Source organism: Lissotriton helveticus, chromosome 11 (genome assembly GCF_964261635.1).
Source record: "Lissotriton helveticus chromosome 11, aLisHel1.1, whole genome shotgun sequence".
NCBI lineage: Eukaryota > Metazoa > Chordata > Amphibia > Caudata > Salamandridae > Lissotriton > Lissotriton helveticus.
Window position 1 is genome coordinate 589,033,585 of NC_136072.1, and position 288,358 is coordinate 589,321,942.

Genomic DNA, 288,358 nt, shown 5'->3' on the forward strand with positions numbered 1-288,358 from the left:
CCTTTTTTGAGGAGAGAGTCTATCTCCTCGGAGAGACAAACCTGATCCTGAAGGGAAAAATGTAAACAAGGAGGAGGACGAGTCTGATGCATCGGGTGATAGAATTCGATTCTGAACCCTTGAACAGTTTGTAGCACCCATGCATCGCTGGAGAGCATGCGCCAATTCTGCAGGAAAAACTGAATGCGACCCCCCAACATCACATCGCATGCACGAATCAGGCTCACCTGCAGAGTGGGTATCCTGGTAGTGTCCCTGCTGACCACCGGAACGTCCTTTGCCGTACTGGCCTTTTCCTTTTCTTGAAGGATAGAAGTTGGCTCTCGTTGAATAACCGGTGTCGTAAGATCCCCTGTGTTGAGAGGAATTGCCTCTCTGGGACTGATTGGCAGAACCACGGCCGAACGAGCGTCCCCTACCTCGACCGGCCTTTCCAAAAACCGGACGCATGGCTCGCCGCAATGAAGCCTGCGCCTTGTCTATGCCACTGAAGGTGGAAACAAAACGCGTGAGTTCTTTAAGAAATGGCTGACCAAACAAGAGGCCGTCCGCCTCAGGGCCCGATTCTGAAGTGGCCAATTCAGAAAGTCTAGGGTCAAGCTTCAACAGGATGGACCTGCGACGTTCTGCAGACATTGCACAGTTGGCATTTCCCAACTGGCAGATTGCCCGTTGCGCCCACTCGATCAACTCCTTTGGATTCACAAGGGCAGATGCTTCTTGCGCTCTGTAACCTAGATCTAAAATCTTAGTGAGAGGACCAAGCAGGTCTAACATCTTATCTTGACAAGACCGCCAAGATCTATCAAGGCCCTTCTTCGGGTCCTTTGCATATTTTTTCAAATATGTGACCATCATGGGGTCAACGTCTGGTGTCTCAGCCAAATGGGCAGACAAAGCAGGTCTCGGGCACTCAGAGCGCAACCGGGCGCGAACCGAAGCCTCAAAAGGCTGGCGGATATGCCCTTCAATGTAGGCCGCTACAGCCGGAGAAGGCATCCATGAGGAAGAGTTCGGAAGAATGATGTCTGCAGGCTCGAAAGTGAGCACCGGAGGACGCTCGGGAGCGTCTACAAAATGTTCCTTACAGACCCGTTTTTTAGGAGGGGGAGAAACATGGTCTGAAGATGCGGAAGACTGTGCGTTGTCCGAATCAGCATCGTGAAGACAAGTGGTCGTGGAAGGCGCAGATGCCAAACTCTTCGCCAGACGTTGAAAGTCAGACTTGTGAGGGTTAACAGGCGATTTCGCTGTTTTCTTGGAAGCAGGCAACCAGCCCTGCTGTTGTGCATAAAGATTTAGGTGACGCTTCAAAGGATTAATAGCACGCACGAGTGCTTTGTTAACGGACTGTTGAACACCCTTATCTAACTGTTAAACCAAATCCTGTTCCAAGGAGCCTTCCTCCTCATCAGCATAATAATAGTCGTCTTCAGCGTCATCAAAATAGTCAGCCATTCTACACCAAGGTAGAGATTAAATGCCCACAAGACGACTAGAAAAAGTATGGAGTGTTGGAAACAACACAAGTCAAGGGGGAGTGTGGAGACCCCAAAGCAGGCTTAGAAGCAGGAACAAACCTGACATGCTAATGAATAGAGCGTGGAGGGAGTCAAAGCCTGCACAAAACAAACACTCTAGGCAGAGCCTATGCCAGGAAAAACAACCAAAGCCCTCAAAAGACCTCGGTGTCTGACGGGGTTAATTCCAACGACAGGCCGTGGGCAAGACGTCAACAAACGCCGTCACTCAACCAGCTGAGGTGAAATCAACCGGAAATGGGACAGCGCGCATGCGCGACTGTCGCCTGCCACTGAAAACCGCTGAAGAGCGCTCGCGCTCCAAACCAAACGGAACCCCTGCTCCCGCTCCACTAGTATTGCGCGAGCAGCCAGGAAGCTCTCGGCAACGGAAAACGGAGGTGAGGCACACGCTCCGGCAATAAAGAAAAATAACACGCTGACAGCGGTAAACGCGCGAAGAAAACAACGGAGACAGAGCCCCAGACGCGCGACACAATGCGCAAAGGCAGAGCACAAAGCCAACAGTAAGCAAAATATGCACAAAGCCAATAAGCAGTACAAAGTCAAGAGTAGTAAATATAATGCACTTAACTGGCTGCGGAGCAGCAAAGAAAGAGGAAGACAGACTAATGTTGTGACCTTTTATACACTGTACTCTATGGTTACTCCCTGGTGTTCATGGGAAATGTAGTTTTTTTGTTTATATTTATTGGCTGCTGAGCATTTCATTAAAGAAATGAGAAAGCATAATCGGAGCCTCCTGTCCTGAAATAGAATTACTGGTAACCTTCTTTACTCTTAGTCTTACTCGTCCTCGTCACAGCCATTACAATTTGAAGAATGTCTGCAATGTCTAGGAGGAGGAACGTAAAGACGATGTTGCCTTGTTAAAATTGAATATAGCGTTTGTGTAACGCAAATGGTGCTCATGTAAAGTTTTCCAATTTCTTTTTGAATGGAAAGACAACTGCAAACAAAAATGTTTGACATGCAATCGGACATGTCTCACAGTCACTTAAAAGTAGCAGAAGACCGCAAATCTAAACAAAACACCTGGATTTGATAAATCAACCCAGTATTCTGCCTCCGCCGAACCCCGAACGATAGTCATTGGCGTGGCCTGATACTCATCAATGAGAGCACTTATTCGGCAAGAAGAAAGCCTGCTGTCGAGAGCAAACCGGTCGCAACTGGGGTCACGTATCCAGGTCCAGCCATGTTAATGTCAACCCCCCTTCCCCTTAAAATCAGAGCAGACCACGGTCCGTAACTAATGCACTTATAGGTCTAACAACAACCTATTTTGCTCCATACTGGAAAACCTCCGCCAATCGTCAGAGCAGAGCTCGGACTGAAGCACGTGCGAACACTCAACCAATCATCACGTCGGAATTAAAGTGCGGCGCCCTAGGATTGGCAGAGGGAGCCACATCGCTCCAATCCAAGAGTATCTTCTACACTAGCAGTACTCCTAGAGGACACAAAATATATATTCATCAGTTGGATTGGCTGTTATCCGACCCGGAAACGCTAAAATTCACCGACAAGTGAGCTGCATTAAAAGGTAAGCAAGGGACACGAGCTTTAGGTAGGATAACCAGGTGTCTGTAATTTGCCGGAGGGTCACTTTTTTACAGCTTTTTTGTGGCAAGTTTCAGCACATGTTATATATTTTCTGATTTTCAAATGTACAGTGGGTGTCACGTATTTACGTGTTCAAGTGTAGTATTAGCTGCCCATATCGGAAAGCAATTTGATACTTTGTGTAAAAGTTACATTTAATTCTGCCTAATTATATTTTTAGTAAGCTCTTTCAATGAAGTCTTTCTCTGCGCCTCAGTGAATGCATAACTGTAGCTGTTGTGACCTAACTATTGCCATTCTTTATCCGTAGCTACATCTTTCCTACTGCTCAGCCACGATGAGTGCTGGAATGCTTGGTGATTAATGGAATGCTGAATGCTTGGTGATGTCATAGAATGTATGGGTGCCTGTTGATGTGCTGAGTGTCAGTTGGAGAGTGCAGGCTGAGCATCAGGGAGCCTGCTCTTGGTGGGGCTATCTGTTGTCATCTACCTATTTACCTGGAACTTACCTTGTAACTAAGCTTAAATAAACCATCTATAGAATACACACCTCAGCTAATGGATTTTGTATTACAACATTTTGGCGACGATTTGAACGTAGAATCTACGTGTTGTGGAGTATGTAATGTAAGGGACCTACTGAAGAAACTGGAACTAAGGAACTTCAAGCTTGAATGTAAAGCAACACCCTGGTCATCCCCACCAGTGTCCCTCTTCACCAGGACAGCCTGCAGCCTTGGGCTTTAGACCTTATTGGGATTAATCAAGTTTATTTACTGATACCAACAAGTTTTCTCAACTGTGTGCACCTGTTTATTACATGATCTATCATTCTTCTGGATGAAGACCCCCTACAGTGTTTTAAGAATTCCTAGCAACACTGTGTTTTTAAGGATACTGTCAGTGCATGGACGGCAGCATCAAGAGTTAAAGATTGTGTGGATTGTTCAATTAAAACTGACAGGTACGGGTGACTTTGGACATTTATTTTGAGAACAGCTGTATATAACTGATAAGCTATATTTTGCTTCTGCTTTGTTCAGTTGCTGCTGGGTAGGCCATTGCTGGCACCATTGGGCGGCATTTGTATGGGCCGTGTGGTGGTACCGTTACTGTTGTGGGCAGCACGTGAATGGGCTGCAAGACCACTGTAGTAATATGCATATCTCTTTAAGATATGCTAGAATTAGAATTTAAGATATGTAATGAGAATGTCTATGGAACAACAGTGAATACAAGAATGTTATGATTTCATTCTACAGCGGTTCCCTACTCAGCTGCATGTACTTTGTACTTAGCTTCTTAATTGAAGCAACTATTCAATATCCTGTATTAAGTGTGATTTACTACACTTAATTTGGCGACGAGCGGGCACCCATCCTAAGTAAAAGAGATTCTGCGCGTTTCTCCTAACGGATGACGGATTTACAATTTACAGGAAGTAAGCAGGACGACCCTGAGACGATTGCATGTTTCTTTATTGCGGATCGTGAGCGTCTACGCTTTTATCCTGTGCACTAGAAAGGAGAAGACGGCGATTTGGGACTGCTTTCGTACTGCTGGTGGCAATTTAGTATGTGTATATCTTTTCTTATATTTATACACTTACTGGCTAGAAGACCCAATGGCATTAAGCAACTTTCAAATATCACGCTGATCGTCCGCAGCGTCGAAGCACTTTGGCTCGTCATCATTCTCCCTTGGCTGTGCGTCAAAAGTCACCTCCGTAATTCCGCCATAAACAAGGAAAGAGGACTACGCTTTAACACGCAATTACGTTTCTCTTCACGCACAGGGGCCATTTTGATTGTAGTTTTGTTGTGTATTACCTTCGAAGTTTAATGCTGCTCCGTGTTGAAAGGACAAAGGCGTTACAGGTGATTGTAAGTAAACCAGTGGTATTTTTGAATTTCGCCCGTCAGGAAACATTACATTACGATATTTATTTTGACTGAGTATATTTCTCCTAGGTACATTAACAAGTGCAAACAGAGAACCAACGGCGGACTCCAAGTGCCGCACTAACCTCTGTATGTTCCCCAGTAATTGATATGAGTGTCAGTTGGTGAATGGTGTGCACAGTCAGCTCCTGCACCCGCCGTTGAAGGATGCAACCCGCCTGGCCGGGAAACAGAACTGTGAGAACAATGGAGCGGTGCACTCCCAGGGTAATATAACGTTAATAACGAAGCTCAATCAGTTTCTTCGTAGATACAATCTTTATTTTGGCAAATCCAAATGCATAGAAAAATGCATCAGCCAACGCGTTTCGTTCATGAAAGGAACTTCGTCAGGGCAAGAGATATGTGGGGTGAAAGCGTCACTAGTACGTTCTTGAAATCCAGTGAACGTCACTCAGTATGGTCACTCTGATGACGCGTGGGCCTCCATGATAAGCCTGAAACGATGGTCACTGCGTGTCAGCAAACCGTAAAGCAGAGCTTTGCTTTACGGTTTGCTGACCATACTGAGTGACGTTCACTGGATTTCAAGAACATACTAGTGACGCTTTCACCCCACATATTTCTTGCCCTGACGAAGTTCAATGCTTTCATATTTTCAAATTTAGTGTCCAAAGTCTTAGGGTATATCGAAGAGAGCATAAGGGCGGTATGCATTGTATCCCCAGGCAGCAACCACATATTACAAAAACTAGCACCAATATTATTATCAACAGTTTCCAGCCCCAGTCTTTCAAAATGTTCCAAAACCAGCTTCCAAGTGTCCAACCTTCTTGTTCCTGATGGATCTCTGATGTCAGTTGTGAAGGTGTTCGATTGCTTTGTAGACGGAAGGTGAGTAGTCTGGGGCGAAGGTGCAACAGCTGGCACCGATGATGCGGCATGCTCCTCCACGATCCGCTAGTACCACATCTAGAACGAGGCGGTTCTGCAAAGCTCAGCTGTGTTGTTAGTGAGGATGCCGGCTGTGATGTTCAAAGCTGTTTCGACTGCTTGGGTCAGATGTCGGATGGCTCGACTGTTTGCCATCGGGCCCCACAGGGGGATGAGTCCCTTTGCTGCATCGAGTAACTGTGATGCGGTGGAGTCTGCTTGCTCTGTGACTTTTGAGCGTTTCTGTCTGTGATAGCTTGCTGGTGCTACGTATGTTGGAGGAAGGACAAAGGCGATGTAGCATGTGCCCCCCCAGCCTTTTGGGAGCCAGATGTAAGCTTTTGTACTGCAGACAAAGTACATATTTGGTGATGCAACAAATGAAGGGGGATCGGCAGTGTTCAGAGTCCTTTTTATGGGGCAGGAGCTGTGGCCCACTATTTTTGTCCCATGGCCCTCAATGTAAACAAGGCCTGAGGCGTTCACCACAGATAGGGCCACAGTCAGAGTTGCAGCAGTCCGTTTTCGTAGATATGAGAAGGTGGGTCTGGCTGGGTTGTTGAACACTTGCATTTATATTCGTTCTTTTTCCGGAATGTTCATTTGAACGGTTGTGTTTGAGGTCAGAGGGCAAAAGGGAGCAGAGGTTTTTCCAGGTTTGTTCAGCCAGAACTCATTGTAGAATTGTGTGATTGTTCCATCAGATGTATTGTTGGCTTTGTAGCTCTCTTGCAGGAGCATTAGCCAGGCAAGGCAGGACCCATGAACAGAGAAGGGTGAAAGGATTAAGGGAATAGAATGTTCGGTTGCATGTGGTAGCAGCCCACAGATCCAACAGTTCGCGGCATTGGCAGCAAGGTTGTGTTGATGCAGCAGTTGTACAAAGGAGTTGTTCCAAAATTCTTTGCGTCCTTCTCGGAGATGGGGTGATAGTGAGACCAGATAATGTTCTTTCTTGGTGGTGGGCTGCATAGTGGGTGATATTGTCCGGTGAGCAGGAGCACTCTCTTCTATGATCCAAACTGCGACCATTAGCAAGAGGCAGATGAGGGATGTAATGAAAAGTACAATTGTCTTTGTGCTATGCAGCTCGGCAGTCCTGGGGTCTTTGCGGTGGGTCTTCGGTCGTCCGGGATCTTCCATCACCTTCAAGAGGCTCGGTGACTGGCAGGACCACATACTTTGTCTGGCCTCTCTCCTGGTAGCCTTTGTAGTGTTAGCTACCGCTCTGAGATTTTTTTGTGACTCAGTTAGTGGTCTGCTTTGCCGAGGCACTCTCCTTTCATCGCAAGTTGTACCTTTTTCTGGATGGCACAGTGGGATCGGGAAATTCTGCCAATTAGAGTGTCTCTGATTCTGGGTAACAACTCTGTATTTGGTCAGGAGCGCTTCTTGGGTGTCCACGTTTTCGTTCATTGCCAGGGTCGGAGATATTCTTTTGCAATGGTGCGCATGGAGCCAATTTTTCTTCCCTTCCACTCGAAGCGCAGTTCGGGTGGTGATCAAGACTTGCCAGGGGCCCGTCCACCTGGGTTCCAGACTCTTCGATCTCTGAAAATTCCGGATTAAGACATACTCTCCAGGTTTGATGTTGTGTCCGGGGCCCCTGGGTGCGTCTGGTATGGCTTGCTGCACCTGTTGGTGGATAACAGTTAGTTCTTTGGTAAGATTATGCAGATAATCAGACATTAGGATGTCCGGGACATCATGGATGGAGGTTGGCTTCGGCGCGGCCCAAATGTTCATTGGCCGGCCAAAGACAACCTCGTACGGAGTCAAGTGGTGTCTGGTTGGGGTGGAGCGCATTGATAGCAATACCAGTGGGAGGGCATCAGGCCATTTCAGCCCTGTGGTGGCGACTATCTTTGCTAGCTTTAGCTTCAGTGTGGCGTTGTGCCTTTCTACCAGGCCTGCAGATTGGTGGTGGAAAACTGCGTGGAACTTTTGTTTTACTCCCAACCCCTTCAATATGAGTTGGATAACTTCGGCTTCGAAGTGGGGGCCATTGTCGCTCCATAAAATTCTACAAAGGCCGTAGCGAAAATTCTTTTAACAACACCTTTGCAGTAGTGGTGGCGGTATTGTCACGAGTGGGGTAAGCTTCTACCCATTTACTGAATGCGCACACAATAACTAGGACGTATTTTAGACCATGGCACCTTTCTAACTGAATGTAATCTTATTGGAGATTTCAAAGGGATGGTCAGGGACCCCAAACCCTCCCCGTGGTACTACTGTCCCTTTCCCTGGATTGTGTTGTAAGCATACCATACATTGTTGAACTAGGCGTTTTGCTGAATCTGCTATCCTGTCATTAAGCCATACTCTGGTAATCAGTTCGGTCATGGGAGCGGATCCTATGTGTGCGGGTAAGTGTGGCATGGTCAATATGGGGATCAGATATGCATTGGGTAACAGCCATTTGTCTTTGTCCTTTGTCCTCCAGCGGTCTTCATCGTCCTTTAGTCCCACCCGAGCCCATTCAGTCAGTTCGTGTGGTGTACTCGTCAGTTGGATATCTTTTATCGTGGTCCTAGCGTCTGTCAATTTCTCTGCTTGTGACCTGGTCACATACATTCGTGTCGTCGTTCTATTTTCAGCTGTGGCTCGGGCAGTAACATCAGCTAGTGCATTTCCCTGTCCTATAATGTCCGTTACTTTCTTATGTGCTTGGCATTTGATTACTGCTAGCCGTTTGGGGAGGAGGACTGCTTCGATCAGGGCGGAGACTAGATCTCCATGTAAGATCGGTGTGCAGTGTGAGGTCAGGAATCCCCTTTCCCTCCATAGGAGCCCAAAATGGTGAACTACCCCGAAGGCATACTGGCTGTCCGTGTAAATGTTTACTGTCATCCCTGCTGCTAGGATACATGCTTGTGTGAGGGCAATCATTTCTGCCGCCTGTGCGGATCGCTGGGCAATTCGGGCTGTTTCAATAATGGTTCGGGCTGTGGTGACGGCATATGCGGCTGAGGTGGTGCCATTGGGGAGTTTGATGTACGAGCCATCTACCCATAGTTCTCAGTCAGGTTCTGGGAAGGCAGTGTCTCGGAGGTCTACTCTACTCTTCGTTTGTTCGTCGGTGAGGGTTAACAGTCATGTAGGGGAGTTACATTAGGGTCGTTTAAAGGCAGTGGTAACAATGTAGCCGGGTTTAGAGTGGTGCATGGTCTCAGAGTAATGTGTGGTGCCAATAGGGTCAGCTCGTATCCGGTCAGTCGTGCACTAGTCAAGTGCTGGGTCTTGGTCTGATTCAGGAGGGTGTCAACAGTATGGGGTACTAACACTGTGAGGGGGTTGGAAAGCACAATTCCTTCACTCTGTCATATCGAAACTGCTGCAGCTGCAACAGCTCGTAGGCAAGCTGGTAATGCCCTGGCTACGGGGTCAAGAGTGGCTGAGAAATAGACACAAAGGCGCTGTTTGGGGCCAATCGATTGTGTCAGGACAGACAATGCACATCCCTCTCTTTCGTGTGTAAAAAGGGAGAATGGTTTGGAGTAGTCTGGGGTTCCTAGAACGGGTGCCGAACAAAGGGCATCTCGCAATTCTTTGAAAGAGGTCTGGCATTCAGGGGTCCAAGGGAGGGGAAAAGGAACATCTCTGGCTAGGAGGGAAAGTAGGGGCATAACAATGAGACTAAAGTTCGGCAACCACTGTTGGCAGAATGAGGTGAGGCCTACCAGAGAACGGACTTGCTTCTGGCTCTTAGGGACGGGAGTGTCTAGGATAGTCTGGATTCTAACAGGTGTGAGTTTCCTTCCTTCCTTTGATAAGAGGTGTCCTAGATATGTTACTTGGGATTTACAAAACTGCAACTTCTTTCGGGAAACTTTGTGACCATTCTCTGCAAGGAAGTGTATGGTGGCTGTGATTGCAAGTGGAGTGGTGTCGGCTGCTAAAAGGATATCATCGACATACTGTATCAACACCACTCCGTCTGGTAACTGAACTGCATCTAGCTGTCTTTTGAGTGCTTGGCTATAGATACTCGGGCTTTCGGTGTACCCCTGGGGTGCTCGACAGAATCTATACGAGCGGGATCTTAGGGTGAATCCGAAGAGGTAGTGGCTGTCTGGGTGAATGGGTATGGAGAAGAAGGCATTTTTGAGGTCGATGACAGTGAAGGTGGTGGCAGTGGACGGGATCAGGGTCAGGATGGTGGTGATGTCAGATACTACAGGGTACTGTGGCACAACTATCTTGTTGATCTCTCGTAGGTCGATAATGAAGCGGTACGCTTTCTCATCTCCCTCTCCTTGCCTTTTGATGATCGGTAGAATTGGGCTGTTGCAGATGTTGCTTACTACTTCTACTACTCCTGCGTCTACTAGCGACTGTATTATCTCAATTAGTGCTTTCTCGCCTTCTGGTGATATTTTGTACTGGGGTACTTTCGGTAGGGTCGCGTCCTGTCGTACATTCACATGCACGGGGTCTATCATCATTCGTCCTACGTCTGAGTCAGCTTTCGCCCATAAGTGTGATGGTAAGGTATCAAGTAGGGACATGTCTGCGTCAGTAATGGGGTACATGTGTCTTGGAGGGCAAGATCTGAGTAGGCCAGGGTTGTCATATAGGATGACTCGGACTCCGTTGGGCGAGCACCTAATAGTTGCTCGAAAATACTTCAGCAAGTCAAGACCCATAATGGCGTCTGGGGTATTGGTGGAGAGGAGGAATGTCGTGTCAGTGATATTGTTTTCGAGGTCAAAAGGGATCGGATTGGACAAAGGGTTGGTGTAGGGCGTACCATCAAATCCTATTGTCATACCAGCTAAGTGAGCTGCTTTTCGTAGCTCTTTATCCCTCTTTGCTTCGTCTCTCTTCTTACGTTGCATTGGTTCTTTCCGCTACATGCCGAGACTATCAAGCATGCTTGGCGTGGTTTTATTTTTGCGAAGGGCTATCTCTAGCGCTTCTATTTTAGCCAGGTCAAAAGATCCTATCAGTGGCCACTGACTTTCTCGATCTTTCTTAGTATTTTTATGCCATAGTTTACTGTAAGCTACGGCGACTAGTCCATATCTAACATACATGTCCTTATTAGGGGTGCCTTCCAGTGGAGCTGGATGATCTACCTCTAATAAACGGTCCGGGTTGAACCAATTACCAATCAGTGGGGAGAAGATAGGCATGACGTATATCGGACAAGTGAAGATCTCAAATAATGGTGGACAAAGGTCCGCACTACCTATCCTTCACTACCTGCAAAGACTAGACAGAATATTTCTATTCTTCGTTGTTTGCAAACAGATAATATCTCAAAGAGGACCAATATGCCGAGTAGCAACGAAGGCTAAACGAACCAATAAATATAAGTAATACTAGTATTTTCCAAACAAACAATCAATCAATCAATCAAAAACAGTCGTGCTGCACGACCTTACCCGGACTGTATGGACTGTTTCTCGTCTTCCACTTCCAGCGCCCGATCGTCCTCTATTCTCCATTATTGCCGCGGCACTCCTGTGGGATCCCAGTCAGGACCGCTGATCACTCGAGAGAGGTCCGTTCAGAACCAGTGAAGGTCGGATGATCGGCTGCCAGACGAGGGTCTATCGGGCAGGAGCTCTTCCTGATCGTTGCAGTCGTTCACTCCGTCGTTAGGACCTCTCTCACTGGACCCACGTGTCGCTGATGGGCCCTGCGTTGGGACGCCAATTGATGAATAAGCAGATTTTCCCCAGATATCCTCAAGCACTGCTTGGCGTTAGTCGCCTCTAATTCACTCGGTAGTTATCAAATAAAGAGGCGGGCGGTGGAAATTGGAAAGCAGGAAACGGATTTATTTGTTCGAAGGAAAACACATCAGGCAGACAAGCTGGGTGTCGTCTCGAGGTGCTCTAACTGCATCTCTGTGGCCTGGCCTTTTATATACATTTTAACTCTTTATTGCAGTGTAACACATTCCTGACATTACTTTGATGTATTGTAAACCATCTTTGGAATCCCCGCTTCATGCCCGTTCCCACACATATCAACAGTACTGTACCCCACCCCGGTCTCAGTAGGTGATTGCTATCGCGCAGCTGGGCATTCCGGCAAGAGCCTAAATACGCGCAATCGGTCGGATCTCATGGGGTTGTGGCATTGATTAATTCCGGCTCCTTTGATGGGAGGCGAGATCCTACTGTACGGGAGCAATAAACTGTATCCGCAGGGGTTGGTTATGGCCTGGGATCAGATCGAACAGCCAGGTGCAGGGGAGGAGACTATCGAAGGGCCTGTTCGTGCGCAAGGGATGAAAGGGCATGTGGGCTCGGCACGGGAAGTGGCTCCGGGGCAGGGTCGCGCTGAGGATGCTTTAAGACTAGCATGTGTGCTTGGGGGCTGCCACCGCGTGGGGGATGATTGCGAGTTCGGGGAGACGTGCAGGCGATCAGCAATGTTACGAAATGGCCACAGTGTCTGAAATGGCTGCCGCTTGCGCGCTCGCAGAGGCCTAAGTGGGACAAGATGGCGCCGGTAATGTTCACATTGCATTCTAATATTTATCAACACGACGAGTTCATTCGTGACCAGGTTGTCATGTATACTAAGAATAAGAGCTTACGGGCTAAGTTGTGGGTGGAAGGCGAAGGATGTTTAAAAGTTATTATTGCGATGGTAAAAAAAGCAGAACTCTCTGAATGTTGTGCAAAAGCTACACTTTCTCAAGATAAAAAAATTCATAAGAAAGTCGCTGAAAAAAAGTCAACGTACAAAAGTGACAGAGGTGCGAAGTCTGATAGAAGAAAGTCAGATAGTACTGATAGAAGAAAATCAGATATTACAGAGGAAAAGAAATATGGTAATTTGATTTGTTACAGATGTGGTAGTTACTCACACTCTGCAGCATACAAGAAAGGTCCTTCTAAATCTGCAAAATATTTGGAATGTGGCTTAATTGGGCATTTCTCTAGGGTGTGCAGACGCAAGCCTAAAAAAGGTCTAAAGGAAAAGTTGCTTTATTAATGAAGCTAAGTACAAAGTACAAGCAGCTGAGTAGGGAACGGCTGCAGAATAAAATCATAACATTCTTGTATTCACTGTTGTTCCATTGACATTCTCATTACATACCTTGAATTCTAATTCTAGCATATCTTAAAGAAATATGCATATTACTACAACCACCTGCTGTGGTGCACATGTTCCTTGGGCCACTGTTGAACGCCAAGAGGTGTGTGTCCCCTTACCGGATTGATGCACAATTTCTTGCAGTGGCGCGCAGGTCCTTAGGTTGCAGCACGCGTCCATGATATGACATTTTCTACGTTCTCTGTGAACTGACTTGTGCGCTCTGTTGCGAGGCAGAGGCATTCTGAGAAAGTTGAAGTGCCGACTTGTGGGTTTTTCTTTGCATGTCATCGCACCGAACGGAAGGCGCCATCTTGAATTGAGGTCCGGGAATCAATGGTTTGCTACGTTGGAATCTCAGACAGTTTGACATTATGGTTTCACCTTCAGTGAACAGTAAAGTGAAATTGAATATGAAGTTATTCAGCTGAATGCCATGAAGTTGGCCAGCACACATACCTTCCTAAATTTGGATGTTGGTAAGACCGGACCAGTTTCGTTTAATTTCTATTCAGCCAATTCAAGCCTCGGGGAAGTTGAGACTGGTATGCTCTACAGTGGAAAGTTATGGTAATGCCATGTTGTCTCTCCTGTTTCAGGGGATTGTAAAGGAATGTCGGGTGAGGAATCGCTCATGAGGGGAACTTGAAATATTTGTTTTATTTTTTGGGTGAATGCCTATCCATGCCATCCCTAGTTTGCTGATGGTGTTTTATTTGTTTATTTACATTTCTGTGGTCATTATTCTGCAATGTTCATTTCATGTCATAAGCAGTTTTCTGTTCATGTTATTGTGTGCTAGTCTTATGTTTAGTGTGCATGTACATTGCTTACTTTATATGGTGATGTATGGGGGTATGCTTTTCTGTTTGCCTTGCCTACGTTTATGCTAAATGTGGGTTTGAATATACTGACGTGCTGTTTGCTGGGATTGCATAGTGCAGAGTTGTGAGGTGTGAGTGCCCTAGTACAGAGTTGTACGGTGGTGAGTACCCTAGTATAGCATTGTAGGGTTGTGAGTACCCTAGTACAGACTTGTAGGGCGGTGAGTACCCTAGTATTGAGTTGTACGGTGGTGAGTATCCTATTACAGAGTTGTAGGGTGGTGAGTACACTAGTGCAGAGTTGTAGGGTGGTGAGTACCCTAGTACAGTGGTGGAGGATGGTGAGTATCCATGTGCTGGTTTGTAAGTACCCTAGTACACAGTTGTAGGGTGGTGAGTACCTTAGTGCAGAGTTGTAGGGTGGGGAGTAACCGAGTACAGCTTTGTAGGGTTGTGAGTTCCCTAGTACAGAGTTGTAGGGTAGTGAGTACCCTAGTGCAGGGTTGTGAGTACCCTTCTATTTGGCGGCCCATTCTGGCTCGGCCCGATTAGATTATTGGCTAATATCGGCTACTGCCCACTCTTGGATATCGAGGTCACTGTGCTCCCAAGAACACTTTCAGATCATAATCCAATTCTTATTGAAGCTTCGTATGCCATATGGATGTGGCCTCAAGTTCAGCTGGCATTTTAACAGCTATTCGCTTAGTGACCATGTATTCCGAAGGGAGCTTTATGGGTCTATTCTCAAATATTTTGAGAAAAATGCTGGAACTGTGTCTTCACAGGCGACCCTTTGGGAAGTCTTTAAGACATTCATCAGAGGGGTGTGTATTTCCAGGCAGGTGGCTATTCTCTGAGATATCAGCACACAATTAATCCAGATTGAAGTGAAACTGTAGGAGCTGGAGCGTGGCGAGGAGACTGATCGAGCACCTAGACTGTCTCGATGGACAAAATTGCTTGCCGAATATCGTGAGTTGCCAGAACGGGAAACTGCGTACATGAGCAAACACACCCAAGCTCGTCACTATGGCGACGGCGAGCGACCTGGTCACACCCTTGCTCGCATTCTACGCCCTAACAGATCGGTCAACTATGTCGCAGAACTCTGAGCAGAGAATAGAGAGTCGGTTACGGGCACAGAACGTATCATGGCCACGCTCTGTACTTATTACCAGAAATTGTACTCTTCTCGGGTATCCCATGACCCAGAGGCACTCTCAACATACCATGCTAATGGAGCAACTCATATCTTCGGCACAATATGGGTTTGTTCCACACCGGTCCGTACAGTTTTTGCCGTACTCAATAAAATCTCCGCCATCGTCCCTGTCGCAGTGGCTCTGCTTGACGCAGAGACGGCCTTCGACTTCCTCGAGTGGCCTTTTCTTCAGGCTGTGCTCTGCAAACTGGGTATCCCTCCAAGTTCATATCATTAATTGTTACTAAATTCCAAACCGAAGGCTCACATTTGAGTGAACAGCTATTCCAGATTCGGCGTGGTACTTGCCAATGCTTGCCCACTATCCCCCCTTTTATTTATAATGGCAATGGATCCCCTGGTCCGGGCGATGCAGGAGCACCACTTACACCGCAGGTTCCAGCTCACTCATTGGTCGCTACTAATTTCACTTTATTCAGACAACATTTTACTATTCATCCACAAACCTCACCTCAATCTCCCCCCATCTATGCAGGAGATAGCCAGATTCAGTGACTTCTCAAGCCTACGTATAAATTGGGCCAAATCAGAGCTGTTCCCGTTAACAGACGCAACGCTCCTTCCCCCGGCTGGGATCTCCCTTAAATGGGCACCGGATGGAACCAAATATTTGAGCATCCACATCCATAGAGAAAAGGAGCAGGTTTTACAACGAAATTATGTACTGGCATTGACGGATCTTAATACACAGGTGGAGCACTGGATAAAACTCCACTTATCAATAGCTGGATGAGTTGCCATAATAAAAATGGTCATCCTGCCTCGCTTTCTATACCTCTACACAAATACCCCTATTCCCTAACAAAGCACTTTTTCACTACACTACGGGGAACCCTTTGCGATTTATATGGGCAGGTACTCGCCCCGTATCCTTTGGGATACGCTTACACTCCCTTATGAGTGCGGCGGCCTGGGTGTCCCCAACCTGCATTTATATTATTTGGCAGCTCAGTGCCATTACACAAACCGATGGTACCATCCTGACGCTCAAATAGCCTATCTACTCCCTGAACGAGCGCTTCTCGACGGTATCACACACATCCCGATCATACCCAAGGGAATCCCACTCGATGATAAGGGCATACAAATGGTGTCTACTATCTGTTGGTCATGGAGCCGTATGCGCCGCATTTTGGGAGGTGGCCCCCTCCATTCTAACATCATCCTGCTGCATGACAACCCTTGGCTCCCACTCACTAGGGAGAAACTAGTTCAACACAACCTTTGCAGATATGATTTTTGTACTATAGGGGACTTGTTCCAGTATGGGAATGTTGCACCCCTTTTGGAGGGACCATGTAACAGGGACATACCATATATGGACCAATTTATTTTCAGGAGGCAGCGTTCCTCCCTTCCTACCTCCTCCCTCCTGATGATTTTGCCCCACTGACTCTGACTTTATCGACTACAGAGGGTGGATGTATTATTTCCAGAATATATCGATCTTGTCTCGAACTGAACCCCAACACTACCACGCAAGAGGTTTGGGCGACAGAGCTCAGGGTAGAAATAACAGACAAAATGTGGGCATATTGTTGCACACAGACGCAACACATTTCTGTCAACTCCACAAATTACTACACTTTAAATGTATACAACAATATTACCTATAGCCATCGGATATTGCTAAGTTCAACCACACTAGATCTGATGCCTGTACCAAGTGCTGCGATGTGGGAGCTGACTTTGCACACCTCGCCTGGACATAGTCAGTCGTACATGCTTACTGGGTGACAGTGTTTGAACATATCCCAGCTATGATGGGCGCTTAGCTTGCACCATGTCCTCTAATGGCATTATTAGGATATAACTCACAGGTCACTTGGTTTGATTGCGCACAAGCGTTTTATTTTGTTAGTGAAAAAGGTTCAAACTTTGTAGCGTGCCACGGAGGTATCACTTTGTAGACCATAAAGTGTGATCAAAAGAATTTCAAAATAGGCGTCGTCTAATCTTAGAGTTCGTCCCTCCGGGCGCTGCTTAAGAATTCGCTAAACTGCGATTTATTATTGTAAATCTCAAATATCCATACGTGTTGAAAAAGAAAATTCAGAAAATCAGTTTGTTCCAAAAGATGATCTTCAAATTTATTTATTATTCTTGCTGCATATGTTGTAAATCACATATTACAGAACATTTTTCATTGCATTCAGGCTTGACTCATAGATTTTTCTAATGATCCCAATGCATTTCGTGTCTCATGGACACTTCATCAGGGGAATCTAATAAGAGTGAAAAATTGTATGTGTGAGGACGCCATCTGATGTATACCAAATAAAACTAGCAAAACATAACTTCCAACATATATTGTTTGTCATAAGTGGTTCTTTGAAAAAGATTTTGTGCATACAAACAAGCTGAAAAGTACTGTTCTCAAGTGCAATCTCTCGTAAAAGTAAGAGTGAAAAAACAGCTTTGAACATGATAATTAAGAAGTGTGTGAGCTTGTGTATAAAGCGGTAGATAATGCAGTGAATAAAACAGTGTTGTTTCTATTGATATGTGCCCCGACTGGTATCGGACCCAAATATTAAGATGTAAATCATTGGGAAAGTGCTCGGTTCTATCAGTCGTGAAGCAATTTTAAATGCAAACAGTGAATCGGGTGAAGACCGAAAACCGTGCTCAAAAGGCGGAGGAACCGGGTGAAAGAAAAATATGGTGCATGATCGGTGGAAATAAAAATACAAATTTGTGCGACTGGCGTGTTCTTACCATGATCAAAATCTTGGTATGCTCTAGCGCCGAGGTTCTGGGAAAGTCGTCCAGTAGCGCCATTACGTTTTGACGTCTGTATATATAAAAATCGAAGACGGATAAAGGTCACGTGATGCGGGTGGAGATAAGCGCCATCTTGCAGTGGGTGAAAAAGTCCCGTAATGAACTCGGGAATATATGTGTAGACATCAAACAGTGTACACTCGGAAGATATAGGATATGACTAACTGTGTAACATTGTGGATTAAGGAAATTGTGATGTTGACAGTGTCAAGACAATGTGAATTACACTATTAGAACGGTAGGTGCGGTCATGTGAAAATTGTAACAGGGAAAACATTTGTAGCAGAAAAAATTGTAACAAAAAAATTGTAACAGGAAAAGATATTATGTAATTAAAATACAGACATTCAGTTCAACAATAATCTGACAGTGAGTCAATAAATGAATTAAAGATAGCAAGAGAATTCCAATCGATCATTGAGTCCATTGGGCTTCATGGCCTCCAGTCTATAAATCCATTTGTTCTATTTATGTAACAGGACTTTATTAATATATTGGCCTTCAGTCTTAGTGATTGTTTCCAAAATGATAAATTGTAATTGCGAAATGTTATGTCTTCTTTCGTGAAAGAAACAGATCAACAATTAAAACATCTAAGAAGTAAGAGCAACTATCAGGCACCAATAAGTCATAAAACTTTGGATACTTTTGAAACCTTAGTGAGCAATGACATTAACAAATTAGATTTTAGGAAATGCATCAAATTTCAAAATCTATCTAAAAAAGAACTAAACGTACTAAAAAGAATATCACAAAATCCAAACATCATCTGCCAGAGGGCAGACAAAGGGGGATCCCTTGTACTCATGGACTCAAGCTTTTACACATCTCAAGTAAATGTTCATGTTAATGACAAGGAGATATACATCCAGTTGGGATACAATCCCACAAAAAAATTCCAAGAACAACTCTCACATATTCTCATAAAAGCATTTGACCAAGGAATCATTTCGGATAAAACAAAAAAGTTCCTTACCAAAGAATATCCAAAAACTCCAAAAATCTATATGCTTCCTAAAATTCACAAGGATCAAAGACTACCACCATTCCGTCCTATAGTTAATACAAGAGGGAGCATTCATGAACCAATAGGTAAATTTCTAGACGCACGCTTACAAGATTTTGTGATAAAAACTCAAACTTACGTAAAAGACACTACAGCTTTCCTGACTAAAATTGAACAGATCACATTGCCTGAAAACGAAGAAGTATGGATGAGTACCAAAGACGTGAAATCACTTTATACCTCCATTCCACATAAATTAGGTATCGAAGCAATTGAAGAAACACTGTTATGCTCACAACTTGATCAGAACTTTCAAATATTCCTTATGGAACTATTAACCTTCACTCTATATCAGAGTTATTTTGAATGGAAAGATGAACACTATCTACAGCTCACAGGTACATCGATGGGCAATTCCGCTGCCCCATGCTATGCGAATATCTTCCTGAATACATTTGAGACAAACAACATTTTGAGTCTAGAAAATTGGAAGAAACATGCAAAGATTTTCTTATGCTACATCGATGACAGTTTCGTACTTTGGTTTGGTCCCCATACAACCTTGATTCAAGCACTAGACCAGTTGAATATGATCAACGATCGTATACAATTCACATATCAAGTGGATAACAAATCCATACCCTATCTTGATGTACTATTGAACATTAAAAAGAACAAGATAGAAACTACTCTTTACAAAAAATCCACAGACCGTAATAACCTTCTTCATTACAGAAGTTTCCATCAGTTACCTCTTAAAAATCATCTACCACTCTCACAACTTTACAGAGTTAAAAGGATTGTTTCTGAGAGCCCTGAATCACAGATTCAAATAGACAACATGATACACCGGTTTCAAGAAAGAAGATATCCCCTTAAAGTGTTACAAGAAGCAAAAATCAAGTGCACTTCGAAAACAAGAACTGAATTGTTACAGCCTTTTGTTAAACCAAAAGAATCACGCGTGGTAGTGGTTTCCAAATACTCATCTAAAAGTGGACACTACAAACAATCCATACTCAAACACTGGCAAATTCTGACAAACGAACCGGATTTGAAAGGTATTTTTCAAAACAAATATATATTTGCTTACACCAGGAGCAAAAACATTCAAGAAATATTGAAACCTTTGGATGAACCTCAAACATCTGAATACAAAGGAACTTTACCTTGCCATAATTGTAACAACTGTCATTCGATAATCAAAGGAAACACAATCATGCACCCAATGAGAGGTACCCCCATCAGAGTAAAAGAAAGAGCAACCTGTGACAGTGTGAATGTAGTTCACATGTTGAAGTGCCCGTGTGGACTAGTCTAAGTAGGGAAAACCACAAGAAAAATTCAAACTAGACTATCCGAGCATAAAAGCAACATCAGGACCAAAAATGTAAAATCCACCGTAGCAGTCTATTTCCACGAAAGAAGACCTAACATTTCACAATTACAATTTATCATTTTGGAAACAATCACTAAGGCTGAAGGCCAACATATTAATAAAGTCCTGTTACATAAAGAGAACAAATGGATTTATAGACTGGAGTCCATGAAACCCAATGGACTCAATGATCGATTGGAATTCTCTTGCTATCTTTAATTCATTTATTGACCCACTGTCAGATTATTGTTGAACTGAATGTCTGTATTCTAATTACATAATATCTTTTCCTGTTACAATTTTTTTCTGTTACAATTTTTTCTGCTACAAATCTTTTCCCTGTTACAATTTTCACATGACCGCACATACCGTTCTAATAGTTTAATTCACATTGTCTTGACACTGTCAACCCCACAATTTCCTTATTCCACAATGTTACATAGTTAGTCATATCCTATATCTTCTGAGTGTACACTGTTCGATGTCTACACATATATTCCCGAGTTAATTACGGGACTTTTTCCCCCACTGCAAGATGGCGCTTATCTCCACCCGCATCACGTGACTTTTATCCGTCTTCGATTTTTACATATACAGACGCTAAAACGTAATGGCGCTACTGGACGACTTTCCCAGAACCTCGGCGCTAGAGCATACCAAGATTTTGATCATGGTAAGAACACGCCATTTGCACCAATTTTTATTTTTATTTCCACCGATCATGCACTATATTTTTCTTTCACCCGGTTCCTCCGCCTTTTGAGCACGGTTTTCGGTCTTCACCCGATTCACTGTTCGCCTTTAAAATTGCTTCATGACTGATACCGAGCACTTTCCCAACGATTTACATCTTAATATTTGGATCCGATACCAGTCGGGGCACATATCAATAGAAACAACACGGTTTTATTCACTGCATTATCTACCGCTTTATTCACAAGCTCACACGCTTCTTAATTATCATGTTCGAAGCCGTTTTTTAGGTCGAGCTGGCGTTGGAGCGCGAAGCGCTCCCGCCAGCGAGACTATAGTCACCTTCCTCCCTGTCAAGGGAGTAACAGCTGTGAACGAGCCCGATACAGACCTGGGTACGAGCCGACCCAGGTCTGTGAACGCGCTTCAAGGTTGAGCAGCTTGTGCACGTTTGTTGGACGTCAGGCGCTGCAAGCCCGCCAGACCAATTATCCCAGCATGAAACTACTTCCTGAGGCGCCACAAGAACAAGTATCCCAGCAGGAGTCTCCACTTCCTCAGGCACCGCAACAATTATCACAGCATGAGACCCACTTATCACAGCATGTCAACAGGCGCCCCAGGCTGCTGGAGCACTCAACTATAATTAATGTGCAGTTGAGTGCTCCAGCAGCTTGGGGCGGCTCTCTGCATGCTGTGATAATGATCACTTTGGGGCCTCATGCTGTGATAATTAGGGCGGCATGCTCTATTTGCAGCACTGAACATTTTCAAAGAAGGCGAAGCAGTGACATTCATTGGAGACACTCACCCTCACGCCCTCACCCCCTCACCCCTCACACACCTCCTCACCCTCACACACCTCCTCACCCTCACACCCTCACCTTCACACCCCCTCACACACACCCTCACATACCCTTACCAGCACCGCAAAACACAACACAACACAGCACAGCAAAACACAACACAGCACAGCAAAGCACAGCACAGCAAAACACAACACAGCACAGCAAAACACAACACAGCACAGCAAAACACAACACAGCACAGCACAGCAAAACACAACACAGCACAGCAAAGCACAGCACAGCAAAACACAACACAGCGCAGCAAAACACAGCACAGCACAGCACAGCAAAACACAACACAGCACAGCACAGCAAAGCACAGCACAGCACAGCAAAACACAACACAGCACAGCACAGCAAAACACAGCACAGCAAAGCACAGCACAGCAAAACACAACACAGCACAGCAAAACACAACACAGCACAGCAAAGCACAGCACAGCAAAGCAAAGCACAGCACAGCAAAACACAACACAGCACAGCACAGCAAAGCACAGCAAAGCACAGCACAACACAGCACAGCAAAACACAACACAACACAGCACAGCAAAGCACAGGACAGGACAGCACAGCAAAACACAGCACAGGACAGCAAAACACAGCACAGCAAAACACAGCACAGCAAAACACAGCACAGCACAACACAACACAGCACAGCAAAACACAGCACAGGACAGCACAGCAAAACACAGCAAAACACAGCACAGCAAAACACAGCACAGCACAGCAAAACACAGCACAACACAACACAGCACAGCAAAACACAGCACAGCACAGCAAAACACAGCACAGCACAACAGCAAAACACAGCACAGCAAAACACAGCACAGCATATCAAAACACAGCACAGCAAAGCACAGCACAGCAAAACACAGCACAGCAAAACACAGCACAGCAAAACACAGCACAACACAGCACAGCAAAACACAGCACAGGACAGCACAACACAGCAAAACACAGCAAAGCACAGCACAGCACAGCAAAACACAGCACAGCAAAACACAGCACAGCAAAACACAGCAAAGCACAGCAAAGCACAGCACAACACAGCAAAACACAGCAAAACACAGCACAGCATATCAAAACACAGCACAGCAAAACACAGCACAGCAAAACACAGCACAGCAAAACACAGCACAGCACAACACAGCACAGCAAAGCACAGCAAAACACAGCACAGCACAGCAAAACACAGCAAAGCACAGCAAAGCACAGCACAGCAAAACACAGCACAGCACAGCAAAACACAGCACGGAAAAACACAGCACGGCAAAACACAGCACAGCACAGCAAAGCACAGCAAAACACAGCACAGCAAAGCACAGCACAGCAAAACACAGCACAGCAAAACAGAGCACAGCACAGCAAAACACAGCACAGCAAAACACAGCACAGCACAGCAAAACACAGCACAGCAAAACACAGCACAGCAAAGCACAGCACAGCAAAACACAGCACAGCAAAACACAGCACAGCACAGCAAAACACAGCACAGCACAGCAAAACACAGCAAAACACAGCACAGCAAAGCACAGCACAGCAAAACACAGCACAGCACAGCAAAACACAGCACAGCCAAACACAGCACAGCACAGCAAAACACAGCACAGCAAAACACAGCACAGCAAAACACAACACAGCAAAGCACAGCAAAACACAGCAAAGCACAGCAAAGCACAGCACAGCAAAACACAGCACAGCAAAACATAGCACAGCAAAGCACAGCACAACACAGCAAAGCACAGCACAGCAAAACACAGCACAGCATATCAAAACACAGCACAGCAAAGCACAGCACAGCAAAACACAGCACAGCAAAACACAGCACAGCAAAACACAGCACAGCAAAGCACAGCAAAGCACAACACAGCGCAGCAAAACACAGCACAGCACAGCAAAACACAGCACAGCACAGCAAAACACAGCACGGAAAAACACAGCACGGAAAAACACAGCAAAGCACAGCACAGCAAAACACAGCACAGCACAGCAAAACACAGCACAGCAAAACACAGCAAAGCACAGCAAAACACAGCACAGCAAAACACAGCACAGCACAGCAAAACACAGCACAGCAAAGCACAGCACAGCAAAACACAGCACAGCAAAACACAGCACAGCAAAGCACAGCAAAGCACAGCACAGCAAAACACAGCACAGCAAAACACAGCATAGTAAAACACAGCACAGCAAAACACAGCACAGCACAGCAAAACACAGCACAGCAAAACACAGCACAGCAAAACACAGCACAGCAAAGCACAGCAAAACACAGCACAGCAAAACACAACACAGCAAAGCACAGCAAAGCACAGCACAGCAAAACACAGCACAGCACAGCAAAAGACAGCACAGCAAAACACAGCACAGCAAAACACAGCACAGCAAAGCACAGCACAGCAAAACACAGCACAGCAAAACACAGCACAGCAAAACACAGCACAGCAAAACACAGCACAGCAAAGCACAGCAAAGCACAACACAGCACAGCAAAACACAGCACAGCACAGCAAAACACAGCACAGCAAAGCACAGCACAGCAAAACACAGCACGGAAAAACACAGCACGGCAAAACACAGCACAGCAAAGCACAGCACAGCAAAACACAGCACAGCACAGCAAAACACAGCACAGCAAAACACAGCAAAGCACAGCACAGCACAGCAAAACACAGCACAGCAAAACACAGCACAGCCAAACACAGCACAGCACAGCAAAACACAGCACAGCAAAGCACAGCACAGCAAAGCACAGCACAGCAAAACACAGCACAGCAAAGCACAGCAAAGCACAGCACAGCAAAACACAGCACAGCAAAACATAGCACAGCAAAGCACAGCACAACACAGCAAAGCACAGCAAAGCACAGCACAGCAAAACACAGCACAGCATATCAAAACACAGCACAGCAAAGCACAGCACAGCAAAACACAGCACAGCAAAACACAGCACAGCAAAGCACAACACAGCACAGCAAAACACAGCACAGCACAGCAAAACACAGCACAGCACAGCAAAACACAGCACGGAAAAACACAGCACGGCAAAACACAGCACAGCAAAGCACAGCACAGCAAAACACAGCACAGCACAGCAAAACACAGCAAAGCACAGCAAAGCACAGCACAGCAAAACACAGCACAGCAAAACACAGCACAGCAAAGCACAGCAAAACACAGCACAGCAAAGCACAGCACAGCAAAGCACAGCACAGCAAAACACAGCACAGCAAAACACAGCACAGCAAAACACAACACAGCACAGCACAGCAAAACACAGCACAGCAAAACACAGCACAGCAAAACACAGCACAGCAAAGCACAGCAAAACACAGCAAAACACAACACAGCACATCAAAGCACAGCAAAGCACAGCACAGCAAAACACAGCACAGCAAAACACAGCACATCACAGCAAAACACAGCACAGCACAGCAAAACACAGCACAGCAAAGCACAGCACAGCAAAGCACAGCACAGCAAAACACAGCACAGCAAAACACAGCACAGCAAAACACAGCACAGCAAAACACAGCAAAGCACAACACAGCACAGCAAAACACAGCACAGCACAGCAAAACACAGCACAGCACAGCACAGCAAAACACAGCACAGCAAAACACAGCACGGAAAAACACAGCACGGCAAAGCAAAGCACAGCACAGCAAAACACAGCACAGCACAGCAAAACACAGCACAGCAAAACACAGCAAAGCACAGCACAGCAAAGCACAGCACCGCAAAACACAGCACAGCAAAACACAGCACAGCAAAACACAGCACAGCAAAACACAGCACAGCACAGCAAAACGCAGCACAGCAAAACACAGCACAGCAAAGCACAGCACAGCAAAACACAACACAGCACAGCAAAGCACAGCAAAGCACAGCACAGCAAAACACAGCACAGCAAAACACAGCACAGCACAGCAAAACACAGCACAGCACAGCACAGCACAGCAAAACACAGCAAAGCACAGCACAGCAAAACACAGCACAGCAAAACACAGCACAGCAAAACACAGCACAGCAAAACACAGCACAGCAAAACACAACACAGCACAGCAAAACACAGCACAGCAAAGCACAGCAAAACACAGCACAACAAAACACAGCACAACCAAGCACAGCACAACCAAGCACAGCACAACCAAGCACAGCACAACCAAGCACAGCATAACCAAGCACAGCATAACCAAGCACAGCATAACCAAGCACAGCATAACCAAGCACAGCATAACCAAGCATAGCGTAATAAAGCACAACAAAACATAGCATAGCATAACAAAACACAGCATAGCATAACAAAACACAACATAGCATAGCATAACAAAACACAACATAGCATAGGATAGAAAAACTAAACAGAGCATAGCATAACAAAACAAAGCATAGGATAGCAAAACAAAACATAGCCTAACAAAACATGGCATAACAAAACATGGCATAACAAAACATGGCATAGCAAAAACATATAATAGCATAGCAAAACATAGCATATCAAACACAACAAAACATAGCATAGCAAAACAAAGCATAGCAAAACATAGCATAGCATAACAAAACATAGCATAACAAAACAGCATAGCATAACAAAACATAGCATAACAAAACAAAGCATAGCATAGCAAAACACAACGCAACATAGCATAGCATAACAAAGCATAGCATAACAAACACAACAAAGCATTGCATAGCATAACAAAACAAAGCATAGGATAGCAAAAAAACATAGCATAACAAAACAAAGCATAGAATAGCAAAACAAAACATTGCATAGCATAACAAAACCTAGCATAACATAACAAAAATTAGCATAGCATAACAAAACAAAACATATCATAGCCTAGCAAAACATAGCATACCAAACACAACAAAACATAGCATAACAAAACATAGAAAAACAAAGCATAACACACACAACCACACACACACAACCACACACACAACCACAACCGCACACAACCACACACACAACTATCTATCTATCTATCGCCCTCACTCTATCTGTCTATCGATCTATCGCCCTCCCTCTATCTGTCTATCGATCTATCGCCCTCACTCTATCGGCCTCAGTCTATCTATCTAATCGCCCTCACTCTATCTGTCTATCTATCGCCTTCACTCTATCTTATCGCCCTCACTCTATCTTATCGCCCTCACTCTATCTATCGCCCTCACTCTATCTATCGCCCTCACTCTATCTATCGCCCTCACTCTATCTATCGCCCTCACTCTATCTATCGCCCTCACTCTATCTATCGCCCTCACTCTATCTATCGCCCTCACTCTATCTATCGCCCTCACTCTATCTATCGCCCTCACTCTATCTATCGCCCTCACTCTATCTATCGCCCTCACTCTATCTATCGCCCTCACTCTATCTATCGCCCTCACTCTATCTATCGCCCTCACTCTATCTATCGCCCTCACTCTATCTATCGCCCTCACTCTATCTATCGCCCTCACTCTATCTATCGCCCTCACTCTATCTATCGCCCTCACTCTATCTAATCGCCCTCACTCTATCTAATCGCCCTCACTCTATCTATCTAATCGCCCTCACTCTATCTAATCGCCCTCACTCTATCTATCTAATCGCCCTCACTCTATCTAATCGCCCTCACTCTATCTATCTAATCGCCCTCACTCTATCTATCAATCTATCTATCGCCCTCACTCTATCTATCAATTTATCTATCGCCCTCACTCTATCTATCAATCTATCTATCGCCCTCACGCGATCTATCTATCGCCCTCACTCTATCTATCGCCAGCACTCTATCTATCTATCGCCAGCACTCTATCTATCTGTCTAGCTATCTATCGCCCTCACTCCTATCTATCTATCTATCTATCTATCTATCTATCTCGCTCACTCAATCTCTCTATCGCCCTCTATCTATCGCCCTCCCTCTATCTATCTATCGCCCTCACTCTATCTATCTATCCCACTCACTCTATCTATCGCATCACCACAGCATCACTAAGGGGCACAACAACATCGCTATGCGCTACCACAGGATCATTGAATGCCACAGCATCACTAGTCGCCACCACAACATCTCTCAGCCCCACCACAGCATCAATCTGTGCAACCATTTACCAACAACTGGGTCAAATATGATCTCTCAATGTTTCAAGCTTTATTACAAATGTCACAAAAAGAGGTTAGTATTTCACTTCCTGTTCTTGGATTTTCGTCACAATAAAATACACTGAACATATTCTTCACAAAAGTTATTTACAAAAGTTTAAGCTATTGCCATTATAAATTACAATAACTTTTATTTAAGTATTAATTATTAAAAAAAATTCAAAGCCATTGTTATTTGTAATATCAATACATCTAAGTCACGTGAATACAACACATATTGCATTACAAATGCTATAGGTGTCACAAGTTATAACTATTGGCATTGTAAATGACAAAGCTATTATTTTTGCTATTTTCAAAACCAACACATATATAAAAAATATGTCATTTAAAATACCAATAGCTCAAACTTTCCTAATGCGAGACCTTATGCATTGCAAATGCTTGTTCACTCTTACTTTTACGAGAGATTGCACTTGAGAACAGTACTTTTCAGCTTGTTTGTATGCACAAAATCTTTTTCAAAGAACCACTTATGACAAACAATATATGTTGGAAGTTATGTTTTGCTAGTTTTATTTGGTATACATCAGATGGCGTCCTCACACATACAATTTTTCACTCTTATTAGATTCCCCTGATGAAGTGTCCATGAGACACGAAATGCATTGGGATCATTAGAAAAATCTATGAGTCAAGCCTGAATGCAATGAAAAATGTTCTGTAATATGTGATTTACAACATATGCAGCAAGAATAATAAATACATTTGAAGATCATATTTTGGAACAAACTGATTTTCTAAATTTTCTTTTTTAACACGTATGGATATTTGAGATTTACAATAATAAATCGCAGTTTAGGGAATTCTTAAGCAGCGCCCGGAGGGACGAACTCTAAGATTAGAGGACGTATATTTTGAAATTATTAGGATATACCCTTGAGGTGCCACGCAGCGCCCGAAGGTTGGTCTCCATGGCGGTGCTGCTAGCTAAAAGAGAAATAGTACTGCGATGGGGAAGTGCCCACCCCCACTGCCTCGGGATGGCTTGAGAGTATGTTTCGTTGCAAGGAGGTGGGTGATGATTATGCACAGATTCAACCCCTGAACTCATGCCCCAAATACTTCTGGACCCCTTCTGTGCCTACCTATCATCTGTAGAGCGTGATGAGATGGATTGAAGTCCAGTTCCGTATTCATGTCAGTTTATACATGTCTGTATTGCCAGATGCCTGTGGTTTCCCAATGAATAGTGCCCTTTTGCTGACGTATAGTTAATACTGTGAAATATTTGTAAAAGGAGTGATACATGTCCAAATATTTGTAAAAGGAGTGATACTCTGTGATGGACAGAGTGCTCAGATTTTCATTTTCTCCTATCATCTGACACATGTGAGATGCATACTTTGTTGATATTAATTTTAAATGCTCAATAAAGACATTAAAAAAATGCATTCACTCTTCCTGGAACATAATCAATGGAAAATCGGAAGGCTTGCAGTTTCAGTGCAAACCTGGCCAACCTCGCAGTCCTGGGTCTTGTTGCACTTGGTGCTAACATGTTGACCAAAGGTTTATGTCAATTCTGTTCATAAAAATAGTTCCACATAAATACATTCTAAAATGTATACACGCTCCGGCAAGCTCAACTAGTTCTCTCTATAACTGCAATATGTACACAACTAGTTCTATTACCAAATTATTTTTTTCTGCCGGATGCAAAGTTATTTAGCCATATGTCATATGCCATGATCCATTCTTTATCTTCATCTTTTTCCATCAAAACCAGTACAATACTGTTGGAACCGGAGGTCTCTGGTTGGCACAGGTATGCACTTGTGACAAGCAGGGACCCTCAGCTCCACGTCAGGGCAAGGGAACTACTCCTTCGAATAACCCCTGCTCACCCTCTAGGTAGTGTGGCGCGAGCAGACAAGGCTAATCCTCAGGGCGATAGTAAGTTAAGCATTTATGATCACACACAGTAAACCCACTGACCCACCACAAATGGACACCAGTCATGTAGTTGTATCAAAAATACGTATACTTTATATAAAAGATAGATTCAAGCAGGATTATCACAAGACCATGTAACGTTTAACGATTTGAGGCCACCAGATTATAATAATTTCAAAAAGGGGGTGGTGATGGACAGAGTATCTGAGTTAATCAGAACACTCCTACCCAGTCAACAGATCAGGGCTTGATCCATCACCGTTTTTTAGCTCACTGCACCATCCCAGTTCAGAACCTGGCTACATGCAAATTAGTCTGTCCCTGGCCCAGTGCATCATGGGAACAGGGCAGACCAAACTACCAAGCCAATTCTTTACTGGAACGGAAACAAGCTTCCGGGGACCGGTTTCTGGCATTACAGCCGTCTTCGGCCCGGCTTGCTTGAATCCTGATGGTGCAGTGAGCAAGGGACTCATGTCTGAGCATACCCTTCCACACTTATGGTGGCCAAAATAATTTCAAAAAGGGGGTGGTGATGGACAGAGTATCTGAGTTAATCAGAACACTCCTACCCAGTCAACAGATCAGGGCTTGATCCATCACCGTTTTTTAGCTCACTGCACCATCCCAGTTCAGAACCTGGCTACATGCAAATTAGTCTGTCCCTGGCCCAGTGCATCATGGGAACAGGGTAGACCAAACTACCAAGCCAATTCTTTACTGGAAAGGAAACAAGCTTCCGGGGACCGGTCTCTGGCATTACAGCCGTCTTCGGCCCGGCTTGCTTGAATCCTGATGGTGCAGTGAGCAAGGGACTCACATCTGAGCATACCCTTCCACACTTATGGTGGCCAAAATAATTACAAAAAGGGGGTGGTGATGGACAGAGTATCTGAGTTAATCAGAACACTCCTACCCAGTCAACAGATCAGGGCTTGATCCATCACCGTTTTTTAGCTCACTGCACCATCCCAGTCAGACTAATTTGCATGTAGCCGGGTTCTGAGCTGGGATGGTGCAGTGAGCTAAAAAACGGTGATGGATCAAGCCCTGATCTTTTGACTGGGTAGGAGTGTTCTGCTTAATTCAGATACTCTGTCCATCACCACCCCCCTTTTTGAATCGTTTTTGGCCACCACAAGTGTGGAAGGATATGCTCAGATGTGAGTCCCTTGCTCACTGCACCATCAGGATTCAAGCAAGCCGGCCGAAGACGGCTGTAATGCCAGAAACCGGTCCCCGGAAGCTTGTTTCCTTTCCAGTAAAGAATTGGCTTGGTAGTTTGGTCTGCCTTGTTCCCATGATGCACTGGGCCAGGGTCAGACTAATTTGCATGTAGCCGGGTTCTGAGCTTGGATGGTGCAGTGAGCTAAAAAACGGTGATGGATCAAGCCCTGATCTTTTGACTGGGTAGGAGTGTTCTGCTTAATTCAGATACTCTGTCCATCACCACCCCCCTTTTTGAACCAGATTATAATAGGCAAGATTTAGTCCTTAAATGTTCGTTGTTCAGCAAGGTACGATGACAGGGAAATAAGAACGTTGCGGACCCTGGATCCGATGTGAACTCGGGACGAAGTTCAAGTGTACCTTGCTTGTGGAAGTCCGGGGCATTTCAGGCGCGGCTGGTGAGGGCGGACTCCGAACGAGGCCGACGGTTCTCCAGAGCTCAGGTCCCCCCTCGAGGTGCGAGGTGGAGGAGCAGGACTGTGGAGGGTTGCGGCGATCCGGGGTCGATGCAGCTCACGGGGCGAGGCGCCGTTGAGGCCTGCGGGACGTACTACTTCTTAGCACGCCGGGTCGTACTCGTGGATCTGTGAGGGGGCGTCACGTTCTACGGCAGACAGGTGCAACACCAGGCTTCCGGTACCACGGTACGGGGAGGCCTTTCTTGAGGTGCGGCACGGGTCTTGGTATGCAGGAGGGCAAAGCGAGACAGTCGGGTACGTTACGACGTACAGACCGTCCGAGGCTATGGAATGCACTCCGTGCAGATTCCGGCGGGAGAAGATGAGAGGTGCACAACGCGCTCCGTTAGCAGCGAGGTGACAGGAGAGCAGGCGGCCCGGCACTGAAGCGTAGAGCGACTCAGGGATGAGCGGGCTCTCTACGGCGGGGTGACCAGGCTCCGAGCTGTCACGACCTGGGAGGGGGCGAAGGCACCCGAGTCACAACTCCGGCGAGGGAAAAAGAACTAAGGCCCAACAGCAGACGGGCACAAGCAGATAGAACACAATGGTCCTGGTGTTCCGTTCAGGGGGCAAGCTCTCGATCAAGCCCTTGGAGATCGTTTCAGGCACAAGTCTACAAAGTCCTTTCTGGTCCTTTCCTCTCCGTTCTCAGCAAGGCACCACTGCAGGCCAGTCTTACAGGATTCAGACCGGTTTCCGTCCTTCAGCTTCTCTTGGTCCTTCTAGTCAGGCAGAGGTTCGTCGTGGTCAAAACTGGATCTGATTTGTAAGGAGTGGAGCTCCTATATTTATACCGTGATTCTTTTGTCTTCGCAGGCCAGGGGGCCTGAGCCTAGTTCAACCCGGTTCTGGAGTACTCTGTTTACAGGAAGCGGCCGTCTTCTTTCAGAGTGCGGGCAGGGACATCAGACGCTCCGCAGGAGGTGGAGCCAGCATTGTGGTGGTGGAGCACAACCCTACTCAGAGTCAAGGACTACTCCGCCCACCCATCCTGGCGTAAGCACCCTATTCACCACCTGGGGGTCCCAACTGTCCCCGGGAATCTCCCAGCCCTGTCACTCACACAAACCCAGACAACAGATACACATCCTGGCAGAGGCGGGCTAGATAGTTAGGCGCGCAAAGGCTATCTTTCTAAAAGTAGCATTTGCAAACACAGGATATTAAAATAAACCTTACTAAAGGAAGTATTTTATTATTCTGAGTTCAGGCATACTAAACTCTACATGCTACCGTGTTCCCTGAGTCTGCCGGGACTATAGCGTGTAATAGTTCCGACAGCTCATCTTGGCCTAAGAGAACCAGTAGCCCTTCCATAGTGAAGAACGAAAAGGGCGGTAATTCACTATGAGGACATGCCACACTCTAGGCTTGTCCTACCTTACACTTCAATGCACCCTGCCCGTAGGCCTACCATAGGGGCGGACTGATATGGAGGTTAGGGAAGGTTCAGGGACTGGCAAGTGTGGGCACTTGCGTAGTCAGCGTGACAGTCCAGAACTGTACGCGGGGTCTGCAATGGCGGACCCGAGTCATGTCTTACGAGGCCGCTTCTGTGGGTGGCGCAACCAGCGCTGCAGGCCCACTAGCAGCATTTGTATCTACAAGCCCCGGCACTCCTTGTGCACTTTACTGGGGACTGATAGTAAACCAAATAAGCCAATCGTGGAAATCAATTACACATATACTTTACATTGGGAGCACTTGCACTGCGGCACGGATTGGCCGTGGCGCAGTGCCCTGAGCATCGAACACCAGCAAAACATCTGAGGCACATCAGCAAAAAGTGGAAGGGAGACTCACGCCAAGGTGCCAGGTCTAACACGTGTCCCCTCCAGCTGAAATGTGGGGAGAACTACCCTTGCCCAGGGAGTTCCTCATCACTAAGGCGGAAAAACCTTGACAGACCGTCAGCATTGGCGTGGTCTATGCCAGGGCGGTGTTCCACCGTAAAGTCCATACTCTGTAGAGAAATGGACCACCTCAACAGTTTCGGGTTCTCACCCCTCATTTACATCAACCATCTGAGGGGTCTGTGGTCCGTCTGAACTCGGAAGTGAGACCCAAACAAGTAGGGTCTTAGCTTCTTCAGGGCCCAGACCACAGCAAAAGCTTCTCGCTCAATCGCACTCCACTTCTGTTCCCGTGGAAGTAACCTCCGACTGATGAAGGCCACAGGGTGATCCCAGCCCTCCTCAGTCGTCTGTGAGAGGACAGCCCCAATCCCATGCTCTGAAGCGTCTGTCTGCACTAGGAACTCTTTGGAGAAATCAGGGGCCAGGAGCACGGGCGCCGTGCACATGGCCGTCTTCAGGGTGTCGAATGCTACCTGACAGGCGTCAGTCCAGATCACTTTCCTGGGCTGCTTCTTCGAAGTCAGCTCGGTCAAAGGGGCAACGATGGTGCCGTATCCCTTGACGAACCTCCTGTAATACCCGGTGAGTCCGAGGAAGGCCCTCACCTCCGTTTGGGTCTTGGGGGCTTCCCAAGCCAGGATGGTTTGAATTTTGGGTTGTAGGGGCGCCACCTGGCCGCTCCCAACTTGGTGTCCCAAGTAAACCCCCGAACCCTGCCCGATCTGACACTTGCTTGCCTTGATCGTGAGGCCTGCCTTGCGCAGAGCCGCCAACACTTCCCACAGGTGTCGCAAGTGTTCTTCCCACGTACTGCTGAACACTGCGATGTCGTCCAGGTAGGCGGCACTGAACGCGTCCAGTCCAACCAACACCCGGTTGACCAACCTCTGGAAGGTGGCAGGGGCGTTTTTCATTCCGAAAGGCATAACCCGGAATTGGTAGTGCCCATCTGGGGTTGAAAACGCGGACCTCTCCTTGGCCCCGTCAGTTAAGGCGATCTGCCAGTACCCAGACGTTAAGTCAAACGTACTGAGGTACCGGGCAGCCCCCAACCGATCGATGAGCTCATCAGCTCGGGGGATGGAGTGCGCGTCAGTCTTCGTGACCAATTGAGCCCTCGATAGTCCACACAGAACCGTAGTTCGGGTGTGGCTCCCGGCGTCGCAGCCTTCGGGACCAAGACCACTGGGCTGGCCCAAGGACTGCTGGAGGACTCGATCACCCCAAGAGCAAACATCTTCGAGACTTCCTCTTTGATGCAGGCTCGTACCCTGTCAGTCACACGGTAAGCCTTGTGCTTCACCGGCAAGCTGTCTCCCGTGTCCACATCATGGACGCACCAATCTGTGACACCCGGAACCAAGGAGAACAAGTCAGAAAATTTGCCCCAGCAGCTGGCGGCAATCACTCTGCTGATCAGGGGTCAGGGAGGGTGAGAGGTTGACCCCATCCGCTGACCCGTCTCGCTCGGAGGCCACCAAGAGGTCCGGAAGAGGCTCGGTCTCCTCCTCCATCCCATCATCGGTTGCCAACAGCATGCCCACTTCGGACCTCTCCAAGTGGGGCTTAAGGCGGTTAACATGTAGGACCCTCAAAGGGTTCCTGGGAGTTTGCAAGTTTACCAGGTAGGTGACAGGACTCTTGCGCTCCACAACCTCAAATGGACCCGTCCACTTATCCTGAAGTGCACAGGGCTCCACTGGGGCCAAGACCCACACCTTTTGTCCAGGCTGAAGCTCCACCAGTGTGGCATTCTGGTCGTACCACCGCTTCATCTCTTCCTGGCTGGCTTCCAGGTTTGCCTCAGCAAGTTTCCTGAATAGCCGGGTCTGGTTTCGGAAGACCAGCATGTAGCTATATACATTCTGGGGAGGTTTCCTGGGAGATTGCTCCCAGCCTTCTCGAACCAGACTCAGAGGTCCTCGGACCGGGTGACCGTACAGAAGCTCGAAGGGACTGAACCCAAGCGACTTCTGTGGCACCTCGCGGTACGCAAACAGCAGGCATGGCAAGAGGACATCCCACTTACGCCTCATCGGTCCTTCTAGGCCCATTATCATGCCTTTTAAGGTTCGGTTGAATCTCTCAACCAACCCGTTTCCTTCGGGATGGTAAGGGGTGGTGAATTTGTACGTTACACCACACTCTTGCCAAAGGGACTTCATATATTTCGATATGAAGTTGGTACCTCTGTCAGACACCACCTCTAGAGGGAATCCTACTCGAGAGAAAATTCCCATCAGCGCTCGTCCCACCACGGGGGCCGTCACTGTCCTCAGAGGGATGGCTTCAGGGTACCGGGTGGCATGGTCCACAAGACCAGGATGAACCTGTTGCCCATGGCTGTCTTGGGGTCCAGAGGCCCCACAATGTCAATTCCCACTCGTTGGAATGGGGTACTGACGACGGGGAATGGTTGGAGGGGAGCCTTGTTCTTCCCTCCACACTTACCACTGGCTTAGCAAGTCGGGCATGTCCTACAGTGAGCATCTGAGCTCCTGTGCATCTGGGGCCAGAAAAAGTGGGTGACAAGCCTGTCATAGGTCTTGTCCATCCCCAGATGTCCTGCTAACGGCACATCGTGAGCCAAACCCAGTAGGAAGGCTCTGAACTTCTGGGGCACCACCAGCACACGGGCTGACCCAGGTTCAGCAGCCTTATGCTCTGAATACAGGAGATCGTTCTCCCAGTAGACCAAGTGTTTCCCGGACTGAACACCATTGGCCTGGTCTGCAGCCTGCTGCCGCATCCCTACGAGAGAAGGGCACTCTCTCTGCTCCTTGCAGAATTCCTCCCTGGAGGGACCCCCTTCCTGCTGCCAATGGGTCAGCTCAGGCAGGTCTCCCAGTTCGGCGATCTGTTCCCCGGTAGGCTCCAGGGCATCCCCCTCAAGGTCTGCTTCCTCCTGGGCCGTGGGAACTTCGGGAGCCGGCTGTCCGCGCCCCCTGCGCCTTCTCTCTAAGGCCGGTTCCTGGGCCTCTCCTTCAGGCTCCAGGATTTCTTCGACACCCCTACTGGCTGCCATTGACCTTGTGGTCACGCACGCCCAGTCGGGTAGACCCACCATCCGCAGATGAGTCGTTTTCTCCACCTTTTCTCAAGGGGAGTTCTCCAAATCGTTCCCTAGCAGACAATCTACAGGCATGGAGGTCCTCACAGCGACTTGCAGAGTACCAGAGACCCCCCCCCCCACTCAAAGGGAACCTGAGCCATCGGACATTGGCTCTCAGAATTGTCAGCATTGACAACCCTACAGTAGGCGTGCGGTACTACCTGCTCCTGAGACACCAGGTGCTGCCTTACTGCAGTCACACTGGCTCCTGTATCTCGAAGAGCCTCCGCCTTCTTACTGTTGATGGTCACTACCTGCGCATATTTTTTTATTTTTTATTTTGTTTTATTCGCAAGACATTTAGTGTAAACAGATGAAAAAGAAGATTCACACTGCGTCACGCCAACAACCCGGAGGCAGGCCGCTACTAATGAGGGCATACAAAAATTGCAAAGAAACAAACCAGAGGCCGACATCCGACCGGGTTAATCATGCAGAGACAAAACATGAAATACAATAAAATCTGTAGCGTGTGCAGTGCGATGTCAGCGAGGAAATGGTCCTGCTTTTCTCACAGTGTCACAGACAATGGAATGATAGCGAAGAACGGTGAAGCCGCCCCTAAGGAAGCAGCGGCCAACCAACCGCTGCAGCGGCCTATTGATAGGATACGTCTATCAGCACCATTCTTTTCTCCCAACAGGACCCCCCAACAAGCTAACCCAAAAAAACGTCTAAACATAGGTGCAAGTACTTAGAAGCAGCAGTCATACAACACTTCAGTCCACAAAAGAGTCGCGCGGGCCCGCCACGGATCACTCAGACAGAGGGCAAGCCATAGTCGGGGCGGGTGTGCAATGTCATCTCCTCTGTGCCCGTATAGGCAAGAGGGCATGTGGGGGGGGGGGGGGAAGGGGCAATTAATAGGCCACAGGAGGGTCAGTGGAAGGGGGAGGCCAGGGACACGATCGGGGTCAGTGGGAGCAGCAAATGTAGAGCGCGCGTCAGGGCAGGGCCCGTCCGCGACAGCGCCACTTCATGGGACGGCAATCAGTAACCTACGCAGCGTGCACCCTCAGCCCATGTCGTCTGATACACTCGTTGCACGTGAAGTACCCGGGGTGTCTGAACTCACGCGCGCTGCAGTCCACTGTACAAACGGGCCCCATATGTCAGTGGGTCTGGAAGCGGTGGGCATGGTCTCCCAGTAGTGTGTAAGTTGTGTGTGGCCATAAGTCACATCTCTAATCCAGCCCTCGAAGGAGGGGAGACCCGGCCTGCCCCAGTGTAGTGCAACCTGACGTTTGGCGTATAGAAGGAGCAACGCATGCAGTTTCCTGTCGCAGGGTGTAGTGTCTTTAACATACCCCAGCAGACCCAGCAGTGGGGACGGTGAGTCATTTCTTTGTATGATGTGATTGATGGCAGTAAAGATCTCTAACCAGTATGTGCACAACCTGGGGCAGCTCCAAGCCATATGAATAAAGGTCGCATCCATACCCCCACATCTCCAGCAAGAGGCGTCCTCACGGAGACCCATATGGTGTAGTAGTGTCGGAGTGCGGTAATACCGGTGTAAGAATTTGAAGTGGATAAGCCTTAACCTATAATTAGGGGAGAGGGCTGTTAGTTGAGCACAGCAATATTCCCATGTGTCGTCCGGCAGCTGATTCCCTAGGTCCTCAGTCCAAGCGTGTTTGGCCATGGCCTCTGTCACCGGGGCCTGTTCCTGCATGCAGTTATACAGTCTGGACACCAGCTTTTTGGGGGAAGGTCGTGATAGCAAGTTTTGGAGAGCGGCTAGTGTGCAGGGTTCCTCCGGGAAGCTCGGTCCCATTTTTTTGCAAGATTCCCTAAGGGAATGATATAGCAACATGTCAGCAAACGAGCAGGGCTGGCTGTCCCCATCAGCGGACATCTCGAAAAAAGTACCGTCTGGATATAAGTCAGCGAATGTGAGAAGGCGACTGCCACGGATGGTGAGGATGCCACCCCTTGCTGTCAAACAAGGCAGCATCGGGTTACCTCTCAGGGGGACGGCTGGCGCATAAAGCAGGGAGAGACCGGCTCTCTTCTGGAGTTCTCGCCAGGACCAGCGGACCATTTCCACCGTGTCCACCTCACGCGACGGGCATGTGACTTTGCCATAGAGTGCCACTCGTAGAGGCAAGGGGGCGACCACTGCTAGTTCTACCGCCGCATGTGGCTGGTATGGGGTGGGGTAGGCCCAGAAATGCAGGAACTGAGCTTGCGCACAGAGGGAATATAGCTTCAAGTCCGGGGCACCCAGGCCCCCCTGACTAAGAGGAAGCGTGAGTAAGTCCCAGGAGACTCTGGCCTGACCGCCTGCCCACACCAGCTTCAGTAGCAAGGAGCGTACACGAGCGTGAAAGGCCGCTGTCATAGGCAGTGGTACGTTGACGAACAAATACAAGAATTTGGGGAGAACCACCATTTTAGCCAGTGCAATCCTCGCGACCAGAGACAGCGGTAGTTTGTTCCAGACCTCGACCCTCCCCTCCAACCAGTCCACCGCCCCCCCGAAATTCAGCGACCACAACTCCTGTACATCTCGGCTGATCCAGACACCCAGATACTTGACAGCTCCCGTCTCCCATCCGAGGGGGTAATCAGGAGCAGGGCGATCAGTGCTCTCCGTCAGTGGGAACGCCACCGACTTTGACCAGTTAATGGATATCCCCGCCAGGCCCTCAAATCTTACAAATTCACGGAGTAGCGGACTTAGGTTATCTTTAGGATTCAGGACGTATAAGGTGACATCATCCGCGTATAGCGAAATCAGTAAGCTTCTAGCACTAAATCCAATGCCCCTGGCGGTGTGGTGCTGCCGTATTCGAGCCGCAAGCGGCTCCATTGCTGTCGCAAAGAGTAGCGGGGATAGAGGACATCCCTGCCTAGTTCCTCTTGAGACACTAAATGGTTTGGAGATGAGACCATTAACGCTCACTCGGGCTCTGGGTGCTGTGTAAAGGAGCTTGATCAGGGTCATGAAGTTCTGGCTGAATCCCATCCGCCCTAGGACACTGAAGAGGTAGGGCCATTCCAAGGAGTCGAAGGCCTTGGTGGCGTCAAGGAACACCACCGCCGCCTGTACAGATGGGTGTAAATAGTGAAGGACAGAGAAGATGGTTCTGAGATTATGTGATGTCGCGCGGCCAGGGATGAATCCCGATTGATCTGGAAGCGCAATCATGGGCAACATCGGTTGTAACCGATCTGCTATGACCTTCGCGTATATTTTAGCATCTACATTGATAAGAGACAGGGGCCTGTAGGAGTCCAACTGTTGTTCATCTTTGTCCGGTTTGAGGAGTGTGACAATTAGAGCCTCACGCATGGAGTCTGGAAGGGAATTTGATTCGAGAGCCTCGACAAATACAGAGTGTAGTCTCGGCGCCAGTTCAGCTACATAGGTTTTATAGAAGGAGGTTGTCAGGCCATCTGGGCCAGGGGCTTTATTGGCCGGCATGCTCTTAATTACCTGGGCGATGTCTTGTATTGTGACTGAGAGGTCCATGTACTGTCTGTGGTTGTCATTGAACCATACGAGTGCTATGGAATCAAGAAAGTCACTCAGTGAAGGCGGTGCTGTGGGTTGTCTTGAGGTGTACAGAGTAGCATAGAAGTCCGCGAAGGCGCCTAACACTGCCTCTTGGCCCATCACTAAGTGTCCGGATGTATCATATATAGTGTGTATGTAGTTCGATTGTGTGCGAGGAGTAATCAGCCTGGCAAGGGTCCTGCTCGGTCTATCCCCTTCCCCATATCTGCGCGCTTCAGCCTGTTTTCCCAGAAATTTCACCTCCCGCTCCGCTTCCTCACTGAAGGCCAGCAATTTGGTTTTTAGAGCGCCAGCAATCTCCAACGACGGATCAGAGCTAAAAGCAGCATCAAGATCTTTCAGTTCCCCCTCAAGGTTAGCTAGCGTGCCCCTTATGGAGCGAAGGACCCCTGCTTTCCGTGCTATACACTGACCCCTGATTACAGCTTTAAAGGCATCCCAAACAATAGCCTCAGATGTGGCAGAACCAGCATTCTCCTCAAAATATGTAGTGATGTCCTCTCTGATCTCTTCTACGAACACGGGGTCTGTTAGCACGTGAGGGGGAAGGCGCCATTGAAACGCCCTGTGTATAGTGTCTGGGGGGCTCAATTCCAACATACACGGAGCATGGTCCGACAGTGATCTAGCCATGATATCAACATTCGACACCCATGTCGCGACTTCAGGAGACACCAACCAGAAGTCTAGCCGTGACCAGGCAGCTTTATGGCAGGTGTAGCAGGTCCCCATCTTGACTCCCGGATTCCTAGCTCTCCACACATCAGAAAGCAGACCCTCACTCATGACATCAAATATCGCCTGACGCGCTCTAGCATGCTGCGGTCTGCTCACACCCTCCCGATCCATGTCATCATTCAATGCAACGTTGAAATCTCCCCCCAGCACAATCGTCTGGCAGTTCAGCAACTCAATCCTCGCCCAAACACTCCTGAAAAAATCAGGATCGTCCACATTGGGGCCATAGATTGCAGCCAGGACAATGGGACGCCCCTGTAAAGACCCATGGAGCAAGACATACCTTCCTTCCACATCTCGTACCTGGGAGAACTCCCTCCAATCCAACCCCCTGCGAATGAGTATGGCGACGCCCCTCGCATAACTGGAGTAGATGGAGGAATAGACGTGCGCCCATCTGGAATTTTTCAATCGGGCCGAGGGGATCACGTTTAAATGAGTTTCTTGTAGGAAGCAAATATCAACATTGTGTCTGGACAACATGCAATGCAGTAAACGGGCCTTCTTAAAGTCCCCAAGGCCTCTAATGTTCCAAGTCCAGAGTTTGATGCCCCCCATTAGAGTGCAGTACAAAATAGACATCTCCCCACGCATCCCCGCCCCCGGAGGCCAAACGAGTGCCCAGCTACCACATCTGCAGACCCAGCGCGCAAATATATAGGCATTTGTAGTAGTACATTGCACCAGAGACGAACGAAAACTCGCAACTTGTGAAATCCCCCCCTCCACCCCCCTCCCTCAGCAACCCCCCAATTAGGTCGTGACATATCCCAGAAACTCGCACGCATAGCGTGGAAATACCCCAACATCAACAACAAAGGGAGGCACCCCATGAGGCGTGGTGCGCTCGGCAAACACCCCCGTATACGCGGGGTGGCTACAGTCAAACTTTAGCGTTCCTGGGCTCTAGCAGTGCCCCCATCTCCTGGTCCCCAAAGTCCGCAAGCATCCAATGTCTCAATGGAGGCACGGTGACGGTGGCAAAATTCTGTGCACAAAAGTGTCTGTAAGACTTACCCCCAATGAGACAATGCGGGTGTAACAGACCTGTGTGCAAGGCATTCTCAGGCTCCCAACCTCGAGGCAACGAGGACAGTTTTAGCCGTGCAGAGTGGGCGTTGTAGAGACCTCAATCATTGTCACTGAGTGGATCCGAAGCTTCCTCAAGTCTTGGCGATTTTCTCCTGGCTCCAGCACAAATGTGTTTGGCGAACTTGAGGGCCGATTTGGCGTCAGTGAAGAAGTGAGAGGCGTTGTCGTGTTGAACCTTTAATTTTGCCGGGTATAGGAGAGAATAGGGCACGCCAGCTTGCAGTAGAAGTTTCTTAGCTGGTAGGAATTCCTTGCGGGCCGCCTGCACCAGGGGGGTGAAATCCGGGTAAAAGGAGATGTGATTGCCCTGGTGTGTGATCTTACCCTTCTCTCTCGCCAAGCGCAGAACGGCGTCCCTATCCTGGTAGTTTAGCAGTTTAGCCAGAATTGGACGCGGAGGGGCGCCCACCGGGGTTTTTTTTCCAAGGGATCTGTGCGCTCTCTCCACCGTGAAGACCGGGGACAGATCTGGATCGAACAGGTCATGTAGGAGGCTCGATACAAACGATTCCATCTTTCCTGTGTTGGTCGTCTCCGGAATGCCTGTAATGCGGATGTTGGATCTTCTGGAGCGTGCTTCCAAATCGTCCGACTTCGCGCGCAAATTTTCAAGTTCCCGCTCCAGTGTAGTTATGTGCTGCTTGGCCTGCTGCTGAAATTCGCAACATTCAGTCTGCCTATTTTCGAGACAGTCCAGCCTCGTCTCGTGAGCGTCCACCTTCGTTTTCACTGATTCGAGTTGCGCAGCCATGTTATCAAGCTTGGCATCTATACTCTTCAAGCTGGTTCTCACCTCCATGATGAGGGCCCCAAAATCAATGTCCGGGGTAGTACATTGCGATGACGATGCGCCACTATCTGACTCCATAGTCTTGGTTTTCGGCGGCTTCCTATTTTCAAAGCTGAGTTTCACTTGCTTGGCGTCGTTTTTTCCCATCACCACAGTTCTATGAGGTCCACCCGCCACGCAGCGGGGAAGCACCTATCTCGCGTCACAGCCAGCAAGTGCCTAGTCTGCTTGTGGCTGTCCAGGCGAGGCCAGGGCGCGCTAGGCGTAATGGAGCGAAAGCGGTAGTTTGGGCCAGCCGCGGTAAATATAGTCGCAGGCGTGCGGCGGGGTCACCAAACCGCCGCGCGTCCAGCAGATCCCCCCAGGCCCCAAAATGGCGGGCTCACGTAGCGCAATGGGGAATCCTCCCGCTAGGTAGATATACACGCAACGCAGGGGTTCCAAGGGGATCCGGGCCGCCTACTTCGAGAGCCGCTGGGGGTTCCGGGCGCAGCCGTGAAGCGGGAGGAACTCCAAGAGAAGCCCGGCTCTCCGTAGCACCTTCTCACCTCCCCTCCGGCTACCGCCGCAGTGCAGATGGAGCAGACGCGTCTTTTTTTTCCCCTTCACCGGGCTCCGCACATGTAAGCTCAGTCCCAGTCGGATTCAGGAGCACTCCTCCGCGGCGCGGCCGCTCCCGCCAAGCCTCGCCAGTCGCAGCCAGTCCCTCAGCGGATATCGCCGCCAGCCGCAGCGGGGGCACAACAGTGAAGTGCCCTCAGCCGTAACACGGCAGGCGCCCGACCACCGCGAAGTCCAATCAGGCTATAGGGGCCTTTGCAGCCGCGGCCCACAGTGTAACGCGGCTCCCAGCGAGAGTCACTTCCGGTGGGGTGCAGGACCAGCACAGCGTCCGCTGAAGATTCAGCCTGTCTCCGCTTCAAGGAGAAAACGCCTCCGCGCTCCAAACTCGGGCCGAGGGATCACCCGGGTGTACTGAGCGGAACCCGGGAGGATCGGGGGTCCGCAGGCGCCAGGAACAGGATAGCTTAGAGGATTAATTGAAGTAGCCGGCGGAGCTCACTCAGAGAGCGGCCATCTCGCTGCTCTGCTAGCCACGCCCCCCCACCTGCGCATATTTTTTAGTGTTACTGGGCAGGTAGTTTTCGGGGACCATCTCACTGTCTCCTAGCGAGACCAGGGTCATCTGAACGGGATCCCCACCCAGTTGGACGGCTACTTCCTCCCCAAAATTAACATTAGCTAGTTGCCGGGGTGGAGCACCGGTGGGTGCGGGTTTTGCAAACAAGCGACACTTAGGGTCAGAGGCAACGTGACCCAGGTCGCCACACCTAAAACAGGTGATGGGCCCTCGTTGAACAGCTTTACCTGTCGGGCCCCGGTTGATTTCGGGGGTGGAGGAGGCTGAGAACCTTTCCCTTGGTTCCCTTGGGGATTACTTTGGGGGCCTTTTTGGAACCCTTTCTGTTTTCCCCTGTCCCCCCCACTCTTCTGCTGGGGACCCTGCCCACCTTTGGCTGAATCTCCCACTGGACCTTTGTGGACCCTGGTGCTGAGCCAGCGGTCCGCTTCCTCTGCAAGCTTCCTCGGGTTCGACAGCTCGCTATCGATCAGGTGCTGGCGTAACTCAGGAAAACAATTATCCGACAAGTGCTCCCATGCCATCAAATCAAGCAGCCCTTGAAAATCAGTTACTTTACTGCCCTTCACCCAACCATCCAGCGCTCTGCAGAAAGAGGTCACATACTCCACATACGTACCCCCTTGAATCTTCACACACTTCCTAAACCGCTGTCGGTACATTTCAGGAGTTCACCCAAATCGATTCATCAGGGCATCTTTCATGTGCAGGTAGGAGTTGGACTCTTCAGAAGGAAGATCTAGCAGGGTATCCCGCCCCTCGGTCAGGAACCGTCCCCACAACCCCGCTCCCCAGTCTTTCTCAGGGACCCGGTGGGAGGACATGGCTACCTCGTAGGCCCGGAACCACTGCCCTATGTCATCCCCCTTAAAATATTCCTTCACCACATCCTTCGGTACGTAGACCCTTGACTCTACCTGGGCTGGCGTTGTGCTGCCACCAGGAGCTGCGTCCAAGCTCTTTGCTTTCAGCTCCAATTCTTTGAGTCGTATCTCATGCTCCAGCTGGAGCCGTTTTTCTTCCATTGCCATCTGTCCTTTCAATCTGGCCATCTCCACTTCATGCGCTCTGGTTGCGGCCCTGTCCGCCAGCTCTTCTGACGACAGGCCTCCCGGCACTTCGATAAGGCTCTCGGGTGGATCCACTACCACCTGATTTTCTGGATCTCTCGACTCCTTCCAAGCTGTTAGTGCCTTGATGCGCTGGGCTCTGGTTTTGCAGCCCGCTTGGGAGACTCTGAACTTTTCGCACATGGCTTTCAATTGATCAATCTTCATCTGCCCTAGCCCTTCCCAGTCAACTTCGTCGATTCCAGAGATAACAGAGAGTGCTCTCACGGGGAGTGAACCAGGCATGGTTTTAGAGATTGGAGATCTCTCGGCAAGGACGTAATCTGTGGCTCGTTACTTGGTCTGCTCTCACTACGTGGTGATCAGTAATTCACTGTATATAAATCATAAATGCAAATCCGAAATCCTCTCGCTGCTGCCAATGTTGGAACCGGAGGTCTCTGGTTGGCACAGGTATGCACTTGTGACAAGCAGGGACCCTCCGCTCCACGTCAGGGCAAGGGAACTACTCCTTCGAATAACCCCTGCTCACCCTCTGGGTAGTGTGGCGCGAGCAGACAAGGCTAATCCTCAGGGCGATAGCAAGTTAAGCATTTATGATCACACACAGTAAACCCACTGACCCACCACAAATGGACACCAGTCGTGTAGTTGTATCAAAAATACGTATACTTTATATAAAAGATAGATTCAAGCAGGATTATCACAAGACCATGTAACGTTTAACGATTTGAGGCCACCAGATTATAATAGGCAAGATTTAGTCCTTAAATGTTCGTTGTTCAGCAAGGTACGATGACAGGGAAATAAGAACGTTGCGGACCCTGGATCCGATGTGAACTCGGGACGAAGTTCAAGTGTACCTTGCTTGTGGAAGTCCGGGGCGTTTCAGGCGCGGCTGGTGAGGGCGGACTCCGAACGAGGCCGACGGTTCTCCAGAGCTCAGGTCCCCCCTCGAGGTGCGAGGTGGAGGAGCAGGACTGTGGAGGGTTGCGGCGATCCGGGGTCGATGCAGCTCACGGGGCGAGGCGCCGTTGAGGCCTGCGGACGTACTACTTCTTAGCACGCTGGGTCGTACTCGTGGATCTGTGAGGGGGCGTCACGTTCTACGGCAGACAGGTGCAACACCAGGCTTCCGGTACCACGGTACGGGGAGGCCTTTCTTGAGGTGCGGCACGGGTCTTGGTATGCAGGAGGGCAAAGCGAGACAGTCGGGTACGTTACGACGTACAGACCGTCCGAGGCTATGGAATGCACTCCGTGCAGATTCCGGTGGGAGAAAATGAGAGGTGCACAACGCGCTCCGTTAGCGGCGAGGTGACAGGAGAGCAGGCGGCCCGGCACTGAAGCGGAGAGCGACTCAGGGATGAGCGGGCTCTCTACGGCGGGGCGACCAGGCTCCGGGCTGTCACGACCTGGGAGGGGGCGAAGGCACCCGAGTCACAACTCCGGCGAGGGAATAAGAACTAAGGCCCAACCGCAGACGGGCACAAGCAGATAGAACCCAATGGTCCTGGGGTTCCGTTCAGGGGGCAAGCTCTCGATCAAGCCCTTGGAGATCGTTTCAGGCACAAGTCTACAAAGTCCTTTCTGGTCCTTTCCTCTCCGTTCTCAGCAAGGCACCACTGCAGGCCAGTCTTACAGGATTCAGACCGGTTTCCGTCCTTCAGCTTCTCTTGGTCCTTCTAGTCAGGCAGAGGTTCGTCATGGTCAAAACTGGATCTGATTTGTAAGGAGCGGAGCTCCTATATTTATACCGTGATTCTTTTGTCTTCGCAGGCCAGGGGGCCTGAGCCTAGTTCATCCCGGTTCTGGAGTACTCTGTTTACAGGAAGCGGCCGTCTTCTTTCAGAGTGCGGGCAGGGACATCAGACGCTCCGCAGGAGGTGGAGCCAGCATTGTGGTGGTGGAGCACAACCCTACTCAGAGTCAAGGACTACTCCGCCCACCCATCCTGGCGTAAGCACCCTATTCACCACCTGGGGGTCCCAACTGTCCCCGGGAATCTCCCAGCCCTGTCACTCACACAAACCCAGACAACAGATACACATCCTGGCAGAGGCGGGCTAGATAGTTAGGTGCGCAAAGGGTATCTTTCTAAAAGTAGCATTTGCAAACACAGGATATTAAAATAAACCTTACTAAAGGAAGTATTTTATTATTCTGAGTTCAGGCATACTAAACTCGACATGCTACCGTGTTCCCTGAGTCTGCCGGGACTATAGCGTGTAATAGTTCCGACAGCTCATCTTGGCCTAAGAGAACCGGTAGCCCTTCCATAGTGAAGAACGAAAAGGGCGGTAATTCACTATGAGGACATGCCACACTCTAGGCTTGTCCTACCTTACACTTCAATGCACCCTGCCCGTAGTCCTACCATAGGGGCGACTGATATGGAGGTTAGGAAAGGTTCAGGGACTGGCAAGTGTGGGCACTTGCGTAGTCAGCGTGACAGTCCGGAACTGTACGCGGGGTCTGCAATGGCGGACCCGAGTCATGTCTTACGAGGCCGCTTCTGTGGGTGGCGCAACCAGCGCTGCAGGCCCACTAGCATCATTTGTATCTACAAGCCCCGGCACTCCTTGTGCACTTTACTGGGGACTGATAGTAAACCAAATAAGCCAATCGTGGAAATCAATTACACATATACTTTACATTGGGAGCACTTGCACTGCGGCACGGATTGGCCGTGGCGCAGTGCCCTGAGCATCGAACACCAGCAAAACATCTGAGGCACATCAGCAAAAAGTGGAAGGGAGACTCATGCCAAGGTGCCAGGTCTAACAAATACCATACCACACTCCTCAATAAAACTTTCAGGCTACTCCTTCCAGAATCTTCGGGATTCTGCCAATGCTATAAGGGGTCCCCCTCTCGACGGCCCCAGAGTCTGAAGTATAAATACACAGACTGCCGGGATAGTCAAGCGAGGAAAGGAAAGGATGGGGACAGCAGGGAAGGAGATCTGTGAAAGACAATAAAAGACACAAGGAACATACTATAAGTATCTATTGATATAACGCTATCCGGTTCCCCATCCCCTCCCTCCTAATAGGAGCTTTCACTATTCTACTCTCCTACCTGTAAAGAAAAATACTGTTGTCTTTCAATGCAATGAGAGAGTAGGGCGATACCAGGCTCTTACAAACTGTAATGGGAAACAAAGGAACACATTGGAACTGCAGATTCTATTTCTAACAACAACAACATTATACAATTGTCTTTGTTCTACTACATACCCAAGGAAGTCTGCGATAATCTGTAGTTTGTAACGTCCCACTGATATGGTACCCTTATGCACCTCTCTCCTGTGATAGGATAAATATAAAGGAATGTAGATAGAAAATCAAAATTCAGCAGCAGGTAAGGTTAATGCCTCTTAACATGTCTGCACCACGATATTGTCACAAATATCCGATATGTTCCCAACAACAAGAGCTAGGATGGCCAAGATATAGTGTACTCCGTGGTATATACAGGGAACTGTTCTGAGACCAGAAAGCACCCTGTAGAACTTTACAAAGTAATAGGTTCCCCGCAAGAGACTAGGAACCAATGTCTCCTCCAACGGGGAACTCAAAGGCACCACTAATCTTCCCCGCAACAAGACGGCGGAATACCTGTCTCCTCCAATGGGGAAGCGTGAACTCGCTCAGCCAAGAGAGTTCACCGAAACAGAAATGCTAGTTCCGGCAACAAAGGTCTCATGAAGGGCGTACCTCCCGCCTGATAGCAGAAGTGCACCCGACGATAATGGGAGTACAGCGTATCCCTTCCAGAACAAAAGAATTGCGGAATAGAGTAGAACCAAGAGCTCTTACCGCAACCTCCAACGCTGCTACATACCGACCAGGGATCTTCCTAGGGAATTATCGGCAGCTGTGCAATCCACGGAAAGAGTTTTGTTTCCTCTGCTGCGTGTCTTTCGGCACACGTGTGGAGTGGTGTGGCTCACTGGTTAGATGCGGCAGACCCGGAAGCAGAGAACGGCCCGGGACCAGGGTTCAATTCCTGACGCGGCAGGGTCATGGACCAGGGTCAGTGGACTCGACAATTCTCGCCTCGGTGCCTACTCTAACCAGGGATCACACTGGGCAACTCTGGGCATTAAGCTTCCCTCATCTCTACAACGGCCCCCCACAGATGCCGGGGATGCCTGGTTTCACCTTGGAGATACCCAGAAGGGACCATCTCACAGGGAAAGCCAGGACGGGTTCCCCAGCGGCCTCCAGCGCCGGGATGCTTACGGGCAGCTGTGCGCTTTACAAGTCCAACACATTTACACATTACATTACATTTACGTACAACGTGCGTCCCCGAGCATGCTGGGAAGCGTAGTTCTTTTATTCCACATACTTCCGGGTGTAGCGCGATTTGCGTCAGCGCTTTACCGGACTGTCGAAATCCTGACAGTACATCCCCCTCACGAGGGGCGCTGACTGGCAGTAGGTTTCCCAGGATGCATCCTGTGGAATCTAGTCACCAAATGGGGAGCGTTCACTGCCCCAGCCGGTTCCCAAGAGTTCTCTTTAGGTCCGTAGCCTTTCCAGGATATTAAATAATGCAGCCTCTCCCTCACACGCTTGGCATCAAGAATCCCCTGACCCTCAAATTCCTGGTCCTGTTGCACCCAAATCGGCACAGGAGTACGTCTGACTAGGCTATGAGAAGGTTTCAGGAGGGATACATGAAACACGGGGTGAATCCGGAAATGCCTAGGCAAACGTAGTTTAACCGCCACAGGGTTTATGTGCTTGATCACACGATAAGGGCCTATGAATCTGGGATTAAACACGCTGTGTTTTCTAAACCGTATGTTTTTAGTGGACAACCTAACCAGATCCCCTTTTCTGTAAACGGGACAAGGTCTACGACGTTTGTCTGCCTGTGCTTTGTACTTGGCTTTGGCTTGTAGCAGGTTGCCACGTGTGGCAAGTAAGACCTTGCGGACACGCAACAATCTCTCCTGGAGGTCCGGCAACCTGGCGTTGGTACTCGGGAGCAGCAGAGGATTGAATGTAGGATGAAAACCGTAGGAACAGAAAAAAGGAGTGTGTAGTGTGGAGGAGTGTTGCGCACTGTTATAAGCAATTTCCGCCACCCATAACCAGTCCACCCATGCATCCGTGTTGTTGTGGACATAACAACGTAAGAACTGTTTGAGTGTCTGATTTAACCTCTCTGTCTGGCCGTCTGTGTGGGGGTGAAAACTAGTGGAAAGTGAGGATGAGATTTGCAACTCCGTACACCAGGTTTTCCAGAAACATGCTGTGAACTGGGCCCCTCTGTCCGATACTATAACCCTTGGGAGGCCGTGTAGCCGAATTACGTTAACCAACAGAAGGTGTGCCAACTGACAGGCCGTGGGAACCTGTTTACAGGCTATGAAGTGGCCCATTTTGGTAAGATAGTCAATAACCACAACTATGGCGGTCTTTCCTTGATCTTTAGGGAGTCCTACTATAAAATCAACGGAAAATCTCTCCCATGGGTTTTCCGGAGTGGGCATGGGCTGTAACAGACCCTGAGGTTGTTGGTGGTCTGTTTTCATCTGAGCACATGTTGCACACTCTTTCACCCATTGATGAAGGTCTGGACGAATGGATGGCCACCAGAATTGTCTTAACACCTTCTCCAGCGTTTTTGCATATCCCATATGACCTGCACAGGGTGAATCGTGACACCAGGCAAAGAGTGTTCTTCGTAATGTCGTGTTTGGCACTAACACTTGTGATCCTTTCATGAGTATGCCTTGTCACATCTTCCATTCTTTAAGGTGTCTAAGCCATGTCCTCCAAACACAGGTTTGTACCCCTGTTTTTAAGCCTCGTAGGAAATCCATTGTTTGTGTAACACACAAGACCATGCCAGGTTCGATGATGGCTTTTTCCGGCATAACAGAATGCATATTCAGATTTTCCTGACGTGTCAAAGTGCCTGCTCTCTTGTTGTTCACTCCAGGCCGGTAAGTTACGACGAAATGAAATTCCTCAAAAAACTGCATCCAGCGTAACTGCCGCGGGGTAAGGTGGCGAGCTGCTCGCATGAACTGCAGATTGCGATGATCTGAATAGACTGTCACCTGGTGCGCTGCTCCCATCAGCCAGTGTCTCCATTCGACAAATGCGTCTTTGATAGCTAGAAGTTCCTTCTCGGCTATAGTATAGTTTACTTCCGCAGGATTTAGTTTCCGAGACATAAATGCAATAGGATGGAGGTGTCCTGTGTTTTCTTGTCTTTGGGACAAGACAGCTCCCAGCGCAACTTCGGATGCATCCGCTTCCACAATGAGAAGGGTAACTCGGGGTTAGCATGTGTGAGAACCGAAGCCGTGGAAAATGCGACCTTCATCCGATCAAACGCTCTCTGCGTTTCCTCTGTCCATATATAAGGAGTCTTTTTTCGAGTGAGCTGGGTTAAGGGTGTTACCAAGGCGGAGAATCCCCAGATAAACCTTCTATAAAAGTTGGCGAATCATAACAGACTTTGGATGTCTTTAACGTTGCAGGGACGAGGCCACTCTGTTACCGCCTTGACTTTTCTTTCCGCCATAACTTGACCGGACGGGGTGAGCATGACTCCCAAAAACTCCACCGTAGTGACGTGAAATTCACATTTTGTTATCTTGCAAAATAGATGATTGTCTTGTAAAGCCTTTAGTACCCGACTCACGTGTCCAACATGTTCCTCATCTGTGGCAGAGTATATCAATATATCCTTGATATAGACCACCACAAAGTGGTCAAGATATTCTCCCAGTACTTCGTTTAAGAAGAATTGAAATGCAGCAGGGGCATTGCAGAGCCCAAAAGGCATCACCAAATATTCGAAAAGCCCGTACCTCGTCTTGAAGGCGGTCTTCCATTCATCACCTTGCCGTATGCGAACAAGGTATTAGGCACCTCTGAGGTCGAGTTTGGTGTATATGCTCGCAGCTCTTACTTGCTCTAATAGTACTGGGATCAATGGCAACGGGTATTGGTTTTTTACCGTGATGGTATTTAGGGCCCTGTAGTCGATGCAACATATCAGTTCACCATTCGCCTTCGGAATAAAAAATAGAGGAGATGCTGCAGGGGACCTCGAAGGACGTATAAATCCGATCGCAAGCTATTTATTCAAATATGAACGTAAAAATGTGTTTTCCGGCACTGTGAGGGCATATATCCAACCACATGGGACCACAGCTCCAGGGAGGAGGTCAATCCTGCAGTCGTATTCTCTGTGTGGTGGAAGTACCTCTGCCTGCGTATCACTGAAAACTGCACCATATGTCTCATAAGCTTCAGGTAAAACCACTGCCTTTTCCGCCGCTGTGGCAACGTGTAGTATCGAGGCTAAAGCCCGAGAGGGGCGAAGGAGTCGTTGGATACAATGCTCCTGAAAAAAGGCAGGCGTGAATTGTAATGTTTTAGAGGTCCAATGTATGAGAGGCTCATGTTTTTGTAGCCATGGGAGATCCAGTATCACTCCGTATTGTGGAGCGTTGATGATATTAAATGACAGCCTTTCATGATGATAACCTTCATAAGTAAGATCGTATTCTGGGGTGTTGTATTTGATCGGTCCCGATTCCGGTTCTTTTCCGTCTACTGCATAGACCGTTTCGGGTTGGCTCTTGTCTATGAGGAGCGCTCCCAGTCGTAAAGCTTCATTATAATCCATGAAGCATCCTGTGGCTCCGGAATCCGCCATAGCACGTATTATTTTTTCTTCAGAGTCTATGGCGATGTACATATTGAGAAAAAAGTGATCCGACACCTGGACATGTAATGGGGTTCTCGAAAGGATGGTATTCTTGCTTGAGGGTTCCCCTTCTCCTGCCTTCAAGCATTGAAGTTTTTCGCCCCCTTATGTGTGATCCCGGCGGCGGCCTGTCCGTTTCTAGGCCTTCTGTATTTCGGTTTTACTGGGCAGTCCCGGAGGAAGTGTCCTTTTCTTCCACAATAAAGGCACAGCCCTTGTTTTCGGCGATGGTCTCTCTCACTTAATGTCAATGAAGCCCTTACAGCTCCTATTTCCATGGGCTCTGATGATGTCGACGTTTTTTCTCCCTGCGTGGAACGCTCATATGGCTGAACATGCCGTTCTTTTTTCTTGTGTTCTCCTTTCCGCTCTTTAATTCTGTGGTCAAGGCGCAAGGTAAGTTCTATGAGGGCGGAACAGGTGCATGGTTGAGGGTCGATGTGTGCCAATACATCCTTCAGTTCGTCAGTTAGACCCTGGTAAAAAATTGCAGATTGCTTAGATTCTGGCCAATCGGTTTCCGCTACCAAGCGGCGGAAATTATTGAGGTATGTTACTAGGTCAGATGTCCCCTGTCTAAGTTCCAGCAAATCTCTGTCGGCAGAAAACATTTACGCTCTACGGTCAATCGTTTTCTCAAATTCTAAGCGGAAATCGTCCCAGTCATAAAGAAAAGGATCGTCTCGTCTTACTAGAGGAACTGCCCACTGTGCGGCCTCACCCCCCAGTACGAAATCAAAAAGGCCACTCTAGCTTGGGTTGTGGCAAAGATTTTGGGTTTACAGGTAAAGTGTAGTAACACCTGTGTCATAAACACCTGTACCTTCTTGATATCCCCATAATATTTTTCAGGGGGAGCCAATGGTATTCGTGCTGGCATTTCCACTACCACGGAAGTAGGTGGGGGGTTCCCCCCTACATTAAAGGGGTTTCTTTGCATCCTTTCTACCCTATTCTGTAGGTGCGCTGTCTCTAATCGTGATGCAGCTAACTCCTGTCGGGAAGCTGCTAACTCTGTTTGCACCAACGTCAATGCCGCCATTAAATCCTCCAAAGTCGCCATCTATACCCCTCAGCACAATCAAGAAGAGAAAGAATTCGTGGGCCAATAATTCTGTCAGGCTCCTCCTTCCAGAATCTTCGGGATTGTGCCGATGCTATAAGGGGTCCACCTCTCGACGGCCCCAGAGTCTGAAGTATAAATACACAGTCTGCCGGGTTAGTCAAGCGAGGGAAGGAAAGGATGGGGACAGCAGGGAAGGAGATCTGTGAAAGACAATAAAAGACACAAGGAACATACTATAAGTATCTATTGATATAACGCTATCCTGTTCCCCGTCCCCTCCCTCCTAATAGGAGCTTCCACTATTCTACTCTCCTACCTGTAAAGAAAAATACTGTTGTCTTTAAATGCAAGGAGAGAGTAGAGCGATACCAGGCTCTTACAAACTGTAATGGGAAACAAATGAACACATTGGAACTGCAGATTATATTTCTAACAACATTATACAATTGTCTTTGTTCTACTACAAACCCAAGGAAGTCTGTGCGATAATCTGTAGTTTGTAACGTCCCACTGATATGGTACCCTTATGCACCTCTCTCTTGTGATAGGATAAATATAAAGGAATGTAGATAGAAAATCAAAATTCAGCAGGAGACAAGGTTAATGCCTCTTAACATGTCTGCACCACGATATTGGCACAAATATCCGATATGTTCGCAACAACAACAGCTAGGATGGCCGAGATATAGTGTACTCCGTAGTATATACAGGAAACTGTTCTGAGCCCAGAAAGCACCGTGTAGAACTCTACAAAGTAATAGGTTACCCGCAAGAGACTAGGAACCAATGTCTCCTCCAACGGGGAACTCAAAGGCACCACTAATCTTCCCCGCAACAAGACGGCGGAATGCCTGTCTTCTCCAACCGGGAAGCGTGAACTCTCTCAGCCAAGAGAGTTCACCGAAACAGAAATGCTAGTTCCGGCAACAAAGGTCTCATGAAGGGCGTACCTCCCGCCTGATAGCAGAAGTGCACCCGACGATAATGGGAGTACAGCATATCCCTTCCAGAACAAAAGAATTGCAGAATAGAGTAGAACCAAGAGCTCTTACCGCCACCTCCAACGCTGCTACATACCGACCAGGGATCTTCCTAGAGAATTATCGGCAGCTGTGCAATCCCCAGAAAGAGTTTTGTTTCCTCTGCTGCGTGTCTTTCGACGCATGTACAACGTGCGTCCCCGAGCATGCTGGGAAACGTAGTTTGTTTTTCCACATACTTCCGAGTGTAGCGCGATTTACGTCAGCGCTTTACCGGACTGTCGAAATCCTGACAAAAACCATCACATTTAGTACCAACCACAAATGGTTTCAGACATGTTGTGCGTAATGTTTTCTTTTTCATTACTTTAAAGGACTAGACTCGCTCCTCGCCGGCATAAAGAGTCTACCAAAGCAGATTAGTTGCTAATTAATCTAGTTTAAAATTGCAGAAATCCCCAAAACAACATAAGTTGCTCCTCTAATTTCAACTCTGGTGCTTTCACTGTAACCTATGGCCATCCTTGGACACCATCCTTGGAAATGTTGTGCCCTAAAACTAATGGCAGACCTGTACTTGCTGTATATATCACTTAATCCAGCACACTGAAAAGCAGATAGAACTCTCCTCAGGTTATAATCATGTTTATTTTGGTCTTTCCAAAAACTAAAATGCCATGTTGAAAGACTTTGGCTTCTTCTCTACCATTTAATACTTGGTTCATGTGCCTTTGGAACCCTGCAGCAGCACTTGCTAAGCCAAATTGAATCCTCTTATATTGGAAAGAACGTTCAGATGTTATGAAAACCGTAATGTGCCTTGATTTTGCTGCCATTTCTACTTGCTGATATGCACTTGTAAAGTCAATAAGAGAGAACACCGTATTGCCAGATACCATGTAAAGCGTTTTTTGAAAACTAGGTAGGTGAAAACTGTCCACCCAAATAGCTTCATTTACACAACTTAAACCTATACATAGTCTTGATTCTGCCAAACCTTTCAAGGAAATAACAACAGGTGATAGCCAATCTGAACTAGGCTAAATAATATAATCCTTACTCAGATCATCAAAAATCTATCTTACTTGTGCTCTATATGCATCCCTTAAACATTGCCTCACTAGACAAACCCCCTGCTTGATAACGGTATATATTGAAGTGGTTCCAGTGTATTACTGGCTTTCACATGGAGGGGAGAAAAAATTAATTAAGTACATAAATCATGAAACTGGGCATTCAACAGTATAAGAGAGAAGACAGTAATGTTCGACCAATGTTATTTAATCACATTGGGAATGCATTTTTATGAAAATTCATAGAAACAAGCCCAACAAGGTATCAAATTCACATGAGTGGTGCCCCGGGGGAAGGGGGAAGGGGGTGTTAGATAGTAAGTGATGGAAAAGAGAGTTTGGTGATGGTGACAAACATATCACAAACAGTTTTGGTATATATTGGTCATATACCAGATAGTCAAGGTCCACATCCTATATACATATTTGCCATATAACACATGAGATCACAGTTTATTTGTCACTGTCGATTAGGAACTGGCAGATGCTATAAAGTCGACGTTTCGACCCCGTCGGTATCTTGAACCTTACTACCGGGGTCTTCCTCAGGACAAGTGTGAAGTGGGAAGGGGTGGGAACACCTAAAAAAGAGGGACGGTGTATCAGTACCTGACTTAACACTACAAAACTACAGCAAAGTCCCAAGAATTTGGGCAGAGTTACATAATATTACCATAAGTGTTGCGGTGGAAGGGGAAGTATTCTCTCACAGGTCAATTGTTGAGAAAGAAAGGGTCTCCGTGGCTCTCCAAGGTATAATATGTTGATAGGAGTGAGGCGTCACCTGAGTAATAAAGCTGACCATTAGCCAAAATGAAATGGGCATAAAAAGGGGCAAATTCCAAAATGAAGAAAAACGCTGCGCACTTACTGCTTGATAACAGCATAATGTCTGAATCCTCAAAACTCCCACAGCCCACTTTGAGACACATCAGAAAACTTATTTTCCAACGTAGCCTACTTGGCACTCGCATCCTATACAGTGACACAGCTGTTCCCAACCACCTATAGCTGAGTAGTGGCCCTAGGATTTAGTCTAATCTTTTTTTTTGAAAACTTTTTATTAACATAATAATCATAGAAATACACCAGGTGACTTCAGCAGTTTCACATTCGGCAATAGACCTTTCCATACGCACAGAATAATAGATACAAAGTAGGTATTATGGATCATGGGGATTCCAGCGCCTCGGCTTCTGTCGGACGTACAGGGGGTGTGCAAATATTACCACGGTGTTGGTTCCAGGCCTTCCATACCTTTCCCCACTTCTCAGGGAAACCTCTGGCCACATAGACAGACCTCTCCCTGAACTTGCACCAATCCAGATCCTCCTCCCATTTCACAACCAGGGGCGGCTGATTGGCTCCCCACAACTGCGTTATGTTCCCTTTCGCAAACATACATGCCAACGTTACCCATTGTTTCCGGTACACATTCAGATCTGTGGGTTTCCAAACATTTAATATGCACCTGCGGGCCTACGGTAGTATCTCCACCCCAAGGACATCTCGCAGAACCTCATGGATCTTCACCCAGTAATCATGGACCCTCAGACAGTGCCACAAAATATGCATAAAGGTGCCAAGTTCCCCGCAGCCCCTCCGGCACTCCCCACTCTCGGCTCGGCCCATGTGTGCCAGACGCGGCCCCGTAACATATGCCCTGTGCAAGATCTTCAGCTGCACTAGTCTGAGTCTCATCTGTATCGCGACCACTCTCAGAGAGAAGACCACCTCCCTCCAGTCCTCATCATCCAGCTCAAATCCCTCTTCACTCCAATGTGACCGAAGGGACGTCAACAGGTCCTCCATATTGTTTACCAGCTTCCGATATATTAAAGAAATGGTCTTTTCTGGGAGGTGTCCGTCCAACACTCGGTCCTCCAGAGGGTAAGCTTCGGGAAGCACCATGCCTCTAGGGATATGTGTAAGTAGAGCGTGTTTGACCTGGAGGTAACGGTAGTGTTCATTATCATGGAGGCTGTACTGCTGTTTGAGAGAATCAAATGTGTGCACCGTGTCCGTCCCCCAGATTTAGTCTAATCTTAAACTGCTACTGCTATGTCCACCACAGAATAATCTCCCTATTTGTAGCTACAAACACCTTCCTTCTTCTTTTAAACACCAAATCTGCCCAAAAAGCATTTTGTCAATTACAATTTTCAACCAGTATAACTCCAACTTGACTTATGTATGACTAAGTTCCCTTAAAAGGCCACAATATACAGTGCAACACCATTCCAGTAACTGTGCACCATGTATAGGAATCAACCATAGTATTCAGTTAAACGTCATCACTCAAGCTATCACACTGTTGTAAACATTTTATTTTTTACTGTTTCCCCACTCAGATCGCCATCATCCTCATTACTGCTACCTTCGGCTACTTTATTTGTGTCAAACACACAATTTACTTCCTGTTCCGCTTGATAAACTCTCAGAATATACCCTTTTTCTTACATTGGGCACACAATTTATCAAAGATAGGACAATTCATAGCATTTGCCAAACAGTTTGAAGTGTCGCATATCTAACATCAACCATTCTTCTTTTCTCAAGGTTGTGAACTGCCCTGAGAGTTCATTTTTTCTTTCTATCATTAGTGAACGCCTTTGATCCTTCATTGACATTCCCACTGTCTTCAGCATCCTTTCTTACTTCCTGAATATACCTTTCAGATAACTCCGTCTTTTTAGTTACAACTATGGTTGCCTGAAAAGTGGTTTCTGTGCCCGCCTACAGCAGCTCCTGTAATTTTTTAGATTTAGTTTTCATTCAAATTTGATCTCTTATAACCAGTTCCTATTTTTTTTTCACTAGTAATTTATTTATTGCATGATTTAAAAGAAAACCTTTGCAAAGTACAAAAGATAAAATTGTGACTGTTAAAATATTGATAGATTATAACCCTTAGTAGGTTTGGTAAAATGGAACCCCAGTTCCAATAATATAAAGTACCCATCCCCCTCATGTCCGAGCTCTCTTGTGGGTACACTGATCCCCGGATTCCTATGGGAACAGTCCCATCAGGGCTATTGTGGTCGTGGCCAAGATTATATTTTGAGTCCAAAAGTTGTCCAGCCTGTTCGCCCTTCCCTTTTTAGTATCGGTCTTATTTGGGTGTTTCCAACCGTTACATAACTAGGTAGACTTCCTGCTATTATGGAGGACCGTGGATCTGCACCTCTAACTGAGATTAGGGTAGACATCTCCCCTGCCCTGATTTTGTTTTTTTTTCTACACAGTCCAAAAACTTCACCAGGGCACAGTTTAAATGTGTGTTCCGTGGGTCAAAGCAAGCCAAAACTGCAGATCTGCACGATCTAACTTCCTTCTCGTTCCACCAGGCCCTCCGTAGAAGGGTCCTTCTTTCTTTCAATAGACTTGGGCACAGGTACAGAACGTGAGTTATGTCTTCCCTATGGTTGCCACAAAATCGACATTGTTCCTGGGCTTGAACTCTTTTCCATTTGGGAAGATGGCACAACAAGTTGATTATCCCCAATCTTAGTCTGAAGAACCAAAGTTTGGTGTGTGCGTTAAAAGGACAAGTTAAGTAACTCTGAGGTGTCAGCTGGTCATACGTTGTGAGCGTCATTCAACCATGGCTTCTTCTGGCAAGGCTCGCCTTGTCTTCCATAGAGGAGAGCTTTTTTGCACTTATTTTTGCTAGCCTTTTAAACTCCTTTTGGCTAACGTGTAGGTCCCAGAATTCACTCAGGCCTAGGATTTTTAGCCCACTTGACAAGTAGCTATGCCCTGCTAGCCATCGCGTTGTATTCAGATTGGACCATAGGTGTTCCGCTAGGCTGCCCTCTTTCGATGACCTCAGCTTGTGGCAACACGTTCGAAAATTCATCATTCTGCCCAGCGATTGTTTGCAAATACCCAGTTCCAGCCTAATTTGTGCCGGTGACGTAAAGGATGGTAGCTGGAAGACTGTTCTAAAGATCTTAGCTATAATTTTATCTAGTTGGTCGCTGTACAGTCCTTTTAGCGCCTCGCTTCCATATGTTAGGCAGGGCTAGAAAAATCCAAAAAATGGTACTAGTCCTGCAGGACTAGTACCTTAAAAAATGTCCTTGACCTAACTGCAACCTACTTGACCTCCGTCTCTGAAAGCAGAGCAAATGTGACAAGATAACAAGATTTAAAGGCATCTTTATTGCTCATTAACTTTGTGAGCAATAAAAATGCCTTTAAATCTTGTTATCTTGTCACATTTGCTCCGTTTTCACAGACAGAGGACAACAGTTGTTTTGTTTTCCTACTCGCCAAAAAGGGCGAGTAGGACCCAAAAACAGCTCGACCTTGTTAAATTTAGCTCGACTATGCGAGCGGTCGAGTGGAATTTTCGAGCCCTGTTAGGGTTGGAATGACTTTTGCCTGTGTCACTTGAAGTGTTGGGGCAAATGTTGGGCCAAATAGTTTCTTATGGATAGATCTAAGGGCAAAAGCTAGCGCTGTTCCTTTCTTTTTTTGCTCTTCCAGATGGGTTTTGTATCTTCCATTGTTGCCTAAGAAGACTCCTAAATACTTATGGCTTTTAGATTCTGTGATGCTTTCCGAGTTTAGGACCCATGCCATCTTCTTTGGCCTTCCCGGGCGAACCGCCAAAATTTTAGTTTTCTTATTATTAATCTGAAGCTCATTTTTGTTTGAGTAAGTGGCAGTTGCGTCCATGAGCCTTTGTAAACCTATCTTTGTGTTGCTTAAGAGGACCACATCATCGGCGTATAAAAGGTTTGACAACTGTAGGCTGCCCAGTTTGGTAGCATGAGCGTTAACTGTGTTTGGGGCTTCTGGGAGATCTGATAGAAATAAGTTAAAAAGTGTAGGGGCCAGGACGCATCCTCGTTTGAGTCCTTTCGTTGTAAAAATTGGTTGTGACAGTCTAGAACCATCGCCAATCTTTATCCTGACCCATGTGTCCTGGTGCAGTAACTCGAGGGCTCTTAGTAAACCATTTGGGATTTTCAGTGCGCAGAGCTTCTGCCATAATTTCGCCCTGTTTACCTTGTCGAACGCCGATCTATAATCTATAAATCCCATGTACAACGGTCTGGTACTAGACTCCGCCTGGTCTATCAGACACGAGAGAGTCATGAGGTTAACCGCTGTTCCAGTTTCACTTGTGAATCCAGTTTGGTTTGGAGGGATTATTGAATGATCCTCGGCCCATTCCCGCAATGAGTTCAGCAGGATCCCTGCAAAGTACTTTGCTTCATTATCAATGAGAGCGACCAACCAATAGTTCCCTGGGGATTTTTTGTCCCCACCTTTGAAGATTGGAACGAGAATTGATCCTTGCCAGGAGGGTGGAATGATGTTCTGTACTAAGATGGAGGTAAAAAGTGGGGCTAGCTTGTAGGCCCAGAAGGCCTGATTCTCCCTAAACAAGCCCGGAGGAATACCACCTGGTCCTGGGACCCCATCTTTCCGACCCTTTTTGTTTTATAATGTTGCTTTTAATGTACTATACAAACATGCTCCTTTCTGTAAAGGTCATCAAACGGGTGTGCTACATTTGATGAAACTAGGGTCTGAACCTTGTAGTATTAGTGATTCTGCTAAATGCTATATAAATCACATTCATGTGACTGGTCTGCTCTTCCTGCTCTAAGCAAGTTTTAATATTTCTTAAACAAAATGGATATTCACAACTTGTTAGTTTAGCACTCAGGATAATATGCTACATGGCTATATACTTATAAGGTCCCAAAGGCGAGACCTATTGGCGATGCCAATGCTTGTTTTCTACTGTGTGCAGCACTAAAGGGTGCACTGTAGCCGAGGCTGTGCAGACCGCCCACTTTAACCACTGTCCAGGCTTCATGCCGTGACTTTCTTTTGGTAAAGGTCCTGCTTTATAATGACTTCAGTAGATAAAGTGGCAAAAAAGAGCTGTAGATGCATTTGGTGTATTTATTGCAAAAAACAACAAGTGATGGACTGAATGTGGATCAATGTCACACACTCCCCCAGTCAAAAGATCTGGGCCCAAATCCATCGTTTTTTTGCACTCCACACCACCCTGGGTCAGATAATGGCTTTATGCAAATCAGCTCTGACCCTGTTGCCCCATGGGAACAGTCCAGTCCGAACTACAACAGCCATATCTTTCCCAGACCGGAATCAAGCATCCGAGGACCGGACCGGTTTCGAGGTAACACCTCTCTTCAGCCCGGCTAGCTTGACTCCAAGTGGTGTGGAGTGCCTGGGACCCACGTCTGGGCATCCCCAGCGCACTTAGGGCGGCAATTGCAAAAAACAACAAGTGATGGACTGAATGTGGATCAATGTCACACACTCCCCCAGTCAAAAGATCTGGGCCCAGAGTCAAGCTAGCCGGGCTGAAGAGAGGTGTTACCTCGAAACCGGTCCGGTCCTCGGATGCTTGATTCCGGTCTGGGAAAGATATGGCTGTTGTAGTTCGGACTGGACTGTTCCCATGGGGCAACAGGGTCAGAGCTGATTTGCATAAAGCCATTATCTGACCCAGGGTGGTGTGGAGTGCAAAAAAACGATGGATTTGGGCCCAGATCTTTTGACTGGGGGAGTGTGTGACATTGATCCACATTCAGTCCATCACTTGTTGTTTTTTGCAATTGCCGCCCTAAGTGCGCTGGGGATGCCCAGACGTGGGTCCCAGGCACTCCACACCACTTGGAGTCAAGCTAGCCGGGCTGAAGAGAGGTGTTACCTCGAAACCGGTCCGGTCCTCGGATGCTTGATTCCGGTCTGGGAAAGATATGGCTGTTGTAGTTCGGACTGGACTGTTCCCATGGGGCAACAGGGTCAGAGCTGATTTGCATAAAGCCATTATCTGACCCAGGGTGGTGTGGAGTGCAAAAAAACGATGGATTTGGGCCCAGATCTTTTGACTGGGGGAGTGTGTGACATTGATCCACATTCAGTCCATCACTTGTTGTTTTTTGCAATTGCCGCCCTAAGTGCGCTGGGGATGCCCAGACGTGGGTCCCAGGCACTCCACACCACTTGGAGTCAAGCTAGCCGGGCTGAAGAGAGGTGTTACCTCGAAACCGGTCCGGTCCTCGGATGCTTGATTCCGGTCTGGGAAAGATATGGCTGTTGTAGTTCGGACTGGACTGTTCCCATGGGGCAACAGGGTCAGAGCTGATTTGCATAAAGCCATTATCTGACCCAGGGTGGTGTGGAGTGCAAAAAAACGATGGATTTGGGCCCAGATCTTTTGACTGGGGGAGTGTGTGACATTGATCCACATTCAGTCCATCACTTGTTGTTTTTTGCAATTGCCGCCCTAAGTGCGCTGGGGATGCCCAGACGTGGGTCCCAGGCACTCCACACCACTTGGAGTCAAGCTAGCCGGGCTGAAGAGAGGTGTTACCTCGAAACCGGTCCGGTCCTCGGATGCTTGATTCCGGTCTGGGAAAGATATGGCTGTTGTAGTTCGGACTGGACTGTTCCCATGGGGCAACAGGGTCAGAGCTGATTTGCATAAAGCCATTATCTGACCCAGGGTGGTGTGGAGTGCAAAAAAACGATGGATTTGGGCCCAGATCTTTTGACTGGGGGAGTGTGTGACATTGATCCACATTCAGTCCATCACTTGTTGTTTTTTGCAATTGCCGCCCTAAGTGCGCTGGGGATGCCCAGACGTGGGTCCCAGGCACTCCACACCACTTGGAGTCAAGCTAGCCGGGCTGAAGAGAGGTGTTACCTCGAAACCGGTCCGGTCCTCGGATGCTTGATTCCGGTCTGGGAAAGATATGGCTGTTGTAGTTCGGACTGGACTGTTCCCATGGGGCAACAGGGTCAGAGCTGATTTGCATAAAGCCATTATCTGACCCAGGGTGGTGTGGAGTGCAAAAAAACGATGGATTTGGGCCCAGATCTTTTGACTGGGGGAGTGTGTGACATTGATCCACATTCAGTCCATCACTTGTTGTTTTTTGCAATTGCCGCCCTAAGTGCGCTGGGGATGCCCAGACGTGGGTCCCAGGCACTCCACACCACTTGGAGTCAAGCTAGCCGGGCTGAAGAGAGGTGTTACCTCGAAACCGGTCCGGTCCTCGGATGCTTGATTCCGGTCTGGGAAAGATATGGCTGTTGTAGTTCGGACTGGACTGTTCCCATGGGGCAACAGGGTCAGAGCTGATTTGCATAAAGCCATTATCTGACCCAGGGTGGTGTGGAGTGCAAAAAAACGATGGATTTGGGCCCAGATCTTTTGACTGGGGGAGTGTGTGACATTGATCCACATTCAGTCCATCACTTGTTGTTTTTTGCAATTGCCGCCCTAAGTGCGCTGGGGATGCCCAGACGTGGGTCCCAGGCACTCCACACCACTTGGAGTCAAGCTAGCCGGGCTGAAGAGAGGTGTTACCTCGAAACCGGTCCGGTCCTCGGATGCTTGATTCCGGTCTGGGAAAGATATGGCTGTTGTAGTTCGGACTGGACTGTTCCCATGGGGCAACAGGGTCAGAGCTGATTTGCATAAAGCCATTATCTGACCCAGGGTGGTGTGGAGTGCAAAAAAACGATGGATTTGGGCCCAGATCTTTTGACTGGGGGAGTGTGTGACATTGATCCACATTCAGTCCATCACTTGTTGTTTTTTGCAATTGCCGCCCTAAGTGCGCTGGGGATGCCCAGACGTGGGTCCCAGGCACTCCACACCACTTGGAGTCAAGCTAGCCGGGCTGAAGAGAGGTGTTACCTCGAAACCGGTCCGGTCCTCGGATGCTTGATTCCGGTCTGGGAAAGATATGGCTGTTGTAGTTCGGACTGGACTGTTCCCATGGGGCAACAGGGTCAGAGCTGATTTGCATAAAGCCATTATCTGACCCAGGGTGGTGTGGAGTGCAAAAAAACGATGGATTTGGGCCCAGATCTTTTGACTGGGGGAGTGTGTGACATTGATCCACATTCAGTCCATCACTTGTTGTTTTTTGCTTTTGGTGTATTTATAGCACACCAGTCAAGATAATTGAACTGCATGTTCCACCCGCACAGATAAAATAAACAAGTACACATTAGGAACGCCTGATGTGACAGTGGCATAAAAGTTTGCACATTAGTTACAAGTTCAGAGTGGAGATTGTTGGTTTGTGACTAAGAACATCATCATTAAATTAGAACCAGTGCAGCAAATCACACACTAAAGACTGGGCTGCTCTTAAGGTTAGGAACAATGCTGGCTTATCGCAACAGTGCCAGTTTGAGGCACCTTGTAACCAGTAGATACTTCTCCACCACCACATATGTCCACTGTGTGCATTCTGTAGTCTGAAGAGAGTCAAGTAGCAAGGATGCAGCATCCCTAATGGAAGCAAATGAAATGAATCCCACTTCCACCGAGTTTAGAAGTAAATAAAACTGCAATAACTGGGTTGAAGTAGGCCTCATTATCCCGACCTTGGAATGAAGAAAGGAAGAGAGAACCACCAAGAATTCAAACCTATGACCACAGGGTCAAACATAGATCCTAGTAGTACCTACATTAGTCCACTGAGCCACCATAACCATCAACCCAGTTGGACTCTTGGGGCTCTTTTCATAGAAAAGCAATTTTGGACATGCAAACTGTGGACAGCTCTGAGTGCAGAGCTTGTACTGTACACCTGCCCCCAAAGACTAGACGTCTGATAAATGAACAGGGGATAATATTTTTTTCTCCTATCGACTCCTGGGTGAAATTACGTTTTGTGCTTTTACCTTAAAGAAACCTTGCATAACAACCTCTCAACTCAGACCATAAAATGTAAATAACAGTAAGACAAAAAAAATATGTTTTCAGCTTTGCAGAATGCAACATTGGACTGGGCCCTTTGCTACTAAGAACACGAGGCACACGTTTAGGTAACGATTTCTGGCGGGTGCACAAGGCTTGAAGTAGTGTGTATACTGTGAAATGAGTGCTGCTAAGATTAGGAAACGTAAGACTCAACTCAAGAGTTGATTTTATTGAAGCCTGAATAAGGCAGACAAAACAATAATAATAGTACAAAAATAATTATTACTAATATATAGTGCTTCATGCCGCTACTTCTAAACGTTGTCAATAAACGGTGTGTATGGTATCGCTGATTGAGCTGAAACTCCCCTGTCTAAACCGAAGACTCAATATTTTTCAATGTGCAGCAGAGGCGATTTTCAAAATATACAGCTCACCTTTAAAAATACAGCACCGCTCTCGCAAATGAATGAAATATAAGTAATTTGATTTCCAAATCTTGTTATTAAACCACTATTAATCAGAATTTGGCCTTTAACTACCTACCAGCAGTTTCTCATTAAACATAAACATGTACAGTCTATTGGGGTGTAAAAATTAACCGGAGCTCTCCCAACGAAATAAATATGGGAGCAGGTGAAGGTTCGCAAAATTCGCCCACTTCTGCTGTGAAATGTCTCTGAGTGCCTCTACACTTCTCAGAAAACACAGAGCAGGGAGTGTTGCCTCGCACCAAGAAACAACTGACTTTGATGCCACACATCTGAAATGAGGACTATGGGCCACATGTTTCACATGTATCAAACTCTGATTTTGCGATCCGCAATTTGCGATTCCTTAAATGCAATCGCAAAATAGGGAATTGCAAATTTTGCGATTCCTTATTTTGCGAGGCAGTTTTTCATTGATACATACCACTAAGCCCAATTGCGATCGCAAACTCCGAAATTCTGCGAATTTCGGCGTTTGCGATCGCAATTTGGAATGATACACATGGCCCTTGGTGAGGCTTTTCTTTGTGCACATTTAACTGTGCACTTGAAAAAAGAACCAAAGGAAGGGAGCAAGCACCCTAGGGGGAGCATAAGTCCAAAGATCAGTGCTATATGCCAGTCGTTATTATAGAGAAAATGTTTTTAGATTCGTTTGGTGTCTGTATATGTGATCGCTCAGTAGTACAACATTTGCTTGTGCCTTTCTTGAAAATGTAGTTACATTTTTATTGAGCCCTCCTCAGATTCATTATAGATGCTTAGTTTGGGAAAAGCCAAGTCTTCCTTTCTGAACTTCAGATCGTTTTGTATCTTTCTCGTCTTGAGTTACCGATAGTTTCACATTTTTGCAGACTGTTATGAGAATGATGTTCCTCCAGTACACTCCTTATAATAGGGGATGGTTAGACAAAGTGCTAGTCTTGAACTGAGTGCCTTGTTCTGAGGGTATTGTTAGAACTTAGCTTAGAGTAACAAAATGCATTTGTTTGATGGCCTTATGGACAAGGCAGAGTGCTTTGAAGGCAGAAGCCTGGCTGTAGTTATCCAGTGACATGCATGGGGCACTGATGTGATGTGTACCCATGATGGAGGGGCAGGAGTTAACTTGCTGCAGTATTTGGAATCCTTTGCAATTTGTGAAGTATGAAGCAGGGTGCTGGTTACTGGCCATTTGCTGCATCTACCCATGACATTATAAGCGGGAGAATACCTTGTCGTTTCTGCTGATATCCCAAATGTCACAAGATGCATCACACTTTTCTTATTGTATAGAAGGGAATTGGGACTTGTTTTACTTTTGGGGATGGGCTGGGGGTAGGAAGGTGGGTAGGTTGCAGTCTATCATTACTCCAAAATGTCTTACCTCTTCTGATGTTGAGAGTGGTGTTCATTGGTCCTTGGGTCAGATGCTTGTGGGTTGGTTGTTACTCAATTGTCCACAATTTATGATCTCTATATAAGAGGAATTCAGTTTAGGATGACTAGTGGGCATCTATTCATCAATGGTGCAAAGACACTTGTCAAATTTAGAAGTCTCAAGGGCTTTAGGAGTTTTTAATATTAGGAACATTTCTGTGTCATCAGTGTTTCTGTAACACACAGGATGTCACTTTTCCTGACAGTCTTAAGTTTGGTTGTTTGTTCATTCGTTTGTTTGTTTGTATGTCAAACCACAGGTTGTGCCATGTTCTATAATTACCTCTCAGTGGTGCTACAATTGAAATATTCTTCCATAATTTGTGAGAGTCAGTCCACACACTTCTCAAGGTATAATGAATGCTGTGGCTGTAATTTCATTTATTGATTATTCTAGGTATGTTAATTTTGCAAAACCAATAAAGATCTGCTGAGAAAAAAATGAGTGTTTCTGTAACATGGTCAGTTGAATGACCTTTTCCGGATCTGATAACGGGTTACGGTACAATATGATTAGGAGTGGGGAAATAATTTAGTATTGGGGGATGCCAAGTGATGATGCAAACAGGACGTGACACAATACTTTGCCTGCCTTGGTGACAGGAGATCTATTTTAGAATACTTCATCTTATGCCAACCTTTTCCCATCCCAGCAGTATGGTCTTTGGTGGAGCATGTCAAGTGCTGCCAATAGTCCCAGGGGTGCTGTTACTCCATTTTTGTCCACTGTCCATTTAAGATCCCACACAGATATCAAGGTGGAAACGTTTATGGTACTAGGTAGTATGATCCCATCCACCCACCTCCCTCTCTCTGGTGCCAGACTGGGTCTGGAAACTCTTGTAGTAGCTCCCCACCAGCAATATGTGGCATCACTTGGCTCCAGTCAGGACTCTGGATTCTCCCCTGAGTGGACATCATGGACCATATAAGGCACCACCATACACTCAGTTTGTCATGGATCTGGAGCTCCTCTCTTTCATTTGTATCAAATTCGTCAACATTTCTTCATATTGACAATTCACCAAGGGATATGTTGCCTCCCAGGAATTGGAGCTGCAAAGGATGCCATTGTTGCCACATCATTGCTCTCCCTTAGATGCCTCTGATGTCTGTCTTTGGTGCTTTGGACACAAGCACGACTTCAGTTCTTGTGGGACGTGACCCCTCATTTACACCACGGTGAACAAGGAGAGGAAAGCCAAACTCTTCATGGCACAGGCCCAAAAGCGTTGTGGCCATTTCCACTTCAGATCTTCTACAACAGGTATGTCATTGAAGCATGAGCATTCTAAGGAAAAATACTCTTTTAAACACCACAAAAGGGAATCCTCAACATCATTCCCATTGTGGACATAAGTAGTTGGAGGCAATTGTTTCCCAGCCTCAGCCTCAATGTTGTCATGGGAGCCAATTCCAGTGCTGGAGAAGTTGCACTCAGTGCTTCTGGTGCTGTCATCCAACCTTCTGCAAGTGGCAGCCTTCATGCAAGCCATGCTCAACATCTTCTGCTCCATCCTTCCCATTCTGTGGACCCTTTGGTCCCTTAACCCAATGTCCTCAAGCAGCTACACTCCTAGTGCTGGTCGGCCCAGATTGCCAAAGCCATTTCAGCTGTAAAAGCACCACGAAATTTCATAGAAGGACTTGCCGATTTCTCCAGTGCTGCTAATGGCACCGCACTCCGCGCAAACACTGGTTCTGGCTACTCTTATTCATAAACCAAAATCCATTGGAGCACAAGCTAAAGTAAAATGTCAAGGCTTTTAAGATGATTTATGTGAGTCGCTCGCTCATACCTCCAGTGTACTAGCTAGAGGAGCTCTTAGGCTTGTATACGGATTCGATTAGGATAAGTTATTTCACACACTGATGATAATCACAGTTGGCCTTTATTTTTCTTTGCAGAATTCTAGTGGTATGGACAGCAACTCTGAGGTAGATTTGGACTATACCTTAGGTTTTCTGTCTAAGATAGTTGCTTTTGTTTTATGGCTGTGCTCTGTTAAGCATCTGGAACTTTGTTTTGTTGAGGAAATTCCGCCTTCTTCCTCCACTTCTGAGTCACTGTTGCCTTTCTTATACCAATTTCTTGTGGAATGGGGCAAATTCTCCTCTGCTCCTGTAGGTAATCTCCAGGTGGCTAAGTGAAATACATTAGTGCCGGGTGACCCAAAATTTCCTTCCATTCACTCTTCTTCAGAGAGCCTGGTAGTGCAGGTTTCCTCTTCAACTCCTTTTTGTACCCTTCCTCTTAAACTCTTTTTCCTCTACACTTCTTAATCAGGAGCAGTTTATGGCTTTTTTTATTGCCAGGGTACACAATTTGTGCTTTATAAATGACTAACTATGTACAAATTTCTTCTTTTACGAGTGCAGACCCAAGTGCATTAATTCTATGGGGAAGACTGCTTTCCCTTATTTGGTATTTGCCCATGCTTCTCCAGTTCCTCTTATTCGTTGGTGCCCTACTCCCATGCACTGCAGGAGCTGTCCCATTTGGCTACTGATAGCCTTATAGATTATATAAAGGACCCTGTCACCCAACTTTCCAAGGATGACCTGCATGTGTGCAGACAGATTCTGCACTATGGAATGAAAAAGGCGGATCCTGTGACCATCGATACGTCTAAATAAGTTCCACTTGATTTGACAGGAACATGGGGCAAACCTTATGGATATGCCTTATGACTGCTCGAATCAATTTGGGAAAAAAGCCAACTATGCTCTTGAACAATTTTAGCAGGGCTACGGCACAGTGCACTCAATGGGCGTCACATCTTCAGCATACCAGTTCCACCCGCAGTACCAAACATTCTGGGGCTTTTTGAGGGGCCAGTGCTATTGTTCTCACCAACGCTCTGAACACATGCAACAACCACATGTTTTTATTATTTTTTAGGAGCAAGGGAGGATGAATGGCCATGTTGGGCCAGGTGGTATATGGTACAATAGTGCCCATGGCATTTACCCCTGCTCATCAAGTCTAAGACATTCAGTTTATGATTCTGATGTTTGGGACAGGGATTCGTCTTCTTGCTCTGACAGTTTTGTAGCTGCCAAGACTCTTGTCTCCCTTTATTGTGTATTTTCTGTAAGTGTGGTTGCAATTGTGCTCTTCAGTGTTGCCTGTTTTCAGTAGGCTCAGTCCGGATTGAAATTTCCTTGGATGTGCTTCATTACCCGAAGTAGTGCTTGACGAACGATCGAACTTGCAGAAAGCTCTTCTGTTCTCATATGGCATTTGCCACGATCATGACTAACACCTTATCCTTGCCTGGTGGGTCATCCACACACCACTGAGATTTGAAGGCTTTTTATCTCTGTAGAACTAATGTGCCACTTCAATCTGCCGGTTCAGATCTTTACGGACAACATGAAGAGGCATACATCAAAAAGAGGGGAGGTGCATATTTTGCTTTCTATGCCTGTAGCAGTGCACAGAGTGTCAATGATTTGCCCCCACATTGAAAAATAAACCCGCTGTAGCTAGGTGAATGCCAACAACACAGGAAGTGAAGTGGGAGTTTACAGAGCTTTACTGAGGCAGATGAAATCTTGGGTAAACAAAGAGAAGTGTATATAAACCTCTTCCCCCGCTCAGCAGCTAAAACTGGCTTTGTAAGGGGATCCTGAGCACATGGAAGTGCAGGCTTTTTTGTCCACTGTGGACAATAGACGACCACTGAAAACCACTACATTGTGCCGCTATGCAGACAGGGGGTTAAATGGACATCGCCATTCACTCCGGTATAGTGAAATACTAAAACTACCCACACACGAGAGTAGGCTTGTGATGCCATATGCTTTTTTTATTTAACACACTTTATTAGTGACCGCATTATAGCATGATGGTCCCTATTTTGGAAGAAAATAGAGAAGCACAATAATCATACGCTTAAATGTATCGTATGTCTTTTGTCCAGCCGGACAAGAATTTATTTTCATATAGGTTCAATTAATTATGATTCAAAACAGTAAATAACAAGTGGGCACAGCCGTGACCCACAGAACACAAGACAAACCAACGACAAACAGAATGGCCAAAGGCAGGGTATAAGATGTGTCTGTGTGTTTGTAATCACTATGACAGACTTTGATGACCATTTTCACACCATTGATCATTACAATATTATAAAATCATATTGCATATGGTGTGTTTAGTGTCAACGACGTTTCAATGCTATTCACAACAGTATAAAGCATCATCTTCAGGACAAGGAATAAATCATTGTTGTCTTAAGCTTAATCACATGTATAGCCTATATCGCATTACTGTATCAACATTTAACAAGGGAATAAAAAGGAGGGAAAGATACAAAAAATTAGAGATAAGTAAAGCTAAACTGCTAGGCATCTGAGTGGTGACTTTAGTGAGGGTGAAGGGCATCCGCTTCGGGACTGGGATTTAATTGCACAGTACTAGTGTGGCGCAGTGGTTTATGGTGAAAAAACGGCAGTGGAGGTTGAAGCCGTAATTAGGGTGAATGCGGCGAGGTATGAAACTGAGGGGGGGACCAGTGAGATGTGGACTTATCATTCATGGGTGGTGAATCACAGGGGGCGGTGAAGGGCGATGCGATGCACGTTCGGTGAATTTTAAAAACAACTGATAGTGCCGTGGATTTTAAGATGTGGCTACAATTCCTCGAAGCAAGCATTAGTGTTACGTTCCTGATGTTGTCTATGAACTATTCGGTCCGGTATAGATAGCACAAAATAAATAAATCCTTACGTTTGAAGGAACACCGGTAATGGAACGCTTATTACGATCCGTAACGAGCGCTGGCAGCCACTTTATCTGCGGTGACAGAAAGTCTATATTAAAACCGGCATACAGAAATGATTATTTTGGACGGTGCTTAGGGTGGCGCAGTGAGAAGTCATTTACCATTAATAGGCCGTGGGCCTTCCTCGAAAGGTTTGATCCTTGATATCGATATTTTGTTAGTGCCGGATCGCACTGGGGGCTTTAGGTTGAGTAATATTTCCGCTCGGTGCCAAGTCGCACCTCCTAAAATAAAAAGCATTCAATACTCATGTTAGATCTCGTGCTTTAAACTAAAAGGGGGGTGCTTACGAACATGGTCTGCCAGTGTTACTTACTTGAATAACGGCGGAAGGTCAGGGCACGGGGGCTCCTGCTAGCGCTGAATAGCGGGTGACGTGAAGTGGAGTCTCCAAGTTATTTTATGTTTTTGGAGCCAAAATTAGTCGGTAATGGAAAGAGGCAAGGGACTGGCAGCCTCGAGGTCCAGGGGCCGTGGCCATCTTGGAACGGCAAATTGGCTGTCTGCGGTGGCGGCCATCTTAGAACACCAAAGGGAACTGGGAAACAGTGATAATAACTGTGGTGCTATCGGCGCATGTGACAAAAAAACAGTGAAAGTAGTGGTGTGTTAAAACCGGCGCAAGTGACATAGATTAAGCAAATTTTTAGCAAGATTATATACAACACATAGAGTCACATGTTCAATTTGGATCTGGTTTCTGTACTTGAAGGAGTATCACTGAATGTCTGTTTATAACAAAGAGGTCCAGTCCTCAATGCGATTGAGTCCATTCCTGATGCTATTAGTTCTCAGAATCCAGTGAAGTTCCTCCTTGTTTAGTAACGTTGAGACATCAGCGCCCCTAGGGGGGTTTTTATCATGGTTATGACAGTCCACGTAAGATCTCTCTCATTGTGTCCTTTTTCAGTATAGTGATCCACAAGTGGGGCGTTGGCTGTCTTGCAGCGTATCCGACTCCGATGTTGTCCAATCTTTAGTTTGATCTTCTGACTAGTTTGACCTATATAGATGAGATTACAGGGACATAGAATTGCATATACCACATTGGGCGAATTGCAGTTGGAAAAATATTTTCTTTGAAATTTAATGTTGCCATATTCAAAGCATTTCCCTTCTATGATTGAGCCGCAGCAGACGCAGCTGCCACATTTGGCATGCCCTGAAAGAATTGGAAAACCCCATGCATCATTGAGTGTGGTCTTTACTGATTGTTGTGGTAGGGAAGCACGAACTAAGTGGTCTTTTATGTTCTTGGCCCTCTTAAAAGCAAACATTGGAAGCTCAAGATTGAGCGGGCCAGCGTTTAAAACCGGCCAGTGTTTTAACACACTTTTTTTTATGGCATTAGATGCTGGAGTGAATGTGGTTACACATATAAGCCTGTCTTGGGGTTGTTTGGATTTGGGTTCAAGGAGGGTTTCCCTGGGGCAATACCATGCTCGTTTCAGAGACCTACGTACCAGTTTGCGTGGGTATCCTCTATTCCTGAGTTTTTTGCTCAGAACTTTTGCCTCTGTGAAGTAATCCTCCTTGAAATAACAGTTTCTCCTAATGCGTAGAAACTGTGAAAACGGGAGAGAGTCACGTAAGGCGCGAGGGTGATGGCTGGCATAGTTAAGCAGGGTGTTTCTCTCTGTTGGTTTACGGTGTAGATTGGTTAAAAGGCGACCCTCAATGTGTTTTATTTCTAGGTCTAGGAATGGTAGTGAGTCTTTGCTGGTGGTTAGTGTGTATTTCAATCCTGCACTGTTGTTATTAAGCCAGTGGTGGAACTGTGTAAGGCTATCTAGGGGTCCTGACCACAGTAGAAAGATGTCGTCAATATATCGTTTCCACATGTCTATGCCACTGTGGAAAGGATTTGAAACATCCAAGATGTAGGATGTCTCCAGATGTTCCATGTACAGAATGGCCAGATTTGGAGCAAAAATCTCTCCCATTGAGGTCCCCTTTACCTGGCCGTAGAACTGGCCTTCAAACAGAAAAAAGTTTTTTGTCAGGCAGATCTCTAACAATTGGAGAATAAATATTGATGGAACATTATGTGGTCGGGGGCGTGTCTCAAGAACTTTTTCGATGACACGTAATGATTCATACTGAGGAATGTTAGTATAGAGTGATTCCACATCCAGCGTACACATGGTGCTGGATGTGGGATCAAACGGGAGGTCCTCTATGATGTTGATCATGTCCATTGTGTCTTTTATGTAGCATGTGGTTGAAGCTACAAATGGTTTTATAAAGAAATCGATGTAATGCCCAAGGGGTTTAAGTACCGAGCCACATCCAGAGACAATGGGGCGACCCGGGGGAGATTCCGAGTTTTTATGTATTTTGGGTAGGCAGTAAATTACCGGTATGCGTGGTGACTGTATTAAGAAAATCAAATTCCTTTTTTGATAGAAACCCGAGTCCAATGCTTCTGTAGTTACTTGTACTATTAGTTTCTGGATTTCGGTGATAGGGTTGCATGGTAATTTGCAATAATGTTCAATATTACCTAGTTGTCGTAGTATCTCATTTTTGTAATGGACAGGTTCTTGAATGACTATCCCGCCCCCTTTATCAGCTGGCTTTATAACCAGGGATTGGTTGTTCTTGAGGGAGGAAATGGCCTTTTTCTCCTCTATCGTGATGTTGTAGGGGACGAAACTCCTCTTGTTTTCTAATGCTGTAAGGTCATTTAGGACTAGTTTTTCAAATGTCGGGATTTCAGGTGGTATCATCCCAGCAGTAGGGGAGAACTTGGATGGTAGCTTGAAAGGGGTATTGTAATGCTTTGGTGGACTGGGGTTTAACAAGAAAAAGCTGTGTAGCCTTATTTTCCTGAAAAATCTTAATAGTTCCGTTTGGGCATCTAGGAAATTGGGGCGTATAGTGGGGACGAATGATAACCCTTTACTGAGGAGAGACATTTCATTATCTGATAGGCTATGTCTGGTGAGGTTAAAGATGGGCAGAAGATCTGACTCTAATTCTGCCACATTCGTTGTGTTTGTCTCCTCGGGTGAAATCACCAATGGTAGTGTTGGCGGCGGGTAAACAGTTCGCCTGGAGGGTTCGAGGGGTTGGGCCATCTCCCTGGTTGTTTGCCCTTTCCTGGGCCTTGGGCCTCTGATTGGCCCCGGCCTCTGCCTAAAAAATTCCTGTTGGAGGGGCCCGGACTTTCACCTTCATCTGACTGCTCTGATGAGTCAGCTGAGCTGTCAGTGAAGCCTACACATTTTTTTCTTTGATTGTATCTACCCCAGGGTCTCTGGTTCTGTGTAACCTCGAACTTGTTAACAAAAAAACTATAAAGGTACGAAAAGATATTAAGAGTTTCAGTCAGGAACGAGCGTATCCCTATCTTGTGAAAGATTACTATACCAATCGCCCCTACAGTGGACCACAGAACCAGAGACCCTGGATTGTAAGAGACCTGTGCAACAACACATCAGATGTGGCAGTGATTCTGTTTTAAAATCGCATATTCTACATTGAGTTTTATTCTCCAAGGTTTTCCAACCCGGATTTAGCTCTTTTATTGGGAGTGATACCAGTCTAGCCCACTGGATGTTGTTTAGGGCCTTTCTCCCGAGTGCTTGATTAATATAGGGCAGAAGTTTGTGTTCCTTGTAGGTTGCTATCATCCCCGATTGACATCTTCCTTTTTCCAAATTTGTTAGATCGTTTTCTCTTGACAGTTGATAGCAATGTTTGTTTATTGCCTTTTTGACAATTGGATAAGTTATGCCTTCCTGGCTCCAATTATGTATTGCCAGGCCCAAAACTTCTACTGCTTCCTGCAGGTAAGCCTGCCATGGATTAGGGGAGCCAACGTAAATGGGTTTTAGCCTGCTCTTCAAGCTCCCATCCGGTGCTCTAAGTACAGAAAAGAAGTATTTAGCATGCGCTCCTAGGCATTTTTTGCTCTGGTGCACCAGGCCAAATTCTAAGCGAATCCCGCTGTTACGTGTGTATTTTGGTAGTTTAAAAACACGTTTATATGCGAGGCAGTGTGCTTTATCCATCATTGTACTCATTTTACCTGGGAAGGCCTGATGGGCGTATCCTGCCACAGCCCTTATTCTTGCTTGTAATACCTTTCTAATTGGAATGGTGGTGGGACTCTGCATTTTCTCTTGTAATTTGCACAAAGCATAAATTGTTGATTCCACCTTGGACTTCATTTTGTGTAAGTGCATGTTAGCTTTTCCTGTGTCGCTCAACCAACACCCAAGATAGTTGTAGAACTTTGAGACCATTATTGCCTCCTTTCCCAATTGCCATTTTAGGACTGTTTTTATTTGTTGCAATTCCCAAAGATCACAACTTTGGTCTTTCCCGCGTTTATTTTTAGTTCATTGTTTAGGTTGTAATCGTTTAGAGCATTAAGGGCCTTTTGTAAGCCTATTTTCGTATGGTCCATCACCACCAGGTCATCCGCATATTGTAGGATTTGAATTTTACTGCCCCCAATTTTTGGGACTGCTAGGTTTGCGTTTTGTATCGTCTTACCCAGGTCTGCGGTGTATAAGTTAAAAAGGGTAGGGGCAAGTACGCATCCCTGTTTTAAGCCCCGATTTGTAAAGCACTTTTTTGTTGTGATGTTATTAACCAATTTAACTCTGATCCAGGTATTACTATATAGAGATATAATAGCATTAAGAAGGTCAGAAGGAATTTGCCAGTTGCGCAATTTAATCCAAAGCTTGTCGTGTGATACTCCATCAAACGCTGCTGAATAATCTATGAAGCAAGCATAGACTGGTTTTGTTTCCCTGCAATTAGCTTGCTGGCCCAAATAGGATATTGTCGTGATGTTGTCTATAGTCGAACAGCCTTTGCGGAACCCAGTTTGGTAGAAAGGAGAATATCATTTTCTACGACCCATCTAGTTAATTCTGTCAGTAGGGTACTTGCGTAAGCCTTCCCTTCAATGTCTAAAAGGGCTATTAGTCTATAGTTTTTTGGGTCTGTGTTATCACCCTTCTTAAATATGAGTTGTAGAATTGACCCTCGCCACGAGTCTGGCATCTTACCGTACAATCGGCATTCGATGAATAGTCCAGATAGGACTCTCCCCCAGTAATTTGGGTCCTCCTTGAACATTGCAGCCGGGAGACCGTTGGGTCCTGGTGCCCCGTCTTTCCTTATCTTTTTTATCACTTTTTCCACACCCCTTCCATCCTGATCTTTGAGCATGGCTATGTTTGTGGGGTTTAAGGATTCTGCGTTGTTTTGAGTGCTCTCTATGTGCATTGTGGTGCTTCCACTTTTAGTGCATTTTTCCTTGTCCATGTATATTGCGTCTACATGCCTCACCCATGCGTCAGCGTGAACAGCATTACTCCTGATTAACTTATTATTATCCAGCTTTGCTATATATTGCCAGAGTTGCCATTGTTTATGAGGTTTTGTTAATTCATGTATTTTAATCCACACTTTTTCGAGCCTATTTTGTTTAATTATCCAGAGAAATTGTTTCAGTTCTTTGTGCAGTTTGTTGTATTTGTCCCATGTATTTTTTGATCCCGCGATCTTATATGCTCTTCTTGCCCTGTTTAGATTACGAGTTATATCCACCAATTGATTATTGTTGTCCGTAGATTTTGATATCTTCTTCTTTTTGGGGTTAGGCTCACCTGACTTCAAACATATTTTCAGATCGTTTGTCCACTTTGTCCAATTTTCCCTGTGGGGTCCTGCGCCTAGGTTGTTGCCTGTTTGCTCTTCTTTTTCTTTCCAATATTTCAGCGCAGTCACCTGATGCGAGTTCCATTTTATTCGCCTCACCACGGCGTGTTCTTCGGCTCCATTAGATTGGAAAATCGTTGTAATTCTTTCCTGTTCTTCTGTTGTGGCATTAAGTTCTACCTGGAGTAATGCATGATCGCTTGTTTCATCCGTTTTGTATTTTAAAATCTGCAATTTTGAAGGCTAACTGGTCGCATAGAAAATATAGTCAATTGTGGAGCTGTTCTTAAATGTGGCTCTCATTTGGTTGTTTAGGTCAGGCTTTTGTAAGTGCTCTGCTGAGGTTAATTCATATTCCAGTAAGAAGTTATTGAAGATTCTTTCCGCGCCAGTTAGCTGATTCCTTTCAGACTGTTTTATTCCTAAGTGGTGAAAGTTAAAATCACCCACAACCAATTTTGCCGGAGACCTATGTATGGATAAAATTTCCTGCAACATTGTGATCACGTGTTGTAGGGATTTAAAGGTAATGGGGGCCACTGATAGGTCATAAGCGCCGAATTGTAGGCGGGTTATATGCGGCATGTCTCTGAAGAAATAGCCAACCGATTTCTCCGGGTTTATGGCCAGTCCAGAAAGGCGTTCAAAGGTGGTGAGTATATCTGGGAGGGGAGCATTATCTGCTGTCAGGTCCTTTATATATAGGAGTATATCATCCGCGTAAATAGACATTAAGTGATTTACCCAGTCTATGCGGATGCCAAGTTGGTCTGCCGATCTCCGAAGAGCCAGCGCCAGGGGTTCTAGCGCCAATACAAATAGCAGGGGAAATATGGGGCACCCCTGCCGAGTGCCCCTGTAAATTTTATATTGGTCGGAGATATGGTTGCCCGTACGGGCCCTATCTGTAGGGGATGTATATAATAAGCGGACCCATTTAAGGTATATGTTCGGGGACCCAAATCGTTGCAATGTCGCAAACATGAAATCCCAAGAAAGGGAATCGAATGCCTGTCTAAGGTCCAACGCAATTCAACCTGCATGACAGTAAGCTCTCGGGGTGGCCGCCATTACCGCATGTAGCCGTCTAGTGTTCAGAGAGGTGCTGCGGTTAGGGAGGTAGCCGCACTGATCGCTGTGAATAAGCGCATTGAGGTGCGGTTGTATACGTTTGGCAAGGGCCTCACTTAGGATTTTGTATTCCGTGGCGAGCATAGAGAGGGGCCTGTAGTTAGACATCTCCAGACCGTCTTGCCCCGGCTTAGGTATGGACATGACAAGCGCCTGCATGGTGGAATCTGGCAGGTGGCCAGTCTCAAAGGCCGCCTTGTATACATGCTCCAGTGCAGGCACTAGGGACTCCGAATACGTAAGATAAAATTCAACAGGGAGCCCGTCCATTCCAGGAGTCTTGTTACGGTTTAGACCCTTTATCGCAGCTCAGGTTTCTTGTTGGGTAATAAGGCCGTCAATGTCTTTCTGAACGTCCTCCGGCAAGACCGTGAAGGGAAGATCCCTGAAGAAGTCAGTTATCAAGGATCCGTCCACAGGTGGGGGGCGTAAAGCGTCTCTAAGTGTTCATGGAAGGCAGCATTTATTCCACCTTGAGTGTGTACCACCTGTCCTACCGGGGTGTGGATACTGGAAATGCATGGTGAGTCAGGTCTGTCCCGTACTATGCTGGCAAGCAGTGTGCCCGCTCTGTCCGCTTCAGTGTATTTCCGTTGGAGGTACGCCCTGTAGTCTATTGTCCGCAACGTCTCCAGCGTCTCCGCATGGTCTATGTGGGTAGATTGTAATCTCTCCCGTGCCTCCGGGTCGGACACTACCTCCCTCTCCAGTACATCATTCAATTTGCTCTCAATGTCCAGCAGACGTCGGTGCGTTTCCTGTCTAGCTCCTACTACCTGTCCAATCATTGCCCCTCTCACCACCACCTTCAAGGCATCCCATTCAATTAAGTTAGAGGATGCTGTATTCCAGTTTTCAGTCAGGGAGGTTCCGTGTTTCGGTGTATTCATTATCTATATGCATAGTTGCCCTTAGAGTCTAATTGGTCAGAGATAAGGACATTTGCGTGAATTAGTGCCTAACCAGATGCACGTTGTGAACAATTCACCCTCAGTGTAACCTTTCAGTTTGCAATTTGCAGAGGTTTTGGAAAGGCCCATTACTACTGTAGTTGTGGTTAAAAACCTAGATGTAAAGATTGATTCTTTGCTGGCTTTATCAGATCACATTTCTTCAATGGTGAAATCGTTTTTCCAGTTATATATGTGAAAACACATTGTGTATCATTTTTTCCCTTTCTGACAAGGTGCACGTTTTAAATGTGTTTGTATTTTCACTTTTGGACTGTTGTAAATCAGTCTTCCTTAATCTTACAACTTTTTTGATTCACAGGTTACAACTTTTCCAAATTTATGCTGCAACACGTGCAGTCAATTCATGGCAGAGGGACCATATCTCTCATCATTACATTGGTTATAAATGATCAAAACTAAACATGTGCAAGCGGCTCGTTTTTATGAGTGCTAATCCAGGTTTGTTTTTCACAAACCTGAATTAGTACTCCTAATGCTGTTTATTTACCCCTGCATTATATTACCAGATAATTGTGTAATATTGCGCATGTGTGAATCCTTCTCTGGTGCAAGGAGTGGGTATTCCAAGAAAGGGAAAAACTGAAAAGGTTGAGAACAGCCACAATTCGCAAGTTTGTGTCTGGCCTACCCCATCCCTGGAAGGGGCCTGAGATTTAGGCCCACATGCATCATGCCATGTGCGATTCCTTATTAGCGAAAAATAAGGATTCGCTAATAAGGAATAGCAAAAGGCTATGCATGAAGAAATCGCTAAAAAATTGCGATTTCTAAATATTCCTTAATTGCGAGTCGCAAATTGCGAGTCGCAATTAAGGAATACCTCCCCATTCCTTCCTATGGGCCTAGAGGCCCATAGGAATGAATGGGAAGACATTCTCAATTTGCGATTCGCAATTAGTGAATCACAAATTGAGAATGCAATTTCAAGGGTGCAGGGGTGTCCAAAGGACACCCTGTTGCACCCCTGAAATGTATCTGTGCACATATGTTGCGAACACACATGCCCATAGGGCATGTGTGTGCACAACATGAAACTTTGAAAAATGCACAAAAGTGCATTTTTCAAAGTTTTTGCAAATTACCATGAAGTTGAACTTCATGGTAATTTGCTCCCCCTATTTGCGAAATAGCAGATTTTTTAACTTTCATGCATTGCATTTAAGGAATCGCTAAATGCGATTCCTTAAATGCAATCACAATTAGAGAATTTGCAATTAATTGCGAATTCTCAAATTGCGAGGGCCTTGACCCTTGATGCATCGGAAAAGCAAATTTTGCGATTGCAAACGGCCGATTTTTGCGAATTGCACCGTTTACGATCGCAAAAGGCTTTGATGCATGTGCCTGCAAGTTCTGACAGGGGTAGGAGTTAATCCTTTTCAAGATTGGAATGAGCTGAGGACACCTCCAAAACTACTGATGGTGTAGGAAAAGGGGTTTCTCCATGGGGAAAAATATTTTCCCCATGCTATTGCTATTGCTATTGCATACATGCAAAAGCATTTTCGCATGGCCTTTTGGACCCTAGGAACAAACAGTGATTCACAGCTGTTTTCTGAGTGTAGTCCAGGTGACCAGCGACAGCCCCAGGTGTCCAAGACTAATTTTGCAAATCTGTCATCCTAAAATTGGTAAATCTGAATTTATGCGAGGTAGTGAACTTGTGGGTTCAAATGTCCACATTTTTTTCTGTGTGAACTGTGTCCTTCGTGTCAGTACATCGTTCTGAAATGCTTTTGATGTTATCTGTAGTTATTTCAATTTCTGACACTTACTGGATAATTGAAAGTGAGAGACACGATTATTTACAGTGGCAGGACTTCATGTAGTTATTATAATTTAATGGAGTTTTAGCTGCACAATTAAATCCTGTTACAGACTGTGGTATTATAGTTAGATTAATATAGCACTTCATACCTCTCAGGAATGATCAAGGCACTTTAGCAGATGGGTAGCACAATACATTGCTTGGTTGGAATGTTGTTGGTATTTGTTGCATCTTGCCAATGCATGTAGTCAACGGAGTAAGGGATACAACACTTGACATTTTTTTTATTGGTGTATCTGATTGGAAAGTTGTAGGTGGGGAGTATGGCCTACATGGAAATTATTTTGGTGCTGTGTGATGAGGATCGAAATGCTCTTTTCATGTCACTGAGCTAAGTACCTGAACTTTTACCTGGAGTCATCTGAGATATAGTTGTACTTGTCCTTTCCATACTATACTTTCTTCAGCTTTGTCTTAAATAATTTTGACCACAACGCTTTTCTTATATATGTTTGTTTAAAAACATGTGCTACTATTTGCCTTTAAACCCTAGAATTTAGAAGAACTTTGGGAGTGAGAGGTAAAAAGTGTGTGGGCTGACATATACCTGTGGCTGGAACAGCTCCTGCTCAGATCATGGTGAATATTCAAGGTCAATCGTTCTTCACTTGCCCATAGACTGAACAGTTGTATGTTATACAGCGTGTCGATGGCTGAACACATCACAGTGACTTCAAGCAGGCAGTGCTTTCATACTTTGCATTCAGACAGCCTGGTCTCATCCCTCCCATTTCTGTGTCTCAGCATTATTTTGTTTTCTTGTTGGTAGGAGGAGAAACAATGGCAGATGGAAGTTCAGCCAACGAGGCCAGTACCCCTGGAGGCACTCGTCCAGCTATCCCAGGAGGACGAGGACTAATGGGACGCAGACCCTCAGCCCCTGTCACCCCTGGCCGACTGCCATCCATTCGATCCCGGGACCTCACCCTCGGAGGAGTCAAAAAGGTAAAGGCTAAAGTTCAGCTTGTGTGACATTTATCCTCAATGTTTAATTGATTATTGTTTTGCATAGAATCTGCCCCCACCTCTCCCAACCACTTTGAAGGTCCTTGACGTCTGCTTGCGCTTGTTTCAGTCTTTATTGATGGCTGACAATAATCTGTTCCGACTACAGTCAATTTTCAAGTGCTTTTACTGATGTCTTTGTTTCATAAAATTAAAGAAAATGCACCATAATAAAAAAAATGGTAATGACTTCACTTTATTTACATATTCAAAAAAACAAATTTTGCATTTTCGCGTAGCAGCACTTTAGTGCAAATACGGGGCAAGTATTTGAGTAGTATTACAAGAAATGGACCATAGATCAGGAAGTAGCTAGATGGACTGCATATCCTAGCTTTGCCAAGGGAGTACCTCCATTAATCTTCGTTCACAGTGAGCCTTCCAATGGGTGAAATTGTGGTGCATTGATAACTCTTCATGCATAGAGTGATCTCACCATCTTGGAACAGCACCCACTCCATTTCCTAAAACGAAAGATCCGTTTTTCCCAGCGTTGTTTTAATCTTCTGAATACTGTGTCCATAAGTGATACTTGGAGTGTCTCTAGTACAGTGCAGAGAGTGCTGGAGCTTTCTGGCAAGAACTTTGTACCATTTCACCCTCAACTTTTCTATATCCTGTTTTGTTCCTGTCTAACACTAATTATCCGCAGCTATTGCCTTACTCTTCTCCTTTCCCTCCCGTTTTGCTAGGCCTCTGTCCCTCTCTCCTTGTGCACTGCCTGCGTTCAATTCTCTTTCCTGTTTGACACCCTTCCTTATGGTTTTCGACCATCTACATCTTCCTGTGGCCAATAGCTATTTCTGCCCCAACACATATCCCACTCAGCCCCTTTCCATTTGTGACGCTCGACCGCTGGTCCCATCAACTTACCCATTGGCTGTTAGCGTTCAGCACAACTGTTCAGTCAAGTTGTGAGTCTTAAATTATAAAGCCCCTTGTCTAGACTCACTTCATTACTATTTTTGTTGCTCTTTCAAAATATGTTAGTTAATTTTGACTGCTCAGTTTCCACCCTGGTCCTCCTGCATATTAAAATGTTGTTCCCAAAGATCAATAACCTTTGTAGTCCAAATTGATACTGGTCCCTTTGATAATATCCATGTTAGTTTCGGGGAAAAAATATATCTGTTTGATTCAAGCCAACCTACCATTTAATAATCTTTCATAATCACAAATTAATTCAGGTAATAATCTTAACTAATTTTTTCAGTTAAATGCCAGTATAAACATCAGTGAATTCCAGAAAGGAATTCTTCATTCGTCAGGACATCGCTCAAATATATGTGCAGACTCCAGAATTCTAAACAAAAAAAATATACATTTTAACCCAAACTAAATACAGCCTTTATCAATACTGCAGAACATAAGCTTTTTTTCTGGTGAAATATTGGCGGAAATCTGTCAAAGCAAACATGTAAATATTATTTCTTGATGGCATACGTTTATATTTTGCTTTAACGGTTATAGCTCCCATCTGTTTTCCAAGAACAACTTCCCAGCAATGTTCCCTACGAACGTTTGAGTCTGCCATTAATCATTAACACGTGAAAACCCATTCTTCTATACCTCTTTGTCATCTTGTATTTACAACTCTAACTCCAAGACCTTATTCCCAGCTGGATGTTAACCTTACATCACTTCATCTAGTTACATACAAACACTAACACAAGTAATTTGTGAAGGTAAGCAACAAAAATACAATAACGCACAACTATTCGAACATTTGTAAAAAGGGGTGAACTGTAGGAGTCTAGTGTTTGGATTTAGCAAGAGACTCTGATGGCAAGTAATGCCCACCAGACAAGAATTTTCCTGGTGGAAAGACACCAGCATCAAAATAACGAGGGCCCTTTCTTGTGCGTAGGTTATCAATACTCACATAGGCCAATCTACAATGAAAATAATGTCAACACAGGATTTGGATTGGCGTTATTGTGGCTGTGGGAAAGGAGTTAGAATTAAAATATAAGTAGAGTGGAGGTGGTGGGAGTGACGCTTTTGTCCTGTACCCCATGCCGTTTCCAGTTTGATCTGTGCCCTGCTTATTTACTAAAATATTTTCTTTTAAGTGACCGCAAACTCCCAGTCAACCATCATCAACCCATTGTTAAGCATGGACATTAGTTTCTAGAACAGTATAAAAATCAGCCTCTGCTCTTGAATATGCTTTCTCCTTCTATCAGAGAACTCCAATATCAAACCTACCTTTTGTAGACAAGCATTTAGGGCTACAGAACCGAATCAAGCCTACAATGAATGCATGATCTCCTTCAAGTTAGTTTTATCAAAGTGGCATTTATTGTCAGTCTTTAAATGGTAGCTGAGAGCAGCGGTGTAGTGGCCTATTATTTTAAATCTGATCATGGCTTTTAACACCTTAACCAGGGGTTACATTCCACTATCTTGGACATGCTCTTTATTTTGCTTGGATTGTACATGAAAGAGAATCCAGCTGGTGGTCAAATCCATAGTTTTATTGTGAAATCTACTGCAGCAATCACTGGTCATGAGGTAGATGTAACTGTGCATAGTGGCGATTGACCAGATAGTTTAAAGATGTCTGTCCCCCCGCTACTCCCAGCGCCTCACGTCAGCTTAACAGCCCCATTCTCACCCCCGCGGTTCCTTGCATGGGCACCCCGCACCCCCTCCAAACCACTCATCCTGCTCTCCAGATCTCACTCTCCCCCACTCCATTACTTACAGCTCCTCCCATGGGCCCATCAACCCTACTCTTACCCCCATGGTGCCTGACACTGCTGTATCTAAAGAAACTACTTCACTGTCCTCTCTCGCCGTCCACACTTCCAATATCGAAATGATCACGCCGGACACCAGACTTGACCTGATACTATCAGCCCTTCAACAAGTCAAATCTGGCATCCAAACCCTTCACAATATTATCTCACAACTAACCAGGTCCACGGGCACTAAACAGGAATACAGTCCGTTACCACATGCCAAGATCTATAGTCGCTTACAACGTCTTCCTGCAAGCGCCCAAGTTCATGGATATCCACGCTGGAGCACAGTCCCACACCTTAATGCCATACATATCCCACCCTATCAGGGGATTAAACACTCTATCTGACTTAGATCTAGTGGCCCTCATCCGATCTTACGAGCTACCGGACCCTCCACACAATTTGGGACTTCCAATTAACCCTCAATCAAACTCCCGAATTCACTCTATTCCGATCAACACACACCGATCCTCCAGACTCAATTCTAGAGGCAGTGTGGAAAATAACCTCACTAAAATCCCCTTCACAGTTGAACCCACCACAGTAATCACCCAACCACGTCTAAGCGGCATCCTCCTTAACTGTAGGTCCGCATCCAGACATGCAGCTGATATAGCTGACCTTATCTTGAACAAACCTGACATTATGATCCTGACAGAAACTTGCCTAAATGAAACTTCTACTCCCATCATGGACATTCTGCTTCCCCCTAACTATGACATCACCAGACTAGACAGAATTGACAGACCAGGCGGTGGGATAGCCTGCATACACCGGATCAGCCTAACAGTGACCAACTCCCTACTATATCATCCTGCGAATACCTATGCTTAAACATCGCCAACAACAACAATCAAATTTGCTCTCTACACTCCTTCTACCATCCTCCTGGAGATAACCTCACTTTCATAGAACACTTCATGGACATTCTTGCATCTAATGACAACCAACATATTAAGCAAAATTTCTTAGGGGATTTCAACCTTCAGTGGGACAACCAGAACGACCCTGGGGTAAACAGCCTCAAAGCCTTCCTCTCTGATCTCAATCAAATATGCAACAGCCCTATGCACGACAAGGGGGCAACTCTCGACCTAGTTATCTCCAAAGCAGACTCCACACAGCTCGACTCAATACTCCCTTGCGACTGGTCTGACCATCACATCATCTCGTTCCAAATCCTAGAAACCATTAAACGACTCCCCTCACAACCCCTTAGAACTAAGATCTGGAAGAGAAACCTGAAAAACGTCGGATCTGACCTTACAGACTTAGCTAGCTCAAACCCTCTCCGCCCCCCCTGAAGACCTGGCCGATGTACAAGGGCTGACAAACCACTACTTCCATTCCATTAACAACCTTCTAGACAAATGGCCCCATTGCAACTGAAAAGAACATCCTCAAAAGCCACAAAACCTTGGTATGATAGGAGGCTAAATGATGACAGACGCTCGCTCAGAGCAATTGAACGACGCTGGAGAGACACACCCTCAACAGACCTCCTCAAATTTCTAAGAACTTCCAGAAACGCTTATTTGTCAGAAAGATCAGAAAATCCAAAACCGATTTCTTCAGGTCTAAACTAGACCTATGAAAGAGGTGGGATGCACACCTGTATTTGATATAATCATCTGTTCACCATAACTTGTCCATTCCTAATCTGTTAATGCGTGCGTCCTGATTGTTATGCCTGCCCCGGTGGCACCTTTATGACAACGAAGAAGGATGGGGAAACGCTTGTTTCCCCAAACCAGTCGCACAGCAACATTTCGCCACTTTAGGCTACTTTAAACCGATACTCCATTTTTCCATTTTTTTTAATTCATTATTTTTCCGTGTTTATTGTCCTTCATTGTTCGTTTATGTCATTCCAATTTCAATCCACATGCGGGGTACTTTCTGCCATTTTCTAGGTTTCTAATGTTCCAACTGTGCCCTCCGGACCTCAAGTTCAAACGCGATAAATGCAGAGGTTCGTCCAAAGCAATATTTATTTAAATGTCCAATGCATTTCGGGCACCACACTGCCCTTCATCAGGGAACACTACAAATGACAATAATAACAATAATGAAAAAAATGAACATCATATGCGCACATTTGTCTGTATCGTATCATTATTCTAACCAATCATCAAGTTTACGTGATATTTAAACACATTCCCCTGAGACCGGTATATGCAGCAACCTTCCTACGCAGTATAATTGATAACCTTTCACCTTTACAAAAGCAGTCAATCCCTTTTGAACAACATTTCCATCCCTCATGCCCCACAATTCTTTTTACACAGGATATTAACTCTCATTTTCCCTCAGTGTTTATTTGGCGTCTTCATATATCCCTTCCTTACTCCCGCGCTATTTACTCTTATCTCCTTTCACTCCATAACATCCCCGGTTTCTCCCTCCTTTAACTTCCTCTGTTCACCATAGTGTTCGTACTCGTGCTTAAAAAAGCCTCTTTCAAAGGAGGGAGAAACCGGGGATGTTATGGAGTGAAAGGAGATAAGAGTAAATAGCGCGTCAAACACGACAACCTGCTGGATCTCCTGAAACACAGAATGGAAATGTCCGGAAATGTATTTAACTGGTTCGCCTTATTCCTCCAAAATAGATCCCAAAGATTCAAGGTCAACCAATCCCTGTCCAACCCCATGCCAGTCACATTAGGAGTCCCACAAGGCTCCTCCCTATCACCCACCTTGTTCAACCTGTTCATGGAACCTCTGACTGATCTTCTCAGCCTCTCCAAGATACACTTCCACATATATGCTGACGACACCCAAATTTACATAAAGATACACTCACTAGAGGACATCAAATCGCTCAACACCACTCTACAAAAAACCCAAACGTGGCTGGCCGAAAACCATCTGAAACTTAACTCACTCAAAACGGAATTCCTCTTAATCGCCCCCCCGAACAAAACTCACACTATCCTGGACTGGATGAAGCACCTAACAGCTCTTAATGGACAACCGCTCATAGTCGACTCAGCGAAGTCTCTAGGGGTAACACTAGACAATAACTTAAAGATGCAGAAACACATTATTTATTTATTTTGAAGGTTTTATATAGCGCGAACAAGACTCTTGCGAGTATCAGAGCGCTTTACAGGTCATAATTAAGGCAAGAAATAGTGTACAAAGAACAACACAATAAAAAATTACAGTGAATAGACATAGAGTTCAAGTGAATTTAGCTATGAGGATAGCTTTTACTTCTGTTTTGAAGGAGGCAGTGGCAGGGTTCATTCTTGTTGCACTGGGTAAGGCGTTCCATATCCTCGGAGCCATCCCCGAAAAGGACTGGTTATACGTTTTTTTATTGGAGAATCGTTGAGGTTGTAGAAGAGTCTTGGCACTCCTGGAGGCTCTGTTGCCCATGGAGAACACCAGTTTCTGAGCTAGGTATTGTGGGGCGTTGTGGTAGAGGGCTTTGTATGTCATACAAGCGAGTTTTAGGTGAATTCTGGCTTCAAACGGTAGCCAGTTGAGAGCTCTCAGGTCTGGGGAAATGTGAGCGTTTCTCTTAGAACCTGTGATGAGTCTTGCAGCTGACTTGATCAAAGCTCTTAGCGGGGCAGTCGAAGACCTAGGGAGGCCGCATAGTGTTACTGCTCCACATTCCACACGGGGAATTACTAGGGCTTGAACTGCTTGTTTGAAATCGCGTGTGGGCAGAAACATTTTTGGAGGGACTAGTTGGGTGGGTCTGAGGGAAGAGTATCCTCACTGGGGACTTCAACATGGTCAGGAATCCCCATAAGGACAGCGAGGGAGGCGAGTGGGCACAAATGGGAGCTTTTTCCAAACACTTTAAAAAAAACCTAGAGGACCTTGGCCTCTGAGATGCCAGATGGGAACAACATATGATACACTCACTAGAGGACATCAAATCGCTCAACACCACTCTACAAAAAACCCAAACGTGGCTGGCCGAAAACCATCTGAAACTTAACTCACTCAAAACGGAATTCCTCTTAATCGCCCCCCCGAACAAAACTCACACTATCCTGGACTGGATGAAGCACCTAACAGCTCTTAATGGACAACCGCTCATAGTCGACTCAGCGAAGTCTCTAGGGGTAACACTAGACAATAACTTAAAGATGCAGAAACACATTATTTATTTATTTTGAAGGTTTTATATAGCGCGAACAAGACTCTTGCGAGTATCAGAGCGCTTTACAGGTCATAATTAAGGCAAGAAATAGTGTACAAAGAACAACACAATAAAAAATTACAGTGAATAGACATAGAGTTCAAGTGAATTTAGCTATGAGGATAGCTTTTACTTCTGTTTTGAAGGAGGCAGTGGCAGGGTTCATTCTTGTTGCACTGGGTAAGGCGTTCCATATCCTCGGAGCCATCCCCGAAAAGGACTGGTTATACGTTTTTTTATTGGAGAATCGTTGAGGTTGTAGAAGAGTCTTGGCACTCCTGGAGGCTCTGTTGCCCATGGAGAACACCAGTTTCTGAGCTAGGTATTGTGGGGCGTTGTGGTAGAGGGCTTTGTATGTCATACAAGCGAGTTTTAGGTGAATTCTGGCTTCAAACGGTAGCCAGTTGAGAGCTCTCAGGTCTGGGGAAATGTGAGCGTTTCTCTTAGAACCTGTGATGAGTCTTGCAGCTGACTTGATCAAAGCTCTTAGCGGGGCAGTCGAAGACCTAGGGAGGCCGCATAGTGTTACTGCTCCACATTCCACACGGGGAATTACTAGGGCTTGAACTGCTTGTTTGAAATCGCGTGTGGGCAGAAACATTTTTGGAGGGACTAGTTGGGTGGGTCTGAGGGAAGAGTATCCTCACTGGGGACTTCAACATGGTCAGGAATCCCCATAAGGACAGCGAGGGAGGCGAGTGGGCACAAATGGGAGCTTTTTCCAAACACTTTAAAAAAAACCTAGAGGACCTTGGCCTCTGAGATGCCAGATGGGAACAACATATGATGTACTCAGGGAGTACCTTTTACTCCCATGACCATAGGATAAATTCCTGTATTGATAACATACTCCTAAGTAACTCACTTATTGGCTGCTCAGTTCAGCAGAGATAGGGCATATAGCCTTCTCTATCTGATAGAGACTTCTAGCTGCAGATTCCTTACCTTTGAATGCCCAGGCATCAGGCTGGATCCGGAAACTTTTGCTGAGCAATACCCCTTGCACACAGCTTCAGGTGGCTCTATTCGGCTCCGCGTGACATCAGCAGCGTCAGTTATGACTTTGTGCCCATATAGGGGCCACCCAAGCGTGCATACTTCAGTTCTTTTCTTTCTGCGCCAGTCCCGGAAGAGCTACCCCTCTGCTGCTTTTTGGCAGGCTTCTAATCGACTTTTGTCGAAGTTGTTTCACTTCGTGTGCAAGGGATATCTTCGAGGAAGACAGGGTTCAAGCTGTGCGATGCTTGTCACCGCATGTCGGTAACCAATGCCCATCTGATTTGTCTTTGGTGTCTCGAGCGCGACCACAATATGAAGTTGTGATTAGACTGCCGAACCATGGCTCCTAAGACCTTGAGGGAGCGGGCGTTGAAGCTCCTCGCGGCCCGGCAGTCGACACTGTTCACTTCGCGGAGGTCCTGATGGAAAAAGAGGAGGTCGCAGGACTGCTCTCGGAGCCCAAAGTCATCTTCATCCCACTTGAGGTCCACGGGACATTCGCGCAAGAAGCGTAAGAAGAAGAAGTCCAAGCGGACTTCATCTTCGCCTCGACTGGCGTCCATCGTCGAGAGAGGTAAGGAGCACTGACGCTCCTGACATGGTTCCGCAGAGCCTGCGTCGACTTCGTGCCTCCTTCCCTTTCCTGAAGCCAGAGCGACTCCCACTCAAATTAGAGAGTTTGGAGCGGAACAACCCCGCTGGTGAACACTCGGGCCCCACGGGGTCGGAAGGGGCCCCATCGGGTTTGACGCCGTTGGCTCCGGCCACGGCGCCTGTAGGGCCTCAGGGATCCTATCGCAGATTTGGGTCGATGCCGGTCATGCCTTAGCAACCTTCCCCGATGTCTGACCCAAAATCGGGGACTTCGGCGCCGCCAGCCCCATCCCCAATGACACGGAGCCGGGACGACGTCCCTCGATGCCTATACCGACGCCGAATTAACCCGGAGGTTCTATGTTGTTGCCTGAGCACTTTGAGGATGTGCTAGGCTCCGGAGAGGAATAGGAGGGGTCTGTGGACCCTCTGGAACACCAGGAAGTTTCTGAATGCAACTTAGACTGGTATGGGGAACTTGGGGAGGTCAGTGAACTGAACACTTCCCCAGATTCTGGTAGGCTCTCTCCACCAGCGGTGGCTACGGAGGGGGTGGCATCCTATGCCATGGTGGTACGAAGGGCAGTTGAGGTCCTTGGACTGGAACTGCCCTCAGTGCAGGTCAGGACTACTCTTCTGACTGAGGTGCTTTAACCAGGTGCTTCTATATCCAAAATTATTTTGCCCTTCAACGAAGCACTTGGGCACATCGTCCAAGCCTAACACAGGAGCTCCTGTGAGTAGGGCAATTGCACGCCGCCATCACCTAGCTCCGGGCGACCCCAAGTTCCTCAGCCAACAACCCACCCCAGAAAGTTTGGTGGTGCCGGCCTCAATGTCCCAAGGCATGTTCCCTTCCACCCCTCCGGATAGGAATCCAAGAGGTTGGATGCATTTGGGAAGACGTTTTCTTCCTCCAGCCTGGCATTGCGGTCGGTGAACACCGCATGCTTATTGGGCCGTTTTTCCCATTTCCTTTGGAAAACAGTTGCACAAGTGCTGCCACAGGTCCCGGATGAGGCCCAGGCTGTGCTCTGCCAAGCAGTTAAGGATGGGAGAGATGCGGAAAAATTCACCATACTGTGTGTTTTAGACACAATGGATGTGCTGGGTAGGTCAATTACAACGACCGTGGCATTGAGACACCACGCCTGGCTCCGTACATCTGGCTTCATAGGGGATGTCAAAGCTAATCTGATGAACATGTTCCTCGAGCTACAGCCAGATCCTTGGACCTCTCCTCTACTCCTTGTGGCCAGTCTTCCTTTCGCTCCTTTCGTGGCAACAAGCTTGACAGGAACCACCTAATGGTACATGTAAAAGAATTACAAAGAACAAAGTGTTCCAATGTAAAACTAATGTCTCTAAACCGACTATAAATTGTATATGACTTTTCAAGAGCAATAGTGGCTGGACTATTTTATTCCAACTATCTTCTGGATCCAACTATCTCTGTCCCCATGTGGCCGTCCTGCCTGGGCCCTGCACCATCCCCGAAGTCACAAATAAAGAGCCTTGGCATGTGGCTCGACAGCTCCCTCAACTTTGTGTATCAGGCTACCGCGCTCTCATTAATCTGCTATGGATTGATGAGAATGCTTCGCAAAATTATTCCCCTTCTTCCTTTTGAGGCAAGAAGGATAATGGTCCAAGCTCTTATATTGTCCCGCCTGGACTATGGGAATATTCTGTATTTGGGAGTCCCCCAGGCCACAATAAATAAACTGCAAGTAGTTCAGAATTGTGCTGCACGGGTGCTCCTGCAGGTTCCACGTCGGCAATCAGCAAGGCCAGCACTGCGACAGCTACACTGGCTACCAATTGCTGCCAGGATACAATTTAAAGCTATGTGTCTGGCACACAAAGCCATATGGAAGACTGATCCACCCATTCTGCACCTACTTTTAACACCATATCTTCCCCATAGGACTCGACGCTCCAGTTCTTTATATTTGGCCACCATTAAGAAAACAAGGAAGGTGAGATGGGGACGACGCTCTTTCTCATCCACTGCTGCTAAGTGGTGGAACTCCCTTCCCCAAGTTATGCGGGGGAACAACAACCTGCTGACCTTTCGCAAGCTCTAAAAAACACATCTGTTTGGAATGCTTCCTGGGCTCTGCGGACTGATGCCGTTTTGCTTTTCTTTTCCACAAGCGCTACGAGGCCTCCGGGTAGTTAGGCGCTATAGAAATACTCTTCTATTCTATTCTATTCTATTTCTATTGTCTCATTAAGCTGCTCCCCTTTGATTTGGCTTTAAAAACTGTGCAAGATACCACCGTGTTCTTTATTCAAGCTTCCTGTCTCTTTACTTATGCAATTCTTTTAATGTGCGACTGTTTTAGTGGGATAGCAGTGTGGATGTGATTATGGTATGATTGATTGTTTAGATTGTGTTAGGATGCAACTGGTATGAGGATGCTTTAAGTGTTTCACCGCAATTTATCCTTTTGGGGTAGCCATACTTCCATTTGTTTTCGTATGGATTCAATTGGACTTCTCGTGGCTAGTCTTCCTTTCGCTCCTTTTGTGGCAACGTGCTTGACAGGACCACCTAGTGGTACATGTAAAAGAATTACAAAGATCAAAGGGTTCCAATGTAAAACTAATGTCTCTAAACCGACTATAAATTGTATATGACTTTTCCAGAGCAATAGTGGTTGGAATATTTTATTCCAAATATCTTCTGAATTTCCATTATCTCATTCAGGTGCTCCCCTTTGACTCAGCTTTTAAAACTGTTCAAGATACCATGGTGTTCTTTATTCAAGGTTCCTGGCTCTTTACTTACACAATTCTTTTAATGTGCGACTGCTTTAGTGAGATAGCAGTGTGAATGTGATTATGGTATGCTTTATTGTTTAGATTGTGTTAGGATGCAACTGGTATGAGGATGTTTTAAGTGTTTCACCTCAATTTATCCTTTTGGGGGAGCCATACTTCCATTTGTTTTCGTATGGATTCAATTGGACAGAATACATTTATGTTATTATGCTAATTGTTTTGCTCTAATATTCATGTATATATGAACAAAGTAACAAATTCAGTAAATGTTTTGAAATTGTCACATTTTGAAGCTAATAAAACGTTTTTGTATCTTCCACCTCTGAGTGTTTTGTTAGGCACATTCTTTGATGTTCTTGTGTTTTTGACTGTGCTCCCCGGACTGAGATTTACCTGTAGTCATTGAGAGACGCATTGCTCTCTGTTCTATTCATAGGCAGGTGACACTTTTTCCCTTCCTGTGGAGGGTACCGTTTCTGGGATTTCCAGCCACGTCAACCTTATCCCAGCCACCGTCCTGCACAGACTGCCCAAGCCATGTGAGGTCTTCAATGCAGTGCATTCCAATCCAGGGAATGAAGGCCAGAAGTTGTCGGCCACACTCCCCTCTGCAGGACCATCCTACTCCGGTTTGTGGGCGAATTCAACATCATCTCCTCCACTGGAGACCCATAACATCGGACAAGTGGGTATTGCAGATCGTCCAGGAGGGCTATTCTCTGCCTTTCCTTTCTTTACCTCTTCCCATTCTACCAAAACAGGAACAGCAGATAAAGGATCTTTTAAAATTGCTCCAAGAGGAAGTTGCAGCTCTCTTGGCCAAAGAAGCTATAGAAAGGATCCCGGTTTCAGAAGTAGGCAGTGGCTGTTCTTCTCACTGCTTTCTGATTCCAAAGAATAACAAGATGCTACGGCCCATTCTAGATCTTTGGACCTTCAATCTCTTCCTCAAGAAAGAAAAATCCATAATGCTCACTCTGGCTCAGGTCTCATCTGCCCTAGATGAAGAAGACTGGATGGTAGCATTGGACCTGCAGGATGTGTATTTTCACATGCCTATCCTGCCGGACCACAGGCATTACCTGCGGTTCAAGGTAGGCCATGAGCACTTTCAGTTTACTGTGCTTCCCTTCGGCTTACCAATGCATCTCGGGTGTTCACCAAGGTGATGGCTATGGTCGCAGCTCATCTGTGCAGGTCAGGGGTGTCAGTCTTCCCCTACCTCGATGATTGGCTGTTGAAGGCATCCTCGCCCCAGACAGTTGTCTCCCACCTTCAGACTATGGCGAACCTCCAGCATTTGCTGGAGCAAGTATTCACAGACAACACCACCGCCATGTTGTACTTCAACAAGCAAGGCAGGGTGGGGTCATTGATCCTTTGTCGAGAGGCTCTGCGTCTCTGGACTTGGCTGTAACAGCAGGGCATAACCCTGGTGGTGCATCACGTGGCGGGTTCTCTGAACGCCAGGGCAGAAGAACTCAGCCATTGATGCTTAGCAGATCATGAGTGGTGTCTCCAGTCGGAGATGGCGTTAGATCTCTTTCAACAGTAGGGAGAACTTTGGTTAGATTTGTTTGCCTCTGAAGAGAATGTGCAGTGTCAGCAGTACTGCGTGCTGGAGTTTCCAAGGCGGCGAACACTTGGCGACTCCTTTCGTCATGAGTGGAGCTCAGGCCTGCTGTACGCCTTTCCGCCCATACCCAGGGTTCTGAAGAAGATCAGGAAAGACCGGGGCCAAGACATCCTTGTGGCTCCGGATTGGGCGAGGAGAAGCTAGTATCCAGAGCTTCTGAGAATGAGTGTCGATCCTCCGATCAGGCTGTCCCTTTTGGAGGATCTTCTGTCGCAGCAGCAGGGGAGGATTCTCCACCCGAACCTGCCATCCCTGCGCCTCCATGTGTGGAGATTGAGCTGCAGCAGTTGATAGCTTTTGACCTTCCTCCCGAAGTCTGTAATGTTATTCTGGCGGTCAGGTGGCCTTCCACCGAGACGGTATACGCCTGCCATTGGCAGAAATTTGTATTGTACTGCACTGAGAGGTCTATTGGCCCTCTGTCTGCTTCTCTTTATACGGTCCTCTTGTTCCTTCTGACCCTTGCGCAGCAGGGCTCTGCTTTGGGCACTCTCAATGGTTACCTTTCTGCTATGTCTGCATTTTTTACAGTTGCTAGACCAACCTACTCTCTTCAAATCTCCTATTGTGCATAGATTTCTAAAAGGGCTGGTTCACTTGTTTCCACCTATGCCCTTTCGTATGTCACAGTGGGACCTTAATTTGGTCCTCACCTACCTGATGTGTGCTCCACTTGAGCCCCTGCATAGGTGTCCCCTTCAGCTTCTGACCATCAAAACGGCCTTCTTAGTGGCAATTATATCGGCCCGGTGGGTGAGTGAGTTGCAGGCGTTATCTTGTTCGCCACCTTATCTTATGTCCTTTCAGGACAAGGTGGCACCAGGGCTTCATTTTTGCCAAAGGTTGTGAGCCCATTCTATAAGCGTCAGTCCATCAATTTGCCCACCTTCTTTGCTCCCCGGCATCCCTCTAAAGAAGAGGAGCGTCTCCCCTGTCTGGACCCAGAAAGAGCGTTGTCTTTCTACCTTGACCGCAACTAAAGAGTTCTGGGTGGGGGGGCGTGGCCAAGATGGCGAGGTGAGCGGACGCACTCTCCGCGAGCTCCTCCGACCTCCGGCCCCTGAGCCCTGAAAACACGCTCATCCCCCCCCCCCGGTTAGCGACAGTTTGGTGGCGGAACTGCTCATCTACCGACGACCCATCGCTGGACGGGCCCTGGTGGGCGATCTGTGACTGGGGGCCTCGGAGAAGCGGCGGCTCCGAAAGCGTGGCCTGACCGAGGCTCTCGCCGCGGTGTGGAGCCGAAGACATCGGGCCCAACGCAGGGAGACCCTGAGCGCCCACGCAACCCGACGCCTGGTCGACAGCTCCGGCAGACCCCCGAACGAGTGCAGAGTGGGAGTGCTGCCTCGGAGCTTCTGAGAGCACTAACACCGGGGGCCCCACTGAGCCGGGGAGAGCCCTCACGCGAGGCCGGGGACCCGGCCTACCTCCGGAGATTCTGGTCTTCCGACCGCTGGCCGGGCCTTAGAGAAGCGGCCGCTCATCACGCCATCTACGGAGATTACGCTGCAGCGGCTGCTGGTTGAGGAGTGCTGGACGGATCGCCTGGCGGTGGGGATTGACGACAGGGGTCAGGTGCCCCCGGGAGCCGGCCATTGCGAGGCCCCAAGGCTGGATGTTTGCTCGCCCTGAACGCCAGTGGACGACGATCCGGCTAGCTGAGGGTCCCTGCACCCGACGGAAGAGGATCGGAGAGGACCAGCTGAACCACTGAACGCAGCAACCGGAGTGAGGCCTTTACGCGAGGCCGAGGATGCGGCCTACAGCGGGAATGGACCGAGCCCTGTCCCGATCCGGACCCACCCTGTAAGACGGCGGGAACTTGCGGCGGTTGGGACAGCTAGGGAGCCTCCGGTGCACGGGCCTACGCCGACTGGCGAGGCCGAGCTTTGTACCGGTAGGGCAGAGGCTCGACGACCACCAGGGAGAAGCTGCTGAAGTCGAGGAGGCCTACTCCCCCGCACCGGGTCCCGACACAGGCTCCTCGCTGACCCCAATGAGACTAAAGACTCGACGCTGTAGTGCGGATTGCGGTTGAGGAGAGACCGTGACGGCACTGAGGTGCGGTTGGACACTGACCAGAGGCCTCGGCCCGCAAGGGCGATGGATCTAACAGTCCCCACGACACCGAAGGGATCTACCCACGAGAGAGACGCATTGCACCGGGAGGGCTGGGGACGCCACCCTTTCCGGATACTCACCGTCGTGAGACCATCGGTCGCCCAGGGGCGCCCCTCACTGGCGCCGACGCCTCCAAGATGGCGGGCAGCAGAGGGCCGAAGAAGGGGGACCGAACGTTGCCTGAAATGCTGAATAAGGGTCCCTCGAAACTGGACAAAGGGCTCCAATCGCCAGGCTCCTCGAGAAGCCCGCTCGATGCAGAGGATAGAGAACCCCCGGTCACCAGGTCCTTCCTCGAACCTCTATTTAGCTCCCTGCGCGAGGACTTTCAAGCGCTTAAACAGGAGGTGGCCGGAGAAGTCAGAGAGGTGCGGCGTGAGGTGGACAGCCTTGGCGAAAGGGTAGCAACCATGGAGGGCGCCGGTCACACCAGGGACGAGGAGATTGAACACTTGCAGCAGGAGGTGCTATGTCTCCAGGATCAACAATTGGATCTTCAAGCGCACAACGAAGATCTGGAGAACCGGTCCAGGCGAAACAACATACGAGTCAGGGGTGTACTGTCCAAAGAAGAGGGTGAAGACATTGCCAGCTACTTGCAAAGTATGTTCAGAGAGGTGCTGGGAGTACCGGAAGACTTTCCCATCCGGATAGACAGGGCACACAGAGTGGGCCTAGCGAGGCGGGCCCCTGCGCCACCGCCGGACATTCTGGCCTTCCTGCCGGACTACCCGCTTAAGGAGCGCATCATCCCAAGGAAGCACCAGTTGTTTCGCTTTCGGGGACACCAGATCGCTCTTTTCCAGGACTTGTCCACAATCACTCTTCAAAACCGCAGGTCTTTCAACGTCGCAACGGACTTTCTGAGAACCCATGCAACACAGTACTCGTGGGGACACCCCTTCCGGCTCATATTCCGATGGAATGGCACCCTGCATCAGCTACGCTCCCTTCAGGACACGTGTGAGGTGTTGGGCATCACCGCATCAGACGACGACCCGCCGACGCCTCGTCGTAGACGAGTCTCCAGGGACGGCTGGCAGCGAATTCCGGACCGCCGACCTTTTGCCCCAGCTGCCCGCCCGGACCCTCCCACCATCCGGTCCGGCATGGAGAGGGCCGTGCAGGAGGCAGCCAGCGGCGCCGCCACCAACAATGTGGCGCTCACAGCCTAAGAATTCTCCGGGGGGAGAGTGATGCAGCCTTCAGTGACGCAGGTTTGGGGTACCAGGGGGGGGGGGGCGGACGGGAGGGCAGTGGCCGGACGTCCACTACAGTAACTTCCTACAGTCCTGTCCTTCAGGGCACGGACTGGGACTATGAGTACTTTGCCCTTGTTGAGGGGAGGGGGAGGGGGGAGGGAGGGACTGTTGGGGTTGGTTTTGCTGCTTTGGGGAGTTGGGGTTGTTGACGGGAGGGGGGTGCTGGGGGGGGCGGGTGGGAGGGCCGGGGGTTCGGGGAGGGTTGTCCAGTGCACTGTCCAGGTTCTGATTGCTTCAAGGACGCTTAGATACCGTACCCCGCTCGCATGGGGACTTCTCGCTCTCCTTTACTCTTCATCCTATGCCTCCTGACACCTTTAAAGTGGTGACCCTGAATGTCAGGGGTCTGAATAACCCAGTTAAAAGGAAAGCGGTACTGTCACTCCTGGAGAACACGCATGCAGACGTGTGCCTCCTCCAAGAAACTCACCTATTGGCACATGACACCCATAGGCTACGCTCACACAAATTTCCAACGCAATTTTTCTCTTCTTGTTCCACTAAGACAGCGGGGGTGGCGATTCTGGTGGCCAGACACTTTAAGGGGGACATTCTTCACAAACACACAGAGCACAAGGGTCGGCTGTTGGCTTATCGGTTTAGGATCGGGGGAGTTACTTATACGGTGGGGTCCTTATACAGCCCTAATGATCAGCAGGACCGCTTCCTGCGATTAGCCATCGAGGAGATTACCGCCTCGCAGGATAAACACATTATCCTCGGCGGAGACTTTAACATGGTGTTTGACTCTGCATTCGACAGATCAGCGCAGCGGTTTCCACAAGTCGGGGAATTCACCGCTGGATGCAAAGCTCGGCTGTCGGAGGTGGGCCTACTTGACCTCTGGCGCCACATGCACCCTACAGACAGGGAGTACTCCTACTATTCCCACGCGCACAAGACTTATGCAAGGTTGGACCATCTCTTGGTCATGTCCCCGGTACGGGCATTGGTCTCGGAATCAGATATGGGGTTGTTATCACTGTCAGATCATGCCCCGGTCTCTGCCACTCTACGCTTGCCCCCGGCGGCTACGCCCCCTAGAATTTGGCGCCTTCGTGACACCCTACTCCACAGGAAGGTGGTAGTGGACCGCATTGACGGCGTGATTCGGGAGTATTTGACCCATAACGACAACGCCGACGCTGCCCGGGCGACGCAATGGGCCGCCTTGAAGGCGGTACTCAGGGGAGAATTTTTGGCGATCTCCTCGGCCAACAACGCAGAGCGTCGGACCAAGAGGGAGGAGCTCACTCAGAGGGTCCGCGAGCTTGAACAGATGCATCGTAGGACGGGGGCTCCTAGAATCTGGCGGCAGCTTACGGTAGCGAGGAAACTCTTGGCGGTGCTGGATTTGGACCGCGCAGAGTATGCGGCCCTCCGCTTACGTCATACCTATTACACCAGTGGAGACCAATGTGGCAGACTACTGGCCAGTAGGCTCAGAGTGGCACACCAAAGTCAACTGGTGAAGGAGATCTCTGATCCGTCGGAGACACTAGTGTCGGAGGACGCCCACATAGCGGAAGAATTCCGCAGGTTTTATGCAGACCTCTACGCCGGCGACCGTCCAGACGCTGTGGCGACGTCGGCATATCTGGCTTCGGTCACTCTTCCCTCCCTAGCCCCGTCACAAGCGGAAGACCTGGATAGGGATATTCGTATAGAGGAGGTGATCTCGGCCATCGCCAGGCTTAAACACGGTAAAGCGCCGGGCCCGGATGGGTACACCCCGCTTTTCTATAAAACGTTCTGCACCATACTGGCCCCGATTCTCACCCGCCTTTTTAACTCCTTCGCTGCTCCAGGAGCCATTCCATCGGACCTCCTGAGGGCCTCCATTACAGTTATACCCAAACCGGGGAAGGACCGGAAACATTGCGGATCGTACAGGCTGATATCCCTTCTGAATGTGGATTTGAAATTATACACGGGAATTCTTGCGGCTCGCCTGGCTCCTCACCTGCCCAATATCATCGACCCCGATCAGGCTGGGTTTGTCCCGGGGAGGCAGACGGTGGACAACACCAAGAGAATTGTCCACCTCCTGGAAAAGGCGTCCCGGACCCCCGGGGAGAGAATGCTGTTAGCGGTGGACCCCGAAAAGGCGTTCGACCGGGTGCATTGGCCCTATCTCGAACGGGTCCTGATAAAGGCAGGTTTAGGCGACAAGTTCCGAACCATGATTCTTAATTGCTACAGACTGCCGACGGCTGTGGTCCGCGTGAATGGGTATAACTCCAGGAGCTTTGATATCGAGAGGGGCACCAGGCAGGGGTGCCCTCTGTCGCCCCTGCTCTTCGCGCTATACATGGAGTCCTTTGCCCAACGGGTCCGTGACAACCCCATGGTGACCGGGGTGCGGTTCGGAGGGTTTACACACGCTATCAGCTTATATGCGGATGATGTCATATTCTCGCTTGAGGAACCTCGGACGGCCCTACCGGGCTGCATTGACGAGCTGACCTCCTTTGGCAAAGTTGCGGGGTTTAAAATGAATATGGGAAAGTCGGTGGCCTTAGACATCTCTCTTACGCCGACCACTAGAGCTCAATTGCAAGACCGATTCCCTATGCTTTGGTCTTCGGAAGCGGTGCCCTACCTGGGGATTCAACTGGCCCCCACCTTACCAGCCATGGTGACGGTGAACTATACGACGCTGGGTGCAAAGATACAGGAGGAATTGGGACGCTGGAACCGCGGCACTTTATCCTGGCTAGGCAGGATAGCCACTATCAAGATGACGGTCCTGCCCCAGGTGCTTTATCTGTTCCGGGCCTTGCCACTCCAACCTCCGGTCGGATGGATTCCACAATTGCAAGCAGACCTCTCACGCTTTATCTGGCACGGCAAAAAACCCAGAATGCGCAGGGCTCTCTCTATGTTGGCCCCAGAGGCAGGGGGATTGGGAATACCGGACCTCCGTAAATACTTCCAAGCAGCTCAGTTACGCTACCTGGTAGAGTGGAGCAGATGGGAGTCTGACAGGCTCTTCCAGGACCAGGCAGTGGCGGGCCGGCCCCTCCAAGAGATACCATTTCTACGTTGACCCCACCGCCCCAAGAATCTGTATGCTTCCTATGTCACGAGGGTGCCCCTGCGAGTCTGGGACACTACCAACCTTGCGTACGATCTTACCTCGTTTCCATCTCCGCTCACGCCCTTAGTGGACAACCCGGACTTTACTCCGGGGATGGAGAAGGGAGCCTTCTCGCACTGGAGGCCGGCGGGGTGCCGCACCCTTTGTCACCTATATAGTCCGGAGGGAATTATCTCCTTCCAGCAGTTCCGGCAGGAGTTCTCCCTCCCCGAGGCCGAGAGACATCGCTACCTGCAGGCGCGTCATTGGGCACTTCAGCCGCAGGTACGGGAAGCGGCTGACAGACGGTTCTCCCCGTTTGAGCACTGGCTTATGACGCGGCAGTCAGATTCGAAATTAATTACGGACCTCTATAAAATGCTACAGCCACCCTCCTCACACTTCTACAACCCAGGGAGGGAACGCTGGGAACGGGAACTAGGCAGGTCACTGAGTCAGAAGGAATGGGAACAGATCTCCTACAGGGCAAGGCACTCCGCATACCATATGGGCCTCACGGAGACACTAACAAAGGTTTCTACCTATTGGTATTACACGCCGGAACGGGTTCATGAGCTAGACCATAGCAAACAGGATACATGTTGGAGGGGGTGTGGACACAAGGGGACACTGACACACATTCTTTGGGACTGCCCTCTGCTAGGACCCTATTGGAAAGAGGTGCTGGATGAAATTGACACCCACTTTGGCATAGAATTACCACGCTTTCCTGCATACACCCTGTTAGGGCTCCCGAATAGACTGATGTACCCACTTAGGTCACACAGGGGCAGACAGATAGCCATCGCTCTGGGATCAGCGGTTCAGAATATTTTGCTGCACTGGCGCACAGAAACAATACCTTCTATCACGGGCTGGCTCCATAGATTGTGGCATGTGCTTGGGATGGAGAAGCTGTCGCTCACAGTAGCAGGGGACGCTGAGCAATTTGCTGACATCTGGCAGCCGTTCCATTCCCTACTGCTCACAGAATTCAGAGAAATCACTTGTCCCAAGTATTTACGTCTTCTGCGGCTCACGGGCCCGATGCCATAGACCTCTGAACCTAACTAGTCTGGGGACTTTGGGGCGGATCGGTGCACTGGACAGAGGGAGGGGGGAGGGGGGATGGGGCTTTGGGAGGGGGGGGAATTGTTGGGGTGTTGGGAGGGAGTTTGGAATGGGACTGTTACGACATGTTGCTACGATGATTTCCATTTTCTGCCGCAACGGACTGGCCTACTGGAACTGTCGAACACTTCTTGAAGCACATAAGTGCGGCCTCTTCCGCTTTGATACGATGCATCATACCTTTGTATGTTTCCCATGTGTGTTGTGGTCATTTAATAAAAATACCTTAAACCTAAAGAGTTCCGGGTGGACAACCAAATCTTTGTGAGGTACATGGGAGCAAAATAGGGAATGGCAGTGCAGAAAAGGACCGTTTCTCGCTGGGTCATTCTCTGCATTAAGATCTGCTATGGCCTTGCAAATAAGCAGCCCCCTGTGGGATTAAGGGCCCATTCCACCAGGGGAAAGGCTGCGACTATGGCCTTAGCTCAGGGTGTCCCTGTGCAAGACATATGTAAAGCTGTAACATGGGCATATTTGCACACGTTTACAAAACACTATTGTTTGGATTATCAGGTCCGCAGGGACGGGCATTTTGCTTGCTTGGTCCTGCAGGACTTCCTAGTTTAGCAAATTCATCCACTGCCCACCGCTGGGATGGTATTGCTTGGGTTTCAAATTCAAAGGTAAGGAATGTGCAGCTCGAAGTCTCTATCTGATGAACACGTTACTTACCTTCTTTAATGCATTATCTGGTAGAGACTCTAGATGCAGATTCCTTACTGCTCCACCCATGCCTCCCCGCTTTGCGGACTAATGTTCAGGGCTAGGGTTATTCCCCCTTTACAAGGCCCTAGTTTTGGACACAACTACGTCAGTTTCTTCGTGGCTCTGCGCTACTGGCGTGTAAAATACAAAAAGTACTGACTTCCGCGCACCTGGGTGACGCCTATATAGGTACAGCACCGTCATAACTGATGCTGCCGACACGGACGACTTCATGCAGAGCCGAAGGTAGGTAACTTGTTCGATGCTTGCATACCGCATTATTATCGTGTAGCCCAAATGCGTACAGTGGTCCATGCTGGATTTGGAAAAGAACAGGCGGGGAATAGCTCAAGCAATAGTGCGTAGGTCCCTTTGGGGCTTTGTATCGTTAAATAGACGCAGTATGCCACCTAATGCATACCTTGGCACCCCTGTTTCCACAACCCTCAAAACCTGGGACTCCTGTTGATTCGAGTGGACCGGTACAATACCCATCCCCCTCCTCTCCTATTCATTACAACCCGGTCTTCACTCCTGCTCTGTAGGTACGTGTCTTTCATAACTGGCGGGAGGGAGGCTGCCTGATTTCCAACATATCTGATATCCCTAAATCTTTCTCCCAGTGCAGAACCGCGTTCGCAATCCCACAGTCTGAGAGGCTCCAATAAGAACAGATCCTACATTGGGTAACACACCCCACTTTCCACACAGGAGCCACTAGAGCCAAAAACATTTGACTCATTCTTTCCCAAGCTCATAGGTACCCAGGGTACCATCTCTGCTTTATACAAACTCCTCATAGTGTAGGATAGACCACAGACCTGGAAACACAATCAGAGATGGGAACACTCATTAGGCATACGAAGCACGTCTAAACAGTAGGATAGATTAAGCATGGGACATACACAAGTGTTCCACATCTACTTTAGAGAGAGAAATCCACTACAAGGTCTGGTACGGCTGGCACTACACTCCCCACAGTCTACACCATATGTACCACAACATATCTCCTTCTTGTTGAAGGGGCTGTGGCCCCCATGATAACATTCTTCATATCTGGTGGGCATGCCCAGTGATGCGCCAATCCTGGGGGGTCTCCAAGTTCCTACAAAAGGTCCTGACATACCCGCTCCCCTTCACACAAGAGGATGCTCCTAGGCCTCAAGCCCATCACACTGAAAGAAATCACGAATGGCACCTAAGCCTCCAGTGCTTGGGAGCCACAAAACTAATGATAGCCTATAAATGTAAGAAGTTGGCTTGCTCCACCGTCTACCCAGTGGTACCATAGACTATGGACTTTGTTGCCCATGGAACGTCTGACGAGCAGTATGCATGGCACCCATCTAATTTTTATACTTAAATGAAAAACGCTTTGTGAACACCTCAGTAGCAGCCTGTCTAGTTTAACTCTTCGTCTGCGCTGTAGAGCCCTGGGCCTTTAAAGCTCAGAATGCAGCGAGAGCTCATGCCTCGGTGCGTTACACCCAGACCTGTGATGTAGAGGTGGTACCGGGAAGCCTGGGGACTGGCTGACTAGCCATGAACAGCATTTTAGAAGTGGATCACTGTCATGGAGAGATTATACTCTGCAAGTTGATGGTTCACAGAGTTTGGGGGGATAGAGGGGTGAAAAGAAGGATGGAACCTATATATTCACGATAGCATGCTTTCAGCTTGGTTATGGTGCACTCTGTAAAGGCAATTTGCCTGATGCCTATGTTAGACCCCCATACTTATGTACAGGAGGAATACCTTTACTTTCCTTTTGACAACCTATAAATGTTAATAAAAAGATTTAAACAAATAAATGCCTTTTAAAGAGTTCCCCTCCTAGTAACCTTAACCGAATCATGCCAGAATGCTCCCATTGTTGGTGCAAAAACAGCCCTCCCCGTCCTTACCTGTTTATTTTTTAATGGTATGGAATGATCAAGCAAAGCTTTATATGTGATCAAGAGGAGACCCCGGGAACCAAAATCCATGGAAAATTCCTGAGACACCATTAGGTGCCCTATTCTAAGCAAAATAATCATGGATCAAAGTTCTCATGTAAACTAATGTTTTAAGGCTAACGCAGATAACCTGCCTGTAAAAGGTGTCAACCTTCCCTGGCTCTGAGGAAACAATAGGCCAATCAGCTAGGCAGGACAACGCAAGTTGTCAGGTGTTAATCTGTGTTGGAGATCAATCCCTTCCTTGTAAGTGAGCCTGTCTCCAGTTATTACTTTTTATTTACTCCACAGACTTTATCAGTGACCACTCTTTTTGTGCCATTGCTGGTCTTGGCTATGACATAGCCAACAACCTTAAGGGAACCGCTGAGAGATTTGTATTTCTCAAACGCATATCAGTTACTGTGTATCAAGTGCAAAGTCACACGCCTGAGACAGGCTCCAGCTCGAAGTGAAGCAACAGGGTTCTGTCTGAAAGATAATTAAGAGGTTTCTTGATAAAATTCATCTCACTGACTGATAGGAAATCACTACTGTTGCCCTTTCTCAAATTTAATTTAACGAATTGGTGGTTATTTTCCCATTACTCTGGAGTGACAAGATAAAATGTACATATTGTCATTCTGTGTGTTAATTGTTTTTTAAATCCTCAGACTTCTCAGTCTGCTTTTCGTTCATCCCATCACTAACAGCTACAATAAGTAAGACCGTTTTCAATTTTTTTTGTCCGTGCAACTGGATTACTCATTTTAAAATGATTGCTAACCTCTGCATAAACTGTTAAGTTTTGTAACTGAATCCTCATCTTTGTATGTGATGTTGTTCATACCATCTTAATGTTCACACATGGTCAAGTATTTATTGACTCATATTTATAACTTTCTGGTTCGTGCTTAAGTCTTTATTGTTTCCACCATTTTAATTTAAATGTATTTATTTATATTACATTTTATTTTTATTTATTTAATATTATTATTATTTATGCTATTTTCAGCCACCATTTTTGTATATTGTAGCTCTATAATATGTGTGGCTTTAAAGGTGCTTCACTCTGCATATACATTCACCACAGTAGACACACCAGCAATTTCTTGGTTTGATATCACAGTTGTGTGTGGCCTCTCTGAATACGGTTAAATTCTGACTGTCCTGTTTACGGTCCAAACTAGGAGGCAATGCCCTGCGTCAATGGTCAGGTCACCACAGAGGCAAAGACCTTTCATCAGTCCTAGTCAGCGAGGCAACAAAGGCTCTTCTGAAGAGGATGGAGCTAGGCTGAAAAAGACTTCCTTTTGCCAGCAGACAGGATATGATTAGCATTGTGATACTAGTTCAGGGCTGTTCTTGGACTTGTTCTTAAATGTGGTGTTAATTGGATACTTTAGAAAACTACTGTAACAACTAGGTCCATTTTCCTTAATTCCCACTGTAATCCCTTACCTCTCCGGTGTAGAAGTTCAAGCCATTCAAGTAACCTTTTGGCTATGTTTCACCGATACAAACACCACAAACACACTTTCATCTGTGTCACCTCTTGATCCAGGTTTTGAACCTTGGATGGGTGAAGTCAGAATTTCCACCATAGCCTTGGAGGGCTAATAATAATGAGTACCACCAAGACTGAAATAACAAAAACGAAAATTGCAGAAAGGAGAGTTAATTACGTTTGAGGTATTTGTTACAAAATATCACTTGTAAATAAAATGAGTGCTTTTATTATTATTGTGACAGTGACTTGTCATAGATTATGTTACAATTCAGTATGTTTTTTCTTTCCCTTCAGAAAACCTTCACTCCAAACATCATCAGCAGGAAAATAAAGGAGGAGTAAGTATCTCTCTCTCGCTAGTGTCATGTGGCTGTACATCTGACCCTACATCACTAAACATAAACATATCAGCGATGAAACACACCTCATGAAATGGGTGATGATACCTGGCATTGCCCTGGATGTGGAAAGGTGAGCAAAACCCTCACCATTATGACATTAATTTGTTGGGAGAATCTACAGTTTAAAAATTCCCCAGTGTGATTTATTGTTCACAAAAAGTGCAAGATTTACACCTCAAGGAATTAACCAATCATGAAGCTAAGGCAGCTATACTGGAATGCCAGTATACCTCCTTTAAATACTTCAAGATTACATAGACATAGTCATGATAATAAGAAAAGATATATGGGGACTTGAATTGGTTATCGAAAACTTAAGAAAGGGATTATCTACCTGAGGAGATCAAGGATATTGAAAGAAGGTTTGATGACTGAATTGACCTTTGATGCAATGGTGAATTCATATCTAAGATATGAGACTTATTTCAGATCCCAGTACTGCAGGCAGGGCACCCAGCCTGGTAGGTTATTTGAGGGGAGAGGAGGCAGGGAGCACGGTCAGCGCAAGGACACGTTTAAAATAAGAGCTAGGGGGCACAGATCAGGAAGTCACTTTTGCTGGCATTCAGTTTTGAGTGGTTCCTAGTCATCAAGCTCTTAAATACCTGACGTTATGGTCCTACCATGCATAAGTCAGAGTTGAGTGATTCCATTGCCATGACAGCTTCGCTAAAAAGACTGAAAAGAAAAGGGCACACTGCTGAGATTGAGATTACATTACAAGTGTCAACAGTAGAGTCCTGAAGGATATTAGACTAACCGCTTTGAGGTGGATGTAGAAAGTTAAATTAGATACAGTTCAAGGTTTACAAGGGCCAGACTAGGGGCATACTCTTTCTCCTTTCTAGCTTAAAAATTCGAGAGCTTTCTTCCACCCGATCTGAGAGCAGAACCCTCTGAGAAAATCTTCAGAAGCAAATTGAAAACTTGGTTATTCAGTTCCTCTTAAATCTTGTCACACACACACACATCGTGTTGGTGTAACCAGCTGTATCAATCACTTAATATTATTTTCAATAGAAACAAGAGGGCTCAGTCTAGGGCTTGGTCTTGGATGCCTATTTCCATGAGACAACAGAGAAGGATACTATTTTCATAAAAAAGAGGAGGATGGGAATATGTACTACGTCAAATACAACAGATAAATCTAGCAGGATGAGTGGAGCGCCTTCACTACCATGCAGTTTTCATTTGCGATCATACCAACTAGCTATTGGGAATGATTCATTTGTGTGACTGGAGTGGAAATTAAAGTGGTGGTCATCCAGAATATTCATGATCTCAGTCTGTTAAAAAAGCTACTATTCCCTAGGCAAGGCAACTCACATCTCTAATCTTCTGGGTTATTCATGTTGAGTCTGTGCTTCCTGAGTATCAGCTTTTTATAGAAGACTTTAAGTTTGGTATGGAAGACACCACCTGTTGAAGGATGCATTGAGAATCATTCTGGTGCAGATAGAACTTATGGGAATATCATGCTTTCCTTGCAAATAGTAATATAAACCAGGTGTGCAGTTCTTTTTTAGAGAGTGAAACAAGAGATATAGGATGGGTCGGTCTAATATCCTAAGGTGTGGGGCAGGAGTCCGCTCCTTTAGGAACTGGGGCCCTCACACACCCGAATGAGTGTTATGCTTCATCATTGGGCTTGCTCCCTGTCTGGCCGCTGCTGCATTGGCCGACAGGCACCCTTGAAGAAGCTCTTTTTCTGAGATCTTCTATTCCAAAGCCGTAATGTGCAGTGCGAGTGTAGGGCTGTGAAGTGTAGATGGGTATTTTTATGTTCAAATGTGCGTAGGAAAGTATAAAAAAGACTAAGTAGTACTCTTCAATAATATTTGATGGATGTGTCTTCTTGTCTAATTAAAAACAGAAGTGGCAAACCACTGACATAATGTTTTGTGGTTGCTTCTACAAAAAAAGTCAACATGTTTCTTGCCTGATCTGTCACACAGGTCATAAAATGGCAATTTGTCAGGACAATAAATCTAATTATCATTTACACAGTGGCTGGATAGTAGCTAGTAGTAGGGGTAGACCAATCACTAAAAAACCTATATGCGGTGTACCTTATAAAAATACTGACCCAAATAGGGTGGGTCTCTTGCCTCCTCAAGTGATGGTAGAGGGAATGATAGTTTTTAGCATCAGTGTGGATGGGCCAGCTATGCCGGACGACCTGCCATCTCTCTACCAGCTCTGATCTTCTGAGAAACTAGCGTTCCGTCTACCATCACTTGAGGAGGCCAGAAACCCACTCTATTTGGGTCGGTATTTTTATAAGGTGCATCACATTCAGGTTTCCAAGTGATTGGTCCACCCCTACTACTAACTAGTATTCCAACCACTGTGTAGATGATAATTCGATTTATGGTCTTGACTAATGGCCAATTGATCACTTGTGTGACATATCAGGCAAGAAACATGTTTACCTTAAAGAAGTTCAATTTTAGTTCTCAATAGGGCTATTTTGCAAGATCAAAGGCTTTGTAGGTGTTGTTCTTTGTGAATTACATCCATTCCGAAGTTTGATTCGATGTCCTGGTGAGTCTAGCTCAGCAATAAATCATTTGCTATTTCTCAGTTTCCAGGATGTGTGGAGGTCCCTTACAAGGGACTGTGGCATTGAGAGACTTAGGGAGACAGTGGTCAAATAAAAATATGACATATGATGGATGTACAAGTTCAAGGGGGAGTGCAGTGTGCAAGGACAAGCGTGGATGTTTCGATAAGACAAAGAATTGAGATAGAAAAGGAGTCCCATGGAGGGTGTTTCTCAGGGAATAGTATGGCGAAAGTTACTCCAAGAAATAAGTAATGGCCCTAAAATATAATGGACCCTGGCATTTGGAGTTTCCTTTTTTCCTGTGTGGTAATGAGATTTATTTACAGCTTTCTAAGGTTGCTAAGGGTCTCCATATCTAAATAATGGACCACGTCTCTTCTGTTTCCCTCTGCTTATTTTCTCTGCCTTAATCTCTTTGCAGAGCTTCGCCTGGAACACAAACCATGACATGCTCTGTACTTGAAGCTGGCTTCCTTAACTAATGGTTTTGTGGTCATTCTCCCATTTGCCCTTTCCCAAACCCTACACATTTCTCTCCAGGCCGAAAGAGGATCTGACCATCAAGAAAGAAAAGAAGGACCGGGATCGTGAGCGCCAACGTGATGGGGCTGGACGTGGCAGGGGGCGACCAGAGATTATCCAGTCTCACTCTATCTTTGAGCAGGGTCCAGCAGAAATGATGAAGAAAAAAGGTATGCTCTATGAATGTATGCACAGTTTAGTGACCCACTGCTTTCTGTTGGTGACCTGGTAGAAGGGCTTGTTCTGCCTAGGAGATGACAGATTTCACTTGGTGCTCTCTGGGTGGCGCAGTGCAAAGAGGCTTGGCCTGCACAGGAGGTGATGCTGTGTGCATGTGGTGAAGAACAATGCTTGACCGTCTTTGAAATTTATAGAGCAGGGAAGCTTGATTTGCACTTGATCTGTAGGATAAGATTTAGGATCTGGTCATAGGGCTGAGCTTTTGTGGCCTGGCATCCACTGTCCGGGTGGTGTGTGTTATTACGGACAGGTGTAGCTGCACCATCTGTAACTGTGACTGTCACTGTGGCAGAGATTTCTCACCGTCCCCTGCCATCGAAAGAACCACATTTGTGCCCCGTGGCAGCTATACCTACCTGCCACCTAACAAACCCTCAACGAACAAAGAGATCTAGTATCCCTAGTTAAACTGGAAAATAAGTACTGGTTGGCAAAGGTGAAAAAAGGAAAAGCATGTAAATTCAGGGGATTCCATTATAGCTAAGTTTCAAGTTGTTGTGCTTTAACAGTGGGAGACTGAACAGAGATCATTTATGGCTCTAACTGTTTTTCACCAAAGTTCATTATGCTAAGGAGTCTCAGGAAAAGTTCTGTAAATGAGTATAACAGTTGGAAGGTCGAGGGAGCAGTAAAGACTCACCAGCAGGTACAGTCAATTTGTCTATATTCCATGCCCTCCTTCTCATGCAGTTCTTGCAGCTCTAGTTCATTCCTTGCCACCTGGGTTGCAGGTAAATGTGGCTTATTGGGGAGATTTTATCAACAAGTTAATCCTCCACAAAGGTGTGCGTCATCTAGGCTTTGCCCCTGTTCTCAAGGCCCAGACCATGCTTTATTCTCTAGGAATTTCCAACTAAACATCTTCGAGGCAAGACACAGCGGAATGGCTTCTTTCTGGTCTCCGGATTCTTGGAGATGATGAGGAGCAGAGGGTCGTGTGGGATGCAGCACCAAGGGTATCCTGGTCCTTCAACCACCTTTCCCCTGTTTGAGTGTAGCACTATCTCCTATGAACAAATACTTCTCTAAAATTGGGGTCCTTGGGGTGAGCTGCGACCCATCCAGAAGCGGCGCCTCCTTCAAAATCCATTAACCCTGCAACATGCCATTGATGGTGGGGAGAAGACTCTCAACAACATGTTGCAGGCTAGATGGATTTCCCCCCATACTTTTGGGGGTTGGAATAATCCACAAAAAGTGAACAGTGCAAACATATGGAATTCCTGCACTCGTTGAGTCATCCCCTATGGGCTTTTTCAAAGCACATTGCCCCATGCTAAGTACAGACTAGCTTGGGACACCCTAATTGAGAACATTGTTGGGGCACCTATTGATCAGGTGCTAGAGCCACTATGTACTGGTGAACACCTTTACTTTGACTAAAACTGGTTGTACTTTGTCGGATCTCTTGGTCGCCTCCATTTTTTGAGTTTTTAAGAGGAATATTGTCTAGGGCAGTATGGTGAAAGTCAAAGGGACTTACTCTGCTCAACAAACCAAAATGTATCAATTTGCCTCACCGCAGGCAAAAACGTCTCTGCCGAATACAACAGAGAGTCCCTCAGGGGCACTGGTCCTGAACACACTTGGGAGACCAAGATAGATGCTATAACTATAGCTTTAATTGCCTGAGATTGAATCTGTGGAAAGTCAGCAAACTTGCTCTCCAAACAGAAGAAACTATGCAAAATATGAAAACTGAAATGCCTGAACTGAAAAACATCATGCGTTCCTAGTCTGCTCTGGCCCAGCAATAGGACAACAGAGTTGAGGATGTTGAGAGAAGGGCAAGGAGGTGTAACCTGCTATTTTTAGGGTTTCCGGAGAGGGCGGAGAAGAAAAACGCAGAAAAAAGTCTTGGAAGACTGGATAAATTGTGGTATATAAATAAATAATACCGGATCTATTTTTGACTGGATATAGTAATAACAGATAGCTCAATAAATAAGAGTCAAGATTCGAGGTAGTAGGAGTTTGCAGGTTTAATACAGCATAAAGGACAGGAACAGGACAACCTGCACAGGAATAGAATGGCAGCGCTGCCGGGGGCAGGATCGGCGTCGGCGTAACATTTAATAACAGTGCACAAGTATATATACTAAAACAATTGCATTACAGTACATACGATAGGCGGAGCAGTGGGTGGGGTGCATAGCAGTCGCGAAAGATAAGGGTGAAAGTAGGTGTAACAGGAGGCGTGTACATAGACATGTGATGTAAACGTAACAGAAGATGTCATAAATGGGGCGGAAACATGGAGGGGGCTACCTGAGGAGCCGGGACCTCTAACCTAATGGTGCGCGCAAACTAACAATGACGTGTTACTAGGAGAAGCTGGGGGCTATGACTTCTGCGCTAGGAGCAGAGACTGAAGTCTGGAGAGTCAGGGCGACATGTACCTAGACATTATCTAGTATCTGATGTTTGGAGAACATGTTGATAGAATCCAAAAGTTATCGGGGTAAAGGCTAACAGACTCTAAGACTGGTGCATGCATTATTCTACATGTAGTGCGTGTTGAGGAATATTAAATGACCATTAATACAGTATTTCTCTTACATGGAGACGTAAAGGCTAGACGATGACGGAAACTATTGATGCGATTCAGTAGCTTAGGAATGCAGAAGAGGAGGGCTGGACTGATAACTAGAATCATAACATACTCTTGGCAGACTGGCAGGCAGAGCCAGGCCGAGCCGGGCACTGTGAGGCAGGAAGTAAGTGAAGGGTCAGGAATACAGGTGGGGGCTGTATCGCTCCTCAGCGAGGGCTCAGGAGACAGGAGCTGAATCTGGTGTCCGGGCCCTTTTGAGGCCTAGAAACGGGGACTTTTCAATGAAATACCGTGCACACTGAGAAACGTGGCAACGTAACTTTACATAGGCCTAATACTCGTAGCTTTCACGAGAACTGGAAACTGGCATACTAGAGATGGACACAACTGTAATTGCGTCTTTAATCGAACATGGGGAATACATATGCATATTAATCATGCACACATAACATAAGATGGGGGACACGTAGGGACACAGTACATGGCAAAATTTACTTTTCCACATTCCCTCCTTGTCACTACGTTTCCATCAGGAAACATCAATATTCATGATACCATCTATCATTTCATACAGTATCATTTGTTCGTCTCGAATTTTCTTGGAACTGGATTTAGAACGGGACTTGGGACTAGGAATACAAGAGGTAGCACAAATACCGCAAATCGCAGGGCCACATTGTATGCAGAGGCAGCAACTGAATATGATTGCTACTGCAATACCTAGAAAGGACAATACTTTCCATCCCCAGGCGGAAATTATATTCCAGAACCAACCGGACCATGTCCAGGTGCCTGGATTTTGGTGTAACAGATGGGCAATTTTATGGAGTCTGGTTATAGCTGAATAAACAGACGGCGCGTTATTAGGAATGAAAATGCAGCAACTAGATCCGATGACTCTACATGCCCCGCCCCTATCGGCCAGTATGACGTCAAGGACGAGACGATTCTGGAGCACGACAATTCTCATAAAAGATTGCTCTTCGGTTAAGTTACCTAGAGCAGAGGTAGTCTCAATCACTACTGCTTCAAGTGTTCTGGTTAATCTACGTATCAGTTTACTATTCACGACAGTACCTAGGTAGGGAAAGACACCTTTATTGATATCTATGTATTGTTCTAGAGCAGTTTCAGTATAATCGACAATCGGGAGGTCTCTCTTGTGTCTAGTATGTACTAGGTGGGAGTTCCTATGATAGTCAGGTGGGGCTAGAAAAACTGGTGGCAGCAGGAATGCAATGTAACAGGTTCCCTCCCAATCGAGGGGCAGACGAACATATGCGGTCTGACCACAAATAAAATAAGAATGACGTGAAGCTTTGAAAATAGATTTCCTGCTGTCACTATACTTGACAATAGTAGTACAATCACTATGGCCTACATGTACGGAACCATTATTTCTGACACATAATTCACCTTTGACTGGTAGTACTGACATAGAGGGTAAGTCTGGAGTAGTATCAGACTGAACATTCAGGACCATAAAATTCGAAGAATAATTACCCAAATTATAAACTTCATTTTCTAGATCTAACCCTGTTCTGTGGGGAAGACCTTGCTTGTCTGGAAAACATGTACTGTTAAGAAAAGACATATCTGTTAAGGATGACGTTATCGTGGACCATGCTCCACACGAACCAGTATGTGAAAATGGATAAGGAAAGAGTGGCAGAACTCCCTTCGGTGTCTGGAAAGGGGGGAGTCGACCACACACCCAACAATTAGTGGCATTGCTGGTCTGGTGTGAATAATGTAACATGCGGATAAAAGAATTATTTCGCATAGCAAGACGATAAGAGAGTTCATGAGGAGGCAGATCACTAAACATGTGTTCTACTGTAGTATTAGAAGACTTATTTACATGAGAAATTGGAAAACATAAATGCAATGCATAACTCGTGCTGGTAATCATAAGGCTGAAAAACAATATGAAACTTAGAAAAACGATACATCGGATTGAGTTTTGACTAACTCTCTCACTATGGGGGTCTATTTTATACATGTCAGAAACCGGTCTAACCGTTTCACCTAGGGGAGGACTTAGACAATCAAACTGGCTGACTTATTTTACTAGACCTTAATTTCAACTTATACTCCTGTTGCGGAGTTTTCTCTAACAGGGAGGGTTTTGTATCATTGTCTTTTGCGGGACAGTCCTTGAGAATAGTACTTTGGCAGTCTTTAAAATCCTCGGAAATGTTCTTGGAAACAGTCTTTAGTCCATAAAACTTCTTTACATGCGACAAATGCACCCAGCCCTTCCTGCCTTCCAGCTTGACGGCAGTACGGGTGGCCAGGAGGACTTGCTTGGGCTCCTTCCAGCGGGGCTCCAGCGGACTTGAACGATCAAAGTTCCTTACGAGAACCAGACTTCCAGGAACGATTTCATGCGGTGCCACCTCGGTATTGTCTGGAAATGCGGCGGCAACCTGTGAACGACAAGAGTGTAGGGCAGACATCAAGGAAGCTAGGTAATCTGTCAGCATATTACTTGAAACATCTGTAATACTTCGGGGTCTAGGTGTACCCCACATATTCGGGGGGCGGCCAAAAACGACCTCGTACGGGGACAGACCTGATCTGGAATGTGCGACCATGCGCATATAAAACAGAGCGACTGGCAGAGCTACTAGCCAGTCTACACCTTTCTCTTTACAAACTTTAGCAATGCGGATTTTCAGGGTCTGGTTATGTCTCTCTACTAGACCGGCTGCTTCAGGATGGCGTACACAATGGAACTTCCACTGGTATCCTAACAACAGGGAAACGTGTTTCATCAGTTCGGATGAGAATGGCTGGCCGTTATCAGAATATACGACCCTAGGGAGTCCATAGCGGGGGAAGAATTCACGAACCAACTGCTTGGCAGTGGTCGCGGCTGTGTAATCTGGGACTGGATATGCTTCTGTCCACCTGGACAAAGCGCATACAACTACAAGGACATACTTGAAACCTCGACATCGCTCCATCTGAATATAATCCATCTGGAGGGCTTCAAAAGGGTGGTCAGGGGGCTGGAATCCACCTTGTTCCACCGGGACACTTTTACCTGGATTAAACTGGCAACATATCATACAGGTACGGACTTTCTGCTTGGCTGCAGCTCGTAAATGCTTGTTAAACCAAATGTTCTGGATACTGTCTAACATGGCTTTTTCTCCTAAGTGTGCTGGACTATGTGCGGTATTGATAATGACTTGAACCATTGAGTCGGGGAGAAACCATGTGGCTTTTCCCTTCGTTACCCATCCCTGATCTGTCTCGACCCCTCCTTGTTCGGACCATTTCTTGATTTCATCGGGAGTAGCATGTAACTGGATATCTATGACATCTTGAGTAGGGTCCTTAACTGTCATACAAGTAGTCTGTTCTAGAGTGGATGTCGGTGTCTTGTTAACTGGCATATCTGGTGTCTGTGCTGTAAGCTTGGCTGTGCGATCTGCTAGATCATTACCTTGGGAAACAATGTCTGTAACTTTCGTATGTGCTTTGCATTTCATGATAGCGATAGATGTTGGTAAATGTATGGCATCTAACAGAGCTTGAATAAGGAGACCATGCTGAATCTTGGTTCCATGAGAAGTCATGAAACCTCTCTCCTGCCAGAGCACTCCAAAGTCGTGTACGACTCCAAATGCGTAGCGTGAATCTGTGTAAACATTGACTTTCAGGTTCTTGGCGTGTATGCAGGCTTGTGTCAGAGCAACTAGCTCTGCTGCTTGAGCAGACAGGGTGTCAATACGGTGTGTTTCTATAACTTCAGTGTCAGTAGTCACTGCATACGCGGCTACTAGTTCTCCTGTACTTGTTCTCATACATGAACCATCCACATAAAGTGTCAGGTCAGGATCTGGTAATGGAATATCTGTCCGATCTTGTCTTGGCTTAGTCATAGTGTTAACTACTTCCACACAGTCGTGTGTGGCAGGATTCGAATTAACTGACGGTAACAGTGTAGCAGGATTTAGAACGTTGCAGCGTCTGATTTCTATGTGTGGCTGGAACAGTGTCAGTTCATAACCTGTTAAACGTGCAACTGTCAAGTGCTGAGTCTGTGTTCGGTTTAAAAGAACTTCCACGGAGTGTGGAACTTGTACTGTCAGGGAGTGTCCTAATACTATGGAATCACTTTGTCTGATAGCTAGTGCTGTGGCTGCAACTGACTTGAGGCACGCAGGCAGAGCCTGGGCTACAGGATCTAGTGTGCTAGAAAAATAAGCACAGGGCTTGTATTGTCCTGCTTGATCTTGTGTGAGAACAGATAATGCTGTACCATCACGTTCTGTAACAAAAAGTGTAAAAGGCTTACTGTAGTTCGGTGTAGCTAGAACAGGAGCTTGGCATAAAGCTTTCTTTAACTCATTGAAACTAAGTGTATGTTCAGATGTCCAGGGAGGACAGTCGATACGGCTGCCTCCTGTGTCGTTAACTGTATCAGTGGCTTGGCTAGAAATGCATACTGAGGAATCCATTGTCTGCAATAAGAAGTAAGGCCGATAAAAGCACGTACCTCCTTCTGGGTCTTGGGCTGAGGAAGACTCGCTATTAACTGGATACGGTCTGGTGTCAACTGTCTACCCCACTTGGACAGTAAGTGGCCTAAGTAGATCACTTGCTGGACACAGAATTGAAGCTTCGAAGGGGACACCTTGTGCCCCATCTCGGCAAGGAAATACAAGACTGTAAGTGATGCTCGCTCGCAAGCACGTTCAGAACGGGCTGTGATCAGTAGATCATCGACATACTGGAGCAGGGCAGTGTCAGTTGGCATGTGAATGTTGTCTAGTTGTCTCTTAAGTGCTTGACTGTAAATGCTAGGGCTTTCTGTGAAACCTTGAGGAGCTCGTGTGAATTTATAGCTCCTTCCATTTAAACAAAAACCGAAAATGTACTGGCTGTCTGGATGAATGGGGACACTGAAAAACGCGTTCTTGAGGTCTATGACTGTGAAAAATGAGGCTTCGGAATCAATGGCTGTCAATAGGGAAGAGATATCTGGGACAACTGGGTACTGGGGAATAATACATTTATTGAGTTCTCGAAGGTCAATCACTAATCGATATACTGGGGGTGCATTTGGATCAGTACGTTTCATGACTGGAATGATCGGAGAATTACATACATTGGAGTCAGTTTCTACAACTACTCCTTGAGCAATGAGCTCGTCAATTATTTTAGATAAGGCTGCTACAGCCTCAGGTGGTAATCTGTACTGTCTGATTCGTGGTAACACTACACCTGGTTTGAGAGTCACACGATGGGGTGTGATTTGCATGTAACCTACATCAGTTGGACCTTGCGCCCATAGATGCTGCGGGACATTAGACAATCTCGGATCAAAATCTCGTAATACATAGTGACCCTTGAAGTCACGTAAAAACAAACGTATTCCCTCTGGGGAGCAGCAAATAACTGCACCTAGTTCTTTCAGTGTCTTAATGCCTAACAGGTTTTCTGGACATGATTTCGTAAGTAATAGATCAGTAGTGCGGGACAATGGACCTACTTCTAGAATAACTGGCTTTGAAATCTCGTTTACAATAGGCTTTCCTGAAAATCCAAGGGAAACATTTCTAGAGCCTGAGAGCGGAGCCCCTGGAACTTCGGCGTGACTTATGGTAGTCCTACTTGCCCCTGTATCAATCAGAAACTTTCTGTCTTTCCCTAATACTTGACTATGAATATAGGGACCTTCTTGATCTACAGGAATCTCGATGAGAGGCAAGCCTACCTCCCTCTCTAGGCTGTTTCATGAATACTGTTGGTACTCTGGATACTCTGCCTGAGCATACTGGTACATCTGCTGTGTAACATGCTGTGTTGCAGCAATAGGCTGCGGTGCTGGAACTGTCTGTTGTGCATTCTGTGGCTGAGAAGTCTGTGAAACTTGTTCTTGTCTAGGCGGACGTGGTCTTTCTTTAGTCTTACCAGTAGCTATATTATGTTTCAGAACTGCACACTCGTTTATGAAATGACCTGGCTGTTTACAATAATTGCATGTCCCTTTAACGGGAGCTGCAGGATGACTGACTTGATTCGGACCCCTCTTCTGACTGTCTTGTGGAACAGATTGTGCAACTAGTACTTTCATTTTCGTGTCTTTCATACGTTTTCTCTCGTGTTCTTGCTCTTCTCTGATTCTATTCTGGTGATATTGGAGCATCTGTAACATCTGGGACGGGGTACTAGCTTGCCATGTACTTTCGACTTTTAAAACTCGATTCTTAACTTGTGGACTTGAATTCTCGACTAATTTAGTAACAAAAAGATGAGGGTATGACTCGCTACTCGTCTTCAAGCCACTGTTTATAATGAAACATTTCTCAAACCTAGAATAAAAATCACTAGTGTCTTCATCTTGTTTCTGTTTACAGGCTGAGATTGCATCCCAGTCTTCCTTTTTAGTGGCTAACAATCTGGGCAAAACTTGTATTAACAGTTCTGGTAATTCTTTACATTTGTCTCCAAGACCGGTACCTGGTACTCGTATCTTATCTTCAGCTTCTAGAACTGCCCAATCGATCTTTTTCTCTCCCACCTCCCATTCTTTTTCCTTGAGTTTTTCGTATACCCCTGCGGGCAACAGGACCTTCAACATTTTAATAATATCTGGATACGTGTATTCTCCCATACGGAGCATGTCCTTTAATTCTCGGTGGAACCCTGCTGGATCTTTGTTGTGACAAGGAATTAATTTCTTCATCTCTAAGAGTTCCATTTTGGTAACTGGGGTGTAAACAAATACTCGTTGCATTTCACCATCTGCTGTCCTGACTGGGTGTACTTCTCGTAGCGGATGCTGTCTATCTATGTAAAACGGTTTACTTTCTGGAGGTGAGACATGAACAAAATGCGGGTTCAAAAACATACTATATTTGTGGCGCTGTTCTAGAACGACACTAATTAAATCGGTACCTAAACCTTTCCATCTATACTGGAGTAACTCGTTCAGGACATCATGTAACGGACCTGGATCAGAATGTTGACCCTCATACAATGTAATGAGGTGCTGAATCATATACATACCCACCAGTCGCTGCTCGGCTGGGGGCAGTTTCAGAAACATTTGTGCCACTATTTCGTCTGGAAAAGTGGTAGAATCAGTAGTCCATCGGACTGCTGATCGGGCTAGTTCTTGTTCATGCATAGTACTTAACTCACTATAACCGATTCGTGATTTCAAAATGTGATCGGTAGCTTGAAATACTTGTTCTAGAGAACCTTGTTCCGATGCTGGATGATGAAAGACTTTCTTGTGTTCCAGACGTGAATGTCGGTCGGAAAGTCTAGTTCTACCTACATACGCTATTCTGGCGGTATTCTCGTCCTCTACCTCTTCTGTAGGAGAGTCATTCTCTTTCTCGCTTACTTGTGCTGTTTTACGTTGTTCGTGTAACCTTATTATTTCCTTACGAATTTTCTTGTACATACTCTCTATACTACTGATGGTTCTGTGCTTACCCTCGGCTATATTATCACTCCACCTGGTCAGGGTTCTCATTTCGGCCGGATCTTTGGTCGGATAATCTTGTTCCCTTATTAAACAATTAATCAGAAATTTTAATATCATGAGCTGGATCTCAGCTTTCCTCTGAGACATGGTTTCGCCAATACTTTCTGGATCATCCCCTGTACGGATGAAACAATATATTCTGTCTAGATCTTCTTTCATATCCGGTAGGGTGTCCAAATACCCGGTCACCCGTCTTACACGTATGGAATATATAACCGTACTATCATCGCCTGTGACTGGATCATAGCGGCATTCAGTAAGAGCTCGTCGGATTTCTGCAACGGACTTATATTTGGGCGTACGCTGTAACGCACGTTTATGTAACTCGACCAACGTTACACGTTGGTGTGGTGGCGGGGTACCAGGAGGACCTCCTCCTGCGGCCCCTATACTAGAATCGTCGACTGATACTCTTCGTGCTGGCAGAGTGACTGATGTGGCGGGAAGTTGTACTATGGGCTGGACCGGGGGTACCGTAGCAGGTACTGCAAAAGGTGCCCCGGTGACTGGAGGAGCAGGATTTACATTATTTACAGGAGCTGGTGGAACAGGATTTGCATATTCTGGGACTGTGTCGTCCAAATAGGACGAGATAAAAATATCAGCTGCGGTCGGTTTGTGACGTAGCTTGGTCGGAACTAATGGTGGCGGAAAATTACTGGATGCCTCCGGGGTCGCTTTTGGCAAGCCCTCGGCAAGAAGAGGATACATACCCTTAATGAGGGCATTCCTCTGTCTGTCTGACTGTTCGGTTTTAACTCGCTCACCTATCTCGATTAATTCCCTTTCTTGGGCTCTTTCTGAGGATTCTCTACTTAATTCTGACTTTCTGATTTCTTTTTCGGTTCTCTTATGAGATTCTTTGCGCCATAACTCGATGGCATCTTTCTGTGACTGTCTGGCTTTCTTTTTCCATAATGCTTCCTCTACTCGCATGATGCACTCGGCATCCCACGTACCTGATACGGGCCATCTATACTTTTCTTCTAACTCTTTGGTGTACTCCACCCATAAATCTAGATATAATATGGCACTTATGCCATGCTTCTGATACATAAAATGACCTGGACTGTCCCTAGGCGGGACAGGAACTGCTGCTTCTAACAGACCTTTTCTAGTTCTTAACTGACGTAGTTTGGAAAACAAAGGCATGACTGGACTGTAATCTAGACACAATACAATACACAATAAACACGATAATTACACCACTTTCATACCACGACATTGAGATACATGAATGACATTTTAAAATAACAGTCTTGACAAAATACTACCTGGAATACTGAAAACAGAATACATGAATTTTCTCGAGAACAGAACGGACTAGAACAGAAACTAGATGCACTGCTGAAACAGTACGAAACTTACCGGTCTCATAAAGAGACACGTCAGGACCCGCATCCACCGGAGTGGACACTTCGTGTTGGGTCTGTGTACCACCAAACCCACGGACCAGAGTCAATTAGATTGACCCTGTCTAGATACTACCCCAGCAACGGTACTCACCGGGCAGCAAGAACGGAAGGCCTCGGACTGGACTGGACTGCTTCGACGCCGGACGGACACACTTCGGACTTCTGTTACGGGTGGGCCTCCGGATACCTCGGACCTTGGACTCTCGGCTTGGGCTCTGGTCGGGACTCGCCGCGTTCCTCCACCGCCTCGTCTGGATGCTGGACCGCAACCTCCGTCTCCTCCGTGGGCCTGAGGGATACTTGAAGCAGAAATATCTGCACGTGCACGGTATGGTTCCGTCACGGCTGCAGAGGATCAGGGGGCATACGTGGCTTCACCGGCGCGTGGGGAAAGGGCAAGTCCCTATTCGGGCGCCATTATGTGGTATATAAATAAATAATACCGGATCTATTTTTGACTGGATATAGTAATAACAGATAGCTCAATAAATAAGAGTCAAGATTCGAGGTAGTAGGAGTTTGCAGGTTTAATACAGCATAAAGGACAGGAACAGGACAACCTGCACAGGAATAGAATGGCAGCGCTGCCGGGGGCAGGATCGGCGTCGGCGTAACATTTAATAACAGTGCACAAGTATATATACTAAAACAATTGCATTACAGTACATACGATAGGCGGAGCAGTGGGTGGGGTGCATAGCAGTCGCGAAAGATAAGGGTGAAAGTAGGTGTAACAGGAGGCGTGTACATAGACATGTGATGTAAACGTAACAGAAGATGTCATAAATGGGGCGGAAACATGGAGGGGGCTACCTGAGGAGCCGGGACCTCTAACCTAATGGTGCGCGCAAACTAACAATGACGTGTTACTAGGAGAAGCTGGGGGCTATGACTTCTGCGCTAGGAGCAGAGACTGAAGTCTGGAGAGTCAGGGCGACATGTACCTAGACATTATCTAGTATCTGATGTTTGGAGAACATGTTGATAGAATCCAAAAGTTATCGGGGTAAAGGCTAACAGACTCTAAGACTGGTGCATGCATTATTCTACATGTAGTGCGTGTTGAGGAATATTAAATGACCATTAATACAGTATTACTCTTACATGGAGACGTAAAGGCTAGACGATGACGGAAACTATTGATGCGATTCAGTAGCTTAGGAATGCAGAAGAGGAGGGCTGGACTGATAACTAGAATCATAACATACTCTTGGCAGACTGGCAGGCAGAGCCAGGCCGAACCGGGCACTGTGAGGCAGGAAGTAAGTGAAGGGTCAGGAATACAGGTGGGGGCTGTATCGCTCCTCAGCGAGGGCTCAGGAGACAGGAGCTGAATCTGGTGTACGGGCCCTTTTGAGGCCTAGAAACGGGGACTTTTCAATGAAATACCGTGCACACTGAGAAACGTGGCAACGTAACTTTACATAGGCCTAATACTCGTAGCTTTCACGAGAACTGGAAACTGGCATACTAGAGATGGACACAACTGTAATTGCGTCTTTAATCGAACATGGGGAATACATATGCATATTAATCATGCACACATAACATAAGATGGGGGACACGTAGGGACACAGTACATGGCAAAATTTACTTTTCCACAAAATAATACCCTCGTTTTGCAGATCTCTCTTCAGTGTTTTATAGTTGAGAGGGCACAAAGAGCGCTCGTCCGATGCCTCCCCTGGGAATCCCTCTCAGGGCTCTCATCGCCAAGATTCTAAACTACAGAGACAGGCCAGGATGCTCTCTGAAGTCCGGTATGAGGGAGTAGTTGCCCGAATCTTCCACAACTACACGCAGAAAATGCAACACATGAGATGTACAAAAACTCAGCTATGGCACTGAAGTATATGCTCCAGTAAATCTACGTGTTCTCCTTGATGGTAAGTCTAATTTCTTTACAGCTCTGGAACTAGTGGGGTACTGGCTGCAGATGGTTAACCTGGTCGGGACCTGGAGAGCAACTGTCGAAGTTTGTGGATCTGGTCGACCTTCAGTATGATCCCAGTGGTCTGACTCCCGATGTGGACAGCGGCTGCAGGGCAGAGTCGGGCAGACCCATGGGTGGGGAAAATGGAAATTTGGGGATGAGGAGGTACTCTCTGGACCACTCCTTTGTGGAGGCCTGTGGGATGGAACAAGACTGGTCTCTGGAGATTTCAGGGGAACATGGCTGATAGTGTACGCAGGGTGACCATGTTTTTTCCCCTCTTCACACAAGGGATATTACCAGTTCCTGGAACAAGACACTTAATACTGGTGTAGATTCAGACTGGTGCAAGGGTAGGAGTGCATAATGATATAGGCGGGTTAGCTAGATAGGGGAGCTGGAGTGAGTGTTTTCTTCTCTCTCGCAACATCAAACTTGCCTAGGGGCTGAGGGAAAAGTCACATTGATACCTCTGCATGCTTCCTGATTGTTAAATAATGAATATATTACTGTTTTTTTATTTTATTAAGTGGGGGGGGGGGCTTTAGCTTCAGGAAGCCTCTTGATTGCAGGAACACATGCTACATGGAGACTTCAGACATGGTTGCTTCCTGATCCTACTTGTATAGAAACCTTGGGTGCAGGTATTAAGTGCTACTTTGAGTCGGTTCAGAAAATCGCATTCATTGGGCAGACGCTCTTGTAGAATGTTTAGAAGTGTTTACCCGGAGAGGGTGGTAAAGTGCTCGTTTTCGCCTTTTCATCTATTTCAGACATATTGAGCGCAGAGTGGTGTAGCAGAAGGTACTAATCAGCTCTTTTTCATTTGACATGACATAACATATGCTGATCCTCCAAGGCGCTGGCTGAACAGCGAATTTGCATCCACACCAGTAGGAACAAGCATTGGCATAGCCAATAGGTCTTGCTTTTGGGACCTTATAAGTATTAAGTTATGCAGCACAATATCCTTGGTGCACCAACATTAACTGTTGCATGGTTAAACACTTATAAGGTCCCAAAGGCGAGACCTATAGGCTATGCCAATGCTTATTTGTCATTTATACCCTAGCTGGGAAAATGTTAACACAATTTAACTGCAATGTTTAAATATGTCTTGTGTTTAAATAAATCAAGACATATTTACACATTGCCAGTTTAATAGAATAATTGTGAAAAAGCTGAGGTGGGCCTGATGCATTTTATTTCTTTACTGGGGGAGAGGGGGGAGGAGCAGCATAAAAAAGTTTGAAGACCACTGCCCTAGGGTCTATCGAAAAACAATGCAATGAATGCGAAGGACAGCGTGTGCACCTGCACCATACAATAGCATCCAGTTTCATCACCACCACGTGCCACGGAAGCATCTGAAGGTGTGCTCCAAGCGTGCCCTGATCCCTAGCCCGGGCTCTCTGCCGCGGTGTAGCACGGTGGTATCCGCATGGGGTCTTGGTCTCAGAGGGGGGGGGGGGGCAGCCTCTCGGGGCGCCTTTCAGTCACACACAAATAGAATTATCTATAGCAGCAGTTAATCACCCTCTGCCAGGGACGTGGGTGGCGACAGCCTCTTCCAGGGAAGATGCATTGTAATGCAGAGATAACAGGAACCGCAGGGCTGCCCGCTAATGAGGGAACCTGGCCAGGGGAAGGGTCAGGGGGGGAGGCAGGAAGGCACTGCCGCCGTTGCAACACAGCCTTAATCTAAAGATCAGATTAAAGGCAGGTAAGAGATGAAGCAAGAACCAGTGCTCAGAGGATGAAGGGATTCTGCGTGGTGGAGGAGAGATGTTCATGTCCTAAGCAAGCATTGGCAATACCAATAGGTCTACTTTTAACTGAAAGGCCTCCTCAGTCACTGGTGAGTTTAGGGGCTTGCATTATGATTGCACTCTGTGTTGTAGTGTACATGCTTTAATATGGCGCTTACTACCTCTGATGAGATGGTCAAGCACTATAGCTTACCCTCGCACTCATCATGCACTCAGACACTCACTGACTTATTCTTGCATTCACCCACTTACCCACTCTTAAGAAAACACACACAAACTCAACAACCATTTTGCAATATGAACTAAAGGAATACACATTTAAAAAAAAGGAAACATGCAACCACCAGCCAATGCTTGCAATAAAAAATAAAAATAAACATAGTTCTCTTACAATGGTATTGTGCACGTATATCCTTGTTTTAAAGTTCCAAAATGGTTGGCATGTTTAGAAGAAACATGTTGGCTATGTTGGATTGAGAAAACACCATTCCAAGAATAGCCACAGAGTTTAGAGGCAGAGACCATAAGGGAAACAAAATAAAAAAAACATATTGTGATAATAACAACAAGCATTGTCCGCTTTCGCGGCCGCGAAAGTGAAAGCGATCATCGCCCTAGAGTGGGACTGGAACCAAGAGAGAAACAGATGCGAACAAAGAGGCAGCAGACAAAACAAGCATTGGCCGCTTTCGCGGCCGAGAAAGTGAAATTGATCGCTCGGAGTGGTGCGTGCGTGTGTGTTCCAAGATAGCCACAGCGTCTTTAGAGGCAGAGACCATGAGGGAAACCAAATAAAACAAGCAATGACCGCGCGGCCGTGAAAGTGACACGGCCACGCGGCTGCGAAAGTGAAAGTAATGGCGAGCGATGCTGAGGAAGAGATAAGAAAGCCAAATGGCAGCTGCGCGCGTGAACGCGACAGCTTGAGGCCACCAAAAGCTTGTGGCTAGCACTTTGAAAAGCCACTTACTAAATGTCTCACAGAGCAGTGCATGCGCTGGCTCAGGCGAGACCTAAAAACGATATATACATGGTCATGCATTATAAGAGACTAATGTGGTAGGCACACAACAACGAATGCATACACAAATTGATATAGTGTGCTCTCATTTCTCAAAGACACAAGGTTGATATTGCTTGTATTCAGAGTATCCACCTCATTAATCCGGAGGAACTCAAAGTAAAGAAAAATGGCAGGGACAGCTGTATTTGTCCACTTCCTCTGCTTATGCTAGGGGGTGTTGATTTGGATGGCAGGTTGAGTGCCCTTCAAATGTATTTATTCGGAGGTTGATGTTGAGGGTCGATATCTCCTTGTTTATGGTATGCTGGATGGGATACATTGTTAACTTTATGCTTCTAACAGCGATGATAAGTTGTTTTACTCTTAAGATTCACAACCGGCTTGCTGAATATGTTGATACTCTCAATTATATGAGAGGGAATGGGGTGAATTTTAATAGCATCTTAGATGGATTGATAGATAGTCTACCCCCGAAGCAGGGCACAAAGCCAGGGATGACAAGTACACTCAGAGGTTATCGAAAACATGGTGTGTGTAGATATTTGGAAAAAGTTTCATCCTACAGTTAAAGAGTATTCTTGTCACTTACTGACTCACAATACCTATAGCAGATTGCATTGCATTTTGGTAGACTCGCTGCTCCAGCTGTACAATCGGTCCAGTATCTTGGCAGGTTTTTGCCACATCGCTGTTGCAAATACTTGGATGCATCTTGGGGGCGGTTGCAGGAACACATGCTACATGGAGACTCCAGACAGGGTTGCTTCCTGATCCCACTTGTATTGAAACCCTGGGTGCAGGTATTAAGTACTACTTTGAGGGTAGCTGAGGCAGCAGTGGAACTTGGGTTAATGAATGGGAAGCAACAAAGGCCCTGGCCAGGAGGAATATCTTGATCTGATTCACAGGGTTTGGGGAAAATTGCAAATGGACCTGGATATATAGAAGCTCGCGGATGTCCAGCGTAGAGCCCTAACCTCCCCAAGTACGTTCCTGAGGTGTTATTGTCCGAGTGAGCATTAGGTGCCACTTGGGATAGATTGGACAAATTCACGCTGAGGAAATATCGTCAGCAATTGCATAGGAAGGTAGACAAACAAAGATAGCTCCTGTCTTGGATTATTGCAAAGAAACATCATGTTTCTCCCATATAGACATTCTGTAATCCTGATGGTACAGTGGCCAAGACACAGGCGGCTATAAAAAATCATTGTCCATCCATTTGTGGTTGATTTAGTAGCACAAACTTGGTGTCCCCTGAACACTTGACAGGTTAGCTTAGCTCTGTTTATTTTGTGCAGTTGAGTGACTCTCTTAGGGAGGTTTTGGAGGGCAACATTACATTGGAAGAATTGAGGGAAGCCCTGCAGTTGATACCAAATGGTAAACCACCAAGTGAATTACCCACCGAATTGTACCAGGTTTTCTTTTCACAATTAACTATGAAATTGCTAAAGATTTTTGGGGAGGCTCTTCAGATGGGTTTCCTTCCATCTATTATGTGGAAGGGAGTCACATATATTTATGCTAAAACGGAAAGGTGGCCCTATGGAGCTATCCTCCTAGCGCTTGCTATGATTAATTCAGACACTAAAGTTTTATGTAGGGTATTGGCCTGTAGATTGAGTTTTGAAGTTGTCTGTTTGGTACAAGAAGGCCAATGTGGTTTTATTTCTGGCTATAATATAGCAATGAATATAAGAAGGCTGACACGTTATTGGAAATTGCCCTTTTCTGCAGGGTCATCCCCAGACTTTTTGTCTTCCTCCTCCCCTTTTTGCTGAACTCGGTTTTGTTGGATGTAGGACTCTGTGCACTTTACCACTGCTAACTTTAGCACAAAGTGCTAGTGATCGCTCCTTAAAACATGGAAGAATTGGCTTATACCCAATTGGCATATTTAATTTCCTTATAAGTCTCTAGAAAGTGGTACTACATGTGCCTAGGGCCTGTAAATTAAATGCGACTAGTGGAACATCCGCACTGATTGTGCCACCCACTTAAGTACTTGTTTAAACATGCCTCAAGCCTGCTATTGGAGATCCTGTGTGTGCAGTTTTAAAGTACCATTTCGACCTGACAAAAGAATCCTTTTGCCAGACCCAAACCTTCCTTTTTTTTTTATAAACAAATTTGTATTGGTTTTTACATTACAGCAGGGCAAAAGCACATCAAGTACATTGTCATCACCACTTCTATGCATGTATACCTCTGGTTGCCTCAACACACCCAAAGCAAGCCCACACTATCTAGTCATGGAAAAGAGATCAAAAGGACAAATCCAATCCATACTCTCCCCTCCATTTGTCCCATATTTTATAGTATTTAGCAGGACAACCTCGTGCCTCTGTATTGCTTTGCCCACTTGCGTAATCTGAATTTACGCATACCACTTACTCACACAGAAAATCCAACACTCCTTTGGAGGTAAAGTGAGTTTTATTAATATCGTAGGCAAAGGCAATAAGTCACTGAAGCTAATAAATTCTTAGGCACTGAGTGAAAGGCAATAGACAATGAATACACCACACTATATACATAAATATAAAACTGTGAATACAGGTATATAAACAGTTGATGTACAAAGCACCTCACCAGATTCATCTACAGCACCGGAGACTTCAACATCCCTGGCCAAGCACTGAACACCAAGTCGGGAATCCGTAGACCGGGGCTCAGGGAGTAATCTCTTCGGGCACCAAAGTTGTCCTGCGAGTGCGTCCACTCCAAGACTGAGTTCCTGAGCTCCACCGCACAGACATTCCTTTCCCAATCTCCGGCCTTGGAGCTTTGCACGGCCATCCTCCCTCTGTCCTAGAGATAAGTATGGAATGCACGAAAAACACTCTGAAGGTACAACATAACCTCACGAGGCATCCTCACGAGATGCCTCGCACCTGCTTGTACTGGTTTACGTGAAAAACATGTTTATGTTACTGCTGAAGTGTAACTACAGGGCACGGCAGCACAAAATGTAAGTGCAATGTAACAAAATGGAAGATCAGAGCATTGCATGGAATCGAGGTCAACATGTAATTTAGCACGTGTAAAATGGCAAATGCAGTACAGCCTCATACATCGGTTTCTCCTGTTGGGCGCACCTGTCCACTCCATCAATCAATCAATCAATCAATCACTGCATTTATAAAAACGCGCTACATACCCGTGAGGGTCTCAAGGCGCTGGAAGGGGGGAGAGGGGGGCTGCTACTGATCGAAGAGCCAGGTCTTGAGGAGTTTTCTGAAGGCCAGCAGGTCCTGAGTCTGTCGTAGGCTGGTGGGGAGAGCGTTCCAGGTCTTGGCGGCGAGGTAGGAGAAGGATCTGCCGCCGGCGGTGGTTTTCCGGATACGAGGAACTGTGGCGAGGGCGAGGTTGGCTGAGCGGAGGTTTTGGGTGGGGGTGTGGAAGCTGAGTCGGTTGTTGAGGTATGTGGGTCCGGTGTTGTGTAGGGCTTTGTGTGCGTGGATGAGGAGTTTGAAGGTGATCCTCTTGTTGACGGGGAGCCAGTGCAGGCCTCTCAGGTTGGGTGTGATGTGACTGCGTCGGGGGACGTCGAGGATCAGTCGTGCCGAGGCGTTCTGGATGCGTTGAAGTCGTCTCAGGAGCCTGAGTAGAGGGCGTTACCGTAGTTGAGTCTGCTGGTGGTGAGGGCCTGGGTGTCGGGAGGGATCCATTTGAAGATCCTGCAGAGCATGCCGAGGGTGTTGAAGCAGGTCGCGGAGACGGCGTTCACTTGCCTGGTCCTGGAGAGGGTGGAGTCGAGGATGACCCCCAGGTTGCGTGCGTGGTCTGTGGGTTCCGGGGCTGTGCCTAGCGATGTGGGCCACCACGAGTCGTGTCAGGCTGATGGGGTGCGTCCGAGGATGAGGACCTCCGTCTTGTCTGAGTTCAGCTTCAGTCTGCTGTCCTTCATCCAGTCGGCTACGGCCTTCATTCCTCTGTGGAGGTTGGCTTTGGCTGTGTGCGGGTCTTCGGTGAGTGATATGATCAGCTGGGTGTCGTCGGCGTAGGAGATGATGTTGAGGTTATGTTGTCGTGCGACGTGGGCGAGCGGTGCCATGTAGATATTGAACAGCGTCGGGCTGAGGGAGGATCCCTGTGGGACGCCGCAGATGATCTCTGTGGATTTCGAGCGGAAGCGGACGCTCTGGGTTCTGCCGGAGAGGACGGATGAGGTCCAGGCCAGGGCCTTCTCTTGAATTCCGGCGTCATGGAGGCGTGCTGATAGGGTGCGGTGGCAGACTGTGTCAAAGGCTGCTGATAGGTCCAGGAGGATGAAGGCGGCTGTTTCTCCTTTGTCCATCAAGATCCTGATGTCGTCAGTGGCGGTTATGAGGGCGGTCTCGGTGCTGTGGTTGCTGCGAAAGCCGGATTGGGAGGGGTCCAGGATGTTGTTGTCTTCGAGGTAGCGGGTTAGCTGTTTGTTGACAATCTTCTCTGTCACTTTTGGCGGGTACGGGAGCAGGGAGATGGGCCGGAAGTTCTTGAGGTCCTTGGGGTCCGCCTTGGGCTTCTTCAGAAGGGCGTTGATCTCGGCGTGCTTCCAGATTTCCGGAAAGGTTGCTGTCTCGAAGGAACTATTGATTGTTTTCCGGAGGTGGGGCGCGATGGTTGTGCTGGCTTTGTTGAAGATGTTGAAGAAGAAGGGCAGGGGTCAGATGGGGATCCGGAGTGGATGGAGTTCATGATTTTGATGGTGTCTTCGTCGCTGACGTTGGTCCAGGCGGTCAGGCGGCTGGTGCGTGTGGTGTTCGTAGGGGTGGTGGACTCGGTGGTGGGTGCGGTGGTGTTGGAGTTGAAGCTGTCGTGGATGTCGGTGATCTTGCGGTGAAAGAAGGTGGCCAGGGAGTCGCACAGGTCTTGTGATGGCGGGATGTCGTTGGTGTTGGAGCTGGGGTTGGAGAGTTCTTTCACGATGCTGAAGAGCTCTTTGGTGTTGTGTGCGTTGTTGTCTAAGCGGTCCTTGAAGGCGGTCCTCTTGGTGGCCCTGATGAGTTGGTGGTGTCTGCGGGTGGCGCTCTTGTGGGCTGTGTGGCTGTGATCGGTCGTGGAGCCATTTGTTTTCCAGCTTCTGACAGGTGTGCTTGGAGATCCAGAGTTCTTCGGTGAACCAGGCGGCTTTCTTGTTGGTGTGGTTGGTTGTGGAGGTCTTGAGGGGAGCGAGGGTGTCGGCGCAGTCGTTGATCCACTGTTTGAGGTTGGTCGCGGCGGTGTCTGGGTAGGTGGGGTGGGCGGGTGGTCTCAAAGCGAAGGTGGTAGTCAGTTGGTCCTTGGTGACTTTGCCCCAGCAGCGGCGTGGCAGCTGTTGGGTGCAGTGGTGTGTGGTGGGTTTCCTGAAGGTGAAGTGGACGCATCTGTGGTCGGTCCAGTGGGGTTCGGTGGTGTGGTTGAAGGAGACGTGGGGGCTGGTGGAGAAGATGGGGTCCAGCGTATGTCCAGCGGCATGGGTGGGTGTTGTCACAAGCTGTTTGAGTCCGAGGTTGTCGATCAGGGCGGTGGAGTTGGCGTCGTTGTTGTTCTCGAGGTGGAAGTTCAAGTCCCCGAGGAGGATGTAGTCTGTGGAGGTGAGGGCGTGGGTGCTGACGAGGTCGGCGATGGTGTCGCTGAACTCTGGTCTAGGTCCGGGAGGTCTGTAGACGAGTGTTCCTCTGAGGGTGGTGTTGGGGTCGGTGTGGATCTGGAAGTGCATGTGCTCGGCGGAGGTGAGGGTGTCGTCGGTGTTGGTCGAGATTCTGATGGTGTCTTTGTGGATGATGGCGATTCCCCCTTCTACTCCGTTGGTGCGGTCTCTGCAGGAGATCTTGTAGCCCTGTGGGATGGCTATGGTGATGTCCAGTGCTGAGGTGGCATTCAGCCAGGTCTCCGTCAGGAAGGCGACGTCGGGGGCGGTAGAGTCTAGGAGGTCTCAGAGTTCGATGGCGTGTTTGCGGGCGGAGCGAGTGTTGAGGAGGATGCAGCGTTGGTGGTTGGGTTCTCTGGTTGGTGGTTTGGTGGGCTGGATGCTGGTGTATCTGCAGTTCCGGCAGGCGAAGGGCCCTTGGGTGCGCTTCGGGGTGGTCCGGTAGCAGGGCTGGTCTCGTTCGGTGTTAAGTGCGTGGAGGGTGCTCGAGTCGTAGTGCAGTCTGGCGTTGCGGAGGGTGCGGGGTCCAGGGGTTCTGGCGCTGGGTGCGGTCAAGGCGTGTGACGTGGCCTCCATAAGAGGCGAAATGGGAGGGAGGGGCAGCTGAGAGGCGGGAGCGGGGCGGCCAATGGGCGAGGGCAGGGGAACAGAAAGGAAAAAGGGGGCGGGCCGCGGGGGAGCAGCGGGGGGGAGGGGCACAGAGGGCAGAGGCGCACAAGAAGCGCCTACGAATATACAATGACAAAAATAAAACTAAAATACAGTAAAACCACAACAGGCAATAGCACAGCAAGAAAGGTATGCAGGACCCGGGGCACACCAGCGGAGAACCCTCGGCAGCACTCGGGCCCCCAGAGGAGTCGTGCGGCATGGGGAGTGACCTGGGGTCAGGTCACACTCACCTGCGCCGCGCGTCCTCCATAAGAGGCCAAGTGGGAGGAAGGGGCAGCTGGGAGGCGGGAGCGGAGCGGCCAATGGGCAAGGGCGGGGGAATAGAAAGGAAAAAGGGGCGGGCCGCGGGGGAGCAGCGGCGGGAAGCGGGGGGGGGCACAGAGGGCAGGGGCGCACAAGGAGCGCCTACGAATATACAATGACAAAAATAAGACTAAAATACAGTAAAACCACAACAGGCAATAGTACAGCAAGAAAGGTATGCAGGACCCGGGGCACACCAGCGGAGAATCCTCCATGGCATCATTGAGTAATCGTTGCTGGATCAGAAGTCTTCTAACGGGATGCTATGTCTCTGTTTGCCACCATGGTAGCTGTACCAAGCAGGACGCAGTACACCTGTGTGCCCCCAATTTCCTCACACACTCCCAGTGTGGATAGGTCCACCTCCAATCCCAATACTACCGAGAGTTGTGACACCACTGCCCTCCAGTATTGTGTTAGAACAGGACAGGACCAAACCATGTGATAGAAATCTGCTGATTTTTACATGCAGCAAAAGCACCCAAAACGTGCAAGAAGACCTGCTCTGAAGAGACAATCTGGAGTGAGATATGCGCAGTGAAAATTGTATGTTTGTATCAGCGTAAGTTTGAAGGATATCGTGATGTTTCTGAAGGCCATCATGGCATCTCTCTAATCATCATCCTCAAGTGGATCCAACCAGCCCTTCCATCAGGTCCTGAGGTGGCTCAATGAGTCTGATGCATTAATAATCAGTGTGCTATAGATCCTTGAGGCATCTATTTTCCCAAGGGCTCCCATCATAATCTTTGCTTCTAGAGGACTAAACTCTGGGAGATATGTACCATGTATATGTCGCACCTGAAGATGTGTATAGAACTAGGTTGTTGCTAGCATGTAGGTGGTCTGGAGTTCTTGGAAGGATAACATATATGTACTGGACCAGATGTCACCTAATTGTGTAATGCCAATAGCATCCCAGCGACCAAAACCCTCCAAAGCCATAACTTCCTTCAGCCACCTGCCCTGCCACCGCAGAGTTTGTTGAGTGAGTGTAGTATTCCAACCCGTGTGTCGAAGAGCAGCCCAAATGAGGTAAGTTCAACTCTATAGGCTGGGTCAGACAAACTTCTGGTAAGCCCAACTTCTTGTAAGCCACTCATTCAACAACAGGAGCTGTGATGCTAAGAAGTACAAGTATAGGTTGGTCATACAGAGACCTCCATCGTATGTGGCCTGTTGACAAGTGGCTTGGGCCAAATGTGTTCAGGGCTTTATCTTTCTCCATTCAGGAGACCGTCATCGGGGTGAGTCTGGAATTAGCCTGGTTGCTGCAAATGCGCGGCAGCACGAGCAGCCAAGTAATGGGGCATGAAGGCAAGGGAGCAGCAGGCCATAGGGTGTCAGAGGGGAGGAGAGTGGTGCCCTAGATGGAAGAGAGTCGTTGGTCACCTCAGTCCCTACACCTGATGCATCATAGGCCTTCTCCCTGGAAGGCCTACAGCACCTCCACAGCATGACGGGGAGTCTAGTAGCCATCTGGCTTCACTACGACAGAAGACACACTTTAGAAAATGAGGCGTAAGCAACAGCAGTCAAATGTACAAATCAATGTCTAAAAGAGCATCTGGCTCAGGATGGAAGCCTACAGAATTAGGAGCCAGTACCCCAATGTCCTGTGGGACAGCAGTAGTAATGAGGGAGGGCCCAGTAGCTAGTAGCCCCACACGTCTGCTGGGAAGGAGAGAGGGAAGATAGGCCTTTCCTAGTCATGCTCTGTGCAGAGCCTATACTGTGGAGGAGGAGGGCTGTGAAGTGGATACCTCCCCAATCAGTGCCACAGTTTGGTTCAGATGCAGGGGAAGAGTCCCATCCGGGTGTAGTTTGAAACCAGCCCCACACCCCCTTCCCTCTCCCTCCCATCAGAGCAACAGGGCAATCCGGCCCACACAGGAGATCAGATGGCTTTGCCGTCGGGAGGCATGGAGCTCCGTGAAGCTGCCAAGTAACAAAGGGTACCGCCTAACCCTGCAATGCCCGGACGCCCCTAGGGAGATGGATGCACACCCACAGCGATCTGCTGGGAGATAATACTGCCATCGGCGTCCGCTGCTTAAGGGAACAGAAGTTGTTTGTCTTCACACGGCCACCATCTTAGAATCAGGCACTGCAGCCGCGATATCAATCTCTAGGGAGCGATCCAGCACAGCTCCACCGGTCTCGGCTGTTCAGGGAGCCATCAGAAGAGAGTAATACCTTCGCTGTGCACACCGGGAACTCCCAGGTAGAACGCTGGATGGCGATGGGTGACGGAGAGGTCCAGAGCACTCTTAGAGTGTGACTGCCATCTTGATGACCCAAGCCACGCCCCCAAACCTTCCTTATTAATACATATTAGTCACTCCTAGGGTAGGTCCTTGACACCCCAAAGGGCAGGGTGCTTGTATTTAAAAAACAGGACATGTACTTTTAAGTTTTACATGTCCTAGTTGTGAAAAACTCTTACATTCGTTTTTCACTACTGCAAGGCCCATCTGGCCCTTAGTGTAACAGTAAGTTTTTTTATTACATTTTATAAGTGTTATTTCCAAATGGGAAGAGATAATTGGTTCGTGTTTGGTATCTCTGGAATCCCAATTTAAAACCTTAACTCATGTTGAAGTAAGTTTTAAAATTACAATCCTGAAAATGCCAGTTTTTATTGACATTTTCTTACTTTAGCCATTTGGTGCCTGCAGCCTGACTCTGGTCACTTGACTTGATATAGTTGGCAGTTGGGCTTTGTGTATTCCTCCTAAACAGCACACACAGTGGGAGCTTGGGGTGACTGAATGGGCCATCGCTGGCAGGATGGGAGGGAGGAGCTTACCGCTAGAGTGTTTATTGGTAAAATTGTGTTGGGTAGCCAAGAAGTTGGGCGGGGTACTCAACAGGGATGTTATCTTCCCCCATTGCCTTTTGTCTTGGCTGTTAAACCGCTAGCGATCCTGATTTGAACTTAGATGAGGGAATGGGCGATAATGTCTGAGATGTCACTCATCCAGTTTCCCTTTACTCTGATGATGCACTATTTTATTTGCGCTAGGATCTCCATTGCTTGGCTAATGGAATGTTTGGAGGGCTTTGGAGAGGTCCCAGGATTGAGAGTAAAAAAAGCAGAGAGTGCACATTGGCATCTAAACGCATAACAGAATTTGCTGACTTGGATTTTGCTGGGAGACAGACAGATTCCGGTATTTGGGCGTTACAGTTGCTCATACACCAGAGAAGCAATGCAATTATGATTTGAGGTGGGTTTTGGAGGGATCCAGACATCGGTACAGTTCAGGACCTCTCTTCCTTTGTCTGTCATGGGCCAGGTCGCAGTTGCAAAGATGGTTTTTCTTCTGCTGTGTCTTTATGTACTTAAAAAATAGCTCTGGGGGCGTGGCCAAGATGGCGTCGGAGTAGGACGCATCTCTGAGCCTCTCCGACGCCGCACCGAAATTGCTTCGAATAGCGGGGTCCCTGGAGTGCTGCTCGGCACTAGCTGGATGGTGAAGGCTGGCGGAGTGCTCCGGTGCCGCCAGAGGGGCGATTTGGGGCCTGCGGCGTCTTTTAGCGCGGATCCGGGCTGCGGCCTGTGAAGCAGCGGACTCGAGTGCTGGGAAGTCCGGCCTCGGCCTAAACGGAGCCTGGCCTTTGTGGGCCCGACCAGTGCTGCCGACCCCGGCTGGGACCTGCTTGAAGCGGGTCGCACCATTCCCGCAGGGACGCTGAGCTCAGTGCGGTGTGGAGGGAGGACACGGCGATGCCCGCAGTGAGAAGCCGTGGACTGGCTGGCCGAGTACCGGCGGAGATGGCCTGGCTCGGCGCGTGATTGGCTGACCCACCGCCAGGGCGCATCGGAGGTGAGCCGGAGCAACGGAGGGGTGAGCGGAGCCGGGGGAGAGCGTGAGGTGTGCCGCTGCATCGGAAGACCTGGCCCGGGGGGAGATCAGGAGAGGCGTCCTGGACTGGATGGACGGAGGCTTGGCTGGTGACATCGGGGGAGCTCTCTCGGCCTCCCTGCAGTCTGCGACCAGGGTAGGCTGCCTATGACAGTTGCTGTTTGATCGAGGAAGCACATTGAACGGTCCGAGCGACCGGGACGCTTTGCTGCCTGGGATAAGCGAACTCGGTGGGCGGACCAGCGACGCCATTTTGGAGAGTCCCTGGAAGGCGATCAGCGCTGCAATTTCTTGGCTGCCTCCTAGCTGGGGGGCGCGCAGCGCGGCCTCCTCGCGCCGTCTGCTGGCTGCTCGGTTGATCCGTGGAGGTAACTCTCTCGCCCAGTATTAGCAGTGGGGCCGCCGCTGGGGAGCACGGAGACCGGATTAAGGGGTACCGAGGTGCCCGGCCGCCCGAGGGACGGTCTCCTCGTGCGAAGGCACACGAGACTCTATTGCGGAAGGGCCTTGCATAGCGGCCTTTGGAAGGCCGATCCTGAGGGTCCCTAGGCCTGGATTTCAGCGAGAGCACAAACGGAGGGGTCCCAGGAGCTCTGTGCCAGGCGCCAGCATCGAGGTGAGGACCTTGCCGACCGTTACCTGCTACCTGCATTGGAGGGAACTCCCGGTGCCCGTGGCACTGGCGGATCAGCGGACGATCTTGGGGGAGTGACGCAGCACTGCTAACGGGGTGTCCCGAATCCGAAGGTCGCTGTCCTGAGCCTCGCCCACCCGGCTGCGACTACCTGGGGCCTGGAGGTGGGAGTGCGGCGGCAATTCACGATCATGTCCAATTCGCAGCGCAGGGGGGGGAAGACGTTGAAGGAGGGGGCCTCCAAGTCATCACAGCAACCGGCGTCGCCTGGAGCCAGCGGGTCCTCCGGACATTCGGATGATGAGGCACCAGCGACTAAAGCGTTCATGAAGGAGCTTTTCGCAACTATTAAAGAGGACATCTCCGAACTCAGAACACAGTTGGCATCAGACCTCCGGGAGGTGCGGAGGGACGTAGATGGGATTGGCGAAAGGGTCGCGACGCTGGAGGACCATGACCTTAACATGGCAAATGATGTGCACCAGCTCCAGCAGGACGTCATACGGCTCACGGAGCAGAATCTGGATTTGCAAACCCACGCAGAAGACTTGGAGAACCGCTCCAGGAGAAATAACATTCGCATCAAGGCGGTACCGTGGGATGGTGAATCGGGGGACCTGCGTGGATACGTCCAATCCTTGTTTCTTCAGATCCTAGAGGATGAGGAGCTGCGGGACATCCAGATGGACAGAGTGCATAGAGTGGGGCTGCCTAGAAGGGGAGGGGGCCCGCCGCCAGATATCCTCGTCTGTGTGCATGACTTTCAAATCAAGGAAAGGATTCTGAAGAAAGCTAGGACCATCACCTCATTGCAATTTAGAGGCCATCACCCCCAGCTTTACCAGGACCTGGCGGCGACAACCTTGCAGAAACGAAGGGACTTCCGGCCTGTGACCACCTTCCTCCGGGAACGCGGGGTGTCCTACTCCTGGGGTCATCCTTTCCGGATTATCTTTCGATGGGAGAACAGGCTGAGACAGATCAATTCCCTGCGGGTGGCGAAGGATCTCCTGGGCATTGAGGAGGAGGAACCAGCTCGGGAGGCTCGTGGCTCCCCGTTCCGAAGGAGGCGTCGCTCTTCTTCCTGGCACAGGGTGGGCCCGTCCCCAGAGCGGCAACGACCAGACCCAGCGACTAGAGAGCAGGAGAGAGGGGCCGCTGTGGCATCGGTGGCCTCCGCCACCACGTCGGATTCCCAGACGAGCTCTGGAGCAGCATGACCCTGACATCATGGCATGGCGTCGGAGGGGCTCTTGGCCTGAGGCCCCGGGGTATAATGGTACTTTTGGAGAAGACACCCCGGACCTTGGACCTGGGGGTCACCAAGTTGACACCCCTGCCCCGATTCCAGTCCAGTAGGGGACTTCCGAACCTCGACCTGCTGGAACTGAAGACCGCGAGGTTCAGGTTCAGTGCCTTGAGTTGCATTTTGTTGTTCTTTGTTCTGGGGGGGGTGGGAGATGGATTTGTTAGCACTCTAACTGTGGATGACATGGCAGGGCGGTTGGGGTTGGGGATGGGGGTCGGTGGGGTGGTGGCGGCGACAGTGTGTGATGATTGTGTGTTGAAGGTGTTTTTGTTGATATTCCCTCCTGTATTTCATATGGGACCCTTCCCTCGAGTCCCTGTGTCTGCTTCTCTTCCTTGGGAGTGGGTTCAGGTGCGTGTGCGAGACCGGTGCGAGCACCGTGGCTGTTTAGATGTGTGCATGGCGTGGAGTCTTTATGATCCCTTATGCCTATCAGCGTAGGAACCTGGAATGTAAAGGTTCTTAACTCCCCGCAGAAACTCTGGAAGTACATTGTGGATCACCACTTGGATGTGGTGGCCCTCCAGGAAACCCACCTAGCTAGGAGAGATGAGTTGAGGCTTCGTCATAGGCAGTTCCCTCTTATCTACAGGGCGTCTGCGACCTCGAAGCATAGAGGGGTGGCCCTACTCTTCCGGGCTTCCCTGCATTTTCAGCCCAAGGGAGTGAGTGTGGATAAGGAAGGCCTTTGGCTGCTGGTGAAGGGATGGTTACATGGCCGCCTGTGTACTTTTGCTGTGTTGTACGCCCCTAATGCGGGTCAGAATGGCTTTCTGCAGGGTCTGTTGAACAGGATGGGGGATTTTGTGGAGGGTCACTTACTCTTGTTGGGTGATTTCAATATGGTATGGGACAGGAGTTTGGATAGTTCTGGGGCCCGCAGGGCAGACACTGGCGTCTTCTCAGATGATACTACACGGCAGTTAAGTGATATGGGACTGATCGACAGTTGGCGCTTTATCCATGCTCAGACCAGGGATTACACCTTTTTTTCCAACGTACATCAGTCATACTCCCGCATTGACTATATCTTGGTTAGTCAGGCTCTTCGGGGGGACATACAGTTGGCTACTATCTTTCCACTCTCGGACCATAGTCTCGTGGTCCTGGGACTACATTGGGCCGCCGGGGGGGATGGTTGGCGTAAGTGGTATTTCCCGGCAGCTCTGGTGCGAGATGAGGAGTCCTGTAAGGCCTTACACAAGGCTATTGGTGAATTTTTTCTCCTCAATCCCCCTGCGGACACATCGGTGTATACCACATGGGACGCGTGCAAGGCCTCTTTGAGGGGCACGTGCCTCGCACTCAACGCGAACCTGAACAAGCTGAGGCGCACGGAGAGGGAGGCTCTTGAATCGGAACTGGTCTCCTTGGAACAGGCCCACAAGGAGAACCCCTCCAGGGTGACTCTGCGCCCCCTGACGGCGGTGCGAGGGAAACTGAGGGCCCATTATAATAACAGGGCGGAGTTTACCCTCCTGAGACTTCGGCGCACCTCCTACTCCCAGGGCAATAAGATCGGGCGCCATCTTGCCCGGCAACTCCGGGACAAACGCGAGAAAGATTATATAGGGGGAATTCGGCGGGCTCTGTACGGCATAGAGATGCGGACAAGGCAACCATATTCGGACGCTTCTATGCAGCGCTCTACTCGAGTGACGCTCTTGATCCGGGAGCACAATCCAAATTCCTGGAAGGTCTGCCTCTACCGAAAGTCTCTAAAGAATGGAATGATTTACTGTCCTCCCCCATCACCCGGGAGGAGGTATTAGATGCCATTAAAAGCCTGAAGATGCACAAGGCCCCAGGGCCTGACGGCTACACGGCCCTCTTTTACAAAACGTTCGCCTCTGAAGTTTGCGACTACTTAGTCTCCCTCTTCAACGCAATGGCGGTTGATGGTAGGACCGCGGACTCTATGGCCGAAGCGTTGATCACTGTTATCCCCAAACCGGGGAAGGACCCTACCTTTTGTGCATCTTACCGCCCGATAGCACTTCTCAATTTGGATGCCAAGCTGTACTCCTCTATTCTGGCGGGTAGACTGCAGGATCTGATGCCTGCCCTCATCCATCCTGATCAATCTGGGTTTATTAAGGGCAGGCAGACTCACGATAACCTGCGCCGCGTCGTACATCTCATCGAAAAGGCGGAACGATTTCGCATACCTGCGGTGCTAGTGGGGCTCGACGCGGAGAAGGCTTTCGACCGCGTCGACTGGGGTTTTTTACACCGGACGCTAGTGGCCTTCGGATTCTCCCCCCTTTTCATAAGGATGGTTGAGGCCAACTACAGTGGCCCTACCTCTCGTGTGTTGGTCAACGGCCACAGGTCCGCAAGTTTTCGTCATTCCCGAGGGACACGCCAGGGATGTCCCCTCTCGCCCCTGCTTTTTGCCCTTAGTATAGAGCCATTAGCATTGGCGGTGCGGGAGGACGAGAGGATTCTAGGACTTCCATTTACAGGCGAGCAGCATAAGATCTCGCTCTTTGCTGACGACGTACTGTTGTCCATCAGGGACCCAGCGCTGTCACTGCCGCATGTCCACTCGGTACTCTCTGCCTACGAGGAAGTGGCGGGCTTCAAGGTTAATTTCGATAAATCCTACATCCTAAATCTGACCTTATCGGCGGGGGAGGTGCAACTGACCCGGCTGCTTACTCCACTCGCTTGGGCGTCGGAGTCCTTGCTTTACCTGGGCGTACGGCTGACTTCCACCGTGAATGCCCTGTTCCACGCTAACTTCCCGCCGATGTTATCTTCCGTTAAGACTGAGCTGGAACGGTGGAAGCCTAAATTCATCTCGTGGCTGGGCAGGATACACGCCCTTAAAATGGTGCTCCTTCCCAAATTTTTGTACTTGTTTCAGGCTTTGCCTATTCCGATAGGGCTGGACTACTTCCGCCGATTGAAGACCGTGATGCTGGGATATGTCTGGCAGGGTGGCCGAGCACGGCTTCCATTTTCGGTCTTGCGGCGCCCACGCTTGGAGGGGGGGGTTGGCTTTCCGGACATGCATTTGTACTACAAGGCCGCACAACTGAGGGTCGTCGTGGAGTGGTCCCAACAGCTGTCGGAAAAGCATTGGCTCCACATGGATCGGAGCGTTGTGGGCCGCTCCATCTGGGATCTGGCCTGGAAGCCTAAAGCAGACCGGCCCAAAAATGCTTACATTAGCACTCCCACGAGCACAGTGTTGAAGGTCTGGGACACGGTAAGCGGCGACGACCGTTGGACCACATTCCCGTCCCCATTCACCCCGATTCACTTCAACCCAGCCTTTCCCCCGGCTCTGATGGAGGGTCCCTTTGAAGCTTGGAGGGAGGGTGGCTGTAGAGCCCTCACCCACTTGTTCCATGGCGTCGTACCCCTCACTTTCCACAACTGTATGCGGGACTATGGCGTTCTTCCAACGGAACGCTTCAGACATCTCCAACTCCTGCATTGGGCGACGTCGCCTGCTGTAGTGGACGCTGCTACCAGACCCTTGTCGAAATTTGAGTCCTTCCTTCTTCGTACCTCCACCATGAAAGGAACGATTTATTTCCTGTACAAACTGTTGCTAGACTCTGCAGTGGCACCGCGGCCGCGATATCAAGGCCATTGGGAATCCACACTGGGAAGGGACATTTCTACTAGTGAGTGGCAGGGCTTATGGAGGGACGTGACGGCGCATAATCACTCTACTGACCTCAGAGAGGCACATATGAAACTCATCTTTGACTGGTACCTTTATCCCTCTAAATTACACCACATATTTCCCGCTGCTTCAGATAGATGTTGGCGGGGCTGTGGGATGTTGGGAGACTTTAGCCATATATGGTGGGAGTGCCCCACCATCAAGCCATTCTGGGCTGAGATCCTATCCCACATAAAGGACATTTTGGGCTATCCGATCCCGGACTCCATGGCTTTTGTCTTATTGGGGCTTAGGGACCCACTACTCGAGCACCAGACTAGGGCGGATAAACGTGTTATGTGGTTGTGTCTGGGTGCGGCTAAAATGACTCTGGCTGCTGCGTGGAAGTCCCCATCTGCCCCCGCTATTTCCTTGTGGCATGCCCGATTGTGGCGTCTGTTGAGCATGGAACGCCTCTCTGACATCTTCCTGGGGAATTTTAAGAACTTTGTGTACAACTGGGGCCCGCTTGTGAGGTTTCTGTCCCGAGGCCTGCCTTCGGCTGTGTGTCCATCAACGCTGCGGTCCCTTCATCTCTTCCAAATTTGATTCGGGAATGTCTGATTGCGGTGTATGCTTGCTGGTCGCTACCACTGGGGGGAGGGTGATGTTGGGGAGGGACGAGGGTGGGGGGTTGGTTGGGGACGTTGTCTTGAGTTTCTTCTTTAGTTGCGACTAGCTCTGACTAGGGAGGGCTACTGGGCCTTGGAAGGAGTTTGGGCTGGTCTTTCTGTCTACGAGTACCGAATCCACTGTTGCGATGGCTGTCCTGAGCTAGGAACTGAACTGAGTGGACTCTTCCCTGTTGCTTGGTCGGCCTATTGCCAGCTTCTTGTGGACCTTGGAGCTTTAATGCCCTTCTTCTTCGAATGATTCCCTCCCTATTTTTGCTCCCCCTGTGTGGGTTTTGTGGCGGTATGTCGCCTGTCTTTCTCTCTTTCTTCCTGATCCCCCTCTTACTGTTTCCCTACCCCCTCTTGTTTCCTCTGATATACTGCAAAATAAAAATAAAAAATAAAAAATAGCTCTGTCGTCTCCCACTGGCTACAATAAGGTTGCTGGATAGTCTGTTGATTTACCTGGTTAGAGCAGTGAAGAGGAATACGGTGATGCAGGAGAAGTGAAAACAGCTGCTCCCGCTTGAGCAGGAGCAAAGTTAGTGAGTCATCCTGAAACAAGTACTAATAGAAGGTGGCATTGGGCTTCCCAAACCTTGATATATATATACTACTATGGTGCACATATTCAGCATGCTGTCATATGGGTTACTGAAGAAGATAACTGGGCGAAGTGCATGTTGGAACGCTTGTGTGAAGAAGTATCCATTTTTAGAGAGATGGTGCCCAAGCCAGGGGGAGATGTAATGGACCCTCCATCTTATAGATCTCTCACCATGTTGAATGTGGACAAAAGGTGTTGTGTAAAATACTAGAAAGCCGGCTGACGGGAGTGAGGGAAACGATGTCCTATGAAGATTAATGTGGTTTTATATCAGGACTCAACACAGCTTATAAGCTACATAGACTTGCTCATGTTCTACATAAGACCAAGGGTAGCGGTGAAGAATTGGCACTGGTATCGGTGGACCTAAGTAAGTTGTTTGAAATGGTGGAGTGGGTTTACCTACATTGTGAAAGAGAGCTGGGCTTTGGGCCCCATTTCTGCCGCAGGGTGCAGATACTATACACAGAACACAAGCTGAGGGTATGCAGTGGAGGTTTAATGTGCGGCGGGGCACCCGCGAGGGAAACCCGCTCTCACTGGGATGCCCTCTCTCACCGCTTCTTTTTGTCTTGGCAATGGAACCAATGGGGGCTTTCCTCTGCATGGCTATGGGTGATGATGGTATTGAAGTGGGGGACGTAATGCATTTATTTCGCTGTTTGCGGATGCTGTATTGTTCTATCTACGACGTCCTCGAGAGATGGTGTTGTGGCTTTTGGCACATCTTAGGAGGATGGTAGGACTTCAAATAAACAGAGGTAAATCCCTATTGTTCCCGCTCAGGATGTTGGTGGGGGTCCCAGATACATACCTACTTCCATTGGTGCCGCGTTGGGACACAGACGCCTTTCGAAATCTTGGGGTCAGGGTGGGCCACAATTTTGATGTCCAGCAGTGGTATTGCATAAATCCATTACTGACTAGATTGACTAACTCAGTGAGTTTTTGGAATACTCTGCTGCTCTCCATGGCGGGAAGGGTGGAAGTGATGAAAATGGTGTTTCTTCCTGGGTGCATGTTCATTCTGCAGATAGTGTTTTATATGCTCCAATGTACACTATTTAAGAAGTTTGATAGCTTGTTGATCTCTCTTCTGTGGGCCTGGGGGAGGAGCCGGGTGGCTCTGCCCCAGCTAAAATGAGAGATGTTGGAAGGTTGCATGGGCTTAGCGGACTTAGAGCTTTATTACTACGCCTCTAAGGTACAACATGTGCTGCAATGGGCATCTGAAGAAATGACTTCATAGCACTTGTGCCGGGCATTCTTTGATGGAACTTCCCATGAGTTGTCTTGGATGCCTCGCAACACCCCATACTTGATTAAATAAGTGGCAGAGAGATTTGGGAGTGTGTGGTTAAGTGGGTAATTAAGCAACCACCCTTTGCTAGGGAGTTGGAAATAGGGACACTGCTCCATTTTCAACACATTTCTGAAAATATGTCAGTGTCGAGATGGGGGGCTGGCAGACACTGGGACAGCTGTATCAGGGTGATGTATTTCTTACATTTGTGGAGGCATGAAACATGTTTGCAGTGGGAGGGGTGCAGTTCTTGCAGTATGCTAAATTCGCACATACAGCATGATAGATTTGGACTGAGTTCCTGGCTACTCCTGGGGTGACAGATACACTACATCTGGTACTGACTATGGGGTCAGCAAGACATCTAGTGACACACCTTCACTAAATACTTAAAGCTAGTAGAGCTGAGATTGAACCAGTGAAGGGAGGGGAAGGAGAGCTGACAGACCCACTCACTAACTCAGATTGGACGGTGGCAAGTGAACTGGTAAAGACAGTTTCCTGTAATGCCAGATTTAAACTAACTCATTTTAATTGCCTCCACCGTACATATATTATGCTGATTAAACTCAGTAAGATGTATGTGTGCCTTGCTATTAGCCAAAAGAAGAATAGCTGTCGGGTGGATGGATACTAGGGCTTCTTCTGTCACATTATGGCGTAGGGATGTGGTGGAGTGGGCGATCGCTGAGGAAGTGCTTATGAAAATCAATCGTAGGGATGATAAATTGCAGGAAGATCTAGTCACCTGGGCTGCATTGTTCGGAGGTATGCATGGCACTCAGGATGGGGTTTCTACACAGGCTACGCAGTCACGGGGAGAAAGCATACAAACTGCACAGGACCCTGATATGATGGGTATGAGTCTGTTAACGTGCCTCGGAATTCCAGTGAATGCGCTTCTCTTTGATGAAAAGCTGAGAAAAGTGATGTGGGAGATAGGAGGGTTGAGTAGCCTTAATGCCTTTTGAACCGCTTCAAGTGGAGTAAAACAGCTGAAGGGAGGATTTTAAAACTGTATTCAATTACATGTATTATTGGTTGTTGCTAAATTATCTATATGCTGTACCAAGTTATGTTGGTTATTGTTTAATAACTGTTTAAAGGTTTAAAAAAACAATAAGGCAGGAATGTATACATTTGTATTGCCATCTGAGGTGGGCAAATGGTTGTATAATGCCTAATAACCAGAAGAAAAGAACAATCCCTTTTTGAACTGGTCATGAGAGGTAGCTACATCTTTGGAAATGATCCATACATTGTGAGACAGACTGGCATTATATGGGCACAGATTACCAAGCACATTCTGAAAAGGCCGCACTTTGCTAAGGAGTTGGATGTTTGTTTCCCTGAAGCTATTTAAACCCAAAGATGGGATTATGGCAATGTTGCAATGGTGCAAAGTTGGACTTATATCCCAGTGAGACCTTTCTCACTTTTCAGTAGGCACGGGGTGCCTCCTGGTCTCTTCTGGATTCCAAGCTGCTCTGACAGCAACAAAGGTTCTTGAGGCGCTTTTGTGGTTGAGCTTGACCCATCACATAGTGACACTTATGTGTAGAGCTATGAGATTGGATAGATTTAGAATAGCGCCCAGGGTGAGCGCAGCATGGGACACATATATTGGGGAACTGCTGAAAGATGGAGCCTACATGTTCTCAGGTGGGAGAGGTTTCGGGAAATACAAAATTTAGGTTGATACTATTTAACTTCCTCTACTATCCTTTCTGCCACCGATTGTATTGACTAAAATATACTCTGGGAGATCGCCTTATGTCCGAGGTGCAATACAGGCAGTGTCCCTTTTCCTTTTGGCGTTGATATTCCCCCCATCCCCCGATATTTACCTTCTGGGAAGAGGTGTTCGCAAAACTGTCGGCGGTTACCGCAAACCCATTGGATTTGGGTCCTCAGTTGGGGCTGCTAGGAGTGATCCCCAAGGAAAAGAATAGAAAAATGCAACACAAATTCCTACACCTGGTGTTGGTAGTGGCTCAGAAGGGGATGGCAATGGGGTTGGATGAATTCCAGGGGCCCCAGTATAATATTATGTGTCAGATGTGTAGTAAGTCATTCAACAAGCATTTTTAATAATTGAAGAGTTCAATTTATGCAAGGCTGCATGATTTTAACAAGCAGGGCATCAATTCTCTCTTCAAGGTGGGTAGGTAAAACAATTGGTGCCCCTGCACTAAAAGTCTCTTGCCACTAACCACCATGGCCCCATAGCCTGTTGAGGGCACAGTAGTTGTTCCCCACTAAGGGTTGGGGGTCCAGTTGATGTATTGGTCGTTCCAGCAACCTGTAGAACTCAGCTAGAGGGCACTGTAGAAGCTCTCAGTAGTCTTGAGATGCGACATCATTGGGTAGAAAGGCCTCATGGTAGTCCAGAATGCACATACGAGAGGCAGAATATCAATTGACTATGCATGAAGTACTTTCATTCACAACACCAGGGGTTTCTCTGAGTAAAAACGATGGAAGTTGTGTGGTGAGGGGTAAATCATAGAGCTCTCAACCCTAGTTGAGGTACCCTGGAGGCTTATTTGTACAGGATATGAGAGCTAGTGCCTGGACCTATCTGGAAACTACATGAGTGAAGGGGAAATCTTGGTCTGGACAGGAGGTTGGGGTAGGCTTTGGTGCTCCCTAGCAATGATGAGACACTCTGTACTCTGTACAGGAGGTGAGGTATAGCACTCGTACTCGCTGGGCTGACCTAGCACACAATTTGTGTTGGTGATAGTAAGCCTATTACTCTCTTGGATGGATAAGACCAAGCGGTTCATCCTACGAGGAGCTGCGCCTCTTCGCTCCATTTTTTGACAGTTCTGGAGCTTTAACAGATCTGTGAAACTCACGGGTAGTGGAGACTTAAGGCCCGGAGTGTTCTCTACATATAGTTGTGATAAGTTTGGGGTCATCATCTATTACATCAGTAGAAGTTGCCATTCAGCCATATTCTCTTTTTTGGACGTTACGATAGGAAACGTCCCAAACTAGGCACCTACGGGAGACTTAAGTATATTTTATGGATATTGATGTCGGAGCTATCCATGTGCATTAAAAAGGAACTGCTTCTCAAAATACATGGCTTCCTGATGAAGACTCTCAGCCAAAACACGTTTAGGAGATTGGATCATACAGTTATGATACAGAAAATTGAATAAATTACGCAACCCTAGCAGTCTTATAACTGTCAATAGTAGAAAATTGAATATTATGTACAGTGACTGTCAATTCATCATATTCAACAAATTGTGATTCTGGATTACAAACTTATATTATATATAAGAAACTGTGTTGCTATTGATTACCAGCTGTTTAAGCCTCTATCATTTTCTAAATGATAACTTAAAACAAAGAGAGGCATGTTGTATCCATGGACGGATAGCAAGATATCACAACGTGGTTGATGCACTGTTGTATATGGACGAATGAATGGGTAAGTATGATTGTATGGTTGAGATATGCATGATTAACAGTATGGATGATATATTTTAAAAGAATTCAAAAGTATATTTTATATCTGAATGAAACATCATTTTTTTAAATATAATAAACGTATTGTATTTGTATAGAATTTGAGTTGCTTGGTCACTGGTCCAGCTTCCCCAACATCCATAGAGTATGATATAACTGCAATTGAAATATATAGTTACCTCTGAGTTTCTTAGTACAATATATTGCACTCTGTACTCTGTACAGGAGGTGAGGTATAGCACTGGGACTCTCTGGGCTGACCTAGCAGACAATTTGTGTTGTGATAGTAAGCCTAGTACTCTCTAGGATGGATAAGACCAAGGTACTTTGGCCAAGTTGTGTTGGCTTTGGGTGATGATTAGCGATTAGTCAATAGACTGTGAATTTAGGTTGGCCCTGTGTTCATATGTAGTCCACTTTTCTCCTACAGGCAACTGGGACAGTTCTGTTGACATGACAGACCTAGGACCCTCCCACATCATTAACATAAAGAAAGAGAAACGGGAAACAGAGGAAGAGACCAAGAATATATTGCGGATGCTGGAGAAGGATGACGTAAGAATACCTTCAAGACTCCACTCAACTGTGGGTCTGTCTAGGTCATTAGATTTTGGAGATTTGTTCCTACTCTGATCATGTAATCCTGTGTCTTGTTGTCTATTGATGAGATCTCTGGTGATCTTATACCATGTTGCAGCTCATTACGTGTGAGGGTGTGGGAGAGAGGTGGAATAGAGAACAAAAGTTGAGTGAAAACATTCCCAAGCCCCAGGTGGTTTTATTTATTAATGCGAATAGCCATATGTATGCCCTGTTGATATTTAAAATGAAAGGAAGATGTCTGTCTTAGAGCAGTTTGTTTCCGATTTTCCTTTACCTTTGCTAAGAAAGAAATGTAGCACTCTCGCTCTCCTGCAAGGAGCCAGATGTTGTTTGGATTTTGACTTTGGCTAATATAAAATCCCAATAGTCTCTGCATCTTTACTGAGGCACAGAATTGTGGGGTTGGTGATTTGTATGGGTTTGTCAAAAAGCCTGTGATATCCAGGGACGGCAATAGAGCTGTGGTATACAGTCCTTTTTTCACTGTGTACTGATCATGCTTTACTAGATAATGGAAACTAAGTATAATGTATTGGTAAATAAAACCTATTTAGTTTACAGTGTCATTCAACCACACTGAATTCCGGCCCCACAATGCCGGTAATTCTGATAAAGTGTTTTTGTGGACACAGACATGCACTACAAAGCCAGAAATGGAGGAAAATTCAATAGGTAGTAGTAAATGTCATACCACTTTACATTCTCATGCTTCTCCCAATTAAACCTGTACCTTCCTATCATCCAGGGTAGGAAAGGACTAAAAATAGAATATGACCCTGGAAAGGGCAGAAATGAAGCTTGGAATTAAGTGATTTGTTGGGTGCGGGTGATTGAGATATTTGGGCCCCACCACCAAGGAAAAACTACCAGCTCTCTGACATTTCTGAAAACTAAACATCAGAGGACCTGGGAGGTATGGATGCCACCAGTTTTGCCTACCCAACATGCCCTGCAAATATTAAGCTGTGGTTCAAATCCAAAATTTCTCTTATTTCTGTGCCATAAAGTTCTGCAATTTGTGATGAACAGCAGGAGTCCTATTACCCACTGTTTCCACACTTTTACCCACAAAAAGATCAGAACTTCGAGGGGGCGGGCCTGTCATAATCAATAGGAAGAGGCCAAAAGTACCTGTGGTCTTCACACAGTTAAAGCTTTGGACTATTTCTGACTTTGCAATAGAGCCACTCATACATGCGGGGTTCTGTTTACATTAGAAGACGTGTGGGAACGTTGGATGGTGGAACATTTATCTTTTCTCAGAAGTTCTGAAGATTTCTGTTACAGGAAATTAAGAATTTGTGATTATTTTGTTTATCCGTACTTTGACATTTTCAGTACATTCTATGCAATCAAAAATGCTATGATCAGCCAGTGAGATCAGCTTGTATTTCGCTGGATCTCTGCTGTTTATAAAAGTCTGAGATTGGGAGCTATGTGGCTCAGGGTGGCAGTGAACTAGGGGACCCCCATTACATCCTGCTGAGGCTGTCCAGCCCTTCCGGTGCTCACGGCCTGAGCGGCGGTGCGCCGGGCAGCCGAGATCAAGACCCCGTGCCGTTGGTACCAGGAGCTAGAGGGCGGAGCGCCGCATTCCTCCTCAGTGGGCCTGCCTCCTCCAACGGTGGTCAGAGGATAAACAAGAGAGCGGCAGGGCCTTGCACCCAACTACAGAGCCAGTTGGCCCCTGGTGATACATCCCTCCTTAACCCTGAGCTCCTGCGACCTCTGTCAAGGCCCCCGGCGAAGTGGGTCCTGAACACATCAACGGCGAGGCAAACCCCTGCCCCCTGACCGCCCGCCCTTGGCGTCTGCTCCAAGTGGCCTTATCTCCTTGAAGGGCAAGAGAACCCTCCCTTTATATTGCCCTGAGATCCTGGGAGTGCCCCTTGGATTCACTTATCTGGCTGAGACGTTCGCCCCCCTACTTAATATTACCACTGGCCCTGGAGGATAGACTGGTGGGGATGTCCCCGTAGTTGTCACTGTAGCCCTGAGTGAGTGCTTCTTTGCCCCCTCCCCTTGCCGCAGTACTGGGGCACCATTTGGATCATTGATTGGGGGACCAGGGGCAGCGATTTGGTGACCTATGTCCGCTTTTAAGGGATTGTGGGGCAGACCCAACGCTCTTGGGCCCTGACACCAGGAGTATTCATGGGCCCCCTGCCTGGAATTGCTGTATGTTGGACTTGCTTTTTTCTTGCTTTGTGCCCTCTCAGTCAGTGAGGGCCATGGACCGTGCCTCTCCTCACACACCAAGTTCGGCAGCCTTTTTTGCGCCAGCGGACCTGGCCTGCCTGACCTGAGCCCGGCCCTATGAACTCTGGACCCATGACCTACCGGCGCTGCAGGCGGTGAGCTCCTTCAGTGTGAGGCCTGCCTTATTATCACTTCTCCTGCCCTGCCTCATTCTGCTTACGCCCCTCCAGTGCCCACCCATGACGTGTCGCTCACATGGCCTTTTTGGGTGAGGCTGCTGATCTCACTGGAGCCCCTGGAGAACGACTTCTCATGCTGCCATTGCTCAAAGGCAAGCAGGTTAGGTTCCCTTCTGAGGGCGTGCCCTTCCATCGGGCCCTTGGTTGCAATGAGCAAAGACAGATCTCTCCACCCTTGTGCGCCCCAGACCCACCTGGACTAATATGCTACAGGTCCAGGTGGGGGGAGGCGGTGCATAGAGGCCATCCACGTCGGAGGTAGACCTCACCATAATCCTCCATGCCATCCAGATGTCCCAAGCACTGTGGAAACCAAGATCGATGAGTTGTGGGTAGACGTTGCCATTCTGTGCCAAGATCTGCACAGCGCTACAGCCAGGATCATAGAGGCCGAAACTCGTCTGTCCACTGTAGAGGATGATGTAATTACCCCGAAACATCAGGTGTCAGGCCTCCTCACAAGCCTGACAAAGCTCCACAGCTGTGTGGCAGATCCAGAGAATAGGTCTTGCCGCAATAATATCCACATCGTTGGGATCCCGAAGGTAGCGACCTGCCACAGGCTGTAGACTTCCTCAAAGCATGGATCAGGTTCTGGATGCCGTCAGACCCTTTTGCCCCCTAGTTCACGATTGAGAGAGCGCACAGAGCCTTGACTCCCAAACCACTGCTGGGGGTACCACGTCGGCCCATGATCGCCCAAATTCCCAATTTCAAGGACAGGGACGAGATCTTATGGGAGGCCTGATCCTTCTCGGGCCTCCGGTGTAGCCATGCCAGGATGCACATTTTTCCAGATTACACTAAGGAGGTTAAGCAACAGTGCTGCTCTTACTTGGCAGTCAAGCAGAAACTTTGTGCACTCGGCCTCCCTTCCCATCTCCTGTTACCAGTCAGACTTTGAGTTGTCTATCCTAACAAATCCCATTTATTTGAGAATCCGAGCATGGCTTATCGAGGAGCGCCCACCCGACGGTCCGAGCGGATTCTCCTGCCTGAGGAAGTGGCCCTCTGAGTCCACCCAGACAGCAGTAGCTCCTAAACTGAAGCGGAATCACACCAGCTTACGAAAAGGACGTAGCACAATAAGATCTGGTGACCGTCCTGACTCCGTCACACGTGGTCGCTCCCCCTCGCTCCCTGGCTTCAGCATCCAGCAGTTGGTATCGTAGCCTGCATTCATTCATTGTGATATTACTGCTACGTTGCGCCCTTTAGTGTCTGCGCTCCGTCCTGAGCACATAACATTGCCGCATTGCCGAATCTAGCGTAACGCTATTACTGGAACAGCCCACATCGTGCCATTCTAAGTGTGCTGCATACTGTAGCGCTTGTGTAGGCTCGCATTGCACTCTGTGATTATCTGTGCCTGCGCCTCTGCAAACCCCAATCTCGTTGTGTTTTCTTTCGTTTTTGCTGCCATCTTGTTTGTTGTGCCTTCCAGCCCGCCCCTCCACCCAGCTCCCGCCTCCCAGCTGACCCTCCCTCCCACAGGACTGATATTGACGATCCCTTACACCGCAGTGTCGTGACCGTCCTGACTCCGCCAGACGCGGTCGCTCCCCCTCGCTCCCTGGCTTCAGCATCCAGCAGTTGGTGTCGTAGCCTGCATTCATTCATTGTGATATTACTGCTACATTGCTCCCTTTAGTGTCTGCGCTCCGTCCTGAGCACATAACATTGCCGAATCTAGCGTAACGCTATTACTGGAACAGCCCACATCGTGCCATTCTAAGTGTGCTGCATACTGTAGCGCTTGTGTAGGCTCGCATTGCACTCTGTGATTATCTGTGCCTGATTGTGCCTGCGCCTCTGCAAACCCCAATCTCGTCGTGTTTTCTTTCGTTTTTGCTGCCATCTTGTTTGTTGTGCCTTCCAGCCCGCCCCTCCACCCAACTCCCGCCTCCCAGCTGACCCTCCCTCCCACAGGACTGATATTGACGATCCCTTACACCGCAGTGTCGTTGTGATGTATTCCTATAGGTTCTGTATCGATCCCCCTATTCCTGACCCTGTTCTGGTTAACAAGTTAACTAGCAGCCATCCCATGATGCAGAAACCGTTATCTGATGAAGCCACACCACGGCACAGGAACGTGTTATCTGATTAGGTCATAACGCTTGCCATCTAATTAGACAAGCGATATTCCTCCAGCCCCTGATAAGGCATACGGAGTTCTCAAAACAAATCAAACCTATGACAACCTGGGAAAAACCCTGCGGCCATTGTTTTGATTTCATCGAGAACTTCAGCAAAAGAATGTGCTAACGACCAAGTCGTATGACATCCTTATTGACGTATCTATGTCCATCCTTACGTCAATCTCGGCACCTTACAGGTATAAATATTACCGGTATTGCCTTAAGCAAACACACGCGGTGGTGACGAGATCGGAGCAGCCAGACTTGCCGAAGCCCAGAGCAGAGCAGACCCCGCTGGCGCAGCCCCGCCTTCCTGACGCGCTGAGAACGAGACGCTGCCTTTCTCCTGCCGAGAAATCCAGCTCCGGCGCTTCCGAGCAGCCCTCGCAGGCAGCTTGGAATATCGAGACCAGAGACGAGAGATACCATCCCTCATTCATCCTAGATTCCAGGTACAGAACTGAATAACCCCTTGCAGAGAATTCTTGAGTCAGTCACTTGGCAAAACAAACTTAACTTAAACTGCTACTTTCTATTCCCGCCCACGTATTAGGCTTAGGTCAGGTACACTGGGGTAGGCGTAGTTAGAAACACCAGTTGAGTACGATTAGTCAAATGTATATGTGTATGTATCTATTTTATCCATTTTAAACCATCATATGGCTTAGAAACCATATAAATGTTTTTACAGTATTATTTTATACTTCTGCTCTTATTGTATGCACTTTACTTAACCATAAGTATTGCGATAATATCGATCCATTTCTCTTGTATGAGAAAAGAGACTGATCAATAAATAACATCTTTTATTGAACACGCCCGTCTCTTCCTTTTCTCTACAATCTGGTGAGACTAAGAATGCACGTACTGACTGAGTAAAATAAGTTGTCTTTTGTTTTCACACGACTCTAGAGATACACTCTTGATTAGGGGAGAGCAAAGTTGTCATGTTCTATGGTTGTCAGAAACTAAATCCCTTCTTGTCTATCCAGGGAGGTTCAACTCCTCCTTGCCTATTCGAGAAAGTTTCTAGTGAACTCTGAGCTAGCTGGCAAACCCAAAACTTTAAGTCTAATATCGACAATAGAAGACCTAGTTAACGTCTGGTCTAGGCCTATACTATTGAAGGTATTATTCCAATGCGCAGAGCCTATTGGGATAATAGGAACTACACTACCGCGTCTGACTCCGTCAGACGCGGTCGCTCCCCCTCGCTCCCTGGCTTCAGCATCCAGCAGTTGGTATCATAGCCTGCATTCATTCATTGTGATATTACTGCTACATTGCGCCCTTTAGTGTCTGCGCTCCGTCCTGAGCACATAACATTGCCGCATTGCCGAATCTAGCGTAACGCTATTACTGGAACAGCCCACATCGTGCCATTCTAAGTGTGCTGCATACTGTAGCGCTTGTGTAGGCTCGCATTGCACTCTGTGATTATCTGTGCCTGATTGTGCCTGCGCCTCTGCAAACCCCAATCTCGTCGTGTTTTCTTTCGTTTTTGCTGCCATCTTGTTTGTTGTGCCTTCCAGCCCGCCCCTCCACCCAGCTCCCGCCTCCCAGCTGACCCTCCCTCCCACAGGACTGATATTGACGATCCCTTACACCGCAGTGTCGTGACCGTCCCGACTCCGTCAGACGCGGTCGCTCCCCCTCGCTCCCTGGCTTCAGCATCCAGCAGTTGGTATCGTAGCCTGCATTCATTCATTGTGATATTACTGCTACATTGCGCCCTTTAGTGTCTACGTTCCGTCCTGAGCACATAACATTGCCGCATTGCCGAATCTAGCGTAACGCTATTACTGGAACAGCCCACATCGTGCCATTCTAAGTGTGCTGCATACTGTAGCGCTTGTGTAGGCTCGCATTGCACTCTGTGATTATCTGTGCCTGATTGTGACTGCGCCTCTGCAAACCCCAATCTCGTCGTGTTTTCTTTCGTTTTTGCTGCCATCTTGTTTGTTGTGCCTTCCAGCCCGCCCCTCCACCCAGCTCCCGCCTCCCAGCTGACCCTCCCTCGCCCCCGCCCCCTCCACTTTCCACATATGTCAGATGCTTCTGCGCGCAGCGTTCACGCGCAGCGTTCGCGCCCTAGTTGCGCCGAAGGTGCGCCAAAGGTAAGCCCGTCTACGCCCGTCCGCGACCGGACCACGCCCAGCGCCAGACCCCCTGGTCCTCGCAAGATCCATTCCGCCCGCATAACATATGACGACGCCGCTCTCCTTGCCCTTAACCCCGGACGCACCCCACAATGCTGCGTAGCTATCCCAGGACACACCCATGGACCATTCGCCTGCCTCTCCTGCAAGTTCGCCTGCATCAGGACCCACACCAAATCCTCCCCCTCCAAACACAACTCCGACTCCAACCACCTGAAGTGTATCCTGCTGAACACCCGCTCGGTCCACAAACACGCCACTGAACTCTGGGACCTACTCGACACCACATCACCGGACGTAGCCTTCCTTACAGAAACCTGGATGAACGCATCATCAGCGCCCGACATTGCCATAGCCATCCCGGACGCTTACAAGATCATCCGAAAAGACCGCACCAACCAAACAGGAGGAGGCATCGCCATCGCCAATAAGAACACCATCCGAGTCACGACCAGCTCCGACGATAACCTCGCTACCGCTGAACATCTTCACTTCCAGATCCACACCGACCCCAGGACCACACTTAGAGGCACCCTCATGTACAGACCACCAGGAACCTGCACACAATTCAATGAAGACATCACTGACTTCATCAGCCCACATGCCCTTACCTCCGACAACTACATCTTACTGGGAGACCTCAACTTCCACCTGGAAAAGAACAACGACAGCAACACTACCACCCTTCTGGACAACCTGGCCAATCTCGGACTCAAACAACTTGTTAACACCCCCACCCACCTCGCCGGACACACACTCGACCCTATCTTCACCTCCAGCAAACACATCTCCTTCAATCAAACCACGGCTGTCCATTGGACGGACCACAGCTGCGTTCACTTTAGCTACAAAAAGACCTCGACCTACATCCCACCACAACCTATTCCTCGAAGAAACTGGAACAAAACCACCACCGACCAACTCCTCACTTCGCTTAATCATAACCCCCCCGCCATATCATCGGACCCAAACCAAGCCGCCTCCAATCTCACACAATGGATTACCCACAGCGCTGACGAATTAGCACCCTTGAAAAACCACCAGATCAAACAAGGAAGCAAAAAGGCCCCTTGGTTCAACGATGACCTTAAGAAATCCAAGAAGTTATGCCGTACCCTCGAGAAAACCTGGAGAAAAAACCCATCCACTATCAACTTGACCACCTTCAAGGACGCCACCCGCAAACACCACCAACTGATTCGATCCACCAAGAAATCAGCATTCAAGGACCGACTCGACAACAACTCCCACAACAGCAAGGAATTATTCAACATCGTCAAAGAATTTACCAACCCCATCGCCTGTGCCAACGACATTACTCCCTCCCAAGACCTCTGCAACTCCCTATCCTCTTTCTTCCACAACAAAATCGCCGACATTCATAACAGCTTTGGAAACCGATCCGAAGAACAATCCACTCCACCCACTTCCGAACCAAAACAGCACTATCACAACCTGTGCGCCTGGAACCCAATCATGACTGAAGACACCATCCGCCTGATGAACTCCATCCACTCTGGATCGGCAACCGACCCTTGTCCCCACCACATTTTCAACAAAGCAGACTCCATCATCGCACCCCATCTATGTGAGGTCATCAACTGCTCCTTCAACTCAGCCACCTTCCCAGAAAGCTGGAAACATGCCGAACTCAGCGCCCTTCTGAAAAAACCAACAGCGGACCCCTCTGAACTTAAGAACTACCGCCCCATCTCACTCCTCCCCTTCCCGGCCAAAGTCATGGAGAAAGCCGTCAATAGTCAGCTTGCCGCCTTCCTTGAAACCAACAATTCACTTGACCCCTCACAGTCCGGCTTCCGAGCCAAACACAGCACCGAAACCGCCCTTATCGCCGCTACAGACGACATCCGCACGTTACTGGACAATGGAGAAACAGCTGCCCTCATCCTACTTGACCTCTCCGCCGCCTTCGACACAGTCTGTCATAACACCCTCATACAACGCCTCAGCAACATCGGAATACAAGGGAAAGCGTTGGACTGGATCATCTCGTTCCTCGCCGGAAGAACCCAGAGAGTCCGCCTCCCCCCATTCAAATCAGAAGCAACCGAAGTTATCTGCGGCGTACCACAAGGATCATCACTCAGTCCCACTCTATTCAACGTGTACATGAGTCCCCTCGCATCCATTGCGCGACAACACAACCTCAACATCATCTCTTACGCTGACGACACCCAGCTGATCCTCTCCCTCACCAAAGATCCTAACACCGCCAAAACCAATTTACACGAAGGAATGAAAGAAGTAGCCGAATGGATGAAAAACAGTCGACTAAAACTAAACTCTGACAAAACGGAAGTCCTCATCTTAGGATCATCCCCCTCCGCATGGGACGATTCATGGTGGCCACCGGCTCTAGGCACAGCACCCATACCCACAGATCACGCACGTAACCTAGGCTTCATCCTAGACTCCTCACTATCAATGACCAGACAGGTCAACGCCGTCTCATCATCATGCTTCAACATCCTACGCATGCTCAAAAAAATATTCCGCTGGATCCCCACCGAAACAAGAAAGACAGTCACCCACGCACTGGTCACTAGCCGACTAGATTATGGAAACACCCTGTACGCTGGAACCACAACCAAACTACAGAAAAAACTCCAACGCATCCAAAATGCCTCAGCCAGACTCATACTTGACATCCCCCGTCAAGCTCACATTTCCGGCCATCTGAAAGATCTCCACTGGCTTCCCGTCAACAAAAGAATAACGTTCCGTCTCCTCACCCACGCACACAAGGCCCTCTACGACCTAGGACCCGAATGCCTCAACAATCGACTGTCCTTCTACACACCCACCCACCAATTACGTTCATCCAATCAAGCCCTCGCCACAATCCCGCGCATCAATAGATCCACCATGGGAGGAAGATCTTTCTCCTACTTAGCGGCCAAAACCTGGAACTCTCTCCCCACTCACCTTCGCCTCACACAGAACCACCTCTTCTTCAGGAAGCAGCTAAAAACCTGGCTATTCGAAAAATAATGCACCCACCCTCACTCAAGCGCCTTGAGACCCTCTGGGTGAGTAGTGCGCTATACAAATTACTGAACTTGAACTTGAACTATCTAAATCATCCTCAAGGTCTCCTGGCCCATGAGATCAATCCACGTCATGAATACATTCCACAGTAACCACCACCTTGGTAGAACTTCCATCGAATCGAGAGGACCTTCAAACAGCAGCCTCTACACCTTCTAGTGAGCTGATGGCTGACACTGACCTTTCACAAAGTCCCAGCATCAAAATTTCCAGTAATCAGCACTGTGGCGCGAACGAGAATAACCTCTTGCTCATTGCTCATTGTGATGTATATTGTGGCAGTATTTCCTGACAATCGTATGTGACTGGATGATGGTTGCAAGTGATCCTATAAAACGGAGGGATCCACCCCTCCATTCCCAATTTCAAGTTGTATTGTGTCTTAGTTATTGATTCATGGGTGACAGAAACTTCTGGGGTTGGAATTATGAGCTGGTGGGGGGTTCTTGGGGTGGGTATTGCTTTCTGTTATGTTTTTAATGCATGTTATGCTTTGTCTTCCACTGCATTCAGACACACACTTACGTCCTCTCCTCAGTAGCTTCGCTCAGTTTCTCGGTCACTTAACACTGGAGCCCACTTCAGCTATCTTCCTTGGCAGAGCAAGACGTCTCTGCCGCTCCTCCCCCCTAATCTTGCACACACTCCCCTCTCCAGCAATGGTATCCTTCCCAGTCTTGTCCTGGCACTGTAATGGGCTACTGGATCTCGTAAAACGCACTGGGGTGCACCCATTGATTCCTCCCTGAGGTCCTGATGCTCCAAGAAACCCACCTCCTGGGGAATCAATGTCCCTTTCCTGGCACGCAGAGGGTATGGCAGAATTTTTAATTCTGGTTTTGTCTGGGGTGCCCGAAAGGTGGCTGTTCTTTTGTGTTGTACCTTCACTATGAACGTCACCCATGACATTAGAGACCCTCAGGGATGATACTTTGCTCTTGCTGGGACTATGGAGGGCCAAACCGTTAATTGTGTGTGCTTTTATGTTCCCCGACGGCCCATGATACGTTCCTCCGAGACCTATCCCGGGTCCTTCTAGATCTCCCATAGGTGCAGACACTGATAGTAGGCAACTTCAATGCTGACCCTGCCCCAGACATAGACACAACTGCCCCCCCTGCTACCCTCGCTGCATCACGTTGCATCAGGGCTCTTCACCTCTCTGACTAGGCCACCTCTCTTGGTCGTTGTGATGCCTGGAGAGTGTGGAACCCTCAGCAGCTTCATTTCACTCACACTTCGGCCGCACACCACACCAACTCTCGTATTGGTCTTATCCTCATGTTGGTCCCAGATTGCCCAGTGGTATCAATCATCCAGATCTTTTCTTGTGGCATATTAGTCCATGCTCCTATTCTTTGTCTCGGTTCCCCCAGGAGCGGCATGCGCCCTATGTGGTGTCTCAATGCATGGTACACCTAAGACGAATCGTACACTCAGGCCATCTGAAATTAACTGCAAGCATATTTCCAAAGTAATGAGGGCTCTGTAAGCTGAACTTGTATCCTTTAGGCCGCCGATAAACCAACCATTCGGGTCATGCCAAGGGACTGGTTCGAGGACAGGAGCGATCTTGCTCCCTCTACGTCACTCATTTGGATGCCCGCACCCTCCCTTTGGAAAGGGGTCTTTCCGCAGACCACCATGGTGAGTTGCCCTGGCAGTTGAGCCTCATTCATGAGGAGATCCGACTTCAGTCCCTAGAAGCAGCGAAACACCTGTGATACGCTACAACAGCCAGATTCTATGGCGGGAAAATACAAATGGGACGCTGTTATACTGGCTGGCTTCCTGCCCACTAGCAAACAGGATTGTGACTAATATAGTGAATGACTTGAGTGTAACTCACCACACTCCTGAAGTGCCTTTTCCTCAGTTGTCCACTTCTGAGATCCAGATGCTGGATGACCCACTGGGTAGGTTGGGGCAGCCCTCTCCGTGGTGGCCACCGGAAAGACCCCAGATTCTGGCGTGTTCCCTGTGGTGTATTATGTGGCCTTTCAGGAAACCCTGACCCCCCAGTTCCTTGCCCTTTGTTATGAGTTGCACAGAAGGGTGCCTTTCTTTCAGAAATAGTCTGTGCTATTATTGTATTAATTCCAAAGATACAGCCCCTCTTGCCATTTTGCACTGATTATCATCCAATCTCCCTCATCAATGGTGAGGTCAAGATATGCACCACACTCCTACTACCCTTTTGAAGCAGGTCCTCCATACCCTCATACATCCGGATCAGCATGGCTTCATGCTGACAAGTAGTACATGCCACTGTATCACCATTAACTTACACCCAATCTGGCCTTGCTCATTGCTTTTGAAAACTTTTGTTTAAAAAAAAGGGGGGGTTTGCCCTAATACTCTACCCACACGTGGGCAATCAAACAGCAAAAAAACAAAATATGGTGCGGCGGAATGGATCCACAAACATAGTTTATGGACCGGAAGGAAACCTTAATCCCTCAATGGAGAAATATTCTCTTCAAAGCCATTTATTTTATTTGAAAGGCACTCACACTGGTTTACTATCCAGATATTTATCTCTATGCATATATTTGCTAAAAAGCATACCAAATATCTGTGTTTACATACCAAGAAAGACGAATATAACCCAAAATTGTGATACAAAAGAGAAAGATACAAAAATTGTACAAACAATTATATACAAATAAATGTGGCATACATGAGCGATTTGTCTTCACAAAACGAGTCCTTGTTGCCCTCATATTCATGGGGATGCGATGAACAGATTTTTGAAAAACTATGATTCTCAACCCATCATCAAGATAACTCTTATGCCACCATATTTAGTTTTTTTGCCATTGCTTTTGAAAAGGCATTTAATACAGTGGATTGGGTTTATATGGGGTGTGTACTACTACAAGCTGGGATTGGGCCCTACTTTGGTGGACTCGTCTGGGCACTTTACACTAATCTCGCTGCATGGGAATAGGTGAACGGAGGACTCTCCAACACATTACCTATTTGGAGAGGGACTCGGCAGGACTGTCCCCGGTCTCCTCTTCTCTTAGCGCTGGGGATTGAACCACCTGGCGGGGCAGGAGGAACTTATAGTATTATAGGTGGATGTTGTCCTTCTTTATCTTATGGACCCCGCGATGAGTGGACGCCGCTGCCTTCACATCCTCCATCTTCTAGGGGCAGTCTCATGTCTCCAGGTGAATCCGATCAAGTCCGTACTGGTGCCCCTGGCTCTAGGTCAGGATTGCTTCGACTGGCAAGATACCATCCCCATCCGCCATCTTAGCTTTTGTTACTTGGGTATCTGGGTGGCGCTTCATCCTGAGCTCACTTTGTCCCTCATCCTTGGGCCCCTGACATGGAGGGCCAAAGAAGATCTCGGAAAATAGCAGTCTCTTCCGCTCATTGCCAATGTGCCCCGTATGACGGAGGTCTGGGGATGAACAACCTTTCTGTACTATCTCTTCGCCCAGCTGCTGGTGGTTAACAACTGGTTTAACTAGTGATTGTCTGATACAGCAAACGGCTGCAGTTAATGGCCCTGGGGATTCCACAGATCATGGCGTTGCTGTATGGACGTCTGATCTTTATTGTTACCACCATGGTGACCAGGGTGGTCTTCCTTGCCTGGAGGGATGCACTACACCACACTTACTGGGCCACTAGACTTACACAGCAAACTCCCGCCTTCTGACCCGCTGGGAGGGCTAGCTGGGTCTCCTTGATGTTGATGATTGGTGGGATGCACTGATGGCACTTAGGGTCATCACCATTTCCTCCAGAATGGGTCTGATCCAGACCTATTATCTTTACTGCACCTATTTCACTCCGGCCAGGTTGCAATAGGGCAGCCCTCTCTCTGATCGTGCCTGCACCTGTTGCACCTATACCCCTGCCGATTTCTATCATATGGTATGGTCGTGGCCCAGGATCCAGGAATTCTGGACTGCCGTGGTAGCAGAATTAACTGATGTGCTTGGCTGGTAGGTGGACCTTTTACCGGTGATGCTCTTGCGGGGGGTCATAGAGGACTCTGGCGGATCAAGGACAGATCTGGCATTCCTGGGAACAGCTCCCATGGTGGCCAAATGAGGCATAGCCGCCAGCTGGAAAAATCCTGCCTCTTCCATCGTAGCACAATTAAAACAGGAGGTGGACTGCTGTGCACAGCAGGAGCTGCCCGTATATGAAGCCCGAGGTTGTCCCTTGGAACGTGGTCTGGTGTGGGATGAAGTGGCTGGGACATTTGGACTGAGCCTTTATTCCACTGTATCTCAATCACCGACTGTCCGCCAGGTGAGGGTCTCATCATATTCATTTGGCCTGTATCCATCTTACCGGCTATGATTATTGTTGCTGTACTAGATGAGTGTCATGATGTGCTGTTGTGTGTTACAAATTCAAATAAAATTGTTTATAAAAAAAATGTCTGAGGTTGGTAGTATTCCCTGGGTGTCTTTGACCCCGAGCCCACATACTGCAGACATCCCCATTGCATGCTTCCTTATCCAAAACAATTACTTGATCACCCACTTTGAAAACCCATGAATGTGATGCACCTCCACATTCAAGAAACCAGGGGGAACACAGCTGTGTTTGAATCCTTTGCAGGGATATGTTCCCACACAAGGAAACTTGAGAGAATTGCCATAGTTGGAAACACAAATGCTAAAAATGTGACCAGTCATGTTCAACAGGTTCTACTGATATGTGTAGATGTTAAAAAATATCTGGTTGTGATATTGTTCCATGTAGTCTAGGAGTCATTAGTGCAACCAATGGAATTTTGTTTTCACCCCCCCCCCCCAAAAAAAAAGATGTGACTCGCTTCTTGGCAAGAATATGTTCTTGATCGAGGTAGATGGGAGGGAATTACGATTCTGGTAAGACAATGCTATAAATCTGACATAATGTTCAGCGTCTTCTGCCAGCCAGTAAGGACAAGTGTGGTCTGGCATATACCACTAGATTCCTTACGTCATACAGGATTTGATAATATATGTTTTTTATACTTTTCACATAGTCCTGAGTTTGGTATCTATTATTAGATGATGCTCAAACGGCGATTCTGCCACAGTTAGCGGTCTGTGATAATATTAAATCACCAGTTGCTCAGACTGCATCATCCCTGAAAACCCAGACATATTTGATACTGCCGAATTCTAGCCAACAAGGCAGTATTTCTTTGGGTGGCATTTAAAAAAAGATTTAGCTCACTTGTTGAAAAAATTTAAATATTTCTCATTTTTGCATTAGGTCTTCTGGCTGCACTGTGACACGATGCACAGTTTGCACCAATGTATAACCCTAAATGTGCTAACAAAAACATATATTTTGTATGGATGCATAGATGGACCAAAGAGCTACATATACATGAACAATCAAATGTCGTTTTTTGTTTAAAACACATTATCTTGTCAAAAAAGTCTGCCTGCACCAAAGAGGCCTAATCTGTTACCTTCCTACACAAAGATACCTGTAGTTCTTCTCATCTTTGCGTCCTTCAGAGTTGCCAATGTACCCACATAAAGATCTCGGTCTTGTTGTCCATCATATCACTAATGCTCTATTTCGTTCACTGACCCTGTCTTACACTCTAATATTACAACTGGGCTTCCTTAGAGTTTGATCAGCGGATGACAGTTCCACCTTCCAGGTATTGTTAAGACAAGTAGTGAATTTGAATATCCATGTAGAGGCACCTCAGACATTAGTTTCAGCGATTGGTGAGATACTGCAATACAGGGCTCAGTCAGGCCTTTACTCCCTCTGGTGCCTGGTTTTGTGGAGATCATAGATGAAAAGCTCCTGTCTCCCTCAACTGCTAAAGTGGCTCTAAGGCTTTTAAAGAACTATAAGCCTCCTTATCAGGATCTGGTGTTTTTAAGATCCTACCCCAAATTGTGCTCATAATCTTGACAGTGAGGAAGCTTCACATTTCATCCCCAGAAGCTACTATGCCTCCCAATAGGGAAAACAAAAGAGTAAACACATTCAGCAGAAAAATGTGCAGTGCAGGTGGCATGGATTTAAAGTCGGTAATTTTAAATGCTTTGCTAGGTTGCTTTGACTGAGACTTGTGGTAATCCATGAAGATGTTTGCATATGATCTTTCAAATGACAAAAGGAAGGATTTCTTGAAAGCCCTTCAAGAGTGTCATCTGGTGTTAAATCAGGTAATTTAATGCATCTCTGGATTCAGCAGATATTGCCTCAACAGAATATTGCCTCAGTGTAACACTTCATAGATCTTCCTGCCTACTTGCAACTAAACTCATTGAAGAACATTGCACAGAAAAATTAAATTACACCTTCGGTTGTTTGAATCCCTCCTCTTCGGTCCCCACACAGCCGAAGAGATATAGAGGATTAAAACTTTTGCAGGCACACTAGAGACTATTGTTGTGGAAAAAAATCTAATGTTTTTCAGGGCCCAGTACAAACACAGGAAGTACCACCAATGTCAGCCCCTGAGGTTGGTAGGCACAAGGCCAGCAGCAGTAACTATGCATCAAGAGCAACCCTAAAACCCATGGGAACCTGGGTAACTGGTAATCTTTCATAAGCAGTGGTCCTTGTTGCTATCTTTTAAAGCAAAAAGTGTGGAAGACAAAAAGTGACAGAGATACAAATACGAATGTTTTTTATGACCAACAACTATGGGCCTGATTCAAATCTTGGCGCGACTCCCGTCGTCACTTTGTGTCGGCTGTTACAAGTACTCCGTCGAGCTGACGGAGCCCTGTCAGCCGTATTTAGATGTGGACTGGTTGAACCGCCATCGGAACAACAGACTGTTTACCGTCGCATCAGCGGTGCACCTCCTTTGAGGTGGTGGACACCTCTACTGACTACTCCGTCGCTGTCAGGTCAGCGGGTTTGCGCCAAGCCTATTTAGATGTCTCTGTTGTCGTAGTAGCAGTTTGTTGACAAAGTGTGACCTGGTAGAATGGAGACTGGTAAGTACTACTGATTTATATGTCAATACACATACATATATGTTGCATTTGCTTCTAAAATATATGAAGGTAAAGTATTAGGCCCCTTTTCTTACATATTGCATAGCATACAAACAACTTACACACACTATTGAATGCACACCCACAGGAACCACAAGCACAATTCTGCAACCACATTTAGTTTTTTTAAGTGTCAATGCAGGTGTGTTCATTTTACCTTGTTGTAAAATGCACACTAATTCATTGCACATTAAAAAAATACTCAAGACTAAAGCAATTATTATTATTATTATTATTATTAGGGTTTTGTAGAGCGCATAGTAACCCGTAAGCATCCCAGCGCTGATTGTCAACACACTATTTTTACTAAGACAAGTGTAAAAGAAGCTTACCTTAGATCCCGGCCACAACTGAGTTGATTACCATTGTGGTCATGTAGTAGCAGCAGGGGAGGATCTGGACAATGGGATTCAAGACGGAAACGGATTTGGGGAACAGAAAAAAGGGTATGTTTCTACCTAATTTCCTTCGATTCCACTAACTCAAAGTAGGAGGTATCCCAGCCACAGTTTCCTTGACAGAAAGGCACATCGTGATTAGCCCAGCAGTAATCTTGTGTGGGCTTCTGCTGGCAGCCACTGCTGACCATGACACCGTTGACGTGGGTGAAAATCCCTGGCTTAGTCGGTGGCACTCAGGCGGGATTTCGTCCATGGACCCGCTAACATTAATGTAGAGCGGTCAGATTGCCAAGTAGGTGGGCAGTGAAACTGTCGAAAAAGTTACGGCGGGACCAGATCCGCCAAGATCTAAATCAGGCCTTATATCTGATCCTTAAAAGTCAAAATGATAAAATTAAGTTTGTTTGCGACAGTGTTTTGACCCTCCTCAAGGTACTGGGGTCTCATCAGGACACTTAAGATTTAGGCACATCTGTATTAGCCAATCAACGTGATAAGGAATGGGCTGGATCTGTGATAAAGGTGGGACAACAAATTCAGTGGTTTTAAATGAAAGAATTTACTTACTCAGGGATGTGTGTCAACCCAGGAGTAGAGTATAATAAACATTGTACAGCTAAACACCTCAGTGGTGAGTTTCTGCCTGAGACACCTGGATGGGTGTCAGTTTGCTGGAAGGGGCAACACTACTTGTTATGTGCTCAATGTCCAACAACTTCGATTGGTTTCAGGGATGAAGGAAACCTGTCTGGGTGGGCTCATTATCATGATGTCTCTGAACATCACTGTCAGTAGGAGTCATGTTAACTCACGCCCCTGAGTAAATACATTCTCTAATTTACTACAATTGTTGTCCACCCCTTATTGTGTTGTTCCACCACTACAGCAGGATTAGCCTATACCTTATCCAGTAGACTGGCTGCACCAGATGTTGTATATCTTTATGTCCTGATGAGACCCCGGTACCTTGAGAAGTGTTGAAATGTCTTTGACAACACAATAACAAATAAACCTCATTTTGATCATAGATAGTTTGTTATAAGCACACAAGTATTTGTCAAACAACTACTATAGCAACTAGTTGAGAAAGCTTGCACCTCCCGAGCCGTCCCCTATTCAGGATTTGTTGTACACTCTGTACATCACCAGCTGCCAATAGTGCTGCTTGCAAAGGAGAAAGCTGTTACTCGAGCACCAGGATGCACCCCAATAGATTGCAATGGGTGTTCAAACATTCAGAAGTCCAATAAGTATAATTTTTTCTTCTTTATTAGGTTATAAATGTATTCTTTCCAAATAACACTAAATATAGCCACAGCCAACATGTTTTGTTCTATTGCATAGTCTTGGCGTTTTCTAGCACTGCAGGTAAATACATTTTGAGGACCTTTCCCCCTTCTGTCAAATATATGTTCTAAAACCACATTGCACTCAAGGAATTAGGTGGCAGGACTGGCCTAGACTTGACAGGTCGATGTTGATACAAGGAATCTACTTATATTCTCCAAAGCAACCCACTGGAAGAGATCATGCAAGCCCAATCTCTGACTAAGTTCCAGATACGCGGTACAAAAGGGGGTGGTGATGGACGGAGCATCTGAATCAATCAAACACTCACACCCAGTCAAAAGATCAGGGTTTAATCCATCACCGTTCTTTAGCCCACTCTGCCACCCCAGTTCAGACATGGCTATATGCAAATCAGTCTGACACTGTGCCTCATGGGAACAGTCCAGCCCGAACTGCCAAGCCATGTCTTCCCTGGACCGGAAACAAGCTTCCGAGGACCGGTTTCTGGCATTCCAGCCGTCTTCAGCCCGGCTTGCTTGAATTCAGTGGCAAAGTGAGCAAGGGACTCACGTCTGAGCATACCCTGCCACACTTATGGCGGCCAAAAGCGGTACAAAAGGGGGTGGTGATGGACGCAGCATCTGAATCAATCAAACACTCACACCCAGTCAAAAGATCAGGGTTTAATCCATCACCGTTCTTTAGCCCACTCTGCCACCCCAGTTCAGACATGACTATATGCAAATCAGTCTGACCCTGTGCCTCATGGGAACAGTCCAGCCCGAACTGCCAAGCCATGTCTTCCCTGGACCGGAAACAAGCTTCCGAGGACCGGTTTCTGGCATTCCAGCCGTCTTCAGCCCGGCTTGCTTGAATCCAGTGGCAAAGTGAGCAAGGGACTCACGTCTGAGCATACCCTGCCACACTTATGGCGGCCAAAAGCGGTACAAAAGGGGGTGGTGATGGACGGAGCATCTGAATCAATCAAACACTCACACCCAGTCAAAAGATCAGGGTTTAATCCATCACCGTTCTTTAGCCCACTCTTCCACCCCAGTTCAGACATGGCTATATGCAAATCAGTCTGACCCTGTGCCTCATGGGAACAGTCCAGCCCAAACTGCCAAGCCATGTCTTCCCTGGACCGGAAACAAGCTTCCGAGGACCGGTTTCTGGCATTCCAGCCGTCTTCAGCCCGGCTTGCTTGAATCCAGTGGCAAAGTGAGCAAGGGACTTACGTCTGAACATACCCTGCCACACTTATGGCGGCCAAAAGCGGTACAAAAGGGGGTGGTGATGGACGGAGCATCTGAATCAATCAAACACTCACACCCAGTCAAAAGATCAGGGTTTAATCCATCACCGTTCTTTAGCCCACTCTGCCACCCCAGTTCAGACATGGCTATATGCAAATCAGTCTGACCCTGTGCCTCATGGGAACAGTCCAGCCCGAACTGCCAAGCCATGTCTTCCCTGGACCGGAAACAAGCTTCCGAGGACCGGTTTCTGGCATTCCAGCCGTCTTCAGCCCAGATCTTTTGACTGGGTGTGAGTGTTTGATTGATTCAGATGCTCCGTCCATCACCACCCCTTTTTGTACCGCTTTTGGCCGCCATAAGTGTGGCGGGGTATGCTCAGACGTGAGTCCCTTGCTCACTTTGCCACTGGATTCAAGCAAGCCGGGCTGAAGACGGCTGGAATGCCAGAAACCGGTCCTCGGAAGCTTGTTTCCGGTCCAGGGAAGACATGGCTTGGCAGTTCGGGCTGGACTGTTCCCATGAGGCACAGGATCAGACTGATTTGCATATAGCCATATCTGAACTGGGGTGGCGGAGTGGGCTAAAGAACGGTGATGGATTAAACCCAGATCTTTTGACTGGGTGTGAGTGTTTGATTGATTCAGATGCTCCGTCCATCACCACCCCTTTTTGTACCGCTTTTGGCCGCCATAAGTGTGGCGGGGTATGCTCAGACGTGAGTCCCTTGCTCACTTTGCCACTGGATTCAAGCAAGCCGGGCTGAAGACGGCTGGAATGCCAGAAACCGGTCCTCGGAAGCTTGTTTCCGGTCCAGGGAAGACATGGCTTGGCAGTTCGGGCTGGACTGTTCCCATGAGGCACAGGGCAGACTGATTTGCATATAGCCATGTCTGAACTGGGGTGGCGGAGTGGGCTAAAGAACGGTGATGGATTAAACCCAGATCTTTTGACTGGGTGTGAGTGTTTGATTGATTCAGATGCTCCGTCCATCACCACACCTTTTTGTACCGCTTTTGGCCGCCATAAGTGTGGCGGGGTATGCTCAGACGTGAGTCCCTTGCTCACTTTGCCACTGGATTCAAGCAAGCCGGGCTGAAGACGGCTGGAATGCCAGAAACCAGTCCTCGGAAGCTTCTTTCCGGTCCAGGGAAGACATGGCTTGGCAGTTCGGGCTGGACTGTTCCCATGAGGCACAGGGTCAGACTGATTTGCATATAGCCATGTCTGAACTGGGGTGGCGGAGTGGGCTAAAGAACGGTGATGGATTAAACCCAGATCTTTTGACTGGGTGTGAGTGTTTGATTGATTCAGATGCTCCGTCCATCACCACCCCTTTTTGTACCGCTTTTGGCCGCCATAAGTGTGGCGGGGTATGCTCAGATGTGAGTCCCTTGCTCACTTTGCCACTGGATTCAAGCAAGCCGGGCTGAAGACGGCTGGAATGCCAGAAACCGGTCCTCAGAAGCTTGTTTCCGGTCCAGGGAAGACATGGCTTGGCAGTTTGGGCTGGACTGTTCCCATGAGGCACAGGGTCAGACTGATTTGCATATAGCCATGTCTGAACTGGGGTGGCGGAGTGGGCTAAAGAACGGTGATGGATTAAACCCAGATCTTTTGACTGGGTGTGAGTGTTTGATTGATTCAGATGCTCCGTCCATCACCACCCCTTTTTGTACCGCAAGTTCCAGATACGAGCATTCTATCCAAGTTCAACATCCTTGAACTCATCCAATATGGGCATGTAAAGCTGTTGGGTAACATTCTTGAAGAATCTAAAGAGGATGAACATGAGGGGGTCAAATGTTTGAAAATGGAAAATGTTCTTAAGGTGTAAACAGAAGTACATAGACACTGTCTCCTACAAAGAAGAGGCGATTCTACCATACCGCCTGTATCTTAACTAAAACAGGCCTGCAACATTCATCAATCATTAAATTTAAGAGAAATCATGTACTTCATAAAGAGTCCTTCTCAGAAATCCTTTTTCACTATTCCTGTTATTAAAAATGTATTAGGTTTAAAAATGGTTTTCCACACATTCAGAACCTATCTCCTCTTTGGAAGCTTAGTTTAGTATCATCAAAGTTGTTGGCTCTTTCGTTTGAGCCCATTCTCTTAGTAGCATTTTTCGTGGAAAGTTGTTTTCAACTTGTACGGTTCGCTAAAGCCAAGCACTGTCACTTCTGCACTTAGAAAAAGAAGCTTTAAGGACTAATCCATCTTTTATCTCAAATGCAGTTTTGGATTTTCACTTAAATCAGGCATTTTTGTTCCCATTATTTTTAAAACATCCTCGTACTCCTGCGGAGAATGCTCTTCTTGCTTTGGATTTTTTTTAGTGTTGGTTTTTGTATTTAGAGAAAACTAACAAGTTAAGGAAAACTAGCCAACTATTTGTTAATTATGGTATGTGTAAAGCAGGTTATGCAGTCTCTAAAGCAATCTGTATCGTGATGTATTATTTCTTGGGTCTGACCCTTGCCATTAAAATCCAAAGCTCTTTCAAAGAGAGGAAAAGCCCCTATTTAAGCTTGGCTGAGGAACATTCTGATTGGAGAGATTTGTGAAGCTGCAGCTTAGAAGTCCGTTCATACGTTAATCAAGCACTATTGCTTAGCAATAGATGGTGGATCAGAAGCGTTGGTGGGTCGTTCACCACTTAAACATTCTTTTGGTTAACTGTTTGCCAGTTGGTTAGAGCTTGTATCGAATTGACAGTTTGGTATCCCATTAATTGATTAAGATTTAATGAGGGGTAAGCTTGCTATTATATTCTAAAATGTATGACTCTCAATGAAGATCCTGTGGTGTAGGAGGGAAAGTTACTTTCTTGTAATCCTAGTTCTGCATCATGGGTAGCGTCAATTTAGGTCATGAACAACCCTCCCTCCTCCGTGTCATGAATAAGAGTTACTATGAACCTTTTTTGTTGTTGGAAATTAGTTTGTGATAGTTCTATTACAAGCCCTGATGGGATAGGGGAGACTGCTGGATTCTTAAAGGGACTGTGTCTTTATTCCCCAAGTATACAGATCAGCTACTCTTCTGGTTGCATTTTGCTGCTTGCACGTCTACATGTTTTCAGCTCTGTTAATGAAGGGGGTATGGGTGATACTGCAACAACTCTCTCAGTTCCTTTTGTAGACATGTCCGCTCCTTGTTTTTAATATTGTAATTAAATGGTGTGGAAAACATTTGAAATTTATAAAGTTGACGAGGTGATAGTTCATACTAAGGTCTGTCACTGGTAGCACTTTCTTAGCTTTTCAATTGAATTGTTTGGTAAATGGTTATATTTGGTTTTTTTAATGTGTGTGTGTGCGTGTGTTTGTGCACGCGCGTGCGTATGTGTGTGTGTGTGTGTGTGTGAAGTATTCTGGCATCTCGCACGGGGCTTGGCAAATTTAATTGTTCATGACTTAAATGAAAATATAATGAAGAGCTAGAATTACTGGTAAGTAACTTGCCTTTCTTTATACATTCATCTGTCTCCTCTTACTAGTTGGTGTTAATGTCTGTGCTAGTTTGATAATCTGTCTTCCTATAGTAGAGGGGTTGCCGTGGATTGCTTGTACAGTAAACCTTCTCCTGTCAGAGGTGAGTGGTGGTAGTGAGGTGTTTTTGGTTTGATTTTTTGTGTGCAATATCTCCCACTCTTCTTCTGTGTGTGGGTTGTGGCTGTGTAGTTTGTTTACTGTAACCCTCTGTCTCAAAATCAGTGGTTGCTTTATTGTCTTGTTTATTCTTCTACTCATTAGTGAGGAGCACTTTAATGGCTTTCTCTCCAGTCCTCCAATTAATGGCAAATGGTGTACATTGTTAGCTTAGTAATCCACTCTGTTTTGTTTTGCAGTGTTTTTTTCTTCTCTGTTAAATCCCTTCTTCTTCCACCAGTTCATCGATGATCCAGGATTAAAGAATGACACCAGAAATACCCCAGTGCAGCTGCCTTTGGCACTTTCTGGCTGGCTGTTCAAGGAAGAGAGTGATGACCAGGACTGCAAGCCATGGCTGACCGATACTAAGGAAGAAAAGACAGAGGTTAACCTTCCTCTGAAAGGTAAGTACCACAGTCCTAGACAGTCATCTGTATCGGAGCACATGAGAGTCAGTTTGAGTCTGGGCCCAAAGGAAAGGATACACACCAATCTACAGACTGAATCTCAGGGAAGGAGGGAAAATGCAGAACTGGCTACAATCTCTACTGCGAGCCCAGGTGAATTATACAAATGAGAGGCTAAAAGCATTTAGTCCTGACTAGAAATCAGGCTAATTGATTAGTAAAAGCATATACATCTTGAGTAGCATCTCTCCTCATTTCCTTGAGAGGCGATGTGCCATAGTGCCCTTCTCTTTAGATGATTTGTGTCCTCATTTACTGAAATAGTTGTGATGGCAGTAACACTTCCCCTTTTTGTTGCTTTTGGCCGAGTACCATATTCTCTTGAGAAGATGCTTATTTGCTTAAATAGTGAGATATTGTTTTCTCTCTAACTTCCCGGTAAGTTTCTGGTTTCTCTCCTTCAAGTGAAAGAGGAACCAATGGATGTTGATGATGACAAGAATGCACTTCCAGACCTGAAGCCCACATTGAAGAAGGTTCCCGGACTCCCACGAGATATATCTCTACCAGAGCTGTTGGAGAGTCTGAATCTGTCCAAGGAGGAAGAGCTTTTGTTTCTACAGCTACCGGACACTCTTCCTGGGCAGCCTCCCACCCAAGACACCAAGCCCATAAAGACTGAGATGCAGACTGAAGATGGGCAGACCGTTCTGGTCAAGCAGGAAAAAAGCCAGGTGAGGAAGCAGGTTCATGGTTGGATGAGTTGCATCATTCTTTATCATGCAGGTTATGTTGTCCCGAGGGAGTTTTTGCCATTGACAATTTCCCCAGTATTGAATCTTTCTTAGATTCACATGTTTAATTCTTCCCCATTGTCATGGTGGGAGTCCCACGGTACTTAAATAAGCAGTACTAAAAGGAGGACATTAGAAAGCATTGCTGCAGTAATTGAATTTGTTAACCAATTTTCATCCTTATAAAATACCCAAACTTCAGCCAATGAGGTATAAGCTCTTAGACCACAAGCTCCTGCAGAGCCACTGTACCTCAGATTTCTAACCGAAAGTCAATTGAGAAGGAGTCTTCCTGAGCTCTGCTCGGTTCTTGCTACTAGTGAACTTTTGACCCTGTTCGTTTCCTCTTTAGGAATATTCTTAAAGGAATTCAGTATACTATATTGTGTTTGCTTCATTTCAAAATGTCTGAAGGATATAAAAAGAGATCGTTCAGACCATGCAGATCTTGTGGGAAGGCAAGGCTCTTTTCAGAGGATCCTCATAAGGGCTGTTTATATTGCTTACAGACCAACCATATCTTGAGGCATTGTAGATATTGTAGAACGTTTTCTGCCAAGACTCTGAAGGACAGAACGGCCAGATTAATAATATGGCTTCAGAAGAAAAAGTCCAGATCTGAATATGGCTCATTAATGAAGCTCAACTCACTCTACTCCTGAGCGAAAGTGAAAAATGAAACCTCTACCTCATCTCGTAGTCAAAAAAGTTAAAGGCTGGAAATACATCTGAAAAAGCAGCCTCTAAAGAGCCTTCTACAAGCTCTGGTCAAAAGAGACCATCGACTGCTTCTGTGCCTCACACTCCTCTCAAATCTTCATCAGCAAAAAAGACTTTGTCGAAGGGCCCATCGACAACAGCTCTGTCGTGGATGGCAGGAAAATTGAAATCGCTGTTAACGGCTACTTTCGGTTCTGTGCCAACGACGAGCGCTCCGATGACAGAACCGATGGCTTTGACGAGAGGGGTGACGACGATTGCTCAATCAAGAGCCGCCCCACGACGACCTCGTCGACGACCACTCCGTCAACAACAATGTTCAAATCCCCAATGTCAATACAGGGATCGACTACGATGAATAAAATAAAGCGCATCTCGTCGTCGATGGAACAGAAGAAAGACACTTTACTACTGGAAACTGCACGGATTACATCAGAGTGGACATCCTTGATCAAGGTATTTCCGCTTCCTCCGTCACAACTTCTGGGTATAGATGGTAAATGTTTGTATTTATTTTTTGAATGTGTGTGTGTGTGTGCGTGTGTATGTGTGTGTGTGTGTGTGTGTATGTGAAGTATTCTGAAATCTCGCACAGGCTTGGCAAATTCAATTGTTCATGACTTAAATGAAAATATAATGAAGAACTAGGATTACTGGTAAGTAACTTTCCTTTCTTTATACATTCATCTGTCTACTGACAATGAGGAGGAGTATCAAGGAGATACTTCTGAGTATATGGAGAGAGATTTTTCTTTTAAAGATCATTTTCTGCCCAGGCCACACGGATATGAACCAGTCCCAAAACACTATGACTACGAGGAGGAATATGAAAATATGCCACCTTCATGGGGTGACCCCATAGCACTGCCAATTTCACTAGTCATGGATCTCAGGCTCATGGTTTATGACTATTATAAATGTTTTCCGGAATCACAAACACCAGCACCCCGCATTCCCTGAGATGCAGCTGGAAACACCACTACTTTAGAACCTCCTCCAGCTTAAGAGAATCTGGTGTCCCCTCTGGTCATAACCATTAGAGATGACTACATTGAAAGTAACCCGGACAAGCAGCTGGAGGAAGGAGACTTAGTTCAAGACCTCAGACGCTGCTGGTAGGGAGTGGGATGACTACATTGCACCGTTCTCACCATCTTCTTCACCATTCCCTGCCAGTTTCCCGACAGAGGACGTTGCAAGGGTTTCATTAGTTATGGGAATGAGCATTTGAAAGATTTATCTTGGCTTTCCCTACGAAGCAGCAGAATGCTTCCTTTCGGATTTTAATGATTCCACCATATATAAATATAGTGTGGATGTATAGTTTCTCAATGGATTACATGTTTTTTTCGTGTTTTGATTAATAGCTTATTGAACTCTTCTATTCTCAGAGAGAAGGTGTCCTAGCCTTTAACACTTTCCTTTAGTTATTTTGTACTGCTAACTACTCTGTTTCAAGCATGTGAATCTATGAAAGATTCAATACTGAAGAAAAATCAAGTTACTTACCTATACACTGTGGTTCTCCAGTATTGATATCTTTCATAATTCACATGCAGCCCGCCCACCTCCCCGTTTAGACAGGCCACTTTATACCTCATGATGACTAGTCTTTTATTCACACTTGTGCTCCAAATCTGAGGAATGGTGGCTCTGCCGGGGCTTGTGGTCTCAGGGCTTATACCTCATTGGCTGAAGTTTTTTTTTTTTATAAGGATGAGAATTGGTTAACAAATTCAATTGCTTTCGCAATGCTTTCTAATGTACTCCTTTTAGTACTACTTATTTAAGTACTGTGGGACTCCCACCATGACGACAGGGAAAATTCAAGCATGTGAATTTATGAAAGACATCAATACTGGAAAACCACAGTGTACAGGTGAGTAACTTTTTTTAAAATTTCTCAGCAGATGTGTGGTAGTTTAACTCCTAATTTATTTCTACAGGAGCTCTTGTTGTCAGAGAACACCTGTTCCCTTGAAGATCTAGCAGAAGGACAAGTGGGAAAGCTGCTAATTCGCAAGTCTGGGAAAGTTCAGCTCCTTCTGGGCAAGGTGACCTTGGATGTTACCATGGGGACATCCAGCTCATTTCTTCAGGTAAGGTCTCTCAGTTGAAGCCAGTTGTTCTGCTTGTTTAGTCATTTTTTAAGGGTGTGGCTGGGACAATCTGCACATCACTTATTATGCTGCTTAACGTCTGTACTAAATAACTAAGTCACAGCTGCTGATTTGGTAGAGAATGTGTGGTGGGAAGTGATTAATGAGAGCAGACTGCGTTTACAACTCCATAATGATGATTGGACATATGTCTAGGAGATGCAACCTATGTAGTTGCTGAAATAGCACAGGGAGTAAAGACTTGTAAGAAAAGGTGGTCCAGTAGTTATTGAATGAGTGAAATAGCTCATCGATCTCTGAGTCTTGCTGCACTATCTCAAGGTGCCTTAAGATTTTTGTTGCTCTTGTGGTCAGTCTGATATCCTTTCATACAAGAAGAGCCCTCTTGCTCACATCTGATCTAAATCTACTCTTTCCAGACAAGATTGTAGGGGAAACTCTAGGACCTCCAACATCTTTCCGCATTTTTTCTAAACTTCCCCACTATTTAATTTGTTCATCTCAGCCACATATTATTACTGCTCTAGATTTTGTTTTATGCAAAGGATAACATTTCTTTACTCTTGGCACAGACAGTCCGGTTTGTTTTAAGATACAATTTGTGTACTTCTAAGTGTTATGTCATAGCATTAATTCGTACTGTTTGAAGGGAGGGACTTTGCCGGTAATATGCATTTTTTAATCACATATTACAGTCTCATCATCTTGGTATCTGTGGCTAGGTACTTCAACTGTATAACCCCTTTTCCGGAACTTGCACTACTGACCTGTAAAAGATGAAATTTCTTTAAAAATGGTAATTATTCAACACAGGCCTTATCAATGAGAATTCCACCTACCCAGAAGATAAATATCCCATTCCAGATCCCCCAGGATATTGCGGCATAGATTTACAAATTTTGCTAAACAAAAATGGAAATTTAGCAGCACAAAAATGGGAATATGGCGGCATAGAAATTGACATTTTGCAGCATTATTGCAGCATTTTATTTTACTTGTAATCCTTCCTTTTCAGCCTTAAATCAATGGTAATTGTTTTAGCAGAGTATTCCACTTTGAAATGGGCGTGTTTAAAGTGTCTGAGAGTGTTTGATTGATGTATTCTCCTTTGTGGTAACATTCTGGATCATAGGTTAAGCCAAGCACAATAGCACAGGGTTGATAGTCATCCTGTTTTCTGTGGCATTGTGCTGACTTGAGACTAGTAGGTCTAAACCCCAGAGCCATCTGCTGAAGGACCCCTCGTTTTGAAATGTAACAGACTGATTGAAGAACATTTTAATTGCTTAGCGAATGCTTAGCGAAACAGTCACTGACAAAGCGAGTGGGTATGGCTCTTGTATAAAACATGTATGGAGGTACAAAACAATCGGGTACAAATGCACAGATATATCCTAACACAGGCCAACGCTATCCATTTTAATGAAGCCCAGCTAACATAAAAGTACACAGTTCACTGGGGGGAGGAGGGAGAGCACTGATCGTTGTGCATGAGATGACCACTAGATTTCTTGCATCAGAGGAGGATGTGCAGTTCAGGGTCACAGAGTGATTGCAATGGTTGCACACGATGTGACCCAGGTCAAGTGTGAAACCTTCAAACAGTTTGAGATTTTTTCATCAGCAACATTTTTGCAAACTGTGATTTTTAAGCCTGTGCTTGTTCCTTAAATGACAGATACAGAAGTCATCAAAATGTGAATTTCTAATGGCAAAACCAATACAAGTGTCTGAAGTTGTCACCAATGACGTGTCAAATAAAAACAGGTCCAAAAAGCACGTGGCATGTACCGCTTTGCAGCTACACACATGGCCGAATAGATGAAAATAAAAAAAGGTATATTCTCCTTACAATAATTAGAAATACATGTTTTTCTGAAAATATACATTCCTGTCTGAACAAAAAAGTGTCTTTAAAATAACTCCCACTATTAGCTGCTCCTTTCATAGCGCTCCCCCTCCCATTTATTCTTCATCCCCTGTCATCGGTTCCTCCTTGTTGTTGTTGGTGAACTTAGGCCCCTTTTAGTTTTTTTGCGCTCCATCTTAGTTTTTGCAGGCCTTCTCTCTCACAGAGATTTCTTCACAGATTTCTTGTATTGTGCGTATCAACACGCCAAAAGCGCTCAATAATATTTTCTGACAATGGGTGTTTTTAAGTAACAGAATATGCGGGATATTCCAATGTAAACTGACTTCTTATCAGTAGTCCATCATCTGTTTCACTTATGTCTTTCCCTCAGGTCTTATGACTCTGACTCCACATGTGTGCAGTGCACTGCCCTACTCTTCTTGGTTTTGTTATGGATTCTTGGCCAAGATCACTCATTGTCTCTGCAGCTTCACTCTAGCCTTTTGTAGACACATGTTCCATTGCTTGCTTCCAGTCGCTTATTAATCACCCCAAGGACTCCATCCTTAGGCTTTGCTCAAGCCCTCCACTGACTGTTAATCTTCAACCACCAAAGAAAAAAATGGAATAACCTGAACCCCAACCTCAAAGCAGTTAGTCAACAGCGGTAAGTGCAATGTGGAAACCTAGACTTCAAGGAGAAATCAACACTCACAGTTCCACAGTTCCATGAGGGAATGTAATCCAGTTCATTATTGAATTAAAATGTTGGGTTACGGATCGTTATTCGGTATTATAGCTTCCTTCCCTTTTCAAGCCCCTTAATCTGTACCTTCGTCAGCTGCTACAGTCTCCGTGGGACTCTTACAAGAGGTACAGCTTTGTAAATACTTCCAGCTGCTTACATGGGCTGAAATAGGTCCCTTGCCCCTTGTTATGTCCCCAAAAACCTATCTAACAGAGATTGAGGGGTGTGGATAAAATTGAATTCATATTTTGCTTTTGGCATTGAGGCAGCTGGCAGCTCTTTTCTCTTGCTCCCTCTTTCTCCCTGCTCTCACTTCTCTCTCTTCTCTCTCTTTCCTCTCATTCTGGCTCTATCTCGCTCATCCTCACCTGCTGAAAATCGTGACCTCAAGAAACGGCTCTTACCCTCTTTTTCTTCTCCTTTACTTTATTCGTTACCCTGAGAAAATAATCCAAAAAAGAAAAAAAACACATTGCTGAAAATGTCTTTTCGGAAGTGCAACTTCAGGACAGAGAAACAAAAGGAAGAAAAAGAATGTTCAAACGAAACAACGTGGCCAGGTCGGTTTAAGTCACACCCAAACACATTAGCACCACTTTACAGTTTTCCAGTGAAGCGCTACTTTTGTTTCCTGTCTTTCTTTCAACAACACTTGGCCCAAGGCATGCAGCCCTTCCAGATCATGGCTCCTCAAACCTGACAGGCAGCAGCCCATGCAGTTCTAGTTTTAAGATACACTCATATTCACGGAGGGGCCTCTGACCTGACAGACTGGACCATTTTGCTATATCTGCATGGAGAACTTGTCTGCTCATTCTGAAAAAGAGAGTGGAAGATGGAATGTTTTCCGGAGTAAACATTAAAAATGCACCTCGCTTCTCACTTTTTTGTCTGTTCTCTCTCCTCTTCTGGTCTGTTCTCTCTCCTCCTCTCTCTCGCTCTCTTTCCCTTTCCTTCTGTCTCTATCTCGCTTCTCACCTGCTGAAAACCATGACTTCAAGAAACCGCGCGTACCCTCTTTTTCCTACAGTCGTTCCGTACTGAAATGGATCTAAAAAAGTTTCTAAAAAACACATTGCAGAAAATGTTGTCTTTTTCCCCTTCAAAGAGCAGCCACGGAACACATGACAAAGAACCTGCAAAGTGGCCAAATAGGTTTGATTTACACCCAAACACATTGGCTCCACTTTACAGAGTTTGCCAATGAAGCGGTACTTTTGAGCTGTACAAGATCTGAACGTGTACATTGTACTTTTGCTTCTGTAATCCCAGGGCACAAGTCCTATAAAAAGAAGTGGGGGGACTGACCAAGTAAAACAGTATGCAAATGACCACCTGACATCACGACGTAGCGCTATAAAAGAAATAGAATAGTTCTGTTTAAATTATTTGTGTAAATACTAGGACAGACTAACCCATCTGACAGTCTTACAGTGTCTGTATTTATAGACAGGTACAGAACAAAGGCAAAAGCATGCCTCTCTTAATTAACTGTGAAGAGAAGGCAAGCTTTGTGCCTTTGTTTCCCTGTGAAGAGAAGGCAAGCTTTGTGCCTTTGTTTCCCTGTGTGGTATTTATATTTAAATGTGAGGTGCCAGGCGGCCCCCAGTCAGCATATACAAACAAAAGGAGGCCGGATGGCCCCTTAACTTTGGCTTAGCTGGAGGTGAAAAAAGGCTCCCTCGTTGCCTGCACGTTGCTACTGGGAATGGAAAGCAGGCAACATGCAGGTGCTGCTGAACGTGTCCCGGTGTCTGAAAATTACTCGGAGACAAGTTCAGCATATTTCTGTGGGATCCAACTTCTTGGCAGGGGGGACGGCGTCCACCCTGTGAAAAGAGTAGGGGGACGCCGTGTACCTGCGTGTACCCCTACTCAAGCCCTGTGTAATCCCTAATGGGGCAGGAGGAAGCAGGAAGCTAATACGGCTGTACGACATCACATAGTGACTTGTGTGCTACAGCCAATAAGATGGCGCAATTTTTTTCCTGTGTGATAAAGACTTTTTTTGCGGCCAAACAGATAAATATTGCAGTCATCGCGCTCCTCAGCTGATTTTGCATTATTTTGCAAATTGCAAAATGCTGGAAGGTCTGCCATTTACTAAAACAGCACCAGCAGGACCTGGAGAACAAGTATTCCCGTCCTCATTCAAGACAGTGACTGTGCCATTGATTTCCCACTAAAGAGGGACACAAGCATAAATAAATGAAAAAAGCGCCACAAAATGAAATCTTTCACAGACTCATTTCAATGGCACATATTTTATTGATATTTCCTAGCATACTGTAGCCATGAAGCATTATTCCCGCTCCCCTCCTTTAACCCACATCTTTACATGTACCCCCTTCACACTTTCTGCTGTTGTATTCTTGTACCTAAATGAAATAACACTGGAAAGGGTTCAACACCCTTTAATTAGATTAGTAAAAATGTATGTTGGATAAATAAATACTTGAACTAGGTGGATGTTCTAAAGCCTCTGCAGTAAACACTCCATAGCTGACAGATTCTTGGCTGCAAATGAACCCAGAGGCACACTCAGCTGTTTTTTTCACCTACATCACTCTCTCTCACTACTACTTTGTATAAGCAGCAAAACTTCTTAAGCAGATGGGAACTGAATTTCGAATTGCCAGATTTGGCCAAGCCCTTGATGGGGGAAATTACATGTTTTCTGTGTAATCGCCAGAGGGATATGACATACTGATTTTCTGAAGTAAAATCTGAGAAGGGGTTGTTGTGGCATAGTCGATGGTCTGGGGAAGTCTAGTTGCATCAGGAGCAACTTTGGAATGTGCTCCAAACGGAGGACTGACTCAGTGGCCTTCAAGTACTTGGGATGTCGCATGACTGGTGAGAGTGGCGGGACGAAGGAGAGACATGCTTGGATTTCTTTTTTTTTTTTTTAATACTTCTTTGACTTACCTGATCTTCGTGACTTAAAAAATGATAGGTCACAGGATCGGACTCGGGAGCACATTGGTGAATACGACATAGATAGAGACCAGTCATATTTAAACTTACTTCGTAGGTTTGCAACAACATTTTGGCTTTGCCTTTGTAGATGGCCTTTTGGTTCAGTTTCTCACAACAGTCACACAATGCAGAGTCGTATTTGGAGCTGAGACACCTGAGGGAAGGTCACAGGTGTCTGTCTATAATTTTTGACAGTTACAGTCCCTACATGATTGAACCCTGTGGTTTTCAGAGGGGACATGCCCCTAGCTCGCTGGAAACTTTTTAAGGATAAAAATTCTGTCGGGCAGACAGAGATCTGGATTTGCGTCAGAAGGTGCGGAGAAAAAGAAACTGACATCTACGCGCATAGTGACGCAGATATAGTGCCTCTGCCATCACTTCCTGGGTACGATGGATCAAACCCGGAGCCTCACAGTACCACCTGCCCACGGACTTGGGAATTTCTATTGGAAAATCTCCGGATCCAGTCTGGCACCTGGGGGCATTCACAAGTTGAGTAATCTGCGGTTATAAGTTTCTGTCAGAGAGACAAGCTTTGACAAAGCCAAATGGTGTAATTTTGCCAGTGTTGCGCAACCACAACAATCTGCCTTGTCAATGCCCACCCAGCCATGTTAAACGTATAAAAAAAATGAAAACATTGTTTTTTTTACACTTCTAAGATGGCTGACGTGTGCATGACACAAAGTGTGTTGCACTGGTATGTACATTGCCACAACATCACAATGTGTATTGTGGCACACACACTGGTCATCTTGAAGGTAAATAAAACAGTGTTTTTATTGTTTTCTATAGTTTTAACCTTACAGATCGCTGCTTTTGGCTTAGCCAGTGCAGGAGGGATTTAAAACCCTCTGGCACTGACACAGTCAATAGTGGCTATCACCATGTAGAGGTAGGTACAGAATAGTACAGTGGGAAAGAATCTAGGCCATCACTAATGCTGCCAACCAGCATGCCACGGAGGGTGGGTGCTAGATGATAGGTGGTGTAAAGAGAAATTCCCAGGATTTTCCATAGGCTCACATGCTTGAATCATCCCAGTTATCGAGCTGGGAGCCCCACAATAAAATTACAATAATGTTTCCATGTTAAATACATTCCCAAAGCTATTATAATGGCTATAATATTTACTCTTCAGTAGTTTAGTCACATCATTTAAAATGAACCAAACTTCATCCAATCATAGACAATCAGTTTGAAGACCATACCCTCAGATTACCAACCTTCAGATTTCTACAGCACTCCATTTGTGAATGACGTCCCCTTGAGCGCTGCACAATTCTCCTCTGATTATTCCTTTTTTCTTCAATGTTCCTTTTTTATTAGTTGGCGGCTATATTTATTAAAGAAGTTTTCAACCCCTATCATGTTTCAATGTGTCAGACACTACCAATAATAGTGCTTTTAGATCCTGTGGCTCTTGTGGGAAAAAAAGTGACTATATATAGATGATCCTCATAAGCATTGTATTTATTGGCTCCACCCATCACACAAGTCTAAAGGCTGCAAGACATGCCGAAAGGTTTCTGCTAACCCCTTAAATGATAGCGAGGCAAGACTCTTGGTATGGCTTCAAAAATCAAGAGAGGAAGGTGCCTCATATGTAGACTCAAACTTGTCTTCAAAGACATCAAAGAGGACTATAAGAGGTCCCAAACTACAGACAATTGTCTCCGAAACAGTTTCACAAGAGCAGAAGGTCCGTCTTCCTCAAAACAGGTTATAAAGGAATCCAAGCAGCGCAGTGAACCACGTAAGGTACCCTAGAGGCAGAAGAAACCTGCGTTTCAGCTAGACCTCCTCTTTACCAAGGAAGCCACATAATCAAAAGCTGCATCTCCAGAGCCTCCGAACATACTGTTTTCATCTTAATCTTGCCTCTCACCTTCATTGAGAACCATAGGGGTGATGAAGGTTCAGTCAAGGACAACTGCACCGTTGATGACCAGAAAACTTCCACTGTCGGTCTCGGTCTACGTCAATGATGTTGAAAAAGGAAGTAAAATTAAAGTTCAACATGCTCAGGTCCGCCATGCCTTACAGTCGGTTTTTCCTGAGGGTGTGAAGATTCCGGAGTCCTCTCCGCTAGATGATAGAATACTGGACGGTCATGTACCAGACAGTACTATCTCCTTGATCTACAAAAAACTGATTAACGATAGGACTGATCTGTTGGTGCAGCTCCGGGATGTGTGGACTAGAGATGGCCTTGAATTGGATGATGAAGATTGGCAGTCTGCGGTCTCTTATCCTAAGGAGGTTGCGATTTCGGCCCGTCTTCGGTTGGTGCAGGTTAAAATCCTACACAGAATTTATGTGACTGGCCCCCGTTTGATTAGAATGGGTTATTCAGAGGATGGCTTGTGCAAGCGTGGTTGTGGGCTGCTTGGGACGTTTCTACATATAATCTGGGAGTGTCCTGAAGTAGCTGTCATATTTACCAAATCTGAAGATGCATCAACTAATTTGACATTGTAATCACCAGCAAAAATAATCCAGGGGTTACTCCTAGTTGAATATAAATTATTATTCATGTATTGTTCAAGTACTCGGCTAATTAAAAAAGGAACGAATATCAATAATGTTCAAAAAGGGATTAGTGAAAAATTGCCTTCTTTATTACATATTAATTCCAATACATACATGTTGACAGTATCAATTGTCCTTTGCAATCACAATACAGTTGATTGATAATGAAACCCATCTATAGGAGACAACCTTTGCTTTCTGCGATGGAGATGGAATCTCTGGAACCCTATACAAACATTCCCCGATATGTACAGCGTACATCAACCAAGTTTATTGGAAAAATATCTGAGATTGGGTAGAAAATGTAACTAAACTTTATTACTTTTCTTTGTAGGTAATCATGCAATATTCCATGAAAACAGACTTGATACCCTCAAATATCTTACAATCATTAGTTGCTGGAGGAATTAGTCTGTTAGAAAGTGGCCTAGTCTCAATAAGGATGCTGCACACTGGCGCAGAGACTAATAATCAATCAAGAGCTTCAAAAGTTTCCAATTCTGCAAATCTGTCAGACGTACAAAAGAAATCTCTTGAATTTTTAAATCCAGATTTCTAAAATATTTAGAGACACCTGATGGACTAATGATAGACAAACATCCCAGAGGAGCAATTTGTATGCAAGCACAAAGCTCTAAATACTTACAAAAATTAAGCAATTTAGTCACCTCCCAGGCTAGGGTGCTTAAAATGATTTGCAGCACAGTTGCTTGAAGTTTACTTTGTCGAATACCGTATCCCTGAGACCCTTATCCACCAAATTGATGTCCTTGTGGATCACACATTTCCCCTTATTCACACTGTTTTCATTTAACCAGAGAACAATTTTAGTTTTTAATTGGGTATGGTTTTCACTTTGAAATCAATATAAAGGGTGTATATTTTTCTGCCAAAGAACATACGGAGGAAATTGCAATATGTCAGAAATTGATTGTTTAGGTACTTGTATTAACAGTACTTGTAGCAAAGTCTGTAGTAAAAGTTGTTGACCGAGCCTAAGTAAATAGTGCCTTTGATCTGATAGAGACTACTAGCCGCAGATTCCTTCTCGTAGAATTATTCCTAGGCGTGAGACTGGATCCGGAAACTTTTTGCCACAGCATCCCTGCGCGCCGGGGGCAGGGCGGCATCACGCGACTCCGCCCAGGCGTCGTCCGAGTACGTGACGTCAGCGAGGTCCCACCCCGGCGCGCCTACGTCAGTTTTTTCCTTTTCCGCGTGCAATGCGGATCCGGTCTTGCTACGGGCCTGTTTTAGGCCCCTTTTTTCTTCCTCATTGTCTCTTCTTTTGATGGAACAGTGTGCAAATGCCTTCGGGCTTCAAGACTTGAACGTCATGTGGGCGTCTTATGTCGACTACGGACCCTCCCCTCATTTGTATGTGGTGTTTGGGGGAGGATCACGGCACCACCGATTGTGAGGTGTGAGTTGAAGCCGAAATCGCGGCGGGAGCACCGTATGAAACTTCTCTCGGCCCGTCTCTCCAGGTCGACCTCCTTCCCTCGATCAGCCTCGGCAGACGGCTTCAGATACGGCCGTGTTCGCCGTCCTCGCCCTTCTCCAGTGTTGCGCGAGTGTCGCTCCCCGGTGGGTAAGTGTCGCAGTTTGTTCCCAGGGGCTGGGTTCCGGCCTTCCGGGGTGGTGGACTCTCCGCGGGTGATGCGGCCCCGCACATCCTCCTATCCACCATTTCCCGGTAATGGGGCTTTGAGAGTCCAGTTGGAGACATACATGGCGGCTTTGCAGGCCTCGCTGGCGTCTCCTCTTTCCCCTCCTTGGGCGTCGGTGAATCCCTTGTCTTGCGCGGGGCCCTCCGCGGCTACGGCCCCGGCGCCGACTTGTTCAGATCCAGGCTTGGAGGATGTGATGCTGTTGGGATGCGGCCCTTCCGGAGTCCCTCCTTCAGGCCACAGCATCTCTGCTCGCCGCAAACTCCCACGGGAGTCCCTGTGGTGTCGCGGAAGGTTGCCGGGGCTCGGGTCGCATCCCGAGCCCCTCTTGGTCCTTTGACAAGGTGGTTCTGTCTAAGGCCAAGGTGATGCCGCTACGGCGCTGACAGCTGCTGGACCGGGTGGCGCCACAGGGGTCAGTGGACCCTCCTCGTCCTGCTCTGCGTCGAGGCTGGAAGGGGACCCCTCGCCCTCCTCCGGGTCTTTCTCGGGTCTGCCTCGTCGGAGGGCGATTCGGAGGGTGATTCGGCCCTGGCGGCGCCACAGGGTCCGCCGGGCCACCTCTGTCACATGCTGGGCTGTCACTCCCCTGGTCCTTCTCATTCCTCCACGCAGGTGGCTGCCTCGGCGGAGGTCGAGTAGGTGCCGTTCCGGCGCCGCCCCTTCTCCATTTTGGACCCGGACCGCTCCGGTCCCTGGCGCGGTGTGGCTTCGAGGGGCCCTATCCGGCGTCTCCTTCGGCGCAGGATGGCGTAACCGTCCGGCCTCAGGCGGCAGACTCTACGGCACCCCAGTTGCAGGATAGCACTCCTGAACTGGTGGGCGAATTGTGTAGATCACCTGCCACAGGAGCCCTGACAATTCTGGAAGGGGGTACCACTCCAAGTGGGAGGGTACAGAGCCCCAAGGAGGAGGACCGGGTGTGGGGGAGCCCACCCCAGTCGTTGGTCTAGCCACCGGGTACAGGCCTGGGGCTGGTGGGTCAGTGCCAGGATGTCATACCTGACCTGACAGGAGGGAGAGTGGACAAAGGGTGCCAAGCACCTGAGGCTACTGCCCCCACTCTCTGAAGCCACAGAGGTTTGAGAGCCCTGAGAGGCATGAGGCCTCGGTCTCATCCCTGACTACTGTCAGTGGCCACTGTGACTTGCTGTCTGTCTGTTGGAACACACCTGTGAGCAAGTTACGGTTAGATGCTGCACAGGTGGTGGCCACAGATGAAGAGAAGGGTGACCCATGGATTGGCTTGGTGGACCCTGAGAGTATGGACAGAGGATTTGAGATGGGTTCAGATTGGCGTAGAACTGGAATATGCCCCTGCTGTTGCGGGCCAGGTCCATGTTCTATCGCCCTAAGCAGGGAAGCCCATCACGGTAGTGATTGGTCTACCCTGCGTTTTGGCTGGAAGGGGGTTGTGTTGGACTTGGCCCTCTCTGCAGGGTCATCCCTGAACTTTTTGCCTTCCTCCAATATTCTCTCTGACTTGTTTTTGTTGGTTTAATGCCTCTGGGCACTGTACCACTGCTGTCCAGTGCTAAAGTGCATATGCTCTCCCTACTGTAAAATGTGTACATTGATTGGTTTCCATGATTGGCTTATTTGGTTTACTGTCAGTCCCCAGTAAAGTGCACCAGGAGTGCCAGGGCTTGTAAATACAAATGCTGCTGGTGGGCTTGCAAAAAACACAGTTGATGGACAGAATGTAGAACAATGTCATACATTCACCCCAGTACAAGGATCTGGGCCTAAATCCATCGTTTTTTTGTACTCCACGCCACCCTGGGTTAGACACTGGCTATATGCAAATCAGCTCTGACCCTGTGCCTCATGGGAACAGTCCAGTCCGAACTACCAAGCCATGTCTTTCCCAGACCGGAATCAAGCATCCAAGGACCGGTTTCTGGCTATCAGCCTTCATCAGCCTGGATAGCTTGACTCCAGTGGTGTGGAGAGCCTGGGACTCACGTCTGAGCATACCCAGCCCACTCGGGGTGAAAATTGCAAAAAACACAGTTGATGGACAGAATGTAGAACAATGTCATACATTCACCCCAGTACAAGGATCTGGGCCTAAATCCATCGTTTTTTTGCACTCCACACCACCCTGGGTTAGACACTGGCTATATGCAAATCAGCTCTGACCCTGTGCCTCATGGGAACAGTCCAGTCCGAACTACCAAGCCATGTCTTTCCCAGATCGGAATCAAGCATCCAAGGACCGGTTTCTGGCTATTAGCCTTCATCAGCCTGGATAGCTTGACTCCAGTGGTGTGGAGAGCCTGGGACTCACGTCTGAGCATACCCAGCCCACTCGGGGTGAAAATTGCAAAAAAACACAGTTGATGGACAGAATGTAGAACAATGTCATACATTCACCCCAGTACAAGGATCTGGGCCTAAATCCATCGTTTTGTTTGCACTCCACACCACCCTGGGTTAGACACTGGCTATATGCAAATCAGCTCTGACCCTGTGCCTCATGGGAACAGTCCAGTCCGAACTACCAAGCCATGTCTTTCCCAGACTGGAATCAAGCATCCAAGGACCGGTTTCTGGCTATCAGCCTTCATCAGCCTGGATAGCTTGACTCCAGTGGTGTGGAGAGCCTGGGACTCACGTCTGAGCATACCCAGCCCACTCGGGGTGAAAATTGCAAAAAACACAGTTGATGGACAGAATGTAGAACAATGTCATACATTCACCCCAGTACAAGGATCTGGGCCTAAATCCATCGTTTTGTTTGCACTCCACACCACCCTGGGTTAGACACTGGCTATATGCAAATCAGCTCTGACCCTGTGCCTCATGGGAACAGTCCAGTCCGAACTACCAAGCCATGTCTTTCCCAGACCGGAATCAAGCATCCAAGGACCGGTTTCTGGCTATCAGCCTTCATCAGCCTGGATAGCTTGACTCCAGTGGTGTGGAGAGCCTGGGACTCACGTCTGAGCATACCCAGCCCACTCGGGTGAAAATTGCAAAAAACACAGTTGATGGACAGAATGTAGAACAATGTCATACATTCACCCCAGTACAAGGATCTGGACCTAAATCCATCGTTTTTGGTGGGCTTGCAGCATTGGTTGGCCCACCCACAGAAGCAGCCTTTTAAAATATGTCTAAGGTCTGCCATTGCAGAACCTGAGTGCAGTCTGGTACTGTCATGCTGGCTGGGCAAGTGCACACACTTGCCAGCCTCTAAACCTTCACTTTACTTCATGTGAGTCACCCCTATGGTAGGCCCTAGGGCAGGGTGCATTGTAAGCATAAGGTAGGACAAGCCCTGATGTGTGTGGCATGTCCTAATAATAAATTACAGCCATTTTCGTGTTTCACTATTGTAAGGCTACCTGTTCTCATAGGCCAGAATGGGCTGCTGGAATTATTACACTCTATAATCCCAGCAGGCTCAGGGAACATGGTAGAAAGTCAAGTCTAGTATGCCTGAACTCAGAATAATAAAATACTTCTTTTAGTAAAGTTTATTTTCGTATCCTGTGTTTGCAAATGCTACTTTTCAAAAGTTAGCATTTGCTTGCCTGACCGTTTCAGCCCGCCTCTGCTAGGATGTGTATCTGCTGTCTGGTTTCTGTGAGTGACAGGGCTGGGGAATTTCAGGGGACAGTCTGGGCTGCCAGGTGGTGAATATAGGGATTACCCCCAGGATGGGTGGGAGGAGTGCCCCTTGACTCTGAATAGGGCTGTGCTCTGCCACCACAATGCTGGCTCCACCTCCTGCGGAGCGTCTGATGTCCCTGCCCTGCACCCTGAAAGAAGAAGGCAGCTTCCTGTAAACAGAGTACTCCAGAACTGGGCTGAACCAGGCTCAGGCCCCCTGGCCTGCAAAGACAAAATAAACTCAGTATAAATGTAGGAGCCCTGCTGCTAAGAAATGAGATCCTGTTTTACCACGAAGAACCTCTGCCCGACTAGAAGGACCAGGAAGAATCTGAAGGAGGAAAGACTGTCCCTGACCTGGGGGACTGGCCTGCAGTGGTGCCTTGCTGAGAAAGGAGAGGAAAAGACCAGAAAGGACTTTGCTTCATTTGTGCTTGAAACTATCTCCAAGGGCTTGATCTGAGCTTGCCCCCTGACCTGAGCCCCAAGACCATTGGGCTCATTGTGCCTTCGCTCGTCTTTGACCGAGCCGTGTGCTTCCTTCCCGCCGGAGCTGTGACCTTGCCCCCTCCTAGGGCCGTGACACCCAGGAGCCTGGCCGCCCTTGCCCGCTGAGAGCCCCGCTCTTGCTGAGTCGCTCTCACCCCGTCGGGCCGGCCCGCCTGCTCCCCTGTCACCCCGCCTGCTACTGAAGCGTGTGGTGTGCTCCCTCGCCCCTACTGACGAAATTCAGCTTGGAGCGCGATCCTACGCCTCGGACGGCCGCCCGTACGTGAAACGTACCCGCCCGCCCCGCTTTGCCCTCCAGCACCTAAAATAGGCCGCACCGCACCCTGAAGCGACCCCCAGTACGGTCCGTACTGGAGGCCCTGTGCCGCGCCTGCCTACCGGAAGCCGCCAGCCTTCAAAAGATCCGAAGGTACACTTGTCCCCACCCGGTACGCCGCGTGGACGTGAGCGCCGTACCTGCGACGCCTAACCAAGGTACTGTAACTTACAAACTCAACAGCGAGTCTACAACGGACTCGGGGTCCGCACCATTCTGTTTTCCCCGTAGCGCTGTTCGCCTCGACCTTCACAGCGCTGTACGCCTCGTACGCCAGGCGCGTAGAAGTTGAAACCCCCTTTGTGTACGCTAGCGAGGTACGCCTCGCACGGGAGTGCAACGACGCGCACCCCATTGTAAGCCCATAGCGGTGTATGCTTCGCTCCAAGCGCCACGCCTCGGATTAACGTGTCCGCAAGGCGCGTGAGGGTTGGCGAGGCTGTGTCTTGATCACCGCATACAGCATACAGGAGCTCTACGAAGCGCCCAGCAGTGAGAAACACTGCTGAAACAGAACAGAGCTTTTACCTTACAGTTTGTGGAAGCAGCTTAAACCATCTTTAACACTTGCCTCTTTAAAATCTTGTGGCCTAATTTTTAAAGTTATATTGGTCTTCTGATAGTAACTGCATCATACCCTATATTTTTACATAAAGCCTACGTATTTTTTATACAAATCTTACGCCTGGTGTCCATTTGTGGTGGGTCATTGTGTTTACTGTATGTGGTCATAAATGCTTAACTAACTTAGCGCCCTGAGGATTAGCCTTGTCTGCTCGCGCCACGCAACCTAGATGGTGAGCAGGGGTTATTCTGAGGAGTAGTTCCCTTGCCCTGACTAGAGGAGAGGGTCCCTGTTTGTCACAAGTGTACACCTGTGCCAACCAGAGACCCCCAATTCTAACAGGGATCAAGACTGAAGATTTCCCCATGTGTACTCATGCTTTCTAGTAGATTGTTTCTTCCATGTTTTGCCTATAACCTACTCTTTAGATTCCAGAGGCAGGAATAAAACGTATACCAAAATCCCTAAAAATTCAGGGTCTTTTCTGTGTAGTTCAACTCGAGTTGTAAATCAGTGTTCGAGGCATGTGAGTTGTAGATCACATGCTTTGAAGAGCCTGCCATCTAGTGTTGGGTCCGGATGTTTGCACTTTGCTTTTGTTCAAGGAAGTCATTTCCAGTCATGAGGTAGGTGACTCCTCCTTTCGGTGATAGTGCGCATGGGCATCGACTCCATTGTTAGGTTGTATTCTTCCGCCATTGGGTTCGGATGTGAATTGATGCACTCCAGTTCGGCACCGTTTCTCGGGTTCCCATAGACGCACAATCCACTACCCTCAATGGTATTGTCTCTCATTTACATTTCCCATTCTCCGCGTATCGTCCCGACTCAAAGACCTTCAATCGGAAAACTCGTGGAGGGCCGTTGGGCCTATCCGCGCTGAGCTCGCCCGCAGTTGATGGAACAGACTCCAAGCTATGTCCAGGGTGTCGCGCCAAGTTTCCGCGCACCGACTTGCACAAAGTGTTCAACCTCTGTTTATCCCTGTAACACGACAAGAAAGACTGAGACACGTGCCGATCGTTTCGATCGAAGAAGACACTTCGTGACCGTCGGGCTTGACGTCACAAGATACAACATCAGGGCTGCTCCGTACCGGACATCTTCGGCGAAGATTCCAATTGAGAAGAACTACACGCTCAAGGAGCTCAGAAAGCACAACACATCTCTGTGTCCAAAGCCGACTCCGACATGGATGAAGAGGAGCAAGTTACGCCGGGTCAGCGTACCGTGAGCATAGAAGCCCCCTTGCCCCAACAACACAAGACTAAAAAGGCTCCGGTTCTTCCTCTGCCTATGGGCCAAGGTCGGCACTGAGAAAAAGTTTCGGGTGCCCGCTCTCGGGCCCGGCGCCGAAACATAAAGAAAAGCTTACGGGCTCGAGTCGGCCCCATGTTGGTGCCGAGCTGAAATCTTCGGCGTTAAAACTGAAGCATGTCGTGGTCACTATTCCACTGTTATCGAAGAGCAAATCTTCAGAGCTGAAGGGTTCGGAACCAAAACCTTTGACGCTGAAAACGGTGACCAGAGACATAAAGACTCCACCAAAAGAGCCTCTGTCTGACGTTCCACCTTCGGGTCCAAAACAGAAAGAGCTCGTTATACACCCACTGGACATATCCATGCCAAAATGCCTGAAAAAAGGAAAATGGGCCTACAGGAGGATTACCACATTCCTCTGAATAGAAAAAATGTGGGTACTAACCCTTCAACACCTTGCATTCCACCTCCCTCGCCCACTGATCCAAACGTATTCATCACACCCATAAATTCACCACCATCACTATCGCCTGACCCACAGGATAAAGGGGGTGGGGATGAGAATAGGCCACAGGATACTGACCCATGGGATGACTATGACACTGACCCAAACATGGATAATTACCCTGATTTATATCAGTCTAGACCCTCACCACCCGACGGCAATACAGGATACATTGAGTTACTTAACAGGGCTTCTCAGTATCATGGGGTGGAGCTACATAAGGAGCCTTTAGAAGAGGATTTCCTATTCGAGACCCTAAGTACCTCTCAAAGGGCTCCTCCTACACTGTCAATTGTTAAAAGGATGTTGAAGCACGCAGATGAGGTCTTTAAAGATCCTGTGAGGGCAAGAATCATCACATCGAGGGTGTAGAAAAAATATAAACCTGCACCTACTGACCCGCCTACATCAAGGGTCAGCTGCCCTTAGAATCCCTTGTGGTTTCCAACGATCGGAAGAGCGCTAACTCACAGACCACAGGTTAGGCCCTCCCTCCTGATAAGGAGTCCAACTTAATTGATGCGACCGGCAAAAGAGTTGCGTCACAAGCAGTCAATCATTGGCGTATTGCTAATGCTCAGGCTTTGAAAGCTCGGTATGATAGGGCTCATTATGACGAATTCGAAAAGCTCATGCAATTTCTACCTGATGAGCATAAATCTAAAGATAATGATCTTATCCAGGTGGGAAAACTAATCACCAATACCTCCATCAGGTGCGCCCTAGACGCAGCAGACACAGCAGCCACACAGTAAACACCAGCGTACTGCTACGCAGACATGCTTGATTGAGAATCTCAGGATTCAAACCTGAGGTGCAAGCCTCTATTTTCAACCAACCATTTGGCAAAGAACACCCCTTTGGCCCAGCAGTTGACACTTCTCTGGAAAAAACAAAAAAAGACACTGAGGTTGCAAAGTCCATGGGGGCTTTGCAGTTACCTTCAAATAGGGGTTCCTTTCGTCGCTCGTTTTACAGGGGTGGCTCCAAGAATATATCCTCAGTGAATCCCTCCTCCTCTTACAAGGGCAACAACCAATCGCCCTCATCAAGAGGCTATTTTAGAGGAGGTTTTAGAGGAAACAACGGTAAGGGAAGAGGCAGAGGCAACTCCGCACGACCTTACTCTGCAAATTACAAGCAGTGACTTCCTTCCGCTACCCCCTCATCATTCCACTCCTGTCGGTGGCATCTCTCCCAATTTCTCCCTGTCTTTAACACAATCACCTCAGACAAATGGGTTCTACAAATTATCCAATATGGTTATGGCCTGGAACTTACAGACACTCCCCCAAACATTCTCCCAAGATCACAGGCAATGTCACAAGAGCATCTCCCCTTTCTGAAGCAAGAAGCTCTCTCTCTGTTAGAAAAAGGAGCTATAGAACCAGTGCCATTACAATATCAAGGGGCCGAGGTATACTCCCAGTACTTCTTAATTCCCAAAAAGGACGTCTCTCTCAGACATATACTAGACCTCGGAGAACTAAATCTATACATTCTGTCGGACCACTCTGGACTTAAAGGATGCCTATTTCCATATCCCAATGCACCCTGCAAATACCTCAAGTTCGTAGTAGCAGCCATTTGGAGTAACTACCGCACCCAGGGTTTTCACCAAATGCCTAGAAGTAGTCGCAGCTCATCTATGAAGACAACACATTCATATCTTCCCATACTTAGACATGTTGATTAGCAACCACAGGGGCTGTCCACAAACCCCGAACCCGGGACAAATGCTTATTATATCAAACAAAAAGGCTCAGGGGAAGAGAAATGTTAAAAATTGGAAAGATATCCAATATATTGGTTAGAGAAGCCCTTCACAACAGCCTAATGGTATCAAAATTACACATTTATTTATTTAGACATTTCAAAAGATTTTTGGGGACATACAAATAATCTCAAGCAAGAAAAACGCTGGTGTACAAAAGAAAAACAATACATATAAACCAGACAAGTGGCAACAACAATACATATCACAAAAAAGGAACACCATAAACATAAATACTGTGTCCTTATAATAAATTAAGCCACAGAGAAGTGTCGACGGCGTTTCGACCAATACATTATTTAACGGTCATCTTCAGGACTCAAATTTATTCTTGAGCAAGAGATCTTCAGCTTTAAAAAGGGGGGGAGGTAGACCAATTTAAAATTCAGGTCCTCCAGAATCACTGTTCAATAGCGCAAAAAAAGCGGGTAGATTCACAATGGAGTATAGCTACTTAATAGCATGTTGTAGAAGTCGTCAAATCATTCAGCTGGCCACCTAATGGCCCGAGTGGTTATATAGGGATTTTCCACCAACTCATCGCCTGTTGGCGCCTATTCAATTCAAAAACGCCAAATGGTTTCCGCGTGCATAAAGCCGAAAAAAATTTTAAAAAAAATACTTAGACATGTGGCTCATAAAAGCCAGCTCGCAACAGAGCTGTCTACATCACACTCACAAAACAGTACAGTTGCTCCACAAACTTGGATTCACAGTAAATCTGTCCAAGTCCCATCTCCAACCTTCCAACACACAGGTGTATCTGGGAACCATGATAGACACACAAAAAGCTCTGGCCTACCCTAATCCAATGAGAATTCGCAACATTTAGACTCATTACCAGCTCGAGTGTTCATGCAGTTGCTAGGGGTGATGGCATCTTGCATCCTAATAGTCCTTTACGCAAGACTTCAAATGCGTCCCCTCCAGGAGTGCTTAGCACGTCAGTGGAACCAGGCTCAGGGTCTGTTATCAGATCTAGTGTTGGTAGACAGCCGCACCCATCGCTCTCTGCTGTGGTGAAATACACAAAACCTTTCAAAAAGGCGGCCCTTCATCGACCCGGTTCCACAGTTAGTGCTAAAAGCAGACGCATCGCTCACTGGTTGAGAAGCTCATATCCAAACACATACAATTCAGGGCTTGTGGAGCCTGCAGCAAAAGCAGCTCCACATAAACCATCTAAAGCTGCTAGCAATTTTTCTAGCACTGAAAGCGTTTCAAGTTCATCTAGTAGGCAAAGCTGTCCTGATTCATACAGACAACATGACAGCAATGTACTACCTACAAAAACAGGGGTGAAAAACTCTCTCCAGCTGTCACAACTAGCACAGACCATCTCGAGAAGGGCTATACATCACAAACTGTATCTCCTCGCAGAACACCTTCCAGGAGTAAACAATCCGATTGCAGATCTGCTCAGTCGTCAAAGACAACAGATCCACAAATGGAAACTCCAACTTCATGTTCTCTTCCCATTATTTCAAACGTGGAGCTTTCCAGACATAGATCTCTTCGCCACAAACCTAAACGCAAAATGCCCAAGCTTTGCATCCAGGTATCCACACCCATTGTCTAGAGGCAATGCAATATGAATAAATTGGTCAGGGGTATTTGCCTATGCTTTTCCACCTCTTCCACTCATTCCATTAGAGGTTCGGACGCTCAGACAGGAGTTCCTGACACTAATCCTAGTTGCTCCCACATGGGCCCGTCAACCATGGTTCACAACCCTGTTGGAGCTCTCAGTAGTTCCTCACAAAAAACGACATCTCACACCCAATCTCCTCACTCAGAGCCATGGAGAGATAAGACATCCAGATCCCAGTCATCTCAACCTTGCGATCTGGCACCTGAAATCTAAGTGTTTGGCTACCTTAATCTTCCGCCAGACTGCATGAACATTATCAAAGAGGCTAGACGTCCTGCCACAAGAGCATGCTATGCAGCAAAGTGGGAGCTGTTTGTGATATACTGTAATGATGATCAAATCAACCCACCTGATGCTTCAGTTCAAAACATCATTTGCTATCTATTACATCTGCAGCGTTGCAATTTAGCATGCACGTTCATACGCTTACATCTTGCTGCAATCGCTGCATACCTACAGAACAGACAACATCTGTCTTTCTTCAAAGTGCCTGTCATTAAAGCATTTATGGAGTGACTTAAAATAATCATTCCCCCAAGACTTCCACCTATTCCAGTGTGTAATCTAAACATTGTCCTCACCAGACTAATGGGTTCACCTTTTGAGCCATTGCATAGATGTGAACTACAATTCCTCACTTGGAAGGTAGCTTTCCTCATAGCTAACACATCACTGAGGAGAGTAGATGAGCTTCAGGCACTAACCATAGAAGAACCATTTTTACAAATAGACCACAACAAAGTGGTTCTTTGGACCAACCCTAAATTCCTACCTAAGCTCATTTCTGACTCTCATATCAACTAATCTGTTGTGTTGCCTGTGTTCTTCCGTCAACCAGATTCTGTGGCAGAACCTGCTGTACACACCTTAGATGTGAAAAGAGCACTACTTTACTATATAGAAAGGACAACACCTTTCCGTAAGACAAAACAACCAATTGTGGCTTTTGCTCCACCACATAAAGGCAATCCTATATCAAAATCAGGTAGTGCAAATTGAATAGTCAAATGCATTCAGACATGCTATGCAAAAGCAAAACGAACATTGACAATTCCCTCCTAGAGCATACTCTGCACGCACACTAGGAGCTTCTATGACATTCTTAGGAAATATACCTATAGATGACATCTGCAAAACTGCAACATGGTCTACACCTCGCACATTCACAAAACACTATTGTGTAGATGTGTTAGCAAGACAGCAATCTAGTGTGGACCAAGCAGTTTTATGTACAGTATTTCAGACAATTGCAACACCTATAGGTTAGCCACCGCTTTGGGAGATAACTGCTGTATAGTCTATACAAAGCATGTGATCTACAGCTCACATGTCTTGAACGGAAAATGCTACTTACCTAGTATGCATCTGTTCTTGGCATGTAGAGCTGTAGATTCACAGGCGCCAAGTCACCTCCCTGTGTACCTATACCTGTTGTAGTAACATCTTACTTAGATACATATATACATGGACATCTCTTAATACTCTTACTAACTCCATTATCACCATCTGCGGCAAACAATCTAATAATGGAGTTGATGCCCATGCGCACTATCACCTAAAGGAGGAGTCACCTTCCTTGTGACTGGAAAAGACTTATTCGAACAACACACAAGTGCAAACATCCTGACCCAACACTAGATGACATTCTTTGCAAAGCATGTGAATCTACAGCTCTACATGCCAAGAACAGATGCATACTTGGTAAGTAGCATTTCCTTTTCCATATAACCATCATTTGACATAGTTCATTTATTGCCAGGCTTCACGATACCTTCGATTTTAAGCCTGCTGTGTACTTCTTGAGCAGCATTAATAAAAGAAGCAGTGTGCTAAAAAAGGAGGAAGAGAGAGGGGGAAAAATTATTTCCAAGGGAGAAAGTAGGAACGTGCAAGAGTGAGAGAAAAAGGCAGGGAGAGTCTGGTAGTGCATTAAAGAGGTAGGAGGTGGATTCAGGACTATGCAGTCTCGATGTTTGGTTTGCTAACATTTAATAGCACCGTCCACAGGCTTGTGAGTAGATTGTTGGGCACTACCACTCATTATTTTACAAATGAAGCACTCTAGCTTAAACACTACTTCAATCTCTGAGATTTTCTGCTCTGCAATCAGTATGAAGCACATTGATCAACCTCAGCAGGATAGTTTAGCCGGCAGTACGCTCCTAGTTGTCAGTAGAGCCCATAGTCGCTGCATCTCTTTTTTTCTCTTTGCAGTGCCTCTGTTATTAAAGAAATCCTCTAAAAGTTTTTTAGGTCTCGCCGGAAACAGCGTATGCATTGTCGCTTGCAAAACATTTTGTTTACTTACAGGAGACTTCGAGCCCGCTTATTGGTTATCATTCGTTGGTTTAATTGCCCGTCTTATTTGCTGGCTCCTGTTAGTTCAGCACATACTGGCTTCACTTTCATCATGTCCCCTTCTACTCTTTGAAGCAGCATAACCACGCCACAATAGGTTATTAGCATCACTTTTAACAGTGATTTCTAAATACATTCATAGCTTTGCACTTTTGCTATAAAGTAATCACTCATTTTCGTTTTAATTAAGTGCTTTTTCGGTACATGTTTCATGATTCATAGGCTGTCTTGGGCTTGATTAAAAGGTTTTATGTAATAAAGAACACTGTGTTTGAAAAAGGTTTATATTTGCATGATTACAGGTTAAATGGATTATTCTGGCATGAAAATAATATTATATTGTAAGGCCCTTTTTTCTTGTTTGGCCACTCCTATTGTGCTCCTTCACATAGCTTAATGTGTACATTGTATTAATGATTACCATACTATACAAAGACATACCATCACGCCATAGTATACAGTGACAAGCCTTACCATACCACATAGTGACATGTCATACCAGACTATATTATACTGTGACCGGTCATACTATACCCTACTATACAATGACCGACCATACCATGCTATACTTACTGTACAGTGAAAGGCCATACCATAATACCATACCATATTATACAGTGACAGACCATACCATAAGACAGGGCATACCAAACCATACCATACTATATAATTACAAGTCATACCATTCTATATAGTGACAGGCCATGCCATACCACATTATGTAACGACAGTCAATACCATACCATACCATACCAATAGTGAAAGGCCAGACCATACCATACTATTCAATGATAGGTCATGCCATACCATACTGTATAATACAATGACAGGACGTACCTTACTATACAAGAACATGCCATACCATACTGTACAATGAAAGGCCATAACATACTATACAATGACGGGCCGTACCATACGACAGGCCACACCATACCATACCATACTATGCATTGATAGTCCATAGCAAACTATAAAATGACAGGTCATACTGTACCATATTATACAAAGACAGATAATACAATTCCATACTATACAATGACAGACCATACCATACAATGCAAAAATGATCATGCAATCATATTATAATATGAATTCTATCTAATATGTTACAGTATGATACAGTATAATCATTTCGCACAAAGGTTGTGCAGCATGACTAAAAAACATTGACCAAGCCAATATGTAGATCTTACTTAGGCAAGACCTATTGGCTTTGCCAATGCTTGTTTTGTCGCTAAAGATGGTGCTATACCTTGTATGGACACCAGTCTTCACCTGTCTGCACTTCTTCGAATGTTATGTTCTGCATTGCCCTTCACTCATAAAGGGCATGCCACTGTGGAACCATTCAGAGACATGAGGCTACCCAGCAAGCTTCCTGTTCGCCCCTCCATTATCCCCTCCCCCATTTTAATTCTATTCATTGCAAATAAGATGTCTATCTTACTTCCTCATGGCTGTTACTGTCCCTGTGAGTCTCACGTTTGCCATGGACATGTGTGCATGTGCATTGCAGCTCTCTGGCACTATGTATTGTATTGTATTGTAATTGCATTTATATAGCGCTTACTACCCCTGACGAGGCGTCAAAGCGCTTTTTCGGCGGGTAGCACGCTACTCCGGGACCCATAGAGGATTAGTGTTGAATTAGTATAGTGAACCATGCAAGTACATTTTAAGTGGTGGATAGGTTAGTCAGTTATTTGGATTTGGAATGATAGCAGAAGGATAGAGTAGGACAAAGGTTTGTATTTATTTATCGCTCGCTTGTTGACGCATGCTATTCAGGGAGCCTATAAAGGATTAGTGGTGAGTTAATATGGTGAAATATGAGGTAATTTCAGTGGTGGATATTAATCTGTTACTTGGAGTGAGAAGGATAGCGAATGGATAAAAGGGGAAGAAAGATTTGCATTCATATAGCACTTGTTACCCCTGATGGGTGTTGAAGCGCTTTTCTGGCGAGTAGCACGCCACTCCGGAACCCATAAAGGATTAGTGTTGAAAATTAGTATAGTATAAATATGAAGTAATTTGAGTAGTAGATATGTTATTCAGTTATTTGGGCAGTATATTAGTATCTTTGAATATGGAATATGGAATTTGAGAAGTGAACATGTTAGTCTGTTAATTTTGATTGAAAAAGGATAGTGGAGGGATAAAAGAGTGAAGGATTTTTTTATTTTTTTTTAAGTCTTAGCAGTAGGAAGAGGCTTTTGGATGAGTAAAAATGAGTTTTGGAGGGAAGGAGTCAGAGGGGAGAGTTTAGAAATTGTTTTAGGGGATCGGTGTAGTAAAAAGAGGTGTCAGATGATGCAAGGAGGGGTAGAGCAGGAGAGAGTCTAAAAAAGGTTATTTTGGCGATCATAGTAGTGGTATGGGGTTTGGGATAAATGAGAGAGTGGATGTAGAGGATATATTGATAGATCTATAGGATGAGAGATAGGGTAGTGCATTAGAAGGAGTAGTAGAAAGAAGTTTGAGAATGAGTCAGAAGGTTGGGCTAGAAGATATATTGAGCGAAGTATAGGCTGAGAAATAGGCTAGTGCATTGGAAATGCTAAATTAGAAGAAAGTGATAAATATATAGATCCATAAGTACATTGAAAGTATATAGATACATAAAGGAAGTAAGTATATTTAGATTAAATATATTGATAGAGGCACAGGATGAGAAATAGGGTAGTGCATTGGATATGCTTTTTCACGAGAAAAGTAACAGACACATAGATCCAAGTACATGGAAGGTACATAGATGTACAATGGAAGTATGTACATATAGACCAAATATGATTTTGCACTGCAATGTGGGCTACTGCTACTCTTTGATGAAATCTTGTACTACTGGGGGGGTGGAGGGTGTGTGTGTGTGTGTCTCTGCATGTGTTTGTTTCTCTGAGGAATACTTACAGTTTTGTTTGCTGTAACTGTTTAGTGCATGAGTAGAAAGGCTGCTACTCTGGCTCTCTTCGCCTATTCTGTGTGAGGGAAATTTAAGATGCTGAGCTATTCCTTTTTAGTGTGAACAAAGCTTACATCGTTCTTATGTCTTTGATGTGTCTGTTGTGTGTATGGAGAAAGAGGGACAGCTGGGGTAATGCAGTCCTGCCAGCTGCTTGCACTAGTATTGTTTTTACTGTAGCAGTGTGTGTGTGTGTGTGTGTGTGTGTGTGTGTGTGCTGGAAGATGGTGCTGATGAGTTGCATATGTTTTGTGTGTGTGGTAGGTGCCTTGCTGACTACCCATGTTGTACCTGTTCTGTGTTAAAGAGACTGCTTGCTGCATCTGTTCTGTGTCTTAGACTTTTACTGTTTCGGCCCTTGCTTTGCTTGCATTTCTTCTGAGTGGGGACGGGTAGGGACTGTGTGTGTGTGTGTGGGAAGTGGATTATAACTGTTCTGGGTGTGTCAGCTGGGTTGAGTACTGTACATGTGGAATGGGTGCATCTTGCACAACTCTTGTTATTTCTACTACATGCCCTGTATGTACTAGGGAACCTTTCACTGCTGCTGTACCTGTAGTAGCACTTGTGATGCTGCTGCCAATGCTTATTTTGCGTCTATGTGTTAAGGACATTCGAGCTAATGTACTGCATATATTTCTTGCTGCATGGGTTGGTCCCTACATCTGCACTTAATAACTTGTGTCATTTTCTGGTTGTAGGAGTTGGTGTCCATAGGCCTCGGAGATGGGCGGAAAGGAGATATGACAGTCCTTGGCCATCTAAAGCACAAGCTGGTCTGCTCTCCAGACTTTGAGTCCTTGCTAGCACACAAGCACAGATAGGAAATTCAGTGTGCTTCATGATGGCACACATGGCACATCACGTCGCCTGCACTGAAAGTAGGAGCAAAGCAGGCTGCTCTCATCAGAAAGAGAGGTGGACAAAGTGGATGGATGCTCATCTCAAATTAGCATGCAGATTGGCCCTCCCAATGTATGGACCTGTATGTAACATATGTATATACTCATCAGTATGAAGCGGAAATTGTACAGAATAAATTTCTCCAGCATTATCAAGAGTTTGAGTTTTGGTTTAATATGTATTGTCTAAAACTGCATCTTGGGCACGGTTCTCTCTAACTCTATGGGCAGACTTTATGCAGATTGCTGCATGTCTTTCTTTAGGGGGTGCTCATTCGGCCCTCAGAATAATCTGAAGCTGCGGAATCCTCATGTAATGGATGCAGTCCTATCTGTACCCTGAGCACAGATGGTCCTTATAGGTTCATAAAGATATTTCTAGGGGGAGGGTTCTGCCAGTAGAGTGGCAAAGCATTTGAGGAATAACCAGGCACAGGTAATAGTTCAGCAAGAGTCGTATAAGATGCAGTATGGTGGTTGAGAAAACTAAGAACATTGTGCGGTTGGTGGATTAGGAATAGAAGTGACCAGTGGCTGGCACAAGGAAAAGGGAATATTTCTTTTTCTATAATCTACTTTAGTCTTGGTGCAAAGCACAAAAGGCTTAGTTTGATGTTTTAGTTCTCTTAGGGTAAATGTCATTACAGAGGTCAACTCTCATGAAGACCAGCATACTTTGAAGGGGTTTTTATGTCATAAAATCACTATATTAATCAAATACTGTTTTAGTTTTTATATCTGAAAGAAACTATTAGTTATAGATTCCTTACGTTAGAATTACCCCAGGCGTCAGACTGGATCCGGAGAATTTTTTCCTAAGCAGTACCCCTGCGCGTCGGTAGGTGGCGTCGGTTGACTCTGCCTCTGTCATCGGCGTCGTGGTCGCCGGGATTACATTGCGGTGCCAACTTAGACGCCGCCCCTGCGCGCTGACATCAGTTCTTTCTTTTTCCGTGCCAGCCTAGCACAGATCCTGAGAGAGCTTGCCCCTTAGTCCCTTTTTGACAAAATTTTTTCGACTTTTGTCGGCATCTTTTTTTGAGTCTTCGACTCTTGGTCCCGTCGTCGGACCGGCTTCAAGCCCTGCGAGGTCTGTCACAAACTGATGTCTGTGACGGACCCACACCTCATGTGCCTCTGTTGCTTGGACCGCGACCACGACCCCAAGTCGTGCTCAGACTGTTGGGCCATTCATCTGAAGTCTTTGCAGGAGCAGTCCGGAAAGCTTTTGGAGGCCCGGCAGTCAGCTCCGCGTAGCTCCCGGTCTCGCTTGAGAGGAAGGTCTCGAGACCGGTTGTGGAGCCACCATACCTCGTCCAAGTCTTCGCATTCCTCGGCTAAGTGCGGGGACACACTAGTGAGTGTAACCATGCGCTTTATAAGCTTACTTATTATTATTATTATGACTCGACCCGGAGCATCGTCCCTCTAAGGTTCCGTCTCTGTTGCCTGACTCAGGGATGACTCTGCGCCTCCCCCTGTTTGCGGGAGCCGGAACATCCCCTACCCAGCTTCGTACATTCTACAAAGCCCTCCACCGAATTTCTGGGCAGTCCGACTCCGCTCAGAGTCGGTCAGGGGCCCTGGGCCTTCGATGCCAGTGGCACTGGCCCCAGCGCCAGAGGGCCCCTTTGGATCCAGGCTTGGATCCGTATCCGTGCCGGTTGTCCTTATTTGGCCTTCCCCGCGCCCATCCCAGTGACAACGCCCCGGGCGTCGGCCATGCCCCCGGCCGACGCCATCCCCATCCTCACCCCCGAGATGGACCCAGAGCCGGACCGATGTTGGCCAACCGGAGGAGGCCCGGGCTATTCTCTCCCAAGCCGTGGCAGATGGGAGAGATGCAGCAAAATTCACGATTCGCTGTGGACTGGATATCACCGTCTCACTGGGCAGAACGATCGCCACGTCCGTAGCCCTTCAGCACTACGCCCGGTTGAGGACATCTGGTTTTTCAGGAGATGTTCAAGCAACCTTGCTGGACATGCCCTTCGATGGCCATCGCCTTTTTGGTGACAAGGCAGACTTGGCGCTGGAGCGCTTTAAGGATTCTTGAGCTACTGCCCAATCCTTAGGCCTCGCGGTGTTCTCCCATCCACCACAGTCTGCCTTTCGTCTCTTTCATCGCTACGAAGGGGCACCCCACCACGTCCGACCCAGTCTAGCCATCGGTCCACGCAAGCTGCTCAGCCTCTGCGTGGCCGCGGACTTGGGACCCAACGATGCGGGTCTGGGAGCCAGCGGGCAGGTCAGTCCACCCTTTCCACCCCGCAGCAGCCTCCAAACCCTCCTAGTCTGACCTTTCAGGCCCATCAGCGGCCAGTGAGTGGCAGGATTTGCCATCACATCCCCCACTAGCAAATCCATCAGGTCAGACAGGTGGGTTTTGCAGATAGTCCGAAAGGACTACTCCCTCCCCTTCAAGACAACCCCTCCCTCCATTTGACTGTCTCTCGACTGCATGTCGGAGGATGATTTGGCGTTTCTCCGCCAGGACGTTTCAGCTCTCTTGGCCAAGGTAGCTATCAAAAGCGTTCCTGCCCCAGAAGTAGGTTGTGGTTGCTATTCCCGCTACTTTCTGGTGCTCAAGAAGGACAAGGGCCCTTAACCCCTTCCTCTGGAAAGAGAAATTCAAAATGCTCACGTTGGCTCATGTACTGTTTGCCCTTGACCCTGGAGAATGGATGGTGGCGTTGGACTTGCAGGACGCCTATTTTTATATCTCCGTCTTGCCAGCCCACAGACGCTACCTGAGGTTCACGGTAGGCCACAAGCATTTTCAGTTCACTGTGCTCCCATTTGGCCATACCAGTGCCCCTCGGGTGTTTACCAAGGTGATGACGGTGGTCACAGCTCATCAGTGCAGATCAGGGGTTCCAGTCTTCCCCCTATCTCGAAGATTGACTGTTAAAGGTGGGCTCGCCCCAGGCTGTCGCCACCCCCGCCAGACTACGATGGACCTCCTACATTCTCTGGGTTCACTGTCAACGTGCCGAAGTCACACCTGACTCCCTCTCAGTCACTCCTTTTCATCAGAGCTGTTATGGACACAGTGCGGTGTCAGGCCTATCCTCCTGAACAGTGAGTCCAGGATCTTCGGGCTATGATACCGATGTTTAAGCCTCTATCCCAGATTTTGGTGAGAATGACCCTGAGGCTGCTGGGTCTCATGGCCTCCTGCATATTGCTGGTGGATCATGCCAGATGGCATATGCGGGCTCTGCAGTGCAACCTGAAGTTCTCGTGGGCGCAGCATCAGGGGAACCTTTCCGACCATGTCTAGATTTTGGAGGGAACTGCGCAACAACTGCAGTGGTGGTTAACAAACCAGGATTGGGTCAGAGGCCGATCCCTATCCCTTCCCCAACCAGACCTTAAGGTGGCGACCGAAGCATTACTTCTGGGGTGGGGCGGAGATCAGAGGAGTCTGGTCTCCAGCGGAGTCCGGGCTCCATATAAACCTGTTGGAGCTTTGGGCGATTTGCCTGGCACTGAAGGCATTCCTTCTGTTCCTCAAGGGAAAGGCAGTGCAGGTGTTCATGGACAACACCACCTCCATGTGGTACTGCAACAAACAGGGCGGGGTGGGGTCGTGGACCCTATGTCAAGCGGCTCTTCGCCTTTGGACATGGCTGGAACATCAGGGCATAACCCTGGTGGTTCAACACCTGGCAGGTTCCCTGAATGCCAGGGTGGACAAAGTCGTCAGTGCCAGGTGGATCACAAATGGCATCTTCACTCGTAGGTGGTCCAAGGTCTCTTTCAGCAGTGGAGAGAGCCTTGGTTAGATCTGATCGCCACAGAAGAGAACGTGGAATGTCAGCAGTTCTGCGTGTTGGAATTTCCAAGGCGGCACTCGTTTGGTGATGCTTTTCGACGCAAGTGAACTGCAGCCTCCTGTACGCCTTTCCGCCTGTACCACTTCTGCCCCGAGTGCTGAAGAAGATCGAGCATGTCCGGGCCCACGTCATTCTTGTGGTACTGGACTGGGCACGGAGAGTCTGGTACCCCAAGCTCCTGAGCATGGCTATCGATCCTCCGATCAGACAGCCCCTTCGGGAGGATCTTCTGTCGCAGCAGCAGAGGACAGTTCTCCACCGAACCTGTCCAGCCTCCACCTCCTTGCGTGGAGATTTAGTGGAGACACTTGACAGCTTTTGACCTTGCACCCGAAGTTTGTAATGTCATCTTGGCAGCCAGGCATCCCTCCAGTAAGACGATATACGCCTGTCGATGGAACACGTTCGTGGCATGGTGCACATCAGAGGCTGTGCATACCCTTTCTGCTCCTCTTCCTGAGGTTCTTTTGTTCCTTCACTCTGTGGCCCAGCAGGGTTGGGCTCTGGGCACTTTTAAAGGCTATCTGGCAGCCATTTCTGCTTTTCTTCGGCTACCAGATCAGCCCTCTTTGTTCAACTCCCCTATGTAAGTAGGTTCTTTTAAGGCATTATTCATCTCTTTCTTCCATTTCCTTTCATAATGCCTCAGTGGGACTTGAACCTTGTTTTGACTTAACTTATGTGCGCTCCCTTTGAGCCCCTTCACAACTATCCTCTTAGGCTTCTCACTCTGGAGACTGCCGTTCTTGGTGCTGTCATCTCTGCTCGCAGAGGGAGTGAGCCTCAAGCTCTTTCTTCTAAGCCCCTTTTCTTCTCAGTGCATCCGGACAAAGTGGTGCTTCGAACAAGACTCTCGTTCCTACCTAAAGTTGTCACTCCTTTTCACATCAGACAGACTATATCTCTGCCCACCTTTTTCCCACCTCCGACCCTTCCAAGGAGGTGGAGAGACTCCACCGTCTGGACCCCAAATGCGTGACATCTTTCTACCTTGACCGCACAAAGGATTTCCAGGTGGTCGGGCTGTGCAAAAGCGTACCATCTCTCGATGGGTCGTCCTTTTGTATAAAAATGTGTTACGCTTTAGCTACAAAAGAACCTTCAGTGGGGCTGCAAGCTCATTCCACTAGAGCTACGGCAGCAACTACAGCTTTGTCACGTGGAGTCCCACTCATTGACATCTGACAGGCGGCCACTTGGGCTTCTATGCACACGTTCACCAGGCATTACTGCCTGGATAGTTAAGTCCGGAAGGATGGTTATGGTGCCCGTTCTGCCCTCCAGGACTTTCTGGTGCGAACTTGGTTCATAGTCCCTCCTCCGGGGATGATATGGCTGGGGTATCTATTCTAAGGTAAGGAATTTATAACTAATAGTCTCTTTCAGATGAACAAGTTGCTAAACTTCAGTAACAATGTATCTGTAGGAGGCATATGTTAGTTATAGATTCCTTACCACCCCACCCATCCCCCCTGCTCTGCGAACTGACTTCTAGGGACTCCCTTGCAGGGCCCAGTGGGCAGTGTCTTTCATGGCTCTGCGCTTCTGGTGTGGAAAGTCATGTCAGAACTGACGTCAGCGCGCAAGGGCGGCATCTAAGTAGGCACCGCGACGTCATCCTGGTGACCACAACGCTGACGACAGACACAGAGTCGACAGACGCCACCTACCGGTGGCCTAAGGGGTACAGCTGAGGAAGAAATTCTCCGGATCCAGTCTGATGCAGGGGGGTAATTCTAAGGTAAGGAATTTATAACTAACATATGTCTCTTACAGATACATCGTTACGGAAGGTAAGTAACTTGTTCTTCAAGACCTAGGTTTCCAATAGAAAGATATTTTTGTTTTATTAATTCAGTAGTGTTGTCTGCGCCAAATGCATGTTTCTTAGAAATAGGACTGCCAGTTTTATGGTATTTATTTTTGGGATATTTCCATCTGTATTTATCCATATTTATTTTTTGACAACTTTATCTGTATTTATCCATATGTATTATGGGTTTTGTGAAAAAATAAAGCAGAAACTGGTACATTTCCACATTTATTTAACCAATAAATATGAAGTCATGCTTGAATGCCTGCCAGGTTTCAGTGATATGAACCCCCGCAGAAGATAAATCAATGCACCTATTTGAAAATATACACATTTCAGTATCAGCCTCGTGCATATCTACTGCTGTTTAAGCCTCTTTACTAACATTCTTTCTTTTTAACCCCCTTACCTATCAATCCATACAGTTATTGGCCTGGCTGTCATGGCAACGTGTACTTATAATCACTCAAAAAGCACCCAATGTCTGTTTTTCTCCACATTTAAAAATATATACAGACAACAAAATAAATAGTTTTCTGTCTGTATTTACTGTTAAAATCTGTAAAAATTTAAAACCGGGAGCCTTACTTATAAATAATCGCTACTTTACACTATTCATTGAATTTGTCACTCATTCTTATGGAAAGGAGGTAATCTAAAAGGCAAAGGCATAACCATATTTAAATTAATACAGTGTAATGTAGTGATCACACAGGATGCCGTAGGGAATCAGAGGCTAAAACCTATATATGATTTTAAAAGTCAGATGATTGTCCAAAGTGATAGTGAGTACAGCAGAAACTACTTTTGGCAGGTTACCTTTAACAGAAACTCTTCATTGAGATAACTAATTTGTGAAGTGCATGTATCAGTTCACAATGCCATCTACAGACGGAAATCCTCCTTTAGAATTTTGTGCCATCAGCATATTGGTAACTTGCAAGAACTGGTCTACTAGTAACACCAATGTCTGTTTACAAATTTAATTATGTGTTCTAGGCTTGTGTGCTGAAGATACACATGCTTTGCATACTCCTGCCATCTAGTTTTGGGTTCGGATGTTTGCATGTTGTTTTTCTTCAAAGAAGTCTTTTCCAGTCACGAAGTAAGGTGACTCCTCCTTTCGGTGATAGTCTGCATGGGCATTTACTCCACCGTTAGATTGTTTTCTTTCCGCCAGTGCTCTGGTTCAAGACCGTTTGTCAGGATCCCTCTGGTTCGCAACCCACTGTACCCTCATCGGTATTGTTTCGAACATGTTTCCCATCCTCCGCGTGTCGAAAATCAGAAACATTTCCTAGTTGTATCGACACAACTCGAACCGTGGCCTACAGGCCTTGTCCGTTTGCTTCACATCCACTAGAACAAACATCATCGAGTAATATGCTAAAGGAACAGACTCCGTTCCAATTGTGCCCTTGGTGCCACTTGAAATATCTGCACACCAACCGTCACAAAGTCTGTGACCTGTGCCTGTTACCGGATCACAGGGAAAAAGACTGTAAAGACCCTCCGGGACTGCCTGGCTCAATGGAAAGAAATGCAGCAACAAAACTTCGAAGACACCCCCCAAGTCTTCGGAGAAGATATTGAACAGGAAGAAATAGAAGCATCCGCAGCGGAAGAAGAAGAGGCATTCTCCGTCCAAGATTCTGACTCTGAGCTGTAGATAGAACTGGAGTCCCATGATGCTCCAACCAGTCAAAATGCTGTGAGTACCAAAGCCCCTTTACCCACAAAACCTGCTTACACTAAGCATACGGCTTTCAGGCCTCCACTGCCATCCTGCCATGGTAGGTACCGAGACTCTGTTTCGAATGTCCTGCCCTCTGGCTCGGCACCGAAAACCCAGGTCAAGCCTTCCGGCTCAGGCTTTAGTCGGAAATACAACAACTTCGGCACCTAAAACTTACGTTCAGAAAGACAAAAGAGACAAATCCAGCTCGGCACCAAAAGCCTCCGGAGCCAATTCTGGAAACCATGCAAGAAAAGCTGGATCCTAAACAAAAGTCAAACTGTATAAATTAAGTCACTGGACATATTACAGCAAAACCAGTGATGCCATCCTCCAAGAGAAAATAGACTCTGAATATAAATGGCTACTAGCCCTCTCCACCCCATTCCTCATAGCCCTTCACCATCTTCACCAGTACCTATTATACCACCTTCAGGGCCTCTACACATCACGCTACAGGGCTCTCGGAGCACATATCCTGATACAGGGAATGGGGATGACACTTATGGACAACCACAACCAGATCCATGGGATTATTATAATATAGATCCTCCTACAGACACAGATCCAGATCTATAGCCTGCTAAACCCTCCCCTCCTGATGACAACACCTCATATCAGGAGTTAATTGCCAGGGCAGCCACATACCACGGAGTTACTTTACATAAGGAATCTTTAGAAGAAGATTTCTTATTTGAAACATTAGGGACAACACATAAGACCACACAATCATTGCCTATGTTAAAGGTTATGATGAGGCATGCTGAGGACCTTTTTAAAGATCCAGTGAAAGCACGTATAACAACATCTAGGGTCGATTAAAAATATAACCCCCCACCATCTGACCCAATTTTCTTTCGATTCTTCAGTTGTGTCCAATGCACGTAAAAGAGCAAATTGACAAACTTCAGGTGATGCACCACCTCCAGACAATGAGTCCAAGTTAATAGATGCCTCTGGAAAAGAGTGTCTGCACAATCAGCCAACCATTAGCATACAGTCAATACACAAAGTCGTTTGGCTGGGGTCAATGGGGCCCACTGGCACGAAATGTAAGACTTACTCCAATAACTGCCAGAGGAGCACAGGAAAAGAGGGCAGAAACTAGTACAGAAGGGGAAATTAGTTTCCATTTCCTCTATTATGTGTGCGTTAGATGCTGCCAATACTGCAGCCAGAGGAGTCAACACTAGTATTCTCCTCAGAAGACGCGCATGGTTACGAATATCCGGGTATAAATCACAGGTACAACAAACAATACTTGATGCCCCATTCAACAAGGAACATCTTTTTGGTTCTCAAGTGAATGAATCACTTGAAAAAATTAAAGACACAGAAGTGACTAAATCTTTAGGACCACTACCGTCACCCTCTAACAGAGGCTCGTTTCGACGCTCATTTTATAGGGGAGGCTCAACAAGTACCTCCACAGATGCCAACACATATTCCTACAAACCACTAAATCAATCCTCCCCTCTGGAGGATTTTACAAAGGTGGTTAGAGGGGGAACAATTTTAGAGGTGGAGGTAGAGGTATGCCAACACGTACCTCTCTATCCCTCAACAAACAGTGGCTTGATAACAATTCCTCCCGACCATCATACACCTGTTGGTGGAAGACTCCATCAACTTCTTCCCATTTGGCAATCAATAACATCAGACAAATGAGTATTGGACATAATCCAACATGGTTATTGCCTGGAACTCACCAGGATTCCTCCCAGTGTTCCATCTTGTATTCACTAACATTCTCTACAGAACCAACAACTGCTCAAACAAGACGTACAAGGTCTTCTAACAAAAGGAGCTATAGAACCAGTTCCAAACAACTCCAAGGGTCAGGGGTTTATTCACTTTACTTCCTAATCCCAAAAAAGGATTGTTCTCTGCAGTCAATATTAGTCAATATTAGATGTCAGGCCTCTAAACTTATACATACTGTAAGAACACTTCCATATGGTCACACTTCAATAGGTGCTTCCCTTCTTACAGAAACATGCCTTTATGTCAACGCTAGACTTGAATGACGTATACTTTCACATCTCTACTCAACCAGCACATCGCAAATACCTCAGATTTGTGGTAGCGAGAAAACACTATCAATTCAAAGTACTCCAATTCGGAGTAAATACTGCACCCAGTGCATTCAACAAATGTATAGCGGCAGTAGCAGCTCACCCAAGAAGATAACAAATTCATGTCTTTCCAAATCTAGACGATTTGCTCATCAAAGCCAACACACATCTTAAGTGTTTACTTCACACTCAATTTACCATAAATCTCCTTCATCAATTGGGATTCACAATCAAAGCGCAGAAATCCCATCTTCAACCTACGCAGCTGCAACCCTATCTAGGGGCTATGCTAAACACTCAAACATGTTTAGCCTATCCCAATGCAGCCAGAATTCTCAGTTTTCAAACACTGCTACTACAATTCCAAAGCAACCAATATCTTACAGTGACAACCTTAATGCAACTTTTTGGGATGGTTGCATCATGCTTTACCATAGTACCTCATGCAAGATTAACAATGCGTCCTCTACAAGAATGCTTAGCACATCAAAGGAATCAGTCACAGGGTCAACTAAAAGTTCTGCTCTGAGCAGACAGCCACACCTATCGCTCACTGCTGTGGTGGAACACACAATGCCCATCTACAACATCTAACAGTTCAGGGTCTCTGGGACACCAGACACAAGAGTCTCCACATCAACTATCTAGAGCTTCTAGCTGTTCACCTAGCGCTAAAAGCATTTCTACCTCACCCAATGCGGCAACAAGCCAATGATTGGGAACTCCACTCCTAAGTCCTCCTCCCATACTTCCACAAATGTGTATTTCCACAAATAGATTTATTTGCAACAGCAGAGAACTCAAAATGCCCAAACTTCCCCTCCAGGTTCCCACAGCCTCTATCCAAAGGCAATGTCCTACAGATGAATTGGTCAGAGATTTTTGCTCACGCTTTTCCACCTCTCCCTCTTCTTCCATTTCTCATTCGGTAGTTCAGGCAAACATTCCTCACCCTTATTCTATTGGTTCCTACATGGGCTTGTCAACCATGGTACAACACTAGAACTCTCTGTAGTTCCACACCAGAAGCTTCACCACATCTCAAACGTTCTCACCCAGAGCCATGAAGAAATCAGACATCCAAACCCCAGGGAGCTCAACCTACAATTTGGTTCCAGAATACCTAGAGTTTGAATACTTAAATTTACCACCAGATTGCATTACAATTCTTAAAGAAGCAAAAAACCCTATCACTAGCATGCTATGCAGCAAAGTGGAAAAAGTTAGTTATATATAAGAATAACCAGACAATTGACCCATTAGATTCTTCTATTCAACAAATCATTTGTTATGTATTGCATCTACAACATGCACACAACACTTATCCCTATTCAGATTGCCAGTAATTAAAGCCTTTATGGAAGGCCTTAAAATAGTGATACCACCAAAGGTCCCACCTGCATAGAACCTCAATATTGTCCTAACAAGACTTATGGATCCACCTTTTGAACCACTGCACAATTTCCCATTGCAATTCCTTTCTTGGAAGGTTTCTTTCTTGATTGCTCACACTTCACTAAGACATGTCAGTGAGCTTCAGGCACTAACCTTAGAAGAACCATTCTTCCAACTGCACAAAGTGGTTCTTCGCACAAACCCAAAAGTTCCTTCCAAAAGTAGTCAGCTTTTCATATCAACCAATCAATTGAGTTACTTTTTTTCTTCCCACAACCTGATTCTGTAGGAGAAAGAGCTCTAATAGAATTGATGTCAAAAGAGCATTATTGGATTATATTATATTTATAGACAAAAGGTTTTCGCACAACAAAACAACTTTTGTTGCCTTTGCTCCCCTCAGAAAGGGAAACCTATCTCTAAATCTGGTATTTCTTGATGGATTGTTAAATGTATTCAAACATATGATATTAAAGCCAAAAGAACGTTTTCTATACTTCCTAGAGAACATTCTACTCGTAAAATAGGAGCATCAGTGGCCTTTGTCAGTAACATTCCCATAGCTGATATTTGTAAAGCAGCTAGATGGTCTACACCACACACATTTACCACACACTATTGTGTGGATGTAGCATGTCAACAAGCTGATGTAGGACATACAGTACTACAAATACTTTTTTCAGACAGCTGCTACGCCCACTAGTTTGCCACCGCTTTTGGAGAGTACTGCTATTCAGTCTATGCAAAGCAGGTGTATCTACAGCACACATGCCTCAAACAGATTATGTTACCTGTAAGCATATGTTCGAGGCATGTGGGCTGCTGAATTCATATCTTAGCATACATCGCCGCCTAGTGTTGGGTCCGGATGATTGCACCTTGTTGTCTTGGAAGAGTCTTCAAAGTATCACGAGATAGGTGACTCCTCCCTTGGACTACAGTGCGCATGGGCATCCACTCCATCCTTAGATTGTTTTTTTCCGCCATTGGGTTCGGATGTTATTTCCTATACTCCAACTTCGGAACCAAAACTAACTACCTTCTAAGGCCAAAAGGCCTTCGAACTCGACGGTATTGTTTTCGCTCGGTACCCCTCGACTCCGTTAAACTTTTTATCTTGATCCGGTCGTCGACGCGGGCCGTTGGACCTTATCGATGCCACGTGCGACTTAGATGTCAGGCCTCTAGTCCATTTAAAAGGTGCCCACAATGCCACTCCAAATTCCCGCATACTGACAAGCACACAGTATGCAACAAGTGTTTGTCACCTCAACACAAAGAAGAAAATTGCCCAGCATGTGCCCAATTCCGATCCAAGAAAAGCATCAGGAATCGACGGGCTGCCAGGCAAGAAATGCAGAAGTCGGCACCGGAACCGGAGAATATCTTCGAGGACGAACAAGATCTCCCCGAAGCCGCTGACTCCGATCTAGAGATCGTCACCGTTGAGGACCAATCGGACTACGATGACCAGATCACGCCGGGGCAAACTGTGAGTACTCAGCCCCCCACTCCACTCAGCCCAAAAAAGAAGGCTCCGGTCGAAGCATCGCCGAAAGGCCTTAGCCAAGATCGAGATATTCCTTCGGAGACCCCACCTCTTGGCTCGGCTCCGAAGCCTAAACATACGCCTTCCGGTAGCCCAGGCCCGAAGAAAGACATCAAGCCAAAAAGAGCTTTCCAGCCAAAGGTCGTCGAACCGAAAAAGCTGGTCGACCCGAAAAGCGCAGAACAAAAGAGGGTGGTCCACCCAAAGGTCATCGACCCGAAGACGAAGGTCGTCGATCCAAAGGGCGTACACCCAAAGAAGGTCGTCGAGCCAAAGAAGCCCATGGCACCGAAAAACTCAGAACCGAAGAGCGTAGTCGAGCCCAAGAAGCCCTCGGAACCGAAAACCTCGGAACCGAAGAAGGCCGTCGAGACCAAGAAGGTCGTCGATCCTAACAAAACAGACGAACCAAAAAAGGCCGCTGATCCTAAAAAAGGGGCCGATCACACAAAAAAGACAATCGACCCGAAAAAAACCCTTGCTTCGGACAAAAAACGTACCGAACCAAGAACTCCCGTCGATCCGAAGGCTGTCGTCTACCCTAAAAAGGGTGCTGATCCAAAAAAGGACGCTGAAAAGAAAAAAGGCGTCGAACCAAAAAAGGTTACCGACCCGAAATCGGCAGTTGAGCCCAAAGGAGCTCCAACACCAAAGGCCCTCGAGCCAAAGACTCCAAAACAAGTCAATAAACCGAAGCCTTCGACGCCAAAGCCACGGACTGTCGAGTAAGAACTCTTCCATCCAGATCCGGTGACTGAAGAGCAACCAAAATTATATATAGACCCTAAAACAGGACACAGGGTAGTTTACCACCGGAAGAAAAGGCCCTTACCACAAGACACTCCTTCTCCTGTTCCTACTAAGAAAAAAGACTTTGGGACATCTCCCTCAAGAACTTTTACTCCTCCTCCTCTCTTTCCTGATATGCCTTTTGTACCTTACTCTCCCACACATTCTGATTACAATGAGGGAGAGGACATGGGGGAAGATCCTCAGTACACTTATGATGAACCAGGGGATCCTGATCCACAAGATGATACATGGGATGACCAAAATGATCCTGACGAAGCGCAACCCAGCCCAGACACTTCCCCATACCCTGCAAAACCGTCGCCTACAGACAACACTATCATGTTTCATCAGCTTATAGACTGGGCAGCAAAATATCACAATGTTGACATGCACACTGACCCTATAGAGGAGGACTTTTTATTTGACACTTTCCCCTCTTCTGAAAAAAATTTCAAAACACTTCCTATGCTTAAAGGGGTTCTAAAGCATGCGCCAGACATATTTAAAGATCCTGCTAGGGCGCGGGTGCTCAATCCGAGGATTGAGAAAAAATATAAGGCAGCCCCAGCAGACCCTACTTATATAAAACAACAATTGCCTTTAGATTCATTAGTAGTTGCAAATGCTCGTAAACGGGCTAACTCACAGACAACAGGAGATGCTCCCCCTCCTGACAAAGAATCTAAAATACTAGAAGCCTCAGGGAAAAGGGTCGCTTCACAAGCCGCAAATTCATGGAGAATTGCGAATACACAAGCTCTTCTAGCGAGATACGACAGAGCACACTACGACCAGCTCGAAAGTCTCATGCAACACCTACCAGAACCTTTTAAGGCGCAGGCTAACGACCTCATGCAGGAAGGCAAGTTCATTACCAATGCCTCCATCAAATGTGCGCTAGACGCAGCCGATACATCGGCCAGGTCTATCAATACCAGCGTTCTACTGCGCAGACACGCGTGGCTACGCATATCTGGTTTTAAGAATGAGGTGCAATCCACCATCCTCAACCAACCAGTAAACCAAGATTTCCTGTTTGGCCCCGCAGTAGACACCATTTTAGATAAAATGAAGAAAGACACTGAAACTGCAAAATCAATGGGGGCACTTCAGTTCCAACAACATCGGGGTTCCTTTCGTCGCTCCTCATATAGAGGCGCAGGAAGAGGCAACACATCACAAAGCTCCTCTACCTTCAACTCTAATACCCAGAGCACTTTTAACAAAGGCTCCAATAGAGGAGGGGCAACAATAACAAAGACAGAGGACGTGGAGGCAATAACACCCGAGCCTCCACTGCCACCAAACAGTGACTTCATCACACTCCCTCAAGACCATCTAACACCAGTCGGAGGCAGAATCAACCAATTCCTACCTGTCTGGAACGCAATTACCACAGACAGGTGGGTGAGACAAATTATCCAGTATGGTTATTGCCTGGAACTCACTTCTACACCACCCAACATACCACCCAAACACCGTCCTATGTCCAAATAACACAACACTGTTACAACAAGAGGTCCAATCCATGCTACAAAAGGGCGCCATAGAGCCAGTCCCTTTTCAACACCAAGGAACAGGAGTATACTCTCTATACTTCCTAATTCCCAAAAAGGACGGGTCGCTCAGACCCATACTAGACCTCAGACCGCTGAACCAATACATACTGTCAGAGCACTTCCATATGATTACTCTACAACAAGTACTCCCGTTACTTCAGCACGGCGACCTATACATCCAGCTCACAGGAAATATCTCAGGTTCACAATAGAAGGTCAACACTATCAGTTCAAAGTTCTCCCTTTTGGAGTAACTACAGCCCCAAGAGTGTTCACAAACTGTCTAGCCGTAGTGGCAGCACACCTCAGGAGGCAACACATCCATGTGTTTCCATACCTCGACGATTGGCTCATAAAAGCCAAATCGTACGCCCAATGTGCAAGCCATACGTCTCAAACACTCCAGCTGCTGCACAGTCTGGGTTTTTCCATAAATTACCCAAAATCTCATCTACAACCCTCCCACATACAACAATATCTGGGAGCTACCATAGATACATCAGTAGCAAATGCATATCCAAATCCAGTCAGGATAGCAACATGCAGACTCTAATTCAGAAGTTTCAGCCACAACACTACTTACCAGCTCGAGTGTTCATGCAACTCATAGGCATGATGGCCTCCTGCATATTCATTGTCCCTCATGCCAGACTTCAAATGCGTCCATTACAAGAATGCCTAGCACGGCAGTGGAACCAAGCTCAAGGACAACTAAAAGACCTAGTGTTGGTAGACAGTCGCGCTTACAACTCTCTGCAGTGGTGGAACCCACAAAACCTTTCCAAGGGGCGACTGTTCCAAGAGCCGGTTCCACAAGTAGTACTAACAGCGGACGCATCACTGACAGGTTGGGGAGCCCACCTACATCAATACACAGTCCAAGGACTCTGGACAGTCAAGCAAAAGACACTGCATATCAACCACTTAGAGTTGCTAGCAGTATTTCTGGCACTGAAAGCAGTCCAAAAATACGTATACAACAAAGCTGTGTTGATCCGGACGGACAACATGACAGCCCTGTATTACATCCAGAAACAGGGAGGGACTCACTCTCTACAGCTTTCTCACCTAGCGCAGAGCATATGGAGGTGGGCAATTCCAAAGAACATTTTTCTCCTAGCAGAACACCTGCCAGGGAAAGACAATCAAATAGCGGATCTGCTAAGCAGACACAGTCAACAGATAACGAATGGGAGATTCACCCTCAAGCTCTCCAACCATTCTTTAAAAAATGGGGGCATCCAGAGATAGATCTGTTTGCCTCAAAAGAAAACTCAAAATGCCAGTACTTTGCCGGCAGGTTGCCACATCCGGGCAATGCGATATGGATGAACTGGTCAGGCAGATTTGCCTACGCTTTTCCACCAGCCCCACTAATTCCGCTAGTGGCACGCAAACTACGTCAGCAGTCACTGACAATGATCCTGGTTGCTCCAACATGGGCAAGACAACCATGGTACACAACATTCCTAGAACTCTCCGTGGTTCCACATCAAAGACTGCTTCTGTCGCCACATCTTCTAACTCAGAACCATGGAGAAATCAGGCACCCAGATCCCAATCAACTGAACCTAGCGATCTGGCTCCTGAAGTCTTAGAATTTGGATATCTCAACTTGCCCCCTGATTGTATGAACATTATCAAAGAGGCAAGACGACCAACTACTAGAGCATGCTATGCAGCCAAATGGAAAGGATTTGTAATTTATTGCAATAATAACTAAATCAATCCATTAGACGCTTCCATACAAAACATTATTTGTTACCTGTTGCATCTACAAAGATGCAATTTAGCATACTCTTCTATAAGACTACATCTTGCAGCTATAGTAGCATACCTCCAAAACAGACAACACCTGTCTCTGTTCAGAGTTCCACCAATCAAAGCTTTCATGGAAGGGCTTAAAAGGATAATCCCTCCAAAGCATCCACCTTCACCAGTCTGGAACTTAAATATAGTACTTACCAGACTTTTGGGACCTCCTTTTGAACCACTCCACTCATGTGAATTGCAATTTCTAACATGGAAGGTGGCATTTTTAATTGCCATCACTTCACTCAGACGAGTAAGTGAGTTACAGGCTCTAATAATTCAGGAACCTTTCATGCAAATGCATGCCAATAAAGTAGTACTACGTACTAACCTCAAGTTTATGCCAAAGGTCATATCCACTTTCCATATCAATCAGTCCATAGAATTGCCCGTTTTCTTCCAAAACCCGCAGTCAGTAGCTGAGAGAGCCTTACATACACTAGATGTAAGAAGAGCTCTGTTATATTATGTTGACAGAACTAAACCATTCAGGAGAACAAAGCAACTGTTTGTCACTTTTTCACCGCAACATAAGGGTAACCCCATCTCAAAATCAGGAATAGCCAGATGGATAGTTAAATGCATTCAAATATGCTACCACAAAGCTAAATGCACTCTAACAGTTCCCCCAAGAGCACACTCTATGCGCAAAATGGGGGCATCCATGGCTTTCCTAGGAAACATTCCACTAAGAGACATCTGTAGAGCAGCTACATGGTCTACAATACACACTTTCACTAAACACTATTGTGTAGATGTGCAATCAAAGCAGCAAGCTGCTGTAGGCCAAGCTGTCCTCAAAACTCTTTTTCAAACTGCTGCAGCTGGGGCAGGCGTCCACCGCTAGAGGAGATACTGCTATACAGTCTATGCTAAGATATGAATTCAGCAGCCCACATGCCTCGAACGGAAAATGCTACTTACCAGTGTGCATCTGTTCTTAGCATGTAGGGCTGCTGATATTCATATCGCCCACCCTCCTCCCCGGGGCCTGTCGCAGCTGCAGGATTTTCTTTGCATGGTCATCTTTTACTTTTCTATACTCCATCTTTGCCACAATGGCGAAAAACAATCTAAGGATGGAGTGGATGCCCATGCGCACTGTAGTCCAAGGGAGGAGTCACATATCTCGTGATACTTCGAAGACTCTTCCAAGACAACAAGGTGCAATCATCCGGACCCAACACTAGGCGGTGATCTATGCTAAGATATGAATGTCAGCAGCCCTACATGCCAAGAACAGATGCATACTGGTAAGTAGCATTTTCCTTACATTCTACACGCATGGACATCTCTGTGCTACACTTACTTACTCCATTCTCACCCTCTTGCAGGAAAACATTCCTTGTGACTAAAAAGACTTCTTCGAAGAAAAACAACTTGCAAACATCTGCAGGAGTATGCATAGCATGTAAGTCTACAGCTCTACATGCCAAGAACAGATGCTTACTAGGTAAGTAACATAATCCTTGTGCCCTGGGATATTTTACCAAAGAGAGGAAATTGAAAAGTAGTACTGCATGACTCAACCTCCAATATCCATGTGCGATAAATAAGTGTCTAATAGTTTCTTCAGACTGTGTAACATAGCCAACAGTTCAAGTACCTGCAGACAATGTTTACCACAACCAGAATAAATAATGCATTGGCAACCACATAAAAGATAGGTTGCCGTCCCTGTGCCTAGCAGAAGGAGGATGCCAGATTGATGTTAACTCGTTTCATTTGCAGATATGGACAAAGAGTTGGAGAGAGAGATTATTTGACTAAAGTTACCTACTCATTAGATTTTAGTTTTGTAAGGATCTAGGATTGGACAATTGGTTGGGTTGTGATTATGTGAGCTGGAATGTAGCGAGATTTCCTTCGGTAGCTAATGTGTCTTAAGTAAGAAAACCTATGACCACTTTTAGAACAACATAGAATTTTAAGGAGACAGTTTTTAGGTTGAGCTACAGCGCGCAAGCGCTGTCAGCAAGACCTGCTGTAATCAATAATATGATTTTTTTCCCTGCCTGCTACTTGCCATTGGTTCACTCCACTGTTGTGTTTCTTTGCTGCCTCTTAACTTGTTTTTGCTGATATGTCACTTGCGTTCAAGGCCAAGGCGCACCGGTAAAATACAGTTTCCTTGCGCTTTGGTTCTTCAGATGTTGTGTGGGGAAACTCTTTTTTTCTTTTTTACTTTCTGCCATCGCTCCTCACTGCATGTTCTTCACATGCATGTGCTTATGTGTAATTTTTTCTCCTGTAAGCATGCCCTAGTTTCCTCCTCTGACCGTGTCTTCCCCTGTGAGTGCGCGGTTGTTTTCTCCGGGAAGTTTGCCTTTGTTTCTCCCGTGCGAGTGCCTCACACCCTGATGCCAGTATGTTTGTCTTTCCACCTGAGAGTTGGCTTGTATCCTCATGTATGCTTCTGTTCCGCATGAGAGTGTGCTTGTTTTGCCGCTTGTGAGTGCGGCTGTGGTTCCTCCTTTGAGCGCACCCGTGATTCTTCCTGATTGTTTCCCTATAACCATATTACTGTCATTTTCTATGCCCGTTTCGGCAAATGGGCACACCTTCTTCAGGAAAAGCCACAAATGAAGTGAAATGAAAACCCTAACAACTGTGTTGGTATGTACAGATTAAAAAGCTAATGCAATGAAGGAAGAGCAATGAATACACTTTGAGGAGTTGGACAGACTTTTACATGAATGAAGTTGATCACGAAGGACTAGATGTAAACTGTCTAAAGATGCAGTTCCCAGAAAATGATATAAACCATTCCATATGAAGCTTAGATCGTGAGAGCACTCTGGAATCATCCTCAAGATACTCTGCAGAATACAAATCATAGATAGGTGGATGGGAATGGTTGAAACAATGAATACAAATGGTGATCCCGACTGTCCCCAGGATACAGTTCACAGTCTAATGCTGTCTGCCTCTAAACTTATGTACCACACATGTTATCGCTCCAGGGAAGAATGTTCACAAATGTAGTGAATGGAAATCTGAAATCATCTGGTCTCCAGTGAAACCTGACACCACATTAATCTGTTCACATTGTGGACCTTTCACCTGGTGCTGTAGGCCTTCTACCCTCCATCAAAAGGAGGCTAATACAGGTTTTCACGGACAACACCACAGCCATGTGGTAATGGAACAAGCAGGGTGGCGTGGGGTTCTGAGTTCTATGCCAAGAGGCCCTTTGCCTCTGGATTTGGCCGGGACATTCTCCAGGGAATGAAGCACTTGGTGGGAACTTTGAACGTCAGCAAGAACGAGCTCAGTCAACAGTGCCTGGCAAATCATGAAAGGAGGTTGCAACACGAGGTGGAGCACAGCATCTTCTGACATTATGTTTTCATCTCCATCGAGACTTCTGCTCTTTAGAGTTCCCAAGAACACTGTCAAGGTGAGTGCTGGAGTGGAGCACAGTACCCATGTACCCATTTCCACCTTTGCCTCTCCTGTCCCAAATTCTTTAGAAGATTAAGAACAACCGAGCCCAAGATCAGGCTTCTGCTAAGTGAGGATTTTCACTCGCAGCAGCAGAGCAGAGTTCTGCACAATTTACAGCTCCATGCATGGAGATTGAGCAGCGGCAGCTGACTGCATTGGATCTTCCTCCTGAGGCTAAGGATGTTATCCTTGCAGCATGGCGCTCCACTGGTAAGTCCGCTTATACGAGTACAAGGATAAATGTATGATGTGGTGCTGTGTCTGCAACACAGACCCATTCCTGGCCAAGCTGTCATATTGTTTGTTTTGTCTTTGCAGGATTTGCTGCTTGCACAATTAATGGTTATTTGACGACCTTTTTGCATTTGCCAGACTAGCCTTCCTTGTTTCAATCACTTGTGATGAGGTTTCTAACAGGATTACCACATATGTTTCCACCTGTAGGAAGTTGGCTCTCTATATGGTATACCACTAGATGGTTATACCATGCACAGAGTCCAGAGATTCCCCCAGAGGTGTACAGGGCTCAATGCAAACCCAAAGTGCTCTATTTGTGGCAGTGTGGATGCGGAGCCTTAGGCTTAACACAGAGGAGTGCGAGACATTTGTTGTGCACACAATAAACAAAAAATGACAAACAGCTCAAAAAGGAGATCCACACCAATTTTATAATTATGTAAGCTTTGCTCAAGATTTCTTTTCAGTTTCAAAAGTGGACACTGTGCAATTTTCAGTCTTTGCAATGTTAACCTAAGGAGGAAAACAATAATACAGTTTTATAGGTAAGTGAACAACTTACAGATACAGTTTTTGGGTTGCAGGGTCAGCAGAGGGCAAGGTTCAGGTACACACAAAAACTATACCACCAGCGGCACAGGGGCGACCGGGTGCAGAGGTCAAAGTCGAAGATCAGGCCAAGTGTTACCCAATGGAGACTGGGGGTGCTTGATAATACACTGCTTGCAGATAAGTAAAGCAACTACAGGGATCAAGCTTCTGAGGTTTAGGCAAGCATAGGGGGGCCACAAGGCAACACCAAGCATACACCAGCAGCGGCACAGGGGTGGCCAGGTGCAGGGTGCCAACATGGTATTGGACGCCCAATAAAAATCAATGGAAAAACTCAGTTTGGAAAACAGTCTGTAGGTGATGAACTGGAGGCTGCACAAAGGAAACCAGCAACAGCATAGGGAATTTGGAATGCTGTAGGTCTTAGGGACACAGTCAGTGGAGCTCATTAAGGCCCAGGGGCTTCAGGTGCGGGGGTGTCCTATAACGTCGATTTTCTCTTACCGGAGTCGGTCGCGGGCAGCCTTTGGATTCACACGGCAGGCGTTGTCGTGGAGTCCAGGAAGGATCAGCCAACACTCGACTTGGAATCAGGATCGCTGAGCAACCTCTTCTGGATCGGTAGGCCACCTAGATACAGGCCATAGGTGTCAGGTGCAGAGTGGTCAGAGATTGTGGATCCAGAGGGCACCAGAATCCTTTAGGCTGGCTTCTTGTGGACAGAGCCGCTGTCCTCTGGATTTCTGGTCTTATTCAAAGGCAGGCAGTCCTCCCAGAGGTTTATGGGGGTCGTGGACCGCAGGACGGGCACTGATTCTTCGAGGGCTGCAGCCAGTAGGGCTGGGGCCAAGTAAGCGGATGTCGACAGTCTTCACTCATGGTGTCTTCTTCGTCAGTCTTGATAGGTCGGCAGGAACTAGTTTCAGGGTCTGGGAAACTACATAAAGGAACGAGTAAATTACCTTCGGTAACAATGCATCTGGTAGAGACATAGTCTAGCTGCAGATTCCTTAACTTAGAATATCCCCAGGCATCAAACTGGATCCGTAAAACTTTCTGCTGCTGCAACTCTACGCGCCGGGGTGCGGCGCCGCACGGCTCCGCCCTGACGTCCATGGACGTGACGTCAGCGGAGCCATACATGCCCCTCCCGGCGCGCTGACGTCAGTTTTCGTCGGAGAAACATTTCCGCACCACAACGCGGAGCCACCACCAAAAAACTGTGGGAACAGTGTATGAAAATGATGAAAGGACATGGAATGGTGAAAAACAGCACCATAAAGGAAAGTGCCAGGCACTGTATATTGCAAACTAGTAAAGGGAAAGAGCAGAGCACCGCTCTGGGGTGCAACCCCTCAAAAATGAAGGCCAACCTCCCTTGGAGGTAATGAAGATGTAAACAACGTCATGGCAGACGACAGAAGTCTGTAACCTTAATGTATAACTGTGAAGGACAACAAGTCCGGAACACAGGAGCCAGGATAATTGACCAGAAGAGGTCACCAAAAAGAGACGTTGTATTCCCTTGAAGAGATCTATAAATTGTGGCAGAGCCAATTATCTTCAAACCAAAAGCGCACAGGGGTGGTAAGAGACCCCAAGGCGATAGAAAAGGGGAGAGCGGCGGGGTGGGAAAAAACACGAATAGAACCCACACTGTACAACCCAGAGCGTTGGGTTGGAAAGGATACATGACCCATGAGCATACCGTCCAAGTATGAGCCTGGGCGGAGTAGAGCAATGAAAACAGAATGAAGTATCAGCATCCTGTGTGGGAGTGAAGTGAAAGCGTCACCCTGCAGAAGGATCAAGCCACCCAAAGGGAGACCAGCATAGAAAGCCCAACGTGAAAAGGACCTCGCAGAACGGGGAAGACAGGCGGGCGTTAAGGAATCTGCGGCTAGACTATGTCTCTACCAGATACATTTTTACCGAAGGTAAGTAACTCGTTCATCTGATAGAGACGTCTAGCCGCAGATTCCTTAACTTAGAATAGATACCAAAGACATACCCATAGAGGAGGCGGGTCTGCGACTGCACTCCAACAGGTTTCTGAGGCAACAAAGTTGTCAACAAGGTGACGACACACGGTGGGGACCACAACCAGGGCAGCCACACCAGACCATGAAGCTCAGAAACAGCAAAAAACATTGGGAGGCAAAGGTACTACAAGCCGTCAAGAACAGCATAAAAACCCCTGTATGCATACCGGGTGAGAGAAAGAAAACATACGCTAGATATGTCTGTGTGAAAGGGAAAGTTCATGACTTCACAAGAAGTGAAACTGAAGCCAGGGGCGAAGGACCCGCAACATCTGACGTGCTGACCACAAACAAAAGCCAGAGGGAAGACAACTGGTATGACAGTCAACACATACCAGTCCAGTATGCACAACAGTGGAAAAAACACAGTTCAATCCAGTACCAGCCAAAAACGTAGGACAGTATTGGCAGGATGCCGACCCATGAACATAAAGTGCCAGTAGCAGCAGAAACAGAAGACATGCCGTTGGAGAGTCACTCTGTCATGAGGCATGTGAAAGGGCTGACGGCAACCATCAGAACCACCCAAAACAGGACTACTGTAAGAATATTAGTCCATTGGAAGACTGGACGAAAAAGAAGCATGCCGTGCGGACGGTAGAACCACATGAAGTAGAACAAGAACCCTCCTGTAGGGGGTGCGTGAGTAGCCCAGATGCGAGAGATGTCATCGCAAGACGGCAACCGGCAAAAAGAGGCACCAAGCAAGCTGGACAGCCATATAAGAGCACTTAGATGAGCAGACCGGTTCAAGGACCACGGACACCAAATGAAGGAACGTGACAACACAATTTTGCTGTGTAACAGCACAGCAGATATAGAGGCAAGGAAAGATGCCTAGAAATGAATCGTAACACAGAGGACGCTAAAGTACTAACAGTTATGATGAAGCAGGAGTGGAAAAAAACAATGTCCAGACTAGTAAGCCACATCAGCCCTTCACCCGGGAGGAGCAACGGTCCCCCGCAAGATAGAGGAGACTGAGCTATACACGACAGTCGGAAACAGTCAGAAACAAATGAATGGTCCAAGGACTCAAGAAGCGAGTATCCTAAAGAGAACACTTCCCTTGAGAGTGATACAGCAGGAATCCAAGCAAAAGTGTGTAAAACACCTGTGCGGAAAGCAGCAGGGAAATGTGTAAAAATTCCTGTTGGGAAAGCGCCCCGAAAATTAGGGCACAAGGCAAGTTACAGTAGAAAGGTACATGGCGAAACCGCCACCTGGAAATATAAGCCCTGTAAGGGCTGAAGTACGAAATTTTTGTTCACCCCAGTCCTGAAACGGGAGGGTAGGACCAGCACCACAGAAGTGAGTTTGTTCACCCCAATCCTTAAATGGGAGGGGGGAAGCAGAGCCACAGAAGTGAAAGAATAAACGCAAACACCCTATGATAGCAATCATACCAGTGTGCATTCCCAGGTTGCATCAACACGAAGAAGCGTACCACATAAAGGTTGTATCTCGGAGCAAAAAGAGGATTGGGCGTCAGTGGTGAGAACTGCGCCTGAACTGAACAGCCCACAGCAAGAAACTCCATAGGAATGTACCAAGGCTAAGGCAGCCACCGAATAGCCTATAAATACCCCACTTAGGGTCAGTGTTAGACCTGGCACCATTGGCCTGGGTCTCCCTTCCATTTTTTGCTGTTGCCTTGTGTTTTTGCTGTGTTAGATGCTTTGGGCACTGTGCCACTGCTATCCAGTGCCACATTGCAAGTGCTCCCTATTGTAAATTGATGTATGGATTAGTGATTCCATGTTTGGCTACTTTGGTTTACTTGTCAGACCCTAGTCTAGTGGACATAGTGTGCCAGGGCGTGTAATCCAAATACTGCTTGTGGGCCTGCAGCACTGGTTGTGCCACCCACAGAAGCAGCCTTGTAAAATGTGTCTAAGGTCTGCCATTGCAGAGCCTGCGTGCAGACTGGGACTGTCATGCTGCCTGGCAAGTGTACCCACTTCCCAGTCCCTAAACCTTCCCTTTTCTTCATATCAGTCACCCCTATGGTAGGCCCAAGGGCAGGGTGCATTGCAAGTATAAGGTAGGACAAGCCCTGGTGTGTGTGGCATGTCCTAATAGTGAATTACAGCCATTTTTGTTTTTCACTATTGCAAGGCTACCTGCTCTCCATAGGCCAGAACGGGCTGTTAGAATTGTTACATTTTATAATCCTAACAGGCTCAGAGAACATGGTAGAAATTCGAGTTTAGTATGCCTGAACTCAGAATAATAAAATACATCTTTTAGTAAAGTTTTATTTTAATATTCTGTGTTTGCAAATTCCACTTTTAGAAAATAGGTATTTGCTTGTCTAACCATTCAAACCTGCCTCTGCTTGTTGTGTATTCCTATGTCTGGTTTTGTGAGTGACAGGGCTGGGGAATTCCAGAAGACAGGCTGAGTCACCCAGTGGTGAATAGAGAGATCTGCATCTTGATGGGAGGGAGGAGTGCACTTGAACTCTGAATAGGGCTGTGCCTGCCTTCCACAATGCTGGCTCCACCCCCTGGGGAGCGGAGGATGTCTCTGCCCTGCACACTGAAAGAAGAGAAGGAGTCCTGTAAACAAAGTGCTCCAGGACTGTACTTGCCTTCCACAATGCTGGCTCCACCTCCTATGGGGCGTCTGATGTTTCTGCCCTGTATTGTGAAAGGAAAGGAGAAGTCTGGTAAACAGAGTGCTTCAGAACTGGTTTGGACTGGGCAAAGGCCCCTCTTCCCTCAGAGAACAAAGGATTTCTGGGTGTAAATATTGGGACCCTGATCCCATGAAATTAGATCCCTTTTGGACTACAAGAAGAAACCTTTACTGAGGAGAGGAACCTGAAGAAACTGAGGAGAGACTATTCCCAAGCTGAAGTGCTGCTTGGGGGATTGGCCTGCAGTGGTTGTCTTACTGCCAAAGGAAAGAGAAAGGAACTTTGTGTACTTTGCTTTCAACTTGTGAAGGATCTTCAAGGGCTTGGAAAAGAGCTTGCCTCCTGCTGAAGTCTCAGGGACAACAGACTTCACCCCCCAGCTCCCCAGAGTTCTTTTGGAAGTGCCTGCTGCTGTTTTGGGCCTTCTGAGGGACTGCGGGTCGCAAGGAGATGGAAGCGCGACTTAACGAGAAGAAGCGTGTCGCTGTCGCAACTCCGGAGAAAGGCGGGTGTCGCCGCTGGAACTGTCGCACTGCACCGCATCGGAGAGAAGCGTGCCACAACGAAGAGGAAGCATGTCGCCGTCGCTGCTACTGCTGTTGCAACTCCGAAGAAGGAGGGTGTCGCCGCTGGAGCTGTCGCACTGCACCGCATCAGGAGAAGAATCTCGCAACGAGGTCGGAGCGTGTCGTCGACGCTGTGCCTGCCGTCGCAACTCCGGAGAACGATTCAAAAAGGGGGGTGGTGATGGACAGAGTATCTGAATTAAGCAGAACACTCCTACCCAGTCAAAAGATCAGGGCTTGATCCATCACCGTTTTTTAGCTCACTGCACCATCCCAGTTCAGAACCTGGCTACATGCAAATTAGTCTGTCCCTGGCCCAGTGCATCATGGGAACAGGGCAGACCAAACTACCAAGCCAATTCTTTACTGGAAAGGAAACAAGCTTCCGGGGACCGGTTTCTGGCATTACAGCCGTCTTCGGCCCGGCTTGCTTGAATCCTGATGGTGCAGTGAGCAAGGGACTCACATCTGAGCATACCCTTCCACACTTGTGGTGGCCAAAACGATTCAAAAAGGGGGGTGGTGATGGACAGAGTATCTGAATTAAGCAGAACACTCCTACCCAGTCAAAAGATCAGGGCTTGATCCATCACCGTTTTTTAGCTCACTGCACCATCCCAGTTCAGAACCTGGCTACATGCAAATTAGTCTGTCCCTGGCCCAGTGCATCATGGGAACAGGGCAGACCAAACTACCAAGCCAATTCTTTACTGGAAAGGAAACAAGCTTCCGGGGACCGGTTTCTGGCATTACAGCCGTCTTCGGCCCGGCTTGCTTGAATCCTGATGGTGCAGTGAGCAAGGGACTCACATCTGAGCATACCCTTCCACACTTGTGGTGGCCAAAACGATTCAAAAAGGGGGGTGGTGATGGACAGAGTATCTGAATTAAGCAGAACACTCCTACCCAGTCAAAAGATCAGGGCTTGATCCATCACCGTTTTTTAGCTCACTGCACCATCCCAGTTCAGAACCTGGCTACATGCAAATTAGTCTGTCCCTGGCCCAGTGCATCATGGGAACAGGGCAGACCAAACTACCAAGCCAATTCTTTACTGGAAAGGAAACAAGCTTCCGGGGACCGGTTTCTGGCATTACAGCCGTCTTCGGCCCGGCTTGCTTGAATCCTGATGGTGCAGTGAGCAAGGGACTCACATCTGAGCATACCCTTCCACACTTGTGGTGGCCAAAACGATTCAAAAAGGGGGGTGGTGATGGACAGAGTATCTGAATTAAGCAGAACACTCCTACCCAGTCAAAAGATCAGGGCTTGATCCATCACCGTTTTTTAGCTCACTGCACCATCCCAGTTCAGAACCTGGCTACATGCAAATTAGTCTGTCCCTGGCCCAGTGCATCATGGGAACAGGGCAGACCAAACTACCAAGCCAATTCTTTACTGGAAAGGAAACAAGCTTCCGGGGACCGGTTTCTGGCATTACAGCCGTCTTCGGCCCGGCTTGCTTGAATCCTGATGGTGCAGTGAGCCTTGTCCCTCACCACCCCTTGTTGTAAATATGCAACTCCGGAGAAAGCAGGGTGTCGCCGCTGGAACTGTCGCACTGCATCGCATCGACCAAGAAGCTGCTGCCGTCGCATCTTGGATGTCGCCGCTGTAGTTGTCGCATCGAACGGAAGCTTCACGCATCGCGGAGAAGAGCGTCGCCGCTGGAGCTGTTGCCGTCGCATCGTAAGGGTGTCGCCGCTGCAGTCCACGCATCGAACCAAGAGCTTCTCGCATCCCCAAGAAGCGTGCCGCATCTGGAAGATCTTCACGTCTTTATTTCTTTGTATCTGAACGTTGCCGCATTTCCCATCGCTGCGACATTGCTTGTCGTGGGAGCGCAACGCAACTTAAGGTACATTGACGCACAGTGTCGCATCTAGGAACTGAACTAAACTAAGCTTAAATCTACCATCTTAAAGTAATCATAGTGTATTTTTGTCGTTTATGGTCTTGTGGTAACTCTATATAAAGTATACTTATTTTTTATATAAAACCTGTGTGGTGTCCATTTGTAGTGTTGTCACTGGGTTACTGTATGTGGTCACAACTGCTTAACTTACAACGCCTCTGAAATAAGCCTTGACTGCTCGCGCCACGCAACCTAGAGGGTGAGCAGGGGTTATTTTAGGTGTGTAATCCCCTTTCCCTGGCTACAGGAGAGGGTCCCTATTTGTCACAAGTACCTACCTGTGCCAAATAGAGACCCCCAAATCTAACATTGGTAGGCAGCGGAAGGGATTCCGAATTTGTATTAGTGACTCATGTACAGTGACTGGTGAACACTACTTAGTGAGTGCAGACCATAGCGATACCGCATACTTTTTGGTAGATTCCTTTTTAAATTTTTTGATTCCTTATTTTTGAAAGATGCCTGGATCAGGTGTAGTAGAGAGAGCAGAATCCATAGTCTCTATTGATCTGGAATGGGAAGAAGAGAAATTGGAAAGCTACAAAGTTGCACAGCTGAAGTACTTTTGCAAAAAGTTCAATGTTTCCACCTCTGGGTTCAGAGTGAAGTAAGAGTTCTACAAGGCGCTGAGGGCCTGGGTAGAAGCAAGGAAAACTCCTGTATTTGAGGAGGATGATGATGCAATTGTACAACAGGAAGGGCCAGTTTGCCTATGAGGAAGGAGAATACCTTCTCCTGCAGGTAGCAATGCTTCTAACAAGAGTCTGTCTCCAGAGGAGTTGGAGGACAGAGAGAGATCAAGAAGGCATGAAATGGAGATGACCAAGTTCAAGGTGAATAGGCAGCTAGAAATAGAACATAGAAGGTTAGATTTTGAGGAAAAGAAAATACAGTTTGAGCATGAAAAAGTTTTGAGGGAGTTGGAGTTAAAAGCTAAAAGTTTGGAAATTACTCCCTCTGGTGGCAGCGTACCGTCAGTACATTCAAGAGTGTATATTCCCAAGGATGTGGTGAAAGAGTTTTACAAAAAATATGATATTGGTCAGTGGTTCAGAGCCTATGAGGTAGCCATGTTTTCCCACCGGGTCCCTGAGAGAGATTGGGAAGCGGGATTGTGGGGAAGGTTCCTTAGTGAGGGGTGGGATACATTGTTAGACCTACCTTCTGAAGTCCACAATTCATACAGCCACATGAAAGATGCATTGATGTCTAGATATGGTTTGACACCTGAGCTCTATAGGCAGAGATTCAGGAAATGCAAAAAGTTAGAAAACAGTACTTGGGTTGAATATGTCACTTTCTTTTAGTATAAAATATTTTTATTGAGCCTTCAACAAGGTAGGAGTACAATAAGGCTGAAAGAGGCCGCAGTTCCGCCCGACGGTAGACAGGCAAAGCAGTGTGGCGGGAGGGTACCAGCAGAGGTCATAACATACGGGATCATGGTTATACACAGCAAGCCGCCTACAACCCTGCATGGGCCGGCCGAGTCAGAAACACAGTAAGGCTGAGAAGCGACCCCTGTTTGTCACCAGCACCACCAGGTAAGTAGGCCTAAATCCTGTAGCAGTGCCATGTGACTCGGTATTAACCAACCTGCAGACCAGTCCCCTCCCCTCGCCGAATCGTTCCTCAGACCGCTAAAGGTGCAACCCTCCGCCGTCATCTGACATACTCAGAAAGAAGAAACCCCACCCCCCCTCCAACAACCCCATCCCAACCCAATACTCAACACTACAAACCCCCCCCACCCCCAGCCCTACCGCCCAACTCCCCGTGCCCCTCCCAGTTCCCTCCCTTCATGGTCCATGGTCTCCCCCTCCCCCCATTGGCCTCCTCAGACCTATCGGGCAGGCCCAGCCTTGGTCCTCTCGGTTTCAGACTCTGTCAGTCTTAGGTACCTCGGGCAAGTTACTTCCACAAACTCGGAAGACAAGAGGGCAAGAAATGGCCTCCATAGCTCAGCATAGCGGGCCCCTTCCCCTGCTCTGGACAAGGAGAGCCGTTCCATGCCCAGGACCTTCCAAAGGCGGTGAAGCCAACCCTGGTGTGTAGGAATCTGCGCCGATCGCCAATGCGCCACAATGTTCTGTATTGCCGATCCCAGTGCAATGGCGATCAGGCGACCCCTCAGTGATCTTAGCGGGTAGGTCAGCACGTTAGGCAGCCCCAGAAGGACATAGGAGGGAAAGCGCGGGATTTCTGTGTCAAAATGGGCGTCTACATCGCTTAAGATCTGACGCCAATAGTCTTGTAGGAATGTGCACTCCCAGAGTATGTGTACTAATGTGCCAACTTGACCGCAACCCCGCCAACATAGGGGGTCCTTGCCACTGTCCATCTCATACAGGCGCTCCGGGGTGTGGTACCAATAGGTCGCTACTTTCGTGAGAGTGTCTGTGAGCCCCATATGGTATGCTGAGTGACGCGCTCTATAGTATATTCCCTCCCACTCCTTATATGTGAGGGATCTCCCCAGCTCCCGCTCCCAACGCACCCTGCTCGCGCTGTAGGTGTACCTATGTTTGTGCATGAGCATTTTATAGAGGTCCGAGATTAACTGCTTGTCCGTTGTGCGAGTGATCGGCCAAACTTCAAAAGCCGTAAGGCGCCTATCTGCTACATCCCTCACCTTGGTGTTGAGGGCCCAGTGCCGGACCTGGAAATATCGGAGCCGTTCGGATTCTGGCAGGCCGAACTCCAGACAGAATTGTAGGAAGGGGATTACTCCCTCTGGGCCATAGAAATGATGGAGCGCGCGGCAGCCAGCCGGTTTCCAGCGTTCAAAAGCCTTCCCGTCCAATCCCGGTTGAAACTCCGGATTCTCAATGATGGGGGTGAGGGGTGACGGTAAGGTGGTGAGACCTTGGGGAACTCCCACCCGGTACCAGATCTCCAGCGGAACCCGTGTGATAAAGGACGCATAGAGGTTAGGAGGCCTGTGTTCTCGGCGCATAAAGGGAATTTTTTGTAGGGTCCTCCCTGCGACCGCCTGGTCTTGAAACAGCCAGTGTTTCCCAGATTCCCATCGGACCCATTCTGCCAGGAAACGTAGCTGCGTCGCCTGGAAGTACGTATCTAGGTCCGGAAGCCCAAGTCCTCCGTGTTCCGGTGCTAGCATCGCTATCCGCAGCTTCAGACGGGGCTTCCATATGAACCGAGAGAGCTCCGACTGCATCAGTTTAATCCAGCCCTTGGGTGGAGTAAGGGGTATAGTGCGAAAGAGGTAAAGTATTTGAGGGAGGATCGTCATCTTGACGGCTGCCACCCTGCCCAGCCATGACAGCGGGTAGTGTTTCCACTGTCCAAACTCGTGTCTGATTTTCTGTCGCAATTGGGAGTAGTTAATATCCACCGTGGTCTGTAGGGAAGGGGCGAGCTGTATCCCGAGATATTGGACTGCCTCTGAGGCCCATGGCAAGGGGAATGTGCCCTGTAAGTCGGAGCGCGTGGCTGGCTCCAGTGACAAATCAAGGGCCACAGACTTAGTCATGTTTACTTTAAAGCCCGAGACTCGGCCGAACTGGGCGAGATCGTCAAGACAGGCAGGGAGAGAGTTCCGGGGGTCGGCAAGAGACAGCAAGACATCATCAGCATACAGGTTTATGGTGTGAACGTCGCCCCCAAACTTGATCCCCTGCACTTTCGGGCCCAGCCGAATTAGCTGCGCCAGAGGCTCCATATAGAGGGCAAACAATAGGGGGGATAGCGGGCATCCCTGTCTGGTGCCTCGTTCGATCGTAAACCGCGGAGACGTATAGCCATTGATCCGGACTACAGCAGAAGGGAATTTATAGCAGTTCATTACTCTAGTTCGGAATTTGGGGCCCATGCCGGCCTTCACTAACACTTTCTCCAGATAGGGCCAATGCACCCTATCAAATGCCTTTTCGGCATCGATAGCCAGCATCATGTATTCACCCTTCGTGCGGGCAGCCTTCTCCAGGAGGTGGAGGGCCCTTTTGGTATTGTCAGAGGTCTGACGCCCCGGAATGAATCCAGACTGATCTGGATCAACCAGCCCTTCCATGCAGGGTCCCAGTCGGGAGGCGAGAATCCCTGTATAGAGCTTAAGATCCACGTTTAGGAGAGAGATAGGCCTATACGCTCCACAATCCGCGTGGTCTTTGCCCGGTTTTGGTATGACCGCGATAGAGGCCTCCAGCAAGTCCCCCAGGATCGCACCGTCCTCCGCAAAGGAGGTAAAGAGTTTAGCAAGCAGTGGGGCCACCTGGGCACAGAAGGTTTTAAAAAAGCTCGCTGGGAATCCATCCGGGCCAGGAGCTTTGCCCAGTTTGAGGCGGGAAATGGCCGAAATTACCTCCACCGGACGAATGTCTTTCTCCAGACAGTCAATCTGATCTTGTGTCAGGACCGGTAGTGGGATTGACGCCAAGAAGTCCGCCTCCGCCTCTGGGTCGGGTGAGGCAGCTGCATATAATTCGGCGTAGAAGGCACTAAAGGCCCCCGCTATCGCCCGATCCCCAGTGACAGGTAAACCATCCCTCCCTCTCAATTCCTGTACTTCCCGCTTCTGGGTGACCGCGTGTAACTTGTGCGCCAGGAGGCGCCCGCATCTGTCCCCCCCTGTATAGTACGCATGTCGCAGTCGTAAGGCTGCGTATTCTGCCCTATCGAGATCTAGGGCCGCAAGCTGCTGGCGGGCAGCTTTTAATTGCCGCCATATTCTCGGGGCCCCCGTCCTCCTGTGAATTTGCTCCAATTCCCTGGTCTTCTGGGTGAGCTTGTCTCTCTTGGCCTGACGTTCCGCGCTCTCCGCTGTCGAGACAGAGATAAATTCTCCTATCAGAACTGCCTTTAGGGCTGCCCACTGCGTAGCCAACGTAGTGTCACTGTTGCCGTTATGGGAAAGGTAGTCCGCTATTGCCCCCTGGATTTTGGTGATCACCTCCTTCCTATGCAGCAATGAATCCCGGAGACGCCAGACCCTACTGGGGCGCAGCACCGTCTGCCCGGAGAGGGTGACCATGACCGGCGCGTGGTCGGAAAGAGAGGCCGTGCCAATATCAACGCTGGTGACAAGTGATTGGGTAACTATGGAGACAAGCAGATAATCAAGACGCGCATACGCTTTATGGGCAGCTGAAAAGTATGTGTAGTCCTTCTCCCCGGGGTGAAGCACGCGCCAAAGATCCACTAACCCCAATTCCCGCAATCGGGCCACGCCTGCAGCGGATAGCGCTCCTACCTGTGTTGCGCGCTGACAGGACCTATCTAGCAAATTATCAAACACCAAATTCAGATCCCCTCCCAGCAAGAGATGGCGGTCCGTCCTATCAGTAGCGTCAGTGAGCGCTCTATGCAGGAATTTTTCTTGGCCTTCATTAGGCCCATAGATCGAGCCAATCGTGTAGGTCAAATCCCCCATTGCAAACCTATAGACCAGAAGTCTACCTTTAATTTCAGCTAGTTTGCCCAGCACCTTACCCTTAAATTTCCGGGCCACTAGAATCGCAACTCCCGCCCTCTTATCCTGACATGAGGAAAAGAATTGCAGGGGGAATTTACCAGACTTTAGGCAATGACAGTCCTTGGCTAATAGGTGCGTTTCTTGTAGGAGGCAGATGTCCGCCTGGGACTGTTCTAGGAAAAGCAGGACCGCTTTGCGCTTTACGGGGTTGTTCAGACCTCTCACGTTTAAAGTGAGAATAATCAAGTCACTCAGCCCCATCTAGAGAAATGTATCTGCCACGCCGTCATAGAATCGGCCCTTGTATTCCACCTGGGGAACCCAGTGCCCTCCCCTTCCACCAAGGACCAAACACCTGAGGTACAGACCGCTCCACCCATCTCCCAAACCATGGACCCAGGACCCTCCCCAGCCATTACCACCCCCCCTACCCTATCCCCAACAAGCCAACCACAAAACCCCCCTTCCCCAAACTGTAGAAAACAGGAAATAGTCTTGTCCATTATCCACACGTGTCGGTGCAACGTGAAGAATAGTATAGGGGGAATGTGTCCGAATCCGTTGTCTCCCCCCCCCCCCCCCCCCCCGCTGCCGACCCATCTCTGCCCAACCCCACCGCTCTCAGGGATGCATCAGAGCGTCGTATCTAAACGTCAACCGTTGTCGGTCGCCGCCAATTCCATCGCAGCCGTCTCCACTGCCGATCGCTGACCTTCTTTGATCTCCCCTGCGGGGGGCCATCTCGGCCTGCGCTTCCTCCGTTGCTGCCGCCACCTCCCGGCGGCACTTGCCTCGGATGCCCCCTCGGAGGGTGGACCCTCCTCCTCCTCTGCCGGTTCCTCGATGCCCAGGAGGCGGCATGCCTCCCGGAGGGACCTCAATTGGCACACCTTGTTGTCCCACTTAAACACCAGCCGGAAGGGATGGCCCCAACTGTACGAGATATTGCGCCGTCTCAATTCAGCGGTAACCGGCTTGAAGGACCTACGCTTTTCAAGTGTGATGGCCGCCAGGTCCTGGCACAAGGACGGAGAGTGGCCACCAAAGGAAATGGTTCCCATCTGTCGAGCCTTGTTTAGGATCTCCTCCTTTGTGCGGAAGTCCTGTATGCAGACCAAGATATCAGCCGGCAGCCCGTCCGGTGAGCCCTATCGATGCGTAAGGCGGAGTCCGCTGGCCTACCCAAGACGTGGTTGAATAGACCCCGCGTGAGGTGGAAAAGGTCCTCTGTGTCGGGTGTCTGCTTCACCCCCCGGATCCTGATGTTATGTCGCCGGGAGCGGTTTTCCAGGTCTTCAACGTGGGACTGAAGGTCCATCTGTTGATCATGAATACGGATGATCTCTTGTTTCAGAGCCTCTATTCCAATATCACGCCCATCGCTCTTAGTTTCCAAGTCTGCTACTCTTTCTTCTATAGCATCCGTGTCGCGGCGGACCTCTCTAATCTCCTCCTGCAGTTCTGTCTTCAGGGCCCGGATGTCTTCCCGCAGGCCACTGAAGAGGGACTCAAGAAAAGTTTTAGTGATGGGCTCTTCGGTACTCGATGTTCTAGCGATGGGAGTGCTTGCCGCCATTTTGCCGGTTCCTACCCTCTGCCCAGACGTATTGGGTTCCGTTCGCTCCCCCGCCGTGGTAGGGGTAAACAGGTCTTTTATGGTCCTGTCTTTCCGCACTCTCGCTGTGGACATGTCCCGCGGGGCCCGCAACCAGGCAGCGGCGGGCGCAGCACGACGAGGCGGCACTGGTCCTCAAACACGTGCGCAAACCCAAGTCGTCACCCGTGAGCGGCGCAGTTACCAACCGCTCCATGAGCTCCCCTGCAGGACCCACCGGTGTTTCTCCAGCCCCACACAAATGTCAGGGGGGCGCCTGCCCCAACTCCTCTCGCTCTGCAAGGCCCCTTCTTCGCTATTTGGCCACTCACCACCGACACTCGGGTGCCACTCTGGCCGCCAGTCCCGAAGCAAGGCCGCCGATCTCCGTGGGTGCACCACCGTAGGCCTGTAAGGCGTATCCGCTATGTCGGAGAGCAAGCCCGCTCCCCCACGGTGCCGTGTCGGGCCGGCCCCCCCTCCGCCAGGCAGCCAATTCGCGCTCAGAGATGGCGGCCGCCAGATCACCACACTTTGGCCGCCCCGACTCCGCCAACCGGTCCTCAGTGCCTTCGACAGGCCTGTCGCCGCCTCCCGGTGCTCCCACCGTCCGGCCTGCGTTACTTACCTCCCGCGGGGTGGAGCAGCGCCATGCAGTAACTTCTCACCGGCTCCGTGATCAGTGCGGCCGTGCAGCGCTCTATGGGCAACACCCACACCCGTTTCTGCTCCTCACCTCTGAACGAGCCCCCCTGGGCCCCAAAGTCCTGGCGCTAGGCCGCCGGCCCCTCGTCCGCGGGCCCCCCCGCACAGACTCCTTCGATTCTGCCTCTCGTCGGCCCGAGTAGCCGCCACTTCTCCCGGGACTGGTGGCGGCAGGTCTGCAGTAGCCTCCAGTCGATAGGACACCGGAGGCCTCGCGCCAATCCGCGTGGGCCGGACCCACCTTCAGCGCACCGACACTCGCGTAGCTGCACCCCAGCCAAGGCGCGCCGAGGTCGGGTGCGCTCCGCGGCTTGCCTCAGTCCCGGCTCCTCGTCACCGTGCGTCACCAGGCCGCTCTCGGGCCGGGCCGATTCTCGGGGCTCCCGGAGCCCGTAACGGTCCGCAAGGGCTTCCTCCTGCACCGGGCACGTCAGGGCGGCAAGTGCTCTCCAGCTGGACACAAATTCAGGGGATTAGATGCTGTATGAGGTGCTATACTAGCGACCGGCAGCGGGAGCTCCGAGAGGCACGTCCGCTCACACCGCCATCTTGGCCACGCCCCTCATGTCACTTTCTTTTGCAGAGCATTGGATGGTTGGGTAAAAGGCATCAGGGTTAATGATGTTCAAGGTCTCTTTGATTTGATTGCATGGGAACACTTGTCTGATAATTGTTTTCCAGAGCTGCGCCAGCATCTGATAGATAGCAAGCTGACTAACCCTAGGAAGCTTGCTGAGGAGGCGGACCGCTGGGTCAGTACCAGGGTCCACAAGGGTCACATGGGAGACTCAGCCAAAGGTGGGTAGGGTCCCCAGCAGAAGAGTGGGGGGGACAAGGGTAAACAGAAGGAGTTCTGCAAAGGCCCCCAAGTAGTCCCCAAGGGAACCCCGTGAAAGGTTCCCAGCCTCCCCCTGAGAGAAAGCAAGGGGCCCGACAGGTAGTCCTGTTCCCCAGGGACCCCTGAAATGTTACAAGTGTGGTGACCTGGGTCATAAGGCGAATGATACCAGGTGCCGCCTGTTTGGTAAACAAGCACCCACTGGTGCTCCGCCCCGGCAGATGGCTAGTGTAGCCTTGGGGGAGGAGATTGGTGTTCAAGGTGGGTGGGTTCCCGCACAGATGACCCTAGTCTCTTTAGGAGACAGTGAGATGGTCTCAGAGGCTCAGCTGCCAGGAACACTAAGAAATATGGGCAGCGAGTGACCGTCAATGGCCAAAAGGTGGAGGCTCTTAGAGATACAGGAGCCAGTGTGACAGCTGTCAGGTGTCACCTGGTGTTTCAAGAGCAGATTGTCCCTCATGCATTTTGCCGAGTTGTTAACAAAGACAACACAGAGAGTCATTGTCCAATGGCTCAGGTTCCCTTTGAGTGGGGGGGGGTCTCTGGTACTCTTCAGGTAGCTGTGAGGCCCGCCATGCCTGTTGACTGTTTGTTAGGAAATGATTTGGAGAGCTCCCCTTGGGAAAAGGTGGAGAAAACAACTCACTTGAAGATGGTTGGACTGCCTGACTGGGCGTGCGTGACCAACCGGTCAATGTCAGCCAGTAGGGGTTCTCAAGAGGACCTGGAGCCTGAGATGGAGGCCCAGGAACCTGCCGAAGAGAGAAGTGGCGAGGGGCGCGGGAACCTGGCCCCCGAAGTTCCCACGACCCAGGAGGAGGTAGACCCTGAGGGCGATGCCCTGGAGCCTACCGGGGAACAGATAGCTGAACTGGGAGACCTGCCTGAGCTGACCCATTGGCAGCAAGAAGGAGGTCCCTCCAGGGAAGACGTTTGCAAGGAGCAGAAAGAATGCCCTTCTCTCGTGGGCTTGCGGCAACAGGCTGTAAGCCAGGCAGCAGGTGATCAGTCAGGATCACATTGGATCTACTGGGAGAATGGTCTCCTGTATAGTGAGCCTAAGGTTGCTGGACCTGGGTCAGCCCGTGTGCTGGTGATACCCCAGAAGTTCAGAGCTTTCCTACTGGGGCTGGCTCATGATGTGCCATTAGCAGGACATTTGGGGCAGGACAAGACCTTTGAGAGGCTTGTCACCCACTTTCATTGGCCCCAAATGCGCAAGAGTTCTGATACTCATTGCAGGACTTGTCAGACTTGCCAGGCAAGTGGAAAGAGTGGGAGGAAGCACAAGGCTCCTCCCCAGCCATTCCCTGTGGTCAGTACCCCCTTTGAGCGGGTGGGGATTGACATTGTGGGGCCACTGGACTCCAAGACAGCCATGGGCAACAGGTTCACCATGCCACCCGGTACCCTGGAAGCTATACCTCTGAGGACAGTGACGGCCCCCGTGGTGGGACGAGCACTGATGGGAATTTTCTCCCGAGTGGGATTCCCTCGCGAGGTAGTGTCTGACCAGGAGACAAACTTCATTTCCAAGTATAGAAAGTCCCTGTGGCAGGAGTGTGGTGTAACTTACAAGTTCACCACTCCTTACCACCCCCAAGGAAATGGGCTGGTTGAAAGGTTCAACCGGACCCTGAAGGGCATGATAATGGGTCTTGAGGAACCCATGAGGCGTAAGTGGGACGTCCTCTTACCATGCCTGTTGTTTGCATACCGTGAGGTGGCACAGAAATCTCTATGGTTCAGTCCCTTTGAGCTTCTCTATGGACACCCAGTCAGAGGACCTCTGAGTCTGGTCAAGGAAGGCTGGGAGCAATCTCCCAGGAAACCTCCCCAGTATGTATATAGCTACATGCTGGCCTTCAGGAACCAGACCAGGCGCTTAAGTGAACTCGCTCAGGCGAATCTGGAGGCCAGCCAGGAGGAGATAAAGCGCTGGTATGACCAGAATGCTACTCTGGTAGAGCTTCAACCTGGACAGAAGGTGTGGGTCATGGCCCCAGTGGAGCCCTGCGCACTCCAAGATAAGTGGACCGGACCTTTTGAGGTTGTGGAGCGCAAGAGTCCTGTTACCTATTTGGTGGACTTGCGGTCTCCTAGGAACCCCTTGAGGGTCCTACATGTCAACCGCCTTAAGCCCCACTTAGAGAGGTCTGAATTGGGCATGCTCTTGGCAACAGATGCTGGGATGGAGGAGGAGACTTAGCCTCTTCCAGACCTCTTGTCTGCCTCAGAGCAAGATGGGTCAGTGGATGGTGTTAACCTCTCTTCCACCCTGACCCCTGAGCAACAGAATGACTGCCGCCAGTTGCTGGGACAGTTTTCGGATCTGTTCTCCCTGGTTCCTGGTGTCACAGATTGGTGCGTCCATGATGTGTACACAGGAGACAGCTTACCTGTGAAGCACAAGTCTTACAGGGTAACTGACAGGGCGAGGGCTTGCATCTAGGAGGAAGTCTCAAAGATGCTTGCACTAGGGGTGATTGAGTCCTCCAGCAGTCCTTGGGCCAGCCCAGTGCTCTTGGTCCCGAAGGCTGCAGCGCCGGGTTCCACACCCAAACTCCGGTTCTGTGTGGACTACAGAGGGCTCAATTCAGTCACGAAGACTGATGTGCACCCCATCCCCAGAGATGATGAGCTAATTGATCAGCTAGGGGCTGCACGGTACCTCAGCACGTTTGACTTAACGTCTGGGTACTGGCAGATCGCCTTGACTGATGGGGCAAAGGAGAGGTCTGCATTCTCCACACCAGATGGGCATTTCCAGTTCCGTGTAATGCCTTTTGGGATGAAGAATGCCCCTGCCACCTTTCAGAGGTTGGTCAACCAGGTGTTGGTTGGACTGGAGGAATTCAGTGCCGCCTACCTGGATGACATAGCAGTGTTCAGTGTCAGTTGGGAGGAACATCTGCGCCACCTCTGGGAAGTGTTGATGGCGCTGCGGAAAGCCGGCCTCAGGATCAAGGCGAGTAAGTGCCAGATCGGGTAGGGTTCTGTGGTGTACCTGGGACACCAAGTTGGAAGCGGCCAGGTGGCGCCCCTACAACCCAAGATTGAAACCATCCTGGCTTGGGAGCCACCCAAAACCCAGACCGAGGTGAGAGCCTTCTTAGGTCTCACAGGGTACTACAGGAGGTTTTTCAAGGGGTATGGCAACATTGTTGCACCCTTGACAGAGCTGACTTCCAGGAAGCAGCCCAAGAAAGTGATTTGGACTGACACCTGTCAGAAAGCCTTTGCGGCCCTGAAAGCTGCCATGTGCACGGCGCCCGTGCTCCTGGCACCCAACTTCTCAAGAGAGTTAATTGTCCAGACAGACGCTTCAAAGCATGGTGTGGGGGCTGTTTTGTCACAGATGAATGAGGAGGGCCTAGATCAACCTGTAGTTTTTATCAGTAGAATGTTACTTCCACGGGAACAGAGGTGGAATGCTATTGAGCGTGAGGCATATGCTGTGGTCTGGGCTCTGAAGAAGCTGAGACCATACCTGTTTGGGACTCACTTCTGGGTTCAGACAGACCACAGGCCCCTCAGATGGTTGATGCAGATGAGGGGTGAGAACCCAAAGCTGTTGAGGTGGTCCATCTCCCTACAGGGTATGGACTTTACGGTGGAACACCACCATGGTACAGAACACGCCAACGCTGATGGTCTTTCCAGATTTTTCCGCCTTAGTGAAGAGAACTCCCAGGAGTTAGAGTAGTTCTCCCCACTTTTCAGCTGAAGGGGACACGTGTTAGACCTGGCACCATTGGCGTGGATCTCCCTTCCATTTTTTGCTGTTGCCTCATGTGTTTTTGCTGTGTTAGATGCTTTGGGCACTGTGCCACTGCTATCCAGTGCCACAGTGCAAGTGCTCCCTATTGTAAATTGATGTATGGATTTGTGATTCCATGTTTGGCTACTTTGGTTTACTTGTCAGACCCTAGTATAGTGCACTGAGTGTGCCAGGGCGTGTAATCCAAATACTGCTGGTGGGCCTGCAGCACTGGTTGTGCCACCCACAGAAGCAGCCTTGTAAAATGTGTCTAAGGTCTGCCATTGCAGAGCCTGCGTGCAGTCTGGGAATGTCATGCTGACTGGGCAAGTGAACCCGCTTCCCAGTCCCTAAACCTTCCCTTTTCTTCATATCAGTCACCCCTATGGTAGGCCAAAGGGCAGGGTGCATTGTAAGTATAAGGTAGGACAAGTCCTGGTGTGTGTGGCATGTCCTAATAGTGAATTGCAGCCATTTTCGTTTTTCACTATTGCAAGGCTACCTGTTCTTCATAGGCCAGAATAGGCTGTTAGAATTGTTACATTTTATAATCCTAACAGGCTCAGAGAAAATGGTAGAAATTCGAGTTTAGTATGCCTGAACGCAGAATAATAAAAATACATCTTTTAGTAAAGTTTATTTTAATATTCTATGTTTGCAAATACCACTTTTAGAAAGTAGGTATTTGCTTGTCTAACCATTCAAACCTGCCTCTGCTAGTTGTGTATTCCTATGTCTGGTTTTGTGAGTGACAGGGCTGGGGAATTCCAGGAGACAGGCTGAATCATCCAGTGGTGAATAGAGAGATCTGCATCTTGATGGGAGGGAGAAGTGCACCTGAATAGGGCTGTGCCTGCCTTCCACAATGCTGGCTTCACCCCCTGGGGAGCGGCTGATGTCTCTGCCCTGCACACTGAAAGAAGAGAAGGATTCCTGTAAACAAAGTGCTCCAGGACTGAACTTGCCTTCCACAATGCTGGCTCTACCTCCTGTGGGGCGTCTGATGTTTCTGCCCTGCACTGTGAAAGAAAAGGGGAAGTCTGATAAACAGAGTTCTTCAGAACTGGTTTGGACTGGGCAAAGGGCCCTCTCCCCTCAGAGAACAAAGGATTTCTGGGTATAAATATTGGGACCCTGATCCCATGAAATTAGATCCCTTTTGGACTACAAGAAGAAACCTTTACTGAGGAGAGGAACCTGAAGAAACTGAGGAGAGACTATTCCCAAGCTGAAGTGCTGCTTGGGGGGTTGGCCTGCAGTGGTTGCCTTACTGCCATAGGAAGGAGAAAGGAACTTTTTGTACTTTGCTTTCAACTTGTGAAGGATCTCCAAGGGCTAGGAAAAGAGCTTGCCTCTTGCTGAAGTCTCAGGGACAACAGACTTCACCCCCCAGCTCCCCAGAGTTATTTTGGAAGTGCCTGCTGCTGTTTTGGGCCTTTTGAGGAACTGCGGGTCGCAAGGAGCTGGAAGCGTGACTCAACAAGAAGAAGCGTGTCGCTGTGCCTGCCGTTGAAACTCCGGAGAAAGGAGGGTGTCGCCGTTGGAACGGTCGCACTGCACCGCATCAGGAGAAGAATCCCGCAACGAGGTCGGAGCGTGTCGCCGTCACTGTGCCTGCCGTCGCAACTCCAGAGAAAGGAGGGTGTCGCCGCTGGAACTGTCGCACTGCACCGCATCGACCAAGAGCACCTCGAATCCCCGAGAAGCGTGCCGCAGTCAAAGCTGCTGCCGTCGCATCTTGGATGTCGCCGCTGTAGTTGTCGCATCGAGTGGAAGCTTCACGCATTGTGGAGAAGAGCGTCGCCGCTGGAGCTGTTGCCGTCGCATCGTAAGGGTGTAACCGCTGCAGTCCATGCATCGAACCGAGAGCTTCTCGCATCCCCAAGAAGCGTGTCGCATCTGGAAAATCTTCACATCTTTATTTCTTTTTATCTGAACTTTGCCGCATTTCCCATCGTGTCCATTTGTAGTGTTGTCACTGGGTTACTGTATGGGGGCACAACTGCTTAACTTACAACGCCTCTGAAATAAGACTTGACTGCTCGCGCCACGCAACCTAGAGGGGGAGCATGAGTTATTTTAGGTGTGTAATCCCCTTTCCCTGACTAGAGGAGAGTGTCCCTATTTGTCACAAGTACCTACCTGTGCCAACTAGAGATCCCCCAAATATAACAGTAAGTGTCAATCCCTGCAAGGGGGAGTCCTCTTGGGCAAAGCACACATTCTGAGGTCAGAAAGGGAAGACATAACCAGCCGTCCGGCTGAACGGAAAGAATACTGAGATGGCGGAACCACCGCCTACACTATCCGGGTGCTACGCAAAGTACCGGGACATGTATGAAATGAGACCAACAAGGCAACATTGCCTATGCAGAATAAAAGAATACTGATAAGGCAAAGAAAAGGGCGTGCCGCAAAAGTGACAGTAGCCCTGACATGAGGCGGGAGACCGCTGAATCTGCATGGCTATCAAAAAGGTCCACACCATTGAAAGGCAGATCCCTAAGAGCATCCCGCACATTGTCGGGAAACAACTGTCACGCAGCCACGCATGGCAGTGCAGAGCCACCAACCAAGCAAGAACTTGTCCCACCGAGTCAGTGGCGTCAAGAGGCTAGCAGAGGGAGAATTGCGTCATTCCCCTGCCATCATGCAGAAGGCGGATTAATTCAACCCACGGGCCTTCTGGAATTGAAGGTAGAAGAGCCTCGACCAAGTCAAAGGGAAGAGGATCCATTGCGAACACGCAAGCTGTATTCAAGGCGCGGATGTCGACGGTGTCGGTACCGGCATCGACGGACGTCGAGCCGGAGTCGTCTGGGCATCGACGACCTCCAAGGGGGACTTGGGCTGGGCACGGTCTGACGTCGACCCCACTGCAACATGAGTGGAACAGGGCATCGAGCCCGGCGTTGCCTCCGACGTAGGTAGCCACTCAGGGCTATGCGGAGACTGATGGGGTAGGCTAGACGGACAACTGGGAGGACCCACTGGGCCTTGTCCCGTCGGCATCAAATCAGCTCCGGAATCGGAGTCGATGCACACAGCCGGAGCCGAGGACGAATCCGCCAGAGAAGACCCGACATGAGTGCCTTCCACCTCTACGGGACCCGAAGGCGCACGAGGGAGAGGGGGTGACCCAAAATAAGAGCGTAGTGCTTCAGAATAAGCCTCCATTTGGGCTTGTGTCGCTCCGACACCTGGAAAGGTAGGGTACGGAGGAGACGGCCACGGGACGCCTGTCCCCGGCAGGGAGCAAGAAGAGCAGGCGCCAGCATCACGGGTAGGTGAGGAAGACCTCCTGGACTTACATTTGTGTTTACCCTCTGAACGACGTCTGCGGAAATGATCTCGGGAGTGGGCTCGATCCCAAGAGGGAGAGCGAATCCGTGAAGGAGTAGGACCGGACAGCTATGCGGCCAACAATTTCATTCGATGCTACGGTAAGGACTGGTTTCATCCACTGACAATCGTCGCACTCTTTGGAGTCATGGTGCAACCCGAGGCACCACATAGAGATGGCGTGTGGGTCCGTCACAGACATCTGCAGTGCACAGGTCTCCCACGCCTTAAAGCCCGAAGGCATTGTACAGTGCCCTGGGACGCCAAAGGCGTCGAAAAGACCCGAAAAACAGGTCAAGGAACCGCTGGTTTTCCAGGATCCGCGTTGGGACGCGGAAAAGAAGAAAACTGATGTCAGCGTGCCGGGAGGGGCATTCATGGCTCCGCTGACGTTACGTCCGTGGCTGACGTAAGGGCGGAGACATGTGGCGCCGCCCCCCGGCGTGCAGAGGTGCTGCTGCGGACAGTTTTCCGCATCTAGTCTGACGCCTGGGGATATTCTAAGTTAAGGAATCTGCGGCTAGACGTCTCTATTAGATACTAGATTTAGGGATGTTTTAAGGGAGTGACAGGTAGGGTCAATGGCCACCTTACCTGGGGTGTCTATACCATCAATTATGACACCCCCCCTGTGGGAGGGGGCATAGACCTATCTCTGATTGGAGGAGTCCCTACATCTTCAAGATTGCTGAGAGATGAACTTCACCTCGCTTCCTTTACCTTAGGGTAGTTGGCAGAGGTGGGCTCACATCCTATTCTTCCTAGTTTTTCTCGTCTGTTTTCCCACCCAAAGGGGGATGTAAACCAGGGGCTGCCATCTGCTGCTAGCTGCAGAGGCTGGGGGGGGGTCGCATTACAAAGGCGGCATGCCTTTGAAGCTTCCCTAACAAGCACTGTGTCCATCCTGGGGGAGGATGTGTGACACCTCCACCCAGGATGCACTTCGATTCTGGTCCAAGAGAGCGGGGTACCTTGACCCAGGGGTCCAGAAACATGCCTGGTGGTGTCAGGCTGCCTAAAGCAAGTCTTTATTTATTTATTTATGCATTTTTATATAGCGCAGACTTTACCCTAGGGTTGGTAGGTTTTCAGGCGGTACCTCTGAGGTGCCCTCTGAGTACATGTTTCATTAAAACCACCACTGGCATCAGTGTGGGTTGTTTGAGAGGAGTAGTTCGGTCCCAAACTCTCCTGGGTTCAGAGAACCCTTCATAGTGTTGGGGAACTCGAGTTGTAGAGTTTCCAGCCCATGTTCTCTCTGTGGTTTCCCTGACATTTACAATATCTAAGAGTATACTTAAATATTGCAGGGGCATATCTGCTCATGCAGGTATGCCCTCACTTGTGATATAGTGCACCCTGCCTAAGTGCTGTAAGGCCTGCTAGAGGGGTGACTTACTCATACCTTAGGCAGTGCTAGTTGGCATTGCACACAGGCCATGTGCCATGTCAACTTTGTTATTTTGTCTGCATCAGGCCATGCGTGTTGCAGTGGCAGTCTGCATGGCCTTGGTCAGGGGTCCCTAGGGACCCTCTCCAATCCCAGTGCCCTACATCCTAGGCACCATTTACTAGGGACTTGCAGGGGGCCTGAAGAGCCAATTGTGGAACAGTTTTAGGGAAGAAGCACTGGCACAGGGGCCTAGTTGACAGGGTCCCTGTGCACTACAATGAAAACGCATAATTTTCCAGGCAAAAAGTGGGGGGCTAACCATGTCAAAAGAGGCACTTTCTCACACACCCTAAACCCTGTATGATGCCACAGTGGGATATCAGTTTGGTCCTGATGTTCCTCATGTACTCCCTCTGAGCTGATTCACAGCTGTTCACTGTGTCTTCTAATCCTGAAGACTGTGCTCCTTGTTGCAATTACTTCAGCTTGTCATGTGAGTGAGCTTCAGGCTCTCGGTGCAGCAGCCTTACTCCAGCTTATTCCTGAACAACTAGTGTTGAGGACCAAAGCAGCTTTTTTGACAAAAGTTGAGACTCCTTTTCATATTGAGCAGGCCATCACTCTCCTAACATTCATTACTTCGTCTCACCCCTCGAAGGAAAAGGAGAGACTTTATCGGCTGTACCCCAAGAGAGCCTTGAATTTTTACATCAATTGCACTAAAGACCATCGGGTAGATCATCGGCTTTTTTGTGGTGTTTTCTGCATAAACAAGGTGGTGCAGAAAAGGACTTTGTCAAGGTTGAGAGTCCTCTGCATCAAAGTCTGCTATGTATTAGCCAAGAAGTAGTGACGGCTGATGTAGAGGAAAAGTGGTAGGGCAGTGCAGGGGAGAAAAAAACTGGAAAAATAAATAAAAGTACTTACCTGCTGGCTGCCGCCACAGTGCTCATCTGCTCCTCTGTTCCTGTCGACACCCGGCAGACCATGGCTGTTGCACAGGCTTCCCTACGCCAGACACTCCACAGGCAAGTAGCAGCAACCTCTCCTGCTCCCATTTATTCAAATTTCTTGAATGCCAACAAAGTTTTAATGTTGTAAACTTTCTTTTTTTATTTTTTTTAAAGTCCTCATTCTGTGAATTTATGTGTAAGGAGTTGTCGGGAGCCCGTCTCTGTAACATCTGTACCTGCACTGCCCCTTAGAGACCATCCTGGGTGGGGAGTTTCCCATTGACGGTTGTTTCAGTTGGAGTCTCCTTGATTCTTTACCATAATCAATAATTCTGTTTATTCGTGAGGGGGGGGAGCTAGCCATCCTGGCTACTCGGCGGGAATGTTTCCCGTCTGAATTATTGTCAACGCGTAATCATTGGACTTTATATAATTTGGAGTCAAGAGGAAATTAGGTATTCATTTGGTGGTGATCTTCCCATATTTCCCAGAAATTATATTTTTTACTAGGTTTTCCTTTCCTATCTAGTTTGTTCATTTTCAGGATCGAGTTCAACCACTCCTCATGTGTTGGGGGTGTCGGGCTCACCCAATTTATGCATATCTCTCTCTTTGCCAATAAAATCAATACAAACATAAGACTTTCCTGTTTTTTTGTTAGCTTACCCATATCATTTGTATTATCGATCCCAAAAATGATAAGATTTATACTTACATCCAGTTGTTTTCTCAATACCATGCTTATAGTCTTACCAACTTCCAACCAAAAGGTGTCGAGGTGGAGGCATTGCTGGAACATGTGTATGTTGTTTGCCTTCTCCAGTCCACATTTAGGGCAGATCTTAATTCTGGCTCCCTTGAACTTGGATAGTCTTTTTGGGGTCCAATAGGCCCTGTGTATAGTAAATAAGTGGTTTATTTTCAAGGCCGCTGGTTTTACAGTGGACCAGCATTTCTCCAAGGATTTTCGCCATACGTTTTTTAGGTCCAGCGCTAGCAGGTCTTTCCTCCAGATCGTTTCTGGAATCAGAAAGTCTTCTTCCCAAGCTGTTATTAGGGCCCAGTACCAGCGAGATATCTCTTTTTTTATGGGCGAATCATTCATCACCTCTTTCTCTAGTTCTTCGTTTCCCTTTTTTTCTGTTAGTGATTTTGCCCAACTAGTGAGTTGGTAGTATTTGAATTTGGATAGCGAAGCATTAGTGATTGTGGTCAGTTGATCCCAGGTGTTTATGGTGTTCTCTGTCATCAGTTGGCCCCACTTTTTAATACCAGCTGCTTTCAACGGGGTGGCCATGCAATCCTTGAGGCAGTCTGGGGTGCCCGGAGATTCCCATATAGGAGCCAGGGTACTATAATATGGTATGTGCAGCGTGCTTCTTATTTGGTACCATAATTTTACTGCAGTATTAAGAAGCTTTAGTTTTATCTTTTTAAAGAATTTCGGGTGGCCAAATTTATATAGAAAGTGATCTGTTCTTCCTGTCATTGTTTGTAGAAATTCAGGGTAGTGTTGACAGCTTTTCAGGAGTGATCTCATGTTTTTGAAGTGAAAAGCTCTGTAGTATTCGAAAATGTCAGGACTAGCTATCCCTCCTTGTTCTTTTTTTCTCCTTAGTTTACTCCAAGCTATTCTTGTTCCTTTGGATGACCAGATGAAACTTGTTATTTCCCCCTGAATTTTCTTTAGAGATTCCCTCTTGAATTCCAAAGGTATAGTGTTGAACAGGTAGGTAAATTTAAGTAAGATGGACATTTTTATTATATTGGATCTTCCCAAGAAGCTTAGTGGCAGGCCACCCCAAACTTTAAGTAGTTTTCTAGTTTCTCCAGCGATTCTGTTAAGGTTTATCTGGGGCACTTTATCCAGGTCTTTAAACAAGTTAATCCCCAAGTATTTTATCTTGTCTCTGGAATATGGGTTGTTGAATTGCGTATTCCAGCTCATAACCTCAGTCTTTACCTGGTTGGTCTGATACCCTGACACTTTCCCGAAGTTAGTTAGAGTTTCTTCCATTGCTGCAATAGAGTCTTGGGAGTTGTCTGTAAACACCATCAGGTCGTCCGCGTATAGAGCAACCTTTTTGATCCATCGATGGTGTTTAAATGGCGATATTGAGCGATGGTTTCTGAGGTTGCTTGCTAGGGGCTCAATGTAGAGGTTAAAAAGTAGCGGCGATAGCGGGCATCCTTGTTGTGTTCCTCTTCTGATTGCTATATTTTCGGTGAGGTTCCCATTAATTAAGATCTTAGCTCTCGGTTTTTTGTATATTTCCTCCACCATACAGAGAAAGCTCTCCCCCAGATTATATTTACTGATGGCCCTGCTCAAGAATGTCCAGTTGACTCTGTCAAATGCTTTGGCAGCATCAAAGGTGATTATAGTCAATGTTTTTTTTTCATAGATTGCTATGTCTATTGTGCCAAAAAGTTCGTGTGTGATTTCTTGTATTTGTCTGCCTTTCACAAAGCCCTTCTGGTCTGGATTGATCAGATTTGTCATTACTGTTCCTAGCCTTTTTGCCATAATCTACATAAATATTTTGTAATCACAATTCAGCAGTGATATAGGTCTGTACGATTCACAGATCGTTGGATTTTTCCCCGGTTTTAAAATGATGCTAATAGTTGCATCGTTCCAGGAGTCAGGGATTTTATCGTGTCCTTTGTAGATTGTGTTTAGTAACTCCGTTAATGGTGGGACCAAGGTCTCCCTTAGATTGATGTAGAGCTCATTTGGTAAGGTGTCCGGGCTGGCTGCTTTCCCTCTTTTTAGCCCTCTTATTACGTCTCCTACTTCTTCATTTGTGATTTCTGCATTCAGTTCTTCTTGTTCTTCTTCCGATAATGATGGAAGAGGTTGGTGATATAGATATTTTCCCAGCTGTTCCTCAGAAGGATTCGTTTCTTCATTGCATAGATTGGAAAAGAATTTTGTGAATTCCTGCATTATTATTGTGTCATCAGAGCTTGGTTCTATTTGATTATACTGCTAAATGCTGGATACTTTGTTTCTGGTTTGGTAAGTCCTTATTTTCCACACCAGCATTTTGCCGCCTCCTTCTCCATATTCATGGTTCGATAGTTTACTGGCTTCCCCTTTCCTCCTCACTTTACTCTCAAGAATGTCTGTAAGTGTTTCTTTTTGTTTTTGCCTTTCCTTTTCTAGTACTTCTTTAGTGGTTGTTTTATATCGTTCTCCAAGTCTCTTATTTCTAGCTTTATAACTTTTGATCTATATGCCCCCATGCTAACAACTTCCCTCTGATTACTGCCTTATAAGTATCCCAGGTGATTTGTTTCGAGGTCCCAAGTTTATTATTCTCGAAGAAGTTGTCTGTCTCTGTCGTAAGTTCTTCTATCAACTGTGGATCTAATAGTATAGAGCGATCAACAGTCCATCTGGTTTGTGAATTGTTGTTTGTCGTTTGCATTGTAAGTTGGACTGCTGAAAGGTCGGACAGGTGAGCCGGGAGGTGCTCTATTCTCCTGACATTTCCTAGTAGACCCCTATTTATTAAGAAGTAGTCAATTCTTGATTTGTGTCCTAATTTTTTATTGTGAAAGGTGAAGACCTGTTTTTGTCGCCTTTCTCTTTCCACATATCCATCAGATCCAAATCTTTTGTGTAGTGTCCTAACCACTCCCTCATTTTTGGTAGGTTTGCTTGTCTTCCTGGAGGGGATCTATCCACTTTAGGATCTATAATGATGTTATAGTCGCCCCCTAGCACTATTGGGGAAGTTTCTGATAGGAGCTGTGTATAGAGTTTTTGAAGGGGGGTTGGGTCGTCTATATTTGAACCGTAATAACCTGCTACAGTAAATATATTATCAAATATTCTTACTCTAGCTATTGCCCATCTTCCTTTATTGTCCACTTCTGTGTATTCTATCTTGACTTTGAGCGTTTTTTGAAAATTATTGCTATGCCCTTAATATTACAATCTTGGTTAGTACATACATAGGCATCGACCCAGCTCAGATTTTTCATTATTTGATCCCACTCTGATTTTAGAAGGTGCGTCTCCTGCAATATGATGATCTCGCTATCTATTGACTTTAGTTATTCAAGGATCCTCCTCCTTCTATTGATGGTTCTAAGACCATTGACATTCCAAGAGAGTATACTAAATTCTTTGGAGTTTGTCTTCATCTTCCTATATTATCTCTTGGAGACACATGAATGTGTTCATGTTTACAAGCCCCGTAGACTCCTATTGTTTTCATTGGTGAGGACATTTTTTCAGTTTTTTTCCCTAGTTTGCTCCCCACCCGTGTTCTCTTTTTGTTTTGTATTTTTGCTTTTTTGTGAAATTTACCGTTACCCAACCTGAGGAAGCCTCCCTTCTTCTTTTTGGGCTGTATTCCTCGCCCTCTTGAGCTCCTTGCTTCGCCTAGTTCGAATGCTTCACCTTTCTTATTTCATGTTGCGGTCCGCAATTGATCCTTAATTTGCTCCAGAAAATTTTCGACCTCCTTGGGGTCCCTGATGTTGTACATTTTGTTCCTCCACATGATCCTAAGAGCTGCGGGGAACTTCATCTGCACTGTAGCTCCGAGAGATTTTAGTTCCTGCATATGCTGTCCCAATTCCCACTGCCTGTCCTGGGTAGCTTTAGACATATCTGAGCGGATTCTGAAAGACCAATCGTCTTTTTTGAAAGTACCTTTCCTTAAGGCCTCACTTAAGATTCTTTCTTTCAGGGTGTATGTTTTAAAATTAATAAAAATGTTCCTAGGTGTTTTCCTCTCTTTATTTTTGCCAAAGGGTCGCGGTGTGCCCTCTGTATGTCTCCTACCAGGTCCGCCTCTTTAGTCCAGGGAAAGTATTCTTCAAGGAGTGACAATATGAATTTTTTGATGTCTGCCCCTTCCACACTCTCTGGAACATTTAGGATCCTCAAATTGTTTCGTCTTGCCTGGTTTTCTAACGATTCGAGTTTCTCTTTCATGATTTTGTCACTGTCTCTTAATATTCTGATTTCCTTTTGGTTAGTCTCCACTTTTCTGCTGAGGGCTTCTACTTCTGCTTCCACCACTGTCACTCTTTCCCCTAGCGCATTTAATTTGCGGTCAAGCGTCTCGCACGCTTCCTGGATCTTGCTTTGATTGGCCTCCAAAACTGCGAATTTCTCTCTCATTTCTCCCAGCATATTTTTCATGAACTTCTCTGTTTGGCTTAGGGCAGGTTGCTCTTCCACCATGTTGCTTACTGTTTGTGCTGCTGTGGATTCAGCAGATCTTGCCATAGTGGAGCCTCCAGATATCTCGGCTTGTGGGTGTGTAGCCGACTCTTTCTCTTTGTTCATATCTGAACTGTTATTGCCTGATGGTACGTTGTTATGTTCGGCTCCGGGGAGGGAGTTTGTGTTTGTGGTGGAGTCCGCGTTAAATGCTACAAGGGTTAAAAGTTTGCTTTTGTCTTGTAGTGCAGGATTGTTGCCCTGCGTTCCCTGAGCTTGGACTTGTTGTTGTACCTTAAAGAAGGACCTTAGAGAGGGGGTCACTCTGATTTTTTGTTCTGTCTGACTGTTCCCCAGATCTTTCCCCTTTGTTGATTTGCCTTTTATTTTGAGAGTTTGAGATTCTAAATTAGGGTTCCGTTTGGGTTTTCTTTTTGTGCTTCTAGGGGCCACACTCTGCTTTATAGGAGGGAGTGAGCTGTGTTTGAGGAACTGTCTGTTTCTAAGGCAGTAGCTTGATCTTATGTTGTTGCCCTGTTCGGGTTCCGCTGCTCCTACTAAATTAGGACCGATTGGAGGGATTTGAGTTTCCCCACCCCCCTCAACTCCCAAAGTGTATGTGTGGCTGCAGCCTTTACCTCCTTTTCCTCCTTTCCCTCCGTTGTTTGCTTGCTCCCTCTGCAACCATCAAGTAAATCAAGTAAAACAACTCCTTCTCCTCCCCCCCACCAGGTACCTTGTTCATAGGCGAGTATGTCGTCCTCCAGTCCGGTCCTGCTGAATTCCGCCGTTCTCTGGGGCCACCAAGGATCCTCAGCTTCACCGGGGGCAGTAAGGGGGTAATTTCCTCAGTATAAGTCTCTGTTTCAGCCTCTGGTGCCGCTGTAGTCGTTGTAGTTGTGCCCCCATGTCTACCTGCTTTTCCTGTTTTTCCGCTGCCAGCCTCGGCTGAAATCTTAACTGCAAGGGTGGTCGCGCTTCCCCTTCTCCCCCGGAACTGGAAGGTTGAGCTGTCCGTGACCTTCCTTCGTGTCTCGGCTGACGCCGCGATGTTGGTAGCAGCAGCGGTCGCGCTACCACTCTTGCCCCGGAACAGGAAGGGGATTCTCCCGGCGGCCCTCCTGCAGCCTCTGCTCGCCTCTAATGCGGCGGCCCATAGCCCAGAGTACGTCCTTAGCGCGCAGTGCAGAGCGACTTTCACCGCGGCTCCGTCCGAGTTATCTCCTGCTGGACTATGAGGTAAGGAGTTTTGCATTCCGAAGTTTCTTTAACTAGTATTTTTATTTTCTTTCTTTCTTTGTGCTCCAGAGTCCATATTTATGTTCCTCCTTTGCCAAATGCGGTTTGCGGTTTATGTGAAGATTAGGTGAGAGTATTCCGTGGTTTTAGTCCGCAGCGAGCATGGAGCTCCCGACCGGACTTCTTAGCCGGCCGCCATCTTCCTCAATGTTGTAAACTTTCACCTATAAGTTAGCTTGCACTCACTGGTGGGCATCCCTAACCCTTCCCTACCCCACGGGGGGGCACTTCACAACTAAGAGTCTGAGGTCGTGGAGTAAGGTGCGGGTTGCAGATGAAGGGCGAGTGCTTTCAGGTTGACAAATTTACAGAATTTGAGAACCGGGTTAGTGAGGATGGCCTACCGTACTCGCGATTCCTGGTGTATGCTGCTCTGCAGCACCTCTTGGGAGCTCTGTGGGGGGAGTGCCATACTGAGCCATCTCAGCACAAAACTCTGCAAATAATAAGTACAGAGGAGGCTGCAGGGCAGTATCCTGGCTATACAGATCCTTGCTAAATATGACTCTATCGGCCGTGACATGGCTGAGAACTTAACTGGGAGGGCACAATGGGGAGATATTTGAAGGATAAGGAATGGGCTTCTATGCTGGAACACCCCATATGGTGCCCAGAAACAGCAGGTTTAAATACAACCAATAACATTTCTTGCACACAACATACCTCACAACACACATATTAAATGTTATACTGGCACTGACGATAAAAGGTGTCACATATATAACTTGTGCACTGAAGAGTCCCTGAGGACCTGGACCGCCCTGGTGTATCTGGTAGGAGGAAGTCAAAAGATGGTCAACAGCGGAGGGCCTTGCCTTACATGCTGAGTAGCGATTGTGGAAGCGCAGGCACCCTATTGTGGGCTTGGGGGATGATCAATTGATTCTGTTTAGAGAAACCACACATTAACTTAGACACTGGCGAGTCATAGTTGCACTTCACTTAGGCACAGGAGAGGGCAAGGAAATCACTGACCACTAGAGGCTCAGACCTGTGTACTCTAGTCTATAGAGGGGCAGGGGGTTGAAATGCACATGTGGCAGCGACCAGGATTGTGAGTTACACAAAGGCACTCAGACTAGGCCAGAGTTCTATTCCACTTTTTTTTTGTAATACTTTTGCATATGTTGTGTTTTCTGCGAAGCCTTACGTGTATACACTGTGGGGCTTATTTATGAGTGGCTTCCGGAGCGTCACTTTTTTGGATGCTCCGGTAGCGTATGCCTCTCAATTATATCTATGAGATGAAGCAAAGCCACTCTGCTTGGCTTTGCATGGCCTCATAGATATGGAGTTAGACAAAGCAGAGCAAGTCACTGGCTTGCCTTACCCTGCGTCAAGGAGGTGTTGCATGGGCATTGTAGTGGGTTTTCCCAAAGAAGCACCCGTGGATTTTACGCTGCCCAGATTTACTTGGGCAGCGCCAAAACCTTATGCCTCCCCAGAGCAGGCATAACAAGGAGAAATATTTTTATTTCTCCTCGTTTTTTTCTCTTTCCATGTGTGCTGCAGCACACGTAACAAGAGGAAAACGCCACTCAGGATTATTTTTATGCAGGAAGGTGTGCCTTACTGCACAAAAACAATCCTGCCTGCAACAGAGGCACCATGGTACAAGGGTGCCTATATTGGCAGCAAAGTGTGCGCCAGTGCAGGGGTAAAGAAGAGGAATGCCCCGTATTTCATAAATACGGTGCATTCCTGCCCTTTCACATTGGCGTAGGGCAGCACAGCAAGAAGACTTGTGGCACTGCCCTACGCCAATTCCCCATAAATGAGGCCTTGTATGTATGTCCAACTCTCTTTACCCACAGGCTGATTGCAGCATGAGCTATGAATGGACATGAATGAACATAAACCTGATTGTAAAGTTGCTCTCTGTGTACATGGTTGAATGTTTTTTAAAAAATCTATAAATACAACAAAAAAAGATAGCTATGGTAACTGTTGTATCTGTGCCAGGCGGTGGCCTCCATAGCCATACTAAAGTAAATTAATACTATAATCTGAACCTTGCCCTGCAATGGTTTATTGATGAGGATATTCCTTTTTTTTGTATAAAGTACAGAGCTACAAGGCATATTTGACAGACCTCTTAAATTATCTTGTCTAAGACAGTTAAGGATTATTCACAATAAGGGTTAGAAAGACCGAGTTGGGCTGGGGCAAAACCTGCAGGAGGAACAGCTACCAATTTGGTATATGATGGGGTAATGTTTAAGAGTGTGCTTGTGTGGCTCTTATTCAACTCCTGCGTTAGACAGCCACTAATGCTTGAGTATATGACTATTCTTGTGGGGGACTGGCCCGTTCGGAGATCCCTCCCAGCTTGTTGCAAACGTGCCCATTCCGAAAATGGGTCCCATATATCTTTCGGCCTGGATGTGGGTGGCATTAGTTCCCAGAATGTTGTTTGTTATGTATGACTAAAAGTGACATATTGTATCCAAGCCTTCGTAGTTGGAACCCTCCTCCTTCCCCACTGTATGGCTACTCTGCGCTTAGTAAAAAGCAATAACAAAGCATATAGCTTTCAGGTCTCGACGAGCGTGTCTTTCACGTAACCCAATAGGCCAATGAGCGGTACGGGGTCCGCTGGTGTGCCAATTATATCATGGATTGTGTTGAAGATCTTGACCCAGTAGGATGCCAGCGGAAGGCAGCTTCATGCCATGTGCATGACCGCATCTCCAGCAGTGATCATCTACTCTAATCCCCATTCTGAGAGGGGTTCTGTAAAATCGGTGAATGTATTTAAAATTAATCAAACGCAATTTGTAGTTGGGTGATAATACAGTGAGTTGGCTGCAACAAAACACCCACTGGTCCTCCATTATCTGGTTATGTAGTTCTAAGTTCCGGCCCTGAAATGCTTTGGGCTTAAGCAAGGGGGCGGAATTCTGCATGTTACTGTACAAGCGTCGTATGCGCTTCCGGGAGGAGGCCGTCTGGAGAATGTTTTCAAGGGCCATCAATGTAGGCGGGGGGCGGGGAAAGTTGTGTGTATTTGCCTCCAAGTTGCCCCGAGTTTATTAGGAAAAGCTCTGAAAAGGGCCCAGCTCTCCCCTCTATGGTTTCCGGTGGAGATCTGAATTCCTCCTCCGAATATAAATCTGCAAAGGTGTGTAAGCCTAGCTTCCTGGCTATGGATCTGCTGGTGTTCTCCCTCATAGTAGGTATCTGTGGTGATGGCTTGTTGCTTTAAGGTCTTTTAGAACTGTTATATGTAATGGAACCTTGTGTGCTGTACTGAGCTTAGTAGGAATGTTATGATTCATTATACTGTTTCCTGCTTGTCTTACTGCATGCACTTTTATCTACTGAATTTCGTGTCAAATAAATACTTTATTACCACTTCAAGGAGCTCGTCTTATTTACGAAGAGGTCACTACAGATTTGGCAACGAGATGGGCACAACTTGTAATTTCAAGTTCCACAACGATTTTCTCTTCGAAAGAAATGCTTCGAAAATTCACCTTTAACCCTGCGTTTTCTACTCAACTCTAATCGTGAGTAACTTAAAGGAATTTTGAATTGGAAGCACCCCTTCAAATTCGTTTGTGGATAATTACAATTTGTGGCTCCAACGTTCATTGTTAAAGAACTTTTCAACCGTAAAATTTTATTTAAAACGGTAACCTTCGCGTGTAAATCCCCAATTGACTATTTTAAATTAAAAGGGGAAAATCCGACCGTATTTTAATGAAAGTCCGACTATTTTGGGATAATATTTGCCGACTTTCATTGCTTCAACGTGCGATTCAATTTGTTAGCGTTGTGTATTTTTAAAAGTACTTAACGCTTACCGAACGCACGAGTGCCTCGCTCTCAGCATTGTTGATTCACGTAGCAGCGACGCCTTGAACTACTGGATTCTACGCGCGCCTACGTGTGTTTCATCTACACGCTTCTACGTGTATTTCATCGACGTTGCAAGCGTCATCACGCTCTCCAGCCATCTTGTGGTTGCCAGGACAACGCGATCACCGAAACGAAGAGTGTTTTCTCCGGTCTTCTTTTAGGTATTTATTTCTCATTTTAACTGAATTTTCAAGCGCTTTCACCAGCAAATAAATTGGACAGCGCATTTTTTTTACTTGAAGCACAACATAGTTTGGTCCCTTTCAAGTGCATGCAGCGTGAAGTTTATTCGTGAAGCCCAATTTTTTTTTCATTCTGTTGTAGAATAAAGACAATATTAACGTTTTCAGTATTTCACCAGATTTTCACTTTGTTTCGTGACATTTTTCAATATGTCTGTTGAAGCTACTCCTTCAAGATCCAACCCAGCAGGAGATACCAATTTAAACAGAGACACCCATCTATCTTACCTACAAATCAATTCTCCTAAAGAATTTTTATCAATCCCGGGAGAACCAGTGGTGTCATGGTTAGACTGGAAGGAATATTTTTTTAACTATATAGCAAACTTGGAAGATGTCAATGGCGTTTTTACTCCTGAAAGAAAAAAAAGAATGTTATTGTACTCTTTAGGTCCTGAAGGGCTTCGCATTTTTAATGAAATGCATAAACATCAAAGTGCGGAAGGAGATTTGGATGTTTTTAAAGCAGCTATTGTAGATCTTGATGACCATTTCTCACCTGTAGTTTGTATTGCTGTCACCAGACATTCTTTTTTCCACAGGAAGCAGCAAAAACATGAATCCATTGAAGAATGTTTCTAGTTTAATAAAATTAGCTGCAAAATGTAAATTTGCACAGTTGCATGACGATTTAATTAGAGATCAAATTGTTATGTACTCTAAAAATAGAACGTTGCAAGAGAAATTGTGGGTGGAAGGTGATAATTGCTTGAAGGATATAATTGCTTTAGTGAAAAAAGCTGAACTCTCAGAAAGATGTGCCAAAGTTACTCTTTCACAAGATAAAAAGGAGGAAGTGGTTGGTAAGATTGTAGAAAAAAAGAATTTTTACACCAATCAGAAAAAATTCGAAAAAAAGAAACCAAATAGTTTTGACAAGAAAAAGTATGAAAGCAGGGAGCAGAAAACGTTTAGTAATGTTGTGTGTTACAGATGTGGCAGTTATACACATTCCGCCACTAATGAAAGGTGTCCAGCCAAAGCTGCTAAGTGTTTAGAGTGTGGTTTAATTGGTCACTTTTCAAGAGTCTGTAATCGCAAATCTAAACAAAAACCGAAAAGCAAGATAGCTTGTGTTCAAGAAGATAGTGATAACAATTCATCTTCATCAGAGAATGACTCACATGTTAATCTTATAAAAACAAAAGATGTTGTAGTAAACATTACAGGTTCTTCCTCATCTAAACCTTTGTGTTTAATATCAGTGGGAGGTATTGTCATCCAGATGGCTGCGGATTCGGGTCTCCTTACACAATTGTCTCACAAGATGTTTGGAGGGATCAGTTTGTTGACAAAATAGGTCCTTGGTTAGAAACCAATGATGTTTCCGCTGAAAGCTATACGGGGAATGACATTGATTTCTTAGGTTTTAGAACGTTAATTTTTCGTTTTAAAGAAAGAAAAGCAATAGGAAAACTGTATGTGGCGAGAGTTGGTCCATCTGTCTTAGGCTGGAAGGACCAGAAATCGCTAGATATCATTCTTAATCCCAATAGCAAAGAACAAGTTTTGATTTCATGTGAGTCTGAGGATACAAAGAAATGGGTACTTAAGGAATTTCCTGAGGTATTTTCGAATCATATGGGAACACTGAAGGGTTTTACTCATTGTATTCATTTAAAAGAAGGTGCAATCCCGAAAGTCCATAAAGCTAGAAATATACCTTTTATAATACGTGATGAAGTTAAAGGGGAATTGGACAAAATGTTAGCAAATAAGGTCATTGAGCCTGTTGAGGCAGCTGAATGGGTTTCGCCATTGGTCGTAGCTCGCAAATCCAATGGCAAGGCTCGTTTGTGTGTAGATTTGAGGTATCTAAACAATAACATTTTGGTTGACCAGTTTCCCTTACCAAGGATTGATGAAATGCTCTCCTTGACACGAAATGCAAAATGGTTTTCTACGCTTGACTTATCAGCTGCTTATCATCAGGTGGTTTTGGACAAGAACAGTAGGCATCTGACATCCTTCTGCACACCTTTTGGCTGTTATAGGTTTAAGAGAATGCCTTTTGGGTTAGCATCAGCCGCTGCAGTGTTTCAGCGTATGATGTCTAATCTCTTCAGCCATATCCTTGAAGTCGTGTTCTTTCAGGACGATATTTTGATTATGGGAAGAGATAAGACACATCATGACTCTATCCTTAGAGAGGTTTTAGAAATACTCAGAAGCAATGGACTAGTAGCTGAAGGAACTAAATGTAAGTTCTCAGAAAGGTCCCTTACATACTTGGGACATGAGATTGGCACTTTTGGTATCAGACCTAAGACGGAGTTGGTTGAGGCCATTCTTAAAGCAACTGCACCCAAATCCAAGGATGATCTGCGATCCTTTTTGGGTTTAGCAGAATTCTATGCGAAGTTTGTAAATAATTTTTCCCAAAAGACGTACGAAATGCGTCTTTTGATGAAAAATAAGGTTATGTTTGAATGGAGTGATGCGTGCCAGCAAGCGTTTGAAAACATAAAACGAGACATTGCACAAGCACCGACATTACAAGGTTTTGATCCCCATGCTGAATCCATTATAACCACTGATGCAAGCGCTACTGGTATTGGTGGTGTCCTCACACAGATGTCCAGTTCTGGGAATGAAGTGATTATTGCTTTTGCCTCTCGTTCGTTATCGCCTTCCGAAGAAAAGTATTCGGTCATAGAGCGAGAGGCATTGGCGTGTGTTTGGGCCATGGAGCACAACAGAAAATTTGTATGGGGAACGAAATTTTTACTGAGGTCTGATCATAAACCCTTGACAAAACTGCTCACCACTGAGGGTCTGTCCAGAGAATCTGCCAGGATTGCTAGATTGTCAATGAGACTACAGGATTATGTATATGATGTACAGTATGTTCCTGGCACCAAAAATGTCATAGCGGATTTTCTAAGCAGGTTCTCTTTACCTCTTAAAGAATTAGACAATGATCCATGGAAAGATTACTGTGTGGCTGGTGTATTTGATGATGTTCCTGGTCTTTCTAAACAAGTCTGGCAGAAGGAATACCAGGATGACGCAATTTTGCATGTGGTCAAGGAGAAAATTGCTAATGGATGGTCAAATGAAGCTAAGCTCCATCCAAAATTGAGGCCATTTTGGGAGGTTAGAGACGAGTTAAGTGTTGAGATGGATTTTGTTTGCAGGGCAGGAAGGATTGTACCTCCTTCTGGCATTAGAAACAAGATCATCGATATAGGCCATGAAGGGCACCCAGGTATAGCTCGTACCAAGAGAAACATAAAATTTTTGTATTGGTGGCCTAAAATTGATATCGATATAGAAAGGAAAGTTCGTGAGTGTTTCAGTTGTGAGAATGCAGACAAAAGCCAGAAGACTTTAAATCCTCCTTTGTCGTCCTTAGGATGTCCGAATTTACCTTGGGAGTGTGTTGCGCTAGATATCCTTGGACCTGTCTATTGGCAGGATGGTTCTTTAAGATACATTTTGGTCTTAGTTGATCTTTTTTCTAGATGGTTGGAAGTGGAAGTTGTCCATGTGGTGGATACTAAAACAGTAATTAGATTTCTGGAAGGGTGTTTCTTGAAAGAAGGTTTTCCAGCCTCAATTTTTATTTTTTTTTTAAAAACCTTTATTGTACAGAAAACGCTCACAAATACGGGCCTACAACCCAGCGGGCTGGCCACCACATATCAGAAGCATAATTAGCAGTACAAAAGTACCCACAGGATATGACAATACGAACACAGGAGACATAGGCCGAGAGCCATAGAGCAACCAGCATGGACAGGATACGTGAAGGTTGATTTTCTATTATGGGAACGGGAAATACAGGATCATGACGGGCCGAGAGGCAAGCAAAAAAGGGGGGGGGGCCGTGGTGAGCCGTGAACAGGCGATCGCAGAAAGTACAGGATAAAGCCGACAAGGACTAAACATATTGGTAAAACAATTCCAACAGAAGTACCACTAGGAAAGACAATTGTGCACGCCGCCCAGCGCCCACCCACCACAGCTACAACCTGACTGAACAAACAGACGTAAAAAGAGCCCATCGTATAAAGCAATACATTACACACCCCAATAAAAGGAAAGAGATCCCCCACAAAAGGGGGAGGGAAAGGGAAAAAGAAAAAGGAAGGGACACCTCCCCAGACACGTGCCCCCTGGCGAACTAAGCAGGAGAACATCAACCGGTACGCAGCATCCATGAGAAATCAGTGAAAGGAACACATAGTTAGCCGTAATCACAATAAGACCGGAAGGCCAATGAATCAAATACACCCCAGGGGAACACATGATAAGAGGGAGTCCCGAAAAAGAGGATACTTAAGAGCCATAGAACAAAAAAAGGAAGAAAAAGGGGGGAAAAAGACCCCCCAAAGTGACAGACCCTCCCACCCACCCCGCGAGCCCACCCTGCACCCCTGCAGAAGGCTATGGCCTACCCCCCAGCAGCGTGCCTGTCGCCCTAATTAGAACCCGAAATATAGAAGAGCAAAGGCGAGACGGAAACAAAGACAAAAAAAGGGGGAGAGGGGAAAAGGGAAAAAGGGGAAACAAACGCACGGGAGAGGGCCGTAGAACAGGATCATCAGCGCCCACCCACCCGCCTGAAAAAGGACAGAGCCCTCGGGAAGTCAAAGAAGTATAAGGATACACTCCAGGAGCACCACAAATTCAAACATAGTCATACCGTTACATGCCGATCATCTAACCATTACAAGACTACCGTACACAGAGGCAAGTTCGTCTCAGCCATGTCCTTGTTTGTCCAAAGTTGTAGTCGTCCGATTCACCAAGAACCAGACCGCGAGGAACAGAAGGCAAAGAACAGGGAGATCAAACGGCAGTCCAGATAAGATACGTGGAGTAGAGCCCGGATGATCCGGAAAAGTCAAAGAACATCGCAAGCAATGCAGGCACAGTGTCAGGGACAGTTCGAAGAAAGCCGACCCAGCGGGGCCGGCACAGGAGCCATGGTCGGTCATTCGAGGCGAAGAGAGGCAGAAAGAATCATCGAGTCCAGTCCGGTCGGGACCCGGCCCCCGGATCAATGGCGCCGGAGATAGTACAGGACGATGAAGGGCAGCGGAACTCCGCACACCCACCGAAGCGGCAGTCGCCGGGCCCATACTTCCCAGGATAGATCCAGTCGCACCCAGCAACGGCGAAGCCGCACCCAGTTTAGGGGGCCCGAACGGCCCGGAGAGAGGATCCACCTCCAGGGCGACAGCGGGTGCGGCCACAGAAGCTCCCCAGGAGTGTAGGGCGGCAAGGATGTCGGCAAGTGTAGGAAAACCTTTACAGTATCCGGCACCCGGGCCATGCGGCGGGCCTCCAGTGCTCGTCCAGGCCCGGCTGCGACATTCAGGGCTGGCCGCCATCTTGGAAGCCCGGCGGGGCCGCGGCGTCCGTCAACCCCCGTCCGGGCAGCAGCGAGGCAAATGAAGACCAGCCGACCGGCAGCAGGGCACCTCCAGAGCAGGAAGGAGGGCCACCAGAAGAAGGGGGATCGCTGGCTCCCCAGTGCCGCCGGCCCCGTTCTCCGAGTCCGGGCGGAGGGAATCAAAATGGCCGGACCGGAGAACAAAGGGGGAGCAAGCCGAATGTACGGTCAGCCCCGACAACGGAAGGCAGCGCCTCCACCCAAGGCCACCGGTCCGCCGGAGCCGGCCAGCAAGTCACAGCCGGCCTACACGCGCTACGGCCTCTACGACCGCGTCCACTGCGCCATCAAGGGCCGATCATCGCGCTCCGCCCCGTCCGGGCGCCGCCGAGAAGATCCAGGCCAGCCCGCTCCGGAGGCCCCGAAGCGAGCGGGAGCGCCGTTCAGGATCCACGGCACCCCAGGACGACCAGAGCAAAAGGTGAGTGCCTGCAAGGTATCTTGAACGCTACAGCATAGCAAAGAGGACTTCCCGGGGCAGGATAACAGCAGGATAAACGATAAAAACAGGCAGGCGAGCGGAGCCGAGCTAAAGCGCGGCCATCTCGGACGCGAGCTTGGCTCCTCCCCCTCCAGCCTCAATTTTAACGGATAATGGCGTCCAATTCAAGTCTGAGGCAATGAAAGCATTTTTTGGGCAATATTGGAATTGAACAGAAGTTTACAGCTTTGTATCACCCTAGGGGTAATTCTGTCGTTGAAAGAGTCAACAGAGTTATTAAAGGGGTTTTGCAATTGGCAAAAAGAGCCAATACAATTTTTGAGGATGAACTGAACAAGCTTATTTGGTCGTATAGGATAACTATTCATGACACTGTTGGTGAGAGTCCTTTTGGTTTAATGCGTGGGAGATTTCCCCACTGCAAAATTAATCCAGGCTGGATGGGCAGGAGCAAAAGGTATGATTGGGATGTCGATCGTGTTAAACACTCCATTAGTATCTCTCAGGATAAGAATAAGGAGTTCTTTGATAACAAACATGGTACTAGAGAAGTGTCTGTGAGAGTTGGACAATGGGCGAGAGTAAAATCTGGAAGAAAATCAGGAAAATTGGAACCCAGATTTTCGGATCCGATGCGTATCACTAAGGTCATGAAGAACACTGTTCAATTTGAGGATGGAAGCATTCACCACATGAGTCGCATAGCTTTAGCTAAGACTGGCTTTACCTAAAAAAATTGTGAGGATAAATGTAGAGATTATTGGTGGTTGAATGTCTTTTCAAATTTAAAGGAGGGGGATGTGCGGGATGTTGCTGAACCTCTTGATTATACAGTCTTGCCTGGGACTAGCTCTTCCGTTCCTGAGTGTCTCGATGGTTCCCTTGTACCTCTTTGTCCTGATGCGAACACTATTGTTGGTCCAAGTCCTGAACATGAAAATCCTGCAGATGTTGTCTCCGATCTTCCTTCTGCAGAGGACACACATAATGCTGGTGTTACTAAGTCTAGCAGTTTTGGTAGACCTATTCGCATTCCTAGCAAATTTGATGATTTTGTTCGTCTGTAAATTATTATTTATTTTCTTTCTTTTGTGTTTTAAGGAAGGGGGATGTGTGGTGATGGCTTGTTGCTTTAAGGTCTTTTAGAACTGTTATATGTAATGGAACCTTGTGTGCTGTACTGAGCTTAGTAGGAATGTTATGATTCATTATACGGTTTCCTGCTTGTCTTACTGCATGCACTTTTATCTACTAAACTTCGTGTCAAATAAATACTTTATTACCACTTCAAGGAGCTCGTCTTATTTACGAAGAGGTCACTACAGTATCATAGTATTGTGCGCCAAAGGGATGGACAGGACATATATAATTTTCAGTTGGGCTCTATCCCGGAGTCTGTCCCATGCCCACCTCACCTCAGGGTCTCGCCCGTATGGATTCCATCCCGCGGCTATCTGTAGGTCTGATATATAGCCACCTGGAGGGGAACCGGCACCGCGACATCCAACTCGACAGCCGTATGTGGCTGAAATTGCAGAAACTACGCCTGTGCACAGAACGTGTACAGCTGAAGATCCATAGCTCCCAGCCCGCCCTGAGTCAATGGTATTCAGCAATTCCCATGAGAACCGCGCCTGTCGGCCTTCTCACACAATAGAGAATAATAGAGAGTGAATTGTGCTGAAAAAAGCCTGAGTGAGGGGTATCGGAATGTTGACAAAAAGGTATAACAACTTTGGCAAACCCACCATCTTGGCCAGCACGATTTTTCCAGCCAGGGAGAGAGGTAGCTCGGCCCATGCGTTGTGTTGATGAGGATTTTCCTTGAATTTGAATCACTGTCTACAAATGTTATTGATGTATCCTGCATATGTGTAATTGGCTTGAATGTTTACTAACCTTAATAAAAAGTTTTTAAAACATAGTTTGCTATGGAAATGACTGTGTGGAAGGAAATGTATGGATGGATTTTTCCAATTTTGTGAAATTGAACATTCGCTGCTGTAGCTGTGTTAGTAATGAATGTGTCCATACACATACAAGTGCTAAAGTTTACTCTTGGGGCCAAATTTACCAACATTTTGCACTCTTTTTGCATCACAAAAGTAACGCAAACCAGCACAAATCGCTTTTTTGTTATTTGCTTTCCAGCACAAAACTTGCCCAAATGTAATGAAAAGTAAGGTGCATCGCTGCTTTGCGTTACTGAGCATCAAGGGGGTGTTACATGGGCGGTCCCATGCAACCACCTTTGCTTTTTGATGCAAAACCTTATCTCCCAAAAATTTCAGACACAGTTTTGCATCCACAATTAACCACATTTGAAAGTAGGTGTTAAAAGAAGGGCTGTTTTCCCTTCTTTCTTTTCCGACGTTTGCATGTGTGCTGCTGCACTGTACAGCACAAATGAAAAGTTTCAAAAGCTTTCTAAGCATAGTATTTTGTACTGGAAGGGTACCCTTTCAGGACAAAACCTGTACTAAACTCTCGCACACAACCCTGCACTATGGCGAGTTAAAAAAGAAGAGTTAATGGATTCTTAATGTGGGAGGCATGAATTTCTAAAGAAGGAATTTTGGGTGTAGGTTGCATGGAAAAATCTCTGGAACATGGGACTCTGACACATGAGGGTTTTTATTAGCATTCATTCTCCTGAATATGGCACGCCATTTTGAAGGCCTTGAGGTTCAGTGTGCCACCAGCGACGCCTCTCATGCCGATGAGGATCAGGCATATGCTGTTGACTCTGATGATGTTGATGCTCTGTGTCTCTTTGCCATCCTTTTCTGGCATGGTCCGCAGGTCCATGCAGTTTAAACCCTGCTGGTACAGGTTGTCTCTAATCACCATGCATCGCTTGCCGCCAAGCGTTAGTCCTGCAGTGTAGAAGCAACCCTTGTTTGAATTTACCACGTCACTCATCTCGCAATTGGTAAGGTTCTGTAGGAGCCCTCCAGGTTGGGCTGCAAGAAGTTCACAGTTGCGGGTACAGAAGATAGCAGCATCCTGGCACAGACCATCCTCCATCAACAAGCTGATGTAGTTTTTCCACTTTGCCATTTGCCAGTAATTGGGTGCCTTTTTAACACAACATGAAAACCCAGGGAGTTCCTCGTACGTGATTATAGGGTGGAATTTTCTTCCCCCAGTGTTTACCACAGGGCTCTGTATCTTAAACCCTTCCAGCCTGCATGATCTACTCACTGTTGGCTCAAAGGTGGTCTTCACATCCCTGTTGAGTGAAGTATTGTTACCCATGGAAAGGTCGCCTTGACTCCAGTCTTGGTGATGAGGGAAGGCTTAGGTGGAATCCAGGAGATTAAAGCTGCAGGTCTTTCAGCAGACCCTCATGTGCCTCTCTGAACACAGCCTCTCCAGCTGTTCAAGCCAGAAGGATTATGTCATACTCTTCCTGTGACGTCACAGTGGCTGGTTGTCCTTGAGTCATGTCTAGCTCCACACCCTCAAAGGGCCCATCATTTGGGCCTAGCAAAAGACTGGCTGATTTAGGGGCTGGATACCAGACTGGATGTCAGCCTTCCAGGAGAGCAGAACACATACAACTCCAGAGCCGCTATTTGTGTACCTTATAAGGAGTCATGTGATGTGCCCCAGCAGCCATTATTTCAGTCTTTGCCATTCATTCTCTGCTTTCATGCAAATGTAATACAAAGACTAGGCTGAGGTTTAAAAACCGAGGCTGCTCATTGTGTTTACAGGCTTGCTATCATTGCATTTTTTAGCTAAAGCTGAATCTCACCAAAACACGGATCTACATCAAGCACTTCAAACCTCCTGCTAATAGGGCACTGACCTACGTTATGTACTTAGCCACCCTAAATTACAAGCTGCTTGACATCTGCTAAACCCTAAAACACAGTTTACTATACTGGGTGGGGCAAACGACAGTAATAGGAAATAGCATGTTCACATTTTATAATTACTCCATATAGAATAAGTCAATGACTCAGTTCCATACGTAATTTCTTTAATCATTATCAGCTAGATTCATGAAGCCAAATTGCGATCGCAATAGCTGCGAATTAGCAATTGCGATCGCAATTTCAAAGAAAGGGATTTATGATAGTAAAAAAACCCAAAATAGCGAAATCTCTTTAATCATTATCAGCTAAATTCATGAAGCCAAATTGCGATCGCAATAGCTGCGAATTAGCGATTGCGATCGCAATTTCAAAGAAAGGAATTTATGATAGTGAAAAACCCAAAATAGCAAAATCGCAAAATAAATTTAGCGAGTCCGCAAATAAATTCGCAGAATCCTGGAACAAGCCCATTTGCGAATTTGAAATAGCGGGAAACCATGGATTCTGAGAATTAATTTGCGAACTCGCTAAATATTCGCAATCGCCATTCATGAAAATTCGCATATTGCGAAAAACCCGAAAATCGCTATTTGCGACGCGCAATTTAAGGAGAACCCAAACCAGGTGGTAACCAGTAAGGAAAAAAAAAATCAAAAAAACGTTAGCAAACTACAAACAGGTGCAGGCCTGACCAAACACACTTAAGGACATGCAGCTGCAGCCTGAGGACTCTCACAAAGCCAGGACTCTACATGGTAGTCAGGCGGCGAAGGCTACAGCGAGCAGCACGGAACAGACGTACGATCCAGGAGCGGATATTCCATCTGCGGGTCACCCTTCTGGGCCAAACCAGGGAGCAAATTTACGCGAAGTACCGCCTAAATGGGGCAGTGATCATCAAGCTGATCCGGGACCTAGACCCCCTGATGCAGCACCCAACAAGGAGGACCAATGCCGTTCCCACCCATGTGCAGGTATTGTGCAGCCTGCACCTACTGGCCTCCGGAAGCTTCCAGGGGATAGTCGCTGTCGCAGGGGGGATATCCCAGCCCACCATGTCCCGCTGCCTAAGGAGTTTCCTGGTGGCCCTGCTGACCCGGCTACACCAATACATCTCATTCCCCACCAGCCAACAGGACTTGAATGACACCAAGCTGCAATTTTACAATGTAGCACAATTTCCACGTATAATAGGATGCATTGACTGTACCCACATCCACATCTGCCCACCAGCACAAACGGAATACATGTATCGCAACCGCAAGTCCTACCACTCCCTCAATATCCAGATGGTGTGCAATGCAAAGACAATCATCACGGACATAGTGGCACAGCACCCGGGGAGCACACATGACTCCTTCATATTCCGGCACAGTGGCATTCAGACACGACTGGCCAGGGGAGACTTTGGTGAAGGACACCTACTGGGTAAGTACACATGCCCCACAATGTTACACTGTGATAATGTAGCTGCGCCGCACAGGCACCCTCTGCTCCTATCATTCAGTTGACAGCGGCTACGCTCTCCGTGAGTACCTTCTCACACCATACCTCAACCCTGCAACACCACAGCAACGGCGTTACAATGCAGCACACATACACACAAGAAATTGCATTGAGAGGACATTTGGCCTTTTGAAGAGCAGATTCCGCATACTGCACAAGACTGGTGGGGCCATCAAATACGAGCCAGAGGTCTGCTGCCGCATTGTGGCCGTGTGTGCAATCCTCCACAACATTGCTACCAAGCGCAGGATACCTGTAGACATCTCTGGCAGTGAGTCGGAAGGGGACAACCGACCACCTGCACATGTGCGTTACGCATGCGGTGAGAATCCTGCAGAAGGACACAGGCGCCGCAACCAAATCAGCATGAACTATTTCTAGTGCACCCACTCCCCACACCCATTACTTAACTCATGCATGACAACATTAATAATGACATGAGTCAGATTAAGTTAGTCAGAATTTTTGTAATTGTTACAGCACAATAAACTGGGCATTCTGCAAACCGGTACATGAATGACTTATTGCGTCATATGTCTGTTCTTTAGGAGGGCATGCTTGTAGCAGCAGCATGGCCACTCATGTAAATTTACTATTGTTCAATGTCGCCTCTGGGCAGATGCACCCAAACTCCTTTCTACATCCTCCTCCTGATTAGGCCGTGAGGCAGCAGAGGGCCTGCTGCTGCGGCGGGGTGCTACCACCGGTGGAATGGACTGGCTGCTATGGCTGGATGTAGCCGCACTTGTGTCGTCAGCCCCCCCCGCCTGGCCATGGCCGGCAGCCTGCATGCCCTGCACTGCTGTTGACACATGCTCCAGAGCTCTCGCGACGTCCTGGCAGCACTGGACCATTTGGACCTCCATGGCCAAGGAGCGTCGCGAGAGCTGGGAGGTCGCGTTCCCAATTATGTAGTTGGACCGCGTGTATGCGGACAGGCGGGTCAGCAGTTGGCGGTGTCTGCGGCGGTTGAGATCCCGCTGCCTGTTCATGGCCTGTGTGTTGGCCTCCATAGCAGCTGTCATCCTCTCCATGCGGTCTGACATTTGTGCTACATTTCGGGCGGTCTTGTCCAGTTGGAGGTGGATAGCCCCGAGATGACATGCCTGGGTTTGATGCACATGTAGCATACGGCGCTCAATGGAGAGCCCACCTGGTCGCACGTTTTGGCCCCTGCCAGCACGGGAATTGTTAGTGCGCTGAACCCTCACCAGTCGCTTGACTGGCTCCTCACAGCCGCAGGGCGGCGGGTTGGTTGGCGAACTGCTGCTGGTGTTGCAAGCCCCACTGGTGGTTGTGTGACGGGCAGTGCTACTGCAGCGCGTGGTGGCACAGGGGTGGCACTGGTCACAGGGGCAGGTGGTGTAATGACCGCTGGTGCGGCTGCTTGCCCTGATGGTCCGGGCTGTGGGGATAGATTTGTGTCTCCCTCTGTGTCCTCCGTGATGTCCTCAATTACCAGGCCATCGCTGTCTGTGCTGGGGACTTCTACGCCACCTGTGATGTAAAGTGGACGTTGATTAGTGACATGTTTCTTACACATTTTGGCTTCCTACATGTATGCAGACTACCATTCCCTGACTCGCTGCAGGATTGACTCTCACTAAACATGTCTGGCTTAATGGGGCAAGATGGTAATTGTGGTCAGACTACATGTCCCACAATGCAATAGCGCTTTAGTGGTGTGCTTTGGCTGCATGAATGGGGTTTGCTATGGGATGCTCTGGAGTCATGGACATTATTAGGGGACAGGGGGTCGCAATCGCATGGCACTTACCTGGTGTGTCTTGGGTAGGTCGGGAGGAGTCCAGCTGGGTCACACCCACGCATGCCTGCGGATTTATGGTGTCCTCCACTCGGTCCTCCGGTGGTGTATTCGGTGGGACAGTGGGCTCCCCTCCACCTGTCGCCACACGCTCCCCCAGCCTCTCCGCAATCTTCTCCTTTGACCGCCCTCTGAGGTCATACCAGCGTTTTTTTAGCTCGTCCACGGAGCGCTGGGTCACCCCCACAGAGTTTACTTTAGCGCGGATGCGCAACCATAGCCGCCTTTTATCGGCCTCGGGCACCCTTCTGGAGTCTTTGCAGAAGAGCCGATTGTAGTCCTTGCAGACTCCTTCAATTAAAAATTCGAGCTCCTGCTCTGAAAATTTTATTTTTCTCTTCCTCCCACTGGAAGATCCAGCTGCAGCTTCCTCTGACATGCTTGCCACTGGGGTGTCTCCTAGTTTACTCCTGTAGGCACACTGGAGGGGACCTCTGATGATGATGCTTACAGTTCAGGCTCTCACTGCTGAATGAGGGTGGAACCTGCCAACTTCCTGGTTGTGATGTCATCACTGAGCTCAGGATGCGACTTCCCGTTTTTGCGATCTCGCAGTTAGCGAGATCGCAATTTGCGATATCGGTAATTGCGAGTTCGCAATTTCAACACGGGTATCGGCCGAATATGCGAATATTTACTGATTTTCGGGGACTCGCAATCGGCGATTGCGGCCGATTGCGATTCGCTTTTTTTTATCGCAAATATTCATGAATGCCATTCTGCGACTTCTTAATTGCGATTCGCTTTTTCTCGCAATTTAGAAATCGCAGAATTTGACATTGATGAATCTGGCTGTATATGTTTATTTGAAACTCAATTTTATAAAATGGGTATAAAAAAAATTCGCAGTATACTATTTTTTGTTTACATGTTTACATTTTTTTCTTGTGTGTCACAACAGAACAAAGTAGATGACAGATGTCAAGCTTGTATCTTCTCATGTCCAATAAGGCCCTATTTCGACTCGTTCTTTCTGTGCCTCGTGTGCTTAACTTTCATGTGGATCTATCTAAAGAGCCTTTGACACAACTTTTTGAGCAGCACCAGCTGAACATTCAAATATTTGTCAACAGCACAAAAAGCCACTTCCACTTGGGAAACAGTCCAGGGAATCCATCAAACTTTTATCTTATGATTGGAGGACTATGCCTGTTCCATGGGATGGAGGAGAGCGTCCAGTGGATGAACTGAACCAATACTGAGATCCTTGAGATCCTTATAATTGTAGAGTGAAATCCCAATGTACTATCTTCTTGGTGGCCCCAAGGAATTGGTACCCCTCCTTTAAACTCAGCAAAAGTAGGGTATCTCTTTGATGCTGAATTCTATCTAATGGTACGTCTCCCTTCTTGAAACAGTATACATAGAAATAGGAAAATGCCTCTGAGGATTATTTTTGAGCAGGAAGGTGCTCCTTTCTTGGTCATCTTCATTTACAATACACTCATTTTATTGCCACAGGTTTTCTGAATCATAGTGCTCTGTGTTCTGCAGAAACTTTAGGGGGAGAAGACTTGCAGTGGGCCACAGACTGGCAGGGGAGAATGAGCTGGAGCAAGATGAACAGAACTCCAGAAATTGCACCCTTCTATTAAAAATGGTGTCTTGTATGAAAATGTGTCATAACTGTACTACATTATTAATAACACTTCTACCTTGAGTAATGAAATCGTTTTAAGTGCAAAATCATCTGTTATGACCTTATGCATCATTAAAATTACTCATTTGCGCAAATAATTTGTCAGCCAAAATTGCACATTGGACATCTTCTGTTGTTCCTCAGGTCCAGGAGTGTTCTGACCTAGGTGCCTGGACGTTCTATTTTTATAGCTGGCACGAGCTAGTGGGTGGGAATGAGTTCTGGGCATGCACTAACCAATGGGGAAAAGATTCCATGGGCGACCCTACCTACTTTGGGCATTTTTGAAATTGCGAAAGTATTCGGTCACACTAAACCTGAGCTCTGAGGGCTAAAAGTGTGTTCGGGGAGTATAGTATGGTTATCTAAGTGTCTTCCCACATCTAACACTAAAATCCAGTTTGGGGCAGTTCCTGTACCTCAATAAACCCAGAGGCTGAAATCTGGTAGAACAAAGCAGGGTTTTCCAGCAACCAGACAGTGGATTGTACTCGCCCCCTTAAGGGCACCCTAATTGTTATATGTGAAATCCCAACAGACCTGTGGAGCAGGATTTGAAACTCCAGCTGCATTTTGACACTGCAATGTCAAAGAAAGCCCACTATGATTAGAACCTGCCTGGCTGGGGTGACAAATAAAGGGCCCTGCGCAGGTGCCACCTAACATCTGCATGTGACAGGCAAAGTCTCTATGAAGTGTACCCCAAGTGTTCAATGTAAAACCCCAGCAGACCGGTCAGGCAAGATTTGCCATTCACGTAGGATTTAACACAGTGATGTCTAAAAGGATCCTCACAGCCCAACTTTCGAAGGTGTGACCTCTGCCCATTAAGGTCAGCCTATTGTCTGCCCCTCTGAGACATTTCACACTTGTTCAAATGTTAATTACTGGCTGGTGGAAGTGCCACATGGGCCTTCAGAGGCTTTGGCAGGGAAAAGTTAACTTTGAAAAGTACTTTTTCCTTAATATCGGACTTAACAATTGAACTGGATATTTAAGATCTAATAAAAATTGTTGTTTAATTATTTTCCTAGATGTTTCCTACCGGAAATTATCATTAATAAATGTAATAATGAAACTCAGTGTTTTCCCATGGAACAGCCATTCTTGCTTTAATGAAAATAGCTTTTGGGACTTTTTCACAGTACATGTTTAACATTAAATTCCTATGTTCTACTTTTAAATACCATGCCCCCTCCCATACGGGCAATAAGGTCTACACAGAGGTGATCTATAAATATTTAAAAGGAAGATTTTGACCTATCAAAAGAGTGTATTTTGTCAGGTGGAATATGCAGTTTAAAACTGCATCAGCCAGGCTACAAATGGTAAGCCTGCAGTTATGCTTGCACTCTCACTGTTGTGGATGGCACAATGGGTGCTACAGTCCAATAGTGACATTTAACTTATAGGCCCTGTGTACCCTTTGTACCATATACTTACAGGTAAATTAGGTATGTCAAATTCACCATGTTGAAAGGGGAAGCCAGGTACTTTATCATTGGTTAACAGGAGTAAAGTGCACAGAATTCTACAGCCAACAAAAATAAAGGGTCCAGCAAAAGGCAAAACATGGGAGGATGACCCTGCAGAAAGGGCAAATTTCTTACATGCTTAAAGAACTGAATGCTACGTCAGTGAGGATTCGGAAGTTAATTGAATGGTCACTGGCCCATTTGACTCTGAATACTTACCAGCAGGTGTGCCTTGAGTTTGTGGCATTAGAGAATGCATTTAGATAGATGAGAAGAGTTTGTGATCTATATCTAAGAGAAATCGAGGATAATACACTTGGGGCTAGATGTAGGTAAATGGTATTTACCGATTCGTACATACCGAATTTTACAGATTCGGTATTTACGAATCGGTAAATGCTATGTAGGTAAATATTCGGTAAAAATTACCGAATCGTTAAGATTCGGTAATTACCGAATCGGTATTTACCGATTCGGTAATTGCCATTGATTCCTATGGGCCTTGAGGCCCATAGGAATCAATGGCAATTACCGAATCGGTAAATACCGATTCGGTAAAATTACCGAATATTCAAGGGTGGCAGGGTGTCACTTTGACACCCTGTTGCACCCCTGATTAGTGCGTGTGTGCCATGTGACACACATACTTGCCCTTAGGGCATGTATGTGTGCCACATGGCACAGGTGTACATGCACAGATTTGCATATACACAGGTATTCGTTATTTACCACCATCTAATAGTTGGTGGTAAATAACGAATACTTAAGGCCCTGTGGCACTGTTTACAGTGCCACCTACATCTCAAATAATTTACCGAATCGGTAAATTTACCGAATCGGTAATTTTTAAGGCCCCTACATCTCAAATTCCAAATACCGGTCGGTAACGGCCGAAATCGGCCTTTACCGACCGGTATTTGCCTACCTACATCTGGCCCTTGATGACGAAAAATTAACTATAGTTCAATGGAGCAAGAACTAAATTATTCTGACAATCATACATGTACTCAATGTGTCCTTGCTAATTGTATATACGCTTCCAGATGTTGATTTACTCATTAAGTTTGGCCATGGACGGGCTGCAGAAGAGAGTTAAATGTTTTACAGTCTTGCAAAGTGCCCCCAAATCATGAGATAAACCGAGATTCTCGATCTGAGGGTATTCTGTGGAGACCCACAATAATTTGTAGTAACAACTTACTAGCTTCTGCTGCTGTAGGAATGCCTTTGACTGGTAAACAGTGTGCCATCTTTGGGAATAAGTGCACCACAACAATAATGCTAGTGAATCCATTTTCGGTGGGTAGTTCAGCTATAAAATCTTCAGATTATACTACGAATGTGGTGGATTAAGAAGTGAGTGTAAATAAACCATTGGCTTAATTCTATTATTCTTTGTCCTGCTGCAGATGTCACAAGAAAATACATATTGTTGTACTTCCTTTTTTAACCCTACGCACCAGGAATATATTTTAAATAGTTCTTCAGTCTCAGTGATACTAAAAAGTCTTACAAAAGAGGAATAATGGGTTTCACAAAGAACTGGTCATAAATACATAAATGCGCTCTTTGTACCACAATAAGTCATCTTTGAATTTTCTGTATTGATCTTTTGCCACTCATTGAGCTATGAATTCAGAAGTACATTTTTCCTTTAATAATTCTATAATGCTTTGATCTTGATCTTTAGAATTTGCTCCAATTACGTTTGCACATGCATTTATTGGCAAAGAAAATTTTACCTTTATGGATGAATCAAGATTTTAATTTGTCTATAATGCATCTGTGTTTCCATTTTGACAATTTGGCTAATGGTGATTACAAAATCATACTCGGTGAAGAATAAAGACCATTTCAATTGTCGGGTAGTTAATGCTTTAGCAGGTCTGATAAAGGTAAGATTATGATGACTGGCATACACTGTGACTGGATCTGTTGTTCCTAAAAGATAATGCCTCCATTCCTTAAAGGCTGATTGGATAGCTAGGAGTTCTTTACCTGAAATTGTATAGTTTACATCTGCTGGAGTCAGTTTTATGGAATAATAGGCCCCAAAGTGAAGCTGACCTGTCTCTGGATGCCGTTGAGACCCAATTGCTCCAAAGTTGGCATTTGAAACATCCACTTCTACAAAGTATGGTTGTTGAGGATCTGGATGACATAGAATGGGTGCTCATTTGCTTCTTCGGATCATTGGAACATAATTTATTTCCTTATTAGTACGGTGATAGGAGTGATTACCGTATTATTATGCGTTCTTATATAGCGCTTGATTACCCGTAGGCATCTCGGCGCTTGCCTTGGGAACCCGTCCTGGCTTTTTTCCCTGTGAGATACCCGTACTGGGCATCCCCAAGGTGAAAGCCAGGCATCCCGCCGCGGGAGGGCCGTATTGGAGATTAAGCAGGCTAATGCCCAGAGCTGCAGAGTGTGAACTCGTGATTCGAGTAGGCACCGAAACGAGAATTATCGAGTCCGTGGATATTTGGGCTTAAGACCCTGCCGCGTCGGGAATTGAACCCTGGTCCCGGGTCTGACCTCTGCTTCAGGTCTGCCTCCTCTAACCAGTGAGCCACACTTCTCCACCTTAGAAGATGTAGGAATAAATCAACAGTCAAAATTAGCAAATCCTTAGAAGCACTCAATATTTCCAATATTTGGAAGAACTGACCAATCTGGGATAGCCTTAACTTTCTTGTTATCCATTGGACCTCCTAGTGAGAAATGTTTAAGCCAAACATTTCCACTGTGGGAGAATGGAAAAAATACTTTTCTGATTTGGCATTCAACTGGTTGTCTCTCAATCTCTGTAATACCAATTGAACATGATTAATGTGATTTTGTTCATTGTCGGGTTCCCTAAAGAAATGCAAAGAGGTTATTCCAGAAATGATGAGAGCACAATTCAGTCTTCAAACGGAGCGAAATATGAGCTGAGAAAAAAATGGCCATAGGGAAGCTAGGTTCTCCAGGATAAGCAGCATTAAATAACAAAGTTCACAGAAGGCTGCCACATTCTAGACATCCTAGACAAAGAGAACATTACTTAACTCCTTCGGTGCTCATGATGAGCCCAGCTCGTCATAACGGCTGTGCACCGCCCACGTGCAATTGATTACCCGCCTGTGCGGGAGAATCAATCAGTGGGCGGGGTTGTGACGAGCCCAGCTCGTCATGAGCACAGCTCCACTGTGACTCATGACGAGCTGGGCTCGTCACGAGCACCGAGGTGCCGCGGACCCCCCCTGCCCCGCCCCCCCCGCACCGTGGGGGAATTACCCCCGCAGCGAATGGGTTACATCTGCATTCAATATTAACTTTGAAATTAAAGTTGAAGATGTAAATGTTCTGAATGTCTAAATGTAAGGAATTATAAATTAACTTCATGCTTATATCCATCTACCTCGATTGTCCGACATAACTATTCCTCTCCTATTTTGATCACAAGCAATGCATACTGTGTTGATGCTTCTGCAAGGTAGGCTCAGGAGGGATATGGATCTTGCTAGCAGAGAAATATAAAGTTAACAAGTGAGGAAATACAGAGAAGTAACCAAAGCAACAATTTAGCATTGAGCTTCTCTAAACCTAACTCCTTAGCGGATTGCACTGTATTGAGTATCACACCAAACAGGATACAGATGTTGAACCCAAGAACGGCAGGAGTACCAGTATTTACTGATGTGGGAGAAATGCACAGACCAAGCAAGCAAAATATCAAGAACCCTGCATAGCCATACAACACAAAAGAAAGTTGCCACACAGGGTCTGCACACAAACAACATGTTTGAATTCTCCAACTGCCTAGAATTCTCCGAAAATATTGGGTAACCCAGACGTGAGTCCACAAAGGGTTATCGTTATAGTTCTTCAGATTTCCAATTCCTGGTTTCCACTACTTTCAGTCCACTTTACAGCCAATTTTCCTGTTACATGCAAGTGTATCTGGGAAACGTAGTATCCTTTCCCTCGAGCTGTACCACTGTAAAACCAGACTGAAACATGGTAGGGTCAGCACCCTCAAGATAACTCTCCAGCTGACATGTGACAACTAGGTGTGTATCATAGTATCAAGTGGCACTTTTTCATGGGGAACAACATCGCCACCAATAACTGTTAGGACAATACATCACAGAGGAGACTCCTCCAATAGCCTTTTTACAAATTATTTTAAGGTATAGTTACCCTATTTTTAATTAATTGACCAATATCCTTAACCTAATATTACTAATTACCTTTAATGTTGCAATGTCTCCTGATGTATTGATGGCGATGTAGTGGCCCCACAACGTAGTGGGATTGATGCGGTAGAGGTATGCAGTGACAATCTTCTCCAGGACGTTCCACATGCAAGCGATAATGGATAGGGTTGTCCAAAATACTAACACCTAATTTCTGCTACTTTATAGGCAGCTATCTCAACACACTTTTCACAACAATGGAAGAGTCGACCCTTGTGACTTCTATTGACCCCATTAAATCTATTAAAGTATCCAGAGAGGCTGGAGCTTGAGTACCAGGATTCAAGTCACAGGGTTCAAATCACAGGTAGTAATGGAGAAGTGAGTAGCTGAAACTAATGCACAGCTTTCCATGATGAGGGATACTTAATCTGTGGTCTGATGAAGTAACCACTAAGCATGATTTTTCTGTGTTGTTAAAACTATGTCCTTCTATGACAATAATCCACAGAAGGAGAAACACTGATGATCACTGTAATAACATGTTTCAAAAGAATTACTTTGATGAGCTGGTAATAGTGGTGACATGATATTTCTTTATTACTATGTGGCCCTTGATGTTCCAATATTCCCATACCTTCTGGAACGGACGATGCCACTGTCATCGTTTATTTCAGGGATGCAGGGAATAATTAATGATAATTACAAGTTAATGTAGAACAACATGTCGGAATTAGCATTTCAGTGTTTAGTTTAATTTTGATTTAAATATTTAATTTAAATATATTAAATTAATACTTTTTTTAAAGTTGTATTTAAAAGAAAAATTAAAATGCTTATATGTACTTATAATGTAAAAAAATAAGTTATACATAGAATTAACCAATATTAATGTAATTATTTTGAATGTACATTTATTTGTTGATAAACAAATTTGATTAAAATATTTTATCATAAAAAATAGTTTTTGTTACATATAATGTTTGTTACATTAAATTAAATGTATACTTATTTTTTAAAGTCAAAGTCAAACTAATGTATTTTTACATTAGTTCCTATGAGGTTCTATTTTAAGTCCCTGCCTCTTACTTTCGATAGAAGAGTGTTGCAGTACCATTGGATCACATTATGTGGTGCTGGATTTACTCCAGGTCTGCGCCGGAGTACATTTACAACAGTTTTGGGTTTATCTAGGACAGACATAGCAAGCAAATTACAAGTTTGTTCTACGTTTTTCTAGTTATACTATAGGGATAATCATTCTTACATTAAGTATTGTCACCCATTCCTGGAACTAGGAATTTGTACTAAGTGGTTTCCGGTTGTGTGATTTTTTTACTTTTTGGTTGTCTCCGGTGATGCTGTTCTTTTGGCAGCAGTAACTTTAGAAGTGCTGTCTGTGAATAGCAATAGGCTGGCTTTTTTTTTAGAGAGGGTGTCTGTCTTACCCTAAACCCCACCTTAACCCTCCCTAAACCCCTCATATTGAGGAGCTGTAAATATTCCCCCATTTTCCAGCCATCCCCTAGCCCCTCCTACATTTACTACTAAATATTAAACTTACACGTGTAAGGATCTCTCCATAGAAAAGATAGAAGAAGTGGAGATTTCCGCTTGTAGGTTTGTGAATTGCATTTTGTAGTAAGCAGTACTACTTTGCAAATTACAAAATATAGTTTGTTAATCACGCCTATTGTGTTTGGTCCCACTGTATGTAGGGCAGGCAAGAGCTTGATCAACTCAGGTGGACAGGAAAAATATGTAGGCTTGGTGATGCCAGTACCTTGGAGTCTGTGGTAGGTAGAACAGACAGATTTAATTTCTCCTCAGTGGAATTAAGATGCCATGGTCAGGTGAGGGATGGTTGCCACACACTTCCTCTCAGACCATTGTAAAAGGGAAGAATGCTAGCTGATTTCATCTTCTGGTGGGAAGAAGCTGGTCTCTGCTTGGTAGTCTGTTCCCAGACGTTAGGCATAGGTACCAGAAGAAAACTCAGTGCCCTGTGTGCTATGGTTCCCTTTAATTTTCCAATATTTACTCTAGTCTCTGCCAGAGTTACCACCTGTGAGAAGTTGGCCTGGTATATGATGTTCACTATTCTAGTGAACAGCTTGCACCAGTCCAAACAATTCTCATGGTGATGGTTGTAAGTCAACCTTATAGACCAGCTATCCTAGTGGTAGCGTGGACAGAACAGTCTTAGGCTAAAAGACTCTAGAGGGCGTGTAAAGCCAGCTGTTTTGCCATATGTAACCCCTTGAATATAAAATGAAAGGACACTACACAGGATATATATAAAATATATATGTATTTATTTACTAACACACTCCTCTGAACTCTTTATGAGATCAGAGGCAAAAGCACATAACAAGATACTTAGAAGTTAGAAAAAGAAGGATTCAGGGCACTTCCGGTCTAGCTAGGAGGAAACAACTAAAAACCTAGACACTTGGATAGTCAATACCCTTGGGAGCACCGGAGTACTCGCGTTACCTCACCCACGGACGGCGGGTGCATAGGTGTGAAGATGTGTCGGGATTCGTCGTTGAAGCCTATGGAGACCTGGAGAAAGATGCTGCAGGCGACCAGGAGGAAGATGTCCGGGTGGATCGAGGATGAAGAGGACCTGAAAGCAGAGGGGACAGAGTCTGAGTCACTAGCCAGTGACCGGGTGGAACCAGGAAGGAACCAGACGACGTCGTGGAGCAATCAGGTGCTGTCGTGAAGCTTGTCTCTTCAGCCACGCGGACCAGGAGGCGTCGAGGACGACCAGGTGCTGGAGGCTGTAGGAGAGTAGGGTCTGCAATCCTATGGTCACCCCAGATTTTTGCGATTTGCTTCACTGGTTTACGACTTTCCCTGGCTGTGGGCCTGCTAATCAGACCCACAGCCTAGCTGTTCTCTCTCTAAATTGACATCCATGTACTTTAGGTGCATTTGCCAATTGGTATTGGGACACCTTATCAGCCCTGTAGAGAGTACCATAGGTACCCAAGGCATAGGTGAACCCAAGGCCTACCAGGGGCTGAAGCATGTATTATGCCACCCCTGGCTGGCCCTCCAAAACTGACACAACTGGCTGTTAACACAGCTGGGGCAAGGTGGTGTAATCACCCTTTGCTGTAGATATAGTATGCCTATATCTAAACCTAAAGAACAAGTTACTTACCTTCGGTAACGATATATCTGTAAGAAACAGTAGTTAGTATTAGATTCCTTACCTTAGAATATCCCCAGGCGTCAGTCTGGATCCGGAAACTTTTGCGTAGCAGTACCCCTGCACGTCGGTAGGCGTCGTCTGCAGGCGTCCCCTGCGGCTCCGCGTGCGTCGTCGGCGTCGTGCGCCGTGATGACGTCGCTGGAGTATATAGACGCCGCCTCCGCGCGCTGACGTCAGTTCTTTGCACACAGCTTTTCCGCGCCAGAACACGCAGAGCCATGTGAGAACTAACACTGGTGCCATTTGAAACTAGGGCCCTGAAAGGGATGTCCTTAACCCTAGGTATCAGTTCGCAGAACGGGGAGGATGGGTGGGGCGGTAAGGAATCTAATACTAACTACTGTTTCTTACAGATATATCGTTACCGAAGGTAAGTAACTTGTTCATCTGAAAGAAACAGGTTAGTATTAGATTCCTTACCTTAGAATAGATACCCCAGCAATACCAACCCCGGTGGTGGGTCTGCGAACCAATACAAACCTACACCAGAAAGTCCTGGAGGACCGAACGGCCAAAGAAGCCATCCCTTCGGACTTGACTGTCCAGGCAGTAGTGCCTCGCAAAGGTGTGCAGCGAGGCCCACGTAGCCGCCTGGCAAATGTCCTGCAAAGGGACTCCCCGGCCCAGGGCAGTAGTAGCCGCCGTGGCCCGAGTGGAATGGGCCCTCAGCCCAACAGGAGGCTCCTTCCGAGCCAAAGAGTAGCATGCTTTGATGCACAGGACGACCCACCGAGAGATGGTTCGTTTCTGTACCGCCCTTCCCTTCTTCTCACCCACGTAGCCAACAAACAGTTGGTCATCCACCCGGAACTGGCGTGTGCGATCCATATAAAATGAAAGCGCACGTTTTGGGTCCAGACGATGGAGCCGCTCTTCATCTTTTGAAGGATGCGGAGGCGGGAAGAAGGAGGGTAAGGTGATGGACTGCCCGATGTGAAAAGCAGAAACTACTTTGGGCAGGAAAGAAGGCCTAGTCCTAAGAACCACCTTGTCAGGATGGACGGACATGAAAGGAGGTTTGACAGAAAGAGCCTGGAGCTCACTCACTCTCCTGGCAGAGGTGATGGCAACCAGGAAGGCCGTCTTAAGAGTGAGAAGACGGAGAGGACAGGAATGAAGCGGCTCAAAGGGAGCACACATCAAGAATGTCAGAACCAGATTCAAGTCCCACTGAGGCATCACGAACGGAACAGGTGGATACATGTGCGTGATGCCTTTCAAGAATCTCATAACAATAGGGGACTTGAATAAAGATGGCTGATCAGGTAGCCTTAAGAAGGCGGAAAGGGCAGAAAGGTAGCCCTTGATAGTGCCCAGAGCAGAGCCCTGCTGGGCAAGAGAAAGAAGGAAGAGGAGAACCTCGGAAAGAGGGGCAGAAAGGGGATCCACAGCCTTTGCTGTGCACCAGCCACAAATCTGTTCCACCGGCAGGCGTATACCGACTTTGTGGAGGGACGCCTGGCTGCCAGAATCACATCACAGACTTCAGGAGGCAAGTCGAATGGCCTCAACTGTCGCCGCTCAATCTCCACGCATGGAGGTGGAGGCTGGACAGGTTCGGGTGGAGGACCGTCCCCTGCTGCTGCGACAGAAGGTCCTCCTGAAGGGGCAGGCGGATCGAGGGACCGACTGACATGCTGAGTAGCTCGGGATACCAGTATCTTCGAGCCCAGTCCGGAGCCACAAGGATAACTTGGGCCCGGTCGCGCCTGATCTTCTTCAGCACTCTGGGCAGAAGTGGTATAGGCGGAAAGGCGTACAACAGACCGCAACTCCACTCGCGCCGAAAGGCGTCGCCGAGCGAGTGCCGTCTTGGAAACTCCAACGCGCAGAACTGATGACATTGCGCGTTCTCTTCTGTGGCGAATAGATCTAACCAAGGCTCTCCCCATTGCTGAAAGAGGCCGTTCGCCACGTCCGAGTTCAGACGCCATTCGTGATCCACCGAGCACCGACGGCTGAGTTCGTCCGCCCTGGCGTTCAGAGAACCTGCCAGGTGTTGAACCGTCAGAGTCACACCCTGACGTTCCAGCCATTGCCAGAGGCGCAGAGCCTCCTGGCAAAGGGTCCACGACCCCACACCGCCCTGTTTGTTGCAGTACCACATGGCGGTGGTGTTGTCCGTGAACACCTGCACTACACTCCCGTTGACAAAGGGGAGGAATGCCTTCAGTGCTAGGCGAATCGCCCGCAGCTCCAACAGGTTGATATGGAGCCGGGACTCCGCCGGAGACCAGATGCCTCTGATCTCCGCCTCTCCCAAGTGGCCACCCCAGCCCTGGAGGGACGCGTCCGTCACAACTACGTGCTCCGGTTGGGGAAGGGAGAGGGATCTGCCTCTGACCCAATCGCGGTCCGTAAGCCACCACTGCAACTGTCTCGCAGTGCCCTCCGAGATCAGGACATGGTCGGATAGGTTGCCCTGATGCTGGGCCCACTGAAACTTCAGGTCCCACTGCAGAGCCCGCATCCGCCACCTGGCGTGATGCACCAGTAGGATGCAGGAGGCCATCAGCCCCAGAAGCCGTAGCGTCAACCTGACCGAAACCCGGGATAACGGCTGAAAGATGGGAATCAGAGCCTGAATATCCCGGACCCGCCGTTCCGGAGGATAAACCCGAAACTGCGCCGAGTCGAGAACCGCTCCGATGAAAAGGAGCTTTTGAGAGGGACACAGGTGTGATTTCGGCACATTGATGGAAAACCCCAGCTCGTGCAGGAGGTCTGCCGTCATCTGAAGGTGGTGGACGACTGTTTGGGGCGAGCCCGCCTTCAACAACCAGTCGTCGAGGTAGGGGAAGACTGAAACCCCTAACCGGCGCAGATGAGCTGCGACCACCGCCATCACTTTCGTGAACACCCGTGGGGCGCTGGTAAGGCCGAATGGGAGCACGATAAACTGAAAGTGCTCCTGGCCTACCGTGAACCGCAGGTAACTCCGGTGGGCCGGCAGGACGGGGATGTGAAAATACGCATCCTGCAAGTCCAACGCTACCATCCAGTCTTGTGGGTCTAGAGCAGCCAAGACCTGAGCCAAAGTCAACATCTTGAACTTCTCCTTCCGGAGGAAGCCGTTGACGTTCCTTAGGTCCAAGATAGGACGGAGGCCTCCTTTGTCCTTCTTGGGCACCAGAAAGTAGTGGGAGTAGCAACCACACCCTACTTCTGGCCCAGGAACGCGCTCGATGGCCCCCTTGGCCAAGAGGGCCGTAACTTCCTCCTGCAGAAGTGTCAAGTGGTCCCCCGACACACGGTGGTTCTGCGGTGGCATGGCTGGAGGAGTGGACTCGAAGGGGAGGGAGTAGCCCCTTCGGACGAGCTGCAGCACCCACCTGTCCGATGTAATCGCGCGCCAGCGGGAGTGGTGATGGCGAACCCTGCCACCCACTGGCGTCACGTGAGCCCGAAAGCTCGGACTAGGAAGATTTGGAGGCTGCTGCGGGGGGAGGTGTGGACTGACCTCGCCGCTGCCCTCTACCGCCACCACGGCGGAATCCACGGCCGCCACCGCGCTGGGGAGCGTTCTGCGGCGCGTGGCTGGCAGCACGTGTGGGACCGCCCCTTCCTTGGCCACGAAAGGGGCGAAACGAACCCGTTTGCTGGCGCTGGGTCGAAAGACCCAAGGACTTGGCTGTGACCCTGGAGTCCTTGAAGCGCTCAAGCGCGTTGTCCGCCTTGTCACCGAACAGGCGACTGCCATCAAATGGCATGTCCATGAGGGCAGTTTGGACGTCCGGCAAGAAGTTTGCGGATCTCAGCCAAGCATGGCGACGAATCGCCACCGTCGTGGACATAGCCCGTCCCAGCGAGTCGGTCGTGTCAAGACCACACCTGATCGAATACCTCGCCGCGTCCCGGCCTTCAACCAAGGCCTGGTTGAGCTTGTCCCGCACCTCCTGCGGGCATTGCGGCAAACACTCCGCGACCGTTTCCCACAGGGAGTGGGTGTAGCGGCCCAAGAGGCACGCGGTATTGCAAGACCGCAGTCCAGCGCTCAAAGACGAAAAGACCTTTTTGCCAAATTGGTCATATCGCTTAGATTCCCGATCGGGCGGGGCCGACGGGAACGCGGACTGTGAAGTGGAGGCCTGGATCACCAGACTCTCCGGGGAGGGATGGGTGGAGAGGAAGGCAGGGTCGTCCGAACACGGACGGTGACGCCTGGCAACGTTCCGGTCAACCGGTGCACCGGAAGCGGGCCTGGACCAGGTGCCCAAAAGGACATCCGTCAGGGCCTCATTAAACGGCAGCAGAGGCTCCTGAGGGCATGACTGCGGTTTAAACACTTCGGTGAGAATGTTAGGTTTGACCTTAGCGACGGGGAGCTCAAGGCGCAAGGCCTTGGCAGCCCTCATCAGGACCACCGAATAGGCAGCCCCCGCCTCCGACACCACAGGGGAAGGCGAGACAAACCCAGGGTTGGGCGACTCGTCCAGACCACTGGCATCACCTAAGTCACCTACCCAGTCCACGTCATACTGGCAGGCTCGTGATAAAGGGTCCTCAGACCCCTCCCAACCCTCTCCATACTCGTCCTCATCGCCGTAGTCCGGGTCGACGATATAGACCGGCTCCT

The 288,358-nt window shown here is 47.3% G+C and overlaps 1 protein-coding gene across 2 annotated transcripts; it reads left to right on the top strand.

Annotated features, from left to right (window-relative positions):
* The first annotated feature begins 3,017 nt into the window (after positions 1-3,017).
* On the top strand, positions 3,018-203,843 carry POLR3D (RNA polymerase III subunit D). Of its 2 annotated transcripts, none has more exons than XM_078666377.1 (9): positions 3,018-3,087; positions 82,494-82,669; positions 107,696-107,739; positions 110,909-111,060; positions 149,862-149,986; positions 173,684-173,849; positions 174,318-174,586; positions 177,313-177,465; positions 203,491-203,843. In XM_078666377.1, exons 2-9 carry the CDS (start codon positions 82,505-82,507, stop codon positions 203,611-203,613), a joined length of 1,197 nt encoding a protein of 398 aa, XP_078522503.1. In that variant the 5' UTR covers positions 3,018-3,087; positions 82,494-82,504; the 3' UTR covers positions 203,614-203,843. The 2 variants fall into 2 exon arrangements, with proteins under 2 accessions (XP_078522503.1, XP_078522502.1); XM_078666376.1 differs by lacking the exon at positions 3,018-3,087 and adding an exon at positions 4,053-4,073.
* Positions 203,844-288,358: the final 84,515 nt, after the last annotated feature.

Coding starts and splice junctions, on each gene's coding strand:
- POLR3D (XM_078666377.1), top strand. CDS start 82,505: ATGGCAGATGGAAGTTCAGCCAACGAGGCCAGTACCCCTGGAGGCACT. Junction 82,670..107,695: donor CCCTCGGAGGAGTCAAAAAG/GTAAAGGCTAAA, acceptor CTTTCCCTTCAG/AAAACCTTCACTCCAAACAT. Junction 149,987..173,683: donor GGATGCTGGAGAAGGATGAC/GTAAGAATACCT, acceptor TTCTTCCACCAG/TTCATCGATGATCCAGGATT.